At 44.8% G+C, this 288,358-nt stretch overlaps 1 protein-coding gene across 2 annotated transcripts; it reads left to right on the forward strand.

Moving 5' to 3' along the window:
- Positions 1 to 79,274: 79,274 nt before the first annotated feature.
- On the forward strand, positions 79,275 to 215,624 carry FAM83E (family with sequence similarity 83 member E). 2 transcript variants are annotated; one of them, XM_069742314.1, is made up of 6 exons: positions 79,275 to 79,689; positions 116,896 to 117,465; positions 148,646 to 148,813; positions 171,204 to 171,328; positions 174,200 to 174,965; positions 214,143 to 215,624. In XM_069742314.1, the coding sequence occupies exons 2-6, from the start codon at positions 117,016 to 117,018 to the stop codon at positions 214,368 to 214,370; spliced, it is 1,737 nt and encodes a 578-aa protein (XP_069598415.1). In that variant the 5' UTR covers positions 79,275 to 79,689; positions 116,896 to 117,015; the 3' UTR covers positions 214,371 to 215,624. The 2 variants fall into 2 exon arrangements, with proteins under 2 accessions (XP_069598415.1, XP_069598416.1); XM_069742315.1 differs by lacking the exon at positions 148,646 to 148,813 and having other exon boundaries at positions 79,328 to 79,689.
- The last annotated feature ends 72,734 nt before the right edge of the window (positions 215,625 to 288,358 follow it).

Raw genomic sequence — 288,358 nt, forward strand, 5'->3', positions numbered from 1 at the left:
ACACACCACGTCCATATTGTCGCAATTAAATCATATTACGAAACTCAGACTTCCACAAGTGCACCGCCACCAAAATGGGAAAGATCTCCAGCAAAGTCACATTTTTTACCAAGCCATTCGTGAACCATTCAGCCGGCCACCTCATAGCGCACCATTGTCCTCTGAAGTAGGCCCCAAAACCTACACCGCCAGAAGCATCTGTAAACAAATCCAACTCCATGTTAACCACAACATCCTCCATTAGCAAAGACCTACCATTGTAATCTGCCAAAAATCGATCCCAAACCTCCAAATCAGCCCTGTGCTCAGCTGTTAGGCGTACAAAATGATGCGGCGCGCTAACCCTGCTCGTGGCGGCAGCTAGTCTACGGGAGAAAACCCTCCCCATCGGAACGATGCGGCACGCAAAATTCAATTTACCAAGCAGTGACTGAACCTCACGTAACTGCAACTTCTTCACACGCCTCGCCCTTGCGACCTCAAGCCGTAAATCGACCACCTTCTCTTCCGGTAACCGAAATTCCCAGTTCACTGTGTCGATAACAATGCCTAAGAAGGAAAGGCACATACAAGGCCCTTCAGTCTTGCCCGGTGCCAACAGCACACCAAAGAGCTCTGCCACCCAACAAACTGACCGCAAAATGAATTCACAGCACCTGGAATCCGCAGGACCAATGCACAAAAAGTCATCCAAGTAATGGATAACGGAATCAAAACCTGATGTGTCCCGCACGACCCACTCAATGAACGAACTAAAAGCTTCGAAGTATGAACATGACAAGGAACAGCCCAACGACAAACATTTGTCTACAAAAAACCCGCCGTTCCAAAAACACCCCAATAACCTCGAACTCTCAGGGTGAACCGGCAGCAAGCGGAAAGCGGATTCAATGTCCGTCTTCGCCAAAAGCGCTCCCCTACCACAACGACGAACCCAATGGGCTGCCTCATCAAACGATGTGTAATTGACCGAGCAGAGTTCAGAGTCAATCCCATCATTGACGGATCTACCCCGGGGGTACGACAAATGGTGAATCAGCCTAAACTTCTTAGCTTCTTTTTTAGGCACAACACCCAACGGGGAGACCACCAAATCCACAAAAGGGGGGTCCTGAAACGGCCCCAACATTCTGCCCAATGCAACCTCCTTTGACAATTTCTCGGTGACCACACCAGCATATTCCTCAGCCGACCTGAGGTTTTTCAATGACCGGGGGATAACAAATGGGGTAACCGGTATCTTAAAACCATCCTGAAAACCAGACCGTAACAGTTCGGCCCCCATCCTGTCAGGGTACCTACTTAGATAAGGGGCCATCGTGCCCAGCTTCACCGGCGTCACCCCTTTTGAATTACTGGATTCAGTCTTTGACTTGTTCTTTTTAAAACATCTTGCGGCACCATGGGAGGAACCACTGCAGTGCGAACACACGTGCTTAAATCGGCACGTAGAGCCGAATCTGCACTGGCCCTCGTTAAATTGCCAGCATAAGCCATGCTTCTGCCCCCCCCCCCCCCCCCCGACTGACTCCCGGACCCCTCAGCGGTCCCTTGAGATGCGGACTGGCCGGTGTCCCCGGCCCCACCCTGAAAGGGTTGGTCCAACTGTGTGGATGCCATCACCCGAAGCCATAAGCCAATATCCTTTTGATCCCAATGTATAGCCGGCCGTATCGCCTTTCTCTGCCTGATCTGCTCGTCATATCGCAGTCACGCCTGACCCCCATATACCCGGCACGCTTCGCCAATCGAATCCATGTAGCAGAACAGGCCAGAGCACTTCTCAGGCACTTTCTCACCCACTACACTGGCCAGGATAGCAAAGGCCTGCAACCAATTCACGAAAGTCTACGGTATAAGCCGCCACCTACGCTTCTCTTCCTCTTCTTTCTTGCTCTCATCCTTTTTCCCCTTATCCAAATTAAACTTTTCTAGTGGGAGAAGGGACAAGATTTCCACATATTCGTCCTTCCAAATCTTTTCCCTCACTTCCTTCTTCAAATGAACCCCAAGCGGGCCCTCGAAGCAAACGTACACTTCACCATGCGCCCTGTCATCTAAATGAATCCTGCATTCCTTCACTTTCTCAGTCTGGACCGATACTGACACTAGCGCAGAAGCACTGTTATGCGCCAATAAGCCCCAACCCGGAAACATGTGCCCGGCTTCCCGCTGCCCTACCCATGCAGCCAGCTGACCAGGCATTGACCTGCCACTATCCCAACGCGCAATCAAATCTCTGACATTACCCAGCAACTCGTTAACACCAGCTTCCCCTAAACCAGCCGCTGCCAACATGCCCTAACTAACTACGCCCGACGCCCCCACCTGACCGACCCCTACAGACTGAGATAACTGTCATGATCCCAATGGCAGGGGATCACAAAAAGGACAAGCACAGATACAAACAAGCTCTAGGGCGATGGAACCTGAGCTGACCGCGACCCTGAACCTAACACACAAATAAAAGTAGCCGGGGAACGTGCCTACGATGATCCTAGACGTCTCGCTCCAGCCGAAGATCTAACTTCCCCTATCAGAAGAAACACAGACCTCTCTTGCCTCCAGAGAAATACCCCACAGCAAATAGCAGCCCCCCACATATAATGACGGTGAAATGAGAGGAAAGCACATACGTAGTATGAAAACAGTTTCAGCAAAATGAGGCCCGCTAAAGCTAGATAGCAGAGGATACAAAAGTGAACTGCGCGGTCAGCGAAAAACCCTTCAAAAAACCATCCTGAAATTACTTGAACTCATGTGCCAACTCATGGTACATGAAAAGCAATTTCAGCCCACTAGAGCAACCAGCAGCAGAGAATCACATATCTGCAGGCTGGACTAAAAACCAAATTAAGCAAAACACAAAACAGGAAAATCCAAACTTAGCTTGTCCAGAAGGTTCTAGGAGCAGGGAGCAGAGGTAACAAGACACACTGGAAACATTGATAACCGGCGAGGAAATGCCAGCAAAGCCAGGTTAAATAGGAAACTCCCATATGCTGATGGAACAGGTGGAACCCAGAAACCCAGGAAAGACAAGTCACCCAGTACCATCAGTAACCACCAGAGGGAGCCCAAAAACAGAACTCACAACAGTACCCCCCCCTTGAGGAGGGGTCACCGAACCCTCACGAGAACCACCAGGGCGACCAGGATGAGCCCTATGAAAAGCGCGAACCAAATCATCAGCATGAACATCCGAGGCAACCACCCAAGAATTATCCTCCTGACCATAACCCTTCCACTTGACCAAATACTGGAGTTTCCGTCTGGAAACACGAGAATCCAAGATCTTCTCCACAACATACTCCAATTCTCCCTCCACCAGCACTGGAGCAGGAGGCTCAAGAGAAGGAACAACAGGTACCTCATACTTCCGCAACAACGACCGATGAAACACATTATGAATAGCAAACGATGCCGGGAGATCCAAACGAAATGACACAGGGTTAAGAATTTCCAAGATCCTATAGGGACCGATGAACCGAGGCTTGAACTTAGGAGAAGAGACCTTCATAGGAACAAAACGAGAAGACAACCACACCAAGTCACCAACAAGAAGTCGAGGACCCACGCGGCGACGGCGATTAGCAAACTGCTGAGCCTTCTCCTGGGACAACTTCAAATTGTCCACCACATGACTCCAAATCCGATGCAACCTATCCACCACCATGTCCACTCCAGGACAATCAGAAGGTTCCATCTGACCAGAGGAAAAATGAGGATGAAACCCCGAATTACAAAAGAGAGGAGAAACCAAGGTAGCAGAACTAGCCCGATTATTAAGCGCAAACTCGGCCAGCGGCAAAAAGGTAACCCAGTCATCCTGATCAGCAGAAACAAAACACCTTAAATAAGTTTCCAAGGTCTGATTAGTTCGTTCAGTCTGGCCATTCGTCTGAGGATGGAATGCAGACGAAAAGGACAAATCAATGCCCATCTTAGCACAGAAAGTCCGCCAAAATCTAGACACAAACTGGGATCCCCTGTCAGAAACGATGTTCTCAGGAATCCCATGCAAACGAACCACATTCTGAAAAAACAGAGGGACCAACTCAGAGGAGGAAGGCAACTTAGGCAAGGGTACCAGATGAACCATTTTAGAAAAGCGATCACACACAACCCAGATGACGGACATTTTTTGAGAGACAGGGAGATCCGAAATAAAGTCCATGGAAATGTGCGTCCAAGGCCTCTTCGGGATAGGCAAAGGTGACAACAATCCACTGGCCCGAGAACAGCAAGGCTTAGCCCGAGCACAAACCTCACAAGACTGCACAAAAGAACGCACATCCCTCGACAAGGAAGGCCACCAAAAAGACCTGGCCACCAAGTCTCTAGTACCAAATATTCCAGGATGACCTGCCAACGCAGAAGAATGGACCTCGGAGATGACTCTACTGGTCCAATTATCCGGAACAAACAGTCTCTCAGGCGGACAACGATCAGGTTTAGCCACCTGAACCTCCTGCAAAGCACGTCGCAAGTCTGGGGAGACAGCAGACAAAATCACCCCATCCCTAAGGATACCAGAGGCACAGAATTTCCAAGGGAGTCAGGCACAAAACTCCTAGAAAGAGCATCCGCCTTCACATTCTTTGAACCTGGCAGGTATGAAACCACAAAATTGAAACGAGAGAAAAACAGTGACCAACGAGCCTGTCTAGGATTCAGACGCCTGGCAGACTCAAGGTAAATCAAATTTTTGTGATCAGTCAAGACCACCACACGATGTCTAGCACCCTCTAGCCAATGACGCCACTCCTCAAATGCCCACTTCATGGTCAAAAGTTCCCGATTACCAACATCATAATTCCGCTCAGCCGGCGAAAACTTTCTAGAAAAAAACGCGCATGGCTTCATCACTGAGCCATCGGAGCTTCTCTGTGACAAAACCGCCCCCGCTCCAATCTCGGAAGCATCAACCTCAACCTGAAAAGGGAGCGAAACATCTGGCTGACGCAACACAGGAGCAGAAGAAAACCGGCGCTTAAGTTCCTGAAAGGCCTCCACAGCCGCAGGAGACCAATTAGCAACATCAGCACCCTTCTTAGTCAAATCCGTCAAAGGCTTAACAACACTAGAAAAATTAGTTATAAAACGACGATAAAAATTAGCAAAGCCCAAGAACTTCTGTAGACTCTTAAGAGATGTAGGCTGCGTCCAGTCACAAATAGCCTGAACCTTGACGGGATCCATCTCAATAGTAGAAGGGGAAAAAATATACCCCAAGAAAGAAATCTTCTGGACTCCAAAGAGACACTTTGAGCCTTTTACAAACAAGGAATTGGCCCGCAGGACCTGAAACACCTTCCTGACCTGCTGAACATGAGACTCCCAGTCATCAGAAAAAACCAAAATATCATCCAAATACACAATCATAAATTTATCCAGATATTCACGGAAAATATCGTGCATAAAGGACTGGAAGACTGAAGGAGCATTAGAAAGTCCAAAAGGCATTACCAAATACTCAAAATGGCCCTCAGGCGTATTAAATGCGGTTTTCCACTCATCACCTTGCTTTATTCGCATAAGATTATACGCACCCCGAAGATCAATCTTAGTGAACCATTTAGCCCCCTTAATGCGAGCAAACAAATCAGTCAACAATGGCAAAGGATACTGATATTTTACGGTAATCTTATTCAAAAGACGATAATCTATACAAGGCCTCAAGGAACCATCTTTCTTGGCCACGAAAAAAAAACCTGCTCCCAAAGGGGACAAAGACGGACGGATATGTCCCTTTTCCAAGGACTCCTTAACATAATCTCGCATAGCAGTATGCTCTGGCACTGACAGATTGAACAAACGACCTTTAGGAAATTTACTGCCCGGAATTAAATTTATAGCACAATCGCAATCCCTGTGAGGAGGAAGCGAACTGAGCTTAGGCTCCTCAAAAACATCCCGATAGTCAGACAAAAACACAGGAATCTCAGAAGGAGTAGATGAAGCGATAGAAATCGGAGGTGCATCATCATGAACCCCCTGACAACCCCAGCTTAACACAGACACTGATTTCCAGTCAAGGACTGGATTATGAGTTTGTAACCATGGCAGACCAAGTACTAGAACATCATGCAAATTATACAGTACCAGGAAGCGAATCACCTCCTGATGAACGGGAGTCATACGCATGGTCACTTGTGTCCAGTACTGAGGTTTATTCATAGCCAAAGGTGTAGAGTCAATTCCCTTCAAAGGAATAGGGACTTCCAGAGGCTCCAGACTAAACCCACAGCGATTGGCAAATGACCAATCCATAAGACTCAGGGCAGCGCCTGAATCCACATAGGCATCGACGGAAATGGATGATAATGAACAAATCAGAGTCACAGACAGAATGAACTTAGACTGTAAAGTACTAATGGCAACAGACTTATCAACCTTTTTTGTGCGTTTAGAGCATGCTGATATAACATGAGCTGAATCACCACAATAAAAGCACAACCCTTTTTTCCGCCTATACTTTTGCCGTTCACTTCTGGACTGAATTCTATCACATTGCATTATCTCAGGTGACGGTTCAGACGACACCGCCAAATGATGCACAGGTTTGCGCTCCCGTAAACGCCGATCAATCTGAACAGCCATAGTCATAGACTCATTCAGACCAGCAGGCGCAGGGAACCCCACCATAACATCTTTAATGGCCTCAGAAAGGCCATCTCTAAACTTTGCAGCCAGAGCGCACTCATTCCACTGAGTAAGTACCGACCACTTCCGAATTTTCTGACAATAAATTTCTGCTTCATCTTGCCCCTGAGAGAGGGCCAACAAAGCTTTTTCAGCCTGAATCTCTTGGTTAGGTTCCTCATAGAGCAAACCCAATGCCAGAAAAAACGCATCTGCATTAAGCAACGCAGGGTCCCCTGGTGCCAATGCAAATGCCCAATCCTGAGGGTCACCCCGCAGGAAAGATATAATTATCTTGACTTGCTGAGCAGGGTCTCCAGAGGAGCGAGATTTCAAAGAAAGAAACAACTTGCAATTGTTCCTAAAATTCAGAAAACGAGATCTATCTCCAGAAAAAAAACTCTGGGACAGGAATTCTAGGTTCAGACATAGGAGCATGTACAACAAAATCCTGTATATTTTGAACCTTAGTGGCAAGATTATTCAGGCTGGAAGCCAAATTCTGGACGTCCATGATAAACAGCTGAGATCAGAGCCATTCAAAGATTAAGAGGAGGAGGAAGTAGCCAGGCTGCAATAAGGCTAGGCAGCAAACTCTGAGGGGAAAAAAAAAAAAAAAACTTCCTCAGACTACTTATCCTCCTACTTCAGCCAATACAATTAACACTTTGTGGGCCGGTTATACTGTCATGATCCCAATGGCAGGGGATCACAAAAAGGACAAGCACAGATACAAACAAGCTCTAGGGCGATGGAACCTGAGCTGACCGCGACCCTGAACCTAACACACAAATAAAAGTAGCCGGGGAACGTGCCTACGATGATCCTAGACGTCTCGCTCCAGCCGAAGATCTAACTTCCCCTATCAGAAGAAACACAGACCTCTCTTGCCTCCAGAGAAATACCCCACAGCAAATAGCAGCCCCCCACATATAATGACGGTGAAATGAGAGGAAAGCACATACGTAGTATGAAAACAGTTTCAGCAAAATGAGGCCCGCTAAAGCTAGATAGCAGAGGATACAAAAGTGAACTGCGCGGTCAGCGAAAAACCCTTCAAAAAACCATCCTGAAATTACTTGAACTCATGTGCCAACTCATGGTACATGAAAAGCAATTTCAGCCCACTAGAGCAACCAGCAGCAGAGAATCACATATCTGCAGGCTGGACTAAAAACCAAATTAAGCAAAACACAAAACAGGAAAATCCAAGCTTAGCTTGTCCAGAAGGTTCTAGGAGCAGGGAGCAGAGGTAACAAGACACACTGGAAACATTGATAACCGGTGAGGAAATGCCAGCAAAGCCAGGTTAAATAGGAAACTCCCATATGCTGATGGAACAGGTGGAACCCAGAAACCCAGGAAAGACAAGTCACCCAGTACCATCAGTAACCACCAGAGGGAGCCCAAAAACAGAACTCACAACAGATAACACCGTAGACGAACTAGACATAGAGCTATACTCACCAGGCTGTGAGAGAGCTGTGATCCCTCCAGCCTCCGAGCGTGCGTCCGTCCCGTCAATTGATGACCTCGAGACTCCCCCAGGACCCCCCGGGAGAGGAGGTCCGCTGATCACCGACCTCACCGATCCCGCTGATAACGATGCCGAGGGCCCGACTGCCCTGGAAACGGAGAGTCTGTTGCTTGTAGGTGAGCCAGCGGGCCAATGAACTGGGGCGTCCCTGCTGAATTCGGACCCCCTGCCCACTCCACAATGCGGAGAGGGATGCAGAGATCCACTGCCAGCACTCCTGTGCTGACACACGCCAGGAGCGCCATCTGCTGGCAAGTCCAGCAACCCCGTATCCACTGGGGTGCCACCTGCCGCTGCATCGGTCGCGGGACTCCACCACTGACTCCATCCTGGCGATGTAGCAGGACACCTGCCAGGTGGGCTACCCCGGCGGCCTGCTGTGACATCTCTGGCCTCCACTGCATCCCCAGCAAGCGCTGACTTCGCCCCCGGCACAGAGCGGGAAGGCCCGCGCGACGCTGTAGGCCTCAGCCCGGCCGGTGGATTCCTCCCAGCCCGGGGCCTGCTGGGGCACTTGGATGCAGGCGCCCTGCCTGGAGGGTCCCTGGAGTGGCTCCTGCGCCGGCGCTGAGGCCTGGATGGGACATCTGGCGATAGCCGCTCCGAGGGACATACCCGACGGGATCGCTGCAGCCCTCCAGGATCCGCGGCCATCGAACCGCTTCCGCCGCCGATGATCCCCGCCACCTGGGCTTCAAGCCATCCTGGCGGCTGCCTCTCCGCCGCCTGCCGGAGGGACTCCGGGACCTGCGCTACCGAGGACATGGTAAGTGGAGCAGCGAAGAAGACTACTCGCTGCGCTTCAGAGCGGGAAAGTGCCCCGCTCCACCCCCATTAGCCCTATAAACCCCCCTGCCATTACCATAAACCCACCTCCCTAAGATGACTCATTCCCACCCCCCTTTTTTCCCCAACCCCTGTCATGTCGGCCTCCACTTAGCGCCGCATGGGGGATGGGCGCCTGCTCCAGCCTGTACTTTTTGCAAGCCGGCGAGAAAATCTCGCTATATGGATGCCATATGGATTACATACAGATGATGACATGCCCAAAATACGCTTTCACACCCTGCCTACGGATGACATATGGATCACTATTTTGGGAACATTTCTGCGTATTACACATGTAAAATACAGACCGTATTTCCCTAACGCTGAGTGTGACTCCGGCCTTAGGATTTGCCCATCCCTATTCCATACACCCCTACTGGTTCCTTTCTCTTTATAGAGCTTCCTTGGCTTCCTCTCCACCACCTACAATGTGCCCTCCAACTTCCATAGAGTGCCCAACTCCACAAAGGAAGAGGGCATCAATTACACAACTCAGGGGACTAATTTCCCTTGTAACAGCAAAAAATGCAGTACTTTTACCAACAAGAGTCACCCTTAGAGTACGTACCCATTTGCGAGAAAAAAAACGGTCCGATATCCAGACTGAAAAAAAGGACAAGTGTGATGCGAGTGTCATGCGAGTGTAATGTGATTTCCGTGCGATTTTTCAAAGGAACATCCATATGACATGCGTATGCAAGCCAATTTTAACATGAGGTTTTACATACAGCCGTTCTCTGCATGTAAAAGCTCATGTTAAAAACCGCATTGTAAAATACAACTGTACACATCGTTTTAAAACCGAATAATATTCCAAAAATATTTATATATATATTAGATAGATAGATAAATAGATAGATAGATAGATAGATAGATAGATAGATAGATAGATAGATAGATAGATAGATAGAGTAAAATCTGGCAGATGCGGATATTCATTGGTCGCGGCCTCTGTCTGTTATGGAATCCAAGTCGCTGATTGGTCGCAGTAAAACAGCCATGACCAATCAGCGACGGGCACAGTCCGGCGGAAAAATGGCCGCTTCTTCCTCCCTGCAGTCAGTGCCCGCTCCATACTCCCCTCCAGTCAGCGTTCACACACGGTTAATGGCTGCGTTACACCGCGTTATGCCGCAGTGTAACGCACTCCCTTAACGCTGCTATTAACGCTGTGTGACCAACATTTTACTATTGAGGCAGCCTATGCAGCATCAATAATAAAAAGATCTAATGTTAAAAATAATTAAAAAAATAAAAAATCATTATATACTCACTGTCCATCGGCCCCAGCATCCAGAACCGGCCTTTACTGCTCCTCGTGATGATCAGGTGACCGGTCCATGCACTGCGGTCTCACGAGATGATAACGTGGCAGTCTCACGAGACCACTACATCATCATCTCGCGAGACCGCAATACACCGCGTGACCAATCAGCGACATTGCCGCGGGATTTAAATCCCGCTTCGCTGATTGGTAGCGCCCAGCCGGAGTGCGCGACCAATCAGCGACATTGGCGTGGAATTTAAATCCCGCTTCGCTGATTGGTCTCACCCAGCCGAACTAGGCGTGGGATTTAAATCCCGCTTCGCTGATTGGTGGCGCCCAGCCGGCGCGACCAATCAGCGACATTGGCGCAGGATTTAAATCCCGCTTCGCTGATTGCTCGCACCCAGCCGGCGTGACCAATCAGCAACATTGGCGTGGGATTTAAATCTCGCTTCGCTGATTGCTCGCGCCCAGTCGGCGTGCGCGACCAATCAGCGACATTAGCGCGGGATTTAAATCCCGCTTCGCTGATTGGTAGCGCCCAGCCAGCGTGACCAATCAGCGACATTGCTGCTGGATTTAAATCCAGCTTCGCAGATTGGTCGCACCCAGCCGACATTGGCGTGGGATTTATATCCCGCTTCGCTGATTGGTCGCGCCCAACTGACATTGGTGTGGGATTTAAATCCCGCTTCGCTGATTGGTTGTGCCCAGCTGGCGCAACCAATCAGCGACATGGGCGTGGTATTTAAATCCTGCTTCACTGATTGGTGAGCTGCCCAGCCAGCGCGACCAATCAGTGACATTGCCGCGGGACTTTTTACTATTGAGGCTGCCTATGCAGCCTCAATAGTGAACAGATGTAATGTTAAAAATAATAAAAAAACAAAAAACCTGCTATTCTCACCGTCCGTAGTCCGATGATGCGCTCGCGCCGCCCGCCATCTGCCATTCCAAGAGATGCGAAACCGCTAAGTCATCTGGGTAATTTCGTAATGCATCCTGGGAACGGAAGATGGCGGCAGCCGCGATTCTCGGCACAGCTTCGCTGGATCTCAGGTGGTGAGTACAGTATATAACTATTTGTTATTTAAATTTTTTTTTAACAGGGATATGGTGCCCACACTGCTAAATACTACATGGGCTGTGTTATATACTACATGGCTGCTATATACTACATGCCCTGTGTTATATACTGCGTGGGCAGTGTTATGTACGCCGTGGCTGCTATATACTACATGGGCAGAGTTATATACTCCATGGGCTGTGTGATATCCTGCGTGGGCTGTGCTATATACTACGTGCCCTGTGTTATATACTGTGTGGGCTGTGTTATACACCACGTGGCTGCTATATACTACATGGGCAGTGTTATATACTCCGTGGGCTGTGTGATATACTGTGTGGGCTGTGCTATATACTACATGCCCTGTGTTATATACCGCGTGGCTGCTATATACTACATGGGCAGTGTTATATACTTCGTGGGCTGTGTGATATACTGCGTGGGCTGTGCTATATACTATGTGCCCTGTGTTATATACTGGGGGTTGTATCATACACCGTGTGGCTGCTATATACAACATGGGCAGTGTTATATACTCCGTGGGCTGTGTGATATACTGCGTGGGCTGTGCTATATACTATGTGCCCTGTGTTATATACTGCGTGGCCTGTGTTATATACTACATCGGCTGTGTTTATATACTGCGTGGCTGCTACAGTATATACTGTGTGGTCTGTGTTATATAGTACGTGGGCTGTGTTATATACTGTGTGGGCTGTGTTATATAGTACGTGGGCTGCGTTATATAGTACGTGGGCTGTGTTATATACTGCGTGGGCCGTGCTATATACTACGTGGGCTGTGTTATATACTGGATAATAAAGGTTAATTTTCTAGATGTCACCTTTGAAGTGGATCGTGATAGGTCCATTCAAACCGATGTATATCAGAAACCGACATCTGTGAATTCTTTGATTCATGCGTCCTCAGCTCACAATTCTTCTACTATTAGGGCCGTCCCGGTCGGACAGTTCCTCCGGATGAGGCGGATCTGCTCGTCTGATGCAAAATTCGAAGTACAGGCCTCCGACCTTAAATCCAGATTTGCTGCACGCGGCTATTCTAACCAGTGCATCAAACAAGGATATCGGAGAGCACGGGCGACTCCACGCGGCGATCTTCTCAAAGCTACCAGAGCTCGGCCACATACAACCGAGAATGGACCTATCCGGTTCATATCAACATTCAACCATGAATGGGAGGATATGCGGCAGATTCTTTCTAGACATTGGTCAATTTTGAACACTGAGCCCTCCCTGGGAACGGCTTTGGGTGATTACCCTTTAATGACTGCACGGAGATCCAAAAATTTAAAGGATCTCCTTGTAAATAGCCATTATGTGCCTACCATGAAACATCCATTTAGCTCCAGGGGCCCAACACTAGGATCCATACCATGCGGTCACTGTCTTGCCTGCACTAATGTCCTGCGCTGCTCTACCTTCTGTTCCTCAGATGGTAAAAAAACCTATGATATAAGACATCGGATATCTTGTAGCACCACAAATGTGATCTACTACGCTACATGTAGTTGCTCCAAAATTTACGTGGGGTTGACCTCAAGAGAGCTTAGAATAAGGGTACGGGAACATGTGCGGGACATTTGTGCGGCCAGGACAGCGACCGATGTCACCCTCCTCAAAACCATCCCCCGTCATTTCAGACAATATCATAATTGTGAACCATCTTCATTTAAGGTGAGGGGGATAGACGTAATTCATTTAGGTATAAGAGGGGGGGACTATAGGAAAATCTTGGCACAAGTCGAGGCAAAATGGATCACATTATTGGATACACTAACCCCTAAGGGGCTGAATGAGTCTCTTTCATTTGCTTCCTTTTTGGGATCTTAATTATTTGTTCTTTATATTCTATCTGCTCCTGTCTTGGCCCTATGGATAATTGGTTAGGGTGTTTATATGTTTTTATTGTTTTTTATTTCCTTTTATGTGTTGTTTAATTTTGTTATATTTATAACCCTGCAGTGGGACCTCAAAAGTCTGTGGCCCTTCTTTCCATCTATGTTGGATACAGGACATTAACTGTCACCATCTGCGTTATCTGTCAAGCACCGGAAGACGCATAAGATAATATTATGGGAAATTGATGGACTGAAAACCGTCTTCTGGATCGATTTAGAATTTGATTACTGTACCATTCATGATTTATGACATAATTATTATTATTGTGATCCTCATGACGTTGTATAGACATGCCCAATTTCTCGTTTTTAGGTACTTTACTCAATATTGTACTTCCGGCACAATGTAGATACTTTTCTCTTTCTGCGTTCGTGATATAGTGGCTGTGCGCATGCGCGCCGAGGCCCGGGATCCCTGCTGTGTGACGGCGCGTCCTTTTACCTTGCTCACACGCCTGGGGATTCTTCTTAATCCCCGCGCGTGCGCAGTAATGTGGACGCTACTTTGCACTGTCAGGACCTGTGACATGCGGTGCGCATGCGCCGCTATCCGGCCACTCTGATTGGCCCGTGATGGGCATGTGATGAACTCTTTGACCTTAAAAGGTCCTCCTGTATGGTTTATCTTCACTTCCCTTGAGAAAGCGTTCTGTTGGAGACGCGAAACGCGCGTCGGGCTTTATCTACATCCACCCCAGGTTCCATCCAGTGTTTGCCCGTGGTAAGTGTGCCCTGACCCTTTTGAATACTATGTTATATGGACCCCCTTTCTTATTATAAGAGCTATACTGGGCAGGGCCACTTACTAGTGCTATACCCTAATGCACATGCACTTTATGATTAGATGGACTACTTTGCACTAAGGGACAAACTCAGTTTGTGATTCCTGGTTACCCCTGTATTGTATCTGCACATGTATCACTTTACTTGATTGTCTTATTCGTAAAATATCTATTATATGTAATGTGAACTATCAATAAATTTTGACCTTTTTACCCTTATTACCCAAGAAAACTCATTTTCCTCCTTATAAATATGTATGCTTGAGTGGGTAAACTCTTTTCTTTTTTGTATGGGCTAATTATAGCCTTCTATGCTGACAGAATTATGTCAAAGAGGTTGTGGTGGTTACTAATTATCTCTGTGTTTTTCACAGCTGACCTCTGTGGTAATATGGATTTCCGTGCGCGCGATCAGACGTGGCGCGCACTAATTAATGATACTGTACAGGATGATGCAGAGGGTTGTTCTGTGGGACCCGACAGGAGCACACAAGATGCTATTAATAAATCTAAAGATCTATTAAGGAAACGGACACGTATTTGGTGGAACCATGCGTTCCTAGAGAAATATATACAAAAGGATTTGATACCCCGGGGTTTACGGGTGCAAGTTTTTCCATCCTTTCCTATTGAAGACGAAACCTTTAAAAATAAGTGGGAAACCCTAACTAACACATGCTCTAGAGGCTTCCTGGAACTCCTGAAAAATATGAACCGGGATTCCTTGACCTCTCTGGAGGTCGAGATTGAGGAGTTACAGGTTACCCTACATAGGGATATGACGACGGACGCCCTCAAAAAGCTAAATGAGGAGATGGACACTCTCTCCCAAAAATGGGCGAACGAAATCCAGACTACGAAAAGTAAGAAATTTCAGAGGGATGTGGAAGATAAGAGGCTCTCACGAGTTTATAGGTGGCGGAATGGTAATGATCGGTCAAGGCCACGATTTAGAAATTTGTCATATTCAAGGTCACGATCGACATCCGCTAGATCTAATATTTCAGGAGAGGAGGAGATGATACCCAAAAATATCAAACAGAGTGGGACCTCGGGAGGCACATCAAACTATAAACGGACAACGAGACAAACTGCTAAATCTAAGGCTAACACAGGGACATCATCCGATTCCCAGGGGGGGCTCCAGGTAGTTAATTTATCATCTTATCAACTTACAGATGTTCAGTTACAACTTTTATCTAAAGGACTATCGTTTTCTCCCACTAACGCATTTCATTATTTTACAGCTATAAAGGATCTGCACTTATTTTCCCGAAAGCTTCTACTAAAGAAGCTACACCAGAAAAAGGACTGTTGTGAACCTATGACTGAGACCGAGAGGGAGGCTCTCCAGAATTTGGAGGATCTTCTGGATGAACAGGTTGGTTTACACACCAATAAATTTCCTACTTCATCCTTACCCAGATCAACCAGGTTCCCCCCCTTGTCTCTGAGCCCGGCGATTGAGGTCTTCCCCAGATGTGTCAGTGAGGACTTCAAGAAACTTTCAACAAGGAGAAGGTAAGATAACTTGACACATAAGGAACGTCTGGCTCTATCTGAATTGCAATCTTTGCCTGATATTGTCTTCAAACCAGCAGACAAGGGGGGGAACATTGTGATCTGGCCGCAGGATAAATACGAGCGTGAGGCCCTCAGACAATTGAGGAACTCCGATACATACTCCAGATTATCCTACAATCCTCTGGCTGGCTTCTCTCTCGATCTACAGGGCATTTTGGTTCGAGCCCTGGATAGAGATGTTATCACTAAACAGGTACTAGAGGGCCTAACGGTGAAATTCCCTAAAATTCCAACCTTCTACCTGTTACCTAAGATCCACAAGAATGCCCTCGACCCCCCGGGGCGTCCTATTGTGTCTGGCATTGGGGGTCTCTGCAATCCAATATGTCAATTTATTGACTTTTATCTCAAACTTTTAGTGGAGACCTTGCCTTCATACGTACGGGACACAACGGACGCCCTGGCAAGGGTTGATGGCATTCTTGTGGATCATGACACTTTGATGGTGACCGCCGACGTGGAGAGCCTTTACACTTGTATTGATCACCAACATGGCATGGAGGCGGTCCGCCTCTTCCTGGGGGCCTCCGACCGGGACGGCCCTTTATGTGACTTTATCCTCGAGCTGCTGCACTATGTCCTTACCCATAATTTTTTTGTCTATAAGGACTGTTTTTATTTACAGAAGCGTGGCACAGCCATGGGCGCGGCCTGTGCGCCCTCGTATGCTAATCTCTTCTTGGGAGCCTAGGAGAGATCCATTTTTGGCGACGAGGGCCCACGGGCCGCCTCCCATGTGCTGTGCTGGCACAGGTATTTAGACGATGTTTTCTTTTTGTGGGATGGGACGGTGCAGCAGCTCGAGGAATTTATGGGGACGCTGAATCGGAATTCTTTGAATATATTCTTGACTTATAATCATGATGTCAAAAAGGTTAATTTTCTAGATGTCACCTTTGAAGTGGATCGTGATAGGTCCATTCAAACCGATGTATATCGGAAACCGACATCTGTGAATTCTTTGATTCATGCGTCCTCAGCTCATAATTCTTCTACTATTAGGGCCGTCCCGGTCGGACAGTTCCTCCGGATGAGGCGGATCTGCTCGTCTGATGCAAAATTCGAAGTACAGGCCTCCGACCTTAAATCCAGATTTGCTGCACGCGGCTACTCTAACCGGTGCATCAAACAAAGATATCGGAGAGCACGGGCGACTCCACGCGGCGATCTTCTCAAAGCTACCAGAGCTCAGCCACATACAACCGAGAATGGACCTATCCGGTTCATATCAACATTCAACCATGAATGGGAGGATATGCGGCAGATCCTTTCTAGACATTGGTCAATTTTGAACACTGAGCCCTCCCTGGGAACGGCTTTGGGTGATTACCTTTTAATGACTGCACGGAGATCCAAAAATTTAAAGGATCTCCTTGTAAATAGCCATTATGTGCCTACCATGAAACACCCATTTAGCTCCAGGGGCCCAACACTAGGATCCATACCATGCGGTCGCTGTCTTGCCTGCACAAATGTCCTGCGCTGCTCTACCTTCTGTTCCTCAGATGGTAAAAAAACCTATGATATAAGACATCGGATATCTTGTAGCACCACAAATGTGATCTACTACGCTACATGTAGTTGCTCCAAAATTTACGTGGGGTTGACCTCAAGAGAGCTTAGAATAAGGGTACGGGAACATGTGCGGGACATTTGTGTGGCCAGGACAGCGACCGATGTCACCCTCCTCAAAACCATCCCCCGTCATTTCAGACAATATCATAATTGTGAACCATCTTCATTTAAGGTGAGGGGGATAGACGTAATTCATTTAGGTATAAGAGGGGGGGACTATAGGAAAATCTTGGCACAAGTCGAGGCAAAATGGATCACATTATTGGATACACTAACCCCTAAGGGGCTGAATGAGTCTCTTTCCTTTGCTTCCTTTTTGGGATCTTAATTATTTGTTCTTTATATTCTATCTGCTCCTGTCTTGGCCCTATGGATAATTGGTTAGGGTGTTTATATGTTTTTATTGTTTTTTATTTCCTTTTATGTGTTGTTTAATTTTGTTATATTTATAACCCTGCAGTGGGACCTCAAAAGTCTGTGGCCCTTCTTTCCATCTATGTTGGATACAGGACATTAACTGTCACCATCTGCGTTATCTGTCAAGCACCGGAAGACGCATAAGATAATATTATGGGAAATTGATGGACTGAAAACCGTCTTCTGGATCGATTTAGAATTTGATTACTGTACCATTCATGATTTATGACATAATTATTATTATTGCGATCCTCATGACGTTATATAGACATGCCCAATTTCTCGTTTTTAGGTACTTTACTTAATATTGTACTTCCGGCACAATGTAGATACTTTTCTCTTTCTGCGTTGGTGATATAGTGGCTGTGCGCATGCGTGCCGAGGCCCGGGAACCCTGCTGTGCGACGGCGCGTCCTTTTACCTTGCTCACACGCCTGGGGATTCTTCTTAATCCCCGCGCGTGCGCAGTAACATGGACGCTCCTTTGCACTGTCAGGACCTGTGACATGCGGTGCGCATGCGCCGCTATCCGGCCACTCTGATTGGCCCGTGATGGGCATGTGATGAACTCTTTGACCTTAAAAGGTCCTCCTGTATGGTTTATCTTCACTTCCCTTGAGAAAGCGTTCTGTTGGAGACGCGAAACGCGCGTCGGGCTTTATCTACATCCACCCCAGGTTCTATCCAGTGTTTGCCCGTGGTAAGTGTGCCCTGACCCTTTTGAGTACTATGTTATATGGACCCCCTTTCTTATTATAAGAGCTATACTGGGCAGGGCCACTTACTAGTGCTATACCCTAATGCACATGCACTTTATGATTAGATGGACTACTTTGCACTAAGGGACAAACTCAGTTTGTGATTCCTGGTTACCCCTGTATTGTATCTGCACATGTATCACTTTACTTGATTGTCTTATTCGTAAAATATCTATTATATGTAATGTGAACTATCAATAAATTTTGACCTTTTTACCCTTATTACCCAAGAAAACTCATTTTCCTCCTTATAAATATACTACATGCTCCGTGTTATATACTGCGTGGGCAGTGTTATGTATGCCGTGGCTGCTATATACTACATGGGCAGAGTTATATACTCCGTGGGCTGTGTGATATCCTGCGTGGGCTGTGCTATATACTACCTGCCCTGTGTTATATACTGCGTGGGCTGTGTTATACACCACATGGCTGCTATATACTACATGGGCAGTGTTATATACTCCGTGGGCTGTGTGATATACTGTGTGGGCTGTGCTAGATACTACATGCCCTGTGTTATATACTGCGTGGGCAGTGTTATATACCGCGTGGCTGCTATATACTACATGGGCAGTGTTATATACTTCGTGGGCTGTGTGATATACTGCGTGGGCTGTGCTATATACTATGTGCCCTGTGTTATATACTGGGGGGTTGTATTATACACCGTGTGGCTGCTATATACAACATGGGCAGTGTTATATACTCCGTGGGCTGTGTGATATACTGCGTGGGCTGTGCTATATACTATGTGCCCTGTGTTATATACTGCGTGGCCTGTGTTATATACTACATCGGCTGTGTTTATATACTGCGTGGCTGCTACAGTATATACTGCGTGGTCTGTGTTATATAGTACGTGGGCTGTGTTATATACTGTGTGGGCTGTGTTATATAGTACGTGGGCTGTGTTATATAGTACGTGGGCTGTGTTATATACTGCGTGGGCTGTGCTATATACTACGTGGGCTGTGTTATATACTGCGTGGGCTGTGTTATATACTACGTCGCCTGTGTTATATACTACGTCGCCTGTGTTATATACTGCGTGGCTGCTATATACTGCGTGGACTATGTTATATAGTACAATGGCTGTGTTATATGCTACGTGGGCTGTGTTATATACTCTGTGGGCTGTTATATACTCCGTCGGCTGTGTGATATACTGCGTGGGCTGTGTTATATACTACGTGGTCTGTGTTATATACTGCGTGGCTGCTATATACTTCGTGGGCTGTGTTATATAGTACGCGGGCTGTGTTATATGCTCCGTGGGCTGTGTGATATACTGCGTGGCCTGTGTTATATACTGCGTGGCTGCTATATACTGCGTGAGCTGTGTTATATAGTACGTGGGCTGTGTTATATACTCCGTGGGCTGCGTAATATACTGTGTGGCCTGTGTTATATACCACGTGACCTGTGTTATATACTGTGTGGCTGCTATATACCACGTGGCCTGTGCTATATACTGTTTGGGCTGTGTTATATACTACGTGGCCACTATTATATACTGCGTGGCCTGTGTTATATACTGCGTGGCTGCTATATACTGCGTGAGCTGTGTTATATAGTACATGGGCTGTGTTATATACTACGTGACCTGTGTTATATACTGTTTTGGCTGTTATATATATTAGGGTTAGGGGTGTGTCAGGGTTAGGGGTATGTTTTAGAGTTATGGTTGGGATTAGGGTTAGGGGTGTGTTGGAGTTAGGGGTGTGGTTAGGGTTGGGTTTAGGGTTAGGGGTGTGTTGGGGTTAGGGGTGTGGTTGGGGTTAGGGGTGTGGTTGAGATAAGGGTTAGGGGTATGTATGGGTTAGGGTTTCAGTTACAATTGGGGGTTTCCACTGTTTAGGTACATCAGGGCCCTCCAAAAGCAAAATGGCATCCAATCTCAATTCCAGCCAATTCTGCGTTGAAAAAGTAAAACAGTTCTCCTTCCCTTCCGAGCTCTCCCGTGCACCCAAACAGGGGTTTACCCCAACATATGGGGTATCAGCATACTCAGGACAAATTGGACAACAACTTTTGGGGTCCAATTTCTCTTGTTACCCTTGGGAAAATAAAAATTTGGGGTTAAAAAAACATTTTTGTGGGAAAGAAATTATTTTTTATTTTCACTGCTCTGCGTTATAATCTGTAGTGAAACACTTGGGGGGTCAAAGTTCTCACAACACATCTAGATGAGTTCCTTGGGGGTCTAGTTTCCAATATGTGGTCACTTGTGGGGGTTTCTACTGTTTAGGTACATCAGAGGCTCTGCAAATGCAACGTGACGCCTGCAGACCAATCAATCTAAGTCTGCATTCCAAATGGCGCTCCTTCCCTTTCGAGCTCTGCCATGCGCCCAATAAGTGATTTTTTTTATTTTTACGGCTCTACATTGTAAACTTCTGTGAGGCACTTGGTGGGTCAAAGTGCCCACCACTAGGGTTGAGCGACCTTGACTTTTTTAGAGTCGAGTCGGGTTTCGCAAAACCCGACTATCTCAATAGTCGGGTCGAGTGAAATCGGCCGATTATGATGTAAAGTCGGGATCGACCGAAACACGAAACCCAATGCAAGTCAATGGGGCAGCATAGTCGGCAGTGAGTGGGGGCCAGGAAAACACCTAGAGTGCCCATTTTAATGCCAAAACCATGCATTCTTCTTAATGAAGCTTGTCAATCTTAATTTCCCTTATAATAATAGTTAAGGTAAGTATTTAAACTTTGCAAGTGCTGTGATCCTGAGCAAGCAGGGGGGCCCACTCGTTGGCATTGGCACTGGCACAGGGCCCCTCAAAGTACGGCGGTGTGTTTGCACGGCGGGGGCGCCTCCCACCGGCAGCGACACTTTTGCGTACTATGAGGGGCCCTGTGCCAGTGACGTCGCCAACGAGTATTCCTCCCCCCACCTGATGAAGGAACCTGCACTTTCATCTGCACCTTCCTCTTTGTCCCCATATAAGGTGGTATGGTATGCGGGAAGAGGAACCTGACTTTAGGCAGGGTCACAATCTTGCTGTGTAGCGTGCACGGGGAATGTTGCGTTATGGGTCAATGTACCAGCAGACTCATCTATCACTGGCTGGGCAATGGGCAGGATGAGGAGGAAACACTGATATAGGCCCAAAGAATAAAGTGGTTTAAATGCAGTTCAAAATTGGTAAGAGGACTAACCAGGGGGCATTGCTTTGTTCAGTGGAGGACAACTGTAATGAGAGGCTGACACATAGAGTAGGCCCAAATCAGTAATTAGCCTAAATGCAGTTCGAAATTGGCAACAGTAGTAAACAGGCGGCACAGCTTTGTTCAGTGGAGGAGAACAGAAAGGAGCGGCAGACACCAATAGTAGGCCCCAACTGTTATGAAAGGCAATTCAGTAACACAATGTACATAGCGATCAGAGCACATACAGTGATCTGACAATACGTGGAAACTCTGTAGACCGCAATTGCTGATCCTCTCCAAACACAACTAGAGGCAGCTGTGGATTGCGCCTAACGCTCCCTATGCAACTCGGCACAGCCTGAGAAACTAACTAGCCTGAAGATAGAAAAAATAAGCCTACCTTGCCTCAGAGAAATACCCCAAAGGAAAAGGCAGCCCCCCACATATAATGACTGTGAGTAAGATGAAAAGACAAACGTAGGGATGAAATAGATTCAGCAAAGTGAGGCCCGATATTCTAGACAGAACGAGGATAGGAAAGATAACTTTGCGGTCTACACAAAACCCTAAAGAAAACCACGCAAAGGGGCAAAAAGACCCTCCGTACCGAACTAACGGCATGGAGGTACACCCTTTGCGTCCCAGAGCTTCCAGCAAAACAAATAGACAAGCTGGACAGAAAAAATAGCAACAAATAGCAAAGAAGCACTTAGCTATGCAGAGCAGCAGGCCACAGGAATGATCCAGAGAAACACAAGTCCAACACTGGAACATTGACAGGAAGCATGGATCAAAGCATCAGGTGGAGTTAAGTAGAGAAGCAGCTAACGACCTCACCAGATCACCTGAGGGAGGAAACTCAGAAGCTGCAGTACCACTTTCCTCCACAAACGGAAGATCCCAGAGAGAATCAGCCGAAGTACCACTTGTGACCACAGAAGTGAACTCTGCCACAGAATTCACAACAGTACCCCCCCTTGAGGAGGGGTCACCGAACCCTCACCAGAGCCCCCAGGCCGACCAGGATGAGCCACATGAAAGGCACGAACAAGATCGGGAGCATGGACATCAGAGGCAAAAACCCAGGAATTATCTTCCTGAGCATAACCCTTCCATTTAACCAGATACTGGAGTTTCCGTCTTGAAACACAAGAATCCAAAATCTTCTGCACAATATACTCCAATTCCCCCTCCACCAAAACCGGGGCAGGAGGCTCAACAGATGGAACCATAGGTGCCACGTATCTCCGCAACAATGACCTATGGAATACGTTATGTATGGAAAAAGAATCTGGAAGGGTCAGACGAAAAGACACAGGATTAAGAACCTCAGAAATCCTATACGGACCAATAAAACGAGGTTTAAACTTAGGAGAGGAAACCTTCATAGGAATATGACGAGAAGATAACCAAACCAGATCCCCAACACGAAGTCGGGGACCCACACGGCGTCTGCGATTAGCGAAAAGTTGAGCCTTCTCCTGGGACAAGGTCAAATTGTCCACTACCTGAGTCCAAATCTGCTGCAACCTGTCCACCACAGTATCCACACCAGGACAGTCCGAAGACTCAACCTGTCCTGAAGAGAAACGAGGATGGAACCCAGAATTGCAGAAAAACGGCGAAACCAAGGTAGCCGAGCTGGCCCGATTATTAAGGGCGAACTCAGCCAAAGGCAAAAAGGACACCCAGTCATCCTGATCAGCAGAAACAAAGCACCTCAGATATGTTTCCAAGGTCTGATTGGTTCGCTCGGTCTGGCCATTAGTCTGAGGATGGAAAGCCGAGGAAAAAGACAAGTCAATGCCCATCCTGTTATGGCTGGCAATCAGGCAACACAGCGTGCAGTAATCAGCGCACATACAGAGATCTGGCAATAACCAAAAACAATAGGACGAGCTCTGAGACGTGGAATCTCTGTAGACTGCAGTACCTGATCTATCCTCACACAACTATAAGCAGCAGTGGATTGCGCCTATCACTACCTATGCAACTCGGCACTGCCTGAGGAGCTGACTAGCCTGAAGATAGAAATACAAGCCTGACTTACCTCAGAGAAATACCCCAAAGGAATAGGCAGCCCCCCACATATAATGACTGTTAGCAAGATGAAAAGACAAACGTAGGAATGAAATAGATTCAGCAAAGTGAGGCCCGATATTCTAGACAGAGCGAGGATAGCAAAGAGAACTATGCAGTCTACAAAAAACCCTAAAACGAAAACCACGCAAAGGGGCAAAAAGACCCACCGTGCCGAACTAACAGCACGGCGGTGCACCCCTTTGCTTCTCAGAGCTTCCAGCAAAAGTTAATAGCAAGCTGGACAGAAAAAACAGAAAACAAACTAGAAGCACTTATCTAGCAGAGCAGCAGGCCCACGGAAAGATGCAGTAGCTCAGATCCAACACTGGAACATTGACAAGGAGCAAGGAAGACAGACTCAGGTGGAGCTAAATAGCAAGGCAGCCAACGAGCTCACCAAAACACCTGAGGGAGGAAGCCCAGAGACTGCAATACCACTTGTGACCACAGAAGTGAACTCAGCCACAGAATTCACAACAGTACCCCCCCCTTGAGGAGGGGTCACCGAACCCTCACCAGAACCCCCAGGCCGACCAGGATGAGCTACATGAAAGGCACGAACAAGATCTGGGGCATGGACATCAGAGGCAAAAACCCAGGAATTATCTTCCTGAGCATAACCCTTCCATTTGACCAGATACTGGAGTTTCCGTCTAGAGACACGAGAATCCAAAATCTTCTCCACAATATACTCCAATTCCCCCTCCACCAAAACAGGGGCAGGAGGCTCCACAGATGGAACCATAGGTGCCACGTATCTCCTCAACAACGACTTATGGAATACATTATGTATGGAAAAGGAGTCTGGGAGGGTCAGACGAAAAGACACCGGATTGAGAATCTCAGAAATCCTATACGGACCAATAAAACTAGGTTTAAATTTAGGAGAGGAAACCTTCATAGGAATATGACGAGAAGATAACCAAACCAGATCCCCAACACGAAGTCGGGGTCCCACACGGCGTCTGCGATTAGCGAAAAGCTGAGCCTTCTCCTGGGACAAGGTCAAATTGTCCACTACCTGAGTCCAGATCTGCTGCAACCTGTCCACCACAGAATCCACACCAGGACAGTCCGAAGACTCAACCTGTCCTGAAGAGAAACGAGGATGGAACCCAGAATTGCAGAAAAATGGAGAGACCAAGGTAGCCGAGCTGGCCCGATTATTAAGGGCGAACTCAGCCAACGGCAAAAATGACACCCAATCATCCTGGTCAGCGGAAACAAAACATCTCAGATATGTTTCCAAGGTCTGATTGGTTCGTTCGGTCTGGCCATTAGTCTGAGGATGGAAGGCCGAGGAGAAAGATAGGTCAATGCCCATCCTACCACAAAAGGCTCGCCAGAACCTCGAGACAAACTGGGAACCTCTGTCAGAAACAATATTCTCAGGAATGCCATGTAAACGAACCACATGCTGGAAGAACAAAGGCACCAAATCAGAGGAGGAAGGCAATTTAACCAAGGGCACCAGATGGACCATTTTAGAAAAGCGATCACAGACCACCCAAATGACCGACATTTTTTGAGAAACGGGAAGGTCAGAAATGAAATCCATCGAAATATGTGTCCAAGGCCTCTTCGGGACCGGCAAGGGCAAAAGCAACCCACTGGCACGTGAACAGCAGGGCTTAGCCCTAGCACAAATTCCACAGGACTGCACAAAAGCACGCACATCCCGTGACAGAGACGGCCACCAGAAGGATCTAGCAACCAACTCCCTGGTACCAAAGATTCCTGGATGACCGGCCAGCACCGAACAATGAAGTTCAGAGATAACTTTACTAGTCCACCTATCAGGGACGAACAGTTTCTCGGCCGGACAACGATCAGGTTTATTAGCCTGAAATTTCTGCAACACTCTCCGCAAATCAGGGGAGATGGCAGACACAACGACTCCTTCCTTGAGGATACTCGCCGGCTCAGATAACCCCGGAGAGTCGGGCACAAAACTCCTAGACAGAGCATCCGCCTTCACATTTTTAGAGCCCGGAAGGTATGAAATCACAAAATCAAAACGAGCAAAAAATAACGACCAACGGGCCTGTCTAGGATTCAAGCGCTTGGCAGACTCAAGATAAGTAAGGTTCTTATGATCAGTCAAAACCACCACGCGATGCTTAGCACCCTCAAGCCAATGACGCCACTCCTCGAATGCCCACTTCATGGCCAGCAACTCTCGGTTGCCCACATCATAATTACGCTCAGCAGCAGAAAATTTCCTGGAAAAGAAAGCACATGGTTTGAACACTGAGCAACCAGAACCTCTCTGTGACAAAACCGCCCCTGCACCAATCTCAGAAGCATCAACCTCGACCTGGAACGGAAGAGAAACATCAGGTTGACACAACACAGGGGCACAGCAAAAACGACGCTTCAACTCCTGAAAAGCTTCCACGGCAGCAGAAGACCAATTAACCAAATCAGCACCCTTCTTGGTCAAATCGGTCACTGGTCTGGCAATGCTAGAAAAATTACAGATGAAGCGACGATAAAAATTAGCAAAGCCCAGGAATTTCTGCAGACTTTTTAGAGATGTCGGCTGAGTCCAATCCTGGATGGCCTGAACCTTAACCGGATCCATCTCGATAGTAGAAGGGGAAAAGATGAACCCCAAAAATGAAACTTTCTGCACACCGAAGAGACACTTTGATCCCTTCACGAACAAGGAATTAGCACGCAGTACCTGGAAAACCATTCTGACTTGCTTCACATGAGACTCCCAATCATCTGAGAAGATCAAAATGTCATCCAAGTAAACAATCAAGAATTTATCCAGATACTCACGGAAAATGTCATGCATAAAAGACTGAAAAACAGATGGAGCATTGGCAAGTCCGAACGGCATCACCAGATACTCAAAATGACCCTCGGGCGTATTAAATGCAGTTTTCCATTCATCTCCCTGCCTGATTCTCACCAGATTATACGCACCACGAAGATCAATCTTAGTAAACCAACTAGCCCCCTTAATCCGAGCAAACAAGTCAGAAATCAATGGCAAGGGATACTGAAACTTAACAGTGATCTTATTAAGAAGGCGGTAATCAATACACGGTCTTAGCGAACCATCCTTCTTGGCTACAAAAAAGAACCCTGCTCCCAATGGTGACGACGATGGGCGAATATGTCCCTTCTCCAGGGACTCCTTCACATAACTGCGCATAGCGGTGTGTTCAGGTACGGACAAATTAAATAAACGACCCTTAGGGAATTTACTACCAGGAATCAAATCGATAGCACAATCACAATTCCTATGCGGAGGTAGGGCATCAGACTTGGACTCTTCAAATACATCCTGAAAGTCCGACAAGAACTCTGGGATGTCAGAAGGAATGGATGATGAAATAGACAAAAATGGAACATCACCATGTACTCCCTGACAACCCCAGCTGGTTACCGACATAGAGTTCCAATCCAACACTGGATTATGGGTTTGTAGCCATGGCAACCCCAACACGACCACATCATGCAAATTATGCAGTACCAGAAAGCGAATAACTTCCTGATGTGCAGGAGCCATGCACATGGTCAGCTGGGCCCAGTACTGAGGCTTATTCTTGGCCAAAGGTGTAGCATCAATTCCTCTCAACGGAATAGGACACCGCAAAGGCTCCAAGAAAAATCCACAACGTTTAGCATAATCCAAATCCATCAGATTCAGGGCAGCGCCTGAATCCACAAACGCCATGACAGAATACGATGACAAAGAGCACATTAAGGTAATGGACAAAAGGAATTTGGACTGTACAGTACCAATAACGGCAGAGCTATCGAACCGCCTAGTGCGTTTAGGACAATTAGAAATAGCATGAGTAGAATCACCACAATAGAAACACAGTCTGTTCAGACGTCTGTGTTCTTGCCGTTCTACTTTAGTCATAGTCCTGTCGCACTGCATAGGCTCAGGTTTACTCTCAGACAATACCGCCAGATGGTGCACAGATTTACGCTCGCGCAAGCGACGACCGATCTGAATGGCCAAGGACATAGACTCATTCAAACCAGCAGGCATAGGAAATCCCACCATTACATCCTTAAGAGCTTCAGAGAGACCCTTTCTGAACAAAGCCGCTAGTGCAGATTCATTCCACAGAGTGAGTACTGACCACTTCCTAAATTTCTGACAATATACTTCTACATCATCCTGACCCTGGCATAAAGCCAGCAGATTTTTCTCAGCCTGATCCACTGAATTAGGCTCATCGTAAAGCAATCCCAGCGCCTGGAAAAATGCATCAACATTACTCAATGCAGAATCTCCTGGTGCAAGAGAAAACGCCCAGTCCTGTGGGTCGCCGCGCAAAAAAGAAATAATAATCAAAACCTGTTGAATAGGATTACCAGAAGAATGAGGTTTCAAGGCCAAAAATAGCTTACAATTATTTCTGAAGCTCAGGAACTTAGTTCTGTCACCAAAAAACAAATCAGGAATCGGAATTCTTGGTTCTAGCATCGATTTCTGATCAATAGTATCTTGAATCTTTTGTACATTTACAACGAGATTATCCATTGAGGAGCACAGAGCCTGAATATCCATGTCCACAGCTGTGTCCTGAAGCACTCTAATGTCTAGGGGAAAAAAAAGACTGAAGACAGAGCTAAGAAAGAAAAATGATGTCAGGATTTCTTTTTTCCCTCTATTGGGAATCATTGGTGTGGCTCCTTGTACTGTTATGGCTGGCAATCAGGCAACACAGCGTGCAGTAATCAGCGCACATACAGAGATCTGGCAATAACCAAAAACAATAGGACGAGCTCTGAGACGTGGAATCTCTGTAGACTGCAGTACCTGATCTATCCTCACACAACTATAAGCAGCAGTGGATTGCGCCTATCACTACCTATGCAACTCGGCACTGCCTGAGGAGCTGACTAGCCTGAAGATAGAAATACAAGCCTGACTTACCTCAGAGAAATACCCCAAAGGAATAGGCAGCCCCCCACATATAATGACTGTTAGCAAGATGAAAAGACAAACGTAGGAATGAAATAGATTCAGCAAAGTGAGGCCCGATATTCTAGACAGAGCGAGGATAGCAAAGAGAACTATGCAGTCTACAAAAAACCCTAAAACGAAAACCACGCAAAGGGGCAAAAAGACCCACCGTGCCGAACTAACAGCACGGCGGTGCACCCCTTTGCTTCTCAGAGCTTCCAGCAAAAGTTAATAGCAAGCTGGACAGAAAAAACAGAAAACAAACTAGAAGCACTTATCTAGCAGAGCAGCAGGCCCACGGAAAGATGCAGTAGCTCAGATCCAACACTGGAACATTGACAAGGAGCAAGGAAGACAGACTCAGGTGGAGCTAAATAGCAAGGCAGCCAACGAGCTCACCAAAACACCTGAGGGAGGAAGCCCAGAGACTGCAATACCACTTGTGACCACAGAAGTGAACTCAGCCACAGAATTCACAACACCATCCTACCACAAAAGGCTCGCCAAAACCTCGAAACAAACTGGGAACCTCTGTCAGAAACAATATTCTCTGGAATGCCATGCAAACGAACTACATGCTCGAAGAACAAAGGCACCAAATCAGAGGAGGAAGGCAATTTAGACAAGGGTACCAGATGGACCATCTTAGAAAAGCGATCACAGACCACCCAAATGACTGACATCTTTTGAGAAACGGGAAGGTCAGAAATAAAATCCATAGAGATATGTGTCCAAGGCCTCTTCGGGACCGGCAAGGGCAAAAGCAACCCACTGGCATGAGAACAGCAGGGCTTAGCCCGAGCACAAATCCCACAGGACTGCACAAAAGTACGCACATCCCGCGACAGAGAGGGCCACCAAAAGGATCTAGCCACTAACTCTCTGGTACCAAAGATTCCAGGATGACCAGCCAACACCGAACAATGAAGTTCAGAGATAACTCTATTCGTCCACCTATCAGGGACAAACAGTTTCTCCGCTGGGCAACGATCAGGTTTATTAGCCTGAAATTTTTGCAGCACCCGCCGCAAATCAGGGGAGATGGCAGACACAATTACTCCTTCCTTGAGGATACCCGCCGGCTCAGATAAACCCGGAGAGTCGGGCACAAAACTCCTAGACAGAGCATCCGCCTTCACATTTTTAGAGCCCGGAAGGTACGAAATCACAAAGTCAAAACGGGCAAAAAACAACGACCAACGAGCTTGTCTAGGATTCAAGCGCTTGGCAGACTCGAGATAAGTCAAGTTCTTATGATCAGTCAATACCACCACGCGATGCTTAGCTCCTTCAAGCCAATGACGCCACTCCTCGAATGCCCACTTCATGGCCAGCAACTCTCGGTTGCCCACATCATAATTTCGCTCAGCAGGCGAAAACTTCCTGGAAAAGAAAGCGCATGGTTTCATCACTGAGCAACCAGAACCTCTCTGTGACAAAACAGCCCCTGCTCCAATCTCAGAAGCATCAACCTCGACCTGGAACGGAAGAGAAACATCTGGTTGACACAACACAGGGGCAGAAGAAAAACGATGCTTCAACTCTTGAAAAGCTTCCACAGCAGCAGAAGACCAATTGACCAAATCAGCACCCTTCTTGGTCAAATCAGTCAATGGTTTGGCAACACTAGAAAAATTGCAGATGAAGCGACGATAAAAATTAGCAAAGCTCAGGAACTTTTGCAGACTTTTCAGAGATGTCGGCTGAGTCCAATCATGGATGGCTTGGACCTTAACCGGATCCATCTCGATAGTAGAAGGGGAAAAGATGAACCCCAAAAATGAAACCTTCTGCACACCAAAGAGACACTTTGATCCCTTCACAAACAAAGAATTAGCACGCAGGACCTGAAAAACCGTTCTGACCTGTTTCACATGAGACTCCCAATCATCCGAGAAGATCAAAATGTCATCCAAGTACACAATCAGGAATTTATCCAGGTACTCACGGAAGATGTCATGCATAAAGGATTGAAACACTGATGGAGCATTGGCAAGTCCGAACGGCATCACTAGATACTCAAAATGACCCTCGGGCGTATTAAATGCAGTTTTCCATTCATCGCCTTGCCTGATTCTCACCAGATTATACGCACCACGAAGATCTATCTTAGTGAACCAACTAGCCCCCTTAATCCGAGCAAACAAATCAGATAACAATGGCAAGGGGTACTGAAATTTAACAGTGATCTTATTAAGAAGGCGGTAATCTATACACGGTCTCAGCGAACCATCCTTCTTGGCTACAAAAAAGAACCCTGCTCCCAATGGCGACGATGACGGGCGAATATGCCCCTTCTCCAGGGATTCCTTCACATAACTGCGCATAGCGGTGTGCTCAGGCACGGATAAATTAAACAGTCGACCTTTTGGGAATTTACTACCAGGAATCAAATTGATAGCACAATCACAATCCCTATGCGGAGGCAGGGCATCGGACTTAGGCTCATCAAATACATCCCGGTAATCAGACAAGAACTCTGGAACCTCAGAAGGGGTGGATGACGAAATTGACAGAAATGGAACATCACCATGTACCCCCTGACAACCCCAGCTGGACACCAACATGGAATTCCAATCCAATACTGGATTATGGGCTTGTAGCCATGGCAACCCCAACACGACCACATCATGCAGATTATGCAACACCAGAAAGCGAATAACCTCCTGATGTGCAGGAGCCATGCACATGGTCAGCTGGGTCCAGTATTGAGGCTTATTCTTGGCCAAAGGTGTAGCATCAATTCCTCTCAATGGAATAGGATACTGCAAGGGCTCCAATAAAAACCCACAACGTTTAGCATAATCCAAGTCCATTAAATTCAGGGCAGCGCCTGAATCCACAAACGCCATGACAGAATACGACGACAAGGAGCATATCAAGGTAACGGACAAAATAAATTTTGATTGTACAGTACCAATGGCGGCAGACCTAGCGAACCGCTTAGTGCGCTTAGGACAATCAGAGATAGCATGAGTGGAATCACCACAGTAGAAACACAGCCCATTCAGACGTCTGTGTTCTTGCCGTTCAACTCTGGTCATAGTCCTATCGCACTGCATAGGCTCAGGTTTAATCTCAGGTAATACCGCCAAATGGTACACAGTAGGGTTGAGCGAAACGGGTCGTTCATTTTCAAAAGTCGCCGACTTTTGGCAAAGTCGGGTTTCATGAAACCCGATCCGACCCCTGTGCGGGGTCGGCCATGCGGTACGCGACTTTCGCGCCAAAGTCGCGTTTCAATGACGCGAAAAGCGCCATTTCTCAGCCAATGAAGGTAAACGCAGAGTGTGGGCAGCGTGATGACATAGGTCCTGGTCCCCACCATCTTAGAGAAGGGCATTGCAGTGATTGGCTTGCTGTCTGCGGCGTCACAGGGGCTATAAAGGGGCGTTCCCGCCGACCGCCATGTTACTGCTGCTGATCTGAGCTTAGGGAGAGGTTGCTGCCGCTTCGTCAGAAGCAGGGATAGCATTAGGCAGGGTCCATTAACCTCCAAACCGCTTGTGCTGTAGCGATTTCCACTGCCCAACACCACCTTCGGTGTGCAGGGACAGTGGAAGCTACATTTTTTTTTTTTCCCCCTCAGCGCTGTAGCTCATTGGGCTGCCCTAGAAGGCTCCCTGATAGCTGCATTGCTGTGTGTACGCCGCTGTGCAAACCAACTGCTTTTTTCAAAGCACAAATCCTCTTGTTCCTTCCTTTCTGCACAGCTATCTTTTTGGTTTGTCCACACTTTTTATTTAATTTGTGCATCAGTCCACTCCTTATTGCTGCCTGCCATACCTGGCTGAGATTACTGCAGGGAGATAGTAATTGAAGGACACTCCCTGTTTTTTTTTTTTTTTTTGTGGGAGATTAAGATTGACATTTCTGCTAGAGTGCCATCCCTGTCTGTGTCATCTCTCACTCAGTGGGCCATAGAAAGCCTATTTATTTTTTTGCTTGATTTGGGTTATAAAATCTACCTGAAAAAATCACTACATCAATCAGTGGGAGAAAAATATTGGCCTCAGGGCTTGTGTGCCACTCTTGACTCCTGTGTGCATCATCACTCACTCAGTGGGCCATAGAAAGCCTATTTATTTTTTTGCTTGATTTTGGTTCTAAAATCTACCTGAAAAAATCACTACATCAATCAGTGGGAGAAAAATATTGGCCTCAGGGCTTGTGTGCCACTCCTGACTCCTGTGTGCATCATCACTCACTCAGTGGGCCATAGAAAGCCCATTTTTTTTTTTTTTTTTGCTTTATTTGGGTTCTAAATTCTACCTGAAAAAATCAATAAATCAATCAGTGGGAGATTAATATTGGCCTTTGGGCTTGTGTGCCAGTCCTAAGCGTGCCATCTCTCTCTCTCAGATAGTGGGCCATAGAAAGCCTATTTATTTATTTTTTTTTTTATTGGGTTTATAAATTTTCCCTGGAAAAAAAAAAAAAAAGTGGGAGATTAATATTGGCCTCTGGGCTTGTGTGCCAGTCCTGAGCGTGCCATCTCTCTCACAAATAGTGGGCCATAGAAAGCCTATTTATTTATTTTTTTTTGGTTTTATAAATTCTCCCTTAAAAAAAAAAGGGAGATTAATATTGGCCTTTGGGCTTGTGTGCCAGTCCTAAGCGTGCCATCTCTCTCTGTCTCTCAGATAGTGGGCCATAGAAAGCCTATTTATTATTTTTTTTATTGGGTTTATAAATTTTCCCTGGAACAAAAAAAAAAAAAGTGGGAGATAAATATTGGCCTCTGGGCTTGTGTGCCACTCCTGACTCCTGTGTGCGTCATCTCTCACTCAGTGGGCCATAGAAAGCCTTTTTTTGTTTTATTTGTTTTCTAAATTCTCCCTGAAAAAATCATTTTATTTTCTTTGGTTTCTAAATTCTTCCTGAAAAAATCATTTTATTCTATTTTTTTTTTTCCTAAAGTCTCCCTGAAAAAAAACAAAAAAAAAAACAAATCAGTGGGAGATTAATATTGCCCTTTCTGCTTGTGTGCCAGTCTTGACTCCTGGGTGTGCCATCTCTCTCTCTCTCTCCAATTGTGGGCCATAGAAAGCCTATTATTTTTTTAGCTTGATTTGGGTTCCAAAATCTACCTGAAAAAATCACTACATCAATCAGTGGTAGATAAATATTGGCCTCTGGGCTTGTGTGCCACTCCTGACTCCTGTGTGCGTCATCTCTCACTCAGTGGGCCATAGAAAGCCTTTTTTTGTTTTATTTGTTTTCTAAATTCTCCCTGAAAAAATCATTTTATTTTATTTGGTTTCTAAATTCTTCCTGAAAAAATCATTTTATTCTATTATTTTTTTTCCTAAAGTCTCCCTTAAAAAAAAAAAAAAATCAAATCAGTGGGAGATTAATATTTACATTTGTGCTTCAGTGACAGTCCTGCGTGTGTGGCATCTCTCTCATTTGTTGCCACCAACAACAGAGTGTGTAACATTGTGCCTGATTTTCGTTGTGGTCTCACTCACCTGTAAAGGGGTAGCTAAATCATACTGAAGTTATAGCTCACCGTGTAATTTGTGTGACAGCAACAAATACCGTTAGTTTGTTTACGTTTTTAAAACAATGAGGAAGTATGGTGGAAGAGGTCGTGGCCGGGGGCGTTCATTGTCAGCTGGTAATGAGGGTAGTGGTAGTGGTGGAGCATAAGCTGGTCGTGGGAAAAAAAATATTGCACCTAAGTCTGGAGCTGTGGAGCCAGGTTCGTCGTCTGGCTACACAAGGCCTCGAACGCTCCCTTTTCTGGGAGTAGGAAAACCGCTTTTAAAGCCGGAGCAGCAAGAGCAAGTTTTGGCTTATCTTGCTGACTCAGCCTCTAGCTCTTTTGCCTCCTCTCGTGAAACTGGTAAATGTCAAAGCAGCGCGTCGTTAGTGGATGTTCACGGTCAGGGACAAGTCGCTTCCTTGTCCTCTTCAGCAAAAACAACAACAGAGAAGAATGCAGCAGGCGACACAACGGGTTACTCCATGGAGCTCTTTACACATACCGTCCCTGGCTTAGAAAGTGAAGCAGTTAACAGTCCATGCCCATTACAAGTTGAATCTGACATGGAGTGCACTGATGCACAGCCACAGCCAGACTACTATGCTGGTCCTTTGACTCAGACCACAACATTGCCCTCGCAGGGTGCTGATCAAGAATCAGACCCTGATGAGACTATGTTGCCCCATCACGAACGCTATACCACCGACCGACACGGTGACACAGACGAAGTTGCACACGAGCTACAAGAAGAGGTAATAGATGACCCAGTTCTTGACCCCGATTGGCAGCCATTGGGGGAACAGGGTGCAGGCGGCAGCAGTTCTGAAGCGGAGGAGGAGGGGCCGCAGCAGGCATCAACATCGCAACAGGTTCCATCTGCCGGGCCCGTATCTTGCCCAAAACGCGTGGCAAAGCCAAAACCTGTTGGAGGACAGCGTGGCCATCCGGTTAAAGCTCAGTCTGCAATGCCTGAAAAGGTATCCGATGCTAGAAAGAGTGCAGTCTGGCATTTTTTTAAACAACATCCAATTGATCAGCGCAAAGTCATCTGTCAAAAATGTTCAACTACCTTAAGCAGAGGACAGAATCTGAAAAGTCTCAATACAAGTTGCATGCATAGACATTTAACCACCATGCATTTGCAAGCCTGGACTAACTACCAAACGTCCCTTAAGGTTGTAGCACCCTCGGCCAATGAAGCTAGTCAGCAACGCAACATCCCTTCCGGCAATGTAGGGCCACCATTTTCCGCACCACCTGCAGTATCTGTGCAGGTTTCTTTGCCAGGCCAAAGCAGTCAGGGTCAGGGAATCACCAGTTTCGTAGTAGGAAACACTGCATCTAGGGCACCGGTGGCAACAATACCATCTCCCACCGTCTCTCAGTCTGCCATGTCCACCGGCACCCCCGCTAGTTCCACGATCTCCAGCTCTCCAGTCCAGCTCATCCTACATGAGACTATGGTTAGAAAAAGGAAGTACTTAGCCTCGCATCCGCGTACACAGGGTTTGAACGCACACATAGCTAGACTAATCTCGTTAGAGATGATGCCCTACCGGTTAGTTGAAAGCGAAGCTTTCAAAGCCCTGATGGACTACGCTGTACCACGCTACGAGCTACCCAGTCGACACTTTTTTTCCAGAAAAGCCATCCCAGCCCTCCAGCAGCATGTTAAAGAGCGCATCGTCCATGCACTCAGGCAATCTGTGAGCACAAAGGTGCACCTGACAACAGATGCATGGACCAGTAGGCATGGCCAGGGACGTTACGTGTCCATCACGGCACACTGGGTAAATGTGGTGGATGCAGGGTCCACAGGGGACAGCAAGTTTGGGACAGTTCTGCCTAGCCCACGGTCTAGGAAACAATCGGCTGTAGCCGTTCGCACCCCCTCCTCCTCCTCTTCGTCCTCCTGCAGAAGCGAGAGCTCGTCCACAGACCGCAGTCGCACAACCACTCCATCCGCAGCTGCCACTGTTGCACACCAGGTCTCCCATTATGGGGCAGCTACTGGCAAACGTCAGCAGGCTGTATTGGCTATGAAGTGTTTGGGCGACAACAGACACACCGCGGAAGTTCTGTCCGAGTTCTTGCAGAAAGAAACGCAGTCGTGGCTGGGCACTGTAGATCTTGAGGCAGGCAAGGTAGTGAGTGATAACGGAAGGAATTTCATGGCTGCCATCTCCCTTTCCCAACTGAAACACATTCCTTGCCTGGCTCACACCTTAAACCTGGTGGTGCAGTGCTTCCTGAAAAGTTATCCGGGGTTATCCGACCTGCTCCTCAAAGTGCGTGGACTTTGCTCACATATCCGCCGTTCGCCCGTACACTCCAGCCGTATGCAGACCTATCAGCGTTCTTTGAACCTTCCCCAGCATCGCCTAATCATAGACGTTGCAACAAGGTGGAACTCAACACTGCACATGCTTCAGAGACTGTGTGAACAGAGGCGGGCTGTTATGTTTTTGTGGGAGGATACACATACACGGGCAGGCAGTAGGATGGCAGACATGGAGTTGTCAGGTGTGCAGTGGTCGAAGATTCAAGACATGTGTCAAGTCCTTCAGTGTTTTGAGGAATGCACACGGCTGGTTAGTGCAGACAACGCCATAATAAGCATGAGCATCCCCCTAATGCGTCTGCTGATGCAAAGTTTGATGCACATAAAGGATCAGGCGTCTGCAGCTGAGGAAGAGGAAAGCCTTGATGACAGTCAGCCATTGTCTGGCCAGGGCAGTGTACAGGACGAGGTAGCGGGCGAAGAGGAGGAGGAGGACGAGGAGGATGATGGGGATGATTATATTTTTAATGAGGAAGCTTTTCCGGGGCCACTGGAAATTGGTGGCGCGGCAAGGCCGGGTTCTGGTTTTTTGAGGGACACAAGTGACGTGGATTTGCCTGAAACTGCCCCTCAACCAAGCACAACCGCAGATTTGAGAACTGGAACTTTGGCCCACATGACGGATTATGCCTTACGTATCCTCAAAAGGGACACACGCATAACTAAAATGATGAATGATGACGATTACTGGTTGGCCTGCCTCCTTGATCCTCGCTATAAAGGCAAATTGCAAAATATAATGCCACATGAGAACTTGGAACTAATATTAGCAACCAAACAATCAACTCTTGTTGACCGTTTGCTTCTGGCATTCCCTGCACACAGCGCCCGTGATGGTTCTCACACGAGCTGCAGGGGCCAGCAGACCAGAGGAGTTAGAGGGGCAGAAATCAGAAGTGGCGTTGGCCAGAGGGGTTTTCTGACCAGGTTGTGGAGTGATTTTGCTATGACCGCAGACAGGACAGGTACTGCAGCATCAATTCAAAGTGACAGGAGACAACATTTGTCCAGTATGGTTACAAACTATTTTTCATCCCTTATCGATGTTCTCCCTCAACCGTCATTCCCATTTGATTACTGGGCATCAAAATTAGACACCTGGCCAGAATTGGCAGAATATGCATTGCAGGAGCTTGCTTGCCCGGCAGCTAGTGTCCTATCAGAAAGACTATTCAGTGCTGCAGGTTCAATACTAACAGAAAAAAGGACTCGTCTCGCTACCCAAAATGTAGATGATCTAACCTTCATTAAAATGAACCACAACTGGATTTTGAAATCTTTTGCCCCACCTTGCCCGGCTGACACCTAGCTTTCCTATGAAAAGGTCTTGCCTGTGGACTATTCTGAATGCCTTTTCCAATCTCGTAATTTTCTGCACCTGATTGTCCAGCATACGACATGTTTACACCTCACTAAATGGCCAAACTCCCCACACGGGGCCGTGGTATCGACACTTGGCGACAGCACCCGTGAGAGTGCAGTTTGTCTGAAGATGTGGGTGAGCCCGCTTTTGGTCGACGGCACTGCCACTGGGTCCCTCCTAGTACAATAAAGTGTCTCTGGCGGTGGTGGTGCGCACCCAACGTCAGACACACCGTTGTAATATGAGGGGCCCTGGGCCTGTACCGCCGGCCACAAGACAGTTTCCCCCCACCCCAGCTCAAACAGTGCTCTACCACTTGCAAAATTATCTCACAGCTCCACCAATGTTTAGTCTATGCGCTGATATCCTTCAATGCCTGCCACTGACAATACCATTGTATTGACATTTTTGTTATGTTAGGCCTTCGATGCCTGTCTGTGGTCACTGCTTCCACTAGGCCTCCACTGACCACACCACTGCTGCCCGTGTACCCCTGTAACCAATTTAAAATTGCCTACAGCCATGTGTTATTATTTTAGACCTTCGATGCCTGTCTGCGGTCACTCCTTCCACTAGGCCTCCACTGACCACACCACTGCTGCCCGTGTACCCCTGGAACCAATTTAAAATTGCCTACAGCCATGTGTTATTATTTTAGGCCTTCGATGCCTGTCTGCGGTGACTCCTTCCACTAGGCCTCCACTGATCCACTGACCACACCACTGCTGCCCGTGTACCCCTGGAACCAATTTAAAATTGCCTACAGCCATGTGTTATTATTTTAGGCCTTCGATGCCTGTCTGCGGTCACTCCTTCCACTAGGTCTCCACTGACCACACCACTGCTGCCCGTGTACCCCTGGAACCAATTTAAAATTGCCTACAGCCATGTGTTATTATTTTAGGCCTTCGATGCCTGTCTGCGGTCACTCCTTCCACTAGGCCTCCACTGACCACACCACTGCTGCCCGTGTACCCCTGGAACCAATTTAAAATTGCCTACAGCCATGTGTTATTATTTTAGGCCTTCGATGCCTGTCTGCGGTCACTCCTTCCACTAGGCCTCCACTGACCACACCACTGCTGCCCGTGTACCCCTGGAACCAATTTAAAATTGCCTACAGCCAGCCCAATTTTTTTACTTTAGGCCTTCGATGCCTGTCTGCGGTCACTCCTTCCACTAGGCCTCCACTGACCACACCACTGCTGCCCGTGTACCCCTGGAACCAATTTAAAATTGCCTACAGCCATGTGTTATTATTTTAGGCCTTCGATGCCTGTCTGTGGTCACTCCTTCCACTAGGCCTCCACTGACCACACCACTGCTGCCCGTGTACCCCTGGAACCAATTTAAAATTGCCTACAGCCATGTGTTATTATTTTAGACCTTCGATGCCTGTCTGCGGTCACTCCTTCCACTAGGCCTCCACTGACCACACCACTGCTGCCCGTGTACCCCTGGAACCAATTTAAAATTGCCTACAGCCATGTGTTATTATTTTAGGCCTTCGATGCCTGTCTGCGGTCACTCCTTCCACTAGGCCTCCACTGACCACACCACTGCTGCCCGTGTACCCCTGGAACCAATTTAAAATTGCCTACAGCCATGTGTTATTATTTTAGGCCTTCGATGCCTGTCTGCGGTGACTCCTTCCACTAGGCCTCCACTGACCACACCACTGCTGCCCGTGTACCCCTGGAACCAATTTAAAATTGCCTACAGCCATGTGTTATTATTTTAGGCCTTCGATGCCTGTCTGCGGTCACTCCTTCCACTAGGCCTCCACTGACCACACCACTGCTGCCCGTGTACCCCTGGAACCAATTTAAAATTGCCTACAGCCATGTGTTATTATTTTAGGCCTTCGATGCCTGTCTGCGGTCACTCCTTCCACTAGGCCTCCACTGACCACACCACTGCTGCCCGTGTACCCCTGGAACCAATTTAAAATTGCCTACAGCCATGTGTTATTATTTTAGGCCTTCGATGCCTGTCTGCGGTCACTCCTTCCACTAGGCCTCCACTGACCACACCACTGCTGCCCGTGTACCCCTGGAACCAATTTAAAATTGCCTACAGCCATGTGTTATTATTTTGGGCCTTCGATGCCTGTCTGTGGTCACTCCTTCCACTAGGCCTCCACTGACCACACCACTGCTGCCCGTGTACCCCTGGAACCAATTTAAAATTGCCTACAGCCATGTGTTATTATTTTAGGCCTTCGATGCCTGTCTGCGGTCACTCCTTACAATATGCCTCCACTGACCACACCACTGCTGCCCGTGTACCCCTGGAACCAATTTAAAATTGCCTACAGCCATGTGTTATTATTTTAGGCCTTCGATGCCTGTCTGCGGTCACTCCTTACAATATGCCTCCACTGACCACACCACTGCTGCCCGTGTACCCCTGGAACCAATTTACAATTGCCTACAGCCAGCCCAATTTTTTTACTTTAGGCCTTCGATGCCTGTCTGCGGTCATTCCTTCCACTAGGCCTCCACTGACCACACCACTGCTGCCCGTGTACCCCTGGAACCAATTGAAAATTGCCTACAGCCATGTGTTATTATGTTAGGGCTTCGAAGCCTGTCTGTGGTCCCTCCTTCCACTAGGCCTCCACTGACCACACCACTGCTGCCCTTGTACCCCTGGAACCAACATCAGAAAATATAAAAATAAGTATTTTGCTTATAAAAAAGAAAATACTGGAGAGATATCAAATGCAGACATTTTAACATTAAAAACAAACACATACAACAAAAATCTGGTACAGTACTAAAAATGGCCACCAGCTACAATAACTTTCTCCTGCAAGTAGTTAACTGAAAGTTTTTTTCAATTTAAAACACAGATATGGCATCCACCGAGTGTTGTCCTGTCGCGTCTTCTTTATATTATTGCCAAGAAGATGCAAAACAATGAACATAATAAAATCATTATTTACCAAAAAAATAGAGTAAGTCAAAACCACATTGCAAATAAACATTCATTACAAATAAAGAAGCAGGGCGCGTCCGAGGGTGAGTATATACCTAATAAGAATATAATCACCCTAGGACGCGCCCTGCTTCTTTCCGACAGCCTTCCTTCCTAAGAATCAGCCCTTACGTGGTGTAGAGAGAGGGTTTGTTACACTCCAAGGTGTTCCCCAGGTTGCCTTTCCTGAGCTTCGATCTTCATGCTCTCGTTTAGTAGTTGTCGGAAAGTAGGCTGCATTAGGCCTACAAATTGGGTAGGGGTGGAGAGAGATGGTATGTTACACTCCAAGGTGTTCCCCAGGTTTCCTTGCCATTGCTTCGGTCTTCCGACTCTCGTTTAGTAGTTGTAGAAAACTACACTGCATTAGGCCTACAAAATGGGTATCGGGTGGAGAGAGATGGTGTGTTACACTCCAAGGTGTTCCCCAGGTTGCCTTTCCTGAGCTTCGATCTTCCGGCTCTCGTTTAGTAGATGTTGGAAACTACACTGCATTAGGCCTACAAATTGGGTATGGGGTGTAGAGAGATGGTGTGTTCCACTCCAAGGTGTTCTCCAGGTTGCCTTTCCTGAGCTTCGATCTTCCGGCTCTCGTTTAGTAGTTGTTGGAAACTACACTGCATTAGGCCTACAAATTGGGTATGGGGTGTAGAGAGATGGTGTGTTCCACTCCAAGGTGTTCCCCAGGTTTCCTCGCCAATGCTTCGATCTTCATGCTCTTGTTTAGTAGTTGTTGGAAACTACGCTGCATTAGGCCTACAAATTGGGTATGGGGTGTAGAGAGATGGTGTGTTCCACTCCAAGGTGTTCCCCAGGTTTCCTCGCCAATGCTTCAATCTTCATGCTCTCGTTTAGTAGTTGTTGGAAACTACGCTGCATTAGGCCTACAAATTGGCTATGGGGTGTAGAGAGATGGTGTGTTCCACTCCAAGGTGTTCTCCAGGTTGCCTTTCCTGAGCTTCGATCTTCCGGCTCTCGTTTAGTAGTTCTTGGAAACTACACTGCATTAGGCCTACAAATTGGGTATGGGGTGTAGAGAGATGGTGTGTTCCACTCCAAGGTGTTCTCCAGGTTGCCTTTCCTGAGCTTCGATCTTCCGGCTCTCGTTTAGTAGTTCTTGGAAACTACACTGCATTAGGCCTACAAATTGGGTATGGGGTGTAGAGAGATGGTGTGTTCCACTCCAAGGTGTTCTCCAGGTTGCCTTTCCTGAGCTTCGATCTTCCGGCTCTCGTTTAGTAGTTGTTGGAAACTACGCTGCATTAGGCCTACAAATTGGGTATGGGGTGTAGAGAGATGGTGTGTTCCACTCCAAGGTGTTCCCCAGGTTTCCTCGCCAATGCTTCGATCATCATGCTCTCGTTTAGTAGTTGTTGGAAACTACGCTGCATTAGGCCTACAAATTGGGTATGGGGTGTAGAGAGATGGTGTGTTCCACTCCAAGGTGTTCTCCAGGTTGCCTTTCCTGAGCTTCGATCTCCCGGCTCTCGTTTAGTAGTTGTTGGAAACTACGCTGCATTAGGCCTACAAATTGGGTATGGGGTGTAGAGAGATGGTGTGTTCCACTCCAAGGTGTTCCCCAGGTTTCCTCGCCAATGCTTCGATCTTCATGCTCTCGTTTAGTAGTTGTTGGAAACTACGCTGCATTAGGCCTACAAATTGGGTATGGGGTGTAGAGAGATGGTGTGTTCCACTCCAAGGTGTTCTCCAGGTTGCCTTTCCTGAGCTTCGATCTTCCGGCTCTCGTTTAGTAGTTGTTGGAAACTACACTGCATTAGGCCTACAAATTGGGTATGGGGTGTAGAGAGATGGTGTGTTCCACTCCAAGGTGTTCCCCAGGTTTCCTCGCCAATGCTTCGATCTTCATGCTCTCGTTTAGTAGTTGTTGGAAACTACGCTGCATTAGGCCTACAAATTGGGTATGGGGTGTAGAGAGATGGTGTGTTCCACTCCAAGGTGTTCCCCAGGTTTCCTCGCCAATGCTTCGATCTTCCGGCTCTCGTTTAGTAGTTGTTGGAAACTACACTGCATTAGGCCTACAAATTGGGTATGGGGTGTAGAGAGATGGTGTGTTCCACTCCAAGGTGTTCTCCAGGTTGCCTTTCCTGAGCTTCGATCTTCCGGCTCTCGTTTAGTAGTTCTTGGAAACTACACCGCATTAGGCCTACAAATTGGGTATGGGGTGTAGAGAGATGGTGTGTTCCACTCCAAGGTGTTCTCCAGGTTGCCTTTCCTGAGCTTCGATCTTCCGGCTCTCGTTTAGTAGTTCTTGGAAACTACACTGCATTAGGCCTACAAATTGGGTATGGGGTGTAGAGAGATGGTGTGTTACACTCCAAGGTGTTCTCCAGGTTGCCTTTCCTGAGCTTCGATCTTCCGGGTCTCGTTTAGTAGTTGTTGGAAACTACGCTGCATTAGGCCTACAAATTGGGTATGGGGTGTAAAGAGATGGTGTGTTCCACTCCAAGGTGTTCTCCAGGTTGCCTTTCCTGAGCTTCGATCTTCCGGCTCTCGTTTAGTAGTTATTGGAAACTACGCTGCATTAGGCCTACAAATTGGGTATGGGGTGTAGAGAGATGGTGTGTTCCACTCCAAGGTGTTCCCCAGGTTTCCTCGCCAATGCTTCGATCTTCATGCTCTCGTTTAGTAGTTGTTGGAAACTACGCTGCATTAGGCCTACAAATTGGCTATGGGGTGTAGAGAGATGGTGTGTTCCACTCCAAGGTGTTCTCCAGGTTGCCTTTCCTGAGCTTCGATCTTCCGGCTCTCGTTTAGTAGTTGTTGGAAACTACACTGCATTAGGCCTACAAATTGGGTATGGGGTGTAGAGAGATGGTGTGTTCCACTCCAAGATGTTCTCCAGGTTGCCTTTCCTGAGCTTCGATCTTCCGGCTCTCGTTTAGTAGTTCTTGGAAACTACACTGCATTAGGCCTACTAATTGGGTATGGGGTGTAGAGAGATGGTGTGTTCCATTCCAAGGTGTTCTCCAGGTTGCCTTTCCTGAGCTTCGATCTTCCGGCTCTCGTTTAGTAGTTGTTGGAAACTACGCTGCATTAGGCCTACAAATTGGGTATGGGGTGTAGAGAGATGGTGTGTTCCACTCCAAGGTGTTCCCCAGGTTTCCTCGCCAATGCTTCGATCTTCATGCTCTCGTTTAGTAGTTGTTGGAAACTACGCTGCATTAGGCCTACAAATTGGGTATGGGGTGTAGAGAGATGGTGTGTTCCACTCCAAGGTGTTCCCCAGGTTTCCTCGCCAATGCTTCGATCTTCATGCTCTCGTTTAGTAGTTGTTGGAAACTACGCTGCATTAGGCCTACAAATTGGGTATGGGGTGTAGAGAGATGGTGTGTTCCACTCCAAGGTGTTCCCCAGGTTTCCTCGCAAATGCTTCGATCTTCATGCTCTCGTTTAGTAGTTGTTGGAAACTACGCTGCATTAGGCCTACAAATTGGCTATGGGGTGTAGAGAGATGGTGTGTTCCACTCCAAGGTGTTCTCCAGGTTGCCTTTCCTGAGCTTCGATCTTCCGGCTCTCGTTTAGTAGTTCTTGGAAACTACACTGCATTAGGCCTACAAATTGGGTATGGGGTGTAGAGAGATGGTGTGTTCCACTCCAAGGTGTTCTCCAGGTTGCCTTTCCTGAACTTCTATCTTCAGGCTCTCATTAAATTGTGGTTAAACGGAACAACTGCATTTGGCGTACTAGTTGGTTTGGGGCCTACTATCGGTGTCTGCCACTCCTTGCTGTTCTCCTGGTTTCCTGTCCTGAAATTCCGTTTTCAGGCGCTCGTTGAGTAGTTGTTAATGTTAGACTGCATTTGGCCTACTAGTTGGGTTGGGGCCTACTATCGGTGTGTGCCACTCCTTGCTGTTCTCCTCCACTGAACAAAGCTGTGCCGCCTGTTTACTACGGTTGCCAATTTTGAACTGCATTTCGACTACTTACTGATTTGGGCCTACTCTCTGTGTCAGCCTCTCATTCCAGTTGTCCTCTACTGCAATGCCCCCTGGTTATTCCTGTGTTACCAATTTTGAACTGCATTTAGCCAACTTTATTCTTTGGGCCTATATCTGTGTTTCCTCCTCATCCTGCCCATTGCCCAGCCAGTGATAGATGAGTCTGCTGGTACATTGACCCATAACGCAACATTCACTGTGCACGCTACACAACAACATTGTGACCCTGCTGAAAGTCAGGTTGCTCTTCCCGCATACCATACCACCTTACACGGGGACAAAGAGGAAGGTGCAGATGAAAGTGCAGGTTCCTTCATCAGGTGGGGGGAGGAATACTAGTTGGCGACGTCACTGGCACAGGGCCTCTCATAGTACGCAAAAGTGTTGCTGCCGGTGGGAGGCGCCCCTGCCGTGCAAACACACCGCTGTACTTTGAGGGGCCCTGTGCCAGTGCCAATGCCAACGAGTGGGCCCCCCCTGCTTGCTCAGGTTCACAGCACTTGCAAAGTTGAAATACTTACCTCTCCCTGCTCCACTGCCGTGACGTGGTCCAGATTTCCTGGGCCCACTAATTACTTGAACCAGCCCTACCCACCACAACTTTAGCCAAATGACCCCCAATTTCAAATGCCTTCCAATTATTATAAGGTAAATTACGCTTGACAAGCTTCATTAAGAAGAATGTATGGTTTTGACATTAAAATGGGCACTCTAGGTGTTTTCCTGGCCCCCACTCACTGCCGACTATGCTGCCCCATTGACTTGCATTGGGTTTCGTGTTTCGGTCGATCCCGACTTTACGTCATAATCGGCCGATTTCACTCGACCCGACTTTTGAGATAGTCGGGTTTCGCGAAACCCGGCTCGACTCTAAAAAGGTCAAGGTCGCTCAACTCTAGTACACAGATTTACGCTCACGCAAGCGTCGACCGATCTGAATGGCCAAAGACATAGACTCATTCAAACCAGCGGGCATAGGAAATCCCACCATGACATCCTTAATGGCTTCAGAGAGACCCTTTCTGAAAATGGCTGCAAGCGCAGATTCATTCCATTGAGTGAGCACGGACCATTTTCTAAATTTCTGGCAATATAGCTCTATCTCATCCTGAGCCTGACAAAGAGCCAGCAAATTTTTTTCTGCCTGATCTACTGAATTAGGCTCATCGTACAGCAATCCAAGTGCCAGGAAAAACGCATCGATATCACTCAATGCAGGATCTCCTGACGCAAGAGAAAATGCCCAGTCCTGAGGGTCGCCACGCAAAAAAGAAATGACGATCCTAACCTGTTGCGCTGAGTCACCAGAGGAGCGAGGTTTCAAAGCCAGAAACAGTTTACAATTATTCTTGAACTCAGAAATTTAGTTCTATCTCCAAAAAACAAATCTGGAATAGGAATTCTCGGTTCTAACAAAGAATTCTGAACCACAAAATTTTGAATATCTTGAACTCTTGCCGTGAGCTGATCTACACATGAAGACAGACCTTTAATGTCCATTGTAACACCTGTGTCCTGAACCACCCAAATGTCTAGGGGAAAAAAAAGACAAATCACAGTGCAAAGGAAAAAAAATGGTCTCAGAACTTCTTTTTTCCCTCTATTGAGAATCATTAGTACTTTCGGCTTCCTGTACTGTTATGAAAGGCAATTCAGTAACACAATGTACATAGCGATCAGAGCACATACAGTGATCTGACAATAACCCAAAATAATAGAACGAGCTCTGAGACTTGGAAACTCTGTAGACCGCAATTCCTGATCCTCTCCAAACACAACTAGAGGCAGCTGTGGATTGCGCCTAACGCTCCCTATGCAACTCGGCACAGCCTGAGAAACTAACTAGCCTGAAGATAGAAAAAATAAGCCTACCTTGCCTCAGAGAAATACCCCAAAGGAAAAGGCAGCCCCCCACATATAATGACTGTGAGTAAGATGAAAAGACAAACGTAGGGATGAAATAGATTCAGCAAAGTGAGGCCCGATATTCTAGACAGAACGAGGATAGGAAAGATAACTTTGCGGTCTACACAAAACCCTAAAGAAAACCACGCAAAGGGGCAAAAAGACCCTCCGTACCGAACTAACGGCACGGAGGTACACCCTTTGCGTCCCAGAGCTTCCAGCAAAACAAATAGACAAGCTGGACAGAAAAAATAGCAACAAATAGCAAAGAAGCACTTAGCTATGCAGAGCAGCAGGCCACAGGAATGATCCAGAGAAACACAAGTCCAACACTGGAACATTGACAGGAAGCATGGATCAAAGCATCAGGTGGAGTTAAGTAGAGAAGCAGCTAACGACCTCACCAGATCACCTGAGGGAGGAAACTCAGAAGCTGCAGTACCACTTTCCTCCACAAACGGAAGATCCCAGAGAGAATCAGCCGAAGTACCACTTGTGACCACAGGAGTGAACTCTGCTACAGAATTCACAACACCCAACCCAACTAGTAGGCCAAATGCAGTCTAACATTAACAACTACTTAACGAGAGCCTGAAAATGGAATTTCAGGACAGGAAACCAGGAGAACAGCAAGGAGCGGCAGACACTGTTAGTAGGCCCCAACCCTACAAGTAGGCCAAATGCAGTTGTTCCATTTAACAACTATTTAACAAGAGCCTGAAGATAGAAGCTCAGGAAAGGCAACCTGGAGAACACCTTGGAGCGGAAGACACCGTCTCTACAACCCAGACCCAACTTGTAGGCCGAATGCAGTGTTGTTTTCAACAACTACTTTAGAAGAGCCTCAAGATTGAAGCAATGGAGAGGCAACCTGGGGAACACCTTGGAGTGGAACACACCGTCTCTACACCCCTGACCCAACTTGTAGGCCGCATGCAGTGTTGTTTTCAACAACTACTAAACGAGAGCCAGAAGATTTAAGCAATGGAGAGGCAACCTGGAGAACACCTTGCAGCGGCAGACACTGGTAGTAGGCCCCAACCCAAGTACTAGCCCCACTGCAGTTAGATTTACAAAAAAATACTAAACGAGAGCCTGAAGATCAAAGCTCAGAAAAGGCAACCCGGAGAACACCTTGGAGCGGCAGACACTGGTAGTAGGCCCCAACCCAAGTACTAGTCCCACTGCAGTTAGATTTAAAAAAAAACTACTAAATGAGAGCCTGAAGATCAAAGCTCAGAAAAGGCAACCCGGAGAACACCTTGGAGCGGCAGGCACTGGTAGTAGGCTTTAAACCCAAAATTTTGGTCAATGGAGTTTATAAAATGTTCCAGGGGTACACAGGCAGCATTGGTGTGGTAAGCGGAGGACAATTTCTATTTGGGACTGCAGACAGACTTAGTAGGCTGTCCCCTGTGGACCATGCATCCTCAACATTAACCCAGTGCGCCGTAATGGACATGTAACCTTTCGTGGACATGCCTACTGGTCCATGCATCTGTTGTCAGGTGCACCTTTCTACTATTAGATAGCCTGAGAGCATGGACAATGCGGATTTTTACACGATGGTGGAGGGCTGGGATGGCTTTTCTCGCAAAAGAAGTGACGACTGGGTAGCTCTTACCGTGGTACAGCGTAGTCCATCTGGGCTTTATAATTATAAATTAAAGAAAAAAAGTAGGCTGTATGCACTTTTAAATAGGTTCCAGGGGTACACGGGCAGCATTGGTCTGGTCAGTGGAGGAGTAGTAGAAAGAACGGACCGCAGACAGGCTTCGAAGGCCTAACATAATAAAATTGGGCTGTAGGCACTTTATAATTGGTTCCAGGGGTACACGGGCAGCAGTGGTCTGGTCAGTGGAGGAGTAGTAGAAAGAAGGGACCGCAGACAGGCTTCGAAGGCCTAACATAAAAAAAATTGGGCTGTAGGCACTTTATAATTGGTTCCAGGGGTACACGGGCAGCATTGGTCTGGTCAGTGGAGGAGTAGTAGAAAGAAGGGACCGCAGACAGGCTTCGAAGGCCTAACATAAAAAAATTGGGCTGTAGGCACTTTTAAATAGGTTCCAGGGGTACACGGGCAGCAGTGGTCTGGTCAGTGGAGGAGTAGTAGAAAGAACGGACCGCAGACAGGCTTCGAAGGCCTAACATAAAAAAATTGGGCTGTAGGCACTTTATAATTGGTTCCAGGGGTACACGGGCAGCATTGGTCTGGTCAGTGGAGGAGTAGTATAAAGAAGGGACCGCAGACAGGCTTCGAAGGCCTAATATAATAAAATGGGGCTGTAGGCACTTTATAATTGGTTCCAGGGGTACACGGGCAGCAGTAGACAGGTCAGTGGAGGCCTAGTGGAAGGAGGGACCACAGACAGGCTTCGAAGGCCTAACATAAACAAAATTGGGCTGTAGGCACTTTAAAATAGGTTCCAGGGGTACACGGGCAGCAGTGGTCTGGTCAGTGGAGGAGTAGTAGAAAGAAGGGACCGAAGACAGGCTTCGAAGGACTAACATAAAAAAATTGGGCTGTAGGCACTTTTAAATAGGTTCCAGGGGTACACGGGCAGCAGTGGTCTGGTCAGTGGAGGAGTAGTAGAAAGAACGGACCGCAGACAGGCTTCGAAGGCCTAACATAATAAAATTGGGCTGTAGGCACTTTATAATTGGTTCCAGGGGTACACGGGCAGCATTGGTCTGGTCAGTGGAGGAGTAGTAGAAAAAAGGGACCGCAGACAGGCTTCGAAGGCCTAACATAATAAAATTGGGCTGTAGGCACTTTATAATTGGTTCCAGGGGTACACGGGCAGCAGTAGACAGGTCAGTGGAGGCCTAGTGGAAGGAGGGACCGCAGACAGGCTTCGAAGGCCTAACATAAAAAAATTGGGCTGTAGGCACTTTAAAATAGGTTCCAGGGGTACACGGGCAGCAGTGGTCTGGTCAGTGGAGGAGTAGTAGAAAGAAGGGACCGAAGACAGGCTTCGAAGGCCTAACATAAAAAAATTGGGCTGTAGGCACTTTTAAATAGGTTCTAGGGGTACACGGGCAGCAGTGGTCTGGTCAGTGGAGGAGTAGTAGAAAGAACGGACCGCAGACAGGCTTCGAAGGCCTAACATAATAAAATTGGGCTGTAGGCACTTTATAATTGGTTCCAGGGGTACACGGGCAGCATTGGTGTTGTCAGCGGAGGCCGATTGTAATGAGTGTCTGCCAGTTAGTAGTCCCAAACAATAAATAGATGTTAATCTCTCGCATGACAACAAAACGAAACCACCAAAGGGTGCAATCATTCGGTACTGGGGTTTCAGACCTAGTAATTTGGCGCAAAGTATTTACTTGGGTAAATATAGGACACTGCCCCGGACTATGTTAAGTACCATCATACATGTCAATACAATGGTATTGTCAGTGGCTGGAATTTAAGGATGTCAGCGCATAGACTAAACATTGGTGGAATTGTGAGAGATAATTGTGCAAGTGGTTTAGCAATGTTTGAGCTGGGGGTGGGGGAACTCTCTTGTGGCCGGCGGTACAGGCCTAGGGCCCCTCGTGTTACAACAGTGTGTCTGACGTTGGGTGCGCACCACCACCGCCAGAGACACTTTATTGTACTATGAGGGACCCAGTGGCAGTGCCGTCGACCAAAAGCGGGCACACCCACCTCTTCAGACAAACAGCACACTCACGATTGCTGGCGCCAAGTGGCAATACCACGGCCCCGTGTGGGGAGTTTGGCCATTTAGGGAGGTGTAAACATGTCGTATGCTGGACAATCAGGTGCTGCAAATTACGAGATTGGAAAAGTCATTCAGAATAGTCCACAGACAAGACCTTTTCATAGGAAAGCTAGGTGTCGGCCGGGCAAGGTGGGGCAAAAGATTTCGAAATCCAGTTGTGGTTCATTTTAATGAAGGTTAGATCATCTACATTTTGGGTAGCCAGACGAGTCCTTTTTTCGGTTAATATTGAACCAGCAGCACTGAATACTCTTTCTGATAGGACACTAGCTGCCGGGCAAGCAAGCTCCTGCAATGCATATTCTGCCAGTTCTGGCCAGGTGTCTAATTTGGATGCCCAGTAATCAAATGGGAATGACGGTTGAGGGAGAACATCGATAAGGGATGAAAAATAGTTTGTAACCATACTGGACAAATGTTGTCTCCTGTCACTTTGAATTGATGCTGCAGTACCTGTCCTGTCTGCGGTCATAGCAAAATCACTCCACAACCTAGTCAGAAAACCCCTCTGTCCAACGCCACTTCTGATTTCTGCCCCTCTAACACCTCTGGTCTGCTGGCCCCTGCAGCTCGTGTGAGAACGATCACGGGCGCTGTGTGCTGGGAATACCTGAAGCAAACGGTCAACAAGAGTTGATTGTTTGGTTGCTAATATTAGTTCCAAGTTCTCATGTGGCATTATATTTTGCAATTTGCCTTTATAGCGAGGATCAAGGAGGCAGGCCAACCAGTAATCGTCATCGTTCATCATTTTAGTAATGCGTGTGTCTCTTTTGAGGATACGTAAGGCATAATCCGCCATGTGGGCCAAAGTTCCAGTTGTCAAATCTGCGGTTGTGCTTGGTTGAGGGGCAGTTTCAGGCAAATCTACTTGTCACTTGTGTCCCTCAAAAAACCAGAACCCGGCCTTGCCAAGCCACCAATTTCCAGTGGCCCCGGAAAAGCTTCCTCATTAAAAATATAATCATCCTCATCATCCTCCTCGTCCTCCTCCTCCTCTTCGCCCGCTACCTCGTCCTGTACACTGCCCTGGCCAGACAATGGCTGACTGTCATCAAGGCTTTCCTCTTCCTCTGCTGCAGACGCCTGATCCTTTATGTGCGTCAAACTTTGCATCAGCAGACGCATTAGGGGGATGCTCATGCTTATTATGGCGTTGTCTGCACTAACCAGCCGTGTGCATTCCTCAAAACACTGAAGGACTTGACACATGTCTTGTATCTTCGACCACTGCACACCTGACAACTCCATGTCTGCCATCCTACTGCCTGCCCGTGTATGTGTATCCTCCCACAAAAACATAACAGCCCGCCTCTGTTCACACAGTCTCTGAAGCATGTGCAGTGTTGAGTTCCACCTTGTTGCAACGTCTATGATTAGGCGATGCTGGGGAAGGTTCAAAGACCGCTGATAGGTCTGCATACGGCTGGAGTGTACGGGCGAACGGCGGATATGCGAGCAAAGTCCGCGCACTTTGAGGAGCAGGTCGGATAACCCTGGATAACTTTTCAGGAAGCACTGCACCACCAGGTTTAAGGTGTGAGCCAGGCAAGGAATGTGTTTCAGTTGGGAAAGGGAGATGGCAGCCATGAAATTCCTTCCGTTATCACTCACTACCTTGCCTGCCTCAAGATCTACAGTGCCCAGCCACGACTGCGTTTCTTTCTGCAAGAACTTGGACAGAACTTCCGCGGTGTGTCTGTTGTCGCCCAAACACTTCATAGCCAATACAGCCTGCTGACGCTTGCCAGTAGCTGCCCCATAATGGGAGACCTGGTGTGCAACAGTGGCAGCTGCGGATGGAGTGGTTGTGCGACTGCGGTCTGTGGACGAGCTCTCGCTTCTGCAGGAGGACGAGGAGGAGGAGGAGGGGGTGCGAACGGCTACAGCCAACTGTTTCCTAGACCGTGGGCTAGGCAGAACTGTCCCAAAATTGCTGTCCCCTGTGGACCCTGCATCCACAACATTCACCCAGTGTGCCGTGATGGACAAGTAACGTCCCTGGCCATGTCTACTGGTCCATGCATCTGTTGTCAGGTGCACCTTTGTGCTCACAGATTGCCTGAGTGCATGGACGATGCGCTCTTTAACATGCTGGTGGAGGGCTGGGATGGCTTTTCTCGAAAAGAAGTGTTGACTGGGTAGCTCGTAGCATGGTACAGCGTAGTCCATCAGGGCTTTGAAAGCTTCGCTTTCAACTAACCGGTAGGGCATCATCTCTAATGAGATTAGACTAGCTATGTGGGCGTTCAAACCCTGTGTACGCGGATGCGAGGCTAAGTACTTCCTTTTTCTAACCATAGTCTCATGTAGGGTGAGCTGGACTGGAGAGCTGGAGATCGTGGAACTAGCGGGGGTGCCGGTGGACATGGCAGACTGAGAGACGGTGGGAGATGGTATTGTTGCCGCCGGTGCCCTAGATGCAGTGTTTCCTACTACGAAACTGGTGATTCCCTGACCCTGACTGCTTGGGCCTGGCAAAGAAACCTGCACAGATACTGCAGGTGGTGCGGAAAATGGTGGCCCTACACTGCCAGAAGGGATGTTGCGTTGCTGACTAGCTTCCTTGGCCGAGGGTGCTACAACCTTAAGGGACGTTTGGTAGTTAGTCCAGGTTTGCAAATGCATGGTGGTTAAATGTCTATGCATGCAACTTGTATTCAGACTTTTCAGATTCTGACCTCTGCTTAAGGTAGTTGAACATTTTTGACAGATGACTTTGCGCTGATCAATTGGATGTTGTTTAAAAAAATGCCAGACTGCACTCTTTCTAGCATCGGATACCTTTTCAGGCATTGCAGACTGAGCTTTAACCGGATGGCCACGCTGTCCTCCAACAGGTTTTGACTTTGCCACGCGTTTTGGGCCAGATACGGGCCCGGCAGATGGAACCTGTTGCGATGTTGATGCCTGCTGCGGCCCCTCCTCCTCCGCTTCAGAACTACTGCCGCCTGCACCCTGTTCCCCCAATGGCTGCCAATCGGGGTCAACAACTGGGTCATCTATAACCTCCTCTTCTAGCTCGTGCGCAACTTCGTCTGTGTCACCGTGTAAGTCGGTGGTAGAGCATTCTACATAGTCTCATCAGGGTCTGATTCTGGATCAGTACCCTGCGAGGGCAATGTTGTGGTCTGAGTCAAAGGACCAGCATATACATATTAGTCCTAACCTTAAATCCCTATAGGTTACACTCCGTATACATTTAGACAAACCAGAACCCAACAAAAGGGGAACAAGGAGCGAAAATCTAAAATAAATCAAGTTTATTAAATATCCATAAAAACATCAATCATTTTTAATATAAACAAGTGTTTTAAGTGCCTCAAGTCAAAACTAGAACTAGACAACAGTGTTGACACACAATATTGATCCTAAGGTGTTACACAAATAATGCTAGCACCTCTTTCTTTATGGGATACACAAAAATATACATTTTGCAATGTGTGATGGATATAGTCCTATTACTCACAAAAATACTAAATCCCATATTGGTATAACACCATACTAAGAGAGCATACAAATACCCACCCCCACCTCTATCTATAGCACAAAGCTGTACCAGAATATGGAGTGCATATCTGCATATAACTACCTGGATCTGCGTGTCCTCACTGCTGTCTCACCCCGACGCCGCGTTTCGCCAATCCTTCTTCCGGGGGCGTGTTATTTTGCCAAGGAAACTCAGATCTTTTAAATGCCTGCTGCCCAATCAGAGACTTGATGTAAATTAAGTCTTGGAAATCACCCAATCACATCCCTTGCTGCATCTAGAGCGTTCTCTGTCTACTTCTGACGCTACTTCCGGTTTCAGCTTGTGTCACTATTATGTTCGTACCTCTCAAAAAAATATTCAGTCCCTCTATACACCGGTACTACCATTTCCAGCGTTATAAATTAATACTCCAACTCACCAACTAAACTGAAGAACCAAAGACAGATTGCGGCGATTTCATCACTCCTCACTATATTCCGCCCACAGTATGATGCTACTTCCGGTTTCAGACCTATATTATTCACCTGTATAGCTAGATGATCTACGGGTCAATATCCAGCAAAAAAACAGCGGTATAACCTCTTACCCTACAATTTACACATTACCTTAGTAATAAGCGAATTAGAAAGCCTAAATTCTCTAGGCGATTCAGCCGCTGATGTCACCACTCAGAGACCTCCTTCTATCCAATTAGCGTAGCGTGAGAACACTCCCTCAACTGGTGGAACCGCCCACGCCACCGTACCATAATCTAGGGATATCTCCGGTAACCCACACATACACCCATCCTAGTATTTTGATTCCAATATATCCCACATAAGGAACCAATAGTATATATATGTCCTTCATATATAGAGTTTAAATAAAAACCCCATAAAGACTTCCTAATACATAACTCTACACAAAGTGAATAAGGCTGATATAACCCTATATGGTGCCCGTAAAAAATGAACACAGGGAAGCCGGGACTGAAAAGGCGCATCCCCCGCTGAAGTCACCCCCACTGGGGCATCCCCTCAACTCCGACCAACGGGAAAAGGGGGGGAACCACCACAGCTCCAGCTGCTAGGTAACCCCTCCGCCCGCAATACTGTCGGAGGGAAGATGCCCGGAGCAACCTCCAGCAGCGCATGCGCACCATCCCAGCGCTCTCCCCTGCCCATACCCTATGTGACTGTACCTCTTTCTTATTACCTATACCATATACCTTCATGAGGACAAAATCAGTGTGGCCCATAAATTTAAATAACACGTGTCTACGCTAAAATAGCTTGATATTACAAAACCTACTATGATGTGCAACTACTCTTTATCCGTAAAATACGTTTATATAGATCATTTATAACATTATACATACTATTATACCACCATATAAATATAATTTGTGTACACATACAGACATAATTAAAAAATTCCTAAAAAAACATACAAAATACATACATATAACAATAAAAAATAAAAGACACATATATATCTCTGGCCTATGTAGGGCAAAGGATTACTCCGCAACTAATCTCTGAACAAAATATTTCCACCATTTCTGTTCATAATTATAACTCCGAAGGACAGTATATCTTCTTCCTTTTTTCATCAATCCGGCCATATTCTTCTTTCTTCTTGTTTTGGATTGAAGTTAGATGCAACAAGATTAAACAACGGGTATCCTCTCAAAACAAACTGTCTCTATGAAGGGCAAACAAAAAACACTTATTAATAACACAATAAACAACTAAAAACCAATAAAATCAACCCTTGGAAAAAAAAACCCTAAAAAATTCCCTCCAGAATAATACCAAATTTACAGAAATGCCCCGAAACCAAAACTCTCGTTTAAACCTTTCGGTGCCAATGTACCTAGTCGGTATATCCATCGACTTTCATACTGTGCCAATACTTTACCCATGTCACCCCCTCTTACACCCAGAGATACTGAATCAATACCCTTTATTTTTAGATTATGAGGGTTAGATTGATGAAATTTCTTAAAATGCTTGGGCAACGTTTTTAGAGTAGTTTCATCTTCCACTAATTTGGCCTTTGCAATGTCTCTACAATGCTCACGTGTCCGAATTTTTAATTCTCTAGTTGTTAGTCCAATATAAATTTTATTACATGGACACGTGGCATGGTAGATCACACCGCGAGAGGTACATGTCAAATACTTACGAATGGTATATACTTTAGAATTATCAAAATTCGAAAAGGTCTTACTTTTGATGTGATTCAGACAAGCTTTACATAATCCACACGGAAAAAATCCTTGGTTTGTGGCCTCCACAGGTTTCGAGTTTCTATTCGGATTATATAGGCTGTGAACCAGAACGTCACGCAAATTTTTGGACCTTTTTGCTACAATCAGCGGTCTTTCCGGTAATATTTGTTTCAAAATCGGATCTGTATGTAAGATTTTCCAATGTTTCTGAAAGATATCTTTAAATTGATGCCATTTGTCATGAAAAGTTGTGATCATTCGTACCTCCTGTTTCTTATTCTCCATACTTCTTGTTACTTGTTCTTTATATAGCAAATCATTTCTTGGAGTTTTTAGGGCCCGCTGATAACCTCTTTTTACATTCCGCTTGCTATAACCCCTCTCTAAGAATCTGCGGCTGAGATCAGCTGATTGTTTTTTGAAATCCTCAGGTTTGGTACAAATTCTTTTTGCCCGCAGAAACTGTCCTGTTGGAATTCCCCTAATTGTTGCTGGGGGATGTGAAGATTTTGCATGTAGGAAGCTATTTGTTGAAGTTGGTTTCCTATAAAGATCAGTAAAAAGAAAACCCCTTTCGTCAACATTAATTTGGAGATCCAAAAATTCAATGCTCCTACCACTTTTATAAGTTAGTTTAATGTTTAATCCGTTAATATTTAATGTCTCCATAAATAGATCTAAATCACTTTTTGAGCCTTCCCAGATGAACCATATGTCATCAATATACCTCATCCAGCCTGAAACCAGGCTGGATAGAGGTATAGGGTTGCAAACAAAAATGTCACGTTCCCACGCCCCTAAAAATAAGTTTGCGTAGGATGGGGCGCAACATGCCCCCATGGCTGTACCTTGACATTGTCGATATACTACATCTTTGAAGACAAAAATATTATGCGTAAGAGCATATTCTAACAATTGCAGCAGTAAAGAGGCCAAATCTCTCTCCATATTGCTTGCCTCCAAGAACCATGAAACTGCTGTGAGGCCATCTTTATGCCGTATTGAGGTGTACAACGCCTCCACATCCGCTGTCACCATCACCATTTCCTCATTCAGAAAAATATTATCTAACCTTTGTAAAGCTGCATTTGTATCTTTAATATATGATGGTAAGTCACCTACTAGCGGTTTCAAATAATAATCAATAACTGTCGTGACCACCTCACATAAGCCCCCATTTCCCGACACTATGGGTCTACCAGGGGGATCAAACGCATTTTTATGTATCTTTGGAATAAGATACAGTGTTGGGAGACGAGGATGCATCTCCCTCACTGTATCCACCATTTTTTTCGGGATTATTCCATTGTCAAAGGCTTTCTCCAAAATTTGAATTAGATCTTCCTGAAATTTCCCCAAAGGATTAGATGATAGTTTTTGATAACAGCTTCTGTCATTCAATAATTTGAACGCCTGCTTCTCGTACATTTCATTCGGCCAGATAACGAGGTTTCCCCCCTTATCTGCCGACTTGAAGACAACCCCCTTCAAATTCTGAAGACTTTCAATAGCCTCACGTTCAATTCGACTACAATTAGAAATGCCGAAACCATTATGAGACAATTTTTCAATATCATCTGTTACTAGTCTCGTGAAAACCTCCACTGCTGAACACGTATTTAATGTAGGGAATCTCTTGGATTTATTTATAAGAAAAAGAGGAAACTTTTGGCTCACCGCAATATGGTTATTTTCATCAAGTAGGGCCTCAAGATTTTCCAACGCCTCTCTCTCATTTGTTGTAACTGACACATCATCCTCCTCACTCCCTGTTTTAAAATGCAATTTTTGTAGGATAATCTTCCTTGCGAAAAGATGTAAATCTTTGATCGCTACAAAGGAGTCTAGATGATGAGAGGGAGAAAAGGTTAGACCCTTTTCTAATAATGAAATTTGTACATCTGACAATTCATATTTAGATAAATTAATTACCTTTTTCTGGTCGTTTTTTCCTTTTTTAACCTTCTTGAAAAACATATCTGCTTGCTTCCTATTATTTCCAAACCGTGTTCTGTTTTTGTTGGAATACCCGGCATCCAGGTCATTTGTAGATGTATTATTTTCAGATACGGATGATGCCGAACTGAACGACCACTCTCTTGCTCTACTTTGTTTAGGATAATTTTTCTTAAATTGCCATCTGAATATTTTATTTTCCTCATAATCCGCTACATCTCGTTGATACTTTTTACTTTTCCGCTGACAGATCTCTCTTTCCCACTTCTCCATATCATTGTCCAAATCCTTTAACCAGATATCCAAGGATTCCTTTTTGATATCCTTTTTCATTATTTGTTCTAATCTTTCTAAGTCTTTCTCAATCTCCATCATAGACTGGGTGTTGCTTTCAATAATAATCTTCAAAAACTCCATTGAACATACCGTGGCTGCATTAGACCATCTTCTAACTAAATCCTCATCTTTCAGTTCAAAGGTAGGATATAGTTGCACCCGTAAACCTCTGGGTACAATTTCATGACTTATATAATTTTCAAGTGACGTTTTGGTCCACCAAATCCTAGTCTTTTTTAAAATGGCATTTTTATACTGTTTAAAAATTTCTCTATCTGGTACGGAATTATCACTAGTTGACGATGAAGCACCCATTTGAAAAATATCAGAAGCTTTTTGCCGCCATAATGATTCTTTGGCTTTGAAATCCATTATAACAAAACGGACTCTCTGTTTGAAAACAGAACACAATTGCATATACATATTAGTCCTAACCTTAAATCCCTATAGGTTACACTCCGTATACATTTAGACAAACCAGAACCCAACAAAAGGGGAACAAGGAGCGAAAATCTAAAATAAATCAAGTTTATTAAATATCCATAAAAACATCAATCATTTTTAATATAAACAAGTGTTTTAAGTGCCTCAAGTCAAAACTAGAACTAGACAACAGTGTTGACACACAATATTGATCCTAAGGTGTTACACAAATAATGCTAGCACCTCTTTCTTTATGGGATACACAAAAATATACATTTTGCAATGTGTGATGGATATAATCCTATTACTCACAAAAATACTAAATCCCATATTGGTATAACACCATACTAAGAGAGCATACAAATACCCACCCCCACCTCTATCTATAGCACAAAGCTGTACCAGAATATGGAGTGCATATCTGCATATAACTACCTGGATCTGCGTGTCCTCACTGCTGTCTCACCCCGACGCCGCGTTTCGCCAATCCTTCTTCCGGGGGCGTGTTATTTTGCCAAGGAAACTCAGATCTTTTAAATGCCTGCTGCCCAATCAGAGACTTGATGTAAATTAAGTCTTGGAAATCACCCAATCACATCCCTTGCTGCATCTAGAGCGTTCTCTGTCTACTTCTGACGCTACTTCCGGTTTCAGCTTGTGTCACTATTATGTTCGTACCTCTCAAAAAAATATTCAGTCCCTCTATACACCGGTACTACCATTTCCAGCGTTATAAATTAATACTCCAACTCACCAACTAAACTGAAGAACCAAAGACAGATTGCGGCGATTTCATCACTCCTCACTATATTCCGCCCACAGTATGATGCTACTTCCGGTTTCAGACCTATATTATTCACCTGTATAGCTAGATGATCTACGGGTCAATATCCAGCAAAAAAACAGCGGTATAACCTCTTACCCTACAATTTACACATTACCTTAGTAATAAGCGAATTAGAAAGCCTAAATTCTCTAGGCGATTCAGCCGCTGATGTCACCACTCAGAGACCTCCTTCTATCCAATTAGCGTAGCGTGAGAACACTCCCTCAACTGGTGGAACCGCCCACGCCACCGTACCATAATCTAGGGATATCTCCGGTAACCCACACATACACCCATCCTAGTATTTTGATTCCAATATATCCCACATAAGGAACCAATAGTATATATATGTCCTTCATATATAGAGTTTAAATAAAAACCCCATAAAGACTTCCTAATACATAACTCTACACAAAGTGAATAAGGCTGATATAACCCTATATGGTGCCCGTAAAAAATGAACACAGGGAAGCCGGGACTGAAAAGGCGCATCCCCCGCTGAAGTCACCCCCACTGGGGCATCCCCTCAACTCCGACCAACGGGAAAAGGGGGGGAACCACCACATCTCCAGCTGCTAGGTAACCCCTCCGCCCGCAATACTGTCGGAGGGAAGATGCCCGGAGCAACCTCCAGCAGCGCATGCGCACCATCCCAGCGCTCTCCCCTGCCCATACCCTATGTGACTGTACCTCTTTCTTATTACCTATACCATATACCTTCATGAGGACAAAATCAGTGTGGCCCATAAATTTAAATAACACGTGTCTACGCTAAAATAGCTTGATATTACAAAACCTACTATGATGTGCAACTACTCTTTATCCGTAAAATACGTTTATATAGATCATTTATAACATTATACATACTATTATACCACCATATAAATATAATTTGTGTACACATACAGACATAATTAAAAAATTCCTAAAAAAACATACAAAATACATACATATAACAATAAAAAATAAAAGACACATATATATCTCTGGCCTATGAAGGGCAAAGGATTACTCCGCAACTAATCTCTGAACAAAATATTTCCACCATTTCTGTTCATAATTATAACTCCGAAGGACAGTATATCTTCTTCCTTTTTTCATCAATCCGGCCATATTCTTCTTTCTTCTTGTTTTGGATTGAAGTTAGATGCAACAAGATTAAACAACGGGTATCCTCTCAAAACAAACTGTCTCTATGAAGGGCAAACAAAAAACACTTATTAATAACACAATAAACAACTAAAAACCAATAAAATCAACCCTTGGAAAAAAAACCTAAAAAATTCCCTCCAGAATAATACCAAATTTACAGAAATGCCCCGAAACCAAAACTCTCGTTTCAAGTTTCTATTCGGATTATATCGGCTTGTGAACCAGAACGTCACGCAAATTTTTGGACCTTTTTGCTACAATCAGCGGTCTTTCCGGTAATATTTGTTTCAAAATCGGATCTGTATGTAAGATTTTCCAATGTTTCTGAAAGATATCTTTAAATTGATGCCATTTGTCATGAAAAGTTGTGATCATTCGTACCTCCTGTTTCTTATTCTCCATACTTCTTGTTACTTGTTCTTTATATAGCAAATCATTTCTTGGAGTTTTTAGGGCCCGCTGATAACCTCTTTTTACATTCCGCTTGCTATAACCCCTCTCTAAGAATCTGCGGCTGAGATCAGCTGATTGTTTTTTGAAATCCTCAGGTTTGGTACAAATTCTTTTTGCCCGCAGAAACTGTCCTGTTGGAATTCCCCTAATTGTTGCTGGGGGATGTGAAGATTTTGCATGTAGGAAGCTATTTGTTGAAGTTGGGTTCCTATAAAGATCAGTAAAAAGAAAACCCCTTTCGTCAACATTAATTTGGAGATCCAAAAATTCAATGCTCCTACCACTTTTATAAGTTAGTTTAATGTTTAATCCGTTAATATTTAATGTCTCCATAAATAGATCTAAATCACTTTTTGAGCATTCCCAGATGAACCATTTCAAAGCCAAAGAATCATTATGGCGGCAAAAAGCTTCTGATATTTTTCAAATGGGTGCTTCATCGTCAACTAGTGATAATTCCGTACCAGATAGAGAAATTTTTAAACAGTATAAAAATGCCATTTTAAAAAAGACTAGGATTTGGTGGACCAAAACGTCACTTGAAAATTATATAAGTCATGAAATTGTACCCAGAGGTTTACGGGTGCAACTATATCCTACCTTTGAACTGAAAGATGAGGCTTTAGTTAGAAGATGGTCTAATGCAGCCACGGTATGTTCAATGGAGTTTTTGAAGATTATTATTGAAAGCAACACCCAGTCTATGATGGAGATTGAGAAAGACTTAGAAAGATTAGAACAAATAATGAAAAAGGATATCAAAAAGGAATCTTTGGATATCTGGTTAAAGGATTTGGACAATGATATGGAGAAGTGGGAAAGAGAGATCTGTCAGCGGAAAAGTAAAAAGTATCAACGAGATGTAGCGGATTATGAGGAAAATAAAATATTCAGATGGCAATTTAAGAAAAATTATCCTAAACAAAGTAGAGCAAGAGAGTGGTCGTTCAGTTCGGCATCATCCGTATCTGAAAATAATACATCTACAAATGACCTGGATGCCGGGTATTCCAACAAAAACAGAACACGGTTTGGAAATAATAGGAAGCAAGCAGATATGTTTTTCAAGAAGGTTAAAAAAGGAAAAAACGACCAGAAAAAGGTAATTAATTTATCTAAATATGAATTGTCAGATGTACAAATTTCAGTATTAGAAAAGGGTCTAACCTTTTCTCCCTCTCATCATCTAGACTCCTTTGTAGCGATCAAAGATTTACATCTTTTCGCAAGGAAGATTATCCTACAAAAATTGCATTTTAAAACAGGGAGTGAGGAGGATGATGTGTCAGTTACAACAAATGAGAGAGAGGCGTTGGAAAATCTTGAGGCCCTACTTGATGAAAATAACCCTATTGCGGTGAGCCAAAAGTTTCCTCTTTTTCTTATAAATAAATCCAAGAGATTCCCTACATTAAATACGTGTTCAGCAGTGGAGGTTTTCACGAGACTAGTAACAGATGATATTGAAAAATTGTCTCATAATGGTTTCGGCATTTCTAATTGTAGTCGAATTGAACGTTAGGCTATTGAAAGTCTTCAGAATTTGAAGGGGGTTGTCTTCAAGTCGGCAGATAAGGGGGGAAACCTCGTTATCTGGCTGAATGAAATGTAGGAGAAGCAGGCGTTCAAATTATTGAATGACAGAAGCTGTTATCAAAAACTATCATCTAATCCTTTGGGGAAATTTCAGGAAGATCTAATTCAAATTTTGGAGAAAGCCTTTGACAATGGAATAATCCCGAAAAAAATGGTGGATACAGTGAGGGAGATGCATCCTCGTCTCCCAACACTGTATCTTATTCCAAAGATACATAAAAATGCGTTTGATCCCCCTGGTAGACCCATAGTGTCGGGAAATGGGGGCTTATGTGAGGTGGTCACGACAGTTATTGATTATTATTTGAAACCGCTAGTAGGTGACTTACCATCATATATTAAAGATACAAATGCAGCTTTACAAAGGTTAGATAATATTTTTCTGAATGAGGAAATGGTGATGGTGACAGCGGATGTGGAGGCGTTGTACACCTCAATACGGCATAAAGATGGCCTCACAGCAGTTTCATGGTTCTTGGAGGCAAGCAATATGGAGAGAGATTTGGCCTCTTTACTGCTGCAATTGTTAGAATATGCTCTTACGCATAATATTTTTGTCTTCAAAGATGTAGTATATTGACAATGTCAAGGTACAGCCATGGGGGCATGTTGCGCCCCATCCTACGCAAACTTATTTTTAGGGGCGTGGGAACGTGACATTTTTGTTTGCAACCCTATACCTCTATCCAGCCTGGTTTCAGGCTGGATGAGGTATATTGATGACATATGGTTCATCTGGGAAGGCTCAAAAAGTGATTTAGATCTATTTATGGAGACATTAAATATTAACGGATTAAACATTAAACTAACTTATAAAAGTGGTAGGAGCATTGAATTTTTGGATCTCCAAATTAATGTTGACGAAAGGGGTTTTCTTTTTACTGATCTTTATAGGAAACCAACTTCAACAAATAGCTTCCTACATGCAAAATCTTCACATCCCCCAGCAACAATTAGGGGAATTCCAACAGGACAGTTTCTGCGGGCAAAAAGAATTTGTACCAAACCTGAGGATTTCAAAAAACAATCAGCTGATCTCAGCCGCAGATTCTTAGAGAGGGGTTATAGCAAGCGGAATGTAAAAAGAGGTTATCAGCGGGCCCTAAAAACTCCAAGAAATGATTTGCTATATAAAGAACAAGTAACAAGAAGTATGGAGAATAAGAAACAGGAGGTACGAATGATCACAACTTTTCATGACAAATGGCATCAATTTAAAGATATCTTTCAGAAACATTGGAAAATCTTACATACAGATCCGATTTTGAAACAAATATTACCGGAAAGACCGCTGATTGTAGCAAAAAGGTCCAAAAATTTGCGTGACGTTCTGGTTCACAGCCTATATAATCCGAATAGAAACTCGAAACCTGTGGAGGCCACAAACCAAGGATTTTTTCTGTGTGGATTATGTAAAGCTTGTCTGAATCACATCAAAAGTAAGACCTTTTCGAATTTTGATAATTCTAAAGTATATACCATTCGTAAGTATTTGACATGTACCTCTCGCGGTGTGATCTACCATGCCACGTGTCCATGTAATAAAATTTATATTGGACTAACAACTAGAGAATTAAAAATTCGGACACGTGAGCATTGTAGAGACATTGCAAAGGCCAAATTAGTGGAAGATGAAACTACTCTAAAAACGTTGCCCAAGCATTTTAAGAAATTTCATCAATCTAACCCTCATAATCTAAAAATAAAGGGTATTGATTCAGTATCTCTGGGTGTAAGAGGGGGTGACATGGGTAAAGTATTGGCACAGTATGAAAGTCGATGGATATACCGACTAGGTACATTGGCACCGCAAGGTTTAAACGAGAGTTTTGGTTTCGGGGCATTTCTGTAAATTTGGTATTATTCTGGAGGGAATTTTTTAGGGTTTTTTTCCAAGGGTTGATTTTATTGGTTTTTAGTTGTTTATTGTGTTATTAATAAGTGTTTTTTGTTTGCCCTTCATAGAGACAGTTTGTTTTGAGAGGATACCCGTTGTTTAATCTTGTTGCATCTAACTTCAATCCAAAACAAGAAGAAAGAAGAATATGGCCGGATTGATGAAAAAAGGAAGAAGATATACTGTCCTTCGGAGTTATAATTATGAACAGAAATGGTGGAAATATTTTGTTCAGAGATTAGTTGCGGAGTAATCCTTTGCCCTACATAGGCCAGAGATATATATGTGTCTTTTATTTTTTATTGTTATATGTATGTATTTTGTATGTTTTTTTAGGAATTTTTTAATTATGTCTGTATGTGTACACAAATTATATTTATATGGTGGTATAATAGTATGTATAATGTTATAAATGATCTATATAAACGTATTTTACGGATAAAGAGTAGTTGCACATCATAGTAGGTTTTGTAATATCAAGCTATTTTAGCGTAGACACGTGTTATTTAAATTTATGGGCCACACTGATTTTGTCCTCATGAAGGTATATGGTATAGGTAATAAGAAAGAGGTACAGTCACATAGGGTATGGGCAGGGGAGAGCGCTGGGATGGTGCGCATGCGCTGCTGGAGGTTGCTCCGGGCATCTTCCCTCCGACAGTATTGCGGGCGGAGGGGTTACCTAGCAGCTGGAGCTGTGGTGGTTCCCCCCCTTTTCCCGTTGGTCGGAGTTGAGGGGATGCCCCAGTGGGGGTGACTTCAGCGGGGGATGCGCCTTTTCAGTCCCGGCTTCCCTGTGTTCATTTTTTACGGGCACCATATAGGGTTATATCAGCCTTATTCACTTTGTGTAGAGTTATGTATTAGGAAGTCTTTATGGGGTTTTTATTTAAACTCTATATATGAAGGACATATATATACTATTGGTTCCTTATGTGGGATATATTGGAATCAAAATACTAGGATGGGTGTATGTGTGGGTTACCGGAGATATCCCTAGATTATGGTACGGTGGCGTGGGCGGTTCCACCAGTTGAGGGAGTGTTCTCACGCTACGCTAATTGGATAGAAGGAGGTCTCTGAGTGGTGACATCAGCGGCTGAATCGCCTAGAGAATTTAGGCTTTCTAATTCGCTTATTACTAAGGTAATGTGTAAATTGTAGGGTAAGAGGTTATACCGCTGTTTTTTTGCTGGATATTGACCCGTAGATCATCTAGCTATACAGGTGAATAATATAGGTCTAAAACCGGAAGTAGCATCATACTGTGGGCGGAATATAGTGAGGAGTGATGAAATCGCCGCAATCTGTCTTTGGTTCTTCAGTTTAGTTGGTAAGTTGGAGTATTAATTTATAACGCTGGAAATGGTAGTACCGGTGTATAGAGGGACTGAATATTTTTTTGAGAGGTACGAACATAATAGTGACACAAGCTGAAACCGGAAGTAGCGTCAGAAGTAGACAGAGAATGCTCTAGATGCAGCAAGGGATGTGATTGGGTGATTTCCAAGACTTAATTTACATCAAGTCTCTGATTGGGCAGCAGGCATTTAAAAGATCTGAGTTTCCTTGGCAAAATAACACGCCCCCGGAAGAAGGATTGGCGAAACGCGGTGTCGGGGTGAGACAGCAGTGAGGACACGCAGATCCAGGTAGTTATATGCAGATATGCACTCCATATTCTGGTACAGCTTTGTGCTATAGATAGAGGTGGGGGTGGGTATTTGTATGCTCTCTTAGTATGGTGTTATACCAATATGGGATTTAGTATTTTTGTGAGTAATAGGATTATATCCATCACACATTGCAAAATGTATATTTTTGTGTATCCCATAAAGAAAGAGGTGCTAGCATTATTTGTGTAACACCTTAGGATCAATATTGTGTGTCAACACTGTTGTCTAGTTCTAGTTTTGACTTGAGGCACTTAAAACACTTGTTTATATTAAAAATGATTGATGTTTTTATGGATATTTAATAAACTTGATTTATTTTAGATTTTCGCTCCTTGTTCCCCTTTTGTTGGGTTCTGGTTTGTCTAATGGACCAGCATAGTAGTCTGGCTGTGGCTGTGCATCAGTGCACTCCATGTCAGATTCAACTTGTAATGGGCATGGCCTGTTAACTGCTTCACTTTCTAAGCCAGGGAACGATATGTGTAAAAAGCTCCATGGAGTAACCCGTTGTGTCGCCTGCTGCATCCTTCTCTGTTGTTGTTTTTGCTGAAGAGGACAAGGAAGCGACTTGTCCCTGACCGTGAACATCCACTAACGACGCGCTGCTTTTACATTTACCAGTTTCAAAAGAGGAGGCAAAAGAGCTAGAGGCTGAGTCAGCAAGGTAAGCCAAAACTTGCTCTTGCTGCTCCGGCTTTAAAAGCGGTTTTCCTACTCCCAGAAAAGGGAGCGTTCGAGGCCTTGTGTAGCCAGACGACGAACCTGGCTCCACAGCTCCAGACTTAGGTGCAATATTTTTTTTCCCACGACCACCTGATGCTCCACCACTACCACTACCCTCATTACCAGCTGACAATGAACGCTCCCGGCCACGACCTCTTCCACCAGACTTCCTCATTGTTTTAAAAACGTAACCAAACTAACGGTATTTGTTGCTGTCAAACAACTTACACGGTGAGCTATAACTTCAGTATGATTTAGATATCCCTTTACGGGTGGGTGAGACCGCAAGGAAAAGCAGGCACAATGTTACACACTCTGTTTTTGGTGGCACCAAATGAGAGAGATGCCACACACGCAGGACTGTCACTCAAGCACAAATGTCAATATTAATCTCCCACTGTTTTTTTTTATTTTTTCAGGGAGAATTTAGAAACCCCCCCAAAAAAATGTTTTTTTAAGGAAGAATTTAGAAAACAAATTAAAAAAAGTGATTTTTTTCAGAGAGAATTTAGAAACCAAATAAAAAAAACAACAACAAATAGGCATTCTATGGCCCACTATCTGAGAGAGAGAGATGGCACACCCAGGAGTCAGAAGGACTGGCACACAAGCAGAAAGGCCAATATTAATCTCCCACTGTTTTTTTTTTATTTTTTCAGGGAGAATTTAGAAACCCCCCCAAAAAAATGATTTTTTAAGGAAGAATTTAGAAAACAAATTAAAAAAAAGTGATTTTTTCAGAGAGAATTTAGAAACCAAATAAAAAAACAAAAACAAATAGGCTTTCTATGGCCCACTATCTGAGAGAGAGAGATGGCACACCCAGGAGTCAGGAGGACTGGCACACAAGCAGAAAGGCCAATATTAATCTCCCACTGTTTTTTTTAATTTTATCAGGGAGAATTTAGAAACCCCCCCAAAAAAATGATTTTTTAAGGAAGAATTTAGAAAACAAATAAAAAAAAGTGATTTTTTCAGAGAGAATTTAGAAACCAAATAAAAACAAAAACAAATAGGCTTTCTATGGCCCACTATCTGAGAGAGAGAGATGGCACGCTCAGGACTGGCACACAAGCCCAAAGGGCAATATTAATCTCCCACTGTTTTTTTTTTCAGGGAGAATTTATAAAACCAATAAAAAAAAAATAAATAGGCTTTCTATGGCCCACTATTTGACAGAGAGATGGCACGCTCAGGACTGGCACACAAGCCCAAAGGGCAATATTAATCTCCCACTGTTTTTTTTTTTCAAGGAGAATTTATAAAACCAATAAAAAAAAAATAAATAGGCTTTCTATGGCCCACTATTTGACAGAGAGATGGCACGCTCAGGACTGGCACACAAGCCCAAAGGGCAATATTAATCTCCCACTGTTTTTGTTTTTTTCAGGGAGAATTTATAAAACCAATTAAAAAAAAATAAATAGGCTTTCTTTCGCCCACTATTTGAGAGAGAGATGGCATGCTCAGGACTGGCACACAAGCCCAAAGGCCAATATTAATCTCCCACTGGTTTTATTTTTTCAGGGAGAATTTAGAAACCCCACAAAAAAAAAAAAAAATTTGGCTTTCTATGGCCCACTATGTGAGATGGCACACACAGGGATGGCACTCGAGCAGAAATGCCAATCTTAATCTCCCACAGCTTTTTTTTTTAGGGAGAATTAAAAAAAAAAAAAAAACACAGGGACTGTCCTACAATTACTATCTCCGTGCAGTAATCTCAGCCAGGTATGGCAGGCAGCAATAAGGAGTGGACTGCTGCACAAATTAAATAAAAAGTGTGGACAAACAAACAAGATAGCTGTGCAGAAAGGAAGGAACAACAGGATTTGTGCTTTGAAAAAAGCAGTTGGTTTGCACAGCGGCGTACACACAGCAATGCAGCTATCAGGGAGCCTTCTAGGGCAGCCCAATGAGCTACAGCGCTGAGGAAAAAAAATGTAGCTTCCACTGTCCCTGCAAACAAAGGTGGTGTTGGACAGTGGAAATCGCTACAGCACAAGCGGTTTGGTGGTTAATGGACCCTGCCTAACGCTATCCCTGCTTCTGATGAAGCGGCAGCAACCTCTCCCTAGGCTCAGATCAGCAGCAGTAAGATGACGATCGTCGGGAACGCCCCTTTATAGCCCCTGTGACGCCGCAGACAGCAAGCCAATCACTGCAATGCCCTTCTCTAAGATGGTGGGGACTAGGACCTATGTCATCACGCTGCCCACACTCTGCGTCCACCTTCATTGGCTGAGAAATGGCGCTTTTCGCGTCATTGAAACGCGACTTTGGCGCGAAAGTCGCGTACCGCATGGCCGACCCCGCATAGGAGTCGGGTCGGGTTTCATGAAACCCGACTTTGCCAAAAGTCGGCGACTTTTGAAAATGAACGATCCGTTTCGCTCAACCCTACTCACCACACATCTAGACAAGTTCCTTAGGGGGTATACTTTCCAAAATAGTGTCACTTGTGGGGGGTTTCAATGCACATCAGTGGCTCTCCAAACGCAACATGGCGTTCCATCTCAAATCCAGTCAATTTTGCATTGAAAAGTCAAATGGCGCTCCTTCCATTCCAAGCTCTGCCATGCGCCAAAACAGTGGTTTACCCCCACATATGGAGTATCGGCGTACTCAGGACAAATTGCACAACAACTTTTGGGGTCCAATTTTTTCTCTTACCCTTGGGAAAAAAAATTGGGACAAAAAGATAATTTTTGAGAAAATATATGATTTTTTATTTTTACGGCTCTGCATTAAAAACTTCTGTGACGTACTTGTTTGGTCAAAGTGCTCACCACACATATAGATAATTCCTTAGGGGGTCTACTTTCCAAAATGGTGTTACTTGTGGGGGTTTCAATGTTTAGGCACATCAGGGGCTCTCCAAACACAACATGGCGTTCCATCTCAATTCCAGTGAATTTTGCATTGAAAAGTCAAATGGCGCTCCTTCCCTTCCGAGCTCTGCCATGTGCCCAAACAGTGGTTTACCCCCACAAATGGGGTATCGGCGTACTCAGGACAAATTGTACAACAACTTTTGGGGTCCATTTTCTCCTGTTACCCTTGGTAAAATAAAACAAATTGGAGCTGTTTTTTAAACATTCCAAAAATTCCTGTGAAACACGTGAAGGGTTAATAAACTTCTTGAATGTGGTTTTGAGCACCTTGAGGGGTGCAATTTTTAGAATAGTGTCACACTTGGGTATTTTCTATCATATAGACCCCTCAAAGTTACTTGAAATGTAATGTAGTCCCTAAAAAAATGATGTTGTAAAAAAGAGAACTTGCTGGTCAAATTTTAATCCTTATGGATCCCTAACAAAAAAAAATTAAGGTTCCAAAATTGTGCTGATGTAAAGTAGACATGTGGGAAATGTTACTTATTAAGTATTTTGTGTGACATATCTCTGTGATTTAAGGGCAAAAGAGTTCAAAGTTGGAAAATTGCAAAATTTTCAAAATTTTCGCCAAATTTCTGTTTTTTTTTCACAAATAAACGCAGGTAATAACAAAGAAATTTTACCACTATCATGAAGCCCAATATGTCACGAGAAAACAATGCTATTTATCGCATAGCACTCGTCCATATTATAAGGCAGTGTGACTCCGGCCTTAGGGCTCCTTTCCACTTGCGAGAAACACGTCCGTGTCTCGCATGTGAAAACCAAGCTGTGGCACCGGCACTCCAGAGCGGAGCGTGCAGCTGCACAGCAACACATGAAGCCGCACGCTCTGCTCCCAAGTGCCGGCGCCAGAGCTTGGTTTTCACATGCGAGACACGGACGTGTTTCTCGCAAATGGAAACGAGCCCTTAGTCTGATTAACACGTCACATAATATTTTTGCTAGACAAAATCATTTTTATTACCTCCACACTCTTCCAACATGTCCTTGTCAAATTTTCCTCCCACCACTCATCCAACTCACTCTTCGAGTACTTGCAAGGTTGATTTCTGTCCCCACCTCTCCACTGAGAATGTCCTTACCAAAATGTATTTCTTCTTCTCATTATGCTTTACAAAAAGCAATGTGGACAAAAGCAAACTAATCATCTTTCCTTCATCTCAGTCAATCAGCTTACCTGATCTACAGGTGCATCTCACAAAATTACACTATCATCAAAAAGTTAATTAATATCAGATCTTCAATACAAAAAGTGAAACTCATATATTATATAGAGTCATTACAAACAGAGTGATCTATTTCAAGAGTTTATTTCTGTTAATGTTGATGATTATGGCTTACAGCCAATGAAAACCCAAAAGTGATTATCTCAGTAAATTAGAATATTTTATAACACCAGCTTGAAAAATCATTTTAAAATCCGTAATGTTGGCCTACTGAAATGTATGTTCAGTAAATGCACTCAATACTTGGTCGGGGCTCCTTTGGCATCAATTACTGCATTAATGCAATGTGGCATGGAAGCGAACAGCCTGTGGCACTGCTGAGTTGTTATGGGAGCCCAGGTTGCTTTGATAGCAGCCTTCAGTTCATCTACACAGTGGACCTACACCAGTAGATGACTTTGCTCCCCAAACCATCATTGATTGTGGAAACTTCACACTAGACCTCAAGCAGCTTGGATTGTGGCCTCTCCACTCTTCCTCTAGACTCTGGGACCTTGATTTCCAAATGAAATGCAAAATGTACTTTCATTTGAATACAACACCTTGAACCACTGAGCAACGGTCCAGTTCCTTTTCTCCTTGGCCCAGGTAAAATGCTTCTGGCGTTGTCTATTGGTCATGATTGGCCGTCATAGTGCAATAGAGACTATGGACGCTTAATAATTATGGTCTACCTTCTTTGTTAATGTAAAGGTGTGGACTGATAAGTGTTCCTGCTCCTGATGACAATAATCTCGTCATGTGTACAGTGTCATGTGGCTTTACATGTATTGTGCTATTCGAAATGTGAACTTTGCTCTGCCACTTAACAGGTATATTGTGTTGATGGTGGTAATGTTCAATGTAGAAGTAATGTGAAGAGTTAAAGTACAATGAGAGTAGTGTATAGTGCAGATTATGCATAGGATAACTTATAGTGTAGAATTTAGGACATAGGGTTCTTACAAATAGGGCAGAATAGACAGTAATTTGCCTTATAAGTGTAAGGGTTATCTGAAGGAACCAAAACATAGTATAGGGGTATACTCAGTACATAAACCAAAAAAGAAAAACAACCCTTAAAAATATCTTTTAATAAACCATGTTAAAATTCAATATATAGAAAAAATGACAACCAACACCAAAACCTAAGATCAGAGCGGGGTACTAGTACAGCAATAAATACGCCTAAGATCAGAGCGGGGTATTAGTACAGCAATAATGGCCACAGCACAACAAATCGTCATCTTATGGGACAGAGACATTGGACAAATTACGTCACACTATTCAGATAAGTATCTTATTATGGTTCCAGTAGCATGCTTTTGGTTCTCTATGGCAGTGATATGTATAAGATGACGATTTGTTGTGCTGTGGCCATGAGAGACTAGTGAAACAATATATATGTGACGTTTCCGCCCAGTTTGCTATAAATATATGTCTTGGTCGTGGTGATTCAACTATGCAGCCAATTATGGCAGTAGTATGTAAATAGTTTATGGGCACAAGAGCACATTTATTTTTTAATTTTTCAAAAAAGCTGAATTTTTTGCTCCATCCCTTTGTCCCTCACAATCTAGGTGACTATATATACATCCTGATAAATACAAAGGGTGAGCCCAGGGAACAGTCCTGGATTAAAAGTGGACATAAGTGCAATAAGTTTTTCAGTGCAATACTATATCTTGTGCATGTCTACTGAATTAGCTTTTCTAGTTTGACCAAGCTTTTGTGGTTGTGTGTATGGTGTTGGGATTTTGGCGTGGGTAGTTGTTAGGGTCCAATCAGGGCCAGAAGGAACAGTCGACGCGGAGTGGGGTCTTCATGCCGAATTTAGGGTGCCAACCTCCACTGCCAGGAAGGTGCAGTCCATTAGTAAGTAATTAGGGATAAAGTTAGGACTGCCTTTCTCTATCATCACTTCCTGGCGTATTTATTGCTGTACTAATACCCCGCTCTGATCTTAGGTTTTGGTGTTGGTTATCATTTTTTCTATATATTGAATTTTAACATGGTTTATTAAAATATATTTTTAAGAGTTGCTTTTCTTTTTTGGTTTATACAAGGGTTATCTGAATAATATATGATACAATTCCATGTTTGGGACAAGTCCATAAGGGGAAGGGTCGAGGGCCAGTAGAAAAGGGATGACTTCCTGATAGTTTGTTAGCTAGACATAGCGAAAGTGAGTTTGTTGGTCACAGTGGCAAGCTCATACGAGTACATTTGTTCTGGGTAGTATGAAACCTTACAAGACTCCCTGCAGACATTTTTAAAAGGTTCTGCACCTAACGCTCTAAATAGATGTTATAGAGACTACCTTAATCCAAGGAAAATGGAAGTGGAACCGAGTTGGGGAAAGGTAAAGGATCTCAGCAATACTGTGGGACTTTACGGGAAATCCCTGGGGCTGAAGGAACCAGTAAGTGTAGGGATAGTGCAGTCAGAATGGAAATTAAAGCAGGAAATGTACTGTATTGCGAAAACAAGAAATGGGGAATGCTATTCCTGGCACTGCGGGTTAAATTCTGATGTACTTGAACTGTCCAGTAAAGTTTTGAATGTTGAATCTGAATGGGTGTCCCCTGATATGTGTGCGGCTGTTCCTGAAGATGGAGACCAGAAGACAGCGGAGGCCTGCAAATGAGTGTAGGTACACTACACTAGACAGCACACTGGGCCTGGGGCACATTTTCCTGGAAAGTGTCAGGGTGTAATGGGGGAGCATCTTGACCACGACTACTTCCCTCCAGCACCTTACATCAATAAGTCCCATTTTTGTCTTGGACGCAATAATAAGTGTAAATTGGTCTGGAGCCATCAAGAAGCCTTCACGAGGGAGCATGAAGTGTCCCGAGAGCTGTTATTCAACACAAGGTCACATGTTGCTCGTGCTACTGTGAGAAGCCTACGTGGTCTGAACATTCTACCATGGCTTGCAGTATCTCCGAACTTGTCTTCCATTGAGCACATCTAGGCCGTCATTTTTTTGGCAAGTGCCAATTGATAACAGTCAAGGTGAGTAAGTACGGTGAATTCTGTACATGCCTCTCATAGTCATCACTGAATAATTTGAGATATTTTGAAAATTTAGTTTCAATTTTCCCATCATTTGCATATCATTACCGTGCTTATCCATTGTGTGATTTACATATATCCAGGACGTTTCCTTCTTAGTGTTGCAATTGCAATGTTGGGGAGAGCATGGATAGAGAGAAATACCCAAGAGACATTTATTTTAGAACTTTCCAGTCCATACATTGTAGTTATCAATCATACTTTAACAAACATTATCTGAATGAGTGACTCCTGTAGATATTTCCAGGTTTGGACCAGAAAAAAATGCCTGAAACGAGTTAGTAATAACTAGTAGTTTAGCCAGTTTATAAATCTTCAGTCATATTTCTACCGCGCTGACAGGTTTAACATCATTTTTGTCTATTCCTCACCCCTTATACATGAGAAAGTCAATAAACAGGTATATAGAAGAATTCAGCTTCAGGCATGGCTGGAGAAAGTCTGCAACATAATTTTTTTATAATACATGACACAAAGTCGCTGAGGGTTCGGTTGCTCTGAGTCTTGGACATATTTGGCATAATTAAATTTTATTAAAAATATTAGAATATAGTGAACATTTTTCTGCTTTTTAGTGGTATAAACAATGTGATTAATAGTGATATATAAGGCAATAGTTTTCGCAAGAAACTGATTTATCTGGAAACGGGGGGACACAAAACGACTTAGGCTGGAATTATGGCGCGATTTTCACTATGGACCTGACTGATGTGCAAAACTCCTGCTGTAGGGAAAAGTATTTCATGGCTGATTCTTCCAAAAGGAGAGCCACTGATATACAGTAATTCTCCGGTCTGGCTCTTTGACATGAATGCTGAGTTAACTTCCCACCATGTCTGACACTCAGATGTAGTAAGAGTGCATACATAGCAAACATGACAACTCTGCAAAGGTTGAGTCTAGACTAAGAACATAGGCACAGCCAAACTATACGCACCCTTTTCACAGGCCATTTCCCTGACCCCTAAATGTGCATTTGAATGAAAGTGCACAGTCTAAGGACAAAGTATTGAAGGACCATGCACATGAAACCTTCCTAGACCCAGAGAGGAGAAGAGTTGGCGAGTATGTTGTATCGAAAAGATTTTTCAATGTGAGATAATTACTTCTTTAATAACTATATACTATATAGTTTTGTACACGTCACTAAGGAAATATGAAACTGGCTCAGGAGCTGAGCCTGCTTCATGCCAATAAATTTCTGGCTGTATTATATAGGCAGCATCTGTCTGTACTGGAGCTAGCGCCAGTCACTGCAATTTAACCATTTCAATGTTGCTGTTTGTAAGGAGATAGACCGGACAGCGGGTACCTGCACTCTGGGTCTGGAACTGAAAGGGCTGCATCCTCTGTTCCCATGGGGAAGCCTGAGTGGGGCGGACCTTTCCTTGCTGACTGGCGGAAGCCTGAGCGAGACGGAGCTTCCTGCTTTCCCAGGAGGGTGGGAAGAGCTATAGAAGTGCGCGCAGCTAAGGAGTAAGAGAGGAGGAGAGCGCGCGAGGCAGTGCAGTCTGGCGCGGGTGGAGAGCAGTGCAGAGAGCAGCACGCAGAATGGTGAGTGGCCCGCTCTGCTTCGCCCACTGAGAGGACTGACTTGGCAACGGGCCATATAGAAGGAGACTCCGTTGCCTGTGGAGAGATCTGTGCATAGCAGAGCCATGCGGAGCAGAGTCTTGTAGAGCCGTGCCCGCAGAGCAGAGCCAAAGAGAGGAGTGCTCCATCCAGGGAGCACCAGCGCCACACAGATCAGCAAAAGTTGATGCCCCCCATTGACAGCGGGGACCAGAGAGAGAGACGGACAGCATGTGCCCAGTGACTGCCATAAAGCCAGGTGCCAGTCGCTCCAGGATAGTGAGTACCGCGCGCGGGCTGCTTGACAGAGACCGGAGCGTGACTGTCAGCTACCCCTGACTGTGATAGCTAATATCGGTCCAGACACTTGTGACCTAACCTTGCCAGCGTATGTTAGTAGAGCCATGCTGGGCTCGTTCAGGACTGTGACCCTCACCGTTGGTTGGCCACTACAGCATATGGTCTACGGGGCAGTGGAAGGTACCTGAGACCGATCACTGTCACCAGAAGACTGGGTATTGTTGTGTGCTGAAACCCATTAATAAGGACACCGCGCCTGCCGTTGCCGGCGCTATAAAGTGCACAGCAGTAGCTGCAGTGTTTGGACGTCCTGTAACCCTTGTTACAATATTGTCGTAATTTATACCATTGTAGTTCAGTTTTGCCACTTACACTGTTTAACTCTTTACCTCCCTGCGTGGAGAATTTTCCCTGTAAATAAACCTGTTAACCCTTGTAATGCCTCCTGTCCGTCACTGCATCCCACGTTCCTGCTAGAACCTTTCATGTCAATATCTGATGCGCATGCACTCCTCCCCCTATAGCTCCCCGCAAAGCAATTGCAGGGAATAGGTTATTACGGAAGCTATAGGCCTGTAACTGCCATCGAAGGCTGGTTTCACATTTGCGTTCAGGAGGGCTGCGGATGGCTGCGTACTTCCTCCCTTCTTCCTCCCTGAAGCTCCGCCTACGCCCCGCGTACTTCTGTATGCGTCCAGCATTTCCCTGCATACCTTTCTTTAACATTGGGTACGCATGAACATGCGTTGTATGAGGATGCGTCCGCATGCGTCGATTTGACGTCTGCAGCGACCGCACGGAAATGCCCTCCTGAACGCAAATGTAAAACTAGCCTTAGCCCTCCTGTAAAACTAAGCCAAAGGCTGGGCTTCATAGGAGAACTGCCTCTTCACTGTATATTACAATATTGTGGTGTTGCAGTTTATAGAATAAGCAATCAAACAATCTCAGGTTCTAGACCACTGAGGAGAAAAAATAGGTTTAAAAAATATTTTAAAAAATTGTCCCGTTTGAGACTCCCTTCAAACGAACCTTCACAGGAAGTAAAAATAAAAAAACAGATATAGGGATTAGCTGTATTGGGAGAATAGTAGGGAGTTTTATATCAAAGCAAGTGGTTAGTGCTTAAAGGGGATGTCCTTTCCAAATCAATACAAATGTATGGAGTGACGCCGTGCTCACTGGCCGGGAGTATGTATAGCTCATACATATTCTCCGATCCCTGGGCTGAAACCGGCAAATCCTCACAGTGCATGGGCTGGGGGATTCATAAATCCGCAGTCACTCAGTTACTGTAGACTTAACGATTTTGACTGGACAATCCCTTAAAGGTAGATTTTTATAAAGGGCATAATAAATATTGGATAGCCCCTTTAAGGGGTTAAGGAACATATAGCAGAAATGAGAGCTTCATATAGGGGATCATAGAGAAAATGACATCGAGAAGTTAAAATTGGGTGAACTTTCTTTACCCCTTTCTCTTGTCTCTGCCCCAAACCACAGGAACAGGACTGGACTCATACGTTAGGCAGTGCGGTGTAAGGAGCCATTATTCTATGTTGAGTAAATAACAATTCCAGGGACATCCATAAATCATACTGATTGTTATAACAAAGAGAAGGTCTGTCTGCTAATCAGGCTACACGTGGGATCTGCGTTATCACAATCCATCCGCAGATGTGACAATAACAGGCAAACTATCTCATTGTGTTTGTTGTGAATGTTAATTGTAGTCTGTCGCCAAGTGTTCGTGCACTAACAATAACTCTCATTGTTATGTATAACCTGATAGGAAATTCTGAATGCAGAATGAATTGCTATTTACTGTGTAATAGGTGTGATACTTAGAAATGTAGGCCAGTAGATCATTATACTGTAGGAGGTGCTCGGGAAAAGATATCTGCCTGTCTATCTGTTTAGCCTACGTTATTCTATGACAACTTAAAGGGTTGTCCGTGATTTTTACATTGATTTCCCATCCTTAGGTTAGGACTTCAATATCTGATCGATAGGGGAGTGATACCTGGCCCCTTTACCGATCAGTCATTCCCAGTGTTGACCAGGAGTGATTCGTTGTGGAGCTGCACAGCTCAGTCAACTGTATAGTGACCAAATAGGTGTACTGCACATCACCCCCTATCAATTTGAATTGGGGGCGAATATCCAGTACTTAGCAGCAGCCACTGTACAGTTGACGGAGCTGAGCACTTCCACTGGGAACAGTTAATTGATGGGAGTGCAGGGAGTCTCACCCCCAATGATCAGATATTAATAGTCTTTCCTTCACATAGGTCATCAATTTAAAAGTCCTGGACAGCTCCTTTAAAAACTAGCCATATCGTTAATTTTTTTTTCATAAACCAATAGTGCATGTGAAAATAAGCAACTTTGTAATATATCTTATCAGAGAAATCCCCTTCTTTCTCCTTCAGGACTGATCATTCACCCTGAATTCACGAGTAAAATATGTAAAATCTGTATGATTTCCCCATTACTGAGATAGGAGATGACAGTTGGTGCTTTTAAAACTCCATGGAGGGGGAGGGAAGGAGCTAGAGGCCAACACAGACATTATGCTGCAAGTTCTCTTGAAAATACAGTAAGTTCTCCATAGAGATTTATGGAAAAGTCTGTCCTTACTGAAGATAGGTTTTACCTATGAATTGAGAATTTTTTAGCTCAATCCAGGGGGTGAAAGAAGTAAATTTCTCTCACAAGTAATATTATGAAATTAAGAATTAAACCGACAATTGCTCTTTAATAGAAGGATGAAGAAGAAGCAGCTAATAACTACTCAACCACAATGTGATATTAGGAACCTATTAGAATGTGAGACAGGACGATGTCGGTGGTTCTCCTGATCAGGTCCGACCCTATATGTCGCCCCCCATCCCTTGTAGATTGTGAGCCTTCACGGGCAGGGTCCTCTCTCCTCCTGTACCAGTTATGACTTGTATTGTTTAAGATTATTATACTTGTTTTTATTATGTATACCCCTCCTCACATGTAAAGCGCCATGGAATAAATGGCGCTATAACAATAAATAATAATAATAATAATAATAATATGTCTATCTAGACGTCTATCTCGCTTCCTTTCTGTTGTTGTCACCTTTATCTTGCAAATAAGTCAACTGATCTGCTGGAGGAGAGAACACTTCCTGGTTGCTGCCGGTAAGCTGCAGGACCTGCTGGTGCGTCTCTTGTGTCTGGCGTTATGACAGGAAGAACAAAGGCAGGGAGAGCAGGTGGAGAGCGACAAGGTACAGAGAGTCAGTCACTTACAGCTATGCTGACACCTTTCCCACAGTCGCTCACGGATAAAACCAGTAAAAATATCTTCTGTTTCTGCCTTCAAGTCTTCAGCCGGAGTTGAATCTGACAAGCACGGCTCGGAATATTCATTGGATTCATAGGATCATTTCAAATTATTACAAGCTTGAAAGGAGAACCAAGTGGCTCCATAATAAAAGAGTGAAGAGATGGAAAATAAGACCTCGAGGGGGAAAACGATGGCGGAGCATAGAAGATCCGGTGGACTATCGGCACATTGACACTTCTTTCCAGGTACTACGCTGTTCGCATTATTATTTGTGCATTTTATGAGGTCCCCGTAATGTGCAGCTAGGGGGCAGAGTTACTTTGAGTAAATGTTTTGAAATGTCATAAAAATATATTTTCTAATACGTTGCTAACACAATTTGTACTATTAGAAGCTGATATCGACGTCTTCAGTTGATCGTTGGAGGCAAGGACAATTTATTATTGAGGGATATCGATCCGGCATGTCTAATTTCAGACTGCCGATCGTATTGTCTTCTGCAGATAAGCCACCACCATAAATATGGGTCTGTCACAGAGAAGAGAGGAGAGCTAGGGAACAGAAAGGGGCAATAAGGTTCTAGCCGACAACCACTGGGATAAGAGGTTGCACTCACCTGATTCAGTTGTGTGAGACACAACATTGAAACCTCATGTAGAACAACTGCTGCAGCCCCAATGGTTAAAACGACTGGTAAATGGTCAGTAAGGTAAGGAGAGATGGGTATTCTGCACTGTTGATGAGGATCCAAGCAAACAATCAAAGGAAAGTTCCATGAGCCAGATAAACTGTAGATATGGATTTATTTTTAACGCGTTTCGGTCATCCGACCTATTCATCAGATTGGGAAGCCATACAGATAAAGCTTTTCATCAGATTGGGAAGCCATACAGATGAAGCTCTTCATCAGAATAGGAAGCCGTACAGATGAAGCTCTTCATCAGATTGGGAAGCCGTACAGATGAAGATCTTCATCAGAATAGGAAGCCATACAGATGAAGATCTTCATCAGATTGGGAAGCCATCCAGATGAAGCTCTTCATCATATTAGGAAGCCATCCAGATGAAGCTCTTCATCAGATTGGGAAGCCATACAGATGAAGCTCTTCATCAGATTGGGAAGCCATACAGATGAAGCTCTTCATCAGATTGGGAAGCCATACAGATAAAGCTTTTCATCAGATTGGGAAGCCATACAGATAAAGCTTTTCATCAGATTGGGAAGCCGTACAGATGAAGATCTTCATCAGATTGGGAAGCCGTACAGATGAAGATCTTCATCAGAATAGGAAGCCATACAGATGAAGATCTTCATCAGAATAGGAATCCGTACAGATGAAGCTCTTCATCAGATCTTCCTGTTTTTTCCCTGATTAAGAGGTCTGATGATTTCAAAACGCGTTGAAAATAAAACCATATCTAGACCTTATCTGGCTTGTGGAACTTTCATTTGATTGTTCCCTTGGATCCTCATCAACAGTGCAGAATACCCACCTCTCCTTCCCCTATCGGCCACGTATGGCACAGCCAGCCGAGATGGCTGCCAGCTGATCATCTGTAGCATCATTAGACCGGCAGTCATCGGATGTTCATGGCCAACTTTTTCCCACTAATCGAGCCGGACAGCAGAGGGAATTTCAGTTGCCGTTCTGGTTTGGTGATAAGCAGACTGTAGACTGTCATTAAATGTCGGTTGCTTTCCCTACAATTCCTAGACCCTCTATAAATTTGCTCCATGTTCACACAGAGTTCATTTCACGCAAATTTTGTTTTTAGTAGTACATCCGTGAAACCGATCGCACGGCAATGGATTTTTGTGCCATAGTTTTGTAAACGGATGCAACAATTCACTACTAATTTTTATTACTACTACTATTCAATACTAAATTTTATCCCAATTTTGTGGATTTCTAATAATCTTAAAATGTAACATTTTGCTGCTTTTTTTGTGATAGCACCTCAAAATTGCAATAAATGAAGGGTCATATACCTTGGAGGAAGACCCCTCGTACTAGCAATTGATAGGCATCACATGATACAGATCAGATATGCTTCCCTGACATGTCCAGTTTAAAGGTGAACTTCCTTTTAAGAAATTCTAGCATTTTTTAGCTATTTTAAGCTTTTTAATGGAAGCTATAATCAGATAATGAACTATTATTTAAACTAGGTTTTTGTTACCTTTTTTAATAATTTTATTATTTTCCTTAAACTTTATTAACAAATAAAGTAGTGATAATGTAATTTTCACATTGGCCGTTGGAGCTTCTTTTAGACTTTCAGGAAGATTTCTGAGCAAGGCTGCTTATCATCAGAGGCAGGGCTATAACGACAGGTAACACCTCTACACCAAGAGGAGAACACAGTATCCATCAACCGCAAAAGTCAATCCATCCATCAATCCATCAATCACAAAAGACCCGACTCAGTTTTTTTTTTTGCACATGCACATTAGATGCTTCCATACAAAACATGAATGTCTGATCTGTGTGGCTAATGTGCATGTGTTGTTTCCTAAAACAACACAAAATATACAGTAAGTCTGAAATAACCTCAATGGCCATTGTGAAATCTGCAGGAATATTAATTTTATTTTTCAATAAAGATCATGATGTGAAAATAAACCTGATTTCAACAACAGGTTATTATTTTCTGATTATATCTTCTCTTTGAATAATCACTTTAATATATAATGAGATTAATCAAAGATAAAGGAAGCCTTTGTAATCTTTGAATAAAATCTATTTGTAAAAAAAAAAGCACCTTGCATGGTTACCCTCTGTACGTGCGCCACGTTTTCCTTGCATCTCTTCTAATAACTGTCCCCCAATGAGTTAACATTTCAAGAGAATCATTACATAGTAATAAAAGCATCTGTAGTCTTATATTGTGCACATCAGAGTGTGAGACGCTGTGAGCAGTAATTATCACTGCTCGTTTGATATCCAGCATCCGCCCTTCACAATTCCGTGTTAATGGATAAATACAGGCGAGTTGGCGTCGCCTACTGTATGTGCTGCTGGGAAAACAATCGTCTTTAAAGTGAAGGTCAGAAAATGAAACAGCAATGTAACGCCCTTTTTTTCACTTTATACAGCATTGTTTAACGTTTCGATGCAAGATCTTGAATCAAGTAGATTAATTAAAGGGGTTGACCGGGACTTTAACATTGATGGCGTATCCTTAAGATAGATCATCAATGTCTGAATAGTGGGGGGGGGTGACAACTGACACCTCCGCTGATCAATATGAATATGGGGTCATTTGCATGTCCTTATGTAAATGAGATTTAGGGTCTATGCGTTCCAAATTCAATGTAACAGTATAATATGGGATCCGTCATCAACAGCCAGTCGGCTTGTGGATTCTTCTACATCTTACTCACGCCCACATCCGTATTTTCAGTCCAGGTATGATCCGACAAAACGTGGGACCAATGTTACTCTATGGGGCCGTGCACATGTCTGATATTTTCCTTGGATCAAGGGGAAAAAAATTGATGCCTTCCCAAGTTGGATCCATTTTTCAGATAGCACTCAGCCATGCAAGTCAATGTGTCTGTGGAAACCACCAGACTGCACTTGGATGACATCTGAGTGCAGTCTAATTTCCAAGGACTGACAAAATGGAGAAGATAGACATTGGAGACATTTTTTCCCTGTATTCTCCTTATCGGAGAGAATCAGATGATGCTCAAATTCCGATGAGAGTGTGATTGGCATAATTGTCCCGTTACTGGTGTGCCCCTAGCCTAAAGGGAACCTGTCATTAAATTGGTGCTGCTCCTTCCACAGGACAGATATGTTTTACACTGAAAAGCTCCGTCATTTCAGACCAAATTTATTTTGAAAAGGCAGAAGTGACCTACCTGTCTGGCATCTCGCCCCAATTAATCAACACATAGGGGAGACTTGTCACTCAACCGGAGAGGGGCAGTGAAATCACCGCCGGGGGACCTCATCAGACCAATCAGATCTCTCGGTGTAGTTCCCGGACATCTTGTTAAGCCGTGCTTTCTATAAAACCCCGCAGTGGTTCAGAGTAAAACATACCAGGCTGCAATTGCTCAGACCGGATCTGATTCATGCTCCCAATGGTTATGGCAGCATGAATCTAATGATAGGTTCCCTTGGAAATGTGAAAAACAAGCAAAAAGTAAGGGAAGGATTATGCTCGGTATTACAAACATGTAGTTGCTGACTATACAGCCAGTAGTAACGATGCATCAAACGTTAATTTATTCACCGTAAACTGTAAAAAGTTTACTACTTACTGTAAAGAAGTAGATTTTCACTTTTAACTCAGCGTCATTTTATTGGGGAAGTAAAGAAGATGTATTACAATAAATAATTCTGAAGGACATTCATGTGAATTCATCATGCTACATCACTACACAGCACTTACATATTTGCCCGGTATTTACACAGTATTTACACAGTTGGTACATAGAGTAATTAATATTGCAATACTATCTGTTGCCACTAGATGGCACACCATAGCAGGGGCAAGGATGGGGGGCTATTGTAGGAGCTGGGAGCAGGAAGTCACCTCAGTGTGTGGTGTGAAGGAGATCCAACTGTTACTAAGTACACAGGAGAGACATGGTGCCGGAGACAGGGTACATCACGTAAAGAGGCGGCCTGAGAAATGGAAGCCTTCTGTAAGTTCTATGTAAGGGACACAAGGAGCTGTCCGTAATATTACTTGTAATGTCTTTGTAAGTGTCCATGTTGTGCATTTCCCTGGCATGGAAATGTACTGTCATGTAGATAGGGAATGCGTAGTTCCCTAGTTTAGCCACTAGATGGAGGTGCAGAGTTATTCAGCTTGTAAATAGTTAAGTGGGAGGAGCTAACGGCAGTTAATCTGGAAATTTGAATCAGTTGGGCGGGAACAAAAACAAGTGGAACACAATTGTGAAGTTGAACGAAATTTATTGGTTATTTTAAATTTTTGTGGAAAATAAAAAACTGAAAAGTGGGGCGTGCAACATTATTCGGCCCCTTTAACTTAATACTTTGTTGTGCCACCTTTTGGTGTGAGTACAGCTGCAAGTCGCTTGGGGTATGTCTCTATCAGTTTTGTACATGGAGAGACTGAAATTCTTGCCCATTCTTCAGCTCGAGCTCAGTGAGGTTTGATGGAGATCGTTTGTGAACAGCAGTTTTCAGCTCTTTCCACAGATTCTCGATTGGATTGAGGTCTGGACTTTGACTTGGCCATTCTAACACCTGGATACGTTTATTTGTGAACCATTCCATTGTAGATTTTGCTTTATGTTTGGGATCATTTTCTTGTTGGAAGACAAATCTCCGTCCCAGTCTCAGGTCTTTTGCAGACTCCAACAGGTTTTCTTCAAGAATGGTCCTGTATTTGGCTCCATCCATCTTCCCATCAATTTTAACCATCTTCCCTGTCCCTGCTGAAGAAAAGCAGGCCTAAACCATGATGCTGCCACCACCATGTTTGACAGTGGGGATGGTGTGTTCAAGGTGATGAGCTGTGTTGCCTTTACGCCAAACATATCGTTTAGCATTGTTGCCAAAACGTTCGATTTTGGTTTCATCTGACCAGAGCACGTTCTTCCACATGTTTGGTGTGTCTCTCAGGTGGCTTGTTGCAAACTTTAACACTTTTTATGGATATCTTTGAGAAATGTCTTTCTTCTTGCCACTCTTTCATAAAGGCCAGATTTGTGCAGTGTACGACTAATTGTTGTCCTATGGACAGACTGTCCCACCTCAGCTGTAGATCTCTGCAGTTCATCCAGAGTGATCATGGGCCTCTTGGTTGTATCTCTGATCAGTCGTCTCCTTGTCTGAGATGAAAGTTTGATACTCCTTCCATTTCACTATGATCACTTGCACAGTGCTCCTTGGGATGTTTAAAGCTTTGGAAATCATTTTGTATCCAAATCCGGCTTTAAACTTCTCCACCACAGTATCATGGACCTGCCTGTTGTGTTCCTTGGTCTTGATGATACTCTCTGTGCTTCAATCAGAACCCTGAGTCTATCACAGAGCAGGTGCACTTATACGGAGACTTGATTACACACAGATGGATTATTTTTATCATTAGAGTTGAGCGATTTTTACTTTTTTCGGATCGAGTTGAGTTTCGCAAAGCCCGACTTTGTCAAAAGTCGGGTCGGGTGAAATCGGCCGATTATTGCGAAAAGTCGGGGGCCGACTGAAACACGAAGCCCAATGCAAGTCAATAGGAAATCAAAGTCGGCAGTGAGTGGAGGACAGGAAAACACCTACAGTGCCCATTTTAATGCTAAAAACATCAATTCTTATTTCTTAAGCTTGTCAATCTTAATTTACTTTATAATAATAGTTAGGCATTCAAAACAGGGGGTCGTTTGGCTAAAGTTGTGGGGGGGTAGGGCTGGCTGAAGATTTTCATGGGCCCAGGAAGCGCGGAATACGTCACGGCGGTGGAGCAGGGAGAGGTAAGTATTTCAACTTTGCAAGTGCTGTGATCCTGAGCAAGCGGGGGGGGGCACTCGTTGGCACTGGCACAGGGCCCCTCAATGTACGGCGGTGTGTTTGACAGTGGGTGGCGCCTCCCACTGCCAGAGATACTTTTGCATACTATAAGGGGCCCTGTGCCAGTGACGTCGCCAACAAGTATACCCCCCCCCCCACCTGATGAAGGAACCTGCACTTTCATCTGCACCTTCCTCTTTGTCCCCGTGTAAGGTGGTATGGTATGCGGAAAGGGGAACCTGACTTTCAGCAAGGTCAGATTCAGGCTGTGTAGAGTGCAAGGGGAATGTAGTGGTCTGGGTCAATGTACCAGCAGACTCATCTAGCAGTGGCTGCGCAATGGGCAGGATGAGGAGGAAACACAGATATAGGCCCAAAGAATAAAGTGGGCTAAATGCAGTTCAAAACAGGCGGCATTGCTTTATTCAGTGGAGGACAACTGTAATGAGTGGCAGACACAGTTAGTAGGCCCAAATAATAAAGTGGGCTAAATGTCTGCCAAAAAATTGTTCATAAATAAACAGGTGGCATAGCTAGGTACAGGGGTGGGCTCCTCTGCTGAGTAGCAGACAGTGGTAGTAGGCGCAAAGTATTAACTGGTCTAAATGGAGGCCAGGGTGTTGTGAATTCTGCTTTTGGGTTCCCTCCAGTGGTTGTAGGTGGTAATGCAGTTGTCCCTGAGTTGCAGTGCTGGTCAGGTGTTTCTGCTGATTGCAGTTCTGACTGGGGTATTTAGGTGTGCAGGATTCATTAGTCCTTGCCAGTTGTCCATGGTTCTGGGAGGTTTTGGATCTTTGTCTGGTTCCTCCTGCCTTGTTGCCAATTCAGCAAAGATAAGTGTCTGTTTTTTGATTCTGTGGCACACATGCTGTGTGCTTAATAACTCTGTGCTATTCATTTTGTTTTCTCTTGTCCAGCTTAGACTGTGTCAGTGTTTTCTCAGTCTTGTTGGATTCTCTGGAGTTGCAGATATACGCTCCACATCTTTAGTTAGATGGTGGAGTTTTTTGTATTTTTTGCTGTGGATATTTTTGGAAGGATTTTAATACTGACCGCTTAGTATTCTGTCCTATCCTTTCCTATTTTAGCTAGAGTGGCCTCTTTTGCTAAATCCTGTTTCCTGCCTGCGTGTGTCTTTTCCTCTACTACTCACAGTCAATATTTGTGGGGGGCTGCCTATCCTTTGGGGTTCTGCTCTGAGGCGAGGTAGAATTCCTATTTCCATCTATAGGGGTATTTAGTCCTCCGGCTGTGTCGAGGTGTCTAGGATTTTTTAGGCACACCCCACAGCTACTTCTAGTTGCGGTGTTAAGTTCAGGATTTGCGGTCAGTACAGTTTACACCAACTCCAGAGAAAGTTCCATGCGGCTCCAAGGTCACCGGACCATAACACCAGGGCCCCTGTATATTTTTACTATCATCTATCATTTCAACAAATTTGTATTGGCTGTGCCATTGAAGGATTTAACAGCACAGACTACACAGTGGTGAGGCTGGGAGAGGTAAGTATTGCAAGTGGTAGAGCACTGTTCGAGCTGGGGGGGAACACTCTCTTGTGGGCGGTGGTACTGGCACAGGGCCCCTCATATTACGACGGTGTGTCTGACGTTGGTTGTGCACCACCACCATCAGAGACACTTCATTGTACTATGAGGGACCCTGTGCCAGTGCCGTCGCCCAAGAGTGGGCCCACCCACCTGTCCAGGCAAACGGCACTCGCACGGGTGCTTGCGCCAGGTGGTGACCACGGCCCTGTGGGGGGAGTCAGCCCATTTAGGGAGGTATAAAAATGGCCTATGGTGGACACTCAGTAGCTGCAAATGGAGGAATTGGAGAAGTCAGTAAGAGGAGGCCTAAAGCAAGACATTTTTCCGGCAAGCTACGTGTCAGCAGGGGAAGGTGGGGCAAAATAATTTGAAATCCATGATTGGTTCATTTTAAAGAAGATTGGATCATCAACATTCTGGGTAGCCAGACGCACTGAAGACTCTTTCTGATAGCACACTAGCAGTAGGGCAAGCGAGCTCCTGTAATGCATATTCTGCCAATTCAGGCCAGGTGTCTATTTTAGATGCCCAGTAATCAAAGGGGAATGACCTGTGAGGGAGAACATCGATAAGGGAGGAAAAGTAGTTCGTAACCATACTGGACAAATGATGTCTCCTGTCACTTTGAATCGATGCAGCAGTACCTGTCGTGTCAGCGGTCATTGCAAAATCACTCCACAACCTGGTCATAAAACCCCTCTGTCCAACGCCACTTCGGATTTGTGCACCTCTAACACCTCTGCCATGTTGCCCCCTACAGCTCGCGTGAGAACCATCACCGGCGCTATGTGCTGGGAATGCCTGAACCAAACAGTCTACAAGAGTTGCTTGTTTGGTAGCCAATATTTGCTCAAGGTTCTCATGTGGCATGATATTTTGTAATTTTCCTTTATATCGTGGGTCCAGGAGGCAGGCTAACCAGTAATCGTCATCGGTCATCATTTTGATAATGCGGGGGTCCCTTTTTAGAATATGCAAGGCATACTCAGCCATGTGGGCCAATGTTCCAGGTGTCAATTCACTGCTTGTGCTGGGTTGAGGAACACTTTCTTGCAAATCAACATCACTTGTGTCCTGCAAAAACCCTGTACCTGACCTTGCAATGCCACCAGTTTTTATTTCCCCCTGTGAAGCATCCTACTCCCATAAATATTCCGCCCCATCATCCTCCTCCTCTTCATCCGCCACCTCGTCCAGGAGAGTTCCCTGAGCAGACAATAGCTGACTGTCATCAAGGGTTCCCTCGTCCTCTGCTGCAGATGCCAGCTCCTTAATGTGCATCAAACTTTGCATCAGCAGACGCATTAGGGGGATGCTCATGTTTATTATGGCGTTATCTGCACTTACCAGCCGTGTGCATTCCTCAAAACACTGATGGACTTGACAGAGGTCTTGTAGCTTCAACCACTGCACACCAGACAACTCCATGTCTGCCATCCAAGTGCCTACCCGTGTATGTGTATCCTCCCTCAAATTAATTACAGCATGCCTCTGTCCGCACAACCTCTGAACCATGTGCAGTGTGGAGTTCCACCTTGTTGCAATGTCGATTATTAGGCGATGCTGGGGAAGATTCAGCAATCACTGATGGTTCAACATACGGCTGGAGTGTAGGGGCGACCGGCGGATGTGCGAGCAAAGTCTTCACACCTTCCGGAGCAGGGCTGGCATCTCCGGATCATTTTTGAGGAAGCACTGCATCACCAGGTTCAAGGTGTGAGCCAGGCAAGGTATGTGTTTAAGTTCTGAAAGGGCCATGGCAGCCATAAAATTCCTTCCGTTATCACTGACAACCTTGCCTGCCTCAAGATGTACACTGCCCAGCCTGTTGTGAATTCTGTGGCAGAGCTCCCTCCTGTGGTCACAAGTGGTACTTCGGCTGATTCTCTCTGGGAGCTTCCGTTTGTGGAGGAAACTGGTACTGCTGCTTCTGAGTTTCCTCCCTCAGGTGATCTGGTGAGGTCGTTAGGTGCTTCTCTACTTAACCCCACCTAATGCTTTGATTCATGCTTCCTGGCAATGTTCCAGTGTTGGACTTGTGTTTCTCTGGATCATTCCTGTGGCCTGCTGCTCTGCATAGCTAAGTGCTTCTTTGCTATTTGTTGCTATTTTTTCTGTCCAGCTTGTCTATTTGTTTTGCTGGAAGCTCTGGGACGCAAAGGGTGTACCTCCGTGCCATTAGTTCAGTACGGAGGGTCTTTTTGCCCCTTTGCGTGGTTTTCTTTAGGGTTTTGTGTTATCTTTCCTATCCTCGTTCTGTCTAGAATATCGGGCCTCGCTTTGCTGAATCTATTTCATCCCTACGTTTGTCTTTTCATCTTACTCACAGTCATTATATGTGGGGGGCTGCCTTTTCCTTTGGGGTATTTCTCTGAGGCAAGGTAGGCTTATTTTTCTATCTTCAGGCTAGTTAGTTTCTCAGGCTGTGCCGAGTTGCATAGGGAGCGTTAGGCGCAATCCACGGCTGCCTCTGTTGTGAATTCTGTGGCTGAATTCACTTCTGTGGTCACAAGTGGTATTGCAGTCTCTGGGCTTCCTCCCTAAGGTGTTTTGGTGAGCTCGTTGGCTGCCTTGCTATTTAGCTCCACCTGAGTCTGTCTTCCTTGCTCCTTGTCAATGTTCCAGTGTTGGATCTGAGCTACTGCATCTTTCCTTGGGCCTGCTGCTCTGCTAGATAAGTGCTTCTAGTTTGTTTTCTGTTTTTTCTGTCCAGCTTGCTATTAACTTTTGCTGGAAGCTCTGAGAAGCAAAGGGGTGCACCGCCGTGCTGTTAGTTCGGCACGGTGGGTCTTTTTGCCCCTTTGCGTGGTTTTCGTTTTAGGGTTTTTTGTAGACTGCATAGTTCTCTTTGCTATCCTCGCTCTGTCTAGAATATCGGGCCTCACTTTGCTGAATCTATTTCATTCCTACGTTTGTCTTTTCATCTTGCTAACAGTCATTATATGTGGGGGGCTGCCTATTCCTTTGGGGTATTTCTCTGAGGTAAGTCAGGCTTGTATTTCTATCTTCAGGCTAGTCAGCTCCTCAGGCAGTGCCGAGTTGCATAGGTAGTGATAGGCGCAATCCACTGCTGCTTATAGTTGTGTGAGGATAGATCAGGTACTGCAGTCTACAGAGATTCCACGTCTCAGAGCTCGTCCTATTGTTTTTGGTTATTGCCAGATCTCTGTATGTGCGCTGATTACTGCACGCTGTGTTGCCTGATTGCCAGCCATAACAGTACAAGGAGCCAACCAATGATTCCCAATAGAGGGAAAAAAGAAATCCTGACATCATTTTTTTTTCTTAGCTCTGTCTTCAGTCTTTTTTTTCCCCTAGACATTAGAGTGCTTCAGGACACAGCTGTGGACATGGATATTCAGGCTCTGTGCTCCTCAATGGATAATCTCGTTGTAAATGTACAAAAGATTCAAGATACTATTGATCAGAAATCGATGCTAGAACCAAGAATTCCGATTCCTGATTTGTTTTTTGGTGACAGAACTAAGTTCCTGAGCTTCAGAAATAATTGTAAGCTATTTTTGGCCTTGAAACCTCATTCTTCTGGTAATCCTATTCAACAGGTTTTGATTATTATTTCTTTTTTGCGCGGCGACCCACAGGACTGGGCGTTTTCTCTTGCACCAGGAGATTCTGCATTGAGTAATGTTGATGCATTTTTCCAGGCGCTGGGATTGCTTTACGATGAGCCTAATTCAGTGGATCAGGCTGAGAAAAATCTGCTGGCTTTATGCCAGGGTCAGGATGATGTAGAAGTATATTGTCAGAAATTTAGGAAGTGGTCAGTACTCACTCTGTGGAATGAATCTGCACTAGCGGCTTTGTTCAGAAAGGGTCTCTCTGAAGCTCTTAAGGATGTAATGGTGGGATTTCCTATGCCTGCTGGTTTGAATGAGTCTATGTCCTTGGCCATTCAGATCGGTCGTCGCTTGCGCGAGCGTAAATCTGTGCACCATCTGGCGGTATTGTCTGAGAGTAAACCTGAGCCTATGCAGTGCGACAGGACTATGACTAAAGTAGAACGGCAAGAACACAGACGTCTGAACAGACTGTGTTTCTATTGTGGTGATTCTACTCATGCTATTTCTAATTGTCCTAAACGCACTAGGCGGTTCGATAGCTCTGCCGTTATTGGTACTGTACAGTCCAAATTCCTTTTGTCCATTACCTTAATGTGCTCTTTGTCATCGTATTCTGTCATGGCGTTTGTGGATTCAGGCGCTGCCCTGAATCTGATGGATTTGGATTATGCTAAACGTTGTGGATTTTTCTTGGAGCCTTTGCGGTGTCCTATTCCGTTGAGAGGAATTGATGCTACACCTTTGGCCAAGAATAAGCCTCAGTACTGGGCCCAGCTGACCATGTGCATGGCTCCTGCACATCAGGAAGTTATTCGCTTTCTGGTACTGCATAATTTGCATGATGTGGTCGTGTTGGGGTTGCCATGGCTACAAACCCATAATCCAGTATTGGATTGGAACTCTATGTCGGTAACCAGCTGGGGTTGTCAGGGGGTACATGGTGATGTTCCATTTTTGTCTATTTCGTCATCCATTCCTTCTGACATCCCAGAGTTCTTGTCGGACTTTCAGGATGTATTTGAAGAGTCCAAGTCTGATGCCCTACCTCCGCATAGGAATTGTGATTGTGCTATCGATTTGATTCCTGGTAGTAAATTCCCTAAGGGTCGTTTATTTAATTTGTCCGTACCTGAACACACCGCTATGCGCAGTTATGTGAAGGAGTCCCTGGAGAAGGGACATATTCGCCCATCGTCGTCACCATTGGGAGCAGGGTTCTTTTTTGTAGCCAAGAAGGATGGTTCGCTAAGACCGTGTATTGATTACCGCCTTCTTAATAAGATCACTGTTAAGTTTCAGTATCCCTTGCCATTGATTTCTGACTTGTTTGCTCGGATTAAGGGGGCTAGTTGGTTTACTAAGATTGATCTTCGTGGTGCGTATAATCTGGTGAGAATCAGGCAGGGAGATGAATGCAAAACGGCATTTAATACGCCCGAGGGTCATTTTGAGTATCTGGTGATGCCGTTCGGACTTGCCAATGCTCCATCTGTTTTTCAGTCTTTTATGCATGACATTTTCCGTGAGTATCTGGATAAATTCTTGATTGTTTACTTGGATGACATTTTGATCTTCTCAGATGATTGGGAGTCTCATGTGAAGCAAGTCAGAATGGTTTTCCAGGTACTGCGTGCTAATTCCTTGTTCGTGAAGGGATCAAAGTGTCTCTTCGGTGTGCAGAAAGTTTCATTTTTGGGGTTCATCTTTTCCCCTTCTACTATCGAGATGGATCCGGTTAAGGTTCAGGCCATCCAGGATTGGACCCAGCCGACATCTCTAAAAAGTCTGCAGAAATTCCTGGGCTTTGCTAATTTTTATCGTCGCTTCATCTGTAATTTTTCTAGCATTGCCAGACCATTGACCGATTTGACCAAGAAGGGTGCTGATTTGGTTAATTGGTCTTCTGCTGCCGTGGAAGCTTTTCAGGAGTTGAAGCGTCGTTTTTGCTGTGCCCCTGTGTTGTGTCAACCTGATGTTTCTCTTCCGTTCCAGGTCGAGGTTGATGCTTCTGAGATTGGTGCAGGGGCGGTTTTGTCACAGAGAGGTTCTGGTTGCTCAGTGTTCAAACCATGTGCTTTCTTTTCCAGGAAATTTTCTGCTGCTGAGCGTAATTATGATGTGGGCAACCGAGAGTTGCTGGCCATGAAGTGGGCATTCGAGGAGTGGCGTCATTGGCTTGAGGGTGCTAAGCATCGCGTGGTGGTTTTGACTGATCATAAGAACCTTACTTATCTTGAGTCTGCCAAGCGCTTGAATCCTAGACAGGCCCGTTGGTCGTTATTTTTTGCTCGTTTTGATTTTGTGATTTCATACCTTCCGGGCTCTAAAAATGTGAAGGCGGATGCTCTGTCTAGGAGTTTTGTGCCCGACTCTCCGGGGTTATCTGAGCCGGCGAGTATCCTCAAGGAAGGAGTCATTGTGTCTGCCATCTCCCCTGATTTGCGGAGAGTGTTGCAGAAATTTCAGGCTAATAAACCTGATCATTGTCCGGCCGAGAAACTGTTCGTCCCTGATAGGTGGACTAGTAAAGTTATCTCTGAACTTCATTGTTCGGTGCTGGCCGGTCATCCAGGAATCTTTGGTACCAGGGAGTTGGTTGCTAGATCCTTCTGGTGGCCGTCTCTGTCACGGGATGTGCGTGCTTTTGTGCAGTCCTGTGGAATTTGTGCTAGGGCTAAGCTCTGCTGTTCACGTGCCAGTGGGTTGCTTTTGCCCTTGCCGGTCCCGAAGAGGCCTTGGACACATATTTCGATGGATTTCATTTCTGACCTTCCCGTTTCTCAAAAGATGTCGGTCATTTGGGTGGTCTGTGATCGCTTTTCTAAAATGGTCCATCTGGTGCCCTTGGTTAAATTGCCTTCCTCCTCTGATTTGGTGCCTTTGTTCTTCCAGCATATGGTTCGTTTACATGGCATTCCTGAGAATATTGTTTCTGACAGAGGTTCCCAGTTTGTCTCGAGGTTCTGGCGAGCCTTTTGTGGTAGGATGGGCATTGACCTATCTTTCTCCTCGGCCTTCCATCCTCAGACTAATGGCCAGACCGAACGAACCAATCAGACCTTGGAAACATATCTGAGATGTTTTGTTTCCGCTGACCAGGATGATTGGGTGTCATTTTTGCCGTTGGCTGAGTTCGCCCTTAATAATCGGGCCAGCTCGGCTACCTTGGTCTCTCCATTTTTCTGCAATTCTGGGTTCCATCCTCGTTTCTCTTCAGGACAGGTTGAGTCTTCGGACTGTCCTGGTGTGGATTCTGTGGTGGACAGGTTGCAGCAGATCTGGACTCAGGTAGTGGACAATTTGACCTTGTCCCAGGAGAAGGCTCAGCTTTTCGCTAATCGCAGACGCCGTGTGGGACCCCGACTTCGTGTTGGGGATCTGGTTTGGTTATCTTCTCGTCATATTCCTATGAAGGTTTCCTCTCCTAAATTTAAACCTCGTTTTATTGGTCCGTATAGGATTTCTGAGATTCTCAATCCGGTGTCTTTTCGTCTGACCCTCCCAGACTCCTTTTCCATACATAATGTATTCCATAGGTCATTGTTGAGGAGATACGTGGTACCTATGGTTCCATCTGTGGAGCCTCCTGCCCCTGTTTTGGTGGAGGGGGAATTGGAGTATATTGTGGAGAAGATTTTGGATTCTCGTGTCTCTAGACGGAAACTCCAGTATCTGGTCAAATGGAAGGGTTATGCTCAGGAAGATAATTCCTGGGTTTTTGCCTCTGATGTCCATGCCCCAGATCTTGTTCGTGCCTTTCATGTGGCTCATCCTGGTCGGCCTGGGGGTTCTGGTGAGGGTTCGGTGACCCCTCCTCAAGGGGGGGGTACTGTTGTGAATTCTGTGGCTGAATTCACTTCTGTGGTCACAAGTGGTATTGCAGTCTCTGGGCTTCCTCCCTCAGGTGTTTTGGTGAGCTCGTTGGCTGCCTTGCTATTTAGCTCCACCTGAGTCTGTCTTCCTTGCTCCTTGTCAATGTTCCAGTGTTGGATCTGAGCTACTGCATCTTTCCTTGGGCCTGCTGCTCTGCTAGATAAGTGCTTCTAGTTTTCTGTTTTTTCTGTCCAGCTTGCTATTAACTTTTGCTGGAAGCTCTGAGAAGCAAAGGGGTGCACCGCCGTGCTGTTAGTTCGGCACGGTGGGTCTTTTTGCCCCTTTGCGTGGTTTTCGTTTTAGGGTTTTTTGTAGACTGCATAGTTCTCTTTGCTATCCTCGCTCTGTCTAGAATATCGGGCCTCACTTTGCTGAATCTATTTCATTCCTACGTTTGTCTTTTCATCTTGCTAACAGTCATTATATGTGGGGGGCTGCCTATTCCTTTGGGGTATTTCTCTGAGGTAAGTCAGGCTTGTATTTCTATCTTCAGGCTAGTCAGCTCCTCAGGCAGTGCCGAGTTGCATAGGTAGTGATAGGCGCAATCCACTGCTGCTTATAGTTGTGTGAGGATAGATCAGGTACTGCAGTCTACAGAGATTCCACGTCTCAGAGCTCGTCCTATTGTTTTTGGTTATTGCCAGATCTCTGTATGTGCGCTGATTACTGCACGCTGTGTTGCCTGATTGCCAGCCATAACATGCCTCTAGTTGTGTTTGGAGAGGATCAGGGATTGCGGTCTGCAGAGTTCCCACGTCTCAGAGCTCGTTCTGTTATTTTGGGTTATTGTCAGATCACTGTATGTGCTCTGACCTCCATGTCCATTGTGATACTGAATTGCCTTTCATAACACCAGCCATGACTGAGTTTGTTGCTGCAAGTACTCGGCCAGTACTTCCGCGGTGTGTCTGTTGTCACCCAAACACTTCATTTGTAACACAGCCTGCTGACGCTTACCACTAGCTGTTCGATAATGGGACACCTCGTGTGCAACACTGGCAGCTGCGGATGGAGTGGTCGTGCGACTGCGCTCTGTGGACGAGCTTTCGCTTCTGGAGGAGGAGGAGGAGGAGGGGTGGCAAATGCCTACAGCCAACTGTTTCCTAAACCATGGGCTAGGCGGAACTGTCCCACTATGGCTGTCCCCTGTGGACCCTGCATCCACCTCATTAACCCAGTGCGCTGTGATGGACACGTAATGTCCCTGGCCATGCCTACTGGTCCATGCATCTGTTGTGAGGTGCACATTTCCACTGACTGCTTGCCTCAGTGCATGGACAATGCGGTCTTTGACATGCTGGTGGAGGGCTGCGATGGCTTTTCTCGCAAAGAAGTGCCGACTGGGTAGGTCATAGCGTTGTTCTACATAGGCCATCAGGTCTTTGAAAGCTTCGCTTTCAACCAACTGGTAGGGCATCATCTCCAACGAGATTAGTATAGCAATGTGGGCATTCAAACCCTCTGTACGCGGATGAGAGGATGAGTACTTTCTTTTCCTAGCGAGAGTCTCTTGTAGGGTGAGCAGGACTGGAGAGCTGCATATGGTGGAACTAGCGGTGGTGGTGGATAAGGCGGATTGAGAGAGGGTTGGTGATGGTGTTCTTGATGTTGGCCTACATACAGTGTTTCCTTTCAATAACCTTGTGATTCCCTGACTGCTTTGGCCTTGCGACGATACCTCCACATTTGCTGCTGGTGGTGTCCTAACCGGTGGGCTTACAGTGAGGGAAGCAATGTAGCATTGCTGACTACCTTCATTCTGAGCAGGTGCACCAATGGTATGGGACGTTTGGTAGTTAGTCCAAGCTTGCAAGTGCATGCTGGTTAAATGTATTAAGCATGCACGTTGTATTTAAATTTTGACGATTCTTCCCTCTGCTAAAGGTCTTTGAGCATTTATTACAGATAACTTTTGACTGATCATTCAGATCTTGGTTTAAAAATTGCCACAATACACTCTTCCTACTATGGAATACCTTTTCAGGCATTGCACGCTGTGCTACTTTCACCGGATGGCCACGCTGTTCTAAAACTGTTTTTGTTTTTGACAAACATTTTTGGCCTGATATGGGCCTGCCAGATGACAGTTGTTGCGATGTAGATGGCTGCTGCGGATCACCCTCCTCCGCTTCTGAGCTACTTACAGCGCCACCCTCTTCCCCCAATGGCTGCCAATCTGGGTCAACAACTGGGTCATCTATCACCTCCTCTTCAATGTCATGTGCACCTTCCTCTGTGTTACCGTGTAAGGTGCTATAGCGTTCGGGACGGGGCACAACAGTCTCATCAGGGTCAGATTCTGGCTCAGTACACTGCGAGGGCAATGTAGTGATCTGAGTCAATGCAACAGCATAATAATCTAGCTGTGGCTGTGCATCAGTGCACTCCATGTCCGATTCATCTTGTAATGGGCCGTTAATTATTTCCCTTTCTAACCCAGGCATGGTATGTGTAAAGAGCTCCATGGAGTAACCTGTAGCGTCGCCTGACGCATCCTTCACTTTTGGTTTGGATGAAGGACACAAGGAAACGTCTTGTTCCTGACCGGGAGCATCCACTGACGACTCGCTGCTTTTATATTTGAAACTTTCTGAAGAGGAGGCGAAAGAGCTAGAGGTTGAGTCAGCAAGGAAAGCCAAAACTTTTTCCTGCTGCTCCGGCTTTAAAAGCTGTTTTCCTACTGCCAGATAAGGGAGCCTTCGAGGCCTTGTGTAGCCAGACGAGCTACCGGCCGTAAAGCACAGCGGTGACGTCACCACTGTGCTGTACTTTACGGCTGGCCGGCGCTGACAGTCAGTGCGGGAAGCTGAAGGCGAGGGACGTGACCAGACACCGGAATGTAAGTATGTAGTGATAACCAGGGTAAACATCGGGTTACTAAGCGCGGCCCTGGGCTTAGTAACCCGATGTTTACCCTGGTTACCAGTGAAGACATCGCTGAATCGGCGTCACACACGCCGATTCAGCGATGTCAGCGGGAGAGCCAGTGACGAAATAAAGTCCATTCCCCAGTGACCAACGATCTCCCAGCAGGGGCCTGATCGTTGGTCACTGTCACACATAACGATTTCGTTAACGATATCATTGCCACGTCACAAAAAGCAACGATATCGTTAACGATATCGTTATGTGTGACGGTACCTTAACTCAAGAGCCAACCAAAGTGTAAAAGTAAACAATGTCCTACAAACTCAATTATCTGCCAATGGATTAGGTAAACTTTTCCCAACCAATTCAACTCCCCGTGCTGTTACATTTGTAATTGGGTATTTTTTCATACATTAATTCACTTTTTGTTCAGAATAGTCACTATTTTTCAGACATAAAAGTATTTTACACTAAATAATTTGATCAAAGTGCTCTTTTGCTCCAAAATGGTTGTATGGTTTCATAAGTGTCTTGCATTGGTGACCTAACACATTAAATTGTTCATGCTTCTGTGGTGAAAGCAAAGCTGAACTTTGGGATTCTGAAAAATGCAGCAAAAAGAACACAGGAAAATTTGCATCAAAACCTACTTTTTACAAGCAGATTCTTTACTGCCCAGAAATAAGGTTTTGCCTGCGGAAAAAAAAGTAGCAAAAATGCACCGTGTGAACATAACCTAAGGCGCACAAGGTGAGGTGGATCCTCTAAGCCTTAGGTCCGGCTGGGTACAGAGACCGCCAATGTCGATGCAGCAGGCAAGAAGACATATGGGCAGTGAGGACTGTAAAGGCTCACCAGGAATGTTAGGGTTAGCAGGACGGATTAAGTGGAACACAACAAGGATGAACGCAAGCAAGCTTTTTGACCTGCAAAACAGTGAAGGACGAACTATGTAAATTGATTACGGTAAATACTTAAACAATGAGAGATAAACTCATTCCACCTCCCCCTGACCTGGAAATGATGACCTGAACCATAGATGTCTGTATAAAAAGGCATGTCAATCCTTCTGCAAAAAGAAAAAGGAGAACCTCTACAGAACAACAGCCAAGACACCATTGCACCATGAAGGGGAACACAGATTTACCAATCTAAGAGACCCCGGCTCCAGCTGAAGTAATACCGATCTGCTCCATTGACTATCACTGAACCCATGGAAATGTTTGGGGAAGCCAGAACTGTGACTCTCTGGTCATTTGGCCCCATAGACACAATGGGAGAAGCCAGGATTTGGACCCACCAGTCACATGGCCCCATGGAGACATTTGGAGAAGCCAGGTTGGAACCCTCAAGTCACCTGGCCATGTGCCTCAATGTCAGCTTCCTAGGCTTGCTGTTACCTCCTCTCTGTGGGTGCTTGCCAAAAGCAGGGTGCCACAGTTGGGGGTAATCAGCCCTGGAAGCCCCAAAGTCACAGCTGCTCTAATCCCAGCCAGCCAGTGGAAGGGTGAAAACTCTGCAATTTGCACCATCTTGTGTACTTGCTGGGACTGTGCTATATGTCATTGTCTTTTGGTGGTTCAAAAAAGTGTTGCCACACTGTTGTCTGAGTGGTATTCTGCCCATAGAAAAGGAGAGTGGACGTTCAGTGGGATGAGTCTTGATCTATGTGGTCTTGGGCCAGCATATGAGAGCACCCACTGAACCTTGAGTCATCATAAGAGGGCAGCGGACCCAGGAGAAGGGAGCAAAAAGCGTAATACTTGGGACAAGTGTGTAACAGAGACTTGGCTAGAATCTTTGGAGATCTTCAGATTGCATATTGAAGAAGAAAAAAAATATTTGATTGTTTAGTTCATATTTTAAAATAATTCATATTTTTAAAGGCTATTTATTAAGCGCTATAATATAGATTCTATTTATCATTATTTTCCGGATAATGCATTTAGGACCTTTATTATATCATTTCCCCTATGGTTATTTATCAGGCTTTCCATGGCTGAAACTAATTGTGTGGGTCTGAAATTTATTGTCAATTAGTCTATGCCTGAGAGCGCCTTTCCAGTGAGGCTAATAGCTGATTGCAGGAGCCTCGTAAGTGATCCTTATGTAAGGCATATAATCAACTGTGGATGTTAAGATGGCCGGCATTTGTATTCACTGACTTTGGGTGGAATAAGAGAGGTGTCACCTCCAGATAAATTAATAAAGCAGACAGGTGCTCCGTGCTGGTGACTGACTGTGCACAAATAGAGTACAATACAAAGGCTTACCACAGACACATTTACTGCAATAAACACTATAGCAATATGCTATAATTCTCAAAGATAATGTCAATAAAAAACGTAAAAACACTGACTTGTGATACAGAAAAAGGGTCCTGTTGTGTACCTGGTTCGTCCAAAATGCAGGCTAACTAGATGTACAGCGACCATATTTCTCTACATCACTTTCCTGTATTATTTTATTACATCTTTCTTTTGAATTATGATACACAGTGGCATCTAAAAGTGTTTGCAAAATTACTGCTGTTGTGAACAGTTAAGCAAGTTGAACATTAAATGATCTCTAAAAGGTCTAAAGTTAAAGATGACATATTTCTTTTGCATTTTAGGCAAAAATATAAAAATATACTGTAATTGTTTACATTTTACCCTCTTTGGCTACGTTCACATTAGCGTTGCGCGCCGGTGCGTCGGCGACGCAACGCACGACGCACAAAAAACGCGCGCAAAACGCGCGCAAAAACGCTGCGTTTTGCGACGCGTGCATCGTTTTTTGACGAAAATCGGACGCACGAAAAATGCAACTTGTTGCATTTTCTTGCGTCCGACGCTAGCGTCGGAAACGACGCACGTGTCGAAAAACGCAACCAAAAAAACGCACGCGTCCCCTATGTTAAACATAGGGGCGCGTCGCCGCTGCGTCGCCGACGCAACAGCGACGCACATTAGCGGAACGCTAATGTGAATATAGCCTTTGCAACATGCGCCATGCTAGTACTGCTCTGTGGGAGATGAGTTCACGCAAACCGCAGTATTAGTACAGTGGCACGATCGCTGACATCCCGCACCAATGTCCACGATCTGTGCTAGCACCGATCACGGGCATTTAATCCCTCTGATGCCGCTGTCAGTAGTGACAGCAACATAGAGGGGAATCGTGCAGGGAGCGGGCTCCCTGCGTGCTTCCATCAGGACAACACGATGCAATTGCATTGTTCTGATGGTCTCCATGGAGATCCCCAGCTCCAAGATGACACGGGGCCCTTCTGGGTCCTGCAGGGATGGTGGCTTGTGAGCACCTGCTGGGAGCATGGGCATGCCTCTTTCCCTGCCTGTCAGATTGCTGATCTGATACTCTGCAATGCAGTCTCATATCAGCGATCTGATATAATACAGTGATGTCCCATACTGGGACAATGTAAAAAAGTTAAAGTAAAATTTCCAAAGTGTAAAAATATTTTCTTTAATCCCTGTACCCCCAAGGGTGGTTTGCACATTAATGAACGGTATACAACTAATCCCACATAATTTCCTGTCAGAAGAACGAAGAGATCCCATAATAAAAACCAATGTTTATTAATATTCTTTAAAATTCACAGAATAAAACGGCAAAATTACCTTTGGGAAACCATAAGACCAGGCAAAATATCAACAATCCATACTCAGTGGCACCTAGATAGTATCAGTGGATATTTTACTCCAAAACAATAGTACAAGGTGATTTGCACAGTGGCTTAATGCATATATATAGTAGTTACAGATCCCCACATAATCACCATGGGCAACATCAATATGACTCGCACAGTGGCTTAGTGCATAAATACAATTGTTGCAGGAGATCCCAAACTAACCGCAATGGAGCAACGTGACTGACCACTAAATAAACAAACAAATAAAGAGATGGTGTTACCTTGTGCTGATGGCGTCCCCTCACCCCGGCGCGCGTTTCGCCTCCTGCTTCTTCCAGGCCCCCGGAATAATTTAATACACCCCCCTATACCCTCTGTATAGACACATGTAATGGATCTTATTATGCATATCATTATGGCCTATTTTGTTGAGGCCACTTTGTACTCTCTTTAGGCTGTGATTACTGAGGTATTGTTTGCTCTGGTGTCCTTTTGTGGTGTTCCCTACGGCATTTTTTTTGCTTTTTTGCTTTTAAATTGTTTTTTAATCTAATATTAATAAAATATGGCTTTATTATTGCTCTTCCTTTTTCCATATTGATATAAATGGGGGAATTGTTGTGTCGGAGCCCAGAATAACTCTGTTGCCTCATTACAGTGAATGGATCCCTCGTGGGTTTCATCTGTCATGTCACAAGGAAATTTAGATGGAAAATCCAAAGTAAATGGTCAGCATAGAGCATCAGATAAATGTTATACCAAATGTTATGTTCCCAATAAATGCTTCAACTCAATCCACAAAAAATGCAAGGATATGACGGTCAGTTTTTTTTAACTTAAATTCACAAAAAAAAGCAAGTCACCACTCAGATCTGTCATCTGTTAACGGAAATATACTGTAGTGGGCAACCACATTACTGGTAGCACAAAGGCTCTGGAAAAGTGAAATTGCTGCTCATTCCTCAAAGAAAATTCTGCAAATTCTTTGCTCCCAAATCCGAATGCCCTCCTCCCTTCTGAGCCCCAGTGTGCCTAAACAACATTTAGCGCCCACATGTTTGGCATTTCTGTAGTGATGAGAGCCCTCCTAATTTACAGGGATGTGTCTGCAGGAGCATGAGCTGGGCATAATGTACTGGTGACTGCAATATACTTGTCACTAAAACAGCAGTTTGCAATTTTCACTCCGCAACATCCACTGCTGCCTGTTTCTGGAAAACACCCATGGAGTCAAAATAGTCACTACATCTGTAGACATATATACCCAAAGGGTTAAAATTTCCAAAATGGTGTCCCTTATGCGGGGTTCTGCTGTTCTAGCACCTCAGAGGCTGTGCCAATGTAACATGGCATCCTCAAACAAGTGCAGCAAAATCGGCACTGTAATATGGCGCTACTTCCTTTCTGAGCTTTGCACTGTGCCTCAAAATAGTTTTTGACCACATATAGGGTTTCAGTGAACTCAGGAGAAATTGCGCAACAAACTTAGGTCCATTTTCTCCTTTAGCCCTTGTAACAAAACAAAATTTGTAGCTTTTTGTGGGAAAAATTAGATTTTTTTTTATTTTCAAAGTTATAAACCTTTGTGAGGTACCTGGGGGAGATCAGAGTGCTCAATACACATCTAGATAAGGTCCCAAATGGGTCTAGTTTCCAAAATGGTGTCACTTGTGGGGAGTCTCCACTGTTTAGGCACATCAGGGGCTCTTGAAATGTGACATGGCATCCACTAATTATTCCATCAAATTTTGCATTCAAGAAGTCAAATGGCGCTAATTCCCTTCCGAGCCCTGCCGTATGCCCAAACAGTAGTATTCCCCCACATGTGGGGTATCAGTGTACTCAGGTGAAATTGCGCAACAAATTGTATGAAGCAATTTATCTTGTTACCCTTATGAAAATGCAAAATTTGGAGCTAAAATTTTCACACGGCGCTCGCGTCGACATCACATAGGTGAAGTGAGTTAATTGGCCGTGAATTCGCAGGACCTGTTAGACGGCACCGCTAGCAGGAGAACTTTCTCTCACTCTTGGTGCCCTCACATAGGGAATAGCAGTTCACAGGGAGACACTGAGCACACGGTGATCGGTGTCGACTGGATGACAAGCTGTTTGGATGCATCATGCATCCATGCAGGCTGTCATTTAGATGTAGCTGAGCTGGACCCATCGTGGGACAAATGGATTAAAAGCATGACGGCATCAGGGAATGGGTGAGGTCGTAAGGATGGTTTAAGTTAGAATATTAAAACAGTCTGTGTCATTCTTTCAATTAAATGACTTTTTTCTGGGTGTCTGTTTTCTTTCAATGTGACTATGGGATTAATAATGGGGGAGTCTTATGGACCACTCTCCATTACTAACCTCTGGGCTTGATATCACCTGACAATACAAAGGTGACATCAACCCCCCAACTTTCACCCCTCTTGCCACAGCTACAGGGCAAGTGGGAAGAGCGAGGCTAATTGCCAGAATTGGTGCATCTTAGAAAGCCTTTTCTGGAATAGCTGAGAGCTGATGTTTTTAGCCTGGGGGCCAGTATCCATGGCCCCTTCCTAGGCTATTAATATCAGACCGCAGCTATCTGCATAGTCTTTGCTGGTTATCAATTATAGGGGACCCTACGTTATTTTTACTAGGGTCCCCCATTTTATTAGCCAGTAAAGGCTAATTATACAGCTGAGAGCTGATATTAATAGCCTGGGAAGCTCCATCGGTCTTACCCCCTTCCCAGGCTATAAACATCTGCCTCCAGCAGTTGGGTTTCCATCTGCTGGTTATGAAAATTGCACTGGAGCCCATGCCATTTTTTCCAAAAAATAATCTTATATTAACTAAATACATGTACAGTAAGCTGCACACACTGTAGTAATTGTATTTGTCACTGACATCTGCAAATCTACCTATTCTATTTGAATTTACTGCCTGAAATCCATCTCATCTATCCTGTTGGCTCATGCAGTAATTTTACAGAACAAGACAGATGAATTACTTTTTTTTATATTTATGTATCTATGTATTTATGTATCTATGTATATATATATATATATATATATCTATGTATATATATGTGTGTGTGTGTGCTTCACTGACAGCTATATATCTATGTATTCTACTTGTATATATCTATTCTATCAGATTTTAAAAGGACATCGGTGTGTAAAGATCGGACAGCACTTGCATGGTCTGAGTGCTGTGCCATTTTTTTCTCGCACCCATAGGCTTGCATTGGTGAGTCTCGGCCGGGTCTCGATGACAATCACAGCATGCTGCGATTTTACACACACGCTGAATACGCCAGATAAAATAAATGATGATGGGCGCTGCCCCATAGATTAACACGGGGTCGAGCGGTATGCAATGTTTTCTCTCATAGCACTCGCCCATATTCTACGGTAGTGCGACCATAGCCTAATATGTATTTTTGTATTGTCATGTTTCTATTTTTTTCTAACATTACCTTTATCTGCCTTCAACCTTTGATTACATTATTTGTTCTTGCCCCTTTATACAATGTCCTTATTTGTGCCCATTTCTATTTGAGCCCTGATTTTTTTTCTTGTATTGTTACAGTTACGTAATTTTTTTTTATTAAAAAAGTGGCATGTTTTTTATCCAAGCATTTTAAGTACATTTTAAAAGGAGTCATGCTTTGGTTTGGAGTATTATCTTATAGATTCTGATATTAACCCCTTTCTGCCATTGGACGTACTATTCCATCCATGTGGGGTGGGCCCTAATTCCCAAGAATGGAATAGTACGTCCAGTGCGATCGGCCGCACTCTCGGGGGGAGCGCAGCCGATCGCGGCCGGGTGTCAGCTGTCTATCGCAGCTGACATCCGGCACTATGTGCCAGGAGCTGTCACGGACCGCCCCTGGCACATTAACCCCCGGCACACCGCGATCAAACATCACGGTGTGCCAACGGTATAGGGAAGCATCGTGCAGGGAGGGGACTCCCTGCGGGCTTCCCTGAGACCCCCGCAGCAACGCGATGTGATCGCATTGCTGCGAGGGTCTCTTACCTTCCTCCCTGCAGCAGCCCTGGATCCAAAATTGCCGCGTCATCCGGGTCCTGCAGGGAGGGAGGTGGCTTCACAGAGCCTGCTCAGAGCAGGCGCTTGGTAAGCCTGCAGTGCTCTAAGCCAGATCGCTGATCTGACAGAGTGCTGTGCAAACTGTCAGATCAGCGATCTGTGATGTCCCCCCTGGGACAAAGCAAAAAAGTTAAAAAAAAATTTCCACATGCGTAAAAAAAAAAATAATAATAATTCCTAAATAAAGAAAAAAAAAATATTATTCCCAATACATTTCTTTATCTAAATAAAAAAAACAAACAATAAAAGTACACATATTTAGTATCGCCGCGTCCGTAACGACCCAACCTATAAAACTGGCCCACTAATGAACCCCTTCAGTAAACACCGTAAGAAAAAAAAAACGAGGCAAAAAACAACGCTTTATTATCATACCGCCGAACAAAAAGTGGAATAACACGCGATCAAAAAGACAGATATAAATAACCAAGGTACCGCTGAAAACATCATCTTGTCCCGCAAAAAATGAGCCACGAAACAGCATCATCAGCAAAAAAATAAAAAAAGTTATAGTCCTCAGAATAAAGCGATGCAAAAATAATTATTTTTTCTATAAAATAGTTTTTATCGTATAAAAGCGCGAAAACATAAAAAAATTATATAAATGAGGTATCGCTGTAATCGTACTGACCCAAAGAATGAAACTACTTTATCAATTTTACCAAACGCGGAACGGTATAAACGCCTCCCCCGAAAGAAATTCATGAATAGCTGGTTTTTGGTCATTCTGCCTCACAAAAATCGGAATAAAAAGCGATCAAAAAATGTCACGTGCCCGAAAATGTTACCAATAAAAACGCCGCAAAAAACAACACCTCAAATTACTCTGTGGACTCAAATATGGAAAAATTATAGCTCTCAAAATGTGGTAACGCAAACAATATTTTTTGCAATAAAAAGCGTCTTTCAGTGTGTGACGGCTGCCAATCATAAAAATCCGCTAAAAAACCCGATATAAAAGTAAATCAAACCCCCCTTCATCACCCCCTTAGTTAGGGAAAAATAAAAAAAATAAAAAAATGTATTTATTTCCATTTTCCCATTAGGGTTAGGGCTACGGTTAGGGTTAGGGCTAGGGTTAGGGCTAGGGCTAGGGCTAGGGTTAGGGATAGGGCTAGGGTTAGGGCTAGGGTTAGGGCTAGGGTTGGGGCTAGTGTTAGGGTTAGGATTAGGGCTAGGATTAGGGTTAGGGCTAGGGTTAGGGTTAGGGCTAGGGTTAGGGTTAAGGCTACAGTTAGGGTTGGGGCTAAAGTTAGGGTTAGGGTTTGGATTACATTTACGGTTGGGAATAGGGTTGGGATTAGGGTTAGGGGTGTGTCTGGGTTAGAGGTGTGGTTAGGGTTACCGTTGGGATTAGGGTTAGGGGTGTGTTAGGATTAGGGTTTCATTTATAATTGGGGGGTTTCCACTGTTTAGGCACATCAGGGGCTCTCCAAACGCAACATGGCGTCCGATCTCAATGCCAGCCAATTCTGCGTTGAAAAAGTAAAACAGTGCTCCTTCCCTTCCGAGCTCTCCCGTGTGCCCAAACAGGGGCTTACCCCAACATATGGGGTATCAGCATACTCAGGACAAATTGGAAAACAACTTTTGGGGTCCAATTTCTCCTGTTACCCTTGGGAAAATACAAAACTGGGGGCTAAAAAATAATTTTTGTGGGAAAAAAAAGATTTTTCATTTTCACGGTTCTGCGTTATAAACTGTAGTGAAACACTTGGGGGCTCAAAGTTCTCACAACACATCTAGATAAGTTCTTTGGGGGGTCTAGTTTCCAATATGGGGGGATTTCTACTTATTAGGTACATTAGAGGCTCTGCAAACGCAATGTGATGCCTGCAGACCATTCCATCTAAGTCTGCATTCCAAATGGCGCTCCTTCCCTTCCGAGCCCTCCCATGCGCCCAAACGGTGGTTCTCCCCCCACATATGGAGTATCAGCGTACTCAGGACAAATTGGACAACAACTTTTGGGGTCCAATTTCTCCTGTTACCCTTGGCAAAATACAAAACTGCGAGCGAAAAAATAATTTTTGGGGGAAATTTTTTATTGTATTTTCACGGCTCTGCTTTATAAACTGTAGTGAAACACTTGGGGCTCAAAGTTCTCACAACACATCTAGATAAGTTCCATGGGGGGTCTAGTTTCCAATATGGGGTCACTTGTGGGGGGTTCTACTGTTTAGGTACATTAGGGGCTCTGCAAACGCAATGTGACGCCTGCAGACCAATCCATCTAAGTCTGCATTCCAAATGATGCTCCTTCCCTTCCGAGCTCTGCCATGTGCTCAAACGGTGGTTCCCCCCCACATATCGGGTATCAGCGTACTCAGGACAAATTGGACAACAACATTTAGGGTCCAATTTCTCCTGTTACCTTTAAAAAAATACAAAACTGGGGGCTAAAAAATAATTTTTGTGGGAAAAAATATTTGTTTTATTTTTACGGCTCTGCATTATAAACTTCTGTGAAGCCCTTGGTGGGTCAAAGTGCTCACCACACCTCTAGATAAGTTCCTTAGGGGGTCTACTTTCCAAAATGGTGTCATTTGTGGGGTCTTTCAATGTTTAGGCACATCAGTGGCTCTCCAAACGCAACATGGCGTCCCATCTCAATTCCTGTCAATTTTGCTTTGAAAAGTCAAACAGCGCTCCTTCCCTTCCGAGCTCTCCCATGTGCCCAAACAGTGGTTTAGCCCCACATATGGGGTATCAACGTACTCAGGACAAATTGTACAACAACTTTTGGAGTCCAATATCTTCTATTACTCTTGGGAAAATAAAAAATTGGGGGCGAAAACATAATTTTTGTGAAAAAATATGATTTTTTATTTTTACGGTTCTGCATTATAAACTTCTGTGAAGCACTTGGTGGGTCAAAGTGCTCACCGCACCTCTAGATAAGTTCCTTAGGGGGTCTACTTTCCAAAATGGTGTCATTTGTGGGGGGTTTCAATGTTTAGGCACATCAGTGGCTCTCCAAACGCAACATGGCGTCCCATCTCAATTCCTGTCAATTTTGCATTGAAAAGTCAAACGGCACTCCTTCCCTTCCGAGCTCTCCCATGTGCCCAAACAGTGGTTTACCCCCACATATGGGGTATCAGCGTACTCAGGACAAATTGTACAACAAATTTTGGGGTCCAATTTCTTCTCTTATCCTTGGGAAAATAAAAAATTGGGTGCAAAAAAATAATTTTTGTGAAAAAATATGATTTTTTATTTTTACGGTTCTGCATTATAAACTTCTGTGAAGCACTTGGTGGGTCAAAGTGCTCACCACACCTCTAGATAAGTTCCTTAGGGGAAGACACAAAAGAGAATAGTAAAACCAAAAACACTCAGTTTGAAAAAATGTTGCAGTAATCCGCAAGTGCTAGTAAAAGATGTAAAAAACAGGGTATTTGGTTGATACGTTTTTTGCAAAAAATGTATACTAAGCTGCTCTACCAATCTTCACGGTATACCCTTATCAGAGCAGTCCTAACTAATGTATGCAATCCCTATCTGATGTATTTAAAAACCTGATCATCTGTATATAACCTGTGTGAACAGGGTTCAGAGAGGAAAAATCCATGTGTGCATACAGGGTAGAACAGCTTTTGTGCAGATAGCCCAAGAGGAGTGGTGGAACTCCCCAGTCTTGTAGACACAAGAGAACAATTATGGAAACAGGAACACATGGGCTACTTGCACAGTGAACAAGTCTGTATGATCATGTTCACACACCACCAAGAAACCTGAAGACACAAAAGAGAATAGTAAAACCAAAAACACTCAGTTTGAAAAAATGTTGCAGTAATCCGCAAGTGCTAGTAAAAGATGTAAAAAACAGGGTATTTGGTTGATACGTTTATTGCAAAAAATGTATACTAAGCTGCTCTACCAATCTTCACGGTATACCCTTATCAGAGCAGTCCTAACTAATGTATGCAATCCCTATCTGATGTATTTAAAAACCTGATCATCTGTATATAACCTGTGTGAACAGGGTTCAGAGAGGAAAAATCCATGTGTGCATACAGGGTAGAACAGCTTTTGTGCAGATAGCCCAAGAGGAGTGGTGGAACTCCCCAGTCTTGTAGACACAAGAGAACAATTATGGAAACAGGAACACATGGGCTACTTGCACAGTGAACAAGTCTGTATGATCATGTTCACACACCACCAAGAAACCTGAAGACACAAAAGAGAATAGTAAAACCAAAAACACTCAGTTTGAAAAAATGTTGCAGTAATCCGCAAGTGCTAGTAAAAGATGTAAAAAACAGGGTATTTGGTTGATACGTTTTTTGCAAAAAATGTATACTAAGCTGCTCTACCAATCTTCACGGTATACCCTTATCAGAGCAGTCCTAACTAATGTATGCAATCCCTATCTGATGTATTTAAAAACCTGATCATCTGTATATAACCTGTGTGAACAGGGTTCAGAGAGGAAAAATCCATGTGTGCATACAGGGTAGAACAGCTTTTGTGCAGATAGCCCAAGAGGAGTGGTGGAACTCCCCAGTCTTGTAGACCCAAGAGAACAATTATGGAAACAGGAACACATGGGCTACTTGCACAGTGAACAAGTCTGTATGATCATGTTCACACACCACCAAGAAACCTGAAGACACAAAAGAGAATAGTAAAACCAAAAACACTCAGTTTGAAAAAATGTTGCAGTAATCCGCAAGTGCTAGTAAAAGATGTAAAAAACAGGGTATTTGGTTGATACGTTTTTTGCAAAAAATGTATACTAAGCTGCTCTACCAATCTTCACGGTATACCCTTATCAGAGCAGTCCTAACTAATGTATGCAATCCCTATCTGATGTATTTAAAAACCTGATCATCTGTATATAACCTGTGTGAACAGGGTTCAGAGAGGAAAAATCCATGTGTGCATACAGGGTAGAACAGCTTTTGTGCAGATAGCCCAAGAGGAGTGGTGGAACTCCCCAGTCTTGTAGACACAAGAGAACAATTATGGAAACAGGAACACATGGGCTACTTGCACAGTGAACAAGTCTGTATGATCATGTTCACACACCACCAAGAAACCTGAAGACACAAAAGAGAATAGTAAAACCAAAAACACTCAGTTTGAAAAAATGTTGCAGTAATCCGCAAGTGCTAGTAAAAGATGTAAAAAACAGGGTATTTGGTTGATATGTTTTTTGCAAAAAATGTATACTAAGCTGCTCTACCAATCTTCACGGTATACCCTTATCAGAACAGTCCTAACTAATGTATGCAATCCCTATCCGATGTATTTAAAAACCTGATCATCTGTATATAACCTGTGTGAACAGGGTTCAGAGAGGAAAAATCCATGTGTGCATACAGGGTAGAACAGCTTTTGTGCAGATAGCCCAAGAGGAGTGGTGGAACTCCCCAGTCTTGTAGACACAAGAGAACAATTATGGAAACAGGAACACATGGGCTACTTGCACAGTGAACAAGTCTGTATGATCATGTTCACACACCACCAAGAAACCTGAAGACACAAAAGAGAATAGTAAAACCAAAAACACTCAGTTTGAAAAAATGTTGCAGTAATCCGCAAGTGCTAGTAAAAGATGTAAAAAACAGGGTATTTGGTTGATACGTTTTTTGCAAAAAATGTATACTAAGCTGCTCTACCAATCTTCACGGTATACCCTTATCAGAGCAGTCCTAACTAATGTATGCAATCCCTATCTGATGTATTTAAAAACCTGATCATCTGTATATAACCTGTGTGAACAGGGTTCAGAGAGGAAAAATCCATGTGTGCATACAGGGTAGAACAGCTTTTGTGCAGATAGCCCAAGAGGAGTGGTGGAACTCCCCAGTCTTGTAGACACAAGAGAACAATTATGGAAACAGGAACACATGGGCTACTTGCACAGTGAACAAGTCTGTATGATCATGTTCACACACCACCAAGAAACCTGAAGACACAAAAGAGAATAGTAAAACCAAAAACACTCAGTTTGAAAAAATGTTGCAGTAATCCGCAAGTGCTAGTAAAAGATGTAAAAAACAGGGTATTTGGTTGATACGTTTTTTGCAAAAAATGTATACTAAGCTGCTCTACCAATCTTCACGGTATACCCTTATCAGAGCAGTCCTAACTAATGTATGCAATCCCTATCTGATGTATTTAAAAACCTGATCATCTGTATATAACCTGTGTGAACAGGGTTCAGAGAGGAAAAATCCATGTGTGCATACAGGGTAGAACAGCTTTTGTGCAGATAGCCCAAGAGGAGTGGTGGAACTCCCCAGTCTTGTAGACACAAGAGAACAATTATGGAAACAGGAACACATGGGCTACTTGCACAGTGAACAAGTCTGTATGATCATGTTCACACACCACCAAGAAACCTGAAGACACAAAAGAGAATAGTAAAACCAAAAACACTCAGTTTGAAAAAATGTTGCAGTAATCCGCAAGTGCTAGTAAAAGATGTAAAAAACAGGGTATTTGGTTGATACGTTTTTTGCAAAAAATGTATACTAAGCTGCTCTACCAATCTTCACGGTATACCCTTATCAGAGCAGTCCTAACTAATGTATGCAATCCCTATCTGATGTATTTAAAAACCTGATCATCTGTATATAACCTGTGTGAACAGGGTTCAGAGAGGAAAAATCCATGTGTGCATACAGGGTAGAACAGCTTTTGTGCAGATAGCCCAAGAGGAGTGGTGGAACTCCCCAGTCTTGTAGACACAAGAGAACAATTATGGAAACAGGAACACATGGGCTACTTGCACAGTGAACAAGTCTGTATGATCATGTTCACACACCACCAAGAAACCTGAAGACACAAAAGAGAATAGTAAAACCAAAAACACTCAGTTTGAAAAAATGTTGCAGTAATCCGCAAGTGCTAGTAAAAGATGTAAAAAACAGGGTATTTGGTTGATACGTTTTTTGCAAAAAATGTATACTAAGCTGCTCTACCAATCTTCACGGTATACCCTTATCAGAGCAGTCCTAACTAATGTATGCAATCCCTATCTGATGTATTTAAAAACCTGATCATCTGTATATAACCTGTGTGAACAGGGTTCAGAGAGGAAAAATCCATGTGTGCATACAGGGTAGAACAGCTTTTGTGCAGATAGCCCAAGAGGAGTGGTGGAACTCCCCAGTCTTGTAGACACAAGAGAACAATTATGGAAACAGGAACACATGGGCTACTTGCACAGTGAACAAGTCTGTATGATCATGTTCACACACCACCAAGAAACCTGAAGACACAAAAGAGAATAGTAAAACCAAAAACACTCAGTTTGAAAAAATGTTGCAGTAATCCGCAAGTGCTAGTAAAAGATGTAAAAAACAGGGTATTTGGTTGATACGTTTTTTGCAAAAAATGTATACTAAGCTGCTCTACCAATCTTCACGGTATACCCTTATCAGAGCAGTCCTAACTAATGTATGCAATCCCTATCTGATGTATTTAAAAACCTGATCATCTGTATATAACCTGTGTGAACAGGGTTCAGAGAGGAAAAATCCATGTGTGCATACAGGGTAGAACAGCTTTTGTGCAGATAGCCCAAGAGGAGTGGTGGAACTCCCCAGTCTTGTAGACACAAGAGAACAATTATGGAAACAGGAACACATGGGCTACTTGCACAGTGAACAAGTCTGTATGATCATGTTCACACACCACCAAGAAACCTGAAGACACAAAAGAGAATAGTAAAACCATAAACACTCAGTTTGAAAAAATGTTGCAGTAATCCGCAAGTGCTAGTAAAAGATGTAAAAAACAGGGTATTTGGTTGATACGTTTTTTGCAAAAAATGTATACTAAGCTGCTCTACCAATCTTCACGGTATACCCTTATCAGAGCAGTCCTAACTAATGTATGCAATCCCTATCTGATGTATTTAAAAACCTGATCATCTGTATATAACCTGTGTGAACATGGTTCAGAGAGGAAAAATCCATGTGTGCATACAGGGTAGAACAGCTTTTGTGCAGATAGCCCAAGAGGAGTGGTGGAACTCCCCAGTCTTGTAGACACAAGAGAACAATTATGGAAACAGGAACACATGGGCTACTTGCACAGTGAACAAGTCTGTATGATCATGTTCACACACCACCAAGAAACCTGAAGACACAAAAGAGAATAGTAAAACCAAAAACACTCAGTTTGAAAAAATGTTGCAGTAATCCGCAAGTGCTAGTAAAAGATGTAAAAAACAGGGTATTTGGTTGATACGTTTTTTGCAAAAAATGTATACTAAGCTGCTCTACCAATCTTCACGGTATACCCTTATCAGTGCAGTCCTAACTAATGTATGCAATCCCTATCTGATGTATTTAAAAACCTGATCATCTGTATATAACCTGTGTGAAAAGGGTTCAGAGAGGAAAAATCCATGTGTGCATACAGGGTAGAACAGCTTTTGTGCAGATAGCCCAAGAGGAGTGGTGGAACTCCCCAGTCTTGTAGACACAAGAGAACAATTATGGAAACAGGAACACATGGGCTACTTGCACAGTGAACAAGTCTGTATGATCATGTTCACACACCACCAAGAAACCTGAAGACACAAAAGAGAATAGTAAAACCAAAAACACTCAGTTTGAAAAAATGTTGCAGTAATCCGCAAGTGCTAGTAAAAGATGTAAAAAACAGGGTATTTGGTTGATACGTTTTTTGCAAAAAATGTATACTAAGCTGCTCTACCAATCTTCACGGTATACCCTTATCAGAGCAGTCCTAACTAATGTATGCAATCCCTATCTGATGTATTTAAAAACCTGATCATCTGTATATAACCTGTGTGAACAGGGTTCAGAGAGGAAAAATCCATGTGTGCATACAGGGTAGAACAGCTTTTGTGCAGATAGCCCAAGAGGAGTGGTGGAACTCCCCAGTCTTGTAGACACAAGAGAACAATTATGGAAACAGGAACACATGGGCTACTTGCACAGTGAACAAGTCTGTATGATCATGTTCACACACCACCAAGAAACCTGAAGACACAAAAGAGAATAGTAAAACCAAAAACACTCAGTTTGAAAAAATGTTGCAGTAATCCGCAAGTGCTAGTAAAAGATGTAAAAAACAGGGTATTTGGTTGATACGTTTTTTGCAAAAAATGTATACTAAGCTGCTCTACCAATCTTCACGGTATACCCTTATCAGAGCAGTCCTAACTAATGTATGCAATCCCTATCTGATGTATTTAAAAACCTGATCATCTGTATATAACCTGTGTGCAAGTAGCCCATGTGTTCCTGTTTCCAAGTTCCTTAGGGGGTCTACTTTCCAAAATGGTGTCACTTGTGGGGGGTTTCCATGTTTAGGCACATCAGTGGCTCTCCAAACGTAACATGGCGTCCTATTTCAATTCCAGTCAATTTTGCATTGAAAAGTCAAATGGCGCTCCTTCGCTTCCAAGCTCTGTCATGTACCCAAACAGTGGTTTACCCCCACATATGGGGTATCGGCATACTCAGGACAAATTGTACAACAACTTTTGGGGTCCATTTTCTCCTGTTACCCTTGGTAAAATAAAACAAATTGGAGCTGAAATAATTTTTTTGTGAAAAAAAGTTAAATGTTCATTTTTATTTAAACATTCCAAAAATTCCTGTGAAATACCTGAAGGGTTAATAAACTTCTTGAATGTGGTGTTGAGCACCTTGAGGGGTTCAGTTTTCAGAATGGTGTCACACTTGGGTATTTTCTATCATATAGACCCCTCAAAATGACTTCAAATGAGATGTGGTCACTAAAATAAAATGGTGTTGTAAAAATGAGAAATTGCTGGTCAACTTTTAACCCTTATAACTCCCTAACAAAAAAAAATTTTGGTTCCAAAATTGTGCTGATGTAAAGTAGACATGTGGGAAATGTTACTTATTAAGTATTTTTGTGACATATATCTGTGATTTAATTGCATAAAAATTCAAAGTTGGAAAATTGCGAAATTTTCAAAATTTTCGCCAAATTTCCATTTTTTTCACAAATAATTGCAGGTAATATCCAATAAATTTTACCACTATCATGAAGTACAATAGGTCACGAGAAATCCGTATCAGAATCACTGGGATCCGTTGAAGCGTTCCAGAGTTATAACCTCACAAAGGGACAGTGGTCAGAATTGTAAAAATTGGCCTGGTCATTAACGTGCAAACCACCCTTGGGGGTAAAGGGGTTAATTTTTACAAGGCCCATGATCCTCTACCTCCCTAATACTCTCTTCCATTTTCTATGTTCAGATATTCATCTTACTAACAACTGTATGATTTCATCCAGGATCATTGTGGGGTTTCAGAGAAAAATGTACATTAAAAGCCATCAGGGACCAAGCCACATGGCAGACTAATTGGACAGGCAGGGATCCAGAGGCTTCTACCACTCCCCTGGAGTAACAGGTATCTCTCTATATGCATGGAAGACCTGTCAATCAAAGGCAGCGGACAGGGTGAAACCCATTGGGACCCTCCTATCCTACTAGTCTTCTATGCGGCCCAATGTCCGGTGGCTTTTAAAGTATTTTTCTCTTTGAAATGCTGCAGTGTTACTGGCTGAAATCATGCAGCCCGTGTCTGATATATGATGCTTGCACGTGGATTCTTGCACCATCTCTCTTTAACTTTTACTCATAATTAGGGATTAGCAAATAGCTTTGGATAAGCCCTTATCCGAATAGCTATAGCCAGGTATGGAATGGGGCTGAAATTCAGTCCTGGCATTTGAAATCACACAGGCACATGTTGTCCCTGTCCCCATTTACCAGATGGGATATATGACTAATATTACCCAGGATGGAGGAAAGAAAGATTTACTACAAGACCAATATTTCTAATGATATCCGTGGGCTACGGGTGTAAGTGACAGAGTCAGCGACTTTGTGCTCCATCACAACTCTTAACAGTATGGGTGTCTTGAGAACACCGATTCTGTTAACAACGTAGCAGACAAGGCAGCCCATGACTAAACAGGCCATTCTGGCATTTACAAGAATTGCCAGATAGCTAGTCTGGCCCTGGCTATAGCGCTTACCGAATAGCTGCATCGGGAACCCGGATACCTGGAGATCTCCCAATAATCAGCTTTTCGACGCCGCAGCTGCATGTGTCACGGGTGTGTGACAGTCACAACACATGCATGGAGAGCCCAACAAACAGGATCTCCATGTATGTGTTGTGACTGTCACACAGCCGCGGCACATGAAGCTGCGGCACTGAACAGCTGATTATCAGGAGATCTCCAGGTATCCGGATCCACGATGCAGGTATTCGGTAAGTGCTATAGCTATTCGGATAAGGAGTTAACTGAAGCTATTCGCTCATCCCTACTCATAATAGATAAATTCATCTGCTAATTGTACTTTCATTTTTGTTTTCCTTTCCAGAGATTACCTTCAATGTACCGAGTCCTGCAATTACAAGACTTTCAAAGTATTAACAGATAAACTGAATACGTTTTTTAGTTTCTCATTAAGAACTTGCTAAAAAGATCCCTAAGTCTTAAAATGGCCAACTCTCAAGTGAAATGTTTGGAAGATGGGCTGGAATTTGTAGACATTTCTTACACAAGTCCTGAATTTTATTATTCAGAACAACAACGAAATGCCTTGGAAATACTTTTATCTACTGGGGAAGCGGCTTTCTACAATTATCTTAAAAATGAAGGAGCTCGACAGTTTTTATCCCGAGAGGAGGTTATTTCTCTAGGAAGCTCGGCAGTTGATTCTCAACTAGGAAAACTGGAATGTGAGGAAGATTCAGAGCTAGATAGTGATTTAAGCGTGAGCTACTGGCCGGGAAACTCGGATGTACCAACTCCGATGCTGGACCTTGGGTGGCCGGAAGGAGAAACGTGGAAAGGAATTACTCGAGCAGAAGTTTACACACATCCTCCTACCAATAATGCTGCTCACATTAAAGTGGTGGTTCGGAGAACGATTCAAAATGCTGCCAAGGTACGTGCGCAGGGATCATCGTAAGGCATCGTCCTTGTCCACAATTTCTGTGATTGTATCAGTTTATTTTCTTTTACTTCTATTCTTTCTTACAACTAAACGGACGACAATTGTCTGATCGAAAGGGAAACCACTTTAGCTTTTTATGGTGATCTTCCCTGACTGTAACATGATATATGCACAAACACATGTCATTATACAAAACTGAGGTTACAAAGTTCATTCCTTAGATTTTATATAAACAGTTCCTCATTTTTTTACTTCCTGTTCCTGTCGAAGCAGTTTGAGGCAGTTCTGTGACTAAACTTTTTGTTCTAAACTCTTGATAAAATTTCAGCACCCAGTGTAAAAATGTAATTCCTATATTGAATCACAGTTAAAATACATCTAGCCATGTACTGCGGTAATGATGATCATGGCACAAGGCTATATTTGTTTTTAAATTGTGAATCAATAAAGAAATTCAATTTTTCTAACAGGAGCTGAAATTTTGGATTAATTAAAAGTAATTCATGATCCAGGAGCATCTGTGCAAGTGAGATCCAAATCCTCCAATACAGAAGCTTCTAGTCAGGTGAGATGTATCCCCTTCTTTTTCTTCTATGTTCTGAACTGGAATGAAAGGGAATCTGTCTGTCGGATCAGCCCTCCCAAACAATCTATATGGGCATGTAGGTCATAAGAAGCTGAATAAAATTATACCATAATGTAAATTAGCTGTTAAGCTCTATGGGCCGGACACTGATCTGCAGGAGATCTGCCCAAAGCTTATTTTCAATGAAAGGGGCATTACCAGGGTGAGACATGTAATGACTGACAGTCTGCTCTCATATTCACACAAGCTCTGCAACAAAAAGAAGGATTATATAATATTACAGAGGGATTGGGACAAGCTGGAGACCTGAGCGGGAGTATCGTAAAAAATGATTAAGGTGGATAAATGAGAGTTTATCTAGTAGGAAATCAAGCTGTACCATACAATTATGTATTAAATCGCACTGAAAAAAAATTGTGATATTGGCGGACAGCTAAGGGATGGGCAGCTGCTGTCAAGGCAAACAAAATTGTGGAATGCATCAAAAGAGGCATAGCTGCACATACAAGGACAAAGACTCTCCTGTCTGCAATTCCTTATTCCTGAGTAGTTTATGATAATTGCAGACCCATGTCATTTAAACAGATTAGCATATAAAATAGTTCCCCGGCCAACATTGCTTATCTCTTCTTCACAAACAGTGTCATAGGAATCCTATTGGTTAGTGTCACTTTTAGAGATACAATTGACTATACAGAACTGAGTAAATGGAAGAATGCACATCTGTGTAGCCCTCTCTATCAGGTCACTGTACACTTCAATGGAGCAATACCCCATGATTACATCGCTTCACATAGTTTAGATACCAGCTAACTGTCCAGGATTTCACTGAGCACCTCAGCTGAAGGAGGGAAAATATAAAAGTACCTCCAAAATTGGGTAATTGGCATGGGCTGAGGAATATTGGGTTGGAAGGGGATTGGAGCAGGACTTAGATATTATGGTAAATGTGCCTGCAAGTCTCACCTGAAAAAGATCTTCTCATCAAATTCCAGAAGTTTTTTCTTCTAGCCTAAGCCCAAATAACCAGAGCCCCAACTTCATCCACAGTCCCCACTCTTAAAACCTTTGCCTCATCCCACAAAGTCTCTGTCCTCAAGAGCGCCAGTCTTATTTGTCCAGAACCTGCAATTCAGAGGCCCCTTCCATTTTATCAAGGCCTTTCCACCCCCAGAGCCACACCACTTATTTCCGAGACAACTTTGTTGATGGACCACAAAACTGAACTACCCAGTGAACACCAGGTGTCAGCTATAGTCTCAGCACCATTCACCCGTTCCTGGTTCCCGCCAGGCTAACAATATCTCTACAATCATCTAATTTCTCTACTATACTCTTATACGCCTACTGGCACAATGATTTACTACTGTTCCTTGTAAATTGACTATAACTCTATAATGAAACTAAACAAATATCATTGGATAAACTTGCACAGGCACTACTATGAGTATATGCAAGAAGAAGGAACAATGTAATCAATGAAGATGCCTCGGTCCCAGCTATTGTGATCCAATAAAATCCCCATAAAACATACACAATTCCACTAATTTTATACTTCCACTGTGGTCAGAGCAGTCTGTTCTCATTCTTGTTTATGTGTCTCACAGAACATTCAAAGATAATTTAAAGAATGTCCTTTAGCTACTGGACTACCCCTTTCCATATGACCTTTTAGCGTCTCCCTCTATTAGGAGGCCACTTGTAAGAGTGTGCCTGTCTAAAAGAGTAAACTTTTAAACCTATTTCCAGTGGGCATTTGCCCTGAGAAAATGTCTGGTCACCATTCTGTTAAAGTGGGCAGAAACCTAGAAACTTCAGCTGACCATTGTTTTTATTCAAAATGACTCTTAAAGTTGCAACTTTTATGCCACTTTCTTGTTTGTGTTTTCTTTGATTTATATAATCAAAAGCACAACAGAACACATAAAACACAAATCCACAGCAGTTTTAGGCTAGTTCCACACATTCATGAAGCATGGAACATTCTGCATTTGAAGATCCGGCCTAACTCCTGGGTCTACAGACCTGAGTTAAGGGCTTCACATACAAAGAGGTACTGAAACAAAGTGGGAATCATCTTCTGGAGGGTGGGGAGCTTGTAGTATGGGCTTCCACTGCTAGAATATTCTCAGAACCATTCTGAGTCAGTAAGCCAGCCAGAAATGGTTATTATGCTTCAGCCTACAAAGCAGGTGCCATGAGTAAAAGCCAAGTTTATAAATGGTTCTTTCATTTTAAACAAGGTGAAATGTCAATGCCTTCTACTGCCTGAACTGATGAAAATGTGATAAATTCATCACGCCATTCTGGAAGATAGCCATCAGATAATTGGAGAAATTAAGACGTTGACTGGGATTTCACGGAGTTACTGACAATATTTTTACTGGAGGAATTGGGCATGAAATGAGTTGAAGCAAAATTTGAGCCTCGCAACAACCATTTCCAATGCTTTATTCCACGAAAGGAAACAAAACTTCATAGCTGCATGCTGTTATTGTAAATCAGTCATCACAAAAAAAATGAAATACTAAACAACTTGAAAACAAAATGTCATGAGGTTACTGCAACAGAGAGGACCCAAAAGACCTCTGATGAAGACATCTGATAGCTCCTACTCCTGCGCTAAGAAGAAGCACTTCACCTTCTTTTTTATGGTGTTTTGGCAGAACATAAGCCATGTTGGAAACTCCAAGGTCTCAGCTGAGCTCAATTAGCCAATCCCATCCCCTTAATAATCTGGGTCCTGATTCAAACCCACGTCAGAGCTAGCATTTGCTGCATGGCTTAGGCGGAGAGGTGTTCATGTGAGAAGGAGTTTTGGAGGAGTTATCTGTGATTGTTGCGTGGTTTGTAAGGGTACCGTCACACAGTGGCACTTTGATCGCTAGGACGGCACGATCCGTGACGTTCCAGCGATATCGTTACGATCTCGCTGTGTCTGACACGCTACTGCGATCAGGGACCCCGCTGAGAATCGTACGTCGTAGCAGATCGTTTGAAACTTTCTTTCGTCGTTGGATCTCCCGTTGACATCGCTGAATCGGCGTGTGACGCCGATTCAGCGATGTCTTCACTGGTAACCAGGGTAAACATTGGGTTACTAAGCGCAGGGCCGCGCTTAGCAACCCGATGTTTACCCTGGTTACCAGTGTAAACATAAAAAAACAAACACTACATACTTACCTTCTGTGTCTGTCCTCCGGCGCTGTGCTTCTCTGCACTGGCTGTGAGCGCTGGCCAGCCGGAAAGCACAGCGGTGACGTCACCGCTCTGCTTTACGGCTGACCGGCGCTGACAGTGCAGAGGAAAGCACAGCGCCGGAGGACAGACACAGAAGGTAAGTATGTAGTGTTTGTTTTTTTACGTTTACGCTGGTAACCAGGGTAAACATCGGGTTACTAAGCGCGGCCCTGCACTTAGTAACCCGATGTTTACCCTGGTTACCAGGGGACTTCGGGATCGTTGACCAAACAGCGATGCTGCAGCGATCGACATCGTTGTCGTATCGCTGCAGCGTCATTTCAGTGTGACGGTGTTAGGACTGGCGGAACGCACCAAGACAGATGGTATAGATGCGTTCGCAGTCCGGGGTCCACCGTGCAGGTGAAAACCTGCTGCTAGCAATTAGCAGACTATATGGCGGTACACTAGAGTATACACGCGTGGGTTAACCTCACCCAGCGTGAAAGAAGCAATCCTGTTAAGGCACAGGACCGCTGTGCCGCACCTAAAGCGCGAGCAAGTAGTCAGCGAACTCAACCCCAACTGGGATTGAAGTCCGATTAGACCCTTGCTGGCGCAACACCGCAACTGGGTGTGAAATGAAACAGAAGAGCATGCAGTGCCGCACGGACGAACGCCACTAACCACCCAGGCTTGGGTAAGGAAAGCACAGAGGAAGTGCACGGCGCCGTACTGGCGGTCACAGCAACTGGACGCTATAATGTGTGACTAGTGCTGTAGGATAAGTCGGGCGCTAGGTAGCAGCCATACACCTTCCGCGAACAGTCATACTATAGGGTAGGGGTATCCAAGGACGACTTGCACTCACAACATACACACATTAGCAATTGTTTGACAATACTAGCGCATGGCCGTGAGGTCATGCGCAGTTTATATAGCAGCAGCACAGGAAGTGGCCACAGCACTTTTGCCCTTCTAGGACCTGCCAAGAGGACCAATGGAATGTGCTGCAGAGCCTGAGCACATGACCCTCGATCTCCAACGGGAGACCTTACGCTGGGCATGCTCAGTACGTGCAGACAAGGACTTAGTCCCAGAGAAGTCCGCTCGCTGCTGACCAGCACTGACTTTAATGGCAGAGACTGGAGAAGCAGCAGTAACTCTCAGAACAGAGTGAGAATGAGCGAGACGCTGGGACCGACGTCCTTGCTGAGCAGGCTCCACTGCGGCTGGACAAGAATGGGAGACCACAGCGGAAGTGGCTCGAGATTCCCCCTGTGCAGAAGCGGGAACTCGACCCCTAACATTACCCCCCCTCCTAGGGCCCCCCTCCTTGGGCCTCGCTACGTTCGAAGGCAGCAATGAGCTGCGGAGCCCGATTTGTGCTCAACAGGCTCCCAAGACCTGTCCTCGGGGCCATAACCCTTCCAGTCCACCAAATAAAATTTTTTACCACGCACCACCTTGCACCCCAAAATAGCGTTCACCTCATAATCGTCCGTAGACGAACCCGATGTCCCAGCAGATGACTCGGAAAACCGGGACATATACACGGGTTTCAAGAGGGATACATGAAAGGTGTCGGTGATACCCAGGCGTGGCGGAAGGGCCAAACGATAGACCACAGGATTAACCTGCTCGAGGACCTTGAATGGACCCAAGTAGCGAGGAGCAAATTTAGTGGACTCAACTCGCAGCCTGATGTTACGGGCGGAGAGCCACACCAAGTCGCCAGGAGCAAAGGTCGGAGCGGGGCGCCGATGAGCATCAGCGGAGGACCTCATTCTCTCCTTAGAGGCCCGAATGGCATCCTGAGTGCGGTCCCAAAAATCCCGTGCCTCCACAGCCCAGTCTGCCACCCTGGAGTCGGCGGAAGACACGGGCATAGGCACAGGTACCCGTGGATGCTGACCATAGTTGAGGAGGAATGGGGTTTGTCCAGTGGAGTCGGCTACGGCGTTGTTCAGTGCAAACTCTGCCCATGATAGCAAGGATGCCCAGTCATCCTGCCTGGCTGAAACAAAATGTCGCAGGTATGTGACCAAGGTCTGGTTGGCCCTCTCTACCAACCCATTCGTCTCGGGATGATAAGCGGAACAGAGATTCAACTCAATACTGAGAAGACGACAGAGCTCTCTCCAGAACCGAGACGCAAACTGGGGACCCCGGTCACTGACAATTTTGTCTGGCATACCATGTAGGCGGAAGATATGTCTAATGAACAACGCTGCCAAGGCCCGTGCAGAAGGTAACCGCGGCAGTGGCACCAAATGCACCATTTTTGAGAAATGATCGGTGATGACCCAAATGATGGTACAGCCGCGAGACTTGGGCAAACCCACAACAAAGTCCATCCCGACCATCTCCCAGGGCCTATCTGCCACCGGCAAGGGATAGAGCAAACCAGCTGGCCTTTGACGCGGAGATTTATTTTTGGAGCAGGAGACACACGCCAGAACATAATCCCTGACATCCCGGACCATATGCGGCCACCAGTACGTCCTCGCTAGTAGCTCAGATGTCCTCTTTGTCCCAAAGTGTCCACCCACCCTGGACGAATGAGCCCAAGAGAGAACCTCCGGTCGCAAATTAATGGGCACAAAAGTCTTGCCCGGAGGCACAGACTCTAGCGAAACCGGCACCACGGTTCTCAGGCTCTCGGAAGGGACAATAAGCCGAGGCTCCTCTTCCTCCTCCTCAGTTGACATAAGGGAGCGAGAGAGAGCGTCAGCACGGATATTCTTCTCCCCGGCGAGATAATGAAGGGAAAAGTGTAACCGGGAGAAGAACAGGGACCATCTGGCCTGGCGAGAATTTAGCCGCTGAGCTGTCTGCAAATAGACCAAATTTTTGTGGTCCGTGTAAACTTGGAAGGGAAACCGCGCACCTTCCAGAAGGTGTCTCCACTCCGAAAAGGCCAACTTCATTGCTAGCAACTCCCTGTCCCCGATGGAGTAGTTCCTCTCCACTGGCGTGAAGGTCTTGGAGAAGAAGAAGCATGGATGCTTCCGACCTTGAGCATCCTTTTGGTAGAGGACTGCTCCAGCACCAACGGACGAGGCATCCACCTCCAGTAGGAATGGCTTATCCATATCGGGACGATGTAAGATGGGAGTGCTAGCAAAGTGGGACTTAATAGAAGTGAAGGCCTTGAAGACCTCTTCCGACCACAATTTGGGATTCGCTCCCTTCTTGGTGAGGGCTACCAAGGGAGCTACCAGAGTTGAGAAGTGGGGAATGAACTGGCGGTAATAGTTTATGAACCCCATAAAGCGCTGCACCGCTTTAAGAGAATGGGGCTCTTGCCAGTCCATCACAGCCTGTAGTTTGGCAGGATCCATAGCCAATCCCTGGGCGGAGATGATATAGCCCAGGAAAGGTAAGGACTCCTGCTCGAACATACACTTCTCCAACTTGGCATAAAGAGAGTTTGCCCGTAGGAGGTCGAAGACTCTGCCAACATCTCTCCGGTGGGAGTCAATATCTGGAGAAAAGATGAGAATATCATCCAGATAGACTACAACCGAGGTGGAAAGCATATCCCGGAAGATGTCGTTGACAAAGTCTTGAAAAACGGCAGGTGCATTACAGAGCCCGAAGGGCATCACCAGATACTCATAGTGCCCATCTCTGGTGTTAAATGCCGTTTTCCACTCGTCCCCCTCACGGATGCGAATCAGGTTATAAGCACCCCGCAGATCTAATTTCGTAAACACTCTAGCTCCCCGAAGCCTATCGAAAAGCTCAGATATCAACGGCAAAGGGTACTTGTTCTTAACTGTGATAGCATTAAGACCCCTGTAGTCTATGCATGGACGTAGTTCTCCATTCTTCTTCTGCACGAAGAAGAACCCTGCCCCAGCAGGTGACACTGACTTCCTGATGAACCCTCTTGCCAGATTCTCTTGTATGTACTGAGACATTGTCTCCGTTTCCGGGAGAGATAATGGATAGACTCGACCCCGGGGAGGCTCAGCACCAGGCAAGAGATCGATAGGACAGTCATAGGGGCGATGGGGCGGAAGGGTCTCCGCCGCCATCTTGGAGAACACGTCTGCGTAAGACCAATATTGCTTGGGGAGAGAGGATAGATCTGCGGGTACCTCAGTAGTAGCAACCTGAACGCACTCTCTGTGACACCTACCCCCACATGATTCACCCCATCCCAGAATTCTGCCTGAGGACCACTCGATGTGAGGAGAGTGGTACCGTAGCCAAGGTATCCCCAACAGGACCTCATCAATACCCTCAGGAATGACGAGCAGAGAAATAATCTCCTGATGGGATGGCGACAGGGACAGAGTAACAGGGATGGTCTGATGTGTTATCTGTGCGGGGAGTGTCGACCCATTCACCACTCGTACCGTTACTGGTTGGGATAGCATAACCAGGGGTATTGCGTGACGTTGGGCGAAGGCAGAAGACATAAAATTGCCCTCCGCCCCAGAATCCACGCAGAGGTCTACCGAGTGGGAGGATGAGCCAAAGGTAATTGTCCCCTTAAAGGACAATTTGGAGGCAAACGTCGCAGTGTCTAGTGCACCTCCACCTACTACCACTAGACGCTGACGTTTCCTCGACCGCTGATGACATCTGGTGGCAAGATGTCCTGACTGTTGGCAAACATGGCAACCCTGGAGTGCACGAGCGGTCTGGGACTTAGATCCCGCTCGTGACACCACCTTAGGTTCCTGGAACTCAGGAGCCTGAACTGGAGATTCCAAAGGTTTGGCGAAGGTGGGAGCCAGCCGAAACCTCTGCCTACACTGGGCTCGCTCTAACCTCCGCTCGTGAAAACGGAGGTCAATGCGAGTAGATACTGCTATTAACTCCTCCAGTGTGGCGGGAATCTCCCTAGTGGCCAGAGCATCCTTAACGTGGTCAGCCAGCCCCCTCCAAAATATAGGGATAAGGGCTTTATCCGACCACTCCAGCTCAGATGCCAGAGTGCGGAAATGGACGGCAAAAAGGCTGACCAAGGACGAGCCCTGAGTCAGTGCCAACAGTTGGAGCGCCATGTCATGGGTGACACGAGGTCCTAGAAAGACCTGTTTCAGAGTGCTCAGGAATAACGGAGCACTCTGCACCACATGATCGCCACGCTCCCACAGCGGCGTAGCCCACTGCAACGCCCTGTCCGACAATAAGGAAATTATAAAGCCCACCTTAGCCCGCTCTGTAGGGAAACGAGAGGCCAGAAGCTCGAGATGTATTGAGCACTGACTCACGAAACCCCTACAGGACTTACTGTCACCAGAAAATTTCTCTGGTAGCGGGAGGCGAGATAGCGTCGGTACAGGAGCGGCAGTGGACAAGGTAGCTGCAGCCACACTTGCAGCCTGAACAGCGACAGCAGTAACATCCACAGCTGAGGTTGAACGCTCAAGAGCCACCAACCTTCCCTCCAGCTGCTGGATGTACCGCTGTAAACGCTGGTCGTCCGCCATTTTACTAGCCAGACCCTGGCGCTAGTATTCTGTTAGGACTGGCGGAACGCACCAAGACAGATGGTATAGATGCGTTCGCAGTCCGGGGTCCACCGTGCAGGTGAAAACCTGCTGCTAGCAATTAGCAGACTATATGGCGGTACACTAGAGTATACACGCGTGGGTTAACCTCACCCAGCGTGAAAGAAGCAATCCTGTTAAGGCACAGGACCGCGGTACCGCACCTAAAGCGCGAGCAAGTAGTCAGCGAACTCAACCCCAACTGGGATTGAAGTCCGATTAGACCCTTGCTGGCGCAACACCGCAACTGGGTGTGAAATGAAACAGAAGAGCATGCAGTGCCGCACGGACGAACGCCACTAACCACCCAGGCTTGGGTAAGGAAAGCACAGAGGAAGTGCACGGCGCCGTACTGGCGGTCACAGCAACTGGACGCTATAATGTGTGACTAGTGCTGTAGGATAAGTCGGTCGCTAGGTAGCAGCCATACACCTTCCGCGAACAGTCATACTATAGGGTAGGGGTATCCAAGGACGACTTGCACTCACAACATACACACATTAGCAATTGTTTGACAATACTAGCGCATGGCCGTGCGGTCATGCGCAGTTTATATAGCAGCAGCACAGGAAGTGGCCACAGCACTTTTGCCCTTCTAGGACCTGCCAAGAGGACCAATGGAATGTGCTGCAGAGCCTGAGCACATGACCCTCGATCTCCAACGGGAGACCTTACGCTGGGCATGCTCAGTACGTGCAGACAAGGACTTAGTCCCAGAGAAGTCCGCTCGCTGCTGACCAGCACTGACTTTAATGGCAGAGACTGGAGAAGCAGCAGTAACTCTCAGAACAGAGTGAGAATGAGCAAGACGCTGGGACCGACGTCCTTGCTGAGCAGGCTCCACTGCGGCTGGACAAGAATGGGAGACCGCAGCGGAAGTGGCTTGAGATTCCCCCTGTGCAGAAGCGGGAACTCGACCCCTAACAGACGGTACCCTAAGTGTGGTAATTAGTTTCACACTTCTACTTTGTTTTTTCCTCATCTTCCACTCCCTGATGCATTCCTCTGTTTATATGTGAATGAATATTTTTTATGCCTGGTGTTTTCAGTTTACCCTTGTTTCTGTAGCCATGTTTATTGGGTTGGTGTACTCCGGTGCACAGTAACGCCCCTCTTTCCTGGGTGGGGGAAGAGAACAGACTAAGGGCTAACTCAGGAGATAAGGCAAAGTTGACAGTCCCAGCATCTTCACCTTCAGAAGTATCCCAGGAAATAGTGCGAGCTAGGGCACCCCTAATGTTAAGGACAGGGAAAGAGCCACTGGTCCCGACTCCCGAGTCACCCGACAGCTAAGTCGTGACACACAAAAATGAATTGAGCCAAATACAACCTTCCCGAACATCTGCTGGCATACTGACTCAGAATGGTTCCACAAACATTCACCTAGTGGTGAGCGCTCGTATTACAAATTCCCCATCTTCCAGAAGATATTTTATTTTTCTTCTGGGTACCCTCCTTTGATGCAATTATCTTAATTCAGAGGACATGACCTGATGAAAGAACGGTTCATGTTTCATGGCGATAGTCTTAAATCAGTTCTAAAAAGACTACTTAGTAGGTAGAGCCAATTATGTTATTAAGTTACAAATAGGATCAGGTTTTATTTACAGTATAACTTAGATGTCATAACTGTACAATAACAATTACGTTTCTAAATGGTACCGAAAAGTTGCGCAAGATCTTCTATGAAAGAATGTATTGTTATTTAGGACTTTTTCAAAGATCAGTGTTTGTTGTCTGTGTGTTGTCTGGTTTTTTTTCCCACTGGCATCACACCGTATGCTTGATGAGTCTATTCAAAGGTCTGAATTTTTTTCTGAACTAATGGTCAACATAAAGGTCAGAGATAAAGCGGGTGAAATCAGTAATGAACACGTCACCAATTTTATAAATAAATATATTTCTAAAGGTGCTATTAACATGAAATTCTCACCAGATGTCGGTAACAGCCCATCCAATCCATGCAGACAAAGAATATAACAATAGATGACCATAAATTAAGCTTTTTGCATAATAGTCAGAAATTACACAAGGAAAAAGTATTGAATACATGAAGAAAAAGAGGTGGAAAGCTACGGAAAGTTATGGCTCCAGCTAAAATCTAGCAGTAACTAGAAAGCAATCTGCCACTTAGTGAATGATAACATCATCTGGTTCAACTGATGGCTTATATAAAGGTGTCTCATTACCAAGGTGACACAGAAGAAACATTTTATAATGGGCAAAACCAGTGAGCTGCCTCAAGACCTTTGCAACCTTATTGTTGCAAAACATACTGATGGCTTTGGTTACAGAAGAATTTCTAAACTGCTGAAGTTTCCAGTGAATACTGTTTGGTCCATAATCCAGAAAAGGAAAAAGCATAATTTCACAATATACCGGCCATGACCAGGTGCTTCCCGCAAGATTTCAGACAGAGGAGTGAAAAACAGAAAATAATTATCATAAGAATGTCCAAATGCCAAGTACCACCTCTGTAGAGCTATAGAAAGACCAGGAATTTGCAGGTACAATTCTCTCAAAGAAAATAAATAATGCACTCAATATCCATGGGCTGTATGTAAAACATATTCAAGCACACTTAACATTTTGTCAACAACATTTGGACAATCTTGTGAATTTCTGAAAGAATATAGTTTGGTCAGATGACACCAAAATTGAAAGTTTTGGATGCCATAAAACACACTATATTTGGAGGCCAAAAGGCACTGCATGTCACCTCATAAACACCATATCAACAGTGAAGTTTGGAGGTGGGAACATCATGGTGTGGGTCTGTTTTTGAACATATGGCATTGGCGAATTTCATATAATTGAAGGAAGGATAAATGGACAAATGTACAGAGACATTCTTTATAAAAATCTGCTGGCATGTACCAGGATGCTGAAGATGAAACTAGGGAGGACTTTTCAGCATGACAATGATCCGAAATACACAGCCAAGGAAAGTCTCAATTGGTTTCAGAAAAAAATTTAGCTTCTAGAGTGGCCTAGCCAATCACCTGACCTGAATCCAATAGAAAATTTATGAAAGGAACTAAAGCTCTGAGTTCATAGAAGGAACACACAAGAACTTTAGGATTTGTAGAGTGTTTGTTTGTGTGAAAGAATTGACCACACCTGAGCAAGACGTGTGGCTAATTTCTCCATACAGGAGGTATCTTGAAGCTATTATCAAAAAGAAAACTCAAAACCGAATATGTAGGAATCAAAAACTCTAGTGTGCGTACATATAATCCCTTAAAACTTTACCTTTATTAATATAAGATATAAAACCCAAAACCCAATAAAAGGAGAATGATATCAAAGCATGTCACAAAAAACACTCTATCCTATCTCCGGTCCTAGATACACCTACTGCTCATGCCTGCCTTGCTGTGGAGGTTGGCACCCTAAGGAACGATTTTTTGGCGCCCCCACTCAACGCCGGCTCTCCCTCTCTCCCCTGCAATGTCCCTCTCCATGCAGGTGGGAAAACAATATAGAAAATAGAGCAGTGGTGAAAAAAATAGCTAAATTAATGAAAAAGCCATCATCAGGACCTATATAGGTACCTCCAAATAATTACACAAACTATACAGCACAGTGTTTGGTCTAATTATTGGTGGATATAGGACCATTGCAGCTACGGTTTAAGTGCAATATTTTTGGATACTATAGGGGATATCTGTGCAGTTGGTGCGTTGTGCTGTATAGTTTGTGTAATTATTTGGAGGTACCTATATAGGTCCTGATGATGGCTTTCTCATTAATTTAGCTATTTTTTTCACCACTGCTCTTTTTTCTATATTGTTTTCCCACCTGCAAGGAGAGGGACGTTGCAGGGGAGAGAGGGAGAGCTGGCGTTGAGTGGGGGCGCCAAAAAATCGTTCCTTAGGGTGCCAACCTCCACAGCAAGGCAGGCATGAGCAGTAGGTGTATCTAGGACCAGAGATAGGATAGAGTGTTTTTTGTGACATACTTTGATATCATTCTCCTTTTATTGGGTTTTGGGTTTTATATCTTATATTAATAAAGGTAAAGTTTTAAGGGATTATATGAAGCTATTATCACCAACAAATGCTTGTGTATGAACTATCAATTCAAATTCAGTAAGTGTGTTCAATATTTTTTACCTGTGACATTTCTCATTATTACATATAACTTAATTTATAGACATCTATAGTTTGATTTCTTTGTCTTTGTGGATTGCATAGGTTGTTACCGACATCTGGTGAGGTTTTCAAGTCAATAGCAGGTTTAGAAATATATTTACTGAGAAAATTGGTGACATGCTCAATACTTATTTATCCCACTGTATGTCATGTTCAGATCCATTTGCAGACAAATCTCATTCATTCAAGTTGATGAATTCACGTACTGCTCATTTTTCATGGATCCATTGCTAGGTAGCATGAAGGAAACCTTCCAATTTATTTTACAGGTGAGAAAAACAGGTGGATAACAACAAGTAGATGCACAAAACACAAACCAATAAACAGATGCTGTATATGAATGGTCAGAGCTTTGTAAACACAAAATGGACATGAATGTACGGCTAAGACTTTATATTTCACAGATTTCTCTAAAGTGACATGAATGTTCAAAAATAGAAAAACTATCTGTGGCCCTTTACTAGAGTTGGATGGCTTATCCTATTTCTGATTGGCCCCTTTAATTTTATTCTACGGGGACAAATCCTAATTTCTATTTGTGTGTCAAAGATTGCGTTCACCTTCTAACTGGTAAACTGTCTGATATTTGGAACTTTTAGCTAGGTTAGATTGTTCTAAAAAGAATCCTGCCATGCAGATCCAACTGGCCAAAAAAACAAATAAACAGGCATAACTTGAAGCTCTTAGGTAACAGTACACAATCTGAGACAAGGTTGTATAATCTATCAAGTGACATTTAGATTACTGAAATTATCTAATGAGGAAAAGAGGTTTTCTGTCATTTTTCTCATATAACAGTAAAGTGTATTGTGGTCTCTGGGGAGCGCAAAGGAAGCAGATAAGTCAGATGGAATGATAAGTCCACCTCAGCGTGTGTCTCCAAAGGAGGATAGGTGCAGGAGTGGAATGCAGTAGTCTATATGGTGCAGTAGGGGAATGAAAAAAAACGGTCAAAGGATTGCTAGGAACTACAGGCCACAGGTGTATTAGATGAATCCACAACCCGTTTCAACGGTAATCCCGTCTTCATCAGGTGGAGAAATCTCCACCTGATGAAGACATGGTTACCGTCAAAATGTGTTGTGGATTCATCTAATACACCTATGTCCTGTAGTTCCTAGCAATCCTTTGACCATCTTTTTCATTCCACTATTTTTCTCATATAGACCTTCGTTCTTTTTTCTTAAAGAAGCACTCTTCCTCCCATCAAAGATTCTATCCTCTTAATATATTGTAATTGTCATATTATTGCAAGTGTCATAATACTTTGCACTTGCAATTGCTCATTTTGCGTTTTTACCCAATTAAATCTTGTTTTCCATTAGGTCTATGAAATCACATGATTAAAAATTGTCTAACTGAATGCTTCTAAACTCTATGTAGAAACAGGAGGCACATTATACCTGCATCACTCATGAGTCACTACAAAAGTCCCTGGCAGGAGGAGCAGCTGGGTCAGGAGTTGAATACAGGAATGATTTATGCAGGGAAAAGAGACTTCCTGTTTCTACATTGATCAGAGAAAAAAGAAGAATTAGCTGGGTAAAAAAGGCAAAATGAGCAAGTGTAAGTACACAGTGCTATATTATATAATGACTGCAATATATTAAGAAGATAGAAACTTTGAAGGGAGAAGTGCTTCTTTAATTGGTTAAAAACCATGTTAGGCCTCCTTCACACTTCGTGGTGATTTCTGTACAGGAAAAAACAGTACTGGTGTACGTATGTGACATCCGTTACATCTGTGTTTCGTCCGTGTTTGCTGTCCATATGTCAGTGTGTCCGTGTGTCTCATCAGTGTACCGACCATGTGTAGGTGTGACATGTAACGGCAGCTGAAGAAAGCATTAAGCTACTAACGGGTAGCGGCATTTCTCGGAAGCCCATGACAGCACGACGAGAGAGAGGGGATCCGCCCATCAGGAACAGGAAACCTACAGATACAAAAGGGCGGCACCTCTCCCTTGCCTCAGTTGTATTTCAGAGTCTTGAGAGGACTACCGCAGTTAGTGGCACACAAAAATATACACTATATACAGATTATATACAAAATTTCAGCCATATATTGGAACTGGGTATCATACGTGAGATATATACATTTATAGGAAGTGCAACCCCCACGTGAATAGGGAGGGAACTAAGGGTGCTGTCATGGGCCTCCGAGAAATGCCGCTACCCGTAAGTAGCTTAATGTTTTACTCGGACTCCCATGACAGCACGACAAGAGAATTACAGAGATGTAAGGTACCTTAGGGAGGGACTATTGTTATGAACTGGTGATTTAGAACCACAATGGACCTGGTGGTTAAGAGCACAGAAAATGACCTGATAGTTACTAATAACATAGGACGAGCTCTGAGACGTGGGAACTCTGCTGACCGCAATCCCTAATCCTATCACACCACACTAGAAGTAGCCGTGGAGCGCTCCTGACCAGACCTAGGCGCCTCGGCACAGCCTAAGAAACTAGCTAGCCCTGAAGATAGAAAAATAAGCCTACCTTGCCTCAGAGAAATTCCCCAAAGGAAAAGGCAGCCCCCACATATAATGACTGTGAGTAAAGATGAAAATACAAACACAGAGATGAAATAGATTTTAGCAAAGTGAGGCCCGACTTACTGAATAGACCGAGGATAGGAAAGATAGCTTTGCGGTCAGCACAAAAACCTACAAACAACCACGCAGAGGGCGCAAAAAGACCCTCCGCACCGACTAACGGTACGGAGGTGCTTCCTCTGCGTCCCAGAGCTTCCAGCAAGCAAGACAAACCAAAAATAGCAAGCTGGACAAAAAATAGCAAACAAAGAAACACAAGCAGAACTTGGCTTATGCAGGGAAGACAGGCCACAAGAACGATCCAGGAGAGAGCAAGACCAATACTGGAACATTGACTGGAGGCAAGGAGCAAAGAACTAGGTGGAGTTAAATAGAGCAGCACCTAATGACTTAACCTCGTCACCTGAGGAAGGAAACTCAGAAGCCGCAGCCCCACTCACATCCACCAGAGGAAGCCCATGGACAGAACCAGCCGAAGTACCACTTATGACCACAGGAGGGAGCTTGACCACAGAATTCACAACAGTACCCCCACCCTTGAGGAGGGGTCACCGAACCCTCACCAGAGCCCCCAGGCCGACCAGGATGGGCCAAATGAAAGGCACGACCCAGATCGGCAGCATGAACATCAGAGGCCAAGACCCAGGAATTATCTTCCTGACCATAACCCTTCCACTTAACCAGGTACTGGAGTTTCCGTCTCAAAATACGAGAATCCAAAATCTTCTCTACCACATACTCCAACTCCCCCTCAACCAAAACTGGGGCAGGAGGATCAACGGATGGAACCACAGGTGCCACGTATCTCCGCAACAATGACCTATGGAATACATTATGGATGGAAAAAGAAGCTGGAAGGGTCAAACGAAACGACACAGGATTAAGAACCTCAGAAATCCTATACGTACCAATGAAACGAGGCTTAAATTTAGGAGAGGAAACTTTCATAGGAATATAACGAGACGACAACCAAACCAAATCCCCAACACGAAGTCGGGGACCCACACAGCGCCTGCGGTTAGCGAAACGTTGAGCCTTCTCCTGGGACAATGTCAAATTGTCCTCTACATGAGTCCAAATCTGCTGCAACTTATCCACCACAGTATCCACACCAGGATAGTCCGAAGACTCAACCTGCCCTGAAGAGAAACGAGGATGGAAACCAGAATTGCAGAAAAACGGTGAAACCAAAGTAGCCGAGCTGGCCCGATTATTAAGGGCGAACTCAGCCAAAGGCAAAAAGGACACCCAATCATCCTGATCAGCAGAAACAAAGCATCTCAGATATGTTTCCAAGGTCTGATTGGTTCGTTCAGTTTGGCCATTTGTCTGAGGATGGAAAGCCGAGGAAAAAGACAAATCAATGCCCATCCTAGCACAAAAGGCTCGCCAAAACCTCGAAACAAACTGGGAACCTCTGTCAGAAACGATGTTCTCCGGAATGCCATGTAAACGAACCACATGCTGGAAAAACAATGGCACCAAATCAGAGGAGGAAGGCAATTTAGGCAAGGGTACCAAATGGACCATCTTAGAGAAGCGATCACAAACCACCCAAATGACCAACATCTTTCGAGAGACAGGGAGATCCGAAATAAAATCCATAGAGATATGTGTCCAGGGCCTCTTCGGGACCGGCAAGGGTAAAAGCAACCCACTAGCACGAGAACAGCAGGGCTTAGCCCAAGCACAAGTCCCACAGGACTGCACAAACGAACGCACATCCCGCGACAGAGACGGCCACCAAAAGGATCTAGCCACCAAATCTCTGGTACCAAAGATTCCAGGATGACCAGCCAACACCGAACAATGAACCTCAGAGATAACTCTACTCGTCCATTTATCAGGAACAAACAGTTTCTCCGCTGGGCAACGGTCAGGTCTATTAGCCTGAAATTTTTGCAGCACCTGCCGCAAATCAGGGGAGATGGCAGACAAAATTACCCCCTCTTTGAGAATACCCGCCGGCTCAGGCACACCCGGAGAGTCAGGCACAAAACTCCTAGACAGGGCATCCGCCTTCACATTCTTAGAGCCCGGAAGGTACGAAACCACAAAGTCAAAACGGGAGAAAAACAGCGACCAACGATCCTGTCTAGGGTTCAACCGTTTGGCAGACTCGAGATAGGTCAAATTCTTGTGATCAGTCAAGACCATCACGCGATGCTTAGCTCCTTCAAGCCAATGACACCACTCCTCGAATGCCCACTTCATGGCCAGCAACTCTCGATTGCCAACATCATAATTACGCTCAGCAGGCGAAAACTTCCTGGAAAAGAAGGCACATGGTTTCATCACCGAGCCATCAGAACTTCTGTGCGACAAAACAGCCCCTGCTCCAATCTCAGAAGCATCAACCTCGACCTGGAACGGGAGTGAAACATCTGGCTGGCACAACACAGGGGCAGAAGAAAAACGACGCTTCAACTCCTGAAAAGCTTCCACAGCAGCAGAAGACCAATTGACCACATCAGCACCCTTCTTGGTTAAATCAGTCAACGGTTTAGCAATACTAGAAAAATTATTGATGAAGCGACGATAAAAATTAGCAAAGCCCAGGAACTTTTGCAGACTCTTCAGAGATGTCGGCTGAGTCCAATCATAAATGGCCTGAACTTTAACAGGGTCCATCTCGATAGTAGAAGGGGAAAAAATGAAACCCAAAAATGAAACCTTCTGAACACCAAAGAGACACTTTGACCCCTTCACAAACAAAGAATTTGCACGCAGGACCTGGAACACCATTCTAACCTGCTTCACGTGAGACTCCCAATCATCCGAGAAGACCAAAATATCATCCAAGTATACAATCAGGAATTTATCCAGGTACTCTCGGAAGATGTCATGCATAGAGGACTGAAATACTGATGGAGCATTGGAAAGCCCGAATGGCATAACCAGGTACTCAAAATGGCCCTCGGGCATATTAAATGCTGTTTTCCATTCATCGCCCTGTTTAATACGCACAAGATTATACGCACCACGAAGATCTATCTTGGTGAACCAACTAGCCCCCTTAATCGGAGCAAACAAATCAGACAGCAGCGGCAAGGGGTACTGAAATTTGACTGTGATTTTATTAAGAAGGCGGTAATCAATACAAGGTCTCAACGAACCATCCTTCTTGGCCACAAAAAAGAACCCCGCTCCCAATGGCGACGACGACGGGCGAATATGACCCTTCTCCAAGGATTCCTTTACATAACTCCGCATAGCGGTGTGCTCAGGCACAGACAAATTAAACAGTCGACCTTTAGGAAATTTACTACCAGGAATCAAATCGATAGCACAATCGCAATCCCTATGCGGAGGTAGGGCACTGGATTTGGGCTCATCAAATACATCCCGGTAATCCGACAAGAACTCTGGGACCTCAGAAGGGGTGGATGATGAAATAGACAGAAATGGAACATCACCATGTACCCCCTGACAACCCCAGCTGGACACAAACATAGATTTCCAATCCAATACTGGGTTATGGACCTGTAGCCATGGCAACCCCAACACGACCACATCGTGCAGATTATGCAACACCAAAAAGCGAATATCCTCCTGATGTGCAGGAGCCATGCACATGGTCAGTTGGGTCCAGTACTGAGGCTTATTCTTGGCCAAAGGCGTAGCATCAATTCCTCTCAATGGAATAGGATACTGCAAGGGCTCCAAGAAAAACCCACAGCGCCTAGCATACTCCAAGTCCATCAAATTCAGGGCAGCGCCTGAATCCACAAATGCCATGACAGAATAGGATGACAAAGAGCAGATCAAAGTAACGGACAAAAGAAATTTCGACTGTACCGTACCAATGGTGGCAGACCTAGCGAAACGCCTGGTGCGCTTAGGACAATCGGAGATAGCATGAGTGGAATCACCACAGTAAAAACACAGCCTATTCCAACGTCTGTGTTCTTGCCGTTCATCTCTGGTCAAAGTCCTATCATATTGCATAGGCTCAGGTTTATGCTCAGATAATACCGCCAAATGGTGCACAGTTTTACGCTCACGTAAGCGTCGATCGATCTGAATGGCCAAAGACATAGACTCATTCAGACCAGCAGGCATAGGAAATCCCACCATGACATCCTTAAGGGCTTCAGAGAGACCCTTTCTGAAAATTGCTGCCAGAGCACATTCATTCCATTGAGTGAGCACAGACCACTTCCTAAACTTCTGACAATATATCTCTACCTCATCCTGACCCTGACACAGAGCCAGCAAGATTTTCTCTGCCTGATCCACTGAATTAGGTTCATCATAGAGCAATCCGAGCGCCAGAAAAAACGCATCAATATCACATAATGCAGGATCTCCTGGCGCAAGGGAAAATGCCCAGTCTTGAGGGTCGCCACGTAATAAAGAAATAATGATCTCAACTTGTTGAACTGGGTTACCAGAGGAGCGGGGTTTCAAAGCCAGAAACAGTTTACAATTATTTTTGAAACTCAGAAACTTAGCTCTATCTCCAGAAAACAAATCAGGAATAGGAATTCTAGGTTCTAACATAGAATTCTGAACCACAAAGTCTTGAATATTTTGTACTCTTGCAGTGAGATGATCCACACAAGAAGACAGACCTTTAATGTCCATCACTACACCTGTGTCCTGAACCACCCAAATGTCTAGGGGAAAAGAAAGACAAAACACAGTGCAGAGAAAAAAAAATGGTCTCAGAACTTCTCTTTTCCCTCTATTGAGAAGCATTAGTACTTTGGGCCTCCAGTACTGTTATGAACTGGTGATTTAGAACCACAATGGACCTGGTGGTTAAGAGCACAGAAAATGACCTGATAGTTACTAATAACATAGGACGAGCTCTGAGACGTGGGAACTCTGCTGACCGCAATCCCTAATCCTATCACACCACACTAGAAATAGCCGTGGAGCGCTCTTGACCAGACCTAGGCGCCTCGGCACAGCCTAAGAAATTAGCTAGCCCTGAAGATAGAAAAATAAGCCTACCTTGCCTCAGAGAAATTCCCCAAAGGAAAAGGCAGCCCCCCACATATAATGACTGTGAGTAAAGATGAAAATACAAACACAGAGATTAAATAGATTTTAGCAAAGTGAGGCCCGACTTACTGAATAGACCGAGGATAGGAAAGATAGCTTTGCGGTCAGCACAAAAACCTACAAACAACCACGCAGAGGGCGCAAAAAGACCCTCCGCACCGACTAACGGTACGGAGGTGCTTCCTCTGCGTCCCAGAGCTTCCAGCAAGCAAGACAAACCAAAAATAGCAAGCTGGACAAAAAATAGCAAACAAAGAAACACAAGCAGAACTTAGCTTATGTAGGGAAGACAGGCCACAAGAACGATCCAGGAGAGAGCAAGACCAATACTGGAACATTGAATGGAGGCAAGGAGCAAAGAACTAGGTGGAGTTAAATAGAGCAGCACCTAACGTCTTAACCTCGTCACCTGAGGAAGGAAACTCAGAAGCCGCAGCCCCACTCACATCCACCAGAGGAAGCCCATGGACAGAACCAGCCAAAGTACCACTCATGACCACAGGAGGGAGATTGACCACAGAATTCACAACAGACTATGGCCTGTAGCACCCTTAACCCGAAGGTGAGATCAGAGGAAGCCCCCAAATCCAACCTATAGTGTTTAAAGAAGGTGGACGGGGATGACCATGTGGCCGCCTTACATATCTGGTCGATTGAAACTCCAGATTTTTCCGCCCAGGATGTAGCCATATCCCTGGTGGAATGCGCCCTCAGATTCTGCGGAGCCGGACCCCCACCTGCACTATAAGCCAAAGAGATAGCCTCCCTAATCCACTTTGCTAGCGTGTACTTTGATACCCTGAGTCCCTTTCTAGGACTTTGGAAAGATAAAAATAACGCATTATCTTTCTTCCATGTATCGGTAACAGAGATGTATTCTAGCAGGCATCTCCTAACATCTAATGTATGGAGTAGCTCTTCTTTAGGGTTGGAGGGATTGGGAAGGAAGGATGGTAAAACTATCTCCTGTGATCTGTGAAACCGTGATGACACTTTTGGTAAATAGGCCGGGTCCGGTCTGAGGACTACCCTATCCGGCAGAAACTCTGTATAAGGGGAAAGCCTGGAGAGAGCTTGTATGTCTCCCACTCTACGGGCAGATGTAATTGCTACAAGAAATGCTTTCTTAAGGGATAAGGCCTTAATTGAAGCTGAATGTAATGGTTCAAACGGCTCTCTAGTCAATGCTGACAGGACTAGGTTGAGATCCCAAGGCATAGATCTATCCTTATGTATGGGTCTAGTTCTACCAGATGCTTTAATGAACCTTGAGATCCAATAATTATTGGCGATGTTACAAGAAAACAGGGCCCCCAGGGCCGAGACCTGTACCTTTAGAGTACTAGTGAATAGATCTAGCTCTAAGCCTCTTTGCAGGAATTCTAAGATTTGTTTTATAGGTATTCCCTCTTCTAAATTAAAATCAGAAGAGGCCAGAAACTTCCGCCAGGTTCTAGCGTAGATTGTTGTCGTTATCTGTTTCCTACTTTTCATAAGGGTCTCAATTAAATTTGGGGAGAACCCTTTGTTTTTCAGTAACGCCCTCTCAAACTCCATGCCGTTAAATGGAGACTCTTTACTTGCGGATGGCTGATCGGACCCTGGTAGAGTAAATCTGGAATGTCCGGAAGTACCCAGGGGTCCTCCACTGACATGATCCTGAGCCAAGTGAACCAGGCCCTTCTGGGCCAGAATGGGGCAATCAATATAACTCTTGCTCGATCTTCTCTTATCTTCCTGATTACCAGGGGTATCAGGCCTAGCGGGGGGAACGCATAAGCCAGCCGAAAGTCCCAATTGATCAGAAAGGCGTCTACCGCCAGAGGATTCTCCCTGGGATTTAGGGAACAAAATTTTATTGTCTTTTGGTTGTCCCTGGTGGCAAATAAATCTACCTCTGGATGTCCCCATTTGTGGACAATCTGGTTGAACACAAGACTGTTTAGAGACCACTCCCCTTGTCTCAAGGTGTTGCGGCTTAGAAAGTCCGCTTTGACATTTTCTTTTCCTCTTACATGCAGAGCGGTTAAAGATAAGAAATGATTTTCCGCTGTCTGGAACAGACAATCCGCCACTCTCATCAGTGATTCGGAATGAGTTCCACCCTGGTGATTTATGTATGCGACCTCCACCTGGTTGTCCAAGAGGATCTTGACATGATGACCCTGCAGATATATGAGGAATTTTTTAACTGAAAGTTCAATTGCCATTAACTCCCTTTGGTTGGAGGAGGCTGATGTTAGGGGGTTCCATAGACCCTGAACTATCATGTCATCCATGTGTGCTCCCCAACCCGAAGGGCTAGCGTCTGTTATTACAATACGTGTCACCTGTGTCACCCAGGGAACTCCCGCCGATAAATTTTCATTGTTTAGCCACCACCTAAGAGATGTAAGAGTTTTTGGACCCAAAGTAATCTGACTCTGCAAGGACCCATGTAAAATTCTATCATTAACCAGCACCTCGGATTGTAACGGTCTGGTGTGAAATTGGGCCCAACGGACAGCGGGAATGCATGAGGTTAGAGATCCTAATAGTGACATAGCCTGTCTAAGGGTCATGGATGGTTTATCAATTGCCTTAGACACCTGTTGCTGGATGTGTAACAATTTGTCGGGAGGAAGACAACACTGTTGGGATTCTGAATTTAACAAAAGTCCTAAGAATCTTTGTATTTTTGGGAGCTGTAACCGAGATTTTTCATTATTTATGGTGTGCTGAACTCCCTACTATAAGGAAATCATCCAAGTAGGGGACAATCAGGATGTCAGACTCTCGTAAGTGCGCCATGACTTCGGCCACTAACTTTGTAAACACCCTAGGAGCCGCTGATAAGCCAAAGGGAAGAGCTCTGAACTGGAAATGACGAATCTGTCCCCCCATTGACACAGCTACTCTCAGGAACCTCTGGAAGTCTTCATGTATCGGAACATGATAGTATGCATCCTTTAGATCTACGACTACCATGAAGCAGTGTTTAAACAACATTTTTATTGCTGAATTAATTGTTTCCATTTTGAACGATTCATTGACCAGAAACTCATTAAGACATTTGAGATTTATAATCGTTCTAAACGATCTGTCTGGCTTCTTGATCAGAAAAAGAGGAGAGTAAAATCCCCTCCCTCTTTCTGATTCTGGGATTTCGATCAAAACATTTTTGGAGCATAAGTTCATGACCTCTGCTTCCAGAGCTGCTTGTTCAAGGGGGGAGGAACGTAAAGGGGTTAACTTAAATTTTTCTCGAGGCCAGTGATCGAAGTCCAGCCTTAGACCTTTTGTTATAATGCCTCTGACCCATTTACTGTTCGTAATGTCAAACCATGCTGAGGAGAATGCTGACAGTCTACCCCCCACAGGGATCGCTAGTCATTGGTCCGGTTTTTTCTGTTCTTTTGAGGAACGGCGAAACATGTAGCCCGTACCTATTCCGCGTCTATCCTCCCATCTAAAACTCTCTCTAGAGGGTGAGGACCCACGTTTCTTCCCGCGACCAAACCTCCTTCTATTGAAGGGCCGGCGGTAGGATGCTGAAGACAGATTAGGAAATTTCTTTTTGTCATCCCCCGCTTTCTCCAGTAACTCATCCAGAGTTGGACCAAAGAGATATTCTCCTTTACACGGGATGGTGCAGAGTTTAGTTCTGGATTGAATGTCGCCTGACCAGCATTTTAACCATAAAGCTCTGCGAGCCGCGTTAGAGAGTCCTGCCGCTCTAGCCGCCATTCTGACCGAGTCCACAGATGCGTCCGACAGGAAAGCCGCAGCATTCTGAATTGTTGGTAGAGCCTTCAGAATATTATCTCTGGACACACCGTCCTTAAGATGGGACTCTAACTGATCTAGCCAGACCATTAATGACCTGGCTGTACATGTTGCGGCCACAGCTGGTCTGAGAGATCCAGCCGCCATCTCCCAGGTACTTTTAAGGAAAGTATCTGCCTTCCTGTCAAGGGGGTCCTTGAGGGTCCCCATATCCTCAAATGGTAATGAGGCTTTCTTTGATGCTTTTGCCACTGCTGCATCCAACTTAGGGGCTTTATCCCACGTATCCACAACCGGATCATCAAAAGGATACCTGCGTTTTAACGCTGGCGGTAAGGCACCCTTTTTTTTCGTTTTTTTCCATTCTCGGAGGATCAAGTCCTGGATCTTCTCGTTTACCGGAAAAGATCTAAGTTTTTTACGATCCAATCCACTAAACATCAACTCCTGCTTTGAGAGCTGTGATTTGGGTTCCTCTATACCCATCATACCTCTAACTGATTTGACCACTTTGTCAATCCTATCCAAGGGTAGACAGAATCGTCCAGACTCCTCATCCGATGAAGAGGAGAAAGGACTAGAGAGATAGGCACTTTCCTCTCTTTCTTCCTCTGAAGAATTAGAATCCAGGGGGTTCTATGTTTTGAGCCTTCCGCTTGGGATAGGGACCGTAGTGATTCCCTTACTTCCAGCCGGATCATTTCCTTTAGGTTTGCCGTACTCACAGACTCTTCCGCTACCTAGGGGAGGACAATATAGGTGATAACTACTATCTGACCTAATGTCACTTCCACCCAACCACTCCTGTAGACCTCACCGTCTGTTGTATACAGGGGGCACATAAATTTTTAGGACAAGAATCAGGTAAGGGGACTCCACAGAGGGCACACTCCTTATGTTTTGATTTGTCCGCACTTTACTTCCCCTGGAATGATAAAGTATAAGGGGACCGCGTCACAGAGTGAACTTTCACATAGATCACTTACCCGTGCACCAAAGCAAAGTACCGGAATACGAGGGGGCTCTTTCCTAGTCCAAGCTCTGGATCTCTGCTCGGATGAGCTTTTACGACTGGACTGGTCGCTTCTGTCTTTCTGTTTGGGCTTCTGACGCACCTCGTCTGGCAGCTGCTGCTGCTCACCACCACTCTCCATGACGAATTGCGGCCAAAAGCAGGGTTCTAACATTGTCATCTGCTTAAATCCACCTTGGATCCGGTCAGCAGATGGGCCAGCGCTATCCCTATTGGCCCAGGACACAGCAGGGAGGGCAGGGGGCCTTGTGGGAAAACCTGCGTTCAGGATGCGATGGCCGCCGCCATCTTGGATCGACCGCGCATGGGCAGACATCCGGCGACCCGGAAGCGGCTACTAACTCCGCCCCCCCACGTCACTGCACCCGGAAACGCTCCAGCACGCGCTGAGAGCGGTGCAGGACGCCGGGGATGGATCGCAACGCTCCGGGTGCTCACCCACACAGTCCTGACCTCGGCACCCGCAACCACGCCGTACCGCTGCACCACCAATGGAAGATACTTACCTGCGCCGACGCTGATGGAGGCAGGAAATCCTCCGGACTCCGCTCCCTGCTGCGAACGCCACAGACGTGCAATCCAGTAAGGACCACCGTGGCGTCTCCAGGGATCTCTGCACCGGCCAAGGTAGGAGACCCCCCCGCTACCGGATTCGGCCGGCCGGCCTGGGCTCCTTCTGTAGGCACCCGTCCCTTCAGGAACAGGAAACCAACTGAGGCAAGAGAGAGGTGCCGCCCTTTTGTATCTGTAGGTTTCCTGTTCCTGATGGGCGGATCCCCTCTCTCTCGTCGTGCTGTCATGGGAGTCCGAGTAAAACTACAATCATTGTCTTCTGGTTGCACACCTGCAGGAGACAAGGATGAGGGCTGCCTTCAGCAGCCGACCAGCGCCCCTGAGAACAGCACAAACTGTGCCACTGGTTCCCAGGCACCGGTACTTGTCATGCTGATGACACACAGAGTGCACGTGTGCAGTAGGAATTTTGTCCATGTGTAGAAATCGCTGGAATGCGGGATGTCGCCATGGACAGGAAGCAGACCAAGAGTCAAAGTATTTATTTAACAAAGAACAATACTCCTCGCAGGGAGTAGGGGGTTGAAGGGTGAAGGTAAGTAATGGGGCAGAACTGGGAGGATGGCAGGGTAGGATAGGGACGAACGGAAGTTCAGTAATAAAGAGGTTAACCTTATCGGACTGTAGACTTCTGATGTGAGGAAGTTCAAGGTTCCAATGGTGGCACAGGCAACAGTGGCGCAGGTCGTCTCTGACAGGCTGGAATCCAACGGTGGCACCTACAACAGACCAACATCTGTTAGCTTTTCCGCTAACAGACATTTGAGCAGATGGTTCACCCTTTTCTTGATCATCAGCGGAACCATAGGGACTTCTTGCTCGAGTTCCTCAGTTTGAGTACTTAGTCCTGCTCCCCCTCTCTTTGGCAGGCACATTCCAGCCAGACCTGGATTCGGATGCGTTTAGACCATGCAGGCCAGACCCTTCGTCATCCACGCTGTAGTCGGCAGGATCTTGTGAGCTTACGGCTGGCAAACTTTCCACCTCAGGGGATTATCCTTCTCATTGACGAGAACCGTAGGAGTGGGCATCTTGGGAACACTTGTCACCTTCTCTCCTTTTTCGGGAGCTTGTGGCGAGCATGATGGAGATTTACTCCAATGGCAGTCGTCCCTTCCTCCTTTTTGGGTCAAATCTCACTGTCGGGACCTCTAGACCCAGGTTGGAATTCTGCCAGACTCGCCACCACGCGTCGGGACAGCGCAGACATTTTACCGTGGACAGTCGACACCCTCTCTGTCTCTTACCGCAGTCCGAAGTCGTGGCACTGTCTTGCTCTGAGGGGGGCTCTTCTCCTCCCGCCATACCATTCCCTCCAGGGGTGACATTCCCTCCAATTAGCAGGACCTTTGAAGGAGTGAGCGGATCTTTGCCATTGTTTTACTCGGGTAGGACAATTTCTGGACAGGTGTCCCACTCTTCTGCATGCCCAGCACTCACATGTGCGTCTGTCTGGTACATGCTTTCTTCTGGATTTTCAGCCTCTGTGGCAAGCGTATCCCATCTGTGAATGCTCTTTGCTCCATGACCTGGAAGCAAATTTTGGAGCAACCGCTGGGGTACCTCTGATGCTCAGCACCTCCCCTCTAACTTCTTCTATTCTTCGCTATGAAGTACCTCAGGATATTACACTGGGCTTCAGAACAGCAGCAAGGGCTCTCTTCATGCTTTTGACTTCTTGTATATTTTTTGCATTCCCAGCCATAAATCACAAGACCACGTTGGCTCTTCTTCGTTCGGGTTGGGTACTCCGCAACTATGGACTATCCCTGTCAAGGCTGCAATCCTCTGCTCCTGCTCGCCTATGCGTTCTCCTGCCCCTATTTCAAAGAAAATCATGCTTGACTTTACTCGCAAGTGCTCCCTAAGAGCCTGCTTCAGCAGCACTTTACGTAGGCCCGTCACTAGCTGGTCTCGCAGCACTAAGTCAATGGAACCTACGCCTACTCCGTCTTTGCGAGCAATGGCAGTATGGAGTTCCAGCAGCGCATTCATGAATTGTGTCACCGTCTCCCCCTCTTTGAATACACCTGAACAGGCACATACGTAACCCCCTATGTCCGTAGGGTCCCCATGCATCTCCTCAAGAATTAACAACACTTTTCCCAGGGTGTCTCTCATCTGAGGGGGTCACAACATGACAGAGTCCCTGGCCTCCTCATCCAAAGCCATCACTGCTACCTCTGCTTCCAGGGCTGGGGTCATGGGATGCATCTTCAACATCCCCCTTAAGCGCTCAGTCCAACTCCATTACTCCCATTGAACTTCTGGATGTTACTTAACAAGGCTCCCAGGGAAATGCTGGATCTAGGGCCCCCTCTAATTGCTTGATCTGCCACCACTGCACCATTGTGTGACATCCTGCCAACTACGCCAAGTGTAGAAATTGCAAGAATGTGGGATGTCGCCACAGACAGGAGGCAGACCAAGAGTTAAAGTATTTGTTTAGCAAAGAACAATACTCATCCCAGGTAGTATGGGGTTGAAGGGTGAAGGTAAGAAATGGGGCAGAACTGGGAGGATGGCAGGGTAGGATAACGACCGGAAGTTCAGTAATAAAGAGTTTAAACTTATCAGACTGTAGACATCTGATGTGAGGAAAGTTCAAGGTTTCAACAGTGGGACCGGCAACAGCGGCGTGGGTCATCTCGACGGAGTCTCTGACAGGCGGGAATCCAACGGTGGCACTGACAACAGTGGCGCAGGTGGTCTCATCGCAGTCTCTGGGGGTTAGGAAGATTTCCCATGCTCAAAACGTATCTAGCACGGTACTGAGTCTAGTATGGGGAACCATCATAACAGAACTTCGCTGTGTACACAAGTCCTTGGTAGAGAAGCTTTGGCCTAGCCATCTGTCTCTCTCTGCATTGCACACTTAGTGCAGTCTCTGCCTTCAACTAGGGTCACCTCCTAGCATGGAGGGTAGCGGGGAGCTGACAGTTGGTCGTCCACAAACGGTGGACCTGTATGCAGAGGTCTGTCAAGTATGTGGTCACTCTTGGGCAGAGAGTGTGCAGTACTCACTATCACATCAGGTGCGGCACCTGGCTTAGCTCCCCACAGCTCCGCTCTGCTGGCACGGCTCTGCACAGCTCCGCTCTGTTGGTTTGGCTCTTCATTGCTGTCACAGGCCCAGCACTTTCTGGTGGGGAAGCAGAGCGCGCTGCTCACCACTCTGCGCGCTGCACTTACTTGGTGCCAAAGCCTCCTACAGTGCACGCTTTTCCTTCTTATACTCCTGTGGCTGTTCTCTCTTTCTAGGCTCTCCCCGTCCCCTCCTCTCAGCAGGAAGCTCCATCTCTATGAGACCTCCCTCCGGCAGCAGGGGAAGGTCCGCCTCCCTCAGGCTTTTCCCCCGGAAGCAGAGGTTGCAGCCCTTTCAGTTCCGGACACGGAATGCCGATACCTGTGGTCCGGTCTTTCACCTTACATTTGCTGTGCAGAAAAAAATGACATGTCTGCATGTTTTTCACACGACACACGGTCCGTGAGAAAAACCTGACATGTGCGCACCAACATTGAATAAAATTGGTGTGCATATGTCCATATTTACGACCCTTAAATAACGGTCCACATACAAAGCTGAATAAGACCTTAACATGACTAGTTGTTAGTGATGAGCGAGTGTACTCGTTGCTCGGGTTTTCCTGAGCACGCTTGGGTGGTCTCCTAGTATTTGTGACTGCTCGGAGATTTAGTTTTTGTTGATATAGCTGCATGATTTACAGCTGCTAGCCAGCCTGAGTACATGTGGGGGTTGCCTGGTTCCTAGGGAATCCCCTCATGTATTCAAGCTTTCTAGAAGCCACAAATCATGCAGCTGCGGCAAGGAAAACTAAATCTCCGAGCAGTCATAAATACTCGGAGACCACCCGATCGTGCTCGGGAAAACCCAAGCAACAAGTACACTCGCTCATCACTACTAGTTTTGTTTTTTCTATTACAATTCATGTAATTATATAAGAAATCTTAGAATCACATGATCAATTAATCACATGACTTACAAATAAAAAATGCAACCAAAAAAGGGAACGTAAAAAATTGCGTATATATGAAAAAAATTAAACTGCAGGATTTTTTCCATGCATTATTATTTTATATAAAATAGCCAAAAGAAGTTTGTGTATAGGCACCCATGATGGTTTTAACGTGATGTTATTTGGGTGGTAATGTGTAGAAACAGACACACTGATCAAACACTGGTGAACATTTTCAGAACACTGATGAACCTCGCGACCGTTTTTGCTTACGTGACCATCACTGACAACTCAATAAGCCCAAAGACTATGTGCAGACAATCAGTAACTGCCGTCTATTGAACGCAGGTGATTTCGCATGTGATCACTGAATCGTGTGGATTCATCCAATGCATTGTAGGGTGAAATTTCTCTTGTGGAGACTATGCTGTAACATCTGGATGCTGCAGGTTGGACACTGCACAAGTACGCAGCATCCAACCCGCAGTGTTTACAGACTGTGTGCACATACCCTAAAGCTTTATTCACACATCAGTATTTTTAATCAGTATTTGTATGCCAAAACAAGGAGTGTCTACTAGACACAGAGCAATCTTTCAATCATAGTTTTCTCTGTAAGTTCCATTCCTGGTTTTGGCATACAAACACTGATGAAATATACTGATTTCTGAATAAACCCTAACAGGAATAAACAACTGCTAAAAACCTGGAACTTATAACTTGTTTGTTATTTTCCCTTGAAATCAGACATTGGGAAAAAATCTTCCCTGTTCAGATCCTCCAGGAAGGAAAGAATTACCGTGAGTAACTTTAGGTTTTTCTTTTAGGTCATTGCAGTTGTGATGGACATATTCACAGATCCAGATATTTTCTTAGACATGTATGAAGCGGCTACAAAACGCATGGTTCCAGTCTACATCATCCTAAGTTTACAACATTTGGCTTCATTTATTCATATGGTAGAATCAACCGGAGTCAATGTTAGATTCACAGAGGTACAGTTTCCACTATTTTATTATATCTACTGATTTTAAAAACAATAATTTCTCTGTTAGATTATTTCCTAAAGTTTGACAAAGGTGTGCGATTGTGAAGAATTTGGAATAATGTTAAATTGCGACAGTCCAGAAAATCTCAAGGCTGCAATATTGTATTATTTCTGTTTATGGAGCTTTAGTTTCATTCTCATATGGCAGAAATATTGTAGAAGTCTACTGTTGACATGAGTTTCCATTCTTGATGGCTTAGTCTAGGTTCTCACACAAACACTTCTCTTTTACGAGCTTTGTATCGGGGGGTTAAATATTGGAAAACTGACTGAACAGTGATCTAGTCTAAACTGGTGCATTACCAAAAAAGACTTACATAGCAAATAGATCAATGGCTGCACTCACCTGTACTAAAGCAAGGTAATGTGAGATACATGAAATGTGAATAGCATAATGGCTTGTGAAATCTATGAAAAAATGTGGATGGGCTCACAATTTTTGGCAAAATCTTGTGCTAAGCATCTCATGTATTTTATCATAGATTTCACAAGCCATTATGCTATTCACATTTCATGTATCGCACATTTCCTTGCTTTAGTACAGTAAAATTGAGTGCAGCCATTGATCTATTTGCTATGTAAGTCTTTTTTGGTTATGCACCAGTTCAGACCAGATCGCTGTTCAGTCAGTTTTCCTATATTTATTATGTACTATTTTTTCTGACTTGAACGCCCGGCCCTTCACCATGCTGTGATTTTAATTACATCCAAACACAGTTGGTTCCGACCTTCCTATAAATACAGGCTTTATGATGTTATTAGCCAGAGATAAGTGTTCACACTAGGCAGACAGGTCAGGGACCCATCCGATCTGAGATTACCTTAACGTTTGGTGGATGGGCTCACAATTTTTGACCAAATCTTGTGCTAAGCATCTCATGTGTTTTTTCCATAGATTTCACAAGCCATTATGCTATTCACATTTCATGTATCGCACATTTACTTGCTTTAGTACAGTAAAATTGAGTGCAGCCATTGATCTATTTGCTATGTAAGTCTTTTTTGGTTATGTACCAGTTCAGACTAGATTGCTGTTCAGTCAGTTTTCCTTATGTGTTTGTATGCATGTCTGAAAAAGAAAAACACTGGCGAGACAGTCCAACTAGTGTCCAAAACAACTGCATTGGCATCATAAAATAAATGGCTTTGTCAGGGTTACCTTCAGATTCCTGTTTTTTGGGGATTGCAAACAGAATCCTGATACTGTTCTCGATGGAGAGCACTTTTTGTATATGTATCTAACCTTAAAAAAGATATTGAAATCAACATCTGTGATGGTCAAAGATTTTTATCTTCTCTTTACTCTTGTGTAGACTTAGAAAATATTATAAAAGGAGCAGAATGTCAGCTGGTAAAATATCTTTGTGGTTATTAGTAGAGATGAGCAAGCACTAAAATGCTCAGGAGTAGTTGGTATAATCCTACACTCAAAGAGGCTTTGCCCAAAGTGGAAAGCCAGGAAAACAATTATAAGTAGGGTCATCAATAGACCCTACAAGGCAACAACTGGTGGGCCTCATTCAAATATAACATTAAAACACTTTATGTACTGCTGTCATCTGGAGTTGTGGAAAAGTCGGGTCTAAGCCATGCTTTGTTCATTGTTATCAGAGTGAGTCTGTCAGCACTTTCTATTGACAGGCGAAAGCACCTGTCTGTTATGACTCCCCTGTGGCACTAAAAATACATTCAGACAAGATGCTAGCAGCAGGGCAGCACAACTCCTATAAGACATAAAGGGACAGCTTATGCCAATTCGCCAGCTTTGAGACCCAATAGCTGAAGGTCGCAGAGGAATTAGGGACTACGCTAGTTTAGTCAGCCAGTTATTGCTTGACCATCTTTTAAAACTTTTCCTTCCTTCTCAAAAATACTCGGTAATAAGGGCATGGATGCTGGGAGGCTGTCATCAAATTGACCCAGACCTTTGACAGTGTACCCCTGCCTCTGTTATACTTGGTGCGTGTCTCCCTCCCCTCTCCTCCTTAGTTGGTCAAGGAAGCTTGCCCCATTCCGCTAGCGTTGTCTGATGGGAATTTTTTCAACATATTTTCCACAATGGCCTTTGGGTATAGCACCATTTTACAAGACCTCTCCGACTCAGGAAGAAGAGATGCAAAGTTCTTCTTGTAGCGTGGGGCAGGCATGTTGAATAAACAGTACTCTTTTTTTGGCCAAGTAGAATTTAATGCTAGGGACATGGGAAAGCAGCAGTACCTAAACTTTGCCATATGTGCCAAGGTCCCTACAGCCATCACTTCCCTGTCTTCACCATGATGACGACTCTCCATCTCCTACTCATCCACCTCTTCCTCCTCATTAACATCCTCAGCCCATCCGCGTTGGAGAGACAGGACGAAGCTTGTGTGGATACCAGCCTCTTTTGCACTATCAGCCAGCCCCTGTTTCTTCTCCTCAGCCTCCACCTCCTCATTGTTAACCAATCTGTGGTAAAGAGATTAAATGAGTCTGGGTAGGGTTGTATCTCCCTGTCTCGTGCTTTTCTCTGTATCCACCTGGTCCGCATGCAAAGCTTCATGTTTATTTGTCAGCAGCAACTTTTTAAATAGTCACAGAAGCAGGATCGTTAGACTGATGATGGTGTAATTGCCGCTCACTGTCTTAGTGGAGTCTTCAAATTCTTGATGAGCCACACAAATGTATGACATATATGCCCACTCTTCCATTGTTATGTGTGGAGGTTGACCAGAATGCCGACTGGTGTGTTGGAGCAGGTATTCCATAACTGGCCTCTGTTGCTCACAAAGACTTACCAGCATGTGCAGTGTGGAGTTCCAGAGAGTGGTGATGTCACACACGAATCAGTGAGCTGGAACTTGCAAGAGCTGCTGCAGCACTGCTAGAACAGTAGCAGCTCTAGCTGACTTGCGTAAACAGACGCTGAAGTGGAAAAACTTAACCATAAGCTCTGGCTAAGATGAGAAGGTTTTCTGAAAATGCTGAACTACCAAGCTGAGCACATGTTCCAAGCATGGTATTTGTGTGAGCTTGCCAAACTTCACAGCTGCCACCAGGTTACGTCCATTATGACACACGACCATTCCTGGTTGGAGGTTAAAATCTGTTTGGTCTGTTATTCATTTCAGTAACTCTGCCTTGTTGTGCGGTTTGTCTCCTAGACAAATTATTTTCAGCAGAACATGTTGCCGCTTTGCTGAGGCAGTGCTACAGAGCTTCCAGCTGATGTGGATGACATGCTCTGAGATAGCACATTGGAGATGGAGAATGAGAAGGAGCAGGGTGGGGTGCAGGAATTTGTGTAGAAGGTGGAGGAAACCATGATAGAAGTAGGGCCAGCAATCCTTCTTGTTGGGAGCATATGTGCTGTGCCAGAGTGTGACTCGGCTTCAGCCACAACGATGTACAACCAGTGTGCTCTCAGGGAAATGTAGCGTCCCTGGCCATAAGCGCTTGTCCATGTGTTGCTTGTAAAGTGGACAATGCCAGTAAGTGCATTGGTAAGCATACAGAAAATGTTCCCCTACACATACTGGTAGAAGACTGGGACACCACAATGGGAGATTTATTTTAAATCACCAAAATTTCATACAAACCAAGTTCTACAGTATATGTGACAATAGTAATTTTTTGACCAACCAAATTTCTACACCTTTGCCAGGCCAATTTTTTAGGTGCATTTAAAACCATGTTTTAGATTATATTTGACAATAGTCAATTTTTGGCACAAAAACATTTTAACTGTGCCAAGACAAGCGTTATTTTTTTAAGCCACTGTAATTTTACACAAAGCACATTAAACTGTATGGATGACTAATAAAATCCCTAAAAAAAACTGGGCTATAAGTGACCCAGGTTCTGGTAGCTCTGGAGCCCCCAACATGTAAAAATGGGCGACAGCTCTCTGTGTCACTTGCACCATCGCCTGCTCCTGCATAGGAGGTGAGGAACCCCAAGGACAGTATGATCTCTCTGGGGTGGTAGTCCCTCCTCAACCCACCTCAAGGAATCTCTTCCAGGATCGTTGATTTCTCAAGAAGAGTTTGTCCTACTCCCTTCCTTCTGGTATCACTCCCACCGCATACAAGCTATGTTGGCCTTCCATTTTGAGGAACGTGACCCTGGTTCCAGGCATCAGCTCTTGCACCCTTCGAGGCATGTGTTTCATTTCTACTGCTTGCTGGTTGAACGAGATGTGATTGCAGGTCCAAACTCTTTTATGTACCCCCTTCTCGGCTGCCTGTAGTAAGTAGTGACCTTCCCCCAGGATGCCAACTGTTGGTACCTTGCAGCTAGCGAATCTGCTAGCATTTCTCTAGCCCTGCCTGGTCCTGGCTTGTAACCAGCCTCTCTTCTGACCAGCCTAGGTCCCTCAGTCTGCTAGTTGCCTGTTCCTTGCTCACCTATCTGCAATCCGCAAAACACACAGTGGTGGAGGCTGCAGCTCAGGTTCAAGCCTTGGTAGTTCTGGTAAAGCAGCTGGTTGTGGACCACAGGGTCTTGCCACCTCCACTGTCATGCCAGCTAGGTCTGGCTGCGATATTCCTCTGGTTGCTTCCTTGGGAGGCTCGTGGGATTCGACCGTCTTTGTTGCCTTGGTGACCAGTAAACTTGTTATTGTTACATTGTATGACTTACTATACTAATTCAATCCCTACATTTTTTAGAGTGTTATATGCCAATTAAATGTATCCCAGAACAGGTTATCCTGTATGAATAAGCAATATAATACCGATACATTTTTGAAAATTTTTGCAGAGGGTTAGATACCAACTAAATGTGACCCAGAACATGTAATAGTGTATGGGTGAGCAATATAATAAAGATAAAATTTTGAACACATTTTTTGAGGGTTACATACCAATAAAATGTGCTCCAGACGGCAGAATAGTCTATGGGATGAGTAATCTAATCCAGAAATACCTTTTGTAAATTTTACAGTACAGACCAAAAGTTTGGACACACCTTCTCATTTAAAGATTTTTCTATATTTTCATGACTATGAAAATTGTACATTCACACTGAAGGCATCAAAACTATGAATTAACACATGTGAAATTATATACTTAACAAAAAAGTGTGAAACAACTGTAAATATTTCTTATATTCTAGTTTCTTCAAAGTAGCCACCTTTTGCTTTGATGACTGCTTTGCACACTCTTGGCATTCTCTTGAATGAACCTAGAATATGACATATTTTCAGTTGTTTCACACTTTTTTGTTAAGTATATATTTCCACATGTGTTAATTCATAGTTTTGATGCCTTCAGTGTGAATTTACAATTTTCATAGTCATGAAAATAAAGAAAAATCTTTAAATGAGAAGGTGTGTCCAAACTTTTGGTCTGTATTGTACGTACCATCATATTGCAACAATAACCTTGTTAAACTGTATGGATGAGTCATTGAATCCATAAAACATTTTTGAATATAAAGAGTATGAAAGTGTATTTTATGTACTTATACTATACATTCATAAAGGATTTGCAGAAAGTGCAAAGCCAGTAAAAATTATAAGGAGGGTCATTCATAGATCCCTGAAAGGCAACAACTGGCGGGCCTCATTAAAATATTTTTAAAGTATAGTTGCTGTACTCCTACACTCAAAAAGGCTTTGCACAAAGTACAAAGCCAGTAGAAAAATATAAGCAGGGCAATACAGTAATCCTCTTCAGGTACCCGCTTCTTCTTATCCTTCCTCTTGGGGTTGGGGGACTGCCTCCATCTGTTTCCTGGAGCCCGATTCCCAGGTGCCTGGGCTTTAAGTGACCCAGCTTCAGGTAGTGCTGGAGTCCCTGACATATAGAAATGATCAATATAGGAGGTTAGAATCAAAGGACAGTACAATCTCTCGGGGGTGGTAGCAGCCTTCTCTCAAGGAGCCTCTCCCATGCCCAATAATTCCTCAAGAAGAGTTCATTATGCTTCCTTTTTTTGGGATCACACTCACTGCATGCCAGCAATGTTGCCCCTCCATTTTGAGGAACGTGACCCTAGATCAAGCTGTCATCTCTTGCAGCCTTCGTGGCAAGTGTTTTGTCTCTTCTGCCCAATGGGTGAACGAGATGTGATGATGGGTCACAAACTTTTCAATGGACCCCCTTCTCAACAGACAGTTGTAAGTAACTACCACCACTCGGGATGCCAACTCATGGTACCTTACGGTTAGTGAGCCAGACAACATTTATCCAGTCCTGGTGCTGTCTCATCTTGTCTCTTCTGACCAGCCTAGGACCCGCAGTCTGCTCACCAGTTCCTGAATCCTGGCTCTCCAATCTGCAGTCCACCAGAACCCAAGCGGTAAAGGATGCGCCTGGGTTTGGGTTTCGGGGGGACTGGGATATTGGCTGGATCAGGATCAAAAGCTCTTACCAACTCTGCTGTTGCATCAGCTTCCTCTGGCTTTGATATTCCTCCGGTCACTACTTTGGCAGTCTCACTTGCTTTTGCCATCTTTGTGGCACACCAAGCATGTTACACTGAATGGATGACTAAATAAATACAGTAAAATATTTGTAACACTTTTTTGGAGTGTTGTAAATCATAGAAATGTACACCTATCCTCCGCTACAAGGATCACATACTACAATGTGCTGTGCCACACAGGCTTCTCTCCGGCATCCAGGCTACCTGAAACCCTTCTTGTAGTATCAATACACGACAGGATACCTATAACAAGATAGAGAATCCTCTCACCTATTCTATCAAATCAGTTCTGATGAAGGTCCAGATGTGGACCGAAAACATTTAACAACAATGTAATCAATGGATGTATAATAAATGGAACTCTTTTATTGCCATATTTCTTTCTGAGTGCCAGTTGTTTCTACATTCAATTTAGATGAGCAGATTGATGTGCAGAGGACTGAGTCCAAGTTGAATTTCCTGAATTAATGATCTCATTTCATGGTGACACTTTGAGATTCACGTTTATGAAAAAAAAAATTGCCTCGCATTATTTCTCACACTGCTGAAAAATCATTGAGTGGCTAATGTGCTAATTTCAATATGCATGGTCACGCTGGCTTCCCTACAACGCCCTGCAGCTGCGACATACCTTGTACATTAGTGTACCATGTACAATGTTATCACATTTCTCTCTCTTTTTTATACTCCTTCTCTTTTTCTCTCCTCTTCTCCTTACCAGTACTAAGATCAAAACAAATTTATTCACTACAAATTGAATTTTTCGGGTAAATTTAGCAAAGCTGAAAGATAAATTTCTCTTTTTGGTGAGCCAAGCCAAGAGAGATAGATCCCCAAAAAAGACTGGATTGCCCATCACTAGATGACATCACCTCCTCGGCACCCAAGTCTGGTTTCCAGGTCTCATACACCTCAAAATCATTATTGTTCTCCATGATTTGCCTGACAATTGCCTCTGTGTGGGAAATGGTCTGACCTCTTTGCCTGCCTGATTTCCATTTCAAGTTTTCCACTGGCTCAGCTACTACCACTGTCAGTGCCTCCAGCTTCACGGCTTGTAGAGCAAGCAGTTCAACTTGGCTTTTGAATCATGTTTTCCATCTCCTCTGGCACCATGTCATCCAAGTACAAGGGCTGACTGTTTACCTGAAAGAAGTTGACTTATGCAGTATCTTCCTCAGCCACTGTGGTGCTGTGGATTATTGAACTAAAGGGCAGAACAGAAACAGGTGTCATTGATTGAAAGGAAATGTACAACATTAAAGAGATTGTCCACAACTAGGACAACCCCTTCTCGATCTAAAAGTTTGGTTCCTATAAAATAAAAACACATACTCACCCCGTGACAGCGCCATTCCAGCAGTGTTGGGGCTTGCATTCTCAGGGCTCTTGTGCAGTTATGACACGTGAGCCCTGCGCCCAATCAGCTCTGGCATCACTTTTCCTACCTTTGGACAAATAAACAGAATTCATTGTCTTTCCCCCATCTCACGCGACCTCCCCAACGAACCTATCCATTACAGTAAACGGTTGCCCACTCTCCGCAGTCCCACAAGCTCGCTGTCTTGGGGTAATCCTTGACACTGATCTCTCCTTCAAACCGCATATCCAAGCCCTTTCCATTTCCTGCCACCTTCAGCTCAAAAATATTTCACAGATCCGTACATTCCTAAACCAAGAATCTGCAAAAACCCTAGTCCATGCAGTCATCATTTCCCAATTCGACTACTGTACCCTCCTGCTCTGTGGCCTCCCCTCTAACACTCTAGCACCCCTCCAATCTATTCTAAACTCTGCTGCCCGACTAATCCACCTGTCCCCCCGCTATTCCCCGGCCATCTGTGACCTTGTCTCCCGGTACTTACCTACACACAACCTCCGATCCTCACAAGATCTCCTTCTCTACTCCCTTCTTATCTCCTCTTCCCACAATCGCATACAAGATTTCTCTCGCGCATCCCCCATACTCTGGAACTCTACCACAACACATCAGACTGTCACCTACCATCGAAACCTTCAAAAAGAACCTGAAGACCTACTTCTTCTGGCAAGCCTACAACCTGCAGTAACCACCGATCGACCAAACCACTGCATGACCAGCTCTACCCTCGCTTACTATATCCTCACCCATCCCTTGTAGATTGTGAGCCCTCACGGGCAGGGTCCTCTCTCCTCCTGTACCAGTTGTGACTTGTATTGTTCAAGATTATTGTACCTGTTTTTATTATGTATACCCCTCCTCACATGTAAAGCGCCATGGAATAAATGGAGCTATAATAATAAATAATAATAATAAATAAAATATCAAGAGAAAGTAGTGGACAACCCCTTCAAATTTTATGGCAATTGAAGAGGTTGACTGAGCAGAACATTGATTCAAGCTGTCAGAGGTGCAGTCATTCTGCTGAGAGGCAAAGAAGACCAAGTGTAACCTGCATTTGGTACAATTACTGCCAAGATGGTTGATACCAGGAGTTCTAGTGGTGTTGCTGCCGCTAGCCACTCCCACATTTTTTTTACATGGTATCTTTTTTTTCTCTCTTACGCTACCATTTCAGTGCCAATTTTTGGTTTAACATACATTTTGGACACATGTTAAACAATTAAGTTCAATTTTGAAAAAATATGGAATCAAGCAAAAATGCTAAGGAGGGATCACTTGACAACCAAAAAGGCTAATGCAATACCAGACTGCCCATAATATAGGTGTGTTTCCAATTTGACAATTTAAACAGAAGTGCTAGGACAGATCCATACAGTTAATTGTCTGAATTTACTGTAATAATTTGTTTGCAAATTAATTTCCTTTTACCTTAAAACAACATAGCATCAAATGCCAGAAGGTAAAATGCTGCAACAGCCCACAGTATAGTTGTGGTGTGTAAGATTGCCTAACCAGAATATTAAAAAAGTTGCACACTTGTTAAATTGTAGTTGTAAAACTATTATATAAAAAAATGTACCTTTATTTAATTTTCATTTGATAGATATTTTTTTTGTTTAAATTCACCCACGCATTTACCCCCGTTTGTCAATATTCTGTAACCCCCCCAAAATCCTATGTAGCTATGTAGGTACATGCATAAATATTAAGTGTGGTAACATCCAGCAGTCTCATTGTGGTGCTTGAACTTGTTAATCCCTTAGTGACAGCCAATTTGGTACTTAATGACCGAGCCAATTTTTACAATTCTGACCACTGTCACTTTATGAGGTTATAACTCTGGAATACTTTAAAGGGAACCTGTCACCTGAATTTGGCGGGACTGGTTTTGGGTCATATGGGCGGAGTTTTTGGGTGTTTGATTCACCCTTTCCTTACCCGCTGGCTGCATTCTGGCTGCAATATTGGATTGAAGTTCATTCTCTGTCCTCCATAGTACATGCCTGCACAAGGCAAGATTGCTTTGCGCAGGCGTGTACTATGGAAGACAGAGAATGAACTTCAATCCAATATTGCAGCCAGCATGCAGCCAGCGGGTAAGGAAAGGGTGAATCAAACACCCGAAAACTCCGCCCATATGACCCAAAACAGTCCCGCCAAATTCAGGTTACAGAGTCCCTTTAACGGATCCCGCTGATTCTAAGACTGTTTCTTTGTGACATATTGTACTGCATGTTAGTGGTAACATTTCTTCGATATTACTTGCGATTATTTATGAAAAAAATGGAAATATGGCAAAAAAATTTAAAAATTTTGCAATTTTCAAACTTTGTATTTTTATGTCCTTAAATCAGGGAGATATGTCATGAAAAATAGTTAATAAATAACATTTCCCACATGTCTACTTTACATCAGCACAATTTTGGAAACAAATTTTTTTTTTGTTAGGGAGTTATAAGGGTTAAAAGTTGACCAGCAATTTCTCATTTTTACAACACCATTTTTTTTAGGGACCACATCACATTTGAAGTCATTTTGAGGGGTCTATATGATAGAAAATAACCAAGTGTGACACCATTCTAAAAACTGCACCCCTCAAGGTGCTCAAAACCACATTCAAGAAGTTTATTAACCCTTTACGTGCTTCACAGGAACTGAAACAATGTGGCAGGAAAAAATGAACATTTAACTTTTTTTTTTAAAACATTTTAATTCAGAACCATTTTTTTTTATTTTCCCATGTGTAAAAACAGAAATGTAACCATAAGTTTTGTTATGCAATTTCTCCTGAATACGCTAATACCCCATATGTGCGGGTAAACCACTTTTTGGGCGCACCGCAGAGCTTGAAAGTGAAGGAGCGCCGTTTGACTTTTTCAATGCAGAATTGGCTGGAATTGAGATTGGACGCCATGTCACGTTTGCAGAGCCCCTGATGTGCCTAAACAGTGGAAACTCCCCACAAGTGACACCATTCTGGAAACTAGATCCCTTAAGGAACTTATCTAGATATGTGGTGAGCACTTTGAACCCTCAAGTTCTTCACAGAAGTTTATAACGTAGAGCCGTGAAAATAAAAAATCACATTTTATTACACAAAAATGATTTTTCGCCCACAAATTCTTATTTTCACAAGGGTAACAGGAGAAATTAGACCACAAAAGTTGTTGTGCAATTTCTTCTGAATACGTCGATACCCGATATGTGGGGGTAAACCACTTCTTGGGCGCACCGCAGAGCTTGGAAGTGAAGGAGCGCCTTTTGACTTTTTCAATGCAGAATTGGCTGGAATGGAGATAGGACGCCATCTTGCGTTTGGAGAGCCCCTGATGTGCCTAAACAGTGGATATCCCCCACATGTGACACCATTTTGGAAACTAGACCCCTTAAGGAACTTATCTAGATGTGTGATGAGCACTTTGAACCCCCAAGTGCTTCACAGAAGTTTATAACGCAGAGCCGTGAAAATAAAAAATCACATTTTTTCTACAAAAATGATTTTTTGCCCCCAAATTTTTATTTTCACAAGGGTAACAGGAGAAATTGGACACTAAAGTTGTTGTGCAATTTATCCCGAGTACGCTGATGCCCCATATGTGGGGGTAAACCACTGTTTGGGCGCACGGTAGAGCTCGGAAAGGAAGGAGCGCGGTTATGGAATGCAGACTTAGATAGAATGGTCTGTGGGCGTTATGTTGCGTTTGCAGAGCCCCTGATGTACCTAAACAGTAGTAACCCCCCACAAGTGACCCTATTTTGGAAACTAGACCCCCCAAATGAACTTATATAGATGTGTGGTGAGAACTTTGAATGCCCAAGTGCTTCACAGAAGTTTATAATGCAGAGTCGTGAAATTTAAAAAAAAAAAATTTCAACAAAAAGATTTTGTAGCCCCAAGTTTTTATTTTTACAAGGGTAACAGGAGAAATTGGACCTCAAAAGTTGTTGTCCAATTTATCCCGAGTACGCTGATGCCCCATATGTGGGGGTAACCCACTGTTTGGGCGCACGGCAGAGCTCAGAAGGGAGGGAGCACCATTTGACTTTTTGAGCACAAAATTGGCTGTCGTGTTTGGAGACCCCCTGATGTACCTAAACAGTGAAAAACCCCCAATTCTAACTCCAACCCTAACCCCAACACACCCCTAACTCTAATCCCAACCCGATTTATAATCCTAATCACAATCCTAACGATAATCACAACCCTTACCCCAAAACAATCCTAATGTCAACCCTAACCATAACCCTAATCAAAACCTTAAATCAACACACCCCTAATCCTAATCTCAACCCTAACCTCAAACCTAACCCTAATCCCAATACACCCCTAATCCCAACCCTAACCTTAACCCTAATCCCAAACCTATCCTTAATCCCAAGCGTAACCCTAATGCCAACCCTAATCCAAACCCTAACCCTAATCCCAACTCTAACCCTAACTTTAGCCGCAACCCTAGCCCTAACTTTAGCCCCAACCCTAGCCCTAACCCTAACCCTAAATTTAGCCCCAACCCTAACCCTAACTTTAGCTCCAACCCTAACCCTTGCCCTAACTTTAGCCCCAACCCTAAAACTAGCCCTAAGGCTACTTTCACACTTGCGTCATTTGGCATCCGTCGCAATCCGTTGTTTTAGACAAACAACGTATCCTGCAAATGTGCCCGCAGGATGCGTTTTTTGCCCATAGACTTGTATTGCCGACGGATCACGACGTGCATTGGATCAGTTGTGTTTTGGCGGACCGTCGGCACAAAAAATCGTTCAATGTAACTTTTTTTGTACGTCGCATCCGCCATTTCTGACTGCGCATGCGTGGCCGTAACTCCGCCCCCTCCTCCCCAGGACATAGATTGGGCAGCGGTTGCATTGAAAAACTGCATCCGCTGCCCATGTTGTGCACAATTTTCACAACGTGCGTCGGTATGTCGGGTCGATGTATTGCGACGGCCCCGTATCGACGCAAGTGTGAAAGAAGCCTAACCCTATATTTAGCCCCAACCCTAACCCTAACCCTAAATATAGCCCTAACCCCAGCCCTAACCCTAGCCCTAACCCTAACCCTAGCCATAACCCTAGCCCTAACCCTAACCCTAGCCCTAGCCCTAACCCTAAACCTAATCCTAACCCTAACCCTAATTTTAGCCCCAACTGCTTTCTCCTGCCGGCCGGCAGATGGCGACAGATGGCGGGCGCACTGCGCATGCCCGGCGCTCACAGCCAGACCAGAGAAGCAGAGTGCCGAGGACAGACAGCGGAAGGTAAGTATGTAGTGTTTGTTTTTTTACTTTTAGGATGGTAACCAGGGTAAACATCGGGTTACTAAGCGCGGCCCTGTTCTTAGTTACCCGATGTTTACCCTGGTTACCAGCGAAGACATCGCTGAATCGGTGTCACACACGCCGATTCAGCGATGTCTATGGGGAGTCCAGCGACGAAATAAAGTTCTGGACTTTCTTCCCCGACCAGCGATCTCCCAGCAGGGGCCTGATCGCTGCTGCCTGTCACACTGGACGATATCGCTAGCGAGGACGCTGCAACGTCACGGATCGCTAGCGATATCGTCTAGTGTGACAGTACCTTCACACTCACCAAGAAGCATAAACTATGTATGACAGGGATCATTGGCAGACAGCTCGATTAAGTAGCTGGGCAATCACCAGAACTCTGAACACCTGCAGAAAGTCCCCCATGACCCCAAAAGAACTTGGTGGAGAATGCAAAGCCAGAGTATCCTTTAGGGTATGTGCACACGATGCAGATTTAGTGCAGAACTGCAGCAGATTTTTCTGCAGCAGAAACGCTGCAGAACTGCACTGTGATTACAGTACAATGTAAATCAATGTGAAAAAAAGAAAGCTGTGCACATGGTGCAGAAAAATCTGCGCAGAAATGCTGCAGATTTCAAAGAAGTGCATGTCACTTCTTTTGTGCAGTTCTGCAGCGTTTCTGCACCCCTCCATAATAGAAATCCACAGGTGCGTTTTTTATGCGTTTTTTGTGCATTTTTTATGCGTTTTTTGTGCAGATTTGTGCACAAAAAACGCATCAAGAACGCATCAAAAACGCACCAAAAACGCACAAAAACCGCACAAAAACACACCTGCGGATTCTGCCAGGAGATGCAGATTTAGTGCAGATTTTATGCAGAAAATTCTGCACCAAATCTGCATCGTGTGCACACAGCCTAAGAGTGTCCGTACGGCCATGACAAAACTGATACCTGAGAGCAGCATCATTCCATAGAACCTCAGCTGACAATTGCCGGAACTCTGAACTATAATCCTCAGCGGTGCAGCCCCTCTGTGTTAGGTTCATGATTTTAGCCTATGCAACCTGGACCCTATCACATTCGTCATAAAACATCCCTAAAGCGTCAAAAAAGGTGTCAACATAAGAGAGTTCTGGCTATAGTAGGGAAAAAGAGAATGTCCAAGTCTGAAGACCCCCACACAATAGGGACATAATTATACCCACCTGTTGTTACTCATCCCCAGAAGACCCTCACCTATCTGTCATTCTGTCCCACGCTGTAATCCATGTCTGGAGATTAATAGTTTTCAACCTGGATGTTACCAAGATGTGACCGTCCAGGCTGAGAACCACTAATGAATGAGCTGCTGTGACCGCAGCATCATTGACCAGCAGTGACATCATCGAGGTTACCGCCAGTCAGTGAGGCTGCATTCCCAGCCAGGATGAACTGCGGTGACCTCATCACTGTGGGGAAAAGCCATTGATGAGGTCACCGCAGTTCAAGCTCAGTGTGTTCACAGCAGATCACCGTGAATAATTCTCTTGCGGCAGCAGGCGTAGGCTGATGGGAGTAATAGTCCCATCATCCACTGCCTGCTGTCATTGTGATCACTTAAATACAACTCTCATCATTTTCCCCGCTCATGGTAATCGCTGGCAGAGCAGGGGAGAATGATGACAGAGTCTTCAGCACCCGGCTCCGGAGAACAGTGCTTAGTGTAGCACTTCTTCCCTGGTGGCCATCCGTGTGGTACTGATGCGATACTCGGACGGTAAACAGTTGCCACGCGTGTGCCAGAGGTATTACAAACATGAACACATGGACACTGACAGCTCCGGTACCATTATTTCCGGTGACAGAAATATCAGGATGTGTGAAACTGGCCTTAAGCACATTTTTTATGACACACAAGCCTTGGTTTCCAGATTTTTCTTTAGTGTCAAAATTAGGACAAAGGAGCATTTAACTGCCCTTCTTGTTTGCAGAATGTGAAAAAAACAATACTGTTATTAAGGTGCTGTTACTTCACTATTTAACAGATCAATCAATTCACGGTCACACTGACTATGCAGGTACAACACTTCACTATCACTTGAATCTTTGTATTATTATTCACAGACTGAGACTAAAGGTACCTTCACACATAACGATATCGTTAAGGATATCGTTGCAACGTCACACTTTTTGTGACGTAGCAACGATCCCGCTAACGATCTCGTTGTGTGTGACAGCGACCAACGATCAGGCCCCTGCTGGGAGATCGTTGGTTGCTGGGGAATGATCAGGACCTTTTTTTGGTCGCTGATCACCCGCTGTCATCGCTGGATCGGCGTGTGTGACGCCGATCCAGCGATGTGTTCACTTGTGACCAGGGTAAATATAGGGTTACTAAGCGCAGTGCCGCACTTAGTAACCTGATATTTACCCTGGTTACCATTGTAAAAGTAAAAAAAAAAAAAACAGTACATACTCACATTCTGATGTCTGTCACGTCCCCCGTCTGTCTGCTTTCGGCAAGAGTGCTGCTAATGCACGCGCTCCAGCCGAGAGCTTCCCTGCACTGACTGTCATCGCCGGCAGTAACAGCGGTGACGTCACCGTTGTCCTCTGCTTTACGGCTGGCACTGACACAGTCAGTGCAGACAAGCTGTCGGCCGGAGCGCGTGCATTAGCAGCGCTCCTGCCGAAAGCAGTTTTAACCCTGTGGATGCTGGGGGACGTGACAGACATCAGAATGTGAGTATGTAGTGTTTTGTTTTTTTTTTTACTTTTACAATGGTAACCAGGGTAAATATCGGGTTACTAAGCGCGGCCCTGCACTTAGTAACCCGATGTTTACCGTGGTTACCCGGGTGCTGCAGGGGGACTTCGGCATTGTTGAAGACAGTTTCAACGATGCTGAAGTCTTTCCCCTGATCGTTGGTCGCTGGAGAGAACTGTCTGTGTGACAGCTCCCCAGCGACCAAACAATGACTTACCAACGATCACGGCCAGGTCGTATCGCTGGTCGTGATCGTTGGTAAATCATTTAGTGTAACGGTACCTTAACACTCCTATTTTCAATGTGACTCAGCAATGCTGCAGTCCACCACTATGGATTTAGGCCTTTTTCTATCCCTGTGTATGATGAGCTGTACATTCGTACATTCTTACCTCCTATCAATGCACTGAAAAATCTTTAAATGGTTCTGATTGGTCAGCCCTTATCTTTTATACTGGCTATGATAGTCCACCCTGATGGACTGCGAAGAGCATCAGGAGCAGTGAAATTATGGAACCCTCTGCCCATGATTTTCCAATGGTTGATTCATTCAAAAAATTCAAAGAGGGGCTCAATGCCTTGTTTGAAAAATATAATATTACAGGTTTTGGGCACCAGGGAACCAGTCTGATTGTCAAATTAGGTGTTATTAGGAAGAAATTAGCAATTAGCATGTGACCCATGGGTTTTTCACTTTCCTATAGATCAATATGTTAAGTTATTGGTTGAACTCAAAGGATTTATGTCTACCTTCAACCTTAAAAACTATGTCACTAGGAAATTGTTTGAATTCATGGGGACCAGAAAATTTTAGGAGTTTCAACTCAAAGTCATCCACAATATATCGATCCACACATCTCTAATGATTGCCTTATAACAAGTCTTTAAAAATGTTCATACTATAATTCTAATTTTAAAACAAGATGGCAGGAGTATTCATCATCAAAGTAAGAAAAACTTTACATTAGGATTACTAAAGTAATAGTCATAAGAAAACACACCTCGCCTCTATTCAGCCAATTATTCTCTCTTTTGTTCCTACACAACGTGATGACAGCACAGGTGACTGACTTCAATTGACAATGTCAAGACTGTCACATTCTAAAGTTAAATTTATAATATGAACTCTTCAAAGTGTTATGTCATATAAAATCATGATTTTTCTATTTATTAATACATTTCTACATTTGCTTAAAGCATTTGTTGCACAAATATCCATCACCCATGATGAGGAAAAGTAACTGACGGTTTTGGCATTAATATAGTCGATTCAACCACCAGTAGGAGCAATAATTGCAATCAAAGGCACATTGAATTTGTCTACCACATCATTTGGAAGATGTCAAGTCTTCATTCCAGAGATTCTTTATATTATGTTTTTTTTTTCATGGTTATAAAGTTAGTATATTGAAAGAAGACATGTCTGTGAAGTTCAACCGAAGGATGAGAAAGGGCACGGGTAGAAACAATATGCATGAATCAGTCTTCCCGATACTAAGTGTCGATTCACTGCAGCAACATTCAGAAAAAATATTTCATTTACATAAGTATTTAAGTTATTTTCTTCTAAGAAATCATCTAAGCCTTCTTAAAAAAAAAAATCACAGACGGTTCGTGCTGTGTTCAGTTTGGCTGTTTCACAAGTTAATGGTTTTTATGTTATAGAAACCTCGTTTCCTCTGGAGATTGAACATTTTTTTACTGCAGATATAGGGTGTGTACCTTGTCTTTTAATTACTTCATGAATTACTTCTTTCATTTTCTGACAAACCATATTTGGGGTTCAAATTTTATGGATGATCCTAATTTTTTTTTTATTATGTTACTAGTAGAGTTGAGCAAAAGAATTTGGGCCCAACGCAAAATCATTGTTTCGGTGTAATGCACGTGTAATGAGTCCTGAAAGTCTTTGTTCTTAACTTTAGTTTTTAGCAAGCCATGCATATAATGACATTGTCGTGATCATGCTTCATAACCAAACTATGTTAATACAGAGTTGTGTAAGGTGTACACAGTAGTATTGGAATAACAAATAACTCCAACAGAGGTAAGACAAAAATCAAAGGAAGTGGGGACTCCTGAATGTATTAAATCCTATTTATTCAGTGTCAAAAAGTAAACACTCTATGATTAAAAAATTTTGAGCGATCACCAGTCACATATGACTCGGGTCAACTGATCCCATGACACGAAAAAAGTATTTTTATACCATTAAGGGAAAGAAATGCAGTACATGTACACCTTATATAATATACAGTACATTGATGCAGCACAGTATACAATACTGCAACAGTTTGATAAATATTTCAATAATATCTGTCAGTTAATTAACAACTGTCCATAGGGAACACAGTGTGACCATCACAGCCACCATGCAGAATGACTGTTCTCCACAACTCTACACACAGTATGGCTACCACTACCTATGAAGGATAATGGTCACCATAGCCCCCCATACAGTATATTGTCCACCACAGACCCACATACAGTATGGCCACCATAGACTGCTACATATTATGGTCACCAAGGTTCCCTAAACAGCATGGCCACCACAGCCCCCTGTGATGCTGAGTCACTTCTCACGGACAAGCCATGACTTTAGCACCGAAGTCAATGAGTGTGAAGTCAAAAGCCAGGAGAGTGCATCAAAGACAAAGCAACAAGACAATTGGATAGTCAGAAGCAAGGTCCCGGGTCCAAGTAAATTAGGTCAGAGTATCAACGGCAAAAGGGGTAATACAAAAGAGAAGTCAAAATGCAAATCCAAGGTTCAGAAACAAAGATCAGAAAATTAAAACAGAGAGCAATTGCACCACAAAGCAAAGCTACAGCTGGCAATGTTCTGATCATTCCCAGCCAGCTAAATAGCTGAATGGGTGACACCTGGAGGAAATCCCACAGGCCTAGCCAGATTGGACAGCTGGGCTGTCAGTATCGTGAATGATAGCCCAACAACAGATTGAATAACTGGGCTGCAACTCACCATACAGACAGCCCAGCATACCCTTGATCCTTTAGGGTGGCTGAGTTGTCACTCACACCATCCTTAGGACACCGTAAATGATGGAATCGTGACAGTATATCCTCTTATAGCGGGATCTAGACTATCAGCCTTCACAGATCAAACTGGAACCCAGGATGTTTCCACCAGTCCAAATCCCTTCCAATAGATGCAGTTCTAAAGCGCAGTTTGGAGCTTCTGATAATCTACAACTCTCTGTACCTCATACTCTAAACTACCATCCACAGAAACTGGAGGAGGGAGGGATGAGTGTGATAAAATTGAAGGGACATACACCTTTAACAGGGATTTGTGAAAGATGTTAGCGATGCAGAGAGATGGAAAAAGCTTCAACCTAAAAGCCACCAGATTGACTACTTCCAGAATCTCAAAGGGACCAATGAACTTTGAACCCAACTTAGGCAACGGTACTTTAAGTTTAAAATTTTTTGATAACAACCAAACCTTTTCAACTACTTTAAAGACAGGACCAGCTGAATGTTTTCTATCAGCCTTCTGTTTTTGGCAAATTTGAGTGGCCCCAATATTTTCTTGAATCTCCCTCTAGGCATCCCCAAGTTTCTGTATGGCAAACTCCACCCAGAACATTCAAAACTAATCCTAAAAAAAAATCACCAAAATGTGGATAAAAACCATAATTGCAAAAAATGTCAAGGTTCCAGTGAACTAAGTGACCAGACTGTTAAAGGCAAAATCAGCAAGGAATGAGAATGAAGACCAGATCTCCTGCGGAGCCGCAACAAATCAAAAAATTGATCAAAAGATTGATTTCTTTCTTGCTTCTGACTGTTGGGTTCATGCTGGTTGGGAGAGGAAAATGACAAGTCAATCCCCAGTCTATTACAAATGACTCTCAAAAATTTGGAGACAAATTGTACTCTCCAATCAGACAAAATGTTAAGAGGATTTTCATGCAATCTCACAAAATGACAAACAACCTGGATAGTGTCTCTACATTAAGTAACCTTGACAAAGAAATAAAGTGAGCCTGTTTACTAAATCAGTCAACCACTACCCAAATAATAGTTTTCCCACCAGAGAGAGGCCAATCCATGATGAAATCCATGAACAGAGGAATCCACGGTCTTTCTGAAATTGGCAATGGATGGACTTCCCTGGATATGACAGACCTTAGCGCAAATTTCACAAGTGGATACCAAATATTTAATATCATTATTCATAGATAGCCACTAAAAGAGCCTAGCAATAGCTTTCCGCGTAATTGTGATCCTAGGATGGCCACTCAAGACAGGATCATGAAACTCTTACAACAGATGCAATCTTAGGTATACAGGTACAAATATCTTGGGCCCTGGGTGGCGGGAGAAGCCAACAACTGGACTTTACAGATTTCTGTAAATGGAGGATGGAGGTTCTGGAAGAGAAATAGAATTAAGACAATGCGATAATGTGTCAGCCTTCACATTCTTGGACCCCAGCCTTAATGTGATAGAGAAATTGAATGTAGAGAAAAATAAGGAAATTTGGCATGTCTAGGAAATTGCTATTTAGCTGATTCAATGTAAGCTAAATTATTATGGTCAGTGACCACAATGACTTGATGAATTGACCCTTCCAAAAAATGCTTTCATTCCTGAAAGGCTGATTTAACAACGAGTAACTCCCGATTCCACACATCATAATTCCTTTTAACAGGTGAAATTTTTCTCAAGATAAATGCACATTGCCGCAAATTGGCCAAACATTTGGAACCCTGAAAAAGCAGCCCTTATCCCAACCTGCGAAGCATCCACCTCCAGTAAAGTAAAGTGACCACTCTACAGCCGGCACTCTCTGACATGAGCATAATTGCTCCTGTCAGTGTCTAGTGCTGAGCTCCGGCAGTGAGAAAGTTCGCCGGTGTTCATAGCTGAACTGCGGTGACATCACTTACGGCACTGCTCGCTGCATGAGAAAGTTCTGAAGTATCGGTGTTTTGTCAACAGAAAAAATATTGATAGGTTTTTCCAGACTAACTGTTCCTAATCCTAATTTTAGAACCAGTCCCAAATCAATAAAGTTAACGCAGAAAATGAAAGTCGATGTTTGCAATGCTTTTTTTAATGAAAAAAAAAAGATATTGAGCAGAACTTTATTTGAGAAGAAAAAGGTCCCCTGGAAGTCTGGGTGACCCCCTCGACAATCACTCATGTGTTTTCCCGATATCCGGCTTGCTTGAGGGCGAGGCATGCAGTTCAAATTTCATATATTTCATGTTTGTATGCTATAGCGAAACAGGGTGCAACTTTATTTTGTTAGTTATAAATGAAGATGGCTATGCTTAGAAGCACCTGTACACACCTGATTTCTGTTAGGAAGTGACTGTCAGTCTTTTGATATTTCTATTCTTCAGCACGGGCAATCTCACAGTGTATGTGCTGCAATATATGTCTTTCTCACTGTATGTAAAAATTAGGAGGTATGCCCTGCTTTAACTTTGCCTATGCATCGTGACCCCTCATAGTCCACTGAATAACTTTTTTTGTGGGGAACTATTTGGGACTTTTACTATGGTTCTTCATAATTTCTATGTATGCTCCTCCATGATAGGTTCGCTTTTTGATAGTTAATAAATTGGATTTCATATATTCAGGTGTGCCCATTTCCTCCCTGTATTGTCTTGCCTATTTTTGTATGACCAAACTGTGCTCAGGCTTCGATATTCAGTTTGAGCTCTCTTCACCTTTAATTCCATATTCAATATTCATAAATGTCTCCAGTGCAGCACCTTTACAGTTATTTCAATAATGGCACCTTCTTCATCTTCTTAGGCACAACCATCGCCATTTTTCACTGTTTGTAAAATTTAGTTTTTATACTATATTTGTATAAATGAAATTATATGCAAACATGAGTGGCAAGATAAATCCTCCTTGCAAAATTCTTCTCTGTTCTTTCCACAGGAACATTTTTTATGAGGTCCTATGGACCCCCAGTGGTATGGAAATGTTTGCAGACCTCTTTTTCATAAATCCTTCTAGTGTGCCAGATCTGTTAAAATCGGTGAGAGAGAAAGAGCCTGAGTCAAAATGCAAAAAGAGCGCTCCATACCGTGGGTCAATGAGATTTAAGTGTTATAATAAATAGTAAGAAACCTGTTCACCTAAACAATTAACACAACAGTATTACAAAGCATGGCCGAGATCAGTGACGTCACCTGTGGAGGCGGCGCTGATCAGAGCAGACCAGGGACTATCCCCGCCATTGAAATGACTGTCACTGATGATGACACTCCTGACACTTGCCAATGATTTTGAAGAGTTTGGTCCAATGCAGTTAAAAGGCTGTTTTGGAGATAATCTAACACATCCATGATTAAAAAAAAAAAAGGAGTATCCCCTGGGCCCTTTTTAATGAATACTGATGATATAATCAAATCAGAAGATCAAGAATGCACTCATAAAAAAATAAGTAAACTTCTAATAATACATATAAATTAATATAAGAAAAACAAGCAGTTTACATGCTCTGCCTGCTTTTACTGTACGCACTTTTCATTTGTATTTAACAGAATATTCGAGTACGGGTACTTTCTGGATGCACGTTTAGCACTCGACAATTGAAGCAAGTAACTGGAATGACGAAAGAGAAATTTCTGCTGATTGATTGTAATACTGTAATCACTGGGACATATAGGTAAGAAAGTGAAATAATTTCATTTTTAATGTTTTTGCCATGGGCCACTACTACTTAACGAGAAACCATCATAAGGATTTTATACCTAAACTAATGGCATGTACACTATGTAAAGGTGCTTTAATGCTGAGTAAGTCCTCACCTTTCTTGTAGAAATCTGTTTTGCTATTTTATAGAAATACGTAGTCGAAGTTGCATGCTAATGAGCCACAAGTGCAGTGGGCGGGCTCTGTGCTTCCAGCTCTCCTACCTCTCTCCCTATTTCCCACCCATTGACTGCCTCCTGTCTCTGACTGACAGGTCACTCTTCTTTCAGTTATTTGTCAGGAGGAATGGGGCAGGAAAAAGCTAGAGAGGCAAGAAAGCTGTAAGTGCAGTGCCCACCCCTATTGATTGTTCTAAAACAGCAAATCAAATTTCTACATGAAAGATAAATATTTAATCAACATGAAAGCCCTGTAAATACTGTACCTGCTGTAACACCGATGTCTCTGCATTATGCCTCCCTTCATAGACGCCAATTCGCTCACCGCCGCAGCCCCGCACTCCCTTCTCCATCTCCTGCTTCTACTGCCTGGGGTCTACGCAATGCTATCAGATTCACGTACACTGTGCTTCAGACACGCACTCTGTCCCATGTTATTAAAGGGCCAGCATGGGTCATCCTAATGTGCACCTGCCTCATGTCGCTTGGGAGTCAGCTGCCACCCACCCGAGATCAGGTGTATCACCTGATGTTGCCTCCCTTGTCCCTCCTAGGATTGCGATATTGTCAGCCACCTGGAATTCAAAGTTGTACTTGGTGCGGCACATAGTCACATCCTTCCAGCCTCTCCTTGGATCACAATACAGTGGTTCCACCACCCAGTCCACAAAAATTGGCTTAGGCCACGGACTACGCTGGCTCTTAGGCTTCCTCCATCTCTGACCTGTACAGGAGGTCTCCCGCCAGAAACACCAACAGGATAAGATCCTATTCTCCCTGCGGACAATAAAGACCAGCCTAAATACTATGACAACTCCTGCTGCATCCGCACCCACCTAAGCTGCAACAACTCCAGATGTGACTCATCAGCCTGCCACCTATGTACCCAGCCATGGACCACATCTGTCAGCTCCTCCACATTATGGCATTGATCCTGTTCTTTGTAGGGAGTTCATTAATCAGTGCATGTTACACTTTGAACGCTTAGCTCATCATATAAGGCCAAAGTGCCTTCATCATGCCCCAACTCAATGGCGAGGGTCTGGCGTGGCTCAACCCCCTATGGGAGAGAGTGGAACCTCTTGTGTGAATTACAAGTTCTTTATAGAAGCCTTTCATAAGGTCTTCAATAAGCCTGGCCATGCTTCCACAGTAGCATCTTCTCCTCCCTGACTTCACCAGGAGAGCCTTACAGTGGGCCGGTACGCTGTATGTTTCCGCGCCATGTCATCTGAACCCACCTGGAATAACAAGGCTTTGGTTGCCACCTTCTGAGTGGGCCTTTCTGGGCGAATCAAAGGCAAGCTGGCCGGTCATGATATACCCAACTTATTGGATGTCCCTGTGTCTCTGGCAACACTGATTTTTCTACCAATAGTACTGTATGAAACTGATGTTTGCTATCTGAGTATAGCTGGAATAATAATTTAAAAATATTGGAAGGGTTTCTTGAATTGAAGTTTCAATGAGGACCTGGTAGTTAAGGCCTTAACCACCAGGTCCTCATTGAAACTTCAATTTTAAGCTGTAAATACTGGGCAAGACCCTGATACCTCATGCATGGCCCATGGCTGACTGCTACTGTGCCATTTGAAAATTTCTATTGTGGGTCAATTTATGCCACTTTCATGGTGTCTGCCCCTAATTTTAATGGTTTGGGAAGCTGTTGTGTATATATTTGGTTTGGACTCTCATTGAATCTAATGGGGTTTGGGTACGCTCGTCAAACTGTTCGGCGAACATGTTGATGATCATCTAAACGTTCGGTGAATCAAACCAAACCTTAAAAGATTCGCTCATCTCTATTGCTGACTTAACGCTTTTTGACAGCCGGCTTCGCACTGCCTAACTGTGGAAGCCAGCTGTCAATCAGCATGACATCGGAAGACATGCCCGACAGAAAGAGCAGAGCAGAAAAGAAGTTGCTTGCCAACGTGAAGTCAGCAGAAGCAGCTGAATGGCCAGCAGGAGCCGTCTGTGACTGCTCTGTCCTGGTGAAAAATGCCACTTTTTTTTTTTTTTACAAAGTACATCCTTTATATGAAAGGAGTCGTTACCATTGTGAGACATGGAATGTCTGCTCTCCTGTTCTACATGTCTCACATTGGCACTTTGGGTGATTACAGCTGATAAACTGTGCTACAGTTCTAATAATTCTGTAAGGACCATATAGGTGGTCATACATAATAGAAATGGAAAGTAAAATACTTGGCAACACACAATAAAATATCATCTTTAGTTATTGTTATCATGGAACAAAAACACATTTAAAGTCAAACAATGTACACTTACATAAAGAATCAGATGCATGGAGTATGTCTGTTGGATGGTTCACATGGTGCAGGGAACAGATCCCTTCCCTTTTGTACCCTAAATTAAAAAGGGGGTCTGCAAGGACCTTGAGGACCCCACCTCCATTACTGTTTCCTTGTATAGACCCCAATGAAATCTTGCTCTAATCACAATCAATCCTTAATACATCCCTATGAAAGAGGTTAAACCACCCCAACATGACGTATTTCTATTCTCACTGCAGGGCTCATTGATGGACCGAAAAGAGAGAACAATATAGGGAATTAGACAGGGAAACTCCACAAAACATCTCTTGTGTGAAAATGTCAGACATCTTTCTTTCTCACTTATACCATATGTTCTTTCTTTTTCAGCTTCACATGGAGTGACTCAAGACTAGACCGGAACTTGATCACACTTTTAACTGGAGAAATAACTGACTCGTTCGATAATGAGTTCCGTACATTGTTTGCAGCCTCTCGGCCGCTTCAGAGATATGATTTTGCCAAAGATTCCAGTAAAGATACCAATAATAAAGTTACAATCCCTTCTCCTACGCCAGCTGTGACTAAAAATGCTGAAACCCTGAATTTCCCCGCGCAAGTTGTGCCAGTTGAGGTAGAACCCTATACAAATGGATTTTCATCACCACAAAGATTCACCACCAATGGAGCCTTGCAACCAACAGATGTAATTTCTTCCCCATACTTGACCCCTATTATTGGACTACAATTTTCAAAAAGTATTAATAACATAGCAGAGCGGCGGACTGTTATACCAGCAGTAGTAAAAAGTAATGGTATGGATGCTGGGTTTACCAGGACTTCAGGTGCACCGCAGGACTCTTCCGTGATAGCAAAAGAAGCAGTAAATGTACCTGATTACTCCATCCGCCATCGCCTTGCTGCTTGTCGCAATTTTGAAGGACCTACCATGAATTTTCGAAGTCCACAGGAGTCTCACAGTGCTTTGAGTGATATCTTAAAGAATGTTCAGAAAAATAGGCTGTCTGTGGCTAAGACAACAGCGGGACGGCCAAGCAAGTCTCTTTGGGATCTTAGTCAGCTGTCTCAATTGTCAGGCTGCAGTGGAGAACTTGGTGTAAGACAAAACCCTTTAGAACTTGGGGACGACACAAAGGTGAGTGTATTGTATTTTATTTGGCATCAAATGTATTTTTTATGACTATAAAAGATGTTAACCTTTTTTATACAAGTTTGACAAATTTTATGTAGTATGTAATTTATAATAGTTTGTCTGACCCATGGATCGGCAGCCTTAGAGTGGTGGGTATTTACTATTACTGGTAACTCGGGGTCTTGAGATCTATTTCTTACCAGGTTTTGAAGGCGATTTCTGTAGGGGATTATAGTATTTACTGTACATTTTCAAGGGTTTTACTAGGGTCCTAAAACACACTGGTATTTTATTCATCAAGACCGTCATTCATTGATTGGGGGTATGACGGAGTAAGACACTTCTAATTCATGAAGAGGCATATATCTCTTCATGAATCAGGAACGCCGGATGAGTGCCATACAATTCAGTGTGTGTCTCACCACAAATCCTACTGCAGTCGCTGCTAGAGTAAGATTTGTGGAGTAGCAAACACCATTTCTAGCCATAAATGTACGCCACCCTCTGACCTACCCCAGCCCTGGCCACTTTGTTGATCTGGTTGATAATAACGTGAGAAAACCAAACAATTCAAAATTTTAGAGCAGCCTCGAGTTGCACCAAAATTCTGTGGCTTTTTACACTAGAATACTGATGTAAATACTTTGATGAATCAGGTCCATTGTCTTTGAATGAAGATTTAGACTTTAATGTACATTGGGACTCTCAATCTAAATTCTGGTAGGATGTCTTTGAGATGTTAGAGAAAACTCACAGAAACATGACGCGAACATACAAACTCACTGCAGATGCTGTCCTTTTTGGGATTTGAACCCAAGACCCCAGTGCTGCAAAGCTAAAGTGCTAACCACTGAGTAAGGCTACGTTCAGACTAGCGTTGTGCTAGTCTGCGTCGGCGCCGCGTCGGGCGACGCAGCGGCGACGCACGCGTCATGCGCCCCTATGTTTAACATGGGGGACGCATGCGTTTTTGCTTGTTGCGTTTTGCGACGCGTGCGTCTTTTTTGCCGCAAGCGTCGGACCAAGAAAACGCAACAAGTTGCATTTTTCTTGCGTCCGATTTTCGGCAAAAATGGTAACCAGGGTAAATATTGGGTTACTAAGAGCGGCCCTGCGCTTAGTAACCCGATGTTTACCCTGGTTACCCGGGGACTTCGGCATCGTTGGTGTGACAGCTCTCCAGCGACCACACAACGACTAAACAGCGACACTGCAGTGATCGGCATCGTTGTCTATATCGCTGCAGCGTCACTTAATGTGACAGTACCTTTAGACTGAAGTAAATGGTTGCTAGATCTAAAAGCATACGGATTATTTTTCATACCTCAGTTTGTCCTTTTGATCAAACAGTATTTGAAATCCAGCACTTGTTGGTTCTTACTGACACAAAAGAATTTATGGCTAAAACTCGGTAAACTCTTGAGAATTTCTTGAGAAGAAAGTGCTAAATACACAACAACAAGTTCTTTGTATCAGATATCAAGGTAACTGGAAAGCCTGAAAAATGTTTGTTTTTTTTACTAATTTAAAACAGCAAACGAAAAATCTTTTTTATGTGTATTTATTTTCTGCTGGCATTTTTTTTTTTTTTAAATTTATTGGCCAGCCATTTGAGATGCTGATAACGTTTTCCAGAGAAATGCTTTACGTCTGCTACATCATAAAAATGTTAACTTGCTTCAGAATTAGGCTATGTGCTCATGTTGCGGATTAGGCTTAGGAATTTCTGGTGCGGATTCTGCCTTCTCCTTCCGCAAAGTGTGCACAGCATTTTTTTTTCTCATTGATTTACATTGTACTGTAAATCAATTGCTGATCTGCAGCGTTCCTGCACCTCAAAAAACGCTGCGGATCCGCAGAGAATCTGCAACGTGTGCACATAGCCTAAGTGTCCGCTGGCAGCTGGTGGTCTGTGGAAAGCTTCATGCATGCAATGACGGCCAGCATGTATCTGAGTTGCATAAGTGATAATGATTTGTAATGTATACTGCTGAATTTCTGTGTATAGCATATGCATTTAGCAGGTTCATGTTCCCCAAGGAAACTAAAAAAACATAAAAATTCGAATCACTGTTTTGAACAGCTGACATGTGCCCGCAATAGCGGCGGGTGAAATCGCGATTCACCCGCCGCTATTAACTAGTTAAATGCCGCTGTCAAACGCAGACAGCGGCATTTAACTACCACATCCGGCCGGGCGGCCGGAAATGAGTGCATCGCCGACCCCTGTCACATGATCGGGGGTCGGCGATGCGTCAGGATGGTAACCATAGAGGTCGGCGCTCACAGCACACCTGCATTTCTGCTACATAGCAGCGATCAGCAGATCGCTGCTATGTAGCAGAGGCGATCGTGCTGTGCCTGCTTCTAGCCTCCCATGGAGGCTATTGAAGCATGGCAAAAGTAAAAAAAAAAAGTTAAAAAAAATGTGAAAAAAATTTAAAAAAAAATCGCCCGATCTATCAATTAAAAAAAAGCATTAACCTGATCGCTAAACGGCATAATGAGAAAAAAAAAATCGAAACGCCAGAATTACGTTTTTTTTTGGTCGCCGCGACATTGCATTAAAATGCAATAACGGGCGATCAAAAGCACGTATCTGCACCAAATTGGAATCATTAAAGACGCCAGCTCGGCACGCAAAAAATAAGCCCTCAACCGACCCCAGATCATGAAAAATGGAGATGCTACAAGTATCGGAAAATGGCGCAATTTTTTTTTTTTTTTAGCAAAGTTTGGAATTTTTTTTCACCACTTAGGTAAAAAATAACCTAGTCATGTTAGGTGTCTATGAACTCGTAATGACCTGGAGAATCATAATGGCAGGTCAGTTTTAGCATTTAGTGAACCTAGCAAAAAAGCCAAGCAAAAAACAAGTGTGGGATTGCACTTTTTTTGCAATTTCACCGCACTTGGAATTTTTTTTCCCTTTTTCTAGTACACGACATGGTAAAACCAATGATGTCGTTCAAAAGTACAACTCGTCCCGCAAAAAAATAAGCCCTCACATGGCCAAATTGACGGAAAAATAAAAAAGTTATGGCTCTGCGAAGGAGGGGAGTGAAAAACGAACACGGAAAAACGAAAAATCCCACGGTCATGAAGGGGTTAAAATAAAAATATATCAAAACAGTAGAATTTTTGGCCATTGCAACTCTGAAAAAAATTGCAACAAAAAACCATCATAGCATCGTATCAATAAAAATGTCAGCTCACCATAGAAAATAAAAAAAAATCCAGGCCACAAATGAAGACAACAGTTTTTCAAACACCATATTATGAATAATTTTGGAGTTTTTCAATAGAGTCCAGAATTTTCAAGGTTGACTTCTAATTTGAATTCACAAAAAGCCTCCATGACAACTTTAATAACTGTAGTCAGAAGATGACAAGTCACCAGAATGTTCTAGGAATGAAGCATTATGCTGTAGGTTGGAGACGTTACCACCTGTGCAGCCGGTTTAGCGCCACAGAAATTTATGGCGGTAAGAAGTTGATCTGTGCAGATCCCAACAGCTTTTTTGTCAAGGAGCTGGATGGGCTTTCTCTGTGTACTACGTAATGTATTCTGTGATGTCAGCAAGTAACAGGGGCTCATTGAAGGATGGGGAGACGGCCCACCCCTGCATTTCTGTACAGCTCCTGTGTAGTGTCACACAGAGGACACTGCTGTGTTCTCTCAGTAGGCAGCCACAATAACAGGGGCTTCAGGCTGAACTGTTGGACATGAAACCAATTTGTCAAGAAATCTCAGTACTACTATCTTTTATTTAATGTACACAAGCACCTCTGTAAGCTTCTACATTACAGGCAGGGCTGGCACTAGGGGCAGGCAGACCAGGCAGCTGCCTAAGGCCCCTGCAACTCCAGGGGCCCAAAACCAGTGGCATGCCGCTAATAGTGTCACTCCACATGGCCGCTACAGGTAATAAATAGGTGAAACATAAAGGACACAAATGTTTTGCAAAAATCTACTGCAAAATAAAGATGTATGAATAGATACAATAAACACATTTTTTAACACATATTTTATCCTGTTCCCAATATATATCATCAGGGTGTATGAAACATGTTTAGGATGTACATACATGGTGTAATGCAGCTGTGTTCACACAGTGCGGTAAAGAGGCAGTGCCCCAGGTTAGTCCAACTTAAAAGTCTTTATTTTGGCAACTTACAACAAAAAAGGCAAACATTATGCTCAGGATCGGAGCCAGATTGTCCGTCACATTCCGCAACGCTATATCACTCATGTGTGCATCAATGGCTTTGCTTCTCTGGCTCTGGCCTGTGTTCAGACTAACACAGACCTGTCCTGCACAGAGCCTCCTGCTTTGCTGCTTGGAAACCCAAAACTGACGCACCCAAAGATAAGCTGGAAGTTTAGATGGGAATCGTGGACATGGGCCACTCCCAAAACCCTGAGTGGAGGGAGAGATCCGTGGCACTATTAATCCTATACTAATCCTTTATACCAATCCAATCCTCCAAAAATAAAAGTCCATGTCAGATTTTCCTGAATCTGACCTGGTCAAGTAGCTTGACCAAGTCCACACTTACTTTTATTCTGAATAACATTTGCTCTGATTACAATGGTCTCCAGCGGGTTCAATATACCTCTAATCACAATCTAGGGGATACATAATGACCCTTGCATATGGTTCCCCTTACTGTCCTACAATGGTAAAAAGGAAGGAGTTAATGAAAGGGAATCTGTCACCCCAAAAATCGTATATGAGCTAAGGCCACTGCCATCAGGGGCTTATCTACAGCATTATGTAATGCTGTAGATAAGCCCCCGATGTATCCTGAAATATAAGAAAAAGAGGTTAGATTATACTCACCCAGGGGCGGTCCCACCGCGGTCCGGTCCGATGGGCGTCGCGGTCCGGGTCCAGCGCCTCCCATCTTCATACAATCACGTCATCTTCCTGTCTTCACGCTGTGGCTCTGGTGCAGGTGTACTTTGTCTGCCCTGTTGAGGGTAGAGCAAAGTACTGCAGTGCGCAGGCGCTGGGCCTCTCTGACCTTTCCTGGCGCCTGCGCACTGCAGTACTTTGCTCTGCCCTCAACAGCGCAGACAAAGTACGCCTGTGCCGGAGCTGCGGCAGGAAGACAAGAAAAGGATGTCATCGTATGAAGCTAGGAAGCTCCGGACCCCCCAGACCACGACGCCCATCAGACCCGAACGGCATCGGGACTGCCCCTGGGTGAGTATAATCTAACCTGTTTTTCTTACCTTTTAGGTTACATCGGGGGCTTATCTACAGCATTACAGAAGCCCCTGCACCTCCCTTGCTCTGCCTCCTGTTTCTCTCTGCATCCCACAACTTGCTTACAGTAGCTTTGAAAATCTTCTGCTGGTACAACACTGATTTTATCACTAGGGAACTAGTGAGCCTGCTGAGGTGTAGTCCAACCACTCATTGGCAACTTTTTGTGCTCACTACACAAGAGTAGAGAGCTGTCAATCAGTGGTGTGGGCGGGGTTATATAGAGCTCAGCATTTGAGCACTGCTTGATCTGCAACAGCTAAAACAGTGATTGTACCAAAATAACAGCATGCATCCAAGTAAGTGATACATTGCTGGAATCAGAATCTTTGCCCCTACATTATGCTGCTCTCAGATGGGGTAGCAAATACCTGGTGACAGATTCCCTTTAAGGAACAGATCAAATTAATCTCAAAACATGTTGTCCTACACATGATAATGATCTTGATCTGCCTCCAACAATTTTCTTTCCTTGTGCTTTGGCCATGTAGAGGCAACATAATCTTTGCCCCAGCGTAGGGAAGGCTAGGCCTGACTCCAGATGATGACCTCATGCTTTTCAGAAGAACTTGTTACCCATGAACGTGGAGTGAAAACATGTTCCTGCCTTTTATTCATCATCCATAGTGATCTTTGAATTGTGTTCTCCCGTGCGTGGTTTCCTCCCTTGTCTAATAGTCCCTCCACCTTGTTTCAATATTTGCTCTGCAGGTCCGATAGATTTGTCATTTTGTCTATATAACTTTCTGATGCATTTAATCTTTTTATCAGCATGCAATAAAGTAATGGACAACATATAGTAAGATGCAGCAGGTAGAGCCCATGAACGCCATCATAGCTGTCATATGACATGACTGCTCTCACAGAGCCTTAATATGGGTCAGGATTCACATATTTTAAAGAATTCATCAAAGCAAATTCCAGCCGTGAAGAAACATTTTGTACAGCTGCGCCATCAGATGAAAGCCGGCTGCTATTTCTTAACTACCATGCTCTAATTTCTGAAGTTACACATCCACATGTCTCGTACCGTGTAAACAGTCATTAGACTATAAACAGGGAAAGAGGAGATTAGGAAGTGGAAATCTTCAAAAGCAAAATCTATATGTCAATAAGCCTCAAAAATGAGTGGTAGCTGACATGAGAAATGTCCAAATAATGGTACCTGTCAAGGAGTGGGATTAAATTGGAAGCAAGGGGACAACCAGTTCTTAAAGGGAGTCTCTCACTAGGCTTTTGCTACCCCATTTGAGAGCAGCATGATATAGAAGCATAGGTAATGGAAAAATAAATAGGTTAATTCTGTCACTGGAGAAAGAATGACAAATGCCAATCTAATTGTAAGTGTTTTATTCGTCAACGCGTTTCAAAGTCTATAACTTCTTTTTCAGGACAAACGCCTGATGAAGCAATAGACTTCGAAACGCGTTGACGAATAAACCACTTACGATCAGATTGGTATTCGTCATCCTTTCTCCAATGGCAGTGCAGAATTAACCCATGTGTTTTTTCCATTACAAAGAGCAGCGTGAACAGGGGAGAATGAATGAAAGAAAAACCCAATGTGGGGTCCCACTATGATTTTAAACCAACCCGGCAAAACTCACAGGTGCGGGCTGCTTTTCTCAGGCTGGAAAGGGGCCATGTATATGCCCCCCCCCCCCCTCCAGCCTAAAAATAGCAGCCCACAGCTGCCCAGAAGAATTGCAAAAATACACAGCATCAAAAGCTCATCATGGGAGCGTAACCTAATAGTTTCGAGTGTAACCTATTTACAGAAAAATTCCAGAAATGCCAAAAAACAATAATAATAATAGCAGAAGGAAAGAAAAGGGTATACTATGAAGTATGAGGCCGGCGTCACACTTGCGAGTTTTACGGACGTAAGAGCGCAGAAACTACGTCCGTAAAACTCGCAAAAAATACGGCACAATTATTCTCTATGTCCCTGCTCCTATCTGCCGTATTTTACCGATCAGCATTATACGGCTTTCTACGGCCGTACAAAATCGCAGCATGCTGCGTTTGTCACCGTACTGCGCTAGAAATACGCCAATGAAAGTCTATGGAAGCGTGAAAAATACGGATTACACACGGACAAGCAGTGTGACTTGCGAGAAATACGCAGCGCTGTTAGAGAGAAAAGCCGGTAATTCAGTGCGGTGTACAGTAAAATCACACTGACAGCTTACAGTAGAATAGGTAGAATAAATGTGTACACATAGAATAAGTATATATATATATATATATATATATATATGTCAGTGAGACACATATATATATATATATATTAATATTTATTCCAGCGCTATACAGCTTGAAAGCCGGTAATTCAATAACCGGCTTTTTCTTTCTCCTTCCTAAAACCCGACATGATTTGAGACGTGGTTTACATACAGTAAACCATGTCTTCTCTCCATTTTTTTTGCAGATTCCACACTACTAATGTCAGTAGTGTGTTTCTGCAAAATTTGGCCGTTCTATCTACTAAATTAAAGGGTTAAATGGCGGAAAAAATTGGCGTGGGCTCCCGCACAATTTTCTCCGCCAGAGTAGTAAAGCCAGTGACTGAGGGCAGATATTAATAGCCTGGAGAGGGTCCATGGTTATTGGCCCCCCCCCCTGGCTAAAAACATCTGCCCCCAGCCACCCCAGAAAAGGCACATCTGGAAGATGCGCCTATTCTGGCACTTGGCCACTCTCTTCCCATTCCCGTGTAGCGGTGGGATATGGGGTAATGAAGGGTTAATGCCACCTTGCTATTGTAAGGTGACATTAAGCCTAATTAATAATGGAGAGGCGTCAATTATGACACCTATCCATTATTAATCCAAATGAATGAAAGGGTTAAAAACACACACACACACACACATTATTAAAAATTATTTTAATGAAATAAAACCAAAGGTTGTTGTAATATTTTATTTAACGCCCAAACCAGTCACTGAAGACCCTCGTTCTGTGAAAGAAAAAACATAATAAACCAACAATATACTTACCTTCCGCAGATCTGTAAAGTCCAACGATGTAAATCCTTCTGAAGGGGTTAAAACATTTTGCAGCAAGGATTTCCGCTAATGCAGGCTGCTCCTTGCTGCAAAACCCCGGGGAATGAAGCTAAATATAGGTCAATGATCTATATTTAGCTTCATTTGCGGTGAGGCGCCCTCTGCTGGCTGTTCATAGATCGTGGGAACTTACCTAGAAAGCTCCCAGGCTTTCTAGGAAAGTTCCCACGATCTATGAACAGCCAGCAGAGGGCGCCTCACCGCAAATGAAGCTAAATATAGATCAGTGACCTATATTTAGCTTCATTCTCCGGGGTTTTGCAGCGAGGAGTAGCATTGCATTAGCGGAAATCCTTGCTGCAAAATGTTTTAACCCCTTCAGAAGGATTTACATCGTTGGACTTTACAGATCTGCGGAAGGTAAGTATATTGTTGGTTTATTATGTTTTTTCTTTCACAGAACGAGGGTCTTCAGTGATTGGATTGGGCGTTAAATAAAATACTACAACAACCTTTGGTTTTATTTCATTAAAATAATTTTTAATAATGTGTGTGTGTGTTTTTTTAACCCTTTCATTCATTTGGATTAATAATGGATAGGTGTCATAATTGACGCCTCTCCATTATTAATTAGGCTTAATGTCACCTTACAATAGCAAGGTGGCATTAACCCTTCATTACCCCATATCCCACCGCTACACGGGAATGGGAAGAGAGTGGCCAAGTGCCAGAATAGGCGCATCTTCCAGATGTGCCTTTTCAGGGGTGGCTGGGGGCAGATGTTTTTAGCCAGGGGGGGGGGCAATAACCATGGACCCTCTCCAGGCTATTAATATCTGCCGTCAGTCACTGGCTTTACTACTCTGGCGGAGAAAATTGCGCGGGAGCCCACGCCAATTTTTTCCGCCATTTAACCCTTTATTTTAAGAGCTAGAATGGCCAAATTTTGCAGATACACACTACTAACATTAGTAGTGTGGATTATGCAAAAAAAATGGTGATATGAGATGGTTTACTGTATGTAAACCAGGTCTCATATCATGTCGGGTTTAGGAAGGAGAAAGCAAAAGCTGGTAATTGAATTAACGGCTTTTTGCTATCTCGCGCTGTATGAAGGAATAATATATATATATATATATATATATATATATATATATACATATATATATACAGGTCCTTCTCAAAAAATTAGCATATAGTGTTAAATTTCATTATTTACCATAATGTAATGATTACAATTAAACTTTCATATATTATAGATTCATTATCCACCAACTGAAATTTGTCAGGTCTTTTATTGTTTAAATACTGATGATTTTGGCATACAACTCCTGATAACCCAAAAAACCTGTCTCAATAAATTAGCATATTTCACCCATCCAATCAAATAAAAGTGTTTTTTAATAACAAACAAAAAAACCATCAAATAATAATGTTCAGTTGTGCACTCAATACTTGGTCGGGAATCCTTTGGCAGAAATGACTGCTTCAATGCGGCGTGGCATGGAGGCAATCAGCCTGTGACACTGCTGAGATGTTATGGAGGCCCAGGATGCTTCAATAGCGGCCTTAAGCTCATCCAGAGTGTTGGGTCTTGCGTCTCTCAACTTTCTCTTCACAATATCCCACAGATTCTCTATGGGGTTCAGGTCAGGAGAGTTGGCAGGCCAATTGAGCACAGTAATACCATGGTCAGTAAACCATTTACCAGTGGTTTTGGCACTGTGAGCAGGTGCCAGGTCGTGCTGAAAAATGAAATCTTCATCTCCATAAAGCATTTCAGCCGATGGAAGCATGAAGTGCTCCAAAATCTCCTGATAGCTAGCTGCATTGACCCTGCCCTTGATGAAACACAGTGGACCAACACCAGCAGCTGACATGGCACCCCACACCATCACTGACTGTGGGTACTTGACACTGGACTTCGGGCATTTTGGCATTTCCTTCTCCCCAGTCTTCCTCCAGACTCTGGCACCTTGATTTCCGAATGACATGCAAAATTTGCTTTCATAAGAAAAAAGTACTTGGGACCACTTAGCAACAGTCCAGTGCTGCTTCTCTGTAGCCCAGGTCAGGCGCCTCTGCCGCTGTTTATGGTTCAAAAGTGGCTTTACTTGGGGAATGCGGCACCTGTAGCCCATTTCCTGCACACGCCTGTGCACGGTGGCTCTGGATGTTTCCACACCAGACTCAGTCCACTGCTTCCTCAGGTTCCCCAAGGTCTGAAATCGGTCCTTCTCCACAATCTTCCTCAGGGTCCGGTCTCCTCTTCTCGTTGTACAGCGTTTTCTGCCACATTGTTTCCTTCCAACAGACTTACCATTGAGGTGCCTTGATACAGCACTCTGGGAACAGCCTATTTGTTGAGAAATTTCTTTCTGGGTCTTACCCTCTTGCTTGACGGTGTCAATGATGGCCTTCTTGACATCTGTCAGGTCGCTAGTCTTACCCATGATGGGGGTTTTGAGTAATGAACCAGGCAGGGAGTTTATAAAAGCCTCAGGTATCTTTTGCATGTGTTTAGAGTTAATTAGTTGATTCAGAAGATTAGGGTAATAGGTCGTTTAGAGAACCTTTTCTTGATATGCTAATTTATTGAGACAGGTTTTTTGGGTTATCAGGAGTTGTATGCCAAAATCATCAGTATTTAAACAATAAAAGACCTGACAAATTTCAGTTGGTGGATAATGAATCTATAATATATGAAAGTTTAATTGTAATCATTACATTATGGTAAATAATGAAATTTTACACTATATGCTAATTTTTTGAGAAGGACCTGTATATATATATATATATATATATATATATATATATATATATATATATATATATGTGTCTACTGACATATATACTGTATATATATATGACAGTATATATGTTTTTATTTTTTTTTAAACACATGGATCCCTTGTATAGGCGTATGTCGGTTTGGCAAGCCTGCGATAAAAAAACGCAGTACGGCTGCCATACGGATTACATACGGAGGATGCCATGCGCAAAAAACGGTGACACACCCTGCCTACGGAGGAGCTACGGACCACTATTTTCGGGACTTTTCAGCGTATTACGGCCGTAATATACGGACCGTATTTGCATACGCTGTGTGTGACGCCGGCCTGAGATAAAAATGCCATATTTACATGACAATAAAAATAGCACAAAATGCAAAACATATCTTACTAACATGATCAGATAAAAGAACATACAATAACACAAGACATGATGATATAAACAGAGGCTAGTAGATAATTAAATGTATTGCACAAGTTGTGTATATATACTGGATTTGATAATAACAGAGGTAAAAATAACCCAGGTTATAATTAAATTATGACTCCTTACAAATCATTGTTTATATAAATTAATGTGAACGTGTATAAACAAATTGCACGTATAATTATTAAAAATATATACATGTAGATAAAGTGTAAGTGCGGACAACCAATTATAAAGATTTAAAAAGGTGACAAAGGATTAAAAATTATGATACTGCATAAGGCCACGTTCACATGATCAGTATTTGTTCAGTATTTTACCTCAGTATTTGTAGCCAAAATCAGGAGTGGAACAATCAGAGGAAAAGTATAATAGAAATACGTCACCACTTCTGTATTTATTACCCACTCCTGGTTTTGGCTTACAAATATTGAGGCAAAATACTCAAATACTGAACGTGTTGTAGTGCACATGTAGCTCCGTATGCAGTGAGGAGGCAGGAACCCACAAAGTTCAAGCACAAAGTCTATTTAATGTGTTTTCTTCACAGCATTAAAGTTCAAATTCACCCAAGTGCATATAATATCAGGGCGTAGTATTAGTGTCCATTTCACCGCAATACATACTGCACTGCTTTAGATTGCAGTCCCTAAACACGCTAGATCTCCCTTTGTCCAGTAATCGTGGGCGACTGCAGTGCCGTATTAACATCTCTTACTCACAGCTTTTCACAAGACACAGTCACTAAACCCACTGAACCTCCCTTTATCCAATTTCTGGGAGCGACTGCAGCGCTGTGTCAATGTCTCTACTCACAGCTTTACTCGCTTAGTTTGCACAGTGCACCATAAACTTTATATTGCAGTCCCTAAACATGCCAGTCTTCCTCTGACTACTTTCCGTGGGCGACTACACCACCATGTTAATGTCTCTTTACTCACACAGCCGTACACAGTCCTTGATACCCTCCAGATCACAGCAGGGAACCATATCCTCCTGTTTGCAGCTGTTAAACACGCTAGTCCCTCCTTCGGGCACAGGACATCCACCTCTGGTTCACCTCCATGCACAGGACATCCACCTCAGAGACCAGTCACTGTAGATGGCAGCACCACTGTGTATGCTGTGGGTGCCAGGCCTATTGGCTCCAATCACAAGCCATGCTTTGCAACACCAACTGTGCTGCACAGTAACAAGCAACAACTCACTCTGGCCCTGACACTGGACCTTACACTCCCAAACCCTTTCCTGTAGGGATTTTAACAAAAGAACCTGTATGAAAAACCTTCACCTTGGATACTAGCATATCCAAGACTAACACTTATTTTTAGTCTGCATTGCAGTCACTTCTACGCCCGTGACTGCCATGCACTCGTATGGCCTCACTACAGCTCCGTGTATATCCTAGGGAGAACAAACAGCGACCCCTACCTGTGAAATAGGTCACTGCTTCACCATTGCAATCATAGCTACACTTGAGACTACAATGCCCCCTCATGGCCTCAATATGCCTCCGTGAGTATCCTGGGGAGAACACACAGTGACCCCTACCTGTGACACGGGTCACTGCCTCACAGTGTGAATGTGGCTTAACCCCTAAAGGACCAGGGGTATTTTCGTTTTTTGCGTTTCCATTTTTTGCTCCCCTTCTTCCCACGTCCATAACTTTTTTATTTTTCCGTTGATATGGCCATGTGAGGGCTTGTTTTTTGCAGGACGATTTGTACTTTTGAATGGCGCTGGTGATTTTACCATATCGTGTACTGAAAAACAGAAAAAAAAATGAAAATGCGGTGAAATTTCAAAAAAGCGCAATTCCACAATAGTTTTGTGGATTATTTTTTGCCATGTTCACTAAATGCTAAAACTGACCTGCTGTTATGATTCTTCAGGTCATTATGAATTCACAGACACCAAACATGTCTAGGTTCTTTTTTATTTCAGTGATGAAAAAAATTCCAAAGTTTGCAAAAAAAAAAAAAATGGCGCAACTTTCCAATACCCGTACCGTCTCCATTTTTTCGTGATCTGGGGTTGGGTGAGGGCTTACTTTTTGTGCACTGATCTGACGTTTTTATTGATACCATTTTGATGTAGATACAATATTTTAATCGCCAGTTGTTGCATTTTATTTCAATGTTGTGGGGACCAAAAACGTAATTCTGGCGTTTTGATTTTTTTTCTCGCTATGTCGTTTACCGATTGGATTCATTCTTTTTTTTTTATTGACAGATCGGGCGATTCTGAATGCGGCGATGCCAAATATGTGTATGCTTGATTTGTTTTTATTGCTTTATTTTGAATGGGGGCGAAAGGGGGGCGATTTGAACTTTTAAATTTTTTTTCTATTTTATTAATATTTTTAAAAACTTTTTTTTAACTTTTGGCATGCTTCAATAGTCTCCATGGGAAACTAGAAGCTGCCATTACTTCACTTGATATGAGCACCGACCACTGGGAGGCACTCATAGTTACCAGGTTATGACAAACACAGGGGTCTCCTGCTGACCCCGTGTTGTCATGCCAACCCATCGGTGACCGGCGGTCAAGTGACACGGGCGCCGATGGGAGGAGGTAATGACGAGCTTCCTACGCTGCTTGTTAAATGCCGCTGTCAGTTTGACAGCGTGAAGGTAAAATCAGCTGCACTATCAATCGTTTGCAAAAGTATTTAATATATGAAAATATTTACACCACATTGAAGAGACAGAAAAATATTTTTGTGTGATGGGCAGAAAAATCAAGCAGCGTGTGACGTTTCGACCCTGGCTGGGTCTTTTTCAAACAAAGCTAAAAGGCAAATAGAAATATGTCCATATATCGATGATCTGATAGCTGCTACTGCACAGGCACCATCCTGGAGGAGGAATTTTATTCCCCTAGCAAGATGGCGCCACCGCTGCTGCGCAGTAGCAGCTATTGGATCATCATTAGCTGCTACTGCGCAGGCGCGGCCAGTGACATTTTCAAATGGATTTTTTTATCTTTTAGGAACATCAGGATTACGTCAAACAAATGTGTATAGAATTCATTACATATGCGATCAGTCTGCAGCGCAGGCACCATCACTGGCGCCTGCTTGCAGAAGGGTTTTTTATACAGTACAGACCAGAAGTTTGGACACACCATCTCATTCAAAGATTTTTCTGTATTTTCATGACTATGAAAATTGTACATTCACACTGAAGGCATCAAAACTATGAATTAACACATGTGGAATTATATACTTAACAAAAAAGTGTGAAACAACTAAAATTATGTCTTATATTCTAGGTTCTTCAAAGTAGCCACCTTTTGCTTTGATGACTGCTGGTTTCCGAGCACAGGGATACACTAATGAGATACTAGTAAAGTGTAGCAGACTGTGTGAAAGTGCTAGATTGTTTCTACCCTTGTGCCACCTTCCTCTGTTGTGAAATCCATGGGCTAATAGTCACTACCCATTGAGACCAGCCTGCTGATGACGCCCACACATCTCTATGTGCATTGCTTAGTGAATACCAGTATCCGCTTCTTTTTGTAAGTTCTTGTTTTCCTTACCACACTGCTTGTCGTTGCTGTTCCAGCACTGTGAATCCGGGCTACATGCCAGGCATGCCACCACATCTAATCTGCCTTGCATTCCAGCCCTGCCCGATTTTACATGCTGTTATCATGCTATTTAGCTTTTACTTTTATTAAAAATTGCCATCAAATATGCAATTATGTTTTTTTGGTGATGGAGTTGTAATGACATTAAAAAGGAGTTTCCAGATTTAAAAACCCTCTTCCGCTGGCTGCATTTTTGGTAAAAAAAAAAAAGAAGTTCTTTAGGCTAAGTTCACCATAGCGTCTCTGTGCACAGTGTATCATCTGCTGCCAAAACGCATTCAAACACGTGGTTATTCGGCATTTTTTATCCGCATCAGCTTACGCATGACGTCAAAAAAACGCTGTGTGTGCATGCGTTTGTATGCGTTTTTGCCTGCATTTGCGTTGTTTATGCGCATGCGTTTGATATTTCCAGGAGGGCGTGTCTCAGTGGCCGTGTCCTGGACATGCGCAGTCTGTAATATGCAAGCACATCGAATGCATGTGTATGTATGTCCTTGCGTACCAATGCATTCCCTAGACAGTAATTCATTGTTTTGCTGCACTCATTCGAAGGAATATGTCTGCACTAAATTGACGCCTCAAGAAATGCAACATGTTGCGTTCGCCACACACCGAGAAACAACGCATGCGTGCACATCTGCAGGCGAACTGATGCTAACGCATGTCCCTGCGTACACCATGTTAAATATATGTACTTAAGACGCATGCAGATCGGTACGCAGGTATGCGCTGTGCACACATACGCTAATGTGAACCCGGCCTTAGTCATCCTTGCCTGGCCCATCGTTGAGTTTCCGCTGCTGCTCCCATTGTCTGTTATTGTCTCCAGTGTGGATGTTCCATTGCCGGTGCTGGAGCCAATGAGTGAGCGTAATGGCACTGAGCGGCCAACGACATCTACTTCAACAGATCCACTGGCTCAGTTATTGGCCATAATGATGATGAGGTGTCCATGCTACAGAAAATATCAGACACTAGGAGTAGAGGTGGAGGGTCGGCGCTGAATCCAAGGAGGATGAATGAAGCACAGTTTATTTTTTTTAAAGAAACTGCAGATGCTGGACAGGGCTTTTCCACACTGAAAATATAGTGATAAAAAAGTTTGTATACTTCGAAATCAACAAAGACAGACAGTATTACCCTCCCCAAGTCCAGCACCCACTTTCCACAGCTAATCCTGTCTTAACAGGCTGCAGTTGTGACATCACAACTACAGTGCACATCACTGCTGTAGCCAATCAGTAAGCTCAGCCACTCTGCTGAAATAGACAGCTCAAGCTTCTGAGCTCAGTGATTGGCTACCATGGTAATGTGCACTGTCGTTGTGATGTCACTGCTGCAGCCAGTAAACAAAGACCAGCTTAGGGCTCTTTTTTCACATATTTTTAAAGCTCCTTCTTGGGTGCTGTTTGTAGACTATCTAGTGCATCCCATGAGATGCAACTTCAGACTTTCTCCACCTCCTCCTCTTTGTTATCAATGTCAGGGAGAATCCTATCACAAGCAGTAGTCATGGAAGACAGACTGAAGTTGTATTACAATAGTGTAGCGCAATACCATGACAGAGAGGGGTCAGAAGATTGTGGCATCTGGCTACATGTACACCTGCACTGGGTGGATCTGCTTTGCCTTCCAGTTAGCTGTGCAGATTTCCTTTATTCTGAATTGTAAGGGTTAAACAGTTCTGTTTGTCTACTAAAGCTCTCCACCCTGAGTTATCTCAGCTGTTCTGAGTTTACCACTCTCCCCTGGTGTAAATGCTCACCTCTTAGCTTGAGTAGTTGCTGGTAATAGCTTGCTATAACCTGGTTTGGAGTTGGAGATGTGAGCATGGTGAAGAGAGATAGTCTAGGAGTTTTCTCTGGAGATATCTGTGTGGAAGTTTGATTGTTTTTTCCTTACCTTATCTCCTATTTGGTTTGCATCACCTAATCCTTCACTTTTCCCACTTCTGTAGTCTGGGAGCGTATTGAGTGATTGCTGTTTCTTTTATCACTGTCTGTTTCCCTTTGTGTCTTTATGTTAGAGCAGGACTAGCATGCCTGCAGCCCTATGCACTAGTCAGGGTCGTTATCAGGGTAACACAGGGATAGGAACGTGATCGCCATGCAGGGTAAAATAACCCGTCTAGGGACATTAGGGAGTTTAGGGTTGTGCAGGGCAAGTTTCATGGGTGCCCCCTTTAATCTTTCCCTAGTGACAGAGCTCCCCTTCCCTTCAGTCTCGAATTTTCCCCACTATCAAAAGTTAATTTTATTCACTAGATCTTGGAATAAAAATAAGTTCCACAGTTGGATGTGATTAACACATCTCACTAATCTCACCAGGGGTTCTGCTGGAAGCCAAGACGAAATACAGTGGGGAAAAAAAGTATTTAGTCAGTCAGCAATAGTGCAAGTTCCACCACTTAAAAAGATGAGAGGCGTCTGTAATTTACATCATAGGTAGACCTCAACTATGGGAGACAAACTGAGAAAAAAAAATCCAGAAAATCACATTGTCTGTTTTTTTAACATTTTATTTGCATATTATGGTGGAAAATAAGTATTTGGTCAGAAACAAAATTTCATCTCAATACTTTGTAATATATCCTTTGTTGGCAATGACAGAGGTCAAACGTTTTCTGTAAGTCTTCACAAGGTTGCCACACACTGTTGTTGGTATGTTGGTCTATTCCTCCATGCAGATATCCTTTAGAGCAGTGATGTTTTTGGCTTTTCGCTTGGCAACACAGACTTCCAACTCCCTCCAAAGGTTTTCTATAGGGTTGAGATCTGGAGACTGGCTAGGCCACTCCAGGATTTTGAAATGCTTCTTACGAAGCCACTCCTTCGTTGCCCTGGCGGTATGCTTTGGATCATTGTCATGTTGAAAGACCTGCCACGTTTCATCTTCAATGCCCTTGCTGATGGAAGGAGGTTTGCACTCAAAATCTCACGATACATGGCCCCATTCATTCTTTCATGTACCCGGATCAGTCGTCCTGGCCCCTTTGCAGAGAAACAGCCCCAAAGCATGATGTTTCCACCACCATGCTTTACAGTAGGTATGGTGTTTGATGGATGCAACTCAGTATTCTTTTTCCTCCAAACACGACAAGTTGTGTTTCTACCAAAAAGTTCCAGTTTGGTTTCATCAGACCATAGGACATTCTCCCAAAACTCCTCTGGATCATCCAAATGCTCTCCAGCAAACTTCAGACGGGCCCGGACATGTACTGGCTTAAGCAGTGGGACACGTCTGGCACTGCAGGATCTGAGTCCATGGTGGCGTAGTGTGTTACTTATGGTAGGCCTTGTTACATTGGTCACAGCTCTCTGCAGTTCATTCACTAGGTCCCCCCGCGTGGTTCTGGGATTTTTGCTCACCGTTCTTGTGATCATTCTGACCCCACGGGGTGGGATTTTGCGTGGAGCCCCAGATCGAGGGAGATTATCAGTGGTCTTGTATGTCTTCCATTTTCTAATTATTGCTCCCACTGTTGATTTCTTCACTCCAAGCTGGTTGGCTATTGCAGGTTCAGTCTTCCCAGCCTGGTGCAGGGCTACAATTTTGTTTCTGGTGTCCCTTAACAGCTCTTTGGTCTTCACCATAGTGGAGTTTGGAGTCAGACTGTTTGAGGGTGTGCACAGGTGTCTTTTTATACTGATAACAAGTTTAAACAGGTGCCATTACTACAGGTAATGAGTGGAGGAAAGAGGAGACTCTTAAAGAAGAAGTTACAGGTCTGTGAGAGCCAGAAATCTTGATTGTTTGTTTCTGACCAAATACTTATTTTCCACCATAATATGCAAAAAAAATGATAAAAAAACAGACAATGTGATTTTCTGGATTTTTTTTTCTCAGTTAGTCTCCCATAGTTGAGGTCTACCTATGATGTAAATTACAGACGCCTCTCATCTTTTTAAGTGGTGGAACTTGCACTATTGCTGACTGACTAAATACTTTTTTGCCCCACTGTATATCATTTGACACCTCCTAGCTCTTGGATGAGAGATGTTAATTATGGCCTGATAGTATCTCTGTGAGAACCTTTACACAAAGGATCTCAAGAGAAATCAATATATTCATTGGGGGGGGCGTGGCCGTGGTCCAATTAAAAAACAAGCAATTATGATATTAACCTGAGGGGCTAGTCAAGAAACCTGACCTCCAGATCAAAGCTATAAATTAGACCTGTATACAGAGAGACGTGTTCACATGTGAGGGCAGCCGACGCTGATGTGTTCCACCAACTCCATTCACCCTCCCTCAGGGAGCAGAAAGCAAACTGCCAGTTAGATGATTTCTGTAAGTTTTCTCCTGTTATTTTTTACTGTTTTGCATAAGTTGTATGTCTTTTTATTATCATATTTTTATAACTTTTTCTTATTGTAAGCACTGAACCTTTTTTGTATTAAAGTATAAAACTTTAACAAGTTGAACCTTGAATGTTCTAAAAGAATCCATAGCCTAAAGTGTGTGAGCCTTATGAGTGGTAGACATTATTAATAAGGTTGAGCGACTTTTAGTTTTTCAGGGTCGGGTCGAGTGAAATTGGCCTATCCTATTGAAAAGTCGGGGTCGGGGATCGGCCGAAACTCGAAACCCAATGTAAGTCTATGGGTTTTTTGTTTTTTTTTTACATTTCCTTCAGGGCGATATAGCAGAAAAGCCGGTAATTCAATTACCGGCTTTTCATTTCTCCTGCCAAAACCCGACATGATATGAGGTAATGTAATGTAGGTCAATGACCTGTAGTTACCTTCATTCACGGTGATGCGCCCCCTGCTGGATGTCCCTGGAGCGTGGGAAAAGTTCCCAGGCTCGAGGTCATATGAGGACATCCAGCAGGGGGCGCATCACCGCGAATGAAGGTAACTATAGGTCATGGACCTACATTACCTTCATTCGCTGGGGTTTACAGCCACAAGCACAGCTGCATTAGCAGAGCTTGTGGCTGTAAAATATTTTAACCCCTTCAGATGGATTTACAACGTGGGACGTTACAGATCTACGGAAGGTATGGATATTGTTGGTTTATTATTTTTTATTTGTTACAGAGCGAGGGTCTTCAGCGAGTGGATTGAGCGTACAATAAAATATTAAAACCTGTGTTTTTATTTCATTAAAATACTTTTTAATAATGTGTGTTTTTTTTTAACCATTTAATGCAAATGGATTAATAATGGATAGGTGTCATAATTGATGCCTCTCCATTATTAATCTGGCTTAATGTCACCTTACAATAGCAAGGTGACATTAACCCTTCCACTGCTACACGGGAATGGGAAGTGAGTGGCCAATAGGCGCATCTTCCATATGTGCCTTTTCTGGGGTGGCTGGGGGCAGGTGTTTTTAGCCAGGGGGGCCAATAACCATGGACCCTCTCCAGGCTATTAATATCTGCCCTCAGTCACTGGCTTTACTACTCTGGTGGAGAAAATTGCGCGGGAGCCCACACCAATTTTTTCTGCGATTTAACCCTTAAATTTAAGAGCTAGAGCGCTGAATGACATATATATATATATGTATATAAAACGAAACCCGACTTTTAAGTAGAGATCGACGACCGCCGACCTGATCCCAGAGTGGGTTCAGGTCGGGTTTCACGAAACCCGACTTTGCTAAAAGTCGGCGACTTTTGAAAAGTGCCGATCTGTTTCGCTCAACCCTAATTATTTGTATTAATATTTCTGGTACTCATCGCCCGTGTATTCGGTGAGTGGTGGCAGCGTGTATGAGCGGGTGTGTGGCCTGGGTCAGTGTGTGATTTATGCTCCCATTACTGCATAGAACAGAGGTTGAATGCTGGATTGAAAGAGGGGAGATAGATTAACCCTAGCAGGCACAACCCAAGTCACGTGCTGAGATCGGGCACGTGACAAATTAGTGACACCATAGAGAAGTGATCTGTGACAACACCCTTGACGTTGTACCAGAAAATGAAGTATTTCTCCCAGAAAATGATTCAATTATACTTGTTTATTTCCTTAATGTGTATTGGAAGAACACAAAAAAAGCAGAGAAAAATAGGTAAATTGGACGCAAATTCATGCAATACTCCCAAAATGGGCCATTCAAAATTATTGGTACCCACAACTTAATGTTTGATACACACCCTTTGGAATAAATAACTGCAATCAATCGCTTCCTATAACTATCAACAAGCTTCTTACACCTCTCAGCTGGAATTTTGGAGCACTCTTCTTTTGCAAACTGCTTCAGGTTGCTCATATTTGAAGGCGCCATCTCCCAACAGCAATTTTAAGATCTCTCTTCAGGTGTTCATTAGGATTTATATAAGAACTAGACGGTGGCCCAATTCTAACGCATCGGGTATTCTAGTATATGTATGTATATAGCAGCCACATACTATATAGTACAGGCCACGTAGTATATAGGATCCATGTAGTATATAGCACACAAATAGTACGTGGCCTGTGCTATATAGTATGTGGCTGCTATATACATACATGCATATTGTAGAATACCCGATGCGTTGTATATAACGCAGCCCACGCAGTATCTAACACAGGCCTCGTAGTATATAGCAGCCATGTAGTATATAACACTGCCCACATAGTATATAGCAGCCATGTAGTAAATAGTACTGCCCACGTAGTATATAGCAGCCATGTAGTATATAGTACTGTCCACATAGTATATAGCACCCATGTAGTATATAGTACTGTCCACATAGTATATAGCACCCATGTAGTATATAGTACTGTCCACGTAGTATATAGCAGCTATGTAGTATATAGTACTGACCACGTAGTATATAGCAGCCATGTAGTATATAGTACTGCCCACGTAGTATATAGCAGCCATGTAGCCCATGCAGTATTTAGCAGTGTGGGCACATGTCCCTGTTAAAAAAAAAAAGAATTAAAATAAAAAATAGTTACATACTCACCTCTGGGATCCAACGGCGCTGTGGCAATGGGCGCGCGGCTGCCGCCATCTTCCGTTCCCAGGATGCATTGCGAAATTACCCACAAGACTTAGCGGTCTCGCTAATGCATCGCTGGGAACGGAAGATGGCGGCAGGCACGAGCGGCTCGGTGGACTACGGAGGGTGAGTATAGCAGGTTTTTTGTTTTTTTTATTATTTTTAACATTACTTTTTTTACTATTGATGCCGCATAGGCAGCATCAATAGTAAAAAGTTGGGGACACACAGGGTTAATAGCGGCGGTAACGGAGTGCGTTACCCGCTGCATAACGCGGTCCGTTACAGCCGGCATTAACCCTGTGTGAGCGGTGACTGGAGGGGAGTATGCGGGCGCCGGGCACTGACTTCGGGGAGTAAGGAGCTGCCATTTTCTTCCAGACTGTGCCCATCGCTGATTGGTTGTGGCTGTTTTGCCGCGACCAATCAGCGACTTGGATTTCCATGAAAGACAGAGGGTGCGACCAATGAATATCCGTGACAGACAGAAAGACAGACAGACAGAAGGACAGAAAGACGGAAGTGACCCTTAGACAATTATATAGTAGATCATGGTTTTAATTCATTTTCACAATTGAAATAGTAAAGAGGACTAGTAACCTCGCTCATCCTCCTGGTATATTTGAACTTTGTGGAGAAAAAAATTTCAGCTCACCGATTAGAAGTCAAATCGCTGTGGTTGCAGACAAATCCGAGCTCGGAAAAAATGTTGCTGCCAAGACGTTGAAATCTTGAATGAAAAAAGTGGAAAATCCAGCTCCAGGACGTAAAATAGCACAAAATTCTAAACATTTTAAAAACTGGATAAGTGCTTACAAGTGACCGACATAAAACCGAGGAACAGCCCTAAATCACTGAACGTGTTTCGAACAACTTCTGTGTTCTTAGTCTTCAGTATACAGTAGAGGTGGGGAATCCACACCTCCTATAAACCATTCTCAACAGGTGGATAACATTAGCAATGAACATGTGAAAATCACAAATAAAGAAAAAAACTGCTAATCATACAAACAGATGACCAAAAAATAAAAATAATACAAAACTATACAAATATTAAAGGAAATAACCCTGCAAGAAAAAAGAGTGGAACAAAAGTAAATAATAAAAAAAATATTAATAATGTAGTATAATTTCTTTTCTGAGATTTAGTCCTAAAGGTGCCCTGGTGTTTAGACAGAGAATCCAGAAGGCTTCCCTATCACGCAATCTTTTTTCTCTATCACCACTTCGTATATCTTTATATGTTTGTTCTATAGCAAAAACTCTCAAAGATGTGTATGGCTGTTCCTCAGTTTTATGCCGGTCATTTGTAAGCACTTATCCAGTTTTTAAAATGTTTAAATAAAGAATGTTGTGCTATTTTACGTCCTGGAACCGGATTTTCCATTTTTTCATTCATATTTGAACTTTGACATGACATGTAATGTGTTTGGTTTGGCGGCTTTTTTTCAAGATGAGACAGAATAAGGCCTCTTTCACACATACTGATATTTCCGGTACCGGAAAAACCTGTACCGGAGATGTCTGTGTCCCCGTGTACGTGTGTGTAATACTTGCAGCACACATGTGGCATCCGTGTTTCACCCATGTGCCACGTCCGTACCACACAGACGGCCGCCGGGGAAGAAGCGCTACAGTAAGCACTGTTCCCCGGCGGCTGGTGCTGGAGACGGCTGTCATCTTTCTCCCCTGCTCTGCCAGCGATCGGCACAAGCAGTGGAGATCCCTCTATTCTTGATAACCAACCTTGCTGAAGCTGACAGCTGAGGGTTGCAGCCCCCAGCTGTGAGTTTTGCAAGGCTGGTTATAGAAAATAGGGGGAACCCACTCCGGGTTTTTCATTAATTTATTGAGTTATAGCGCAGGTGGTGGGTGAGGAATACTCATCCGCTCCTGCTGTCACTGTTATTAGCAGCAGCAGGTGTTGGATGAAAGGGCGTAAGAGTCCCAAAAGCCCCCACCTGCTGTCATTGTTCTGACTTTAATATAACTCTCATCATTCTCCTCTGCTCACACCGATCGCTGGCAGAGCAGGGGAGAATGATGAAAGCCGTCTTCAGCTCCTGCCACCAGGGAGCAGCGCTAACTGTAACGTGTCACACGGATGACATCAATTTGTGTTCTCAGTGTGCAGGGCATTCTGATGCCTGTGCTGACGGTAAAAAACAGACATGTCTAAGTGTGGAGCACACGTACACATGGTCCGTGGAATCACACGGTCATGTGCCTAGACCCATTCATTTCAATGGGTCTACGTGTCTCAGTGTCTCCGGTACGTGTGAAAACTGTCACCACACGTACCGGAGACACGGATGCGTGAAAGAGGCCTAAAGGACAGCTTTACCATACAGTCTCACCAGGTTGTAAACATTATACAAAATAGAGTTATACATCCAAATTGAATTTACCACAAATAGTTTTATTATAATACAACAATTACAAAAAATGCCCAATACATCTTACTGACAAATTTGCCCAGTGATAGAATTTGAAAAAAGGGAAAAACAGGTGCAGCAAAAGTGCAACACCACTAAGCAAGAGTAAGAGGAAAAAATATATATTTTTCTGTGCCCATACAAGTCAGACTAAAGTGACAGTGCGATGATGGATCCAATACATATTGTATATACTGTATATTCTCGAGTATAAACCGACCCGAGTGTAAGCCGACCCCCCTAATTTTGCCACAAATAACTTGGAAAACTTATTGACTCAAGTATAAGCCTAGGGTGGAAAATGCAGCAGCTACCAGTGAATTTCAAAAATAAAAATAGATGCTGTATACCGTTCATTATTGCCCCATAAGATGCTCCATATAAAGCTGTGCCATATATAATGCTCCATACTGTTCATTATTGCCCCATAGATGTGCCATAGAAAGCTCTGCCATATAGTGCTCTGCACCGTTCATTATTGCCCCATAACTGCCATATAGTGCTGTGTGCCGTTCAGTACTGCCCCATAGCTGCCATATAGTGCTGTGTGCCGTTCAGTACTGCCCCATAGCTGCCATATAGTGCTGTGTGCCGTTCAGTACTGCCCCATAGCTGTGCCATAGAAAGCTCTGCCATTGCTGCTGCTGCTGCTGCAATAAAAAAAAAAAAAAAAGCCATACTCACCTCTCTTGCTTGCAGCTCCCAGCATCCAGTCCCGGCGTCTCTGCGCACTGACTGATCAGGCAGAGGGCGCCGCGCACACTATATGCGTCATCGCGCCCTCTGACCTGAACAGTCAGAGCGGAGCGACGCCGGGAAGATGGAGCGACGCCCGGCGGTTGGAACGTGGACAGGTGAATATTACATACTTACCTAGTCCCAGCGATCCTGACGCTCCCCCTGCCGTCCCACGGTCTTCTGTGCTGCAGCCTCTTCCTCTATCAGCGGTCACCGGCACCGCTGATTAGAGAAATGAATACGCGGCTCCACCCCTATGGGAGGTGGGCCGCCAATTCATTTTTCTAATGAGCGGTCCCACGTGACCGCTGAAGAGGGGAAGAAGCTGCAGCACAGAAGACCGTGGGATGGCAGGGGGAGCATCAGGATCGCCAGGACTAGGTAAGTATGCCTCAGCGCCCTCACCCCCTCACCCGCCGACCCCACCGCTACCGTGACTCGAGTATAAGCCGAGAGGGGCACTTTCAGCCCAAAATTTTGGGCTGAAAATCTCGGCTTATACTCGAGTATATATGGTAAGTAAAGTGACATGTTATGATCAGGTGGCCTTGGAGCAGCATGAAATGACCTTCGCTGGAGCAGTGGTAACTTTACTGACCGCAATCCCTGATCCTATCTGTTATGAATAGGTAATTCAGAACCACAATGGACCTTGAAGTTCAGAGCACACAAGTGACCTGACAAAAACCACAAAACATAGGACGAGCTCTGAGACGTGGAAACTCTGCTGACCGCAATCCCTAAACCTATCAAACCACACTAGAGGTAGCCGTGGATTGCGCCTAACGCTCCCTATGCAACTCGGCACAGCCTGAGAAACTAGCTAGTCCTGAAGATAGAAAAATAAGCCTACCTTGCCTCAGAGAAATTCCCCAAAGGAAAAGGCAGCCCCCCCACATATAATGACTGTGAGTAAGATGAAAATACAAACACAGAGATGAAATAGATTTAGCAAAGTGAGGCCCGACTTACTGAATAGACCGAGGATAGGAAAGATAGCTTTGCGGTCAACACAAAAACCTACAAACAACCACGCAGAGGGGCAAAAAGACCCTCCGCACCGACTAACGGTACGGAGGTGCTCCCTCTGCGTCTCAGAGCTTCCAGCAAGTAAGCAGAACCAAAAAAGCAAGCTAGACAGAAAATATAGCAACAAAAGGACACAAGCAGAACTTAGCTTATGCTGAGCAGACAGGCCACAGGAATGATCCAGGAAGAAGCAAGACCAATACTAGAACATTGACTGGAGGCCAGGATCAAAGCACTAGGTGGAGTTAAATAGAGCAGCACCTAACGACTTAACCTCATCACCTGAGGAAGGAAACTCAGAAGCCGCAGTACCACTTGTGACCACAGGAGGGAGCTTGATCACAGAATTCACAACAGTACCCCCCCCTTGAGGAGGGGTCACCGAACCCTCACCAGAGCCCCCAGGCCGACCAGGATGAGCCATATGAAAGGCACGAACAAGATCGGCAGCATGGACATCAGAGGCAAAGACCCAGGAATTATCTTCCTGACCATAACCTTTCCACTTAACCAGATACTGGAGTTTCCGCCTCGAAACACGAGAATCCAAAATCTTCTCCACTATATACTCCAACTCCCCCTCCACCAAAACCGGGGCAGGAGGATCAACAGATGGAACCACAGGCGCCACGTATCTCCGCAACAATGACCTATGGAATACGTTGTGGATGGAAAAAGAATCTGGAAGGGTCAAACGAAAAGACACAGGATTAAGAACCTCAGAAATCCTATACGGGCCAATGAAACGAGGCTTAAACTTAGGAGAGGAAACCTTCATAGGAATATAACGAGATGACAACCAAACCAAATCCCCAACACGAAGTCGGGGACCCACACAGCGTCTGCGATTAGCGAAACGTTGAGCCTTCTCCTGGGACAAGGTCAAATTGTCCACTACATGAGTCCAAATCCGCTGCAACCTGTCCACCACAGTATCCACACCAGGACAGTCCGAAGACTCAACCTGCCCTGAAGAGAAACGAGGATGGAACCCAGAATTGCAGAAAAATGGTGAAACCAAGGTAGCCGAGCTGGCCCGATTATTAAGAGCGAACTCAGCCAACGGCAAAATGGACACCCAATCATTCTGATCAGCAGAAACAAAACATCTCAGATATGTTTCCAAGGTCTGATTGGTTCGTTCAGTCTGGCCATTTGTTTGAGGATGGAAAGCCGAGGAAAAAGACAAATCAATGCCCATCCTAGCACAAAAGGCTCGCCAAAACCTCGAAACAAACTGGGAACCTCTGTCAGAAACGATGTTCTCTGGAATGCCATGTAAACGAACCACATGCTGGAAGAACAATGGCACCAAATCAGAGGAGGAAGGTAATTTAGACAAGGGTACCAAATGGATCATCTTAGAGAAGCGATCACAAACTACCCAAGTGACCGACATTTTTTGAGAGACGGGGAGATCCGAAATAAAATCCATAGAGATATGTGTCCAAGGTCTCTTCGGGATCGGCAAGGGCAAAAGCAACCCACTGGCACGAGAACAGCAGGGCTTAGCCCGAGCACAAATCCCACAGGACTGCACAAAAGAACGCACATCCCGCGACAGAGACGGCCACCAAAAGGATCTAGCCACCAAATCTCTGGTATCAAAGATTCCAGGATGACCAGCCAACACCGAACAATGAACCTCAGAGATAACTCTATTCGTCCACCTATCAGGGACAATCAGTTTCTCTGCTGGGCAATGATCAGGTTTATTAGCCTGAAATTTTTGCAGCACCCGCCGCAAATCAGGGGAGATGGCAGACACAATTACTCCCTCTTTGAGAATACCCGCCGGCTTAGGCAAACCCGGAGAGTCGGGCACAAAACTCCTAGACAGGGCATCCGCCTTCACATTTTTAGAGCCCGGAAGGTACGAAACCACAAAGTCAAAACGTGAGAAAAACAGCGACCAACGAGCCTGTCTAGGATTCAACCGTTTGGCAGACTCGAGATAAGTCAAGTTCTTGTGATCAGTCAAGACCACCACGCGATGCTTAGCTCCTTCAAGCCAATGACGCCACTCCTCGAATGCCCACTTCATGGCCAGCAACTCTCGATTGCCAACATCATAATTTCGCTCAGCAGGCGAAAACTTCCTGGAATAGAAGGCGCATGGCTTCATCACCGAGCAATCAGCACCTCTTTGCGACAAAACAGCCCCCGCTCCAATTTCAGAAGCATCAACCTCAACCTGGAACGGAAGCGAAACATCTGGTTGACACAACACAAGGGCAGAAGAAAAACGACGCTTTAACTCTTGAAAAGCTTCCACAGCAGCAGAAGACCAATTGACCACATCAGCATCCTTCTTGGTCAAATCGGTCAATGGTTTAGCAATACTAGAAAAATTACAGATGAAGCGAAGATAAAAATTAGCAAAGCCAAGGAACTTTTGCAGACTCTTCAGAGATGTCGGCTGAGTCCAATCATAAATGGCCTGGACCTTAACAGGGTCCAACTCGATGGTAGAAGGGGAAAAAATGAACCCCAAAAATGAAACCTTCTGAACACCAAAGAGACACTTTGATCCCTTCACAAACAAAGAATTAGCACGCAGGACCTGGAACACCATTCTGACCTGTTTCACATGAGACTCCCAATCATCCGAGAAGACCAAAATATCATCCAAGTATACAATCAGGAATTTATCCAGGTACTCTCGGAAGATGTCATGCATAAAGGACTGAAATACTGATGGAGCATTGGCAAGTCCGAATGGCATAACTAGGTACTCAAAATGGCCCTCGGGCGTATTAAATGCAGTTTTCCATTCATCGCCCCGCTTAATACGCACATGATTATATGCACCACGAAGATCTATCTTGGTGAACCAATTAGCCCCCTTAATCCGAGCAAACAAATCAGATAGCAGCGGCAAGGGGTACTGAAATTTGACCGTGATTTTATTTAGAAGGTGGTAATCAATACAAGGTCTCAGCGAACCATCCTTCTTGGCCACAAAAAAGAACCCTGCTCCCAATGGCGACGACGACGACCGAATATGACCCTTCTCCAAGGATTCTTTTACGTAACTCCGCATAGCGGCGTGCTCAGGTACAGATAAATTAAACAGTCGACCCTTAGGAAACTTACTACCAGGAATCAACTCGATAGCACAATCACAATCCCTATGCGGAGGTCGGGCATTGGACTTGGGCTCATCGAATACATCCCGGTAATCAGACAAGAACTCTGGGACCTCAGAAGGGGTGGATGATGAGATAGACAGAAATGGAACATCACTATGTACCCCCTGACAACCCCAGCTGTACACAGACATTGATTTCCAATCTAAAACTGGGTTATGGACTTGTAGCCATGGCAACCCCAACACGACCACATCATGCAGATTTTGCAACACCAGAAAGCGAATATCTTCCTGGTGCGCAGGAGCCATGAACATGGTCAGCTGGGTCCAATACTGAGGCTTATTCTTGGCCAAAGGCGTAGCATCAATTCCTCTCAATGGAATAAGACACTGCAAGGGCTCCAAGACAAACCCACAGCGCCTAGCAAACTCCAAGTCCATCAAATTCAGGGCAGCGCCTGAATCCACAAATGCCATGACAGAATAGGAAGACAAAGAGCAGATCAAAGTAACGGACAAAAGAAATTTCGACTGTACCGTACCAATGGTGGCAGACTTAGCGAACCGCTTAGTGCGCTTAGGACAATTGGAGATAGCATGAGTGGAATCACCACAGTAGAAACACAGCCCATTCTGACGTCTGTGTTCCTGCCTTTCAGCTCTGGTCAAAGTCCTATCGCACTGCATAGGCTCAGGTTTATGCTCAGATAATACCGCCAAATGGTGCACAGATTTACGCTCACGCAAGCGTCGACCGATCTGAATGGCCAAAGACATAGACTCATTCAGACCAGCAGGCATAGGAAATCCCACCATGACATCCTTAAGGGCTTCAGAGAGACCCTTTCTGAAGATTGCTGCCAAAGCACATTCATTCCATTGAGTGAGCACAGACCACTTTCTAAACTTCTGACAATAAATCTCTATCTCATCCTGACCCTGACACAGAGCCAGCAAATTTTTCTCTGCCTGATCCACTGAATTAGGTTCATCGTACAGTAATCCGAGCGCCAGAAAAAACGCATCAATATTCCACAATGCAGGATCTCCTGGCGCAAGGGAAAATGCCCAGTCTTGAGGGTCACCACGTAATAAAGAAATAATAATCTTAACTTGTTGAACTGGGTCACCAGAGGAGCGAGGTTTCAACGCCAGAAACAGTTTGCAATTATTTTTGAAACTCAGAAATTTAGCTCTATCTCCAGAAAACAAATCAGGAATAGGAATTCTTGGTTCTAACATAGAATTCTGAGCCACAAAGTCTTGAATATTTTGTACTCTTGCAGTGAGAAGATCCACACATGAAGACAGACCTTTAATGTCCATCACCACACCTGTGTCCTGAACCACCCAAATGTCTAGGGGAAAAAAAAGGCAAAACACAGTGCAAAGAAAAAAAAATGGTCTCAGAACTTCTTTTTTCCCTCTATTGAGAAGCATAGTAATTTGGGCCTCCAGTACTGTTACGAATAGGTAATTCAGAACCACAATGGACCTTGAAGTTCAGAGCACACAAGTGACCTGACAAAAACCACAAAACATAGGACGAGCTCTGAGACGTGGAAACTCTGCTGACCGCAATCCCTAACTCTATCAAACCACACTAGAGGTAGCCGTGGATTGCGCCTAACGCTCCCTATGCAACTCGGCACAGCCTGAGAAACTAGCTAGTCCTGAAGATAGAAAAATAAGCCTACCTTGCCTCAGAGAAATTCCCCAAAGGAAAAGGCAGCCCCCCCACATATAATGACTGTGAGTAAGATGAAAATACAAACACAGAGATGAAATAGATTTAGCAAAGTGAGGCCCGACTTCCTGAATAGACCGAAGATAGGAAAGATAGCTTTGCGGTCAACACAAAAACCTACAAACAACCACGCAGAGGGGCAAAAAGACCCTCCGCACCGACTAACGGTACGGAGGTGCTCCCTCTGCGTCTCAGAGCTTCCAGCAAGCAAGCAGAACCAAAAAAGCAAGCTGGACAGAAAATATAGCAACAAAAGGACACAAGCAGAACTTAGCTTATGCTGAGCAGACAGGCCACAGGAATGATCCAGGAGGAAGCAAGACCAATACTAGAACATTGACTGGAGGCCAGGATCAAAGCACTAGGTGGAGTTAAATAGAGCAGCACCTAACGACTTAACCTCATCACCTGAGGAAGGAAACTCAGAAGCTGCAGTACCACTCGTGACCACAGGAGGGAGCTTGATCACAGAATTCACAACACCTATCATGGCAACTAGAAGTAGCTGTGGGGTGTGCCTAACCAGACCTAGACACCTCGACACAGCCAAAGGACTAAATATCCCTAAAGATGGAAATAGGAAAACTCTCTTGCCTCAGAGTAGACCCCCAAAGGATAGGTAGCCCCCCACAAATAATGACTGTGAGTAGGAGAGGAAAAGACACACGCAGACAGAAAACAGGGATAAGCAAAGGAGGCCACTTCTACCTAGATAGGAAAGGATAGTACAGGATACTATGCGGTCAGCAAAAAGCACTACAAAATATCCACAGCAGAAAAATACAAAAACTCCACCACCTAACTAAAGATGTGGAGAGTATATCTGCGACTCCAGCGAGTCCAACTAGACTGAGAAAAACATCAGGCACAGTCTAGCAGGAACAAAATAGAAACAAGATAAGCACAGAAAATAAACACACAGCAGTGTGTCTAAAAAAATGAAGAAAACACTTATCTTAGCTGAATTGGCAGCAAGCAGGAGGGGCCAGGCAGAGGACCAACACTTCCAAAGGAACATTGACTACTGGCAAGGACTAATGAGTCCTGCACAGCTAAATACCCCAGTCCGAATTGCAATTAGCAGAAACACCTCTCCAAGACTGTTGCTCAGGAATAACTGCATTACCATCAACAACCACCAGAGGGAGCCCAAGAGCAGAATTCACAACAGTGACAGTGCAATAATGGATCAAAAACATCCAGTGTGGTCTTGTCAGCATAAATGTAGTATAACCTCCAGTGAGGTTTTTTTTAAATGTAAACAATAGCTGAATATCAGACCACAGTCAATAATTACAACAAGTAAATCCTCTTACCCATGACTATAGAGGGTAACACACGCTCCGCCCCAACGCGCGTTTCGCATGGGCTTCTTTCGGGGGCCTACTGTTTTGTTCTGATGAAGAGGTCCTGTGTGAAGTGGAAACACGTTGACTTTAAACTTGTTTCAATAAAAGCATTTTATTTCACCGACAATTCGCCAACCAGCAGCGCTTGAGTGTTAAGGTACCTCCATTTTCATCTTTATATACATGGTCGTTTTCCCTGACCGGTATCTGTGCAGCAGCTGTTACATGCCTGTTATGTGTTGCCATTTGGCAACCTAACAAGGGGAGTGTCTCTCCCCATTTTATGTCACCCCATTGTCACCGGATAAGACCATATTGCGCCTTTTTCTTTCCCAGCCAGTTTTTCTATTATTATTAGATTGAAAACCCATTTGTGACCCAAAAAGATTTTAAGAAAAAAAAATCATCCATGAAATATTAACCCTTTGAAGTGGGCATTCAAGCATCAGAAGGTCTTGGTTGTGAAAGATTTAGTAATAGACTAGGCTGTACTGAATAGGCTAAAAAAAATACTGGAGTACTTCTTTAAAATGACTGCATGTTATGGCTTGTTCGGATGAGCGTATTATACGGGCATGTGCTGTCTAAGTAAACATTGGAAAGCACACTCACCAATGTAATTCAATAGCGCTGATCAGATGACATGTTTTTAACAATGACGGAGTGTCTATGTGAAAAAATGCAGAAGGAACTAGACTCCAAAAAAAAATGAGATCCCATATGGATTATCTGAGCAGCATCAGATTTTTACAGATACATTATAATAAGGATGAAAATCGTTTGCGTTCCTGGATGAAATTTGGTTGGCAGAATGAAGCATTGGCATTTTACTTATGCGTGTATGTCTGCAGTGTGTGTACTGTATGGGCATGCATGTCTATTCAATGTATTCGGACTGGCCCACAGGAGAACCGGAGAATTCTCCGGTAGGCCCCTGTGAAGCTTGATTCACAATTTGCAGAAAAAGGAATCATTCATTCATTAAACAAGCTAGCCAAATTATTATCATATCGAAGAAAAATACATTTGTATACTAGGATCAGGTTATATTTGTATGTAGCTGAACAGCAGGCCTAAAAATCAATGTTACTGGTGGGCCTTTGCCACCCAGTCCGACGCTGAAAGTATTTATATATGTGCTTTGATATCTGGGTTTTAGATCTGCTGTATACATATGAACATACTACATGAAGTAATATGAAGTTGCCACCACAATCCCGGCTGCAGAACACCCAGAAGGTTGTGTACAGTCATAACACAATAATATTACATGGCGGTATTAAAAAAAAACTGTTTGTTTCTGTACTGGCCCAGAGTCGCTCAAAGATAAAGGAGTTGTCAAGGCTGAACACAATGTTGCCTGGAATCTTGGATTCTCCGAATACATTAACCTCTCCCATACTCCAGCGTAGGACGCTCCTTGGTCTGCAGCGGTATGAGAAGTAATTACGGAACCATTCACCTGTAATTGAGCAGCTACAGCCTGTGATTGGCTGCAGCGGTCAGGTGCCTGGAGCATCAGCGGATGTTTCTAAGTACAGGAAACAGTGGTTCCTGTGACCGGTGATCAGCGATGTCATCACTTCCAATGAAGACCACATACTATGATATTACCGCAGGGGAGTATGGGGGAGTGTTTGTTATTTTCGGGGAATCGAAGCCCGGCGGTAACATTGAATTTAGCCCTTTCATGGCTTTCATTTATAAGGGAATCATCCCCTGTAATCCGGGAACTGTAAATGACGATGCTACAAACGTTCATATATCTTATAAAGACCCGGTCTTGAGGGGACAGAGCTGTTTTTGTGGCTTAGGCGGGGAGTTTTACAATATTAAGGGGGTATTTTTAATATTTTTGCTGATGAAGTCCTGTATAATCCTGAAGAATCGCTGATCTAAAGCTCTGATCTCTTTCCTGTAAGATGCCAATTCATATAAATAGAGAAAAAGTAACTTTCATGTCATAGGTGGCACTTGGTTGGATATACTGGTATTATTAATGGGTTGCTGTGCTGCTATTGAGGTCAGTGACTGGCTGCAGCAGTCAAATGTAGTCATCACGTCACCACTGCAGCCTGTTCACAGGGACCAGAGGCAACGGCAGAGAATATGTGGGCGAGTAAGGCTTAGATTCTTATTTCCAGCTCTGTTGTATCGGTTAAAATGTATATACCGTTATAATTCTCTTATTATTGTCCTTTTGTCCTGGTGCTCCTGGATCCATAAGCCATCTCTACGATCCTTCTGCCATATCTCAGTGTTACAGATATCAGCATGAAGGGAAAGAGGCTGGATATTACAGTGTGCAGAAGCATCTAAGTCTTTATGGAGGGCAGATTATACAAGATCTGCTATGCCAGACTGTAGATAGGAAGGAAAGCACTGTCAGTTTGAACATCATGTCACAGACAATGCTTGAGAGTTATTCGAGTAGTGAAGGGAGATGCTGTGGATGCTGGAAAGTTAACAATTATGTTATTTTTATCCCTCTTTAGTTTAACTATGAAAAACTATACAAGAGCTATAGGAGTAAAATGAGCTGCAGCAGAGTATTGTACTGGTGCATTTTGTATCAGGCCCCGCGTGTGCCAATAAATAGTGAACTGGCGCCCTCTGTCTGCCATGTGCATTATCGCACAGCAGATCGTTTCAGAACCAGATAGTTTGGAAGGTTCTAAATACCACAAAACATTTTAAAAGCGCAATTAACCATAAAAAAGTCCACATATATTTTTTGCCAAAATGTTTAATGACCAGTTATTTTAAAAGGCAAAAATTACTGTACAAAAAGCAATAAAATGTGTAATGAACATCATATATGCGAACAAACATACTAAGTCCCCTTGTCGGTACAGGATCTTTATATACATGCTATATAGTTTTTTTTTAAATTAGTTTTATTGACATCTGGTACAAAATACAGTATATATAGCACTAATGACAGTATAGGGGGGAAATAACACTAATTGCAAATATATACATGTTGAATAGCAGTTGAGAGCAATAAAATGTCGATCAATCATACATCGCACAGATTTCAACATTAGAACAAAAAGGTCGCGAAGAATTGAAAGTCGCCCATTGAGGATCCACAAACAAAATAAAAAAAGTAGCCATAATTATGTGGGGGTACGTTTAGTGCTCTGATTGGGGAAAAGTACAGTAAGGGATATTGCTCTGAAAGTGGATGGCCCCCAGGGATGAATAACTGGGTGCCATGTGTAACTATGTTGTCATTGGTGTATATATCTGGTTCATTGTAGTAATATTGTGATGCTGCTGCTGATGCAAATGATCCATTATGGATGTCATTATAATTAGCGTTGTCAACTTGACTTTTTTCTTTTTTCTGGTCCGCTTATCAAAAAATCTTGGACATACAATAATTTTTACGAGCACATTGGAAAATCATAATAAACAATTGTGATTCTAAGTGGTACATATCTTGTCAGGCTCTGATGGTCTTCAGTAATGAAGAGGGGCCTCAAACTGTCCCTGGAACTGGGACCCTAACTATCCCTGTCCCGAGAGTACCCTTGAAGGTAGAGAGGCCTGGGTCCGAGACCTTACTACGTTCCTGGGAGCATGGGACAGAACTATAAAGGAAACAAAGCATAAAGACAAAACAGGGATAACAGAAAACCTCTATCATACAAAAGAACTCACCAACAATAGGGAGGAGGATAGGGACAGGGAGGAATAAACTACAGTGTATGTGAATTGGGACCAGGAGAAAAACACACACGTACTAAAGCAAACTACAGATCACTACTACTACAACTCCATTCCAACCACTTAGCTTTAGCACTGAGCACAGGAAGATGAATCTTTCACCGGCAGGGACTAACCACCCAGAGCCAGTATATATAGAGGAAATAAATGATATCAGTTGCGGCTGAAAACAGCAAAGCTGTATGGTCTCAGCCATCATGGAAAGATTTCTTAACCCTCTCAGCACTGACGGAAAGGAAATTCATTCAGGACATAATTCACACCATCTCTAAAGAAGACTATCTAACTCCAAGTCTTCCAGGGGGACGTGACACTAGCGTGACATATCTACAGCCCATTATTCTGTTATGAAGATATTCAGATGCATTCACTATGAACTATAAATTGCTGAAAATTACTCTCAAAAGTTTCTTCAGCTTACATTTTTTTATGGACAGGGCAAAAAAGTGCCCTATTTTTATGGACTGTCCTGGAATTTCTGGATGGTTGACAACCCTGATTATAATGCAAATACTTATGCTAATTATTTAACACTGCTATTGCTTATAATAAGACATAAGGCTACTATGATGCTGTTACTGATGTTAATTATCTATCTACTATGCATTAGTAGATAGATATATCCATTATCTCTCGTGGATCCACTGCGGATAATTATCTATTACTAATGCAATTATCTATTACTAATGCCATATTCACCCACTCCTGGTTTTGACCTATAAATACTGATGTAAAATACTAACCAAATGCTGAACACGTGAACGTGGCCTAATCATACTGCTTACAATCTAAAGCCTTATTCATACATCTGCTTTGTATGTCCGTATGCTGTCCATTTTTTTTAAGTACCGCAAATACGGACATATGCACACAAATTGCATTCAATGGTGGCAGACACATCAGGTTTTTCACATGAACCGTGTGTTCATGTGAAGAACCCGAAGACATGTCAGTTTTTTGTGTAGGATTGAAAAAATGTGTTTTACAGTTGTGCACTCTGATGACACATGGATAACATTGGAACAAATGGTACAGTTTGCACTGTCCCCTAGTGCCAGCCGGCTGCTGAAGGCCACTAACTCTTAGGCTTGATGTCGCCTGGCAATACAAAAGTGACATCAACCCCCGAACCATATTGCTCCACATGCCACCATCACAGAGCAAGTGGGAAAAGCTAGAATAAGTGCCAGATTTGGTTTATCTTATGAATGCACCATATCTGGAGTGGCTGAAGGCTGATATTGGTAGCCTGGGAGGGGCAATATCTCTGACCCATTTCCAGGCTATTAATATCAACCCAGAGCTGTCTGTTTAGCCTTTGCTGGTTTGAATTTATAGGGGGGCTTTACATTATTTTTTCTGGTGTTCCCCTTAAATTCACCAGGAAAGACTAGGCAACCAGCTGGTTATTAATAGCCAGGGAACCTTTTGGGATATTGTTCCTTTACCCAGGTTATAACCATCAGCCCCCAGATAGTGATGAAAGCTGCCTTCAGCATCTGTCAGGAACTGGGATCAGCATGAACTGTACCAATTCTTCCCAGGTGCCAGTATCTGTCACGCGGATGGCACACGGATCTAAAACACGGTTCGCAAAAAAGAAAAAAAAGAGCATGAACCGCACATCCCAAAATCATAATAATCATGATCTAAAGCCGCTAGGCAAAAATTAATATAACTGAATATGAGGTTTTCAGTTTAACATTCTGATCAGACTGTATGAAGCCCACTGCCCCTTCACGGCAAACCTCGTAGTGGGTCCTATCGCCCTAACGGAGCGGAGCCGTGCGGCGCCCACCGCCACAGCGGCCATGCACCAGCAGGGCGGACGGCCTGTTGCCCCACAGCACCCCATGCTGCAAGACTGAGTCCCCAAGACTCCAGACCGCGCCGCCCCACCAGCACAAAGCCACAGCAACAATGGCCGCCACACAGCACCAACACCAAAATGAAAGGAGCACTTAAACTCACCTTCCTCCAGCTCTTCAGTGAGAGCCAAAATGGGCTAGACCCCTTACTTTGCAGTCTCCTGCTAATTAAAATCACCTGAACCAAATGGGAGGAGTGCTGGTCCAAGAAGAAGACTAGAACATGCTTCGCAAAAAAAGGATCTAAAACACGGGGATACGGACAGCAAACATGGATAGCATACTGACTGCACACAGATGTCTCATATGTACAGACGGACACAGACCACTGATCTCACCAGTACTGGTTTTCCTATACAGGAATCACCAGGATGTATGAAGGAGGCCTCACATGGTTATCCCCTATGTTAATATCTTATAGATTGCTATTAACCTACACTTACAAAAAAACTATCTCTCTGATGTCCTGTAACAATGGTGGTAGCCATTTCTCTAATGATGCGAGAGAAAGTGATGCGACATGGCCATATATGATTGGTTCCTCGAGAAGGGCTGAATGATTGTCTGGATCCATTGGGCGTCATGCTGGCCGTTACTCATAAATGCTCATCATTCATGCTACTGCATATGGCTCATGTTGTGGCTAGAGGATTTTTAAATTCTCATGGGATTCGCTCTCCCTTACTCTCACATATACAATTACAAGCTTGCTGATATTGAGATTTCCACAAATTTATTCGTAACAAATCACATTTTTTTGGGAAAATTCATAGAAATCTGCGAGTTCAAATGCTAAAAAATCTGTAGAAATGGATAGAAAAGCTAAGCGCAGCGTCTTGAAAAAAAGTTCCAATTAGATGATTAGAGATTTCCTTTAATCCATTTTCCAGTAATTCAAAAATTTTGAGGTGAGTTGGTAGCAATATACAATGGATATTCACACTGCCAAAACTAAGTGGTAAATGTAGTCGATTTTGTGTTAATTTTTGTTTAGTTTTCCTATTGAATGATCACTACTATATAAACTTTTCTGTGACCATCTGACAATCCAACACCTGTCAGTTTGATGCCAGATTCTAGAAATGTTACTGAAAAATTCAGTATATATGTATCATAAAACCTAGTGCGTACGCCTTAACATATCTTTTAATTCTTTCCACCAGAGCAAATCACGATGGAATATCAAGGATACCCCAGCAATGCTACTGATGCGACAAAGAGCTTTTCCTGAAGACAACAGACCTCGAGAGTCCACCATTATGCCATTTCACTCACCAAATAATAAATTATTAAGACTGCAAGGACAATTAGTGCATGGTGTATCTAATACATCTATGCCTAGACCATGGACTACTTCCACAAGACAACTTGGACGACTACCCTACTATTGATCATCAGTTGGACTTCATGGAGATATTTGTTCTCTTTCAGTTCTACTGATAGTAAGGAAGATGCAGCCTTATTTTGTCCTCAGATCCTAGAATGAACCTTGTGTCATTTCTGCCTCTGCTGCATTTACTATCTTAGTAAGCTGAGAAGTAAGAGGTCAGACATGACACTTGAAGCACGGAAAGGTAATTTAGTGGAGGTACTTCTTCTTCTCATGTTATAATCTGTCATTGATTTTCAGGATGGTTTGGGGTCACTCTGTGCAATGAAGTACGCAGAGCAGAAGAGATGCTCCGCAAAGTGGGAGAGGGGCACTGTAGGCAATACCATAAGGAACTTGATGACTTTCAGCATATGGAGCCTCCAAATTCTTCTCTGATGGGTGACGTTGAATTTAAACTTCCAATCACTTTGTTCTTATGGAAGATGAGCTACCTCCAAATGTGTCTTACAGAAGCTTTCTCCCCTGTCCCCAATGAAAACACGTTTTACCAATCCAAGCATAAGTGCATTGTGGTGGTGGTAGTGGGAGTTCATGGGAACTTTCCAATTCTTTCATGACAAATGAATCCAAAATAAAGAGTAAGGCATGTTCCAATAACAAAAAAATGAAAAAGTATCAATTCAACTCACCAGGCATGTGTTAAGAGATAAGTATCTCAGGGGACTTCCAGGGCAACCATGGTCTGGCTTTCAGGTCAAATAGCTCTCAATGGTTCAGAAGTAGATGTTCTCCAGCACCAAAGGAAGTTAGTTAAAACCTATCCTTTAATCATACGGGATTTTAAAAAAATGGGAGAATGTGGTCATATTAAAAAAAAACATAATGGTTACACATTACTGCGTTTCGTATGTGTACAACGTGGGTAATGAGAAGAGTAGTCCCTCAACAAGAGCTCTGCCGCTCTTCTCCTATGCATAGCTTGCAGTCCGTATGCCTTACTCATAAGCACTCACCTTCCCTGGTAGTGCAGGCCGGGATGAGATCCGGGAATCAGGTGCCTGTTGGAGGGGGTGGTCAGCTGGAAAATGGGTGCTATAGAACCCCTCCCCCCCCACGGGTGGCTGTGGTTTGTGGGACGTTCTCTGTGGACTTCGTTTGACAGATCTTTGCACATGGAAAAGGTCCTCTCTGTTATTCGCTAACCTATTAGATTTGCTATCTGATCAGATTGATGAATCTAGATCACATTTGATTATATGTGGCAAATAGATACAATTTTTTTATTACATTTTTCATAAAATTTTAAGAACTTAAAAATAAAAAATAAAATAAAAATAGATATAAATATATAATGAAAATAACCAAAAATAGAGAGCTCTATATATACAAGTAACTCTCTAATCACCTCCCTAGTTTTTTAATAATGTTTTTATCTGTTTCGGTGGAACGTAAAAAAGCATTTTCTAGTGCTCGTAGACCTTTTTAGTGCACCACCCACACCGAGAGAGATGTTGAATTACATCTATGTATAGATGCTTTTTTGCTTCTTTTCCTTATTTTTTTTCTTTTAGTGAAAATACATAGGAGGGGTGTTAAAATATGTGTGTACAATATTCTCATCTTAGGGATGAAGTTTGGAGTATATACAATCTCATTATTAAACAAATTGACCAACAGTTTGATGGGTAGCGATTGGTTCCTCAGCTAGTATAACCACACCCATTGGTAAAAGAAATTGAGTACAAATAGCTTTAAAAAAAATAATTTTATTACACACCTGATGAAGGACCACAAGGGCGAAACGCATTGTTTTTTATATAGATTTTTATTGCTTATACAGTATTTTATTTAAAAAAAATATAATCGCTGCAGCATAGCTAATAAAATAATACCCAATCCATCATCAGAGATATCGTTTTTTTGGTTACACAACCCTTTTTGTCAACACTGGGTTAAGGATCCTCAGAAGGAAGCGCCCTGACATATCTTCCTGATAATGCTTACACATTTTGGGTAGAAAACCCTCAAACAAACCCGACACAGGTAATCATTATGGATTTTATGTTTTAATATGTGCACATTTTTCCAAATTTTTTATCCTAAATGATTTAAGGCTAACTTTTAACTACTTTCCTTTGATGTTGGAGAACATCCCCTTTTGGATGTTCAAATTTAACTTCCACGCGTTTTGCCCCTAGGGGAGATAAATTCTCTTCAAAGGTGTCTGGCAATGGCTTTCTCCCCTCTCCACATGGGAAACACTCATATACTCGGCAATGGTGTGTATGGTGATGGTAGCTGGAGGTCGAAAGGAAAAAGTAATGGCAGAACAAGTGTCAGACAAAAGGCTTTGCAAGGTGTATAGGCTCCATTAATGGTTAATTGCTTCCACATCTTCCCAACTGCACAGATAACAGTTTACTTATTATTTCTGCTGCATAAAAGGGTCTACGTTTTATGGTGCAGAACTAATGTGCAACTTTTGTGCAGAACTTCCTGCAACCACACCTAAGCAGAAGGCTAGGCAACTTGAACAATTACAACCTGCAGAGTACACAAAGGGGGAAGCCACAGTAAGAAAAGCAAACATACATTCTGCAAACAGGTTATACTGATTAATTACAGTAAGTGTGTAATTATAGCAGTGGAATTGGGCTTTAACGACATGAAACAATGGTGTTGTTACAAACAATAACGACTGTTGATGGAAATTACAGAAGCCAATATGAGATGGGCACATAACATAACCCTTAAAAAAGTCATGAGATGCTGAAAGAATAAAAAATAGCTGAATAGCAATAATATAAAAAGCAATCACTTAATTTCCTTTGGCGTCCTTCACATACACACTTTATTTGGTTGCTTGTGAAAAAAAATGAATTTCAACCATTTTTTTATCTCAGTTGGGCACTTTTCTGTTCACACAGTTTGTAACCATATGTTTTTCAAGTCTTAAAAAGAAGCATATGGTGGAGTGTCCCTGGTGGTTCAGAAAGGTGGCGTGTTCCTGGTGATTTAGAGTGGTGGTGTGTTTCTGTTGGTTCAGAGTGGTGGTATGTCCCTGGTGATTCAGAATGGTGGCGTGTTCCTTGCAGTTTAGAGTTGTGGTATGTCCCTGGTAATTCAGAGTGGTAGTGTGTCGCTGGCGTGTCCCTGGTGGTTCAGAGGGGTGGAGTGTCCCTGGTGGTTCAGAGGGGTGGAGTGTCCCTGGTGGTTGAGAGCGTTGGTGTTTCCCTGGTGATTCAGAGTGATGGTGTGTAACTGGTGGTTCAGAGAGTTGGTGTGTTCCTGGAAGTTCAGAGTCGTGGTTTGTCCCTGGTGGTTCAAAGTGGTGGGGTGTCCATGCTGGTCCAGAATGGTGCTATGTCCCTGGTGGTTTAGAGTGGATGCGGTGTCCCTTGTGGCTCAGAGTGGTAGTGTGTTCCTGGTGGTTAAGAGTGGAGATTTGTCCCTGGTGGTTCAGAGTGGATGTGTGTCCCTATGGGTTCACAGTGACGGTATCTCCCTAGTGATTGACTGGTGATGTGTCTCTGGTGGTTGCGAGTGGTAGTGTGTCCCCGGTGGTTGAATGTCTGTGTTTCCCTACTGGTTGAGTGGTAGTGTGTTACTGTGGTTGAGTGGTGATGTGTCTCTGGTGCTTTCGAGTGTTAGTGCGTCCCTGGTGGTTGAGTGGTTGCGTTTCCCTACTGACTGAGTGGTGATGTGTCTCTGGTGGTTGCGCGTGTTAGTGTGTCCCTAGTGGTTGAGTGGTTGTGTTTCCTATTGACTGAGTGGTGGTGTGTCACTGGTGGTTGAGTGGAGGTGTTTCCCTAGTGGTTGAGTGGTGGTGTGTACATGGTGTTTCAGAGAGGTGGTGTGTCCGTAGTGTTTCCGAGAAGTGGAGTGGTAAATGCTATGTTCCCTTTGGTGGTGAGTGGATTATATCAGTTTACCTGGTAGTTAGAGCAATGTGTTTCAGCTATCCTGCCCTGCACAGATCATAAAGATCAGTAAAGTAAAAAGCAGAGCACTATGCACTTCACAATTAAATGTTGAACAAGTGTTTTATAGCAAGAACTTTATGGGTGGTTTCACACAAAGCTTTTTCCTGGCAGTTTTTTTTTCAACCTTTGTGAAAAAAAAGCATTGCAGCAAGATGTTTACTGGAAATGTGTAGTAAAATATAAAACACTCTACAATCTATGTTTTGGGTATTTTTGTGGCATTTTGTTTAGTTCTGGCCAGCGTTAAAAGGGGTTGTCCACCACTACTTGACAACTACAGTTCAATCACAGCTGTAATGGCCGCTCTCTCGGAGACGAGTAAGGACTGTTTTTATTTAATTAGTGTAATTGAGGCTCTGAAGTGATTAAGCTTACATAGTCCAGTGACAGAAAGCAAATTTAAGTTGTTCGCAATTAATTTTAAAAAATGTAGCGTGCTGTAGTTATGGTTTACTTTGTCCTGCATTTTTCTGTAAACTTCTCTCCAGGACAGAAAAAACGCACAATAATAAATCACAATAAATATGCCACAAAATTCATGTTTTTTTAAGTGAAAGCAAAAAATAAAACTGTGAGTGAAGTAGGCCTAAGGGAAATGAAAATGCTTTTATTTTTTCATCTCCTTTTTGCTATATTTGTTCTTAAGATAATTTTTTTGCGTATGAAAGCATTACGTATTATGCCGGAATGGGTGGCGGATCATTCACTTTACATAGAATCTCTCACGCTGACACAAAAATGATTGTATATTTAAATTGATAATAAAATGTGAACCTAAATGTTATTCATTAAAATTACCAATATACCACGATCTTGTCTAATGGCAGAATAATTGCCAACAAGTGTGAGTGTCCTCTCATGCCAAAATTATATATTAATTTACTAGAAATCATTGAGGGTTCGATACATAATTTGTGGGGTTTTCATGACACTTTTCATTTTTGTGTTTTGAAATTCATTGCAATATTTTTGCGCCCAAGTCTCCAAAATGGTGCACGTGGTCATAAATTTTGCGCAACGTCAACAATCGTCTTAATTTTTGTTGTTAACATATTTGTTGCGACCTTTCAATGCAAAAAGTCACACGTTTGGTAAAATAATGCAAACAATTACTCGGGTATATAAAATCACTCAAGGAGGACACTGGAGTACATTTGCAACAAATTTTGTGACATTTCAAAAAGACACAAGATCGCAAATGAAAAACAGACGAAAATCACCAAAAAGTAAACAAAATTAAGGAGTAGACTGGCAAATACTGGCTGGCGCGGCTGGTATAGTGACTGGCCCGACTGAAACACAGGCAGGCAGGTACTGGTGGAAAAGACAAGTATCTTGGCAGGCAGGTTAAGGTGCACTCGGCTGATAGACAAGCAAGGGGGCACGGCAGACAAACAGGCAGGTGCGGCTGATAGGCAGGTGGGCAATGCTGACAGACAGGTGGGCACGGCTGATGGATAGGCAGGTATACTGGTATACGAGCTCTGGGACTTGAGAACTAGCAAGCGTGTTAGGCCAGGGTCACACTTGCGAGTTCAATGCGAGAAACTCGCATGAGTCTCATGCATCAAGTCCCGGAGTGCAGCACGCTCTGGTCCCGAGTGCCGACGGCAGTGTCGGGACTTGATGCGAGAGACTTGCGCGAGTTTCTCGCATTGAACTCGAAAGTGTGACTCCAGCCTTAGACACAGTATACAACGTGGCACAGACACCTCCATGCAGGTGAAGGTGCTTTAATAGTACTTGTCTCAAAGCCATTGGGTGGGGACACTTTAGGTTGGTGCGAGCGGCACCCTAAGCACAGTGCCTGGGGATTCTGTGTGTGCAGGGTTGGACTGGCCCACCGAATAACGGGGGGATAATCTGGTGGGCCCAGGCACCGACACCTGCTGGCATACAGGGCCAATAGCTGCCTAGGGCCCCCGCTGCTCCAGGGGCTCTCATCCAGTGGCGTGTTGCTAATAGCGGTACACCATGCAGCTGTTATAGGGGCCCCAGGTGCCAGCGGAGCAGCAGCAGGTGACAGGAGGCAGGAGCCGGCTGTTGCGGCAAAAGCCTGTGCCTGCTGCTAAAGAGAAATGAGTATTCACTCTTCCCCACTTCCCCATGGGTGTGGAGAGGAGTGAATATTTATTTCACTTTAATAGTGGGCAGTGTTAGCTGCAGCAGCCGGCTAACAGTGCCCGCTATCAGGACCGGCAAAACTGGGCCCCCACTCCCCCAGGACATAGTAACATAGTAACATAGTTATTAACGTTGAAGGAAGACTTTAAGTCCATCTAGTTGAACCCATAGCCTAACCTAACATGCCCTAACATGTTGATCCAGAGGAAGGCAAAAAAAAACCATGTGGCAAATAATAAGCTCCACTTTGAGGAAAAAAATTCCTTCCCGACTCCACATACGGCAATCAGACTAGTTCCCTGGATCAACGCCCTATCAAGGAATCTAGTATATATAACCTGCAACATTATACTTTTCAAGAAAGGACCCCCCAGTCCATGCAGCTGCTATGGGGCTGTAAGTTTGGGGGGACTGACTCTAGCGCCGCTCCCCAGTGCGCGCTGCATTCAACTAGATCGGCATTATAAATGCCGATCCAGTTGAAAGCAATAATGAAGGAAAGAGCATCAAATGATGCTCCCTCTCCCATCATTCCCCTCTGCCTTTGACACAGCTGATCCGATGCGCGATGATGTCACTTCATCGTGCACCCGCTGTGTGTCTTGCAGACGGCAGCCCAGCTCCTGACAGTGGAGCAGATCCCGTATCAGCATGGGAGTGAGGAGGAGAGGTTAGTATTGTGGTTTTTTTTATATATATGTATATCAGTGAGTCCTGGTTGCATTATACCCTATGAGGAGGGCAGCATTATACCCTATGAGGGGGACTGCATTATACCTTAAGAGGGGAAGGATTATACCCTATGAGGGGGCTGTATTATAGCCTATAAGGGGGGCAGCATTATACCCTATGAGGGGGCGGCATTACAACCTATGAGGGGGGCTGCGTAATACCCTATGAGGGGGCTGCGTTATACCCTATGAGGGGCAGCATTATACCCTATGGGGGGCAGCATTATACCCTATGGGGGCAGCATTATTCCCTATGGGGGGCAGCATTATACCCTATGAGAGGCACCGCATTATACCCAATGAGGGGGGATGCATTATACCCTATGAGAGGGCAGCACTATAACCTATTAGGGGGGCTGCATTATACCCTGTGAGTGAGCTGCATTATATTCTGCATGGGTTACATTTTATTTTGAGGGGGCTACAATATATTCTAAAGTATTTAGTCAGCCACCAATTGTGCAAGTTCTCCCACTTACAAAGATGAGAGAGGCCTGTAATTAACATCATAGGTAGACCATAGCTATGAGAGTCAAAATGAGAAAACAAATCCAGAAAATCACCTTGTCTGATTTGGCAAAATTTATTTTGCAAATTATGGTGGAAAATAAATATTTGGTCACTTAAAAAACATGCAAGATTTCTGTCTCTCACAGACGTGTAACTTCTTGTAACACCCCAGGTAACCGGTTGTTACATTGGCATTACTTTCCTCACTGGGAGAGTGGTTTCATGCTTGGAAGTGAGGAAGGATCCCTTTAACAGGTATTCAGCATATACAACACTGTTCTGACTCAAGGCCAGAAGGGGGAGCTCTGAACCCGGTTTCGAGGGAGCTTCCCTAGATAAAGACTTGTATATTCTGGTCTGGGAGAGGAGTTAGGCAGTCTGTCAGAGACAGGGAAGGAGTGCAGTCAGACAGAGAGAGTCTGAGAGGAAAGCTGGGGCCGTGCAGCTGTGTGAGGTGCTGCAGCTCCTGGAAAGAACAAGAACAGAGCAGTCTGTAGGAGACTGAAAGGGGAAGAGAAGCAAAGGAGAGCAAAGAGCTGGAGGGAAGCTGCGACTGAGCTTCCTCCAAGCTTAAGCGCAGAATTCCGGTAAGACCGAGGTTGTGGTTGTAACTCTATGCCCCATGGCAGAAACTGGCAGACAGGAGCTTGCAGGTCGCCTGCCCACCATTAACACCCAAAGGCGCAGTAACAGATAGAACCCGGAGTCCTGAGATACCCTGTAAAAAGGCTCGAGTTACCTGCCATGCTGGTAGTGTTATACCAACAAGGGGGACAGAGAGAACGTGAGAACTTTGTGTGAGGCTTAAGGCAGCAAGGGACTACTACAACACAGCGAAGAAGGGAGGGCTTCCAACCCCACCTGGCTAGGGAGATTCCTGAGTCGCTTCCAAGCTTGCCAGACCGTACCAGTACCTGTGATCCGATGCCCTGGACTGTGGCTGCCTTACACCAGTAAAAAGGTAAAGAGACTGCAACCTTGTGTCCTCTGTTTCTTACTACACCATTTTTATCTATTACACCGGGAGCCATGGGGATCCAGCTTCACGTGTGGGAAGCTATACCATCCCTGCTGCCATAACATTACCCCAGTGGACCCCTTTAAGTAGCGCCCGTCATCCATGACCAAATACCATAGGTGGCGTCACAAACATTCTTATTCCTAAAAACCCCTTCCTTTAAAGACCTTTAATTTGGACAGGGCCACGAACCGGTTCACTGCCACCGTGACCACCCCTTTAATGACCACCAGATCCGGCACCGAGTACCCCTAGGCCCTTTTTGGGGCATTCCATTCTTCTTTAAGAGGTTCCTCTGTCCTCCATTTATTACCTGTAGTAATTACACCTGTTTGAACTTGTTCTTAGTATAAAAGACACGTGTCCACAGCCTCAAACAGTCACACTCCAAACTCCACTATGGTGAACGCCAAAGAGCTGTCGAAGGACACCAGAACCAAAACTGTAGCCCTGCACCAGGCTGGAAAGACTGAATCTGCAATAGGCAAGCAGCTTGGTGTGTTGAAATCAACTGTGGAAGCAATAATAAGAAAATGGAAGACATACAAGACTACTGATAATCTCTCTCGATCTGGGGCTCCACGTAAGATCTCAAAATGATCACAAGAACGGTGAGCAAAAATTCCAGAACAACATGGGGGGACCTAGTGAATGACCTGCATAGAGCTGGGACCACCGTAACAAAGGCTACCATCAGTAACACACTTCGCTGCCAGGGACTCAGACACTGCAGTGCCAGACGACTCCCCCTGCTTAAGCCAGTACATGTCCGGGCCCCTCTGAAGTTTTCTAGAGAGCATTTGGATTATCCAGAAGAGTATTGGGAGAATGTCATATGGCCTGATGAAACCAAAGTAAAACTATTTGATAGAAACAAAACTTGTTGTGTTTGGAGGAGCCAAAAAGCTGAGTTGCATCAAAAGAACACCATACTTACTGTGAAGCATAGAGGTAGCAATAACATGCTTTACGGCTGTTTCCCTGCAAAGGGACCAGGGTGACTAATCTGTGTACATGAAAGAATGAATGTGGTCATGTATCGCGAGATTTTGAGTGGATGGGTCTTTCAGCATGATAATGATCCCAAGCACACTGCCAGGGCAACGAAGGAGTGGCTTCGTGAGAAGCATATAAAGGTGCTGGAGTGGCCTAGCCAGTCTCCAGATCTCAACCCCATAGAAAACCATTGGTTGGAGTTGAAAGTCTGTGTTGCCCAGTGACAGGTTCAAAACATCACTGCTCTAGAGGAGATCTGCATGAAGGAATGGGCCAACATACCACCAACAGTGTGTGCCACCCTTGTGAAGACTTACAGAAAACGATTACATCTGTCATTGCCAACAAAGGATATACTGTATAACAAAATATTGAAATTAACTTTTGTCAATGACCAAATACTTATTTTCCACCATTATTTGCAAAACAAATCTTGCCAAGTCAGACAATGTGATTTTCTGGATTTGTTTTCTCATTTTGACTCTCATAGTTGTGGTCTACCTAGGATGTCAATTACAGGCCTCTATCATCTTTTTAAGTGGGAGAACTTGCACAATTGGTGGCTGACTAAATACTTTTTTTTCCCCCACTGTATATATTTATTAGTATCTGTAGACAAACTGCACTGTAGACAGTATGTGTAAAGGTAACAGTATGTGTATCGCTTAACGGGGAACGAGGGTTTCCCAGGGGTAGACAAATTGCCGGTGAAGCTGCATCGGGCCCAGAGGTGGAGTCAGGCCGGCTGACACAAGTGAATATTTCAGCTCGATCTGCATCCTCGGATGCACATTCAGCTGAAATATATTGCAAGGCAGGGGGGTCCACCAGTTCCGCTGCAGTCCACACCGCTGGCCAATTTGTGGTCAGCAGCTGAACTCAGTGTGCCTATGACTGGGGCCATATGGTCGTGACGTCATGCACGATGGTGGGGACGCTGAATTCAGCTGGCAGCTCCTGCGCCGCCAGCAGAAGAGGATGCTGTGTGGTGTGGGAGTGGACAAAGTGATTAGAATAGTTTTATTTTCATGTGCTGCAGAAGAACAAGATAAAATATCAGAGGAAGAGGCATATAGCGTTACCCCGACATGGTGTCCCCTTCCTCCATGCAGAGACGCCGGCTTACTCACTATCTCGACCTGCAGTGCAATTCTCGGCATTGCTCCTGCATTCTTCCTCCACTGTGCACACCGCACTGTGTCCCGGCAGCGTGCCAAAGGTGCGCGTGTGCACGTTCCCTGTTTTTAAAGGGGCAGCGCGTACATGGTAAATGCTCCTAGCCACAGCTCGGAGGCATTTAGTTAAATGTTTGTTCACTTGCAAGGTGTCTTCCAGCCAATAGCTTGGAGACATCTTGTATAAAAAGCACCCTCCCAAATAGGGAGGTACCTGAGCAACCCCTAAACTTATGTGCTAGGTGGTTGGTGTGTAATAAACTATATGTTTCCAGGGCCCCCATCCCTAGTCTGATATATTATCCCGTATCCTGTGTCCTGTTAGTCCGATGTTATTGTGAGCAGGTTGCAAGATGCAGTAACGGACAGGAGGCAGAGCATGGGTTAATGGGTGATTTACTATAACAGGGAATACTGCACGCAGGGAGAGGGTTATATAACACAGGAGAGTAATGGATTATGCATAATGGGGAACAACAGGAATAGGGAATTTTAATGAGGAGTTGAGTAACAATAAACTTATCAGTCCGACGACATCCAGAATGTGGAATCCCAGGTTCAAACAGTGGCGCCAAGGCAGTGGTGCGTGAGGGGTCCGGCATGGTCCTGAAGCAGATGAGAGTCCGGCATGGTCCTGAAGCGGTGAGTCCTTGGTGTCCTGAAGGGAGTCCGGGCTACAGGGGCTGCTGTGCAGTAAAGTGGATAGTCTCTGGCTCTGCCGCAGCTTAACGTTACTCGGCTTTTGTATACGGGTGAATCAGGATGCAGTTCACAGTTGGTCACCCGGGTTCACTGTCTCAGCACGCGTGCATCTAGTCTCCTACTGGGGATTTTGTCACTCCCGGTCACGGGTGCCAGCGGGCACTTAACAAGACTCTGTCAACAGTCTCTGTGTGAGGATATTGGGCACCTGTGGTATGGGACTGCTCTATCTATACGCTCAGGGTATAGAGCACCAAAGTCTGACTGGTTTCCCGCGTGCTGCGGCTTTTTAAGCTTAGCTGCGCCCCCTGCCACTGAGTGCAAAGGTCGGTCCGGGGTTTTACGCTTTCCCCCGTAGAACAAGGGTGACAGCCCCAACAGGTCCGGATCCATCACGGAAAAGGTACGCCCTGTCCGGTCTTTTTTGTCCTGCTCCTTACATTATCAGTCCTTGTTTCCTGTGACCTTTTCAGTGGTGTCCACATCCCGAAACCGAGTCTGGGGTGCTAGTACCATTTGGTCGCATTGGTGGCACCTGTCGCCCCCTGGGGGCTGAATACCCAGGCTATAAGTCTGAACTTGTCACAGTAGTCATCCTGTATGCACAGCGAGAACCTGTCCCAGTAGCCTTCCTTTCGGCACAGTCTGAACTTGTCCCAAGTGGCCGTCCTGCCCTATTGAGAATCTGAAGTAACGTCTCTGCCCTTTGGAATCAGCATCTATTGCCAGACACCACTCTGGAGTGGCAACTAGCATCTACCTGTCCAGGAGCGGACCCTGACAGCTTGGGGCCCCTGTGAGAGAAATGTGTCTTGGCTCCTCTCCTTTTATGGTGACAAAGCTACATAGATGGATAGATAGACAGATAGATAGATAGATAGATAGATAGATAGATAGATAGATAGTTAGATATAGCCACATACACATACATTATATATATTACATTGTTTCCTTTATTATGTATATTGCCCTCCCTTATTATACAGTGCCCTCTCCTGTTATGTACAACACCTTCCCTTACATATTGGATTATATAGAGCGCTGTTTTTTTATTACATACCGTACTGTCTTGTTAAATTTGTAATGCAATGACTGCTGATGGAGCATGGGAAAGCTTATTTTCTAATGGAGGAGCTGATGGACTGGTTGTCTGGTCACCGGCTGCACCATCAGCAGTCATTTTATATCTAACAAGAGAGGGGATTATGTCATAAAAGAGGCCTCTGTGAATAACAACAATAACAAGAATACACTATGTATGAGACAGCACTGAACATAACAGCAAAGAAAGCTATATCATATTGGACAGCACCATATATAACTAGAGAGGAAGGTATGCAATAAGGGACAGTGTTATACATAATGAAAGAGGAAACTGTGCAACTAAGGATGGTGCTACACATAATAAGTGAGTACACTATATACTAAGGGACTGTGTTATACATAATAAGTAAGTACACTATATACTAAGGGACTGTGTTAGACATAATAAGTGAGTACACTATATACTAAGGAACTGTGCTATACATAAGTGAGTACTATATACTAAGGGACTGTGCTATACATAAAAAGTGATTACACTATATACTGAGGGATGGAGCTATGTATAATAAGTGAGTACACTATATACTAAGGGACTGTGTTAAACATTATAAGTGATAACGTCTTCCTCTACCTCCCCCTGTTCATAAATCCATTATAAATCCCCTTCCTCCCATCCCAATCCCCCACACCGCTCATTGTCCTCATCCCCCGGCATCCCATTATTGTCCTCTCCCCCACCCCCATCATTGCCCTCTTCACCACCTCTATAATTGCTTTCTCCCCCACCACCCCATCAATGCCCATTCCACCACATCCATAATTTCCTCCTCCCCCACCATCCCCATTATTGCCCTTTCCACCATCATTGCCCTTTTCACCACCTCCATCATTGTCTTCTTACTCAACCACCTCTGTCATTGCCTTGTTCCTCACCACCTCCATCATTGCCTCCTTCCCCACCACCCCATCATTGTCCTTTCCACTGCCACCATCATTGTCTTCTCCCCCACACCACCCCCATAATTGCCCATTCCACCACCTCCATCATTTCCTCCTCCCCCTCCACCCCATCGTCCTTTCCACCACCTCCATCATTTCCTCCTCCCCCACCACCCCCATTATTGCCCTTTCCACCATGACCATCATTGTCCTTTCCACCACCATCATTGCCTTTTCCCCACCACCCCATCATTGCCCATTCCACCACCTCCATCATTGCTTTCTCCCCCACCATCATTGTCCTTTCTACTGCCACCATCATTGCCTTCTCCCCCCACTACCCCCATCATTACCCATTTCACCTCCATCATTTCCTCCTCCCCCACCATCCCATTATTGCCCTCTCCGTTACCCCGATCATTGCCTTCTCCCCATCACCCCATCATTGCCCTCTCCTCCACTGACAAACAAACAGACACACACAGCACCATTCACCTCTCTGCACATTCCCTCACAGCGCTATATACATACACATTCATCTCCACACAAACACACACACCACCTCTCACTTCTCCGCATGCTCTCCCGCAGCATCACCGTTGCCTGCAGCTTCCTCTCTCTTGCACAGCGGCCGCGGCGCTGAATGGTGATGTCATCCATCCATGCTGCTGACTGCTGTGTTAGACAGAAAGCATGGGCAGGAAGCAGGACGGATCCCTGCAGCTCCGTTCTGCTGCCTACAAAGCGGAGCTGCAGGGATCTCTCCCTGCCATCAAACATCATTATATGGGGTCAAAAATATGTCTTTATAGGATCAAAAACATTACAAGGGCCCATATATTTGACCAACATGTAGGCGAGGGCCCAGCTTTAATTTTACTAACTACCTGATAGCATTCTCTCCCACCCTCCCAATTCATTAAAATACCCTGAAAATGTCTTCTTCCACCCCCTAATTAATTATGATGTTATCAGGGACTTATAATGAATCTGTGTGTGGGGGGGCTATGTGCGCACATTCAGGATTTGTAGCAGTAAAATTTTGCTGTAAATCCTGATGTGTTGACAGAAAGAACGCTGCATAAAATATGTGTTTTTACCATGTTTTTTTTTTACATGCATATTTGTCCCCACTTATTAGTACAGGTGAAACATGAATTTAATCTGTTGTAAATCTACAAGGAAAAATAAGGATCTCATTCACTTTGCTTGTACTGTAAAAACTTGCATATTTTCCACAAATCTGTGATAGAAAAAGCAACAAAAATGCAACGTCAGCACATAGTCTTAAAATGAATTGGTGAGCGTCACAATGACAATTTATATTTATTGGGTGCCGGAAACTATAGTTAATGGGGGGTTGTTAGGTCCGTGGGTGCCCCTCTGTCTTCTGATACTTACCGTCCGTCGCCTGCTCTGACATCCCAGGGCGCTGCTGGTCAGGGGCATTCATGCTCCTATCTAGTACTTCCGATCTCCCAGCCAGTTGCTAGGTTCCAGTGTGCGTACACACGCCCTAGTCGGCTGAGGACGCGGGGATCTGGTTCTCCTGCATTTTCGGGACCTGCCGCGTGCTGACCCGGAAGTGCTTCTCCTCCAATAGTGGGTATGTACAAGGTACTTCTTGCCACCTTTTCCTTTGGACCATGCCTAATTATCTCGTTAGCTCGTGCTAGCTCAGGCCCCTGTAGTCTCTCTCTGTGTATCTTGTCTTGTACCTGTTAAATCCTGCCTAGCCCTTGTCTTCCTTACAGTGCCTCCTGCCGTCCGCATGCCTGGTGTCTCTGGAGTCTGCGTGTCTTCTCCAGTCTCCCGGATCCTGCTCTCCTTGCTCCTCTAACCCCACCAGTATCCCTGTTTCTTCGTGGGTCATCCCTCTGTTGTCTGGCTCCCCTCTTGTCACCCCTTCCTTGTCCTCCTTGTCCTCTCCTTTTGCTATTACCCCCTGTGCCGCAGTTTGGTGTCTCGTCAGTCTTCTATCCCCACATTTCCAGTCCTCGTGCTTCCATCCTCTGCCTCTCGGTCCCTACGAGTCGCCCCTTCGGCATCGGCAGTCGTGGTGTTAGAATCCCCAGGGCCTGCCCCTGATGGTCCCTGAATAGGGGTTGGCTCACTAGGGTTATTTGGCCATGGGGAGGTTCGGTACCACGGCCCTGAGGATCCACTATAGGGTAACCTTCCTAAAGCATTACAGGGGCAAAGTGCTGGCTAATCACTTTATATTGTGATTGGTGCGTGGCTAATACATATTAATAGAGTAGTACATATTTGTAGTCAGAGGCGCAGTATGGGGGAAACAAATGTATGTAAACAATATATGAGACCTTGTTATTTTCAGGGTTGCGGTGATCAGTGTGACAAGACGAGTCGTGGTTGGGAGATGTCGACATGAAGGTCTGACCAGATGGAGAAACAGCAGAAAATAGCTCTCATTGGATGAGACATCAGAGGTCATTAGATGTAATAATTTATTCTTTATACTGTGAAACTTGGAGTAATTCTGTTATTTATAAAACAACTTCCCTTAGGTCACATTCTCACATTCGTGTGAGATGTATGTGTGCTGTCAGATTGTTTTATTAGGGCAGTCCCACACGTCCAGATAATTCCGGTACAGGAAAAATCGGTACTGGAATTATCCGTGTCCGTGTGCCCGTGCGCTTCTGTGGCACATCAGTGTGGCACACGTGCGGCACATGTGCCGCCCAGTGCCCACTGGGTACCACATGCACCGTGCAGGAGACAGCGCTAAAGTTTAGCGCTGTCCCCTGCATCTGGTGCTGAAGCCGCCATTCATATCTTCCCTGCAGCGTTTGCTGTAGAGAAGATATGAATATTCCTTTTTTTTTTGTTTCTCGTGTTTAAAATAAAGATCCCTGTCCCATAACCCTCTCCCACCGCCTGTGCGCCCGCCCGCTGTTCTTAAAATACTCACCCGGCTCCCTCGCTGGCGCTGCTTCCTGTACTGGCCGCACCTTCTAATGTATGAGCGGTCACGTGGGGCCGCTCATTTAGAGTAATGAATATGCGGCTCCACCCCTATGGGAGGTGGAGCCGCATATTCATGACTATAATCGGCGGCCCCACGTGACCGCTCATACAGTAGAAGATGCGGCCAGGACAGGAAGCAGCGCCAGCGAGGGAGCCGGGTGAGTATTTTAAGAACAGCGGGCAGGCGCACAGGGGGTGGGAGGGTGGTGGGAGGGGAGTGGTGACAGGGATCTTTATTTTAAACACGAGAAACAAAAAAAAAGGAATATTCATATCTTATCTACAGCAAACGCTGCTGCAGGGAAGATATGAATGGGGCTTCAGCACCAGTGGGGGGACAGCGCTTACTGTAGCGCTGTCTCCTGCACGGCACATGGACAATGACCGTGTGCAGTACGTGTTTTACATGGACCCATTGACTTTAATGGGTCCATGTAATCCGTGCGCTCCCACGAACACTGACATGTCTCAGTGTTTGGCACACGGAGACACGGTCTGCAAAAAAATCAATGACATCTGCACAGATGCATTGATTTCAATGTGTCTATGTGTGTCATTGGCTCCGGTACGTGAGGAAACTGTCACCTCATGTACCGGAGCCACTGACATGTGAAACCGGCCTTAGGCAGTACACAGACTCCGAGTTTCACAGATCCATTCATATGCCTGTGAAAATCACATATCCGAGAATGAGATCTGGGAAACTCAGGGCATGTCCTTTTCTCGTCCAATTTTGAGGATCAGAATAAGACATTCTCAATGGGTCAGTGTGCTGTCCAAGAAAAACAAATGTGCAGCACACCAACACTTCACACGGATACAGTATTCTCATTATTTTTGTTATTCACGACGCCCCATCTTTATTACATAGTCCTCTCTTGTTAAATATAAAATGACAGCTGATGGAGCAGCATCTGACCAGAAAACCAGTCCGTCAGCCACATCCATCACAAAAGCTTTCCCATGCTCCATGAGCCATCGTTTCAGTTTAAATCTAACAAGAGAAGACGATATGTAATAAAGACTAGGGAGCTGTAAATAACGAGAATCTGATATGTAAGGGAAGGTGCTGTTACATAACAAGAGGGAACTATGTGATAAGGGGTGGCGCTATACATAAATAGAGGGAGCTGTGTAATAAGGGGTGGCAACATATACAATGAGAGACTGTAAAAATAAATATATATATATAGGGTTGAGCGAAACGGGTCGAACATTTTCAAAAGTCGCCGACTTTTGGCGAAGTCGAGTTTCATGAAACCCGATCCGACCCCTGTGCGTGGTCGGCCATGCGGTACGCGACTTTCGCGCCAAAGTCGCGTTTCAATGACGCGAAAAGCGCCATTTCTCAGCCAATGAAGGTAAACGCAGAGTGTGGGCAGCGTGATGACATAGGTCCTGGTCCCCACCATCTTAGAGAAGGGCATTGCAATGATTGGCTTGCTGTCTGCGGCGTCACAGGGGCTATAAAGGGGAGTTCCCGCCAACCGCCATGTTACTGCTGCTGATCTGAGCTTAGGGAGAGGTTGCTGCCGCTTCGTCAGAAGCAGGGATAGCGTTAGGTAGGGTCCATTAACCACAAAACCGCTTGTGCTGTAGCGATTTCCACTGCCCAACACCACCTTCGGTGTGCAGGGACAGTGGAAGCTCCTTTTTTTTTTTTTTTCCTCAGCGCTGTAGCTCATTGGGCTGCCCTAGAAGGCTCCCTGATAGCTGCATTGCTGTGTGTACGCCGCTGTGCAAACCAACTACTTTTTTCAAAGCACAAATCCTCTTGTTCCTTCCTTTCTGCACAGCTATCTTGTTTGTTTGTCCACACTTTTTATTTAATTTGTGCATCAGTCCACTCCTTATTGCCGCCTGCCATACCTGGCTGAGATTACTGCAGGGAGATAGTAATTGAAGGACAGTTCCTTTTTTTTTATTTTTTTTTTTTTGTGGGAGATTAAGATTGACATTTCTGCTAGAGTGCCATCCCTGTCTGTGTCATCTCTCACTCAGTGGGCCATAGAAAGCCTATTTATTTTTTTGCTTGATTTGGGTTCCAAAATCTACCAGAAAAAATCACAACATCAATCAGTGGGAGAAAAATATTGGCCTCAGGGCTTGTGTGCCACTCCTTACTCCTGTGTGTGCCATCTCTCACTCAGTGGGCCATAGAAAGCCTATTAATTTTTTTGCTTGATTTGGGTTCTAAATTCTACCTGAAAAAATCAATAAATCAATCAGTGGGAGATTAATATTGGCCTTTGGGCTTGTGTGCCAGTCCTAAGCGTGCCATCTCTCTCTCTCTCAGATAGTGGGCCATAGAAAGCCTATTTTTTTTTATTTTATTGGGTTTATAAATTTTCCCTGGAAAAAAAAAAAAAAGTGGGAGATTAATATTGGCCTCTGGGCTTGTGTGCCAGTCCTGAGCGTGCCATCTCTCTCACAAATAGTGGGCCATAGAAAGCCTATTTATTTTTTTGGTTGATTTGGGTTCATAATTCTACCTGAAAAAATCAATCAATCAATCAATCAGTGGGAGATTAATATTGGCCTTTGGGCTTGTGTGCCAGTCCTAAGCGTGCCATCTCTCTCTCTCAGATAGTGGGCCATAGAAAGCCTATTTATTATTATTTTTTTTATTGGGTTTATAAATTTTCCCTGGAAAAAAAAAAATGGGAGATTAATATTGGCCTCTGGGCTTGTGTGCCAGTCCTGAGCGTGCCATCTCTCTCACAAATAGTGGGCCATAGAAAGCCTATTTATTTTTTTGGTTGATTTGGGTTCCTAATTCTACCTGAAAAAATCAATCAATCAATCAGTGGGAGAAAAATATTGGCCTCAGGGCTTGTGTGCCACTCCTTACTCCTGTGTGTGCCATCTCTCACTCAGTGGGCCATAGAAAGCCTATTAATTTTTTTGCTTGATTTGGGTTCTAAATTCTACCTGAAAAAATCATTAAATCAATCAGTGGGAGATTAATATTGGCCTTTGGGCTTGTGTGCCAGTCCTAAGCGTGCCATCTCTCTCTCTCTCAGATAGTGGGCCATCGAAAGCCTATTTTTTTATTATTTTATTGGGTTTATAAATTTTCCCTGGAAAAAAAAAAGTGGGAGATTAATATTGGCCTCTGGGCTTGTGTGCCAGTCCTGAGCGTGCCATCTCTCTCACAAATAGTGGGCCATAGAAAGCCTATTTATTTTTTTGGTTGATTTGGGTTCATAATTCTACCTGAAAAAATCAATCAATCAATCAGTGGGAGATTAATATTGGGCATTGGGCTTGTGTGCCAGTCCTAAGCGTGCCATCTCTCTCTCTCAGATAGTGGGCCATAGAAAGCCTATTAATTTTTTTGCTTGATTTGGGTTCCAAAATCTACCCAAAAAAATCACTAAATCAATCAGTGGGAGATTAATATTGGCCCCTGGGCTTGTGTGCCACTCCTGACTCCTGTGTGCGTCATCTGTCACTCAGTGGGCCCTAGAAAGCCTATTTTTTGTTTTATTTGTTTTCTAAATTCTCCCTGAAACAATCATTTTATTTTCTTTGGTTTCTAAATTATTCCTGAAAAAAATCATTTTTTTTGTATTTTTTTTTCTCTCAAGTCTCTCTGAAAAAAAAAAAAAAAAAAAATCTGTGGGAGATTCATATTGCCCCTTCTGCTTGTGTGCCAGTCTTGACTCCTGGGTGTGCCATCTCTCTCTCTCTCCCCAATTGTGGGCCATAGAAAGCCTATTAATTTTTTTGCTTGATTTGGGTTCCAAAATCTACCAAAAAAAATCACTAAATCAATCAGTGGGAGATTAATATTGGCCTCTGGGCTTGTGTGCCACTCCTGACTCCTGTGTGCGTCATCTGTCACTCAGTGGGCCCTAGAAAGCCTATTTTTTGTTTTATTTGTTTTCTAAATTCTCCCTGAAACAATCATTTTATTTTCTTTGGTTTCTAAATTATTCCTGAAAAAAATCATTTTTTTTGTATTTTTTTTTCTCTCAAGTCTCCCTGAAAAAAAAAAAAAAAAAAAAAAATCTGTGGGAGATTCATATTGCCCCTTCTGCTTGTGTGCCAGTCTTGACTCCTGGGTGTGCCATCTCTCTCTCTCTCCCCAATTGTGGGCCATAGAAAGCCTATTAATTTTTTTGCTTGATTTGGGTTCCAAAATCTACCAAAAAAAATCACTAAATCAATCAGTGGGAGATTAATATTGGCCTCTGGGCTTGTGTGCCACTCCTGACTCCTGTGTGCGTCATCTGTCACTCAGTGGGCCCTAGAAAGCCTATTTTTTGTTTTATTTGTTTTCTAAATTCTCCCTGAAACAATCATTTTATTTTCTTTGGTTTCTAAATTATTCCTGAAAAAAATCATTTTTTTTGTATTTTTTTTTCTCTCAAGTCTCCCTGAAAAAAAAAAAAAAAAAAAATCTGTGGGAGATTCATATTGCCCCTTCTGCTTGTGTGCCAGTCTTGACTCCTGGGTGTGCCATCTCTCTCTCTCTCCCCAATTGTGGGCCATAGAAAGCCTATTAATTTTTTTGCTTGATTTGGGTTCCAAAATCTACCAAAAAAAATCACTAAATCAATCAGTGGGAGATTAATATTGGCCTCTGGGCTTGTGTGCCACTCCTGACTCCTGTGTGCGTCATCTGTCACTCAGTGGGCCCTAGAAAGCCTATTTTTTGTTTTATTTGTTTTCTAAATTCTCCCTGAAACAATCATTTTATTTTCTTTGGTTTCTAAATTATTCCTGAAAAAAATCATTTTTTTTGTATTTTTTTTTCTCTCAAGTCTCCCTGAAAAAAAAAAATAAAATCTGTGGGAGATTCATATTGCCCCTTCTGCTTGTGTGCCAGTCTTGACTCCTGGGTGTGCCATCTCTCTCTCTCTCCCCAATTGTGGGCCATAGAAAGCCTATTAATTTTTTTGCTTGATTTGGGTTCCAAAATCTACCAAAAAAAATCACTAAATCAATCGGTGGGAGATTAATATTGGCCTCTGGGCTTGTGTGCCACTCCTGACTCCTGTGTGCGTCCTCTCTCACTCAGTGGGCCCTACAAAGCCTTTTTTTTTTTTTTTCCTAAATTCTCCCTGAAACAATCATTTCATTTTATTTGTTTTATAAATTCTTCTGTAAAAAATAATTTTTTTTTAATTTTTTTTTTTTCTGAAGTCTCCCTTTTAAAAAAAACAAACACAAATCAGTGGGAGATAAATATTTACATTTGCGCTTCAGTGACAGTCCTGCGTGTGTGCCATCTCATTTGTTGCCAACAACAACAGAGTGTGTAACATTGTGGCTGATTTTCGTTGTGGTCTCACCCACCTGTAAAGGGGTAGCTAAATCATACTGAAGTTATAGCTCACCGTGTAAGTTGTGTGACAGCAACAAATACCGTTCGTTTGGTAACGTTTTTAAAACAATGAGGAAGTCTGGTGGAAGAGGTCGTGGCCGGGGGCGTTCATTGTCAGCTGGTAATGAGGGTAGTGGTAGTGGTGGAGCATCAGCTGGTCGTGGGAAAAAAAATATTGCACCTAAGTCTGGAGCTGTGGAGCCAGGTTCGTCGTCTGGCTACACAAGGCCTCGAACGCTCCCTTTTCTGGGAGTAGGAAAACCGCTTTTAAAGCCAGAGCAGCAAGAGCAAGTTTTGGCTTATCTTGCTGACTCAGCCTCTAGCTCTTTTGCCTCCTCTCGTGAAACTGGTAAATGTCAAAGCAGCGCGTCGTTAGTGGATGTTCACGGTCAGGGACAAGTCGCTTCCTTGTCCTCTTCAGCAAAAACAACAACAGAGAAGAATGCAGCAGGCGACACAACGGGTTACTCTATGGAGCTCTTTACACATACCGTCCCTGGCTTAGAAAGTGAAGCAGTTAACAGTCCATGCCCATTACAAGTTGAATCTGACATGGAGTGCACTGATGCACAGCCACAGCCAGACTACTATCCTGGTCCTTTGACTCAGACCACAACATTGCCCTCGCAGGGTGCTGATCAAGAATCAGACCCTGATGAGACTATGTTGCCCCATCACGAACGCTATACCACCGACCAACACGGTGACACAGACGAAGTTGCACACGAGCTACAAGAAGAGGTAATAGATGACCCAGTTCTTGACCCCGATTGGCAGCCATTGGGGGAACAGGGTGCAGGCGGCAGCAGTTCTGAAGCGGAGGAGGAGGGGCCGCAGCAGGCATCAACATCGCAACAGGTTCCATCTGCCGGGCCCGTATCTTGCCCAAAACGCGTGGCAAAGCTAAAACCTGTTGGAGGACAGCGTGGCCATCCGGTTAAAGCTCAGTCTGCAATGCCTGAAAAGGTATCCGATGCTAGAAAGAGTGCAGTCTGGCATTTTTTTAAACAACATCCAATTGATCAGCGCAAAGTCATCTGTCAAAAATGTTCAACTACCTTAAAGGGACTCTGTCACCTGAATTTGGCGGGACTGGTTTTGGGTCATATGGGCGGAGTTTTCAGGTGTTTGATTCACCCTTTCCTTACCCGCTGGCTGCATGCTGGCTGCAATATTGGATTGAAGTTCATTCTCTGTCCTCCATAGTACACGCCTGCGCAAAGCAATCTTGCCTTGTGCAGGCATGTACGATAGAGGACAGAGAATGAACTTCAATCCAATATTGCAGCCAGCATGCAGCCAGCGGGTAAGGAAAGGGTGAATCAAACACCTGAAAACTCCGCCCATATGACCCAAAACCAGTCCCGCCAAATTCAGGTGACAGGTTCCCTTTAAGCAGAGGACAGAATCTGAAAAGTCTCAATACAAGTTGCATGCATAGACATTTAACCACCATGCATTTGCAAGCCTGGACTAACTACCAAACGTCCCTTAAGGTTGTAGCACCCTCGGCCAATGAAGCTAGTCAGCAACGCAACATCCCTTCCGGCAGTGTAGGGCCACCATTTTCCGCACCACCTGCAGTATCTGTGCAGGTTTCTTTGCCAGGCCAAAGCCGTCAGGGTCAGGGAATCACCAGTTTCGTAGTAGGAAACACTGCATCTAGGGCACCGGTGGCAACAATACCATCTCCTACCGTCTCTCAGTCTGCCATGTCCACCGGCACCCCCGCTAGTTCCACGATCTCCAGCTCTCCAGTCCAGCTCACCCTACATGAGACTATGGTTAGAAAAAGGAAGTACTTAGCCTCGCATCCGCGTACACAGGGTTTGAACGCACACATAGCTAGACTAATCTCGTTAGAGATGATGCCCTACCGGTTAGTTGAAAGCGAAGCTTTCAAAGCCCTGATGGACTACGCTGTACCACGCTGCGAGCTACCCAGTCGACACTTTTTTTTCCAGAAAAGCCATCCCAGCCCTCCACCAGCATGTTAAAGAGCGCATCGTCCCTGCACTCAGGCAATCTGTGAGCACAAAGGTGCACCTGACAACAGATGCATGGACCAGTAGGCATGGCCAGGGACGTTACGTGTCCATCACGGCACACTGGGTAAATGTGGTGGATGCAGGGTCCACAGGGGAGAGCAAGTTTGGGACAGTTCTGCCTAGCCCACGGTCTAGGAAACAATTGGCTGTAGCTGTTCGCACCCCCTCCTCCTCCTCTTCGTCCTCCTGCAGAAGCGAGAGCTCGTCCACAGACCGCAGTCGCACAACCACTCCATCCGCAGCTGCCACTGTTGCACACCAGGTCTCCCATTATGGGGCAGCTACTGGCAAACGTCAGCAGACTGTATTGGCTATGAAGTGTTTGGGCGACAACAGACACACCGCGGAAGTTCTGTCCGAGTTCTTGCAGAAAGAAACGCAGTCGTGGCTGGGCACTGTAGATCTTGAGGCAGGCAAGGTAGTGAGTGATAACGGAAGGAATTTCATGGCTGCCATCTCCCTTTCCCAACTGAAACACATTCCTTGCCTGGCTCACACCTTAAACCTGGTGGTGCAGTGCTTCCTGAAAAGTTATCCGGGGTTATCCGACCTGCTCCTCAAAGTGCGTGGACTTTGCTCACATATCCGCCGTTCGCCCGTACACTCCAGCCGTATGCAGACCTATCAGCGTTCTTTGAACCTTCCCCAGCATCGCCTAATCATAGACGTTGCAACAAGGTGGAACTCAACACTGCACATGCTTCAGAGACTGTGTGAACAGAGGCGGGCTGTTATGTTTTTGTGGGAGGATACACATACACGGGCAGGCAGTAGGATGGCAGACATGGAGTTGTCAGGTGTGCAGTGGTCGAAGATTCAAGACATGTGTCAAGTCCTTCAGTGTTTTGAGGAATGCACACGGCTGGTTAGTGCAGACAACGCCATAATAAGCATGAGCATCCCCCTAATGCGTCTGCTGATGCAAAGTTTGACGCACATAAAGGATCAGGCGTCTGCAGCTGAGGAAGAGGAAAGCCTTGATGACAGTCAGCCATTGTCTGGCCAGGGCAGTGTACAGGACGAGGTAGCGGGCGAAGAGGAGGAGGAGGACGAGGAGGATGATGGGGATGATTATATTTTTAATGAGGAAGCTTTTCCGGGGCCACTGGAAATTGGTGGCGCGGCAAGGCCGGGTTCTGGTTTTTTGAGGGACACAAGTGACGTTGATTTGCCTGAAACTGCCCCTCAACCAAGCACAACCGCAGATTTGAGAACTGGAACTTTGGCCCACATGGCGGATTATGCCTTACGTATCGTCAAAAGGGACACACGCATAACTAAAATGATGAATGATGACGATTACTGGTTGGCCTGCCTCCTTGATCCTCGCTATAAAGGCAAATTGCAAAATATAATGCCACATGAGAACTTGGAACTAATATTAGCAACCAAACAATCAACTCTTGTTGACCGTTTGCTTCTGGCATTCCCTGCACACAGCGCCCGTGATCGTTCTCACACGAGCTGCAGGGGCCAGCAGACCAGAGGAGTTAGAGGGGCAGAAATCAGAAGTGGCGTTGGCCAGAGGGGTTTTCTGACCAGGTTGTGGAGTGATTTTGCTATGACCGCAGACAGGACAGGTACTGCAGCATCAATTCAAAGTGACAGGAGACAACATTTGTCCAGTATGGTTACAAACTATTTTTCATCCCTTATCGATGTTCTCCCTCAACCGTCATTCCCATTTGATTACTGGGCATCAAAATTAGACACCTGGCCAGAATTGGCAGAATATGCATTGCAGGAGCTTGCTTGCCCGGCAGCTAGTGTCCTATCAGAAAGAGTATTCAGTGCTGCAGGTTCAATACTAACAGAAAAAAGGACTCGTCTGGCTACCCAAAATGTAGATGATCTAACCTTCATTAAAATGAACCACAACTGGATTTCGAAATCTTTTGCCCCACCTTGCCCGGCTGACACCTAGCTTTCCTATGAAAAGGTCTTGCCTGTGGACTATTCTGAATGCCTTTTCGTAATTTTCTTCACCTGATTGTCCAGCATACGACATGTTTACACCTCACTAAATGGCCAAACTCCCCACACGGGGCCGTGGTATCGACACTTGGCGACAGCACCCGTGAGAGTGCAGTTTGTCTGAAGAGGTGGGTGAGCCCGCTTTTGGTCGACGGCACTGCCACTGGGTCCCTCCTAGTACAATAAAGTGTCTCTGGCGGTGGTGGTGCGCACCCAACGTCAGACACACCGTTGTAATATGAGGGGCCCTGGGCCTGTACCGCCGGCCACAAGACAGTTTCCCCCCACCCCAGCTCAAACAGTGCTCTACCACTTGCAAAATTATCTCACAGCTCCACCAATGTTTAGTCTATGTGCTGACATCCTTCAATGCCTGCCACTGACAATACCATTGTATTGACATTTTTGTTATGTTAGGCCTTCGATGCCTGTCTGTGGTCACTCCTTCCACTAGGCCTCCACTGACCACACCACTGCTGCCCGTGTACCCCTGGAACCAATTTAAAATTGCCTACATCCATGTGTTATTATTTTAGGCCTTCGATGCCTGTCTGCGGTCACTCCTTCCACTAGGCCTCTACTGACCACACCACTGCTGCCCGTGTACCCCTGGAACCAATTTAAAATTGCCTACAGCCAGCCCAATTTTTTTATTTTAGGCCTTCGATGCCTGTCTGCGGTCCATTCTTTCAACTACTACTACACTGACCAGGGCACTGCTGCCCGTGTACCCCTGGAACCAATTTAAAATTGCCTACAGCCATGTGTTATTATTTTAGGCCTTCGATGCCTGTCTGCGGTCACTCCTTCCACTAGGCCTCTACTGACCACACCACTGCTGCCCGTGTACCCCTGGAACCAATTTAAAATTGCCTACAGCCAGCCCAATTTTTTTATTTTAGGCCTTCGATGCCTGTCTGCGGTCCATTCTTTCAACTACTACTACACTGACCAGGGCACTGCTGCCCGTGTACCCCTGGAACCAATGTAAAATTGCCTACAGCCATGTCTTATTATTTTAGGCCTTCGATGCCTGTCTGCGGTCACTCCTTCCACTAGGCCTCCACTGACCACACCACTGCTGCCCGTGTATCCCTGGAACCAATTTAAAATTGCCTACAGCCATGTGTTATTATCTTAGGCCTTCGATGCCTGTCTGCGGTCACTCCTTCCACTAGGCCTCCACTGACCACACCACTGCTGCCCGTGTACCCCTGGAACCAATTTAAAATTGCCTACAGCCATGTGTTATTATTTTAGGCCTTCGATGCCTGTCTGCGGTCACTCCTTCCACTAGGCCTCCACTGACCACACCACTGCTGCCCGTGTACCCCTGGAACCAATTTAAAATTGCCTACAGCCATGTGTTATTATTTTAGGCCTTCGATGCCTGTCTGCGGTCACTCCTTCCACTAGGCCTCTACTGACCACACCACTGCTGCCCGTGTACCCCTGGAACCAATTTAAAATTGCCTACAGCCAGCCCAATTTTTTTATTTTAGGCCTTCGATGCCTGTCTGCGGTCCATTCTTTCAACTACTACTACACTGACCAGGGCACTGCTGCCCGTGTACCCCTGGAACCAATTTAAAATTGCCTACAGCCATGTGTTATTATTTTAGGCCTTCGATGCCTGTCTGCGGTCACTCCTTCCACTAGGCCTCCACTGACCACACCACTGCTGCCCGTGTACCCCTGGAACCAATTTAAAATTGCCTACAGCCATGTGTTATTATTTTAGGCCTTCGATGCCTGTCTGCGGTCACTCCTTCCACTAGGCCTCTACTGACCACACCACTGCTGCCCGTGTACCCCTGGAACCAATTTAAAATTGCCTACAGCCAGCCCAATTTTTTTATTTTAGGCCTTCGATGCCTGTCTGCGGTCCATTCTTTCAACTACTACTACACTGACCAGGGCACTGCTGCCCGTGTACCCCTGGAACCAATTTAAAATTGCCTACAGCCATGTGTTATTATTTTAGGCCTTCGATGCCTGTCTGCGGTCACTCCTTACAATATGCCTCCACTGACCACACCACTGCTGCCCGTGTACCCCTGGAACCAATTTACAATTGCCTACAGCCAGCCCAATTTTTTTACTTTAGGCCTTCGATGCCTGTCTGCGGTCATTCCTTCCACTAGGCCTCCACTGACCACACCACTGCTGCCCGTGTACCCCTGGAACCAATTTAAAATTGCCTACAGCCATGTGTTATTATTTTAGGCCTTCGATGCCTGTCTGCGGTCACTCCTTCCACTAGGCCTCCACTGACCACACCACTGCTGCCCGTGTACCCCTGGAACCAATTTAAAATTGCCTACAGCCATGTGTTATTATTTTAGGCCTTCGATGCCTGTCTGCGGTCACTCCTTCCACTAGGCCTCTACTGACCACACCACTGCTGCCCGTGTACCCCTGGAACCAATTTAAAATTGCCTACAGCCAGCCCAATTTTTTTATTTTAGGCCTTCGATGCCTGTCTGCGGTCCATTCTTTCAACTACTACTACACTGACCAGGGCACTGCTGCCCGTGTACCCCTGGAACCAATTTAAAATTGCCTACAGCCATGTGTTATTATTTTAGGCCTTCGATGCCTGTCTGCGGTCACTCCTTCCACTAGGCCTCCACTGACCACACCACTGCTGCCCGTGTATCCCTGGAACCAATTTAAAATTGCCTACAGCCATGTGTTATTATTTTAGGCCTTCGATGCCTGTCTGCGGTCACTCCTTCCACTAGGCCTCTACTGACCACACCACTGCTGCCCGTGTACCCCTGGAACCAACATCAGAAAATATAAAAATAAGTATTTTGCTTATAAAAAAGAAAATACTGGAGAGATATCAAATGCAGACATTTTAACATTAAAAACAAACACACAACTAAAATCTGGTACAGTACTAAAAATGGCCACCAGCTACAATTACTTTCTCCTGCAAGTAGTTAACTGAAAGGTTTTTTAAATTGAAAACACAGATATGGCATCCACCGAGTGTTGTCCTGTCGCGTCTTCTTTATATTATTGCCGAGAAGATGCAAAACAATGAAAATAATAAAATCATTAATTACCAAAATAATAGAGAAAGTCAACACCACATTGCAAATAAACATTCATTCCAAATAAAGAAGCAGGGCGCGTCCGAGGGTGGGTATATACCTAATAAGAATATAATCACCCTCGGACGCGCAATGCTTATTTCCAACAGCCTTCCTTCCTAAGAATCAGCCCTTCCGTGGTGTAGAGAGACGTTGTGTTACACTCCAAGGTGTTCCCCAGGTTGCCTTTCCTGAGCTTCGATCTTCCGGCTCTCGTTTAGTAGTTGTTGGAAACTACGCTGCATTAGGCCTTCAAATTGGGTATGGGGTGTAGAGAGAGGGTGTGTTCCACTCCAAGGTGTTCCCCAGGTTGCCTTTCCTGAGCTTCGATCTTCATGCTCTCGTTTAGTAGTTGTCGGAAACTACGCTGCATTAGGCCTACAAATTGGGTATGGGGTGTAGAGAGAGGGTTTGTTACACTCCAAGGTGTTCCCCAGGTTGCCTTTCCTGAGCTTCGATCTTCCGGCTCTCGTTTAGTAGTTGTTGGAAACTACGCTGCATTAGGCCTTCAAATTGGGTATGGGGTGTAGAGAGAGGGTGTGTTACACTCCAAGCTGTTCCCCAGGTTGCCTTTCCTGAGCTTCGATCTTCCGGATCTCGTTTAGTAGTTCTTGGAAACTACACTGCATTAGGCCTTCAAATTGGGTATGGGGTGTAGAGAGAGGGTGTGTTACACTCCAAGGTGTTCCCCAGGTTGCCTTTCCTGAGCTTCGATATTCCGGCTCTTGTTTAGTAGTTGTTGGAAACTACACTGCATTAGGCCTACAAATTTGGTATGGGGGAAACATTGGCGCATCTGCGGTCCCTCCTTCCTCTAGGCCTCCACTGACCTGTCTACTGCTGCCCGTGTTCCCCTGGAACCAATTTTAAATTGCCTACAGGCAGCCCAATTTATTATGTTAGGGCTTCGAAGCCTGTCTGCGGTCCCTCCTTCCACTAGGCCTCCACTGACCTGTCTACTGCTGCCCGTGTACCCCTTGAACCAACATCATAAAATAAAAAAAAAAGTATTTTGCTTATAAAAAAGAAAATACTGGTGAGATATCAAATGCAGACATTTTAACATTAAAAACAAACACACAACTAAAATCTGGTACAGTACTAAAAATGGCCACCAGCTACAATTACTTTCTCCTGCAAGTAGTTAACTGAAAGGTTTTTTAAATTGAAAACACAGATATGGCATCCACCGAGTGTTGTCCTGTCGCGTCTTCTTTATATTATTGCCGAGAAGATGCAAAACAATGAAAATAATAAAATCATTAATTACCAAAATAATAGAGAAAGTCAACACCACATTGCAAATAAACATTCATTCCAAATAAAGAAGCAGGGCGCGTCCGAGGGTGAGTATATACCTAATAAGAATATAATCACCCTCGGACGCGCAATGCTTATTTCCAACAGCCTTCCTTCCTAAGAATCAGCCCTTCCGTGGTGTAGAGAGACGTTGTGTTACACTCCAAGGTGTTCCCCAGGTTGCCTTTCCTGAGCTTCGATCTTCCGGCTCTCGTTTAGTAGTTGTTGGAAACTACGCTGCATTAGGCCTTCAAATTGGGTATGGGGTGTAGAGAGATGGTGTGTTCCACTCCAAGGTGTTCCCCAGGTTGCCTTTCCTGAGCTTCGATCTTCCGGCTCTCGTTTAGTAGTTCTTGGAAACTACACTGCATTAGGCCTTCAAATTGGGTATGGGGTGTAGAGAGAGGGTGTGTTACACTCCAAGGTGTTCCCCAGGTTGCCTTTCCTGAGCTTCGATCTTCATGCTCTCGTTTAGTAGTTGTCGGAAACTACGCTGCATTAGGCCTACAAATTGGGTATGGGGTGTAGAGAGAGGGTTTGTTACACTCCAAGGTGTTCCCCAGGTTGCCTTTCCTGAGCTTCGATCTTCTGGCTCTCGTTTAGTAGTTGTTGGAAACTACGCTGCATTAGGCCTTCAAATTGGGTATGGGGTGTAGAGAGAGGGTGTGTTACACTCCAAGGTGTTCCCCAGGTTGCCTTTCCTGAGCTTCGATCTTCCGGCTCTCGTTTAGTAGTTCTTGGAAACTACACTGCATTAGGCCTTCAAATTGGGTATGGGGTGTAGAGAGAGGGTGTGTTACACTCCAAGGTGTTCCCCAGGTTGCCTTTCCTGAGCTTCGATCTTCCGGCTCTCGTTTAGTAGTTCTTGGAAACTACACTGCATTAGGCCTACAAATTGGGTATGGGGTGGAGAGAGATGGTGTGTTCCACTCCAAGGTGTTCCCCAGGTTGCCTTTCCTGAGCTTCGATCTTCCGGCTCTCGTTTAGTAGTTCTTGGAAACTACACTGCATTAGGCCTTCAAATTGGGTATGGGGTGTAGAGAGAGGGTGTGTTACACTCCAAGGTGTTCCCCAGGTTGCCTTTCCTGAGCTTCGATCTTCCGGCTCTCGTTTAGTAGTTCTTGGAAACTACACTGCATTAGGCCCACAAATTGGGTATGGGGTGGAGAGAGATGGTGTGTTACACTCCAAGGTGTTCCCCAGGTTTCCTTGCCATTGCTTCGGTCTTCCGACTCTCGTTTAGTAGTTGTAGAAAAGTACACTGCATTAGGCCTACAAAATGGGTATGGGGTGGAGAGAGATGGTGTGTTACACTCCAAGGTGTTCCCCAGGTTGCCTTTCCTGAGCTTCTATCTTCAGGCTCTCATTAAATTGTGGTTAAATGGAACAACTGCATTTGGCGTACTAGTTGGTTTGGGGCCTACTATCGGTGTCTGCCACTCCTTGCTGTTCTCCTGGTTTCCTGTCCTGGAATTCCATTTTCAGGCTCTCGTTAAGTAGTTGTTAATGTTAGACTGCATTTGGCCTACTAGTTGGGTTGGGGCCTACTATCGGTGTCTGCCACTCCTTGCTGTTCTCCTCCACTGAACAAAGCTGTGCCGCCTGTTTACTACGGTTGCCAATTTTGAACTGCATTTCGACTACTTACTGATTTGGCCCTACTCTCTGTGTCAGCCTCTCATTCCAGTTGTCCTCCACTGCAATGCCCCCTGGTTATTCCTGTGTTACCAATTTTGAACTGCATTTAGCCCACTTTATTCTTTGGGCCTATATCTGTGTTTCCACTTCATCGTGCCCATTGCCCAGCCAGTGATAGATGAGTCTGCTGGTACATTGACCCATAACGCAACATTCCCCGTGCATGCTACACAACAACATTGTGACCCTGCTGAAAGTCAGGTTGCTCTTCCCGCATACCATACCACCTTACACGGGGACAAAGAGGAAGGTGCAGATGAAAGTGCAGGTTCCTTCATCAGGTGGGGGGAGGAATACTAGTTGGCGACGTCACTGGCACAGGGCCTCTCATAGTACGCAAAAGTGTTGCTGCCGGTGGGAGGCGCCCCCCGCCGTGCAAACACACCGCTGTACTTTGAGGGGCCCTGTGCCAGTGCCAATGCCAACAAGTGGGCCCCCCCTGCTTGCTCAGGATCACAGCACTTGCAAAGTTGAAATACTTACCTCTCCCTGCTCCACTGCCGTGACGTGGTCCAGATTTCCTGGGCCCACTAATTACTTGAACCAGCCCTACCCCACACAACTTTAGCCAAATGACCCCCAATTTCAAATGCCTTCCAATTATTATAAGGTAAATTACGCTTGACAAGCTTCATTAAGAAGAATGGATGGTTTTGACATTAAAATGGGCACTCTAGGTGTTTTCCTGGCCCCCACTCACTGCCGACTATGCTGCCCCATTGACTTGCATTGGGTTTCGTGTTTCGGTCGATCCCGACTTTACGTCACAATCGGCCGATTTCACTCAACCCGACTTTTGAGATAGTCGGGTTTCGCGAAACCCGGCTCGACTCTAAAAAGGTCAGGGTCGCTCAACTCTATATATATATATATATATATATATATATATATATATATATATATCTGTTCGCCATAAAAAGAGGGGGGCCCAAACTTATTTTTTTGCACAGGGGCCCCAAGCTCTCAGTGTCCGCCCCTGGTAAGTACGTAATACTACATACAAGGAATAAATACCACCACACCATGACCACATATTACCACCCCATAGTGATCGAATAATACCACATACAAGGGAGAAATACACCATGACCAGATCATATATTACCACCACATATTAACAGAATAATACCATACACAAGGAACAGATGCTGCCACAATATGATGAGATCACAAATTACCACCATATAGTGACCGAATACTACAATACTGATCATTAATAAAAAAAAGAACACAATACCAAGTGCCATTATACATAGTTCTGTAAATAGTGTTGGTGTACAGGTAATACAGTGATCACCAGTGACATTGTACATAGGAGCTCTGTACATAGTATACAGTGTACAGTGTAAGTGTACATAAAACACACTGACCAGTGACGTTTCTAGCTGAAGCTCTCCATCTTTGCACTGCTATTGTCATGGTTTAGTTGGTGTAGGTAGGTCGGTGTTTCAAGGGTTAATGTTTACAGCATTCCTTTGGCGTTTGCTAGTTTTTTTATAGCCTCATTTTGGGTCACTGCCTGTCAGTTATACTCCGGCCCTCGGCTGAGTTGGGTGACCCTTTTTGTGCCTGTGCCTTGTGCCTGTTATCTTGTTGCTCGTTTGGTTATGACCCGGTTTGCCCCCTCGTTGTGAGTTTGTCTGCTGTCTTGGTGCTATTAATTTGCTTGCTTGGTTACTCGACTCCTGCTTTGCCCTTAGACTAACCGCATTGTCTGACCCCTCTGGTACCACGTTATCTCTCTGATTCTGACCTCGCCATTTGTCCCTGACTATGTTCCTGTCTGCCCCTTCTACTATTTGTAACATCTTCTGGTTTTGACTTTTGCCTGGCTGACACTTCTCCTGCTTCACCCAGCAGTGTCTAGCTCTCGGGGTTTGGCTCCACCCTGGACACTCCCCCGGAAGTCACATGTTTAAGGTCCTGTCCATCTGAAATACTTCTCTCCTCTGAGATCCCTGATTGAGTGCCCGGTATATTTTCACCCCAGCTCAGGACACCCGCACGGACCAGTCTGTAAGTGCTGTGTAGGGTGTTGACAGCTTCCAGAGCACATTCTCACTTTATTCATTTCTTCTACACCACACAGCTGAATATAATCCCTCTCCTGAGCTGGAAATTACATTTAAAGGTTTCTCCAAACTGGTGTCCATAGGTTTGGACATGGTCTTTTTGTCCTTCCTTATTCACACACTGAGGCCTTGCGGTGCTGTTTGCACACTGAATAGCATGCACAGTACTGCACAACTGAGATGCAGCCTGTCTTCTGTGGTGACTGGTGAGCTAAATCTTCAGCATTAACTTCAGGCCATTTTTTTTGCCCTTGCGGTGCTGTTTGCAAAATACTAAGCAGTACTAGGCTGTATTGCTACCTTCCACAAAGCACAAACTGCTCCTTGTTCCCCAATATCTGCATCTGAACATCTGAAACTATGTCACAAAACCCCAAATTCCCAACAAGCCTGTTGTGAAGGGACAGGGACATGGATGTGGACGTGGGCGTGGGGTTCTCAGTGGTGCCCGACAAGGCACAGAGTCTGGGAGACAGAAGAAGGTTGATGCATCTATGTTCCTTGCGAAAATTCCTGGCCTGGAATGTAAATGTGTCTGGAATCCAGAAGAGCAAGAGCAGATCCTGTATTGGATGGCAAATAAGGGCTCAACAAATTTTTTTAGCAGCACCCAACCTTCCACGAACACACAGTCTACTGTCGATACACAGAATGCTGGGTCATCCAATCCTGAACCTGTTCCTACTTCCTCCCTCCCTCAGCAGTCACAGGAAACATTTGACCCCAAGCTTGGCCACTCCGATGATCTGTTTGGTACATGTGATCCTTTGGTTGCCTCTGGCCTCTCAAATCGCAACATTGAGAAGGAACGTGAGAAGGTATTGTCTGTTCATGGCCAAATATTTGAAAACCTCACTGCTAGGGGATTGCCACTTTCAACCACGTGATATACCGGCTCAAGAGATGGAGGCGACAGGAGGTGGTGAGAGCTTGGATGTGCAGTTTGAAGGACAGGGCAGAATCCAGGGATACTCCGAGGCAGCGGGTTTTGGGGACAGGGGAAAGTGTGATTTCATTTATTTTGATAGATAGATCAGGTAGGGAAGATATGCGAGATGGAGGAAAGATAATTAGTTCAGATTTGTCCACATTGAGCTTGAGGAAGCAAGAGGAGAAGAAGGAGGATATGGCTAATAGACACTCTGGGATTCTGGAGATCAGAGAGGTGACATCTGGACCAGAGAGGTAGATTTGAGTGTCATCAGCATATAATTATAATCTTTATTTTTATATAGCGCTAACATATTCTGCAGCGCTTTGCAGGTTGCACACATTATCACCGCTGTCCCCGTTGGGGTTCACAATCTGAATTCCCTATCAGTATGTCTTTGGAATGTGGGAAGAAACCGGAGTACCTGGAGGAAACCCACGTAAACACGGAGAGAACATACAAACTCTTTGCAGATGTTGTCCTTGGTGGGGTTTGAACCCAGGACTCCAGCACTGCAAGGCTGCTGTGCCAACCACTGCGCCACCGTGCTGCCCTAGCATATAGATTGCACTGGAAGCCATAGGACCTTATGAGTTGTCCTAGGCCGAGTGTATAAATTAAGAAGAGTAAGGGCCCAAGGACAGAGTCTTGAGGGACACCAACAGAGAGGGGGCAAGATGAAGAGGTAGTATGGAAGTAGGAAATGCTAAATGTGCGGTTGGTAAGGTATGAGGAGATCCAAGATAGGGCAAGGCCTTTGACCCCAAAGGAAGAGAGGATCTGTAGATGGAGGCAGTGGTCAACTGTGTCGAAGGCAGAGGACAAGTCTATAAGGACGAGTATATAGAATTGTCTGTTAGCTTTGGCTGTAAGTAAGTCGTTAGTAATTTTGGTCAGGGCAGTCTCAGTGGAATGGTGGGGACGGAAACAGATTGTAGGTTGTCGAAAAGAGAGTTACAGTTAGGGCCAGAAATATTTGGACAGTGACACAAGTTTTGTTATTTTAGCTGTTTACAAAAATATGTTCAGAAATAAAATTATATATGTAATATGGGCTGAAAGTGCACACTCCCAGCTGCAATATGATAGTTTCCACATCCAAATCGGAGAAAGGGTTTAGGAATCATAGCTCTGTAATGCATAGCGTCCTCTTTTTCAAGGGACCAAAAGTAATTGGACAATGGACTCTAAGGGCTGCAATTAACTCTGAAGGCGTCTCCCTCGTTAACCTGTAATCAATGAAGTAGTTAAAAGGTCAGGGGTGGATTCCAGGTGTGTGGTTTTGCATTTGGAAGCTGTTGCTGTGAGCAGACAACATGCGGTCAAAGGAACTCTCAATTGAGATGAAGCAGAACATCCTGAGGCTGAAAAAAAAGAAAAAATCCATCAGAGAGATAGCAGACATGCTTGGAGTAGCAAAATCAACAGTTGGGTACATTCTGAGAAAAAAGGAATTGACTGGTGAGCTTGGGAACTCAAAAAGGCCTGGGCGTCCACGGATGACAACAATGGTGGATGATCGCCGCATACTTAATTTGGTGAAGAAGAACCCGTTCACAACATCAACTGAAGTCCAGAACACTCTCAGTGAAGTAGGTGTATCTGTCTCTAAGTCAACAGTAAAGAGAAAACTCCATGACAGTAAATACAAAGGGTTCACATCTAGATGCAAACCATTCATCAATACCAAAAATAGACAGGCCAGAGTTAAGTTTGCAGAAAAACACCTCAAGAAGCCAGCTCAGTTCTGGAAAAGTATTCTATGGACAGATGAGACAAAGATCAACCTGTACCAGAATGATGGGAAGAAAAAAGTTTGGAGAAGAAAGGGAACGGCACATGATCCAAGGCACACCACATCCTCTGTAAAACATGGTGGAGGCAACGTGATGGCATGGGCATGCATGGCTTTCAATGGCACTGGGTCACTTGTGTTTATTGATGACATAAGAGCAGACAAGAGTAGCCGGATGAATTTTGAAGTGTACCAGGATATACTTTCAGCCCAGATTCAGCCAAATGCTGCAAAGTTGATTGGACGGCGCTTCATAGTACAGATGGACAATTACCACAAGCATACAGCCAAAGCTACCCAGGAGTTCATGAGTGCCAAAAAGTGGAACATTCTGCAATGGCCAAGTCAATCTCCAGATCTAAACCCAATTGAGCATGCATTTCACTTGCTCAAATCCAGACTTAAGACGGAAAGACCCACAAACAAGCAAGACCTGAAGGCTGCGGCTGTAAAGGCCTGGCAAAGCATTAAGAAGGAGGAAACCCAGCGTTTGGTGATGTCCATGGGTTCCAGACTTAAGGCAGTGATTGCCTCCAAAGGATTTGCAACAAAATATTGAAAATAAAAATATTTTGTTTGGGTTATGTTTATTTGTCCAATTACTTTTGACCTCCTAAAATGTGGAGTGTTTGTAAAGAAATGTGTACAATTCTTACATTTTCTATCAGATATTTTTGTTCAACCCTTCAAATTAAACGTTACAATCTGCACTTGAATTCTGTTGTAGAGGTTTCATTTCAAATCCAATGTGGTGGCATGCAGAGCCCAACTCGCGAAAATTGTGTCACTGTCCAAATATTTCTGGCCCTAACAGTAGATGCAAAGTGAGAGGAAAGTTCAGCATGGACGTGCTGTTGAAGGACTTTGGATGCAATTGGGAGCAAAGATATGGGGCGATAGCTGGACATAGCGCTTGGGTCAACTGATGACTTTTTGAGGATAGGTGTGATTGTGGCATGATTGAAAGCAGTGGGGAAGGTACCAGAAGCTAGTGATAGGTTGATGGGGTGGGTTAGGGATGGGATTAGTGTGGTGGTGAGGTTGTGGAGGAGGTGGGATGGGGTCAAGTGCACAAGTGGTGAGGTGTGATTTGGAGAGAAGATGAGCAAGCTCCCCTTCAATGATTTTGGAGCGGGAAGTTATGGGGTTTGGGCATTCGTCTGGTATACAAAGGGGTTGTGGTGGTTTGACGACAAAGATTTGCCTTGTTTGGTCGATATTATTTTTGAAGTGTGTAGCAAAGTCTTCGGCAATGATTAGGAAACTCGGGGGGGCAGTGATGGGCGGAGGAGGGAGTTAAAAGTGTTGAACAACTGTTTGGGGCTGTGGGATAAGGAAAATACGAGGGTTGTGAACTAGGCCTGTTTAGGCGAGGTGAGAGCTGATTTGAATGCGAGTGTTGCTTGTTTGAGTGCAGTGAAATCATCTTGCGAATGCGTTTTCTTCCAACGCTGTTCTGCAATTCTGGATACTTGCCGAAGCTTTTTAGTGATGTTATTGTGCCAGGGTTGTCTATTGGTTCGTCACACTCTGCTATGCATGGCAGGGTCGACCATGTCAATAGCTGATGCAAGAGTGGCATTGTAGAAAGCAGTGGCAGTGTCTGTGTCGTGAGGATATGGATGCTAGTGGTTGGATAGAGTCAGAGAGTGTGTGGGTGTCTAGGTGTGCGAGGTTCCTGCGTGGGTGCGCATGTAGCTGGACATGGGTGACAGGTGAGGAGGACAGGGATGAGAAAGTGAGTAGATGGTGGTCAGATAGAGGGAGAGGGGAGGTTGTGAAGTTAGATAGGGAGCAGAAACAGGTGAGGACAAGGTCTAATGTGTGTCCATCTGTGTGGGTGGCTGAGGAGCACCACTAAGTAAGTCCAAAGTATGAAGTAAGGGACAGGAGTAAGGGACAGGAGAAGGCTGCTGACTTGTGGGTGTCAATGGGGATGTTGAAATCACCCATGATGATGGTGGGAATGTCAACAGAGATAAAGTGAAGGAGCCAGGTGGAAAATTGGTCAATAAAGGCAGTGGTCGGGCCCGGAGGTCGGTATATGACGGCCATTTGGAGGTTGTAGTGGGAGTAGATGTGGACAGTGTGGACTTCAAAAGAAGGGAGGATAAGGGAGGGTAGAGGTGGGATTGGGTTAAAGGTACAGTTGGAAGAAAGCAGAAGGCCCACTCCTCCACCATGTTTATTGCCAGGGCAAAGAGTGTGGGTGAAGTTGAGGTAACATAGTGCAGCAGGGGAGGCTGTGTCAGAAAATGTCAGCCGTGTTTCGGTGATGCCCAGAAAGAAAAGATTACGAGAGGTAAAGAGTTTGTGAATTACATGGAGTTTATGGCAGATGGAGCGGGCATTCCATAGTGATCCAGAGAGAGGGTGCAGGGGGGTGAGAGTCATGGGCACGGATTTGAGGTGGGCAAGATTTTGGGTGTTTATATTGGGTTGGGAGTGGTAGGAGGGGGCAGTAATGGGAGGTATGAGCTGTGGGGGTCCAGGATTGGGGGATATGTCTCCAGCAGTGAGGAGAAGTAGAGAGAGAGACAGAGCAGGTGGGAGAAGGAGAGTGGGTGGCTTGTTTTGTGTTTTATTAGGAGAGGTCTGAGGTTGAGGAGCAGGTCAACAGAGGTGGTCATGTGGTGAGGCAGGAGGGAAGGAGAGATTATTACTTGGTTAGAGGGTGCTGGGATTTGGGGATAGCAAAGGAGGCTGAGGAGTAATTTAGCCAAAACTGTTAGAGCATATGTCAGCATGATGAGTAAGTGTGGTGGAAAGGGAAAGAAATTTAGTACATTTATTAACAGTGGTTAGTCTTACCTTCTGTTCACTTCTCGCTCATTTCTGGCATATTTCTGCTGTCATATTTGCTGTTATCCTTTTAGAGACAGACCACGGTCCAGACAGACCTGTGTCTCTGAATTTATAACAAGCTAAGTAGTGCACATGAAATAGGCCAGGTGTGATCAGGAGGGAGGAGCAGCAGGGAGACTGGTTACAGACACAAGAGGGGATTAATTAGAAGTCAGAAGGGAAAATGCAAGGGGAAATAGATCCAAATGGAAATATAAAGCCAACTGTGTATTGGCATCAAGGAATTAAAATAAGAAAACATGCAGGGAAAAAAAACAGTAGCCAGCAGACCTACCAAGAATAGCAGGGTGATGAAGATCAGGAAAGTTGGGTGATAGTAATGGTGATGGTATTGGGGTGCAGCCAGAGGACATAACAGGAATAGCAGGGTGATGAAGATGAGGAAAGATTATATCTCTTGTCGGACAGGGCGTTGGAGTGGGCTACGCCGCTGTGGGAGCATGACGATCATGTGGTGCAGAGTGCTCCACAGTTCCTGAGCACTCTGAAAGAGGTCTTTTTAGGACCTCGAGTCACCCATGATACGGTGCTCCAACTGCTGGCATTGACACAGTGCTCATCCATAGTCAGTCATTTTGCCATCCACTTCCGGACTTTAGCATCAAAGCTGGAGTGGCCGGAAAAAGCCCTCATCCCTGTATTTTGGAGGGGGCTGGCTGACCATGTGACGACGCTTTGGCCACCAGGGAGATTCCCGCCACACTGGAGGAGCTAATAGCGGTCTCCACTCGCATCGACCTTCGTTTTAACGAGCAAAGGTTGAAGCGATCCCAGTGTAGGCAGAAGTTTCGGCTGGCTCCCTCCTCTCCAGTCCAGGCGTCCGAGCCACATGAGGCCATGGAGGTGTCACGTGACCTAAGTCCCGGACCGCTCATGCACTCAAGCCTGTTATGTCTACCGGCAGTCAGGATATCTTGCCTCCAGATGTTCCCAGCAGTCGGGAAAATATCAGCGCCTAGTGGTTGTAGGAGGAGGTACAATAGACACGGCAACGGTTTCCTCAAAACTGTCCTTCAAGGGGACAATTACCATAGGCCCATCCAATCTTGCGGTAAAGCTTTTCATGGATTCCGGGGCGGAGGGCAATTTTATGTCATCTGCCTTTGCCCAGTGGCACGCAATACCCATTGTGATGCTCACCAAACCTGTGACAGTGGTAACAGTGGTTTACGAGTGGTAGATGGGTTGACACTGCCCTCACAGATAACACACCAGACCATCCCATTTACTTTATCCATTTCTCCATCTCATCAGTAGATTATCTCTCTGCTAGTCATTCCCGAGGGAATTGATGTGGTCCTCTTATGGATACCATGGCTACGACACCACTCTCCTCATATAGAGTGGTCTTGTGAATCTTGTGAGGGTAGATGTCAGAGGGAGTGTGTTCAGGTTGCTACTACTGAAGTACCCGCAGATCTTTCCTCTCTCCCCCAGCACTATTGCCCCCATGCAGATGTGTTCTACAAGAAGGCTGCAGAAACCCTTCCTCCCCACCGCCCCATGACTGTCCTATTGACCTCATGCCTGGTGAAGAGCCTCCTTGGGGTCAAGTCTATCCCCTATCTCTCCTGGAGATGGAGGCAATGACCCAATACATCCAGGAGAATCTAGCAAGAGGATTCATTAGGAAGTCAGTGTCACCTGCAGGGGCAGGGTTCTCCTTCGTGCAGAAGAAGAATGTAGAACTATGTCCATGCATAGATTACAGAGGTCTTAACGCCATCACTGTTAAGAACAAATACCCTCTGCCTCTAATATCTGAGCTCTTCGATAGGTTGCGGGGAGCGAGGGTGTTTACTAAACATGATCTGCGGGGTGCTTACAACCTGATTTGTATCCGTGAGCGGGACGAATGGAAGACGACATTTAAAATAAGGGATGGGCACTATGAATACCTGGTGATGCCGTTCGGGCTCTGTAATGCTCCTTCTGTTTTCCAAGACTTTGTGAACGACATCTTCCGGGATAGACTCACCACCACGGTTGTAGTCTATCTGGATGATATTCTCATCTACTCTCCAGATATAGACTCCCACCGGAGAGATGTTTGCAAAGTCTTCGACCTCCTACGGGCAAACTCCCTCTATGCCAAGTTGGAGAAGTGTGTGTTTGAGCAGGAGTCCTTGCCTTTCCTGGGCTATATCATCTCTGCCAAGGGATTGGCTATGGATCCTGCCAAGCTAAAGGCTGTGATGGACCGGCAGGAACCCCATTCTCTCAAAGCGGTGCAGTGCTTTATGGGGTTCATTAGCAATTATCGCCAGTTCATTCCCCACTTCTCAACTTTGGTAGCTCCCTTGGTAGCCCTCACCAAGAAGGGAGCAAATCCCAAATTGTGGTTGGAGGAGGTGGTCTCCAAGGTCTTCCTCTCTATCAAGCCCCACTTTGCTAGCGCTCCCATTCTACATCGCCCTGATCTAGATAAACCTTTTATAATGGAGGTGGATGCCTCATCCGTCGGTGCTGTAGCAGTCCTATTCCAAAAGGATGCTCTAAGACCTTCACACCAGCGGAGAGGAATTATTCCATAGGGGACAGGGAGTTGCTAGCTATGCAGTTAGCCTTTCTGGAGTGGAGACACCTCCTGGAGGGAGCTCAGTTTCCCTTCCAAGTGTACACTGACCACAAAAATTTGGTTTATTTACAGACAGCCCCGCGGCTAAACTCTCGTCAGGCTAGATGGTCCTTATTCTTCTCCCGCTTCCACTTCACCCTCCATTATCTATTCGAGGAGAAGAAAATCCATGCCAATGCTCTCTCTCGCTCTGTAGTGTCATCAGTGGAGGAGGAGGAGGAGGAGTCTCGACTAATTGTTCCCTCAGAGAACCTGAGAACTGTGGCCCCGGTCTCGTTAGAGTCTGTGCCTCCGGGCAAGACTTTTGTTCCACCTAATTTGCGACCAGAGGTTCTCTCTTGGGCTCACTCATCCAGGGTGGGTGGACATTTTGGGACCAAGAGGACATCTGAGCTCCTGGCGAGGACATACTGGTGGCCGCATATGGCCCGTGAAATCAGAGACTATATTCGGGTGTGTGTCTTCTGTGCCAAGAATTGGACTCCTCGGCAACGGCCTGCTCTGCTACTTTAACCCCTGCCGGTGGTGGACAGGCCCTGGGAAATGGTCGGGATGGACTTTGTGGTGAGCTTACCCAAGTCTCGTAGCTGCACCATTATCTGGGTAGTCACAGACCATTTTTCCAAAATGGTGAACTTGGTGCCTCTTCCACGGTTACCTTCTGCACGGGCCTTGGCGGCGTTGTTCATTAAGCATGCTTTTCACCTACACAGTATGCCTGACAAAATTGTCAGTGATCGGGGTCACCAGTTTGCATCTCGGTTCTGGAGAGAGCTCTGTCGTTTACTCAGCATTGAGCTGAATCTCTCTTCAGCATATCATCCCGAGACAAATTGGTTGGTAGAGAAGGCCAACCAGACTCTGGTCACATTCCTGAAACATTTTGTCTCCGCCAGGCAGGATGACTGGGCATCCTTGCTATCTTGGGTGGAATTTGCATTAAACAATGCTGTAGCCGACTCCACCGGGCAGACACCATTCCTCCTTAACTACGGCCAGCATCCGCATGTCCCTGTGCCCATGCCCATGTCATCCACCTATTCTAGGGTGGCAGACTGGGCGGTGGAGGCACGTGACATTTGGGACAGCACACAGGATGCCATCCGGGCCTCCAAGGAGAGAATGAGGGTTTCTGCTGATGCACACTGGCGCCCCACTCCGACCTTTGCCCCTGGCGACTTAATGCGGCTATCATTGGGTGTAAGGTGGTAAGTGGGTCATGGCCCAGAGGACAGGTCCTGGGAGCCAATTGAGCACATTCGGGCTCCTCAGCTCATTGCTACCTTCGAGCATAGCAAGGCCATGTTAGGTGTCGAGTTCCCGCCATTGCACAGGGGGAATTTCAAACCATGTCTGCTGCGGTTTCCCATTCTCTTCCAGCTACAGTGGAGCCTACTCAGCAGAGACGTCAATCCCAGCGTCTGGCTCAAGCAGATACTGTGCGTTTGGTTAGAGCTGCCTTTCCAGGCTCAGCCTTTGTAACCAGCATTGATCAGCGGCGAGCAGACATTCCAGGGACTAAGTCTTGCTTTTCTTCTACTGAGCATGCCCAAGGGATGACCTTTCACTGGAGGTCGGGGGTCACATGCTCAGGTCCTGAAGTGTCTCCGATTGGACTCGAACAATTTGCTTAAAATTTGGCTGTTCAAGTTTCTGTTCGATAACTGTTCGTTCACCAAAAGCCTAACTTGTTTTTCACATTAAAACTGTGTATCAATGTTAATAGACTGTTTCAGTGTATAGTGTGTGGGGGGGTGGATCTGTGCTGAAATAATTCCGATATCCATTTTTTTTTTCTTTCCTGCATTTACATTGGGGCGGTGCAGTCTCTCAGCCTATCAGCAGTGCACACACAGCAAAGTGGATGTGATGCACACAAGCAAGGGCATGTGTCATTGGCTGTGTATTCCACATGTCCTTGCCTTATAAGAACCAGCCATTTTCCCCGTCGCCACCATTTCCTCACTGCTGCAGCTTAGTGTTAGACGGCACTGCTGCTGCTGTGGGTGCTATACAGTATAAGAGTGTAAATTGCGAGCGAATTTGCAGTTAGAGAGAGATAGGTTTAGGGAGCCGGGACTAGTTGTAATATCAGCCCTTTTCAGGGTAGGTTACAGCAGTTCATAGCACTTGCCTGTGCCAGTGCTGTGCAGGTGTTTGTCACAGCATTTGGTGTAATCTAGCTCAGCCAATCCCTTTGCGCTAGTAGCATTGTCTGGTAGTCATCTGAGTAGCCCGCCTGTGAAGCTAGTTACACCGCCTGTGTATCTAATAATTCTTTACTGCATCTAACCAAATAAATCCTTTTGGGCTTAATAGAAGTGTCTGCATGTCAGCGGTGTAGCCCGCCTGTGAAGCAAGCTACACCGCCTGTGTATCTAAATTTTTACTGCATCTAACCCAGTAAATTGTTTTGGGCTTGGTAGCGGTGTCTGGACGTCAGCGGAGTAGCCCGCTGGTGTAGCAAGCGAAGCGACACCGCCTGTGTATCTAATAATTTTTTACTGCATCTAACCCAGTAAATCATTTTGGGCCTAGTAGCAGTGTCTGCACGTCAGCGGAGTAGCCCACCTGTGAAGCTATCTACACCGCCTGTGTATCTAATAATTTTTTACTGCATCTAGCCCAGTAAATCGTTTTGGGCCTAGTAGCAGTGTCTGCACGTCAGCGGAGTAGATCGCCTGTGAAGCTAGCTACACCGCCTGTGTATCTAATCATTTTTTACTGCATCTAACCCAGTAAATCGTTTTGGGCTAGTACCACAGTTTGGCCACTCAGCTCTGCTCAGTTTCCATCCATCGTTTTTTCTGCCAACAACTACAGAGTTGCCAATTAGTTAAGCACCAAAATGAGTGGCAAAAGGCCTGCTGCTGGTGGAAAGGGGAAAAGGCATGTTGGAAAGGGAAAAAAAGGTTGTGTCCATGGGGTAGGTGGTAAAGCAACAGTAACATCTGCAGAAGAAAGGCCATCTTCCAGCCAAAGTAAGATGTCTACTTCTTTTTGTGGACAATCTGATATGATCCCTTTCCTACGACCATCGCCACGAGCATCACTACAAATTCCAGATGAGGCACAAAAAGAGCTGGTGCTTGAATGGATATCAAGTGCTCCGTCAAGTGGGCTCTCCTCCACCTCAACTTCAACATCACAAATACTCCAGTCCTCAGAGGTGTCACCCCAATCGCACTTGCTTCCTCACAGCTCCCAAGTCTCCAGCCGCCCGTCTGAGTATGGGGTAACACAGATGGTTGAGTCGGCAGGGCTATTTACTCATACTATAGCCTGGGAATCAGAGGTCTGCTCCAGAGGTTCTGTGAATCCAGACGAGGAAATGATCTGCACTGATGCCCAGAATCTTTGTGAGTCAGATCCAGGCCCAGATGAAGAAGGTTCTGAGCATAATGTAGACCAGGGGTGTCAAACTGCATTCCTCGAGGGCCGCAAACCATGCGTGTTTTCAAGATTTCCTTAGCATTGCACAAGGTGCTGCAATCATTATGTGTGTAGGTGATTAAACTATCACCTGTGCAGTACAAGGAAATCCTGAAAACATGACCTGTTTGCAGCCCTCAAGGAATGCAGTTTGACACCCCTGATGTAGACCCTTGTTCCCAAACTGTAAGTCCTGTTCGTGGAGACAATGAGGAAGATGATGATGAGACTGAGATACCTGATTGGAACGAAAACTTGACTTTTCGGTCAGGGCAGGAAGAGGTTGGCTCTGAGGACCATGGGTGTGAGAACACACAGGGTGATGATGACGAGGTTGGAGACCCCACTTATTGTCAACTCACTGTCCGCCAGTCCATGAGGTCTGCAGAGGAGGTGAAGGAGGATGCTATTGATGACGAGGTTAGGTTGCACCTCCCTGGACAGAGACTGAGTACTGGAAGCACGTCAACAACTGCATCCTCAACCACAACTGTGCCACTGAGCACAAGTCGTGGTGGCTTTTCAGGTCGCATGTGCTCTAAGCCTTGCATAGCCTGGGCATTTTTTGAGATCGCAAAGGATGACCAAACTCATGTTGTCTATCAGATTTGTCACCAAAATCTCAGTAGAGGCCAAAAAATTTATAGTTTGAGTACTTCATGCATGAACCGTCACATGGATATGAGGCATAAGTTGCAGTGGGAAGCTCACTGTGCTTCAATGCGGCCTAGTGGGCCGGGCCAACCACCATCTGCCCCATCAAGTGCATCTGTGGCCTCTTCATCCTCTGTGACTGTGGGGACCGCAGTCGCACATGGTTTTGGACGAAAACCTTCCACCTCTTTAACCGCAACAGCCAGTGTGATTGGCAGGTCGTCAGTACATTTGCAAGTGGAAACACCTGCTGGTGTTGAGCTCTCTCCGACATCGAAACCACCACATTTTGATCAAGGCAACATAATATCTCCGCTTGCACCTTCCTCACAGACCAGCAGTTTGCTGGGGACACCCTACTCAACCCCATCTAAGCCAGTCCTCGGTCCCTCAGATGTGGACAAGTAAAAGACCATTTCCTCCTAGCCATGACAAAGCTAAGAGGTTGAATTTCACCATCTGCAAGCTGTTGGCTACAGAAATGCTGCCTTTCTGCCTGGTGGACACAGAGGTTTTTCGAGACCTTATGTCCATCGCATTGCCACAGTACCAGATGCCCAGTCGCCACTAGTTCTCAAAGAAAGCTGTGCCTGCGCTACACCAGCATGTCGCACACAACATCACCGCTTCCTTGAGAAACTCTGTCGGTGACAGGGTGCATTGCACCAAAGACACGTTGACGAGTAGACATGGGCAGGGGCGTTACATGTCAGTGACTGGGCACTGGGTAACTATGGTGACAGCAGGAAAAAGGGCTGCTGTCCAAGTCTTGTTATCCCCATGAGTTTTGCGTCGATCCTCTGTATCTATAAGTTCCTCCACTGCTTCTGCCTCCTCAACTTCCTCTCGGTCCTCCACCTGCACCCAAAGCCTGTCTGGTAATGCCACCTGCGTTCTAACTGCGCAGAAGGAATGCTGCACACCTCCTTACTATGCTGTCACCAGGGTTCAACGGCATTAGGCGGTGTTTACCTTGAAATGTCTGAGAAATGTGAGTCATACAGCTGAGGAGTTGTGGTCAGCTCTGGAGACCGAGTTCCATCAATGGTTGTCTCCACTGAACCTGCAGTCAGGGAAGGCCGTGTGCGACAATGCTACAAACCTGGGTGCGGCCCTTTGCCGGGGCAATATCACACACATGCCATGTATGGCTCACGATTTGAACCTGGTTGTCCAGCAATTTTTATCCCACTATCCCGGACCAGATGGGCTCCCGCCAGGGCCGGATTTAAGAGATGGGTGGCCCGGGGCCCATTTTGGAGGGAGGCCCATTTTTCAAGGTGTTGCAATATGTAATGCAAAAGCACAAAATGAAACGAACGCAAGTTTATTTACAAAAAACATTTCCGCAGAGTAATTCAGGTATAATCATTCATTTTTTACAATCCAGGCACTTTCCTTGATTTTCGCGCTGCAAAATTACTAATGATGTCACTGAAGTCCAATTCACGTAGTAGATCTGACTCAATGATCATGATAGCCAAATTTACAAGTCGTTCCTGCTTCATGGATGTCCTTAATCAGTTTTCAACTAATTTGAGTTTTGAGAAGGAACACTTACCACTGCAGTGTGTTAACATCAAATTATTATTTGGGTCCTTTAACTTAATACTTTGTTGTGCCACCTTTTGCTGTGATTGCAGCTGCAAGTCGCTTGGGGTCTGTCTCTATCAGTTTTGTACATCGAGAGACTGAAATTCTTGCCCATTCTTCCTTGGCAAACAGCTCGAGCTCAGGGAGGTTTGATGGAGATCATTTGTGAACAGCAGTTTTGAGCTCTTTCCACAGATTCTCGATTGGATTGAGGTCTGGACTTTGACTTGGCCATTCTAACACCTGGATATGTTTATTTGTGAACCATTCCTTTTTTGATTTTGCTTTATGTTTGGGATCATTATCTTGTTGGAAGACAAATCTCCATCCCAGTCTCAGGTCTTATGCAGACTCCAACAGGTTTTCTTCAAGAATGGTCCTGTATTTGGCTCCATCCATCTTCCTATCAATTTTAACCAACTGCCCTGTCCCTGCTGAAGAAAAGCAGGCCCAAACCATGATGTTGCCACCACCATGTTTGACAGTGGGATGGTGTGTTCAGGGTGATGAGCTGTGTCGCCTTTACGCCAAACGTATCGTTTGGCATTGTTGTCAAAAAGTTCGATTTTGGTTTCATCTGACCAGAGCACCTTCTTTCACATGTTTGGTGTGTCTCCCAGGTGGCTTGTTGCAAACTTTAAATGACACTTTTTATGGATATCTTTGAGAAATGGCTTTCTTCTTGCCACTCTACCATAAAGGCCAGATTTGTGCACTGTACAACTGATTGTTGTCCTATGGACAGACTGTCCCACCTCAGCTGTAGATCTCTGCAGTTCATCCAGAGTGATCATGGGCCTCTTGGCTGCATCTCTGATCAGTTTTCTCCTTGTTTGAGATGAAAGTTTAGAGGGACGGTTGGGTCTTGGTAGATTTGCAGGGGTAGGAAACTCCTTCCATTTCAATATGATCACTTGCACAGTGCTCCTTGGGATGGTTAAAGTTTTGGAAATCATTTTGTATCCAAATCTGGCTTTAAACTTCTCCACAACAGTATCACGGACCTGCCTGTTGTGTTCCTTGGTCTTCATGATGCTCTTTGTGCTTCAAACAGAACCCTGAGATTATCACAGAGCAGGTGCATTTATACGGAGACTTGATGATACACAGGCTGATTATATTTATTATCATTAGTAGTGTTGAGCGATACCGTCCGATACTTGAAAGTATCGGTATAAATATCGGATATCGCCGATACCGATATCCGATACCAATACAAGTCAATGGGACATCAAGTATCGGAAGGTATTCTCATGGTTCCCAGGGTCTGAAGGAGAGGAAACTCTCCTTCAGGCCCTGGGATCCATAGGGATGTGTAAAATAAAGAATTAAAATAAAAAATATTGATATGCTCACCTCTCCGGCGGCCCCTGGACATCACGCTGGTAACCGGCCGGCTTCTTTGTTTAAAATGAGCGCCTTCAGGACCTGCGAATGACGTCGCGGGTTCTGATTGGTCGCGTGCCGCCCATGTGACCGACACGCGACCAATCAGAAGCCGCGACGTCATTCTCAGGTCCTTAATTCCGAAAATTAGGAGTTTTGTGAATGAGAATGACATCGCGGCTTCTGATTTGTCGCGTGCCGGTCACATGGGCGGCACGCGACCAATCAGAACCCGCGACGTCATTCGCAGGTCCTGAAGGCGCTCATTTTAAACAAAGAAGCCGGCCGGTTACCAGCGTGATGTCCAGGGGCCGCCGGAGAGGTAAGCATATCAATATTTTTTATTTTAATTCTTTATTTTACACATCTCTATTGATCCGATACCGATACCCGATACCACAAAAGTATCGGATCTCGGTATCGGAATTCCGATACCGCAAGTATCGGCCGATACCCGATACTTGCGGTATCGGAATGCTCAACACTAATCATTAGGCATTTACGACAACATTGGATCATTCAGAGATCCACAATGAACTTCTGGAATGAGTTTGCTGCACTGAAAGTAAAGGGGCCAAATAATAGTGTTGAGCGATACCGTCCGATATTTGAAAGTATCGGTGTCGGATGGTATCGGCTGATATCCGAAAAATATCGGATATCGCCGATACCGATACCAATACAAGTCAATGGGACACAAATATCGGAAGGTATCCTGTAATGGATCCCAGGGTCTGAAGGAGAGGAAACTCTCCTTCAGGCCCTGGGATCCATATTCATGTGTAAAATAAAGAATAAAAATAAAAAATATTGATATACTTACCCTCTGACGCGCCCTGGTCGTCACCGCTGCAACCGCCTTGCTTTAGTTCCGAAGAATGAGCGCGTTAAGGGCCTTCGATGACGTCGCGGCTTGTGATTGGTCGCTGAGCGGTCATGTGACCTCTCACGTGACCAATCACAAGCCGCGACGTCATCGAAGGCCCTTAACGTGCTCATTCTTTGGAACGAAAGCAAGGCGGTTGCAGCGGTGACGACCAGGGCGCGTCAGAGGGTAAGTATATCAATATTTTTTATTTTTATTCTTTATTTTACATTTTAATCTTAATCCCGATACCGATTCCCGATATCACAAAAATATCGGAACTCGGTATCGGAATTCCGATACCGCAAATATCGGCCGATACCCGATACTTGCGGTATCGGAATGCTCAACACTACCGAATAATATTGCATGCCCCACTTTTCAGTTTTTGAATTTCCACAAAAATTTAAAATAACCAATACATTTTGTTCAACTTCACAATTGTGTTCCACTTGTTGATTCTTCACCAAAAATTTACATTTGGTATCTTTATGTTTCAAGCATGATATGTGAGAAAAGGTTGAAAAGTTCCAGGGGGCCGAATACTTTCACAAGGCACTGTACATACAGTATACACAGACACACTGTAATGCAGGATATAATGTGGACCTGTATATACAGTATGGTACTGTGTAGGACAGGAACTGCAAGAAAGATACACAGATAGACAGACACACACAGACAGACAGAGATCATACTCACCCACCGCGGCACTGAAGACTGAACCACTTCACCTCTGGATCTTGAATGACTGAAGATCCAGAGTGAAGCCCTGCCGTGCTCCGCAGTGGAGAAACCTCTTCTTGCACCAACATCATGGCTCCGCCTCCTTCCTTGAAGGTAGTTGAACAAACTCTCATCTGATCTAATCCGAGGGAACGATCATATAGCTGAATAGGTAGCGCCTAGAATCTTGTTGGGATCGGAGAAGGCTGCCGCATGCCATAAGCTAAGCATTAGCTACAGGGAGGGTACTAAAGAAGTCTGGCTAGGCTAGCCAGGTCAGTGGATGCTGATGCAGGTCAGGTGCCATGATTCTGCCGCTCTGCACCAGCCACTGAGATGTAGGACCATAGCCAGGTCCCTACACTTTCAATAGTTTCTCCTTTGTTAAATGTTTATTATCATTAGAAATGGTTCACAGCAAAGAGACATGTCTTTTACATGTTTTGAGATATTTATTCCTATATTGGTGGGAGGCCCCCACTTGGTGGGTGGCCCAGGGCCCGGGCCCCCCCTTAATCCGGGCCTCGCTCCTGCAGGGATCACGGTCCCTGTGTGCTCACTTCCACTGTTTGCATCCTCTCTACAGAAGTCGTTTGGGCCTGCCAGTGCCCACATAGTGGAATTCAACTCTGCACATGTTACAGCGACTGTGGCAGCAACGACGAGCCCTGGTGCAATACCTTATGTTGTATAGCCTGGGCCAACGAGATCCAGAGGTGGGGCACATCATGCTGCAGGAGTGGTCTCACATCAGGGACCTATGCACCCTTCTGCACAGTTATGAAATAGCGACAAAGATTTTTAGTGCTGACGATACCATTATCAGCATGACTATTCCGGTCATTTACATGCTGGAGCACACCTTAAACAGTATTCAGACTCAGGTGGTGGGACAAGAGGAGGAGGAGGAGGAACAGGAGGAGTCGTATGCAGAAGGAATAATATCTCCAAGGTCCAGACGGTCGGCAGCCTCAAGGCGGCTGGCATTGGATGGTGGGGGAGAGGGATTACCGAGGGCGCATTGTAACAGCCAAACTGTTGAGGAAGGTGCAGGAGTCGAGGAAGAAGTGGAGGACGAACTGGCGCTGGGCATGGAAGACTCATCAGATGAGGGAGACCTTGATCAAATTTCTGTTGTGCAAGGTTGGGGCGAGAGGGCAGAGGAAAGAAGCATGTTTCTCACCTCGCCTCCACAAGACAGCAAGGACTTGGTCCTCCTGGATGTGCAAGACACATGAGTGCCTTCTTGTTGCACTACCTGCAACTTGACCCTCGGATTGTCAGAATCCAAAGTAATGCCGACTACTGGGTTGCCATACTCTTAGATCCCCGGTACAAAGTAAATTTGGCAAAATAATTCCTGCCATAGAAAGGGATTCACGCATGCAGGAGTATCAGCAGAGATTGATACAGAATCTTACATCTGCTTTTCCACAAAACACCAGTGGTGCACGTAGTGAATCTCTGAGTTCTAACTTGCCATCCGTGTGACTGTCAAGTCATCACTCAGACTGTAACAGTAACATCGTATCTGGTGGTAACAGCAAATTTTTCCAATCGTTTCAACAATTTTTTAGACCATCCTTTGCAAGGCCACAGGAGACAAGAAGTCTGACGCGCAGCCAACGCCTAGAGAGGATGGTACAGGAGTATCTCCAAGTTAACATTGATGCCATGACTGTGGAACTGGACCCTTGCCCATTTTGGGCTTCCAATCTGGAAAAATGGCTTGAGCTCGCCACTCACGCCTTGGAGATCTTGTCATGCCCCGCAGCCAGCATTCTCTCTGAACGTGTGTTCAGCGCTGCTGGTGGTGTACTGACAGATAAGCACATGCGGCTGTCCAGTGAGAATGTAGACAGACTAACGTTCATCAAGATGAACAAATTCTGGATCCGCAAGGACTTTTCTACCCTGATATCATCCTGGGGAGACTAAAATCTTGATGATTTTTGAAAATAACCTCACCAACCATTTTAAGAAACTCTGGGGAAATTGATGCCACTTAAGTGGTGTCTGTGGCGCAATTTTTGGAAAAAATGGAGACTTTTTTTTAAATCTCCTTGCTGTGTTTTACATGACGTTGGCATCATCATTGTCACGCTCACGCCCTTGAGTGAGCTCGGGGGGGTTGTCGCCCCACTGTGCCACAAACCAAACTACCCTGGAAGGGGCGTGACTATAACAGCTGCATGGGTTTTCACTGGAGCCTCTGATGGTGAGGACAGGCTTGTGCAGCAGGCAGCTGCCAGGTGCTACTCCAGTGGTGTCTGGCTGTAGCTGATGATCCTACTTGGAGAATCGGAACACTAGAACAGGTGCGGGCATCAGGCAGGACTGGCAGAAGAGCACGGCTGAAACTCAGACGAGTAGGCTGGTACGGCTGAGACACAGGGCTGGCAGAGACACGGCAGAGAACCCAGGGCTGGCAGGCACGGCAGATAACACAAGGCAGTGTGGTGTATGAAGGAACAGGTAGGGACCTGTTCACACAGGAGGTGAAGGTATGGATACGTAGTATGAAGGAACAGGTAGGGACCTGTTCACACTGGAGGTGCAGGTACGGAAAACAAGCCAGAAAGGAATGAAGTATGAAGGAACAGGTTGGGACCTATTCACACAGGAGATGCAGGTACGGAAACAAGCAGGAAGGAATGGAGTGTGAAGGAACAGGTTGAGACTTGTTCACACAGGAAGAGAACCGCAAGGCTGCGGATAGGAATGGTAGAGCAGCAGGAGATGGAGCAGCAACAGAAGCAAAGCACAGCGGAAACGGAAGGAATGCGGAGAGTAGCTGCAGCAAGAGAATACTGCAGCAGCAGAAGCTAAGCAGAACAGAGCCACAAGGAATGTGGAGAGGAGCTGCAGCAAGAGATTTCTGCAGCAGCAAAGCAGAGCAGAACCGCAAGGAATGCAGAGTGGAGCGGAAGCAAGAGATTACTGCAGCAGCAGAAGCTAAGCAGAGTAGAACGGAGCAGAACCGCAGGAGTGCGGAGCATAGGTAAAGCCACAAAGGTACAGAGCAGGCAGAGCTGCAAGAGTGTGGAGCATAAGCAGACTGAGAACACAAAGAAAGACACAGCAGGGAAGGAAGCCACAGACAAGGAGACCGAGATAAGACTAAGTTCAGACAAGGAAATGGAACAAGACAAGAAACAAGAACAAAGACACAGGGACCAGGATATTCTGCCTCCTGGAGGGCGGAAAACAAGATCAAGGCAAGGCAAGGAGAAAAGCCTCTAGAGAGGGAGTAACACAGAGCAAGGCCTGGCAAACTCAGAAGCTAAGCACAAACTGAGCTAACACATTGCACAGGCCCAGTCCACTGGGTGGAGCTGCACTAAATACTGGTGGCCTCTTGGTAATTGGTCAGGAACAGATTAGACAGGTGCACCTGTTCCAATAAGAACCAGAGAGTTCAGGCGCCTCCCCCCTATACACACAGCCAGGAAGCATGCAGAGAGCAGAGAAACAGAATATGGAGCTGGCAAGAAACAGAAATCACAATATGACCTGGAGCAGTGGGTAAGATACTGTGAGAGATGAGAGGCCATGCCGTGATGCCAACAGAGTTGTTACAATCAATTCCAGGTGGGTGGGGTCGCTCCCCCCTTTTAACCTTTAGAAACTACATACACTATGGCTTGGGGTAACACAGATGGCATACTATGGCCTGGGATTCAGAGGTCTGCTCCAAAGCTTCAGTGTCTGCTAGTCAGCAGAGTAGCCCACCCATGAAGCAAGCTACACCGCCTGTTTATCTAATTACTAATTTTTAACTGCATCTAGCCCAGGCAATAATTTGGGCCTAGTAGCAGTGTCTGCTACTCAACAGAGTTCCCCACCCATGAAGCAACCTCCACCGCCTGTTTATCTAATTACTAATTTTTAACTGCATCTAGCCCAGGCAATACTTTGGGCCTAGTAGCAGTGTCTGCTACTCAGCAGAGTACCCCACCCATGAAGCAAGCTACCGTCTACTGTCTGTAGAGCTAATTACTATTTTTTAACTGCATCTAGCCCAGGAAATCCTTTTGGGTCTAGTAGCAGTGTCTGCTACTCAGCAGAGTACCTCACCCATGAAGCAAGCTACACCATCTGTAGATCTAATTACTATTTTTTAACTGCATCTAGCCCAGGAAATCCTTTTGGGCCTAGTAGCAGTGTCTGCTACTCAGTAGAGTACCCCACCCATAAAGCAAGCTACACCCCCTGTTTATCTAATGACTAATTTTTAACTGCATCTAGCCCAGGAAATACTTTGGGCCTAGTAGCAATTTCTGCTACTCAGCAGAGAACCCCACCCATGAAGCAAGCTACACCACCTTCTTCCTTTCTCAATCTAACCCCTCGGCTCTGGGGTGGCTGCTCTCCCTCCAGCTCTCTGCTTCTCACAGGTGGACTGCCGCATGTATTCACACTGTGGCAAATCTTTTGGGCCCAGGCATAAGAAGTCGTCAAGGTAATGGATAATATGTGCCCCCTTAGAAACGTCCATGAAGACCCATTCGAGGAAGCAACTAAACGCCTAAAATAGTGAGCAGGATATGGAGCACCCCATGGGCAAACAGCGATCTATGTAGTATGCTCCTTCACAGAAGCAGCCCAATAGGCGGACACTATTCGGAGGCACAGGTAGTAACCGGAACGCCCCCTCAATGTCTGTTTTGGCCATTAGGGTGCCCCTTCCCAACTTCTTGACCTGCCTGATTGCCTCGTCAAAGGAGGTACAGTATATAGCACTGTACTTGGTTCCGCGTCAATGTTGTCATTTACTGACCTGCCCCTTGGATATGACAAATGGTGGATTAGTCTGAATGTATTGGGTTCCTTTTTTGGCACAACTCCCAACAGGGATACCACTACTTCTAAGGAAAGTGTTCTTAAAGGACCCACCAATCTACCTAAAGATATTTCTTTTTTAAATTTTTTTTGTCACAACGTCTGGGTGTTGGTAGGCTGATTTTAGATTTTTACTCCAGCCTTTCTTGATTTTAGAAGGGCATGACATGCCTATATCTGTGTCTCCTCTTCCTCTTACTCCTCTACCTCTTTTCTTTTCCTATGATTATATGTACTTGTGACTTTTCCATGTGTTTGTTGTGTCTTCGGAGCAGTTTGTCAGCTTTTGGACACCTTTTAAGGTGTTTCTATGTGTTTGTATGTGTTTGTGCTTGCCTGCCATTGGTTTCAATGGGGTTCGACGGTGTTCGTCGAACGTTCCGTCGAACACGCCCCAATTCGACAAACCGAACTCAAACACTAGGGGGGTGGCTCAACACTACTCCTTTATCATTCCCATGCCTAGTGTTGTTGAAAGTACTTTGGTGATTGAGCTACCTAGCGCCAGACTGTGCCATCCAGCACTAGGCACAAGCTACAACGTCTATTAGCAGTGACCGCCAGTACGGCGCCATGCACAATCAGTGCGCTTTCCTGACCCTAGTTAGGGTGGTTAGTAGCATCCGCCAGAGCGGCGCTGTATGCATTCAGTGCGGTAAATGTTTTGTTAGTCCTGTCCTGACAACCGGTGAGTGTAGGGTGGGAATTCCCATTTGGACTCATCTGACTCAGGGCGTCCTCAGGCGCGGGCTCAAAAGCCACCGAGGGTCAGAGCGAGTCCAATCACCTTTTTAGTGGGGGGTGATTCACAGGGATCCCACTAGCGTCTTTCAGCTGCACCCTGTGACTGCTAACAGGGCGCAGCGTATATTTGGCGACTCTATGAAGCAACAGAGTTCGCATCCATTCACACTTGGTGAGGTCTAAACCCACATGTGAGCAAGCGTCCATTCACCATTACTCAGTAGCAGGTTCCATCTCTGCACGGTGGACCCCGGGCTCCGAACTCACCTCTTATCTCCCTTTATATTATTTGGTGTGTTCCGCTAGCCCTAACAATTAGTGAACATGAATAACTGTCAGGCTGCCGCACGTGACACATGTGCTCAGTGTTCAGGAGAGAGGAAGCACTCCTTACATATACAGAGGTATACCATCACAGCAGAAAGAGGCTTTACATATATTATGGTCATTTAAAATGGTAATTGTATAATAAATGTATTAATGGCAATATGTTTATTGTTTGTTGAGTGCATCATATGATTGCTATGGCCGATGACAGGGCCGGACTGGGACTAAAATTGAGCCCTGGCATTTGAAGTTACACAGGCCCACTTCTCACATGGTGACTGTATAATATTTTTGTACACTTGTAGGTTACAAGAAGTGAGGGGAGTGTAACACGACTATATAACATATAATCACAGCTGTATCCAGCATTACAGCTCGGTCCTATTTATTGCTTTCAGTTGCAGTACCAAGAAAAGCCGCTACTTTACCTACATAACTGGATCTCAAGGATAATGAAGGGATTGAGATGACCAAAGGCTATGGAACCTCATTCTGACGCTCCATAAACTTTGCCTACAGCCACTTTTGGTCACCGCTGTTCAGATATTCCAGGTCTTGCGCTGAGCTCGGCGACTGTGAAGAGCGGTGTTGTTACTACCGTCACCGCTCTTCAGAGTCGCTGGGTCTCGCCAGGTCTGAGCTAGTAGTGGGGGTGTCTGATAGACACCTCTCCATTACTTACACCAGGGATTGATAGCAGCTGCATTACGCAGCTGACATCAACCCTAAAAATGATTACACATACCAGAATTAAATGCTCTGGCTGCTGGGAAAAGCAGTAGAATTAGCGCTATTCCCCAGCGCCGGGTGCTAACTACAACTGTCATCATCCTTGCCTGGTCTCCCTGCGAAGCATTTCTGCTGTATTTACATGCGCTGATCTCAGGCCACTAAACGAGTGTGATCGACAATAATGAACGACAATAGTGAAGTCGTTCGCTTGTATCCCGGCCTCTTTACACCAACTGAGAAAGAATGAAGGGAACAGAACAATCACAATTAGATCAATCTGTTCCCATACAGTATCATGTTATCAGCAGCATATCTACAGTTTACACCGGCGATGTGCTGCTGAGAACAAGGATTTCTGTTCCCACATAAACAATCCAATCACTCGATGAATAGGCTTAATTTTGCTTGTTTAGTATAATACACCCAATAGTCCTCCATATATTATAATGTGCACCTCAGTCCTCCAAATAGTATAATACACTCCACAGTCCTCCATATAGTATAATACACTCCTCAGTCCTCCATATAGTATAATACATTCCTCAGTCCTCCAAATAGTATAATACATTCCTCATAGTGCTCCATATAGTATAATGCCCCACCATTGTCATCCATGTAGTACAATTCACTTTCCATAGTATAATGCACCCCATAGTTCTTCATATAGTATAATGTATTCCCCATAGTCCTCGATACAGTATAATGCAGCCCACATATAGTATAATGATGCCACCCCAGAGTATAATGCAGCCACCCCACAGAATATATTGTAGCCCCATGAGTATAATGTACCCCCCAGAGAATATAATGCAGCCCCCTCATATAGCATAATGCAGCCCCTGCATATAGAATATATGGTAGCCCCCTCACAGAGCATAATTCAGCCCCCCATAGAATATAATGTAGCCCCTCCATAGAATATAATACAGCACCCCATAGAATGTAATACAGCCCTCCCCCATACAATGTAATGCAGCCAGCCCCCAAAGAATGTAATGCAGCCAGCCCACCATAGAATGTAATGCAGCCAGCCACTCATAGAATGTAATGCAGACTGCCCCCTATATAATGTAATGCAGCCAGCCACTCATAGAGTGTAATGCAGCCAGCCCCCATAGAATGTAATGCAGCCAGCCACCCATAGAATGTAAAGCAGCCAGCCCCCATAGAATGTAATGCAGCCAGCCCCTATAGAATGTAATGCAACCAGCCCCCATAGAATGTAATGCAGCCAACCCCCATAGAATGTAATACAGCACAGCCCCCATAGAATGTAATACAACACAGCCCCCATAGAATGTAATACAGCACAGCCCCATAGAATGCAATGCAGCACAGCCCCCATAGAATGTAATGCAGCCAGCCCCCATAGAATGTAATGCAGCACAGCCCCCATAGAATGTAATACATCCAGACCCCATAGAATGTAATACAGCACAGCCCCCATAGAATGTAATGTAGCACAGCCCCCATAGAATGTAATACAGCACAGCCCCCATAGATTGTAATGCAGCACAGCCCCTATAGAATGTAATGCAGCACAGCCCCCATAGAATGTAATGCAGCACAGCCCCCATGGAATGTAATACAGCACAGCCCCCATAGAATGTAATGCAGCCAGTCCCCATAGAATGTAATGCAGCCAGCCCACATAGAATGTAATGCAGCCAGCCCCCATAGAATGTAATACATCCAGACCCCATAGAATGTAATACAGCACAGCCCCCATAGAATGTAATACAGCACAGCCCCCATAGAATGTAATACAGCACAGCCCCCATAGAATGTAATACAGCACAGCCCCCATAGAATGTAATACAGCACAGCCCCCATAGAATGTAATACAGCACAGCCCCCATAGAATGTAATACAGCACAGCCCCCATAGAATGTAATACAGCACAACCCCATAGAATGTAATACAGCACAGCCCCCATAGAATGTAATACATCCAGACCCCATAGAATGTAATACAGCACAGCAACCATAGAATGTAATGTAGCACAGCCCCCATAGAATGTAATACATCCAGACCCCATAGAATGTAATACAGCACAGCTCCCATAGAATGTAATGCAGCACAGCCCCCATAGAATGTAATACATCCAGACCCCATAGAATGTAATACAGCACAGCTCCCATAGAATGTAATGTAGCACAGCCCCCATAGAATGTAATAAAGCACAGCCCCCATAGATTGTAATGCAGCACAGCCCCTATAGAATGTAATGCAGCACAGCCCCCATAGAATGTAATGCAGCACAGCCCTCATAGAATGTAATACAGCACAGCCCCCATAGAATGTAATGCAGCCAGTTCCCATAGAATGTAATGCAGCCAGCCCCCATATAATGTAATGCAGCCAGCCCCCATAGAATGTAATACAGCATAAAACCCATAGAATGTAATGCAGCACAACCCCCATAGAATGTAATACAGCACAGCCCCCATAGAATGTAATACAGCCAGCCCCCATAGAATGTAATACAGCACAGCCCCCATAGAATGTAATACAGCACAGCCCCCATAGAATGTAATACAGCACAGCCCCCATAGAATGTAATACAGCACAGCCCCCATAGAATGTAATACAGCACAGCCCCCATAGAATGTAATACAGCACAGCCCCCATAGAATATAATACAGCCAGCCTCCATAGAATGTAATACAGCACAGCCTCCATAGAATGTAATGCAGCACAGCCCCCATAGAATGTAATGCAGCCAGCCCCCATAGAATGTAATACAGCACAGCCCCCATAGAATGTAATACAGCACAGCCCCCATAGAATGTAATACAGCACAGCCCCCATAGAATGTAATGCAGCCAGCCCCCATAGAATGTAATGCAGCCAGCCCCCATAGAATGTAATGCAGCCAGCCCCCATAGAATGTAATGCAGCCAGCCCCCATAGAATGTAATACAGCATAGCCCCCATAGAATGTAATACAGCACAGCCTCCATAGAATGTAATACAGCACAGCCCCCATAGAATGTAATGCAGCCAGCCCCCATAGAATGTAATGCAGCCAGCCCCCATAGAATGTAATACAGCAAAGCCCCCATAGAATATAATACAGCCAGCCCCCATAGAATGTAATACAGCACAGCCCCCATAGAATGTAATACAGCACAGCCCCCATAGAATGTAATACAGCACAGTCCCCATAGAATGTAATACAGCACAGCCCCCATAGAATGTAATACAGCACAGCCCCCATAGAATGTAATACAGCACAGCCCCCATAGAATGTAATACAGCACAGCCCCCATAGAATGTAATACAGCACAGCCCCCATAGAATGTAATACAGCACAGCCCCCATAGAATGTAATACAGCACAGTCCCCATAGAATGTAATACAGCACAGCCCCCATAGAATGTAATACAGCACAGCCCCCATAGAATGTAATACAGCACAGCCCCCATAGAATGTAATACAGCACAGCCCCCATAGAATGTAATACAGCACAGCCCCCATAGAATGTAATACAGCACAACCCCATAGAATGTAATACAGCACAACCCCATAGAATGTAATACAGCACAGCCCACATAGAATGTAATACAGCACAGCCCCCATAGAATGTAATACAGCACAGTCCCCATAGAATGTAATACAGCACAGCCCCCATAGAATGTAATACAGCACAGCCCCCATAGAATGTAATACAGCACAGCCCCCATAGAATGTAATACAGCACAGCCCCCATAGAATGTAATACAGCACAGCCCCCATAGAATGTAATACAGCACAGCCCACATAGAATGTAATACAGCACAGTCCCCATAGAATGTAATACAGCACAGCCCCCATAGAATGTAATACAGCACAACCCCATAGAATGTAATACAGCACAGCCCACATAGAATGTAATACAGCACAGCCCCCATAGAATGGAATAGAGCACAGCTCCCATAGAATGTAATGTTGCACAGCCCCCATAGAATGTAATACAGCACAGCTCCCATAGAATGTAATGTAGCACAGACCCCATAGAATGTAATACAGCACAGCTCCCATAGAATGTAATGTAGCACAGCCCCCATAGAATGTAATACAGCACAACCCCATAGAATGTAATACAGCACAGCCCACATAGAATGTAATACAGCACAGCCCCCATAGAATGGAATAGAGCACAGCTCCCATAGAATGTAATGTAGCACAGCCCCCATAGGATGTAATACAGCACAGCTCCCATAGAATGTAATGTAGCACAGACCCCATAGAATGTAATACAGCACAGCCCCCATAGAATGTAATGCAGCACAGCCCCCATAGAATGTAATACAGCACAGCCCCCATAGAATGTAATACAGCACAGCCCCCATAGAATGTAATACAGCACAACCCCATAGAATGTAATACAGCACAGCCCACATAGAATGTAATGCAGCACAGCCCCCATAGAATGGAATAGAGCACAGCTCCCATAGAATGTAATGTAGCACAGCCCCCATAGAATGGAATAGAGCACAGCTCCCATAGAATGTAATGTAGCACAGCCCCCATAGAATGTAATACAGCACAGCTCCCATAGAATGTAATGTAGCACAGACCCCATAGAATGTAATACAGCACAGCCCCCATAGAATGTAATACAGCACAGCCCCCATAGAATGTAATACAGCACAGCCCCCATAGAATGTAATACAGCACAGCCCCCATAGAATGTAATACAGCACAGCCCCCATAGAATGTAATACAGCACAACCCCATAGAATGTAATACAGCACAGCCCACATAGAATGTAATACAGCACAGCCCCCATAGAATGGAATAGAGCACAGCTCCCATAGAATGTAATGTAGCACAGCCCCCATAGAATGTAATACAGCACAGCTCCCATAGAATGTAATGTAGCACAGACCCCATAGAATGTAATACAGCACAGCTCCCATAGAATGTAATGTAGCACAGCCTCCATAGAATGTAATACAGCACAGCCCCCATAGATTGTAATGCAGCACAGCCCCTATAGAATGTAATGCAGCACAGCCCCCATAGAATGTAATACAGCCAGCCCCCATAGAATGTAATACAGCCAGCCCCCATAGAATGTAATACAGCACAGCCCCCATAGAATGTAATGCAGCCATTTCCCATAGAATGTAATGCAGCCAGCCCCCATAGAATGTAATGCAGCCAGCCCCCATAGAATGTAATACAGCATAAAACCCATAGAATGTAATGCAGCACAACCCCCATAGAATGTAATACAGCACAGCCCCCAAAGAATGTAATGCAGCCAGCCCACCATAGAATGTAATGCAGCCAGCCACTCATAGAATGTAATGCAGACTGCCCCCTATATAATGTAATGCAGCCAGCCACTCATAGAGTGTAATGCAGCCAGCCCCCATAGAATGTAATGCAGCCAGCCACCCATAGAATGTAAAGCAGCCAGCCCCCATAGAATGTAATGCAGCCAGCCCCTATAGAATGTAATGCAACCAGCCCCCATAGAATGTAATGCAGCCAACCCCCATAGAATGTAATACAGCACAGCCCCCATAGAATGTAATACAACACAGCCCCCATAGAATGTAATACAGCACAGCCCCATAGAATGCAATGCAGCACAGCCCCCATAGAATGTAATGCAGCCAGCCCCCATAGAATGTAATGCAGCACAGCCCCCATAGAATGTAATACATCCAGACCCCATAGAATGTAATACAGCACAGCCCCCATAGAATGTAATGTAGCACAGCCCCCATAGAATGTAATACAGCACAGCCCCCATAGATTGTAATGCAGCACAGCCCCTATAGAATGTAATGCAGCACAGCCCCCATAGAATGTAATGCAGCACAGCCCCCATGGAATGTAATACAGCACAGCCCCCATAGAATGTAATGCAGCCAGTCCCCATAGAATGTAATGCAGCCAGCCCACATAGAATGTAATGCAGCCAGCCCCCATAGAATGTAATACAGCATAGAACCCATAGAATGTAATGCAGCACAACCCCCATAGAATGTAATACAGCACAGCCCCCATAGAATGTAATACAGCACAGCCCCCATAGAATGTAATTCAGCCAGCCCCCATAGAATGTAATACAGCACAGCCCCCATAGAATGTAATACAGCACAGCCCCCATAGAAGGTAATACAGCACAGCCCCCATAGAATGTAATACAGCACAGCCCCCATAGAATGTAATACAGCACAACCCCATAGAATGTAATACAGCACAGCCCCCATAGAATGTAATACATCCAGACCCCATAGAATGTAATACAGCACAGCAACCATAGAATGTAATGCAGCACAGCCCCCATAGAATGTAATACATCCAGACCCCATAGAATGTAATACAGCACAGCTCCCATAGAATGTAATGCAGCACAGCCCCCATAGAATGTAATACATCCAGACCCCATAGAATGTAATACAGCACAGCTCCCATAGAATGTAATGTAGCACAGCCCCCATAGAATGTAATAAAGCACAGCCCCCATAGATTGTAATGCAGCACAGCCCCTATAGAATGTAATGCAGCACAGCCCCCATAGAATGTAATGCAGCACAGCCCTCATAGAATGTAATACAGCACAGCCCCCATAGAATGTAATGCAGCCAGTTCCCATAGAATGTAATGCAGCCAGCCCCCATATAATGTAATGCAGCCAGCCCCCATAGAATGTAATACAGCATAAAACCCATAGAATGTAATGCAGCACAACCCCCATAGAATGTAATACAGCACAGCCCCCATAGAATGTAATACAGCCAGCCCCCATAGAATGTAATACAGCACAGCCCCCATAGAATGTAATACAGCACAGCCCCCATAGAATGTAATACAGCACAGCCCCCATAGAATGTAATACAGCACAGCCCCCATAGAATGTAATACAGCACAGCCCCCATAGAATGTAATACAGCACAGCCCCCATAGAATATAATACAGCCAGCCTCCATAGAATGTAATACAGCACAGCCTCCATAGAATGTAATGCAGCACAGCCCCCATAGAATGTAATGCAGCCAGCCCCCATAGAATGTAATACAGCACAGCCCCCATAGAATGTAATACAGCACAGCCCCCATAGAATGTAATACAGGCCAGCCCCCATAGAATGTAATGCAGCCAGCCCCTATAGAATGTAATGCAACCAGCCCCCATAGAATGTAATGCAGCCAACCCCCATAGAATGTAATACAGCACAGCCCCCATAGAATGTAATACAACACAGCCCCCATAGAATGTAATACAGCACAGCCCCATAGAATGCAATGCAGCACAGCCCCCATAGAATGTAATGCAGCCAGCCCCCATAGAATGTAATGCAGCACAGCCCCCATAGAATGTAATACATCCAGACCCCATAGAATGTAATACAGCACAGCCCCCATAGAATGTAATGTAGCACAGCCCCCATAGAATGTAATACAGCACAGCCCCCATAGATTGTAATGCAGCACAGCCCCTATAGAATGTAATGCAGCACAGCCCCCATAGAATGTAATGCAGCACAGCCCCCATGGAATGTAATACAGCACAGCCCCCATAGAATGTAATGCAGCCAGTCCCCATAGAATGTAATGCAGCCAGCCCACATAGAATGTAATGCAGCCAGCCCCCATAGAATGTAATACAGCATAGAACCCATAGAATGTAATGCAGCACAACCCCCATAGAATGTAATACAGCACAGCCCCCATAGAATGTAATACAGCACAGCCCCCATAGAATGTAATTCAGCCAGCCCCCATAGAATGTAATACAGCACAGCCCCCATAGAATGTAATACAGCACAGCCCCCATAGAAGGTAATACAGCACAGCCCCCATAGAATGTAATACAGCACAGCCCCCATAGAATGTAATACAGCACAACCCCATAGAATGTAATACAGCACAGCCCCCATAGAATGTAATACATCCAGACCCCATAGAATGTAATACAGCACAGCAACCATAGAATGTAATGCAGCACAGCCCCCATAGAATGTAATACATCCAGACCCCATAGAATGTAATACAGCACAGCTCCCATAGAATGTAATGCAGCACAGCCCCCATAGAATGTAATACATCCAGACCCCATAGAATGTAATACAGCACAGCTCCCATAGAATGTAATGTAGCACAGCCCCCATAGAATGTAATAAAGCACAGCCCCCATAGATTGTAATGCAGCACAGCCCCTATAGAATGTAATGCAGCACAGCCCCCATAGAATGTAATGCAGCACAGCCCTCATAGAATGTAATACAGCACAGCCCCCATAGAATGTAATGCAGCCAGTTCCCATAGAATGTAATGCAGCCAGCCCCCATATAATGTAATGCAGCCAGCCCCCATAGAATGTAATACAGCATAAAACCCATAGAATGTAATGCAGCACAACCCCCATAGAATGTAATACAGCACAGCCCCCATAGAATGTAATACAGCCAGCCCCCATAGAATGTAATACAGCACAGCCCCCATAGAATGTAATACAGCACAGCCCCCATAGAATGTAATACAGCACAGCCCCCATAGAATGTAATACAGCACAGCCCCCATAGAATGTAATACAGCACAGCCCCCATAGAATGTAATACAGCACAGCCCCCATAGAATATAATACAGCCAGCCTCCATAGAATGTAATACAGCACAGCCTCCATAGAATGTAATGCAGCACAGCCCCCATAGAATGTAATGCAGCCAGCCCCCATAGAATGTAATACAGCACAGCCCCCATAGAATGTAATACAGCACAGCCCCCATAGAATGTAATACAGCACAGCCCCCATAGAATGTAATGCAGCCAGCCCCCATAGAATGTAATGCAGCCAGCCCCCATAGAATGTAATGCAGCCAGCCCCCATAGAATGTAATGCAGCCAGCCCCCATAGAATGTAATACAGCATAGCCCCCATAGAATGTAATACAGCACAGCCTCCATAGAATGTAATACAGCACAGCCCCCATAGAATGTAATGCAGCCAGCCCCCATAGAATGTAATGCAGCCAGCCCCCATAGAATGTAATACAGCAAAGCCCCCATAGAATATAATACAGCCAGCCCCCATAGAATGTAATACAGCACAGCCCCCATAGAATGTAATACAGCACAGCCCCCATAGAATGTAATACAGCACAGTCCCCATAGAATGTAATACAGCACAGCCCCCATAGAATGTAATACAGCACAGCCCCCATAGAATGTAATACAGCACAGCCCCCATAGAATGTAATACAGCACAGCCCCCATAGAATGTAATACAGCACAGCCCCCATAGAATGTAATACAGCACAGCCCCCATAGAATGTAATACAGCACAGTCCCCATAGAATGTAATACAGCACAGCCCCCATAGAATGTAATACAGCACAGCCCCCATAGAATGTAATACAGCACAGCCCCCATAGAATGTAATACAGCACAGCCCCCATAGAATGTAATACAGCACAGCCCCCATAGAATGTAATACAGCACAACCCCATAGAATGTAATACAGCACAACCCCATAGAATGTAATACAGCACAGCCCACATAGAATGTAATACAGCACAGCCCCCATAGAATGTAATACAGCACAGTCCCCATAGAATGTAATACAGCACAGCCCCCATAGAATGTAATACAGCACAGCCCCCATAGAATGTAATACAGCACAGCCCCCATAGAATGTAATACAGCACAGCCCCCATAGAATGTAATACAGCACAGCCCCCATAGAATGTAATACAGCACAGCCCACATAGAATGTAATACAGCACAGTCCCCATAGAATGTAATACAGCACAGCCCCCATAGAATGTAATACAGCACAACCCCATAGAATGTAATACAGCACAGCCCACATAGAATGTAATACAGCACAGCCCCCATAGAATGGAATAGAGCACAGCTCCCATAGAATGTAATGTAGCACAGCCCCCATAGAATGTAATACAGCACAGCCCCCATAGAATGTAATACAGCACAGCTCCCATAGAATGTAATGTAGCACAGACCCCATAGAATGTAATACAGCACAGCTCCCATAGAATGTAATACAGCCAGCCCCCATAGAATGTAATACAGCACAGCCACCATAGAATGTAATACAGCCAGCCCCCATAGAATGTAATACAGCCAGCCCCCATAGAATGTAATACAGCCAGCCCCCATAGAATGTAATACAGCACAGCCACCATAGAATGTAATGCAGCCAGTTCCCATAGAATGTAATACAGCACAGCCCCCATAGAATGTAATACAGCACAGCCCCCATAGAATGTAATACAGCACAGCCCCCATAGAATGTAATACAGCACAGTCCCCATAGAATGTAATACAGCACAGCCCCCATAGAATGTAATACAGCACAACCCCATAGAATGTAATACAGCACAGCCCACATAGAATGTAATACAGCACAGCCCCCATAGAATGGAATAGAGCACAGCTCCCATAGAATGTAATGTAGCACAGCCCCCATAGAATGTAATACAGCACAGCTCCCATAGAATGTAATGTAGCACAGACCCCATAGAATGTAATACAGCACAGCTCCCATAGAATGTAATGTAGCACAGCCCCCATAGAATGTAATACAGCACAACCCCATAGAATGTAATACAGCACAGCCCACATAGAATGTAATACAGCACAGCCCCTATAGAATGGAATAGAGCACAGCTCCCATAGAATGTAATGTAGCACAGCCCCCATAGAATGTAATACAGCACAGCCCCCATAGAATGTAATGCAGCACAGCCCCCATAGAATGTAATACAGCACAGCCCCCATAGAATGTAATACAGCACAGCCCCCATAGAATGTAATACAGCACAACCCCATAGAATGTAATACAGCACAGCCCAGATAGAATGTAATGCAGCACAGCCCCCATAGAATGGAATAGAGCACAGCTCCCATAGAATGTAATGTAGCACAGCCCCCATAGAATGGAATAGAGCACAGCTCCCATAGAATGTAATGTAGCACAGCCCCCATAGAATGTAATACAGCACAGCTCCCATAGAATGTAATGTAGCACAGACCCCATAGAATGTAATACAGCACAGCCCCCATAGAATGTAATGCAGCACAGCCCCCATAGAATGTAATACAGCACAGCCCCCATAGAATGTAATACAGCACAGCCCCCATAGAATGTAATACAGCACAGCCCCCATAGAATGTAATACAGCACAGCCCCCATAGAATGTAATACAGCACAGCCCCCATAGAATGTAATACAGCACAACCCCATAGAATGTAATACAGCACAGCCCACATAGAATGTAATACAGCACAGCCCCCATAGAATGGAATAGAGCACAGCTCCCATAGAATGTAATGTAGCACAGCCCCCATAGAATGTAATACAGCACAGCTCCCATAGAATTTAATGTAGCACAGACCCCATAGAATGTAATACAGCACAGCTCCCATAGAATGTAATGTAGCACAGCCTCCATAGAATGTAATACAGCACAGCCCCCATAGAATGTAATGCAGCACAGCCCCCATAGAATGTAATACAGCCAGCCCCCATAGAATGTAATACAGCCAGCCCCCATAGAATGTAATACAGCACAGCCCCCATAGAATGTAATGCAGCCAGTTCCCATAGAATGTAATGCAGCCAGCCCCCATAGAATGTAATGCAGCCAGCCCCCATAGAATGTTATACAGCATAAAACCCATAGAATGTAATACAGCACAGCCCCCATAGAATGTAATGCAGCACAGCCCCCATAGAATGTAATACAGCACAGCCCCCATAGAATGTAATGCAGCCAGCCCCCATAGAATGTAATGCAGCCAGCCCCCATAGAATGTAATACAGCCAGCCCCCATAGAATGTAATACAGCACAGCCCCCATAGAATGTAATACAGCCAGCCCCCATAGAATGTAATACAGCCAGCCCCATAGAATGTAATACAGCACAGCCCCCATAGAATGCAATACAGCCAGCCCCCATAGAATGTAATACAGCACAACCCCCATAGAATGTAATGCAGCACAGCCCCCATAGAATGTAATACAGCACAGCCCCCATAGAATGTAATGCAGCCAGCCCCCATAGAATGTAATGCAGCCAGCCCCCATAGAATGTAATACAGCCAGCCCCCATAGAATGTAATACAGCACAGCCCCCATAGAATGTAATACAGCACAGCCTCCATAGAATGCAATACAGCCAGCCCCCATAGAATGTAATACAGCACAGCCCCCATAGAATGTAATACAGCCAGCCCCCATAGAATGTAATACAGCCAGCCCCCATAGAATGTAATACAGCACAGCCTCCATAGAATGAAATACAGCACAGCCCCCATAGAATGTAATACAGCACAGCCTCCATAGAATGTAATACAGCACAGCCCCCATAGAATGTAATACAGCCAGCCCCCATAGAATGTAATACAGCCAGCCCCCATAGAATGTAATACAGCACAGCCCCCATAAAATGTAATACAGCCAGCCCCCATAGAATGTAATACAGCACAGCCTCCATAGAATGTAATACAGCACAGCCCCCATAGAATGTAATACAGCCAGCCCCCATAGAATGTAATACAGCCAGCCCCCATAGAATGTAATACAGCACAGCCCCCATAGAATGTCATGCAGCACAGCCCCCATAGAATGTAATACAGCACAGCCCCCATAGAATGTAATGCAGCACAGCCCCATAGAATGTAATACAGCCAGCCTCCATAGAATGTAATACAGCACAGCCCCCATAGAATGTAATACAGCACAGCCTCCATAGAATGAAATACAGCACAGCCCCCATAGAATGTAATACAGCCAGCCCCCATAGAATGTAATACAGCACAGCCCCCATAGAATGTAATACAGCACAGCCCCCATAGAATGTAATACAGCACAGCCTCCATAGAATGTAATACAGCACAGCTCCCATAGAATGTAATACAGCACAGCCTCCATAGAATGAAATACAGCACAGCCCCCATAGAATGTAATACAGCCAGCCCCCATAGAATGTAATACAGCACAGCCCCCATAGAATGTAATACAGCACAGCCCCCATAGAATGTAATACAGCACAGCCCCATAGAATGTAATACAGCACAGCCCCCATAGAATGTAATACAGCCAGCCCCCATAGAATGTAATACAGCACAGCCCCCATAGAATGTAATACAGCACAGCCCCCATAGAATGTAATACAGCACAGCCCCATAGAATGTAATACAGCACAGCCCCCATAGAATGTAATGCATCCAGCCCCCATAGAATGTAATACAGCACAGCCCCCATAGAATGTAATACAGCCAGCCCCCATAGAATGTAATACAGCACAGCCCCCATAGAATGTAATACAGCACAGCTCCCATAGAATGTAATGCAGCACAGCCCCCATAGAATGTAATACAGCCAGCCGGCATAGAATGTAATACAGCACAGCCCCCATAGAATGTAATACAGCACAGCCCCCATAGAATGTAATACAGCACAGCCCCCATAGAATGTAATACAGCACAGCCCCCATAGAATGTAATACAGCACAGCCCCCATAGAATGTAATACAGCACAGTCCCCATAGAATGTAATACAGCACAGCCCCCATAGAATGTAATACAGCACAGCCCCCATAGAATGTAATACAGCACAGCCCCCATAGAATGTAATACAGCACAGCCCCCATAGAATGTAATACAGCACAGCCCCCATAGAATGTAATACAGCCAGCCTCCATAGAATGTAATAAAGCACAGCTCCCATAGAATGTAATACAGCACAGCCCCCATAGAATGTAATACAGCACAGCCCCATAGAATGTAATACAGCACAGCCCCATAGAATGTAATACAGCACAGTCCCCATAGAATGTAATACAGCACAGCTCCCATAGAATGTAATGCAACACAGCCCCCATAGAATGTAATGCAGACAGCCCCCATAGAATGTAATACAGCCAGCCCCCATAGAATGTAATGCAACACAGCCCCCATAGAATGTAATGCAGACAGCCCCCATAGAATGTAATACGGCACAGCCCCCATAGAATGTAATACAGCACAGCCCCCATAGAATGTAATACAGCACAGCCCCCATAGAATGTAATACAGCCAGCCCCCATAGAATGTAATACAGCACAGCCCCATAGAATGTAATACAGCACAGCCTCCATAGAATGTAATACAGCACAGCCCCCATAGAATGTAATACAGCCAGCCTCCATAGAATGTAATAAAGCACAGCTCCCATAGAATGTAATACAGCACAGTCCCCATAGAATGTAATACAGCCAGCCCCCATAGAATGTAATGCAACACAGCCCCCATAGAATGTAATGCAGACAGCCCCCATAGAATGTAATACGGCACAGCCCCCATAGAATGTAATACAGCACAGCCCCCATAGAATGTAATACAGCACAACCCCCATAGAATGTAATACAGCACAGCCTCCATAGAATGTAATACAGCACAGTCCCCATAGAATGTAATACAGCACAGCCCCCATAGAATGTAATACAGCCAGCCTCCATAGAATGTAATACAGCACAGCTCCCATAGAATGTAATACAGCACAGGTCCCATAGAATGTAATACAGCACAGCCCCCATAGAATGTAATACAGCACAGCCCCCATAGAATGTAATACAGCACAGCCCCCATAGAATGTAATACAGCACAGTCCCCATAGAATGTAATACAGCACAGCCCCCATAGAATGTAATACAGCACAGCTCCCATAGAATGTAATGCAGCCAGCCCCCATAGAATGTAATACAGCACAGCCCCATAGAATGTAATACAGCACAGCCTCCATAGAATGTAATACAGCACAGCCCCCATAGAATGTAATACAGCACAGTCCCCATAGAATGTAATACAGCACAGCCCCCATAGAATGTAATACAGCCAGCCTCCATAGAATGTAATGCAGCACAGCCTCCATAGAATGTAATACAGCACAACCCCATAGAATGTAATACAGCACAGCCCCCATAGAATGTAATACAGCCAGCCCCCATAGAATGTAATACAGCACAGCCCCCATAGAATGTAATACAGCCAGCCCCCATAGAATGTAATACAGCACAGCCCCCATAGAATGTAATACAGCACAGCTCCCATAGAATGTAATACAGCACAGCCCCCATAGAATGTAATACAGCACAGCCCCATAGAATGTAATACAGCACAGCCTCCATAGAATGTAATACAGCACAGCCCCATAGAATGTAATACAGCCAGCCCCCATAGAATGTAATACAGCCAGCCCCCATAGAATGTAATACAGCACAGCCCCCATAGAATGTAATACAGCCAGCCCCCATAGAATGTAATACAGCCAGCCTCCATAGAATGTAATACAGCACAGCCCCCATAGAATGTAATACAGCCAGCCCCCATAGAATGTAATACAGCACAGCCCCCATAGAATGTAATACAGCCAGCCTCCATAGAATGTAATACAGCACAGCCCCCACAGAATGTAATACAACACAGCCCCCATAGAATGTAATGCAGACAGCCCCCATAGAATGTAATACGGCACAGCCCCCATAGAATGTAATACAGCACAGCCCCCATAGAATGTAATACAGCCAGCCCCCATAGAATGTAATGCAGCACAGCCTCCATAGAATGTAATACAGCACAGCTCCCATAGAATGTAATACAGCACAGCCCACATAGAATGTAATACAGCACAGCCCCCATAGAATGTAATACAGCACAGCCCCCATAGAATGTAATACAGCACAACCCCATAGAATGTAATACAGCACAGCCTCCATAGAATGTAATACAGCACAGCCCCCATAGAATATAATACAGCACAGCCCCCATAGAATGTAATGCAGCCAGCCCCCATAGAATGTAATACAGCCAGCCCCCATAGAATGTAATGCAGCCAGCCCCCATAGAATGTAATACAGCACAGCCCCCATAGAATGTAATACAGCCAGCCCCCATAGAATGTAATGCAGCACAGCCTCCATAGAATGTAATACAGCACAGCCCCCATAGAATGTAATACAGCACAGCCCCCATAGAATGTAATACAGCACAACCCCCATAGAATGTAATACAGCACAGCCCCCATAGAATGTAATACAGCACAGCCCCCATAGAATGTAATACAGCACAGCCCCCATAGAATGTAATGCAGCCAGCCCCCATAGAATGTAATACAGCCAGCCCCCATAGAATGTAATGCAGCCAGCCCCCATAGAATGTAATACAGCACAGCCCCCATAGAATGTAATACAGCCAGCACCCATAGAATGTAATGCAGCACAGCCTCCATAGAATGTAATACAGCACAGCCCCCATAGAATGTAATACAGCACAGCTCCCATAGAATGTAATGCAGCCAGCCCCCATAGAATGTAATACAGCACAGCCCCCATAGAATGTAATACAGCACAGCCTCCATAGAATGTAATACAGCACAGCCCCCATAGAATGTAATACAGCACAGCCCCCATAGAATGTAATACAGCACAACCCCCATAGAATGTAATACAGCACAGCCCCCATAGAATGTAATACAGCACAGCCCCCATAGAATGTAATACAGCACAGCCCCCATAGAATGTAATGCAGCCAGCCCCCATAGAATGTAATACAGCACAGCCCCAATAGAATGTAATACAGCCAGCACCCATAGAATGTAATGCAGCACAGCCTCCATAGAATGTAATACAGCACAGCCCCCATAGAATGTAATACAGCACAGCTCCCATAGAATGTAATGCAGCCAGCCCCCATAGAATGTAATACAGCACAGCCCCCATAGAATGTAATGCAGCACAGCCTCCATAGAATGTAATACGCACAGCCCCCATAGAATATAATACAGCCAGCCTCCATAGAATGTAATACAGCACAGCCCCCATAGAATGTAATACA

This window comes from Ranitomeya imitator, chromosome 10, assembly GCF_032444005.1.
Source record: "Ranitomeya imitator isolate aRanImi1 chromosome 10, aRanImi1.pri, whole genome shotgun sequence".
Taxonomy (NCBI): domain Eukaryota; kingdom Metazoa; phylum Chordata; class Amphibia; order Anura; family Dendrobatidae; genus Ranitomeya; species Ranitomeya imitator.

Excerpts from the sequence above, each read along its gene's own strand:
- FAM83E (XM_069742314.1), top strand. The coding sequence starts at position 117,016 with ATGGCCAACTCTCAAGTGAAATGTTTGGAAGATGGGCTGGAATTTGTA. Across the intron at positions 148,814-171,203 it reads TCAATGTTAGATTCACAGAG|AATATTCGAGTACGGGTACT; the intron begins GTACAGTTTCCA and ends TGTATTTAACAG. Across the intron at positions 174,966-214,142 it reads AACTTGGGGACGACACAAAG|AGCAAATCACGATGGAATAT; the intron begins GTGAGTGTATTG and ends TCTTTCCACCAG.